At 60.4% G+C, this 205721-nt stretch overlaps 23 protein-coding genes across 23 annotated transcripts; 11 read left to right on the top strand and 12 right to left on the bottom strand.

Moving 5' to 3' along the window:
* Positions 1-443: 443 nt before the first annotated feature.
* BESB_057290 (SAG-related sequence) lies at positions 444-1547 on the top strand (the record flags this gene model as incomplete). The annotated part of the gene is made up of 1 exon (XM_029364164.1): positions 444-1547. The coding sequence occupies one exon, from the start codon at positions 444-446 to the stop codon at positions 1545-1547; it is 1104 nt and encodes a 367-aa protein (XP_029220087.1).
* Positions 1548-4809: 3262 nt separating this feature from the next.
* BESB_057280 (SAG-related sequence) lies at positions 4810-5895 on the bottom strand (the record flags this gene model as incomplete). Its single annotated transcript, XM_029364163.1, has 1 exon — positions 4810-5895. The coding sequence occupies one exon, from the start codon at positions 5893-5895 to the stop codon at positions 4810-4812; it is 1086 nt and encodes a 361-aa protein (XP_029220086.1).
* Positions 5896-8139: 2244 nt separating this feature from the next.
* On the bottom strand, positions 8140-9243 carry BESB_057270 (SAG-related sequence; the record flags this gene model as incomplete). The annotated part of the gene is made up of 1 exon (XM_029364162.1): positions 8140-9243. One exon carries the CDS (start codon positions 9241-9243, stop codon positions 8140-8142), a length of 1104 nt encoding a protein of 367 aa, XP_029220085.1.
* A 1412-nt stretch (positions 9244-10655) lies between these two features.
* BESB_057260 (SAG-related sequence) lies at positions 10656-11768 on the bottom strand (the record flags this gene model as incomplete). The annotated part of the gene is made up of 1 exon (XM_029364161.1): positions 10656-11768. One exon carries the CDS (start codon positions 11766-11768, stop codon positions 10656-10658), a length of 1113 nt encoding a protein of 370 aa, XP_029220084.1.
* A 2333-nt stretch (positions 11769-14101) lies between these two features.
* On the bottom strand, positions 14102-15196 carry BESB_057250 (SAG-related sequence; the record flags this gene model as incomplete). Its single annotated transcript, XM_029364160.1, has 1 exon — positions 14102-15196. One exon carries the CDS (start codon positions 15194-15196, stop codon positions 14102-14104), a length of 1095 nt encoding a protein of 364 aa, XP_029220083.1.
* A 2942-nt stretch (positions 15197-18138) lies between these two features.
* Positions 18139-19551, top strand: BESB_057240 (PHD-finger domain-containing protein; the record flags this gene model as incomplete). The annotated part of the gene is made up of 1 exon (XM_029364159.1): positions 18139-19551. One exon carries the CDS (start codon positions 18139-18141, stop codon positions 19549-19551), a length of 1413 nt encoding a protein of 470 aa, XP_029220082.1.
* A 2709-nt stretch (positions 19552-22260) lies between these two features.
* On the bottom strand, positions 22261-25845 carry BESB_057230 (putative 20S proteasome subunit beta 7; the record flags this gene model as incomplete). Its single annotated transcript, XM_029364158.1, has 7 exons — positions 22261-22321; positions 22725-22792; positions 23218-23287; positions 23492-23555; positions 23852-24077; positions 24559-24725; positions 25677-25845. The coding sequence occupies 7 exons, from the start codon at positions 25843-25845 to the stop codon at positions 22261-22263; spliced, it is 825 nt and encodes a 274-aa protein (XP_029220081.1).
* Positions 25846-29186: 3341 nt separating this feature from the next.
* Positions 29187-35782, bottom strand: BESB_057220 (arginine decarboxylase; the record flags this gene model as incomplete). Its single annotated transcript, XM_029364157.1, has 8 exons — positions 29187-29564; positions 30137-30782; positions 31309-31475; positions 31928-32347; positions 32698-33093; positions 33411-34252; positions 34633-34762; positions 35078-35782. 8 exons carry the CDS (start codon positions 35780-35782, stop codon positions 29187-29189), a joined length of 3684 nt encoding a protein of 1227 aa, XP_029220080.1.
* Positions 35783-40455: 4673 nt separating this feature from the next.
* Positions 40456-47504, top strand: BESB_057210 (DNA polymerase epsilon subunit B protein; the record flags this gene model as incomplete). Its single annotated transcript, XM_029364156.1, has 12 exons — positions 40456-41142; positions 41805-42011; positions 42261-42500; positions 43155-43289; positions 43710-44328; positions 44659-44805; positions 45169-45219; positions 45580-45694; positions 46245-46383; positions 46658-46765; positions 47089-47170; positions 47419-47504. 12 exons carry the CDS (start codon positions 40456-40458, stop codon positions 47502-47504), a joined length of 2616 nt encoding a protein of 871 aa, XP_029220079.1.
* A 4395-nt stretch (positions 47505-51899) lies between these two features.
* BESB_057200 (uncharacterized protein) lies at positions 51900-54493 on the top strand (the record flags this gene model as incomplete). The annotated part of the gene is made up of 7 exons (XM_029364155.1): positions 51900-51960; positions 52082-52285; positions 52464-52712; positions 53055-53279; positions 53438-53590; positions 54056-54069; positions 54293-54493. The coding sequence occupies 7 exons, from the start codon at positions 51900-51902 to the stop codon at positions 54491-54493; spliced, it is 1107 nt and encodes a 368-aa protein (XP_029220078.1).
* Positions 54494-55382: 889 nt separating this feature from the next.
* BESB_057190 (uncharacterized protein) lies at positions 55383-110031 on the bottom strand (the record flags this gene model as incomplete). The annotated part of the gene is made up of 17 exons (XM_029364154.1): positions 55383-55617; positions 55931-56133; positions 56518-56664; positions 57224-63687; positions 64122-65204; positions 65683-66016; positions 66354-67471; positions 67534-73867; positions 74333-75629; positions 76109-79962; positions 80097-85296; positions 85422-89920; positions 90342-96279; positions 96496-98567; positions 99098-99184; positions 99436-103899; positions 104317-110031. 17 exons carry the CDS (start codon positions 110029-110031, stop codon positions 55383-55385), a joined length of 49044 nt encoding a protein of 16347 aa, XP_029220077.1.
* Positions 110032-113242: 3211 nt separating this feature from the next.
* BESB_057180 (HECT-domain (ubiquitin-transferase) domain-containing protein) lies at positions 113243-115901 on the bottom strand (the record flags this gene model as incomplete). The annotated part of the gene is made up of 4 exons (XM_029364153.1): positions 113243-113394; positions 113844-113929; positions 114413-114688; positions 115159-115901. 4 exons carry the CDS (start codon positions 115899-115901, stop codon positions 113243-113245), a joined length of 1257 nt encoding a protein of 418 aa, XP_029220076.1.
* A 1780-nt stretch (positions 115902-117681) lies between these two features.
* Positions 117682-123484, top strand: BESB_057170 (signal recognition particle receptor alpha subunit; the record flags this gene model as incomplete). The annotated part of the gene is made up of 15 exons (XM_029364152.1): positions 117682-117795; positions 118185-118362; positions 118671-118835; positions 119000-119135; positions 119341-119411; positions 119795-119905; positions 120054-120119; positions 120401-120551; positions 120785-120914; positions 121344-121423; positions 121772-121901; positions 122095-122244; positions 122448-122513; positions 123041-123133; positions 123452-123484. The coding sequence occupies 15 exons, from the start codon at positions 117682-117684 to the stop codon at positions 123482-123484; spliced, it is 1674 nt and encodes a 557-aa protein (XP_029220075.1).
* Positions 123485-124823: 1339 nt separating this feature from the next.
* On the bottom strand, positions 124824-129688 carry BESB_057160 (uncharacterized protein; the record flags this gene model as incomplete). Its single annotated transcript, XM_029364151.1, has 7 exons — positions 124824-125045; positions 125321-125393; positions 125849-125897; positions 126134-126344; positions 126718-127632; positions 128244-128551; positions 128971-129688. 7 exons carry the CDS (start codon positions 129686-129688, stop codon positions 124824-124826), a joined length of 2496 nt encoding a protein of 831 aa, XP_029220074.1.
* A 4408-nt stretch (positions 129689-134096) lies between these two features.
* Positions 134097-136712, top strand: BESB_057150 (uncharacterized protein; the record flags this gene model as incomplete). The annotated part of the gene is made up of 1 exon (XM_029364150.1): positions 134097-136712. One exon carries the CDS (start codon positions 134097-134099, stop codon positions 136710-136712), a length of 2616 nt encoding a protein of 871 aa, XP_029220073.1.
* A 2227-nt stretch (positions 136713-138939) lies between these two features.
* Positions 138940-143139, bottom strand: BESB_057140 (putative histidyl-tRNA synthetase (HisRS); the record flags this gene model as incomplete). Its single annotated transcript, XM_029364149.1, has 2 exons — positions 138940-139300; positions 139757-143139. The coding sequence occupies 2 exons, from the start codon at positions 143137-143139 to the stop codon at positions 138940-138942; spliced, it is 3744 nt and encodes a 1247-aa protein (XP_029220072.1).
* Positions 143140-146533: 3394 nt separating this feature from the next.
* BESB_057130 (uncharacterized protein) lies at positions 146534-154723 on the top strand (the record flags this gene model as incomplete). Its single annotated transcript, XM_029364148.1, has 1 exon — positions 146534-154723. The coding sequence occupies one exon, from the start codon at positions 146534-146536 to the stop codon at positions 154721-154723; it is 8190 nt and encodes a 2729-aa protein (XP_029220071.1).
* Positions 154724-161404: 6681 nt separating this feature from the next.
* On the bottom strand, positions 161405-170137 carry BESB_057120 (selenide, water dikinase; the record flags this gene model as incomplete). The annotated part of the gene is made up of 12 exons (XM_029364147.1): positions 161405-162039; positions 162395-162492; positions 162646-163130; positions 163561-163693; positions 164021-164868; positions 165539-165720; positions 166117-166170; positions 166601-166689; positions 167012-167262; positions 167943-168495; positions 169272-169452; positions 169951-170137. The coding sequence occupies 12 exons, from the start codon at positions 170135-170137 to the stop codon at positions 161405-161407; spliced, it is 3696 nt and encodes a 1231-aa protein (XP_029220070.1).
* A 1488-nt stretch (positions 170138-171625) lies between these two features.
* On the top strand, positions 171626-173723 carry BESB_057110 (clathrin adaptor complex small chain subfamily protein; the record flags this gene model as incomplete). Its single annotated transcript, XM_029364146.1, has 5 exons — positions 171626-171836; positions 172521-172668; positions 172981-173058; positions 173166-173289; positions 173667-173723. The coding sequence occupies 5 exons, from the start codon at positions 171626-171628 to the stop codon at positions 173721-173723; spliced, it is 618 nt and encodes a 205-aa protein (XP_029220069.1).
* A 1917-nt stretch (positions 173724-175640) lies between these two features.
* Positions 175641-190437, bottom strand: BESB_057100 (uncharacterized protein; the record flags this gene model as incomplete). Its single annotated transcript, XM_029364145.1, has 14 exons — positions 175641-176195; positions 176663-177060; positions 177183-177411; positions 177895-178342; positions 178718-179038; positions 179190-179323; positions 179590-179988; positions 180323-180565; positions 181141-181385; positions 181950-184028; positions 184591-185284; positions 185359-186724; positions 187361-190071; positions 190225-190437. The coding sequence occupies 14 exons, from the start codon at positions 190435-190437 to the stop codon at positions 175641-175643; spliced, it is 10035 nt and encodes a 3344-aa protein (XP_029220068.1).
* A 1412-nt stretch (positions 190438-191849) lies between these two features.
* BESB_057090 (uncharacterized protein) lies at positions 191850-193886 on the top strand (the record flags this gene model as incomplete). The annotated part of the gene is made up of 1 exon (XM_029364144.1): positions 191850-193886. The coding sequence occupies one exon, from the start codon at positions 191850-191852 to the stop codon at positions 193884-193886; it is 2037 nt and encodes a 678-aa protein (XP_029220067.1).
* Positions 193887-196403: 2517 nt separating this feature from the next.
* Positions 196404-199637, top strand: BESB_057080 (uncharacterized protein; the record flags this gene model as incomplete). The annotated part of the gene is made up of 1 exon (XM_029364143.1): positions 196404-199637. One exon carries the CDS (start codon positions 196404-196406, stop codon positions 199635-199637), a length of 3234 nt encoding a protein of 1077 aa, XP_029220066.1.
* A 297-nt stretch (positions 199638-199934) lies between these two features.
* Positions 199935-201911, top strand: BESB_057070 (uncharacterized protein; the record flags this gene model as incomplete). Its single annotated transcript, XM_029364142.1, has 3 exons — positions 199935-200956; positions 201108-201356; positions 201557-201911. The coding sequence occupies 3 exons, from the start codon at positions 199935-199937 to the stop codon at positions 201909-201911; spliced, it is 1626 nt and encodes a 541-aa protein (XP_029220065.1).
* Positions 201912-205721: the final 3810 nt, after the last annotated feature.

Here is a 205721-nt window from a genome sequence, read left to right as displayed (position 1 = left end):
CTGGTGGGCACCCAAGGCCGCCGGGGACGCCTGCCGCACCGCCCAACGGGAGGTGGCTGTCTTGCTGCGGGTTGTTCCCGCAATGGAGAGCGCACACAGGCATGCGAAAGACAACACCATCTCGCTCGAATCCCTCCCCGCGAGCTCGCCGATCGCACTTGGGTTCACTTTTCAAAAATGGTTTGCCGGCCTAACATACGACTTGTCTGAAGCGGGGCATCCCTAACTGGGACATTCGCCCAAAACGAAGGCCCGTTCGGTGTTTCGTGCTGAACGAACCCATGCCGCAGTCTCTGTTTTCCAGTAGGGCAATACACATATTCTGCGTGTTTAGGTCTGGACAGGGCCCCGTACATAACTTCGCGCTTGTGCTGGTACAACTAAGTCAATTTCGGCGGCGAAGTGTCTCCTTTTTTGCCACTGCATGACGTGGCTCCGCGATGATGGCAGTTTCCCTGGCACTTTCGTTAGACGGTCGCGCCGTCCCTGGGACTGTAAAGAGACCAGCAAAACGGTTGGGTCGTGCAACATGTCGAAGTAGACTCCCGCGTGCAGCGGTTCTTGTCGTTGTGGCAAGTTTTTCCCTTGGTCTCACGTCGTCTCTCGCGGCAGCAGCAGCGGCAGAGTCCACGTCCAGCACTTGCGAGACGCGTGGCAAGCAGATCTGGTGCAACTGCGGTCAGTCCGCAGGCGACAACTCGTTGTCCGCCGTTCTGTCAAGAGAGAACAATGTGCTCAGTGTGACCTGCCCAGAGGGTCAAAAGTGTGCGCCTAGTGAGCTGAAGGACAAGCTCGTCTGTCAACTTGGCGCGGACGCGTTCACGTCGTGCGCCCTCGACCTCCACACACTTCTTGCCGGCCGACCGTCGAACGCGGTGTGGAAAGATTGCTCAGAGGCGCAGAAAGCTGCAGAGGCTCCGTGCAAGACTCTCACGCTACCTCAAGAAAACTTCCCATTCATCGACGCAGGGTTTTTCGTGGGATGTGAGCAGGGTGGCGAGACGAAATGTACAGTAGCTGTGACGCTGGAGGCCAGGCCTAGCACGACAGAGGGACAGATCGTGACGTGCGCCTACGGCACTACCAGCAATCCTTCGCACCAAGCGGTGACGCTGAATCCCTCCCAGAACAGCCTAACGCTAGTGTGTGGAGACAAGGGAGAAGTGCTGCCGCAGCGGTACGACGAGGCTTACTGTTCTTCAGAGCTGAAGGGAGACGAGGATTCTTGCGAAGGGAACTACTCGTGGATTCTCCCCGGGTACGATCTGAAGTGGTGGACTAGGCACGCTGACTCGAACTCGTTCACTCTATCGATCCCGCCGGAAAGGTTTCCGGCCGAGGAAGCGAAGATTATTGTGGGATGTCGGCATACCAAGGCAGCAGCCTACAGTCAGAGAGATCAAGAGCTTGCGTCGAGCTCGACTGTCTGCAACGTTGACGTGACCATCGAGGCCAGCCTGGCGGTCGCTGTGTCGCCAACTGCTGCAGCGGTCTTTGGTGTATTCGCGGGTGCGGCCGTGATGACGGTACTATCTCAAGACGCGTGACAGTTGTTTTAGTCATAGCAAGCGCCGCCGTGTCGCGGTAACAATGTGGCATGACTTCTCGACTGAAAGATTATGGCTTGCTCTGTCGAAGTCCGCCATTTGAACCGAGGAATCGGCTTGGCAAAGGTGACCGGAGTCCCGTGGGATTCTGAAACGTCTCCGGTTCCCCACTCTCGCAGCGACTTTACTCGCTCGTCTCCTACGTGCGCGTCGCTGCGTGGAGAGGGGACGCGTTTCGTACGCGGAGGCTCGTGTGTGTCGTTCATTTCAGAGAACTGCCTGTGCCTGCGGCAACGGGACGGAGGGAACAGATCTAGCGATCTCGTTGTCAGCGCGGACATTCAGACGACCTACGGGAGATAGCTCCACATCGCCGCTTTGTGTCTTAAGGGTTTTTCAGTGATTTTCGTTCGCTGTTTGCGCAGCCGGCTTCCGCCACATGACCTGAAGTGTGTAGCTACCCGGCCCTTGTCACCATATTGTTTTTTCGTGATGCCACTTTTACAGTGTCATGGTATTCGACCGTTTGTGCACAAATGTTTGTCCTCCCTTGTTTTTCTCTGACCCGCTGGAACAGCTCAACAGGCTTTTTTAGCGGGCTGCAAGGTACTCCCTCGTTCGTCGATGCGATAGCAGGTGGACAGTCCAACCGCCCGGCATCCTCGCAGGAGTTTTCCGCCTCAGATCCGCCCCACGATGGCAGGCCACAAAATGCAGGCATCTCCATGTGGCTCGCTTTTTTTCGAGGAGCTGAGATCATTCGGTTCAGTGGTTGCTCCCGATCCGCGAGTTGGTGCGTAGGCGAGCGGCCTTCCTCACGTTTTCTGTGCGCGTGGAAAGCACAAGTTGTTGCAGTGGCAATAGGGAGCTCTGAACAAGAGCTGCGAACGTGACGCTGGTGTCCGACCGTCTGCGATCTAAGCATGCGATCGCCAGTTATGCGTTGTGTTGAATTTGATGTGCAATTTTCGCGGCGGCGACGCGCCTTCGAATGGAAGCACACGCGTGATGTGGATTCGTATTAGACGAGAACGGCTGTGCGAGACGTCTTCTCTAGCGCTTGGTAGGATTTCACGTCACAGCAAAAGTGGCGACGCATCCATTTTCCAATTGAGATTAGCCTGTTTTGTTAACATCGGTTCTCAGCGCTGGTACTGGGCATGGCATTTGCCTTGGCAGCAGACAGGATGCCCTTTGCGATCCGACAAGGCACAAGGGAGGCCTGGTGCGCGCTATGTCTGTCCGCGGTTCCACGCCCTCTCTGTGGATGTGACAGCCCGCAGGCCAGATGAAAATGCTGCTCCCAACAAATCTAGGGGCATGTAGATGCAGCAGGGATGGATGTAGGGATTTGAAGGAAATTCAAAATGGAGCGGGCGTCGGTGCTGGCGTCGTCCCGCTCCGTGGAGAGAGTGCATTAGAGCACCGCCAAGTTTTTTTGTGGTAGTCATGTGTAAGAGAGTGCACAGCGCACAGAAAAATCGTGCGTCACCGTACGGCGACACTGAAAACCACGTTCATGCCAGCCGTGTGAGTGCAGCGATGACGCCAGTCCCTCCAAGGAGCTCTGACACAGCCTCAAGCCGCGGAAACAAAGACTCAGACGAACTGGCCTCGATCGTCACGTCCGCGTTGCACACACTCCAGCTGGGAGTACTCTCTGCAGTTCCTTTGCTAACGAGTTTTTTGTTCTTCTGGCAACCGACCACAATTTTCTCTTCCTCCACGGGGGACTTGTCCACTTGAACACACAGGGTGAATGAATTGTTAGTATCGTGCTTCCTCCTCCAATGCGCTTCAACGCCGGGAATATTCGACGTGTAGCTCCCGTCACAGCTTTCCACATTCCCCTTCAACTCTGAAGAACAGAATCTCTCCTCGTACTTCGTCGGCAGCACCATGCGGTGTTACTTGGTAGGCGGCTGGCCTTTTCAGAGCGCATGCATGGATAAGATACTGTTAGCGCGGGAACAGTTTTACTGTAGAACTCACCCTCACGACTGGACTCCCCGTTTGACTCGAACACTGCGGCTGTCTTGTAGACTTGGGAAATGTATGCAGTTGTGATTTTGTCTGACACCCGCCACAAGACATGCCCGCAGAGCGCGTCCGTGGCTGCAGTTCGACGGCCCCATCGTCTCTTGCTCCCTTTGAGACTAAAGAAACCTTATCTTTCCAGTTAACAATGCTGTATACAAGTATTATCGCCTGCACTATGGTATGGAAGCAGTGCGGATTCAAAGGGAACTTCAAAGTATGCAGCTACAGCAGCTGAGCAGTGTACCTGACTGCCCAGCCCTCGCAGGCGCGCTAGCGTTTATCCCTGCCGGACCATGGCCGCAATTCAAGTGGAAGCAAGTGCCAAAATGGGGGGTTGGAAGATGGGCGAAGAAGGAAAATGGAGGTCGTGGATATTCTCGTTTCCTGCAATGGCGGAAAAATCATCTTGGTGGCTGCCGGTCTGCCCCGGGGAGGAAACCAGTACCGCGCACGGTGCTTGCTCCGCATCAGTTCTTCCCCCCCTTGGTCTCAAGCCCACGGTCGAGGCTGTTCTCGAGTTACATTCTTTGATAAGTCTCCCAACGCGTAACCCGATACTCTGAGCTAACCACGCAACCAGAGGAGGCCAGACAAGCAGCAGGGAATGGCTCGCGATCGAGCACCATGCTCGCAATCCCCTCAGATCTAATCTGATGCCTACCCAAGGGACCAAGAGTCACAAGCGGATTGCACTTCCCACACACTGCACTGCGTGAGGGCAATACTGCCGAAGGAAATTACGAGGTGTACATACGGTGCAGTCCTTTCATAGACAGTGGCGGCATCCTACTGACGACGGCCAGCGTTCGCCGACTGCGTTCGCGTCGACGCCAAATTCACCTCCAGCACATCGCATACGGCGCCCGGGCGCTGAACTGCCACATCAGCTACCTATCTGTAATACAACCTTGCAAACGGAAGCTGCTGTCTAACCTTCTGCGCCTGACCAGGGCATCGCATCTCCTGCATAACCGCGTCAGCCTCTGCCTAGGACGCGTTCGCTCCACAGCAGAAGAGGACGCTCGTGCAGCTAGTACCACGCAGGCAACTGCGCCGCCTGAATGCTTACTGTTGGTTCGTGAAAAACGCGGGTTCACAAGCCGCCTCCTTAGTGAAATTCGACGGACATTGACAGGGTCAAACAATACGTCAGTCCTGTTCTTAATGACGCACAAAGCCGACTGCGTCATATCTTCTGACAGCTGCCACTAATAGAATCATTTCACGCATGCTGAGCAAAAATCGTCATCACTGCAGCACCCGCGAGCAAACCAAACACATCTGCACGCCTCGAAGACAAAGACGCAAACGAACTGGCTTCAATCGTCACATCGACGATACACACAGTCGGAGTCAAAGTATGCAAAGGACTTTCCTTGCCGACGGGTGATGGCTGCTGCTCCTTCTGTCGGCATCCGACAACAATCTTCGCTTCCTCCGCCGGAAACTGGTCCGTAGGAATCGACAGGGTGACTGAATGCTTAGTATCATCCTTATTCCACCAGTTCGCTTCATAGCCAGGTAGAATAGACGTGTAACTTCCCTTGCAGGTTTCCTCATTCCCCGTCAATCCTGAAGAGCAGAATGCCTCGTTGTAGTTCTTCGGCAGCACTTCTCCCTTGTCTCCACACACCAGAGTGAAGCTGTTCTGCGTCGGGCTCAGCTTGACGGCTTGACGCAAGTCGTTACTACCGGCGCCGTACGCACAGGTCACGGTCTGTCCCTGTGTCACGCTCGGTCTGGCCTCCACGGTCACAGTGACTTTGCATTTCTTCGTAGTATTCTCTGTGCAACCGACAGCGAATTGTTCATCTACGAGTGGGAAGTTCTCTGGAGGGATAGTCAGTCTCTTCGATACCGGTTGGGACCTGCTTTGTTCTGAAACTTCTGCCCAGCTTACGTCTGGGTTGCCGACCAGGAGCGAGCTCAGTTTCACGTCACAATCTTTTTTCAAATCGTCGCTGCCTGCAGAGCACACCTTATCCTTGAGTGGTTCTGGCGCAATCTGGAGGTTGGGCTTGCATTCCAGTTTGAGGGCATTCTGCGCTTGCGAGAGGGTGGCGGAGTTCGACGCTGCGGCTTCACGACCAGACTTATTTTCCTCGCACGTGCACGTGGTCTCTACACCTGGAACGCAGTTCGGAGATATCTCGGTGGCGGGTTTCGCAGCCGAAAGGTATTCGCAGCATGTCATCGCAAGCAGGAGACATGCCGACAACACTACTGGAGCGCGTAACGAATAACACAGTTGCTGTCGCACCTGTCGCTGCAGGGCGCGCGAGGTCGCCTGGGAACCTAGGCACAGCATCTTGAAGACAGAGGCCAAGCGGTGTTACGTGGTAGGGCGAGAGTCTGCGTTTGCCCACAAGTGTGCAAAATCGCTCTTTCGGGAATTTTGGCCGGCTGGCCTTCTCAGAGAGCGTGCCTTAAACAAAATACTGTGGGCCCAGAAAAAGTTTCAGTGCAGAAATTGCACGCGGTTAAATGGATTATTTCCCGTCAACTCGAACACTACAGGAGCGGTATTGCCGTGTAGATTTGGGAAATGCATGCAGGTGTGATTTGCGCCAGCTTTTCTGACCCCCGCCACAAGACATACCGGCAGCGCAGTTCCACGGTTACCATTTAAACAACCCCAGAGTCTATAGCTCCTGTCGACACTGAAGGAACATTACCCTCCAGTTACCGATACCACAACGAAATAAGAACACCTGCGATATGATAAGGGTATTTGTAAGGATTCAAGAGAATTTCGAAAGTACGACGCGATAGCAGTCGTTGAGTGTACCTGACTTTGTATCCCCCGCTGGCATGCTGGCATCCACCCGGGCCCATCCATCTCTCCAATTGCGGTGGCAGAAAATGCGGAAATGCAAGGTGAGGAGAGGGGCAAGGAAGTAAAGAGGAGGTCGTGGGCATGATCATTTCTCGGGAGACTGAGACAATGCCCTTGGTGGCTACCGACCTGCTCCAAGAAGGACACCAGGTTTTATCGTGATTGCCGGGCTTATTCAGCATTTGTCCACTCCAGTCAGCGAGGATCTACACACACCAACAAACAGCAGCGCCGCCGGGGGCACAGTCGTCGTGATAAGCACAGAACAGCGAACAGAGCAATGCTGACGCCGTCCACAGGTGTGCACAGCTATATCCCCTTGACGTGCTCAGGAGCTCTTGTAGATCATGGCTCTCGCTACAATATGAGGCCTCAGAAAAGCTACCGACCTCCGAGGCTCTCGCGTCTCTAATGTCTTGCTCGGCTGCCACAATCTCGTTTTTCCAACGTCCGTGATACTGCCGTTATCCTTGCTGGTGTCCCACTAGAGGACCCTCCACGTTCGCAGCACACGTCGATCTTCCAAAACATCTTTTGCGAAAGAAACCCCAGGGAGGCGTGAGCACTGAAGATCATGGTCGAGTCTGCTCTCGCGCTGCATCCTTGTATGAGTCGTCAACGCGTGTTCTGAACTCCGTGAGCTAACCAGGCAAGCATTGGAGGCCAGTCAAGCAGCAGATTGCCACCCACGGGAATTCCCCGGCTCAATCATGTTTCCCGTTATTCGGCAATGAGCCAAACACGCGGGTCATCTGTCACATACAAGCCCGTCCAACAGGCTCTCTCCAAACGCATTCAATAAAACGCCAGACCGAATGAAGTCTTTCCTAGGCTATTTGCTCGGAGGTAAACTGAGAATAGGGTGTTGTGCCACTTTGGAACCTCCCTGTTGTGAAGCATCCTCATCTGCTGCTTTGCTCAGACACCCTGCAGCAGAGACAATACTACCTGCCTCTGTGTCTCTGCGGCGGCAAGCGGATCCACATCACCTTACGCCGCCAGCGTCTCCACTTCTCTTCAGCTCGTGAGAGATTTGTTCATGATGCACAGCGGGCGAAATCTCTAAAGCATTCGCTCATACGCAATTTCTGCGTATGGGCGAATGCTTTAGAGATTTCGCGCGCCCGAGCTTCTGCGAAACGATACCCTTTCTTCCTCGCCTCCATGGCGAAGTCAAATCGACGTCTTTATCCACGATAAGCAACACGCCCTGTAGTTTATGTGGGGAATCCGCTGCGGGATGCCCCGCGCCGCGCTCCACAACCGTTGTGTTATCGCATCAAGGACTACAGGCACTCGTCGGTAGCGTTCCCGCAGCACCCCAACTCACTACTGGCTTTTCGCGGAAGGCGCAGAGACGCTGGATTGCCACATCGGTATCCTAACTCGAATCTCATCTCGGTTTCTGAAGCTTCTGCTTACCGTCTGTGTCCGTCCAGCGCGCTGCATATTCTGCGCAAGTGCATGTAGACGCCAGCTTCTGACTAAGACGCGTTCCCGTCACCACAGGGGGCTGCTCACCTGGTTCCTACGGAAAAGGCAACTCTGTTTTTGTGAGCTGGGGGGACTCGGATACGCTGTCTGCCAGAGAACTAGCATCCACATTGACACATAGAGGGCAAAAGGGTCACCCATGTGGAAGTCAGTCATGCGTGGTAGTGAACCACAGTCCTACCGGCGTCGCGTCGTGCGCCTGCTGCCACTAACAAAGCCACTTCACACACGCTGAGAAAAAGCTGTCACCATAGTCGCGCCCGCAACTAAACTGGGTACAGATGTAAGCATTGACGACAAGGCGGCCGGCGAGCTGGCCTCAATCGTCACGTCCACGTTGCACACAGTCGGTCTCAAGACAGCAACTGGAGTTCGCTTGCTGCTCGATGCCGTCTTCTGGCAGCCGACCACAATCTTCGCTTCCTCCGCCGGAAACTGGTCCGTAGGAATCGACAGGGTGACTGAATGCTTAGTATCATCCTTATTCCACCAGTTCGCTTCATAGCCAGGGAGAATCGACGTGTAACTTCCCTTGCAGGTTTCCTCATTCCCCGTCAATCCTGAAGAGCAGAATGCCTCGTTGTAGTTCTTCGGCAGCACTTCTCCCTTGTCTCCACACACCAGAGTGAAGCTGTTCTGCGTCGGGCTCAGCTTGACGGCTTGACGCAAGTCGTTACTACCGGCGCCGTACGCACAGGTCACGGTCTGTCCCTGTGTCACGCTCGGTCTGGCCTCCACGGTCACAGTGACTTTGCATTTTTTTGTACTCTCATCCATGCAACCCACAGCAAATCGTTCATCTACGAATGGGAAGTTCTCTGGAGGGACCGTCAAGATCTTAGACTCGCCCTGAAGTCCGTTCCTTTTCTTAGGCTTCGTCCAGCTTATTTCACTCGACTTGCCAGCGAAAAGCGTGCTGAGTTCCACACTGCACTCCGTCAGTGCCTCGTCGTTTGCTTCACAGACCTTGCCACTGAGTTCTTTCGGTGCACATTGCAGGTCTTTCGCGCAGACCATCTCAAGTTCATTTTGATTTTGGGAGAGAATGACGGACGCTGAGTCTGTGACAGCACGACCAGAGGTGCCCTCGCACGTACATGTAGTCTGAGGTTCACCGGGCACACATTGCGCGGACACTGTTGGTGCAGCCGCCATTGCTCCCATGGAAAGAGATGAGTAGAAAAGGAGCATGCACAGACTCACGCTCGACAGCATAGTTGTCGATCGCCTTCGAGATGAATATTGAACTTCCCGTCTCATCTGGCGCTCCACGGTCACCAAGGTGACGTGGGGAAACGGGCCCGTCATCGTCGATACAGCAGCCATAGTGTCACCGGAATATGATTGACCAAGGCTCGGGGTTGAAACAAGAGACCAAGAGACCAAAAAATTGAGCTTGTTGGGGAATTATACTCCGTGGAATTCACACAGAACCTGGTTTCGCAGCTACAGGGTCGCACCCACGGTGCGGACTGGTAGCATACCCTGGTAGTCCAACAGCGCCTGCATTCGACTGTCCGACTCGGCGGGTGCGTCAGTGAATCGGGATTCACAGGAGACGGTTGGCTAGAAAGTCCATTTGTTATCGACTTCGAAGCTGCGGATGTCGTTTCCGTAGGTAGGGAGCAATGTCTTGTAAAGCTGGGCCAGGCATGCGTTTTTGCCTTTGCGCTAGAAAGGTTGCCGACCCCCAGCCCACCACCCCGGCTCGAGGGGCGGGCGGGTTCCAGAGTCCCGGCGCGAGAACCCTTGATTCCTTGGAGTAACACAGACTGAAGAAACCTTGCTTTCTTCTGAGAGTCCCGCATGCCACTGCAGCAGCAGGCGAATGCGTTTGACATCTCAAGTCACGCTGGAAATGATCCGGCTGGTCTTGGGGACATCACGAGGGATAGACGGCTGTGGTAGGGTGGGGTGAGTGCGCCGACTGCAGTAAGATACAAACTAGTGCTTTGAAAGCTTGCCTGCAAAACCTGATGCGCGGATGAACTGGTGCTTGACGACGTCTACCAGGCGAAACGGTGGTAGCTTCCGGTAGGCCTTGACGGCACCCCGGTGGAACACATCCTGTGGCGTCAATGCTTCCCCAGTGTGTCCTGTAGTGGCCGTAAATCAGACATCAGTGAAGAAGCACTTGCAGCACCATTTTCTTGCTATACCGCAACGAGCCTCGCATTCATGTCATTGGCAAACCATTCGCCTGAACCGCTCCTTAGCAACTACATGCATGCGTATGTCCGTTGAAAATCGTGCTCCCGATAGTAACAGACTGAATTCCGCGTGTCATCATCAACAGAGCTGTCGTGACCGGATAAACAACGAGCAGAGTCGCCTAATATGGCGATGCCTGTTCCAGCATCAGGAAGTCTTCCGAATACGACGCCCGGATTCTGAACTACCATGTGTGCAAACTGCATGAATCCACCGGAGAAAGCAACCTGGTTTTGCGCATCCGTCGCCTGTTCCGCACGCCTCAATGTATCGGAGGCGTAGGCTCTCCACCGCAGCACCTCCAAAAATGCCAGACAAGCGACGCCACTACGTGAGTGCCGGGAACTGGAGGCAGTCCAAAATGAGGAGGAACTCCCGGATCTGTGACCCAGCTGGTTTCCCGGTTCAGACAGCTCCTTTCCACAGCATCCTAGAATCGCCAAATTCAAATCCAGTCGTGCGGACGCGCGCGCACCACTTAGGTATCTCGGCGCCACGCTTCGGCGGCCAGTCCAACTAATATGATTTCAGGCATGCCGAGCAAAAACCGTCATCACTGCAGCACCCGCGAGTAAACCAAACACATCTTCACGCCTCGAAGACAAAGACGCAGACGAACTGGCCTCGATCGTCACGTCCACGTTACACACAGTCGAACTCACAGCAGCCGCTGTAGCCCCCTTAGCGGGGTCGGATGATGGCTTCTGTCGGCATCCGACAATGAGCTTCGCCTCCTCCGCCGGAAACTTGTCATTTGGAATCGACAACGTGTATGAATTGTCAGCATCATGCTTACTCCACCATTTCGCTTCATAGCCCGGGAGAACCGACGTGTAGCTCCCCTCACAAGACTCCTCATCTCCCTTCAATCCTGAAGAACAGAATCCCTCCTCGTACCTCGTCGGCAGCACCTCCCCCTTCTCTCCACAAACCAAGGTGAAACTGTTTTGTGTCGGATTCAGCTTTATTTTTTGGTGGGACTGGTTGCTGCTGGCTCCGTAGGCACATGTGACAGTCTGGCCGTCTGTTGCTGTAGGGCGGGCTGCCAGCGTCACAGTAAATGTGCACTTTTTCTCGTTGTCGCTGGCCTTGCAGCCCACAGCAAATTGTTCATCGACGAACGGGAAGTTCTGTGGTGGGACAGTCAGGCTCTTCGATTCGCCCTGGAGCTGGATCTTTTCCTTAACCTCTTCCCAGCTCACGTCACGCTGGCTGCCAGCCAAAAGTCTGCTGAGTTCCTCGTCGCATGTGCCTTGGTCCAAGGTGCTGTCTGTTGCTTTGCAGACCTTCTTACTAAGCCCCTCCGGAGCGCACGCCATATCAGGCTTACAGACCAGTTTCATGACATTTTGTTTCTGTGACAGGGTGGCGGACATTGTTTCCTCGACTTGCTGGTCGGACGCCTCACTGCAAGTGCACGTGATCTCATTCGCACCTGGCTTGCACTCAGCGAAGACCTTTTGCGCGGCCTCCGCAGTGAAGAGAGGTGCGTGGCAGAGAAGAGCAACGAAAACCACATAAGACAGCACGGCTGCCATTCGCATCCGAGACGAAGAACAAAATTGCTGTCGCAGCTGTCGCTCCCGGGCGGGGAAGGCCGCGTGGGATCCTTGTCGCAGCATCTTCAAGACACGGGTCATGGCGTTTCCTTCCTAGCGCGAGCGAAAGCCTGCGCACCAGTCCACACACTCGAACTGACTAGAAAACTAGAATTGCTTTTCCTTAGATAACGTGGTTTGGGCAATGCACCGCCACTCCACACAGCGAAGCGGCATATGACACACTGCAAGCCCAGTACGCCCGGGTATTCGTTCAGGCCACGACGGAGCGAGTCGATTGACACGTTCGTGGATGAAGTGAATCTCGGTAAAGGGTGCTACTTGCCCTAAACTCTTGCTGGTGCCGTATTCTAACACACGACTGTTTCTCCTGCGGATCAACAACGGCACAGGAGCAGCAATGTCTTGCAAAAATGGGTCAGGCATGCAACTGTGATTTTGCGGTAGAAGGGCTGACCGGCGGCGCAAGACACCCGGGGGGCAGCGGGTTACGTGTCGGCAATTCGTGAAACCCAGAGTCCTAGGGACAAGCAGAAGAATTGTTCTCTTTTTGCAAGCTGCACGTCACTGCACAGAGGAACGTTGCACTAGGCCCTTGGTTCGCACGAGCATGCTGACATCCACCTTCGTGCTTGTTGGCGTCCGCAGTCGAAGCTGCACATAATTACGGAGCGAAAGATGAGATAGCGAGGACTACTTCCGACTGCCGTCATCGATACGCTCCCTGCACCGAAAAGACAGACACGCTTCTTGAACGCTACCGCGTTACCCCATACAGCAAACCCGTATCTCACTTGTGAGGTACTTTGCATCCACCCTGCTTCTCCCGTGGTGGTGGCAGTTGGCCAGAGTCTATGCAGACAAGTAGAAAGTGCGCCGCAAATGCAACACACGGACGGAAACGTGCAGTCGCACGCAGGGCAAAACATGAGACGCTGCATAGGCTAGCACAGCTCTCTTCAATCGGCGTCTCATAGCGATTCTCAGTGTCTCTCTCGCTACTGTAAGATTCCTGGAGAAACGAAAGCGAGTTGGCGCTCACGTCTCCAGCCTCTTGTTCGGCTGCCGCATTCACCACCGTTTTTGCAACGACCACGAAGCTACCGCCACCCTCGCTGGTGTCCCACCAGAGGACCCTTCACGTTCGCAGCGCACGTCGATACTGTGAACCGTAATTTGCGGGAGGACCCCGGGGGAGGCGTGACCATTGAAGACCATGGTCGCGTCTGCTCTCACGCTGTATCCTTGGATAAGTCCTGAACGCGTGTGCTGATCCTGTGAGCTAACCAGGCATGCAATGGAGGCAAGTCAAGCAGCAGGCTGCCAGCCACGCAGATTCCCCCGTTGTGTTCTATTTCCAGCTCCTTGGCAGTGAGCCACACACGCGGACTAACAGTCACGCGCATGGGCCCCTGCTTGCGCGCAGGCCCGAAGCAGGGTCAGAACGCGTGAATTCATACAACATGGCCACGTTGATCCGTTGATCCAGTCAACTGTCTAAATTGTCATTCAATCGAACGCCGCATTGAATGAACTCATTGCAAGGCTAGTCGCCCGTGGGTGGATTGAGAAAACCGTTTTGTGCCATCGAAGACCCTTCCTGTTGCGAAGCATCCTTTTCTACTGTTAGGCTCAGACACCCTGCAGCAGAGACAGTACTACCTGCCTGTGTGTCTCTGCGGCGGCAAGCGGATCCGCATCGCAGTACGCCGCCAGCGTCTCCGCGTTTCTGCATTCTCCTGGAGCAACAGCTGATGGCACACAGCGACCGACATCTCTACGGCCGTTGCTCTTACGCGACACTTGTTCCAACCGCACTTTTCTGGCAGACGATACCCTTTCTTGCTTGCCTCCACGGTGGCATCCGTCCACGTCTATATCCGAGAGGCAACGTGGCATCTAGTATCCTACGGTGGAATCCTCTGTGCCACGCTCCACAACCGTATGCATCACCACACCACGCACCAGCCGCGCTCGCCGGGAGCACCCACACTGGTGGTGTCTAATGAACTACCACCTCTTCGCGCGGGACGTGGGAGGTGTCACATCGGTAGCCTGTGGAATGTTCTCTCAGGTACTGACGCTCCTAGCTCACCTTCTGTGCCCGTCCGCGGCACCGCACATTCCGCAGGAATGCACGTACACCCCAGCCTCTGCCCATTTGGCGTTCCCTTCGCTAGAGAGGGCGTCGCTCACGTAATTCCCAAGGAGCAGGCAACTCGGCCCCGTGAATGCGTACTGTTGGAGCTTGAAAATAACGGGATCTCAATAACTATCGGATACACCAGTGAACTCGCATTCAAATGGCACCGATACGTCAATGGACCACGCGAATTGAGGCCAGTCATGTGTCGTAATGCACCACCGGCCTACCCGCGTCACGTCTTATGACAGCTGGCAATAACAAAACCATATCACACACGGTGAGCAAAAACCGTCATCACTGCAGCACCCGCGAGTAAACCAAACACATCTTCACGCCTCGAAGACAAAGACGCAGACGAACTGGCCTCGATCGTCACGTCCACGTTACACACAGTCGAACTCACAGCAGCCGCTGTAGCCCCCTTAGCGGGATCGGATGATGGCTTCTGTCGGCATCCGACAACGAGCTTCGCTTCCTCCGCCGGAAACTTGTCATTTGGAATCGACAACGTGTATGAATTGTCAGCATCATGCTTACTCCACCATTTCGCTTCATAGCCCGGGAGAACCGACGTGTAGCTCCCCTCACAAGACTCCTCATCTCCCTTCAATCCTGAAGAACAGAATCCCTCCTCGTACCTCGTCGGCAGCACCTTCCCCTTCTCTCCACAAACCAGGGTGAAACTGTTTTGCGTCGGATTCAGCTTTATTTTTTGGTGGGACTGGTTGCTGCTGGCTCCGTAGGCACATGTGACAGTCTGGCCGTCTCTTGCTGTAGGGCGGGCTGCCAGCGTCACAGTAAATGTGCACTTTTTCCCGTTGTCGCTGGCCTTGCAGCCCACAGCAAATTGTTCATCGACGAACGGGAAGTTCTGTGGTGGGACAGTCAGGCTCTTTGATTCGCCTTGATTATTCCTCTTTTCCGGGACAGGTGTCCAGCTCACAGGCGGTTTGCCTGCCAAGAGGTTGCAGAGTTCCACATTACAGTTGGTGAATTCCTCGGCTTTTGCTTCGCAGACCTTGTTCCCAAGGTTCTCCGGAGCACACTTCAGACTAGCCTGACAATCGAGTTTGAGTACATTTTGCTTTTGTGATAGAGTGGTGACGTCTGCGGCATCACCATTTGCCCCCTCAGAGCACGTACACGTGGTCTCAGACTCGCCCGACTCACATTTGGCTGATACCGTCTCTACGGCCGCCACCGCGGAAAAAGGTGTGTAGTAAATGAATGTAAACAACACCGCGCACGACAGCGCCGCCCCCATTCTCCGAGACGAGTGGCGAAACTGCTGTTGGATCTGCCGCCCCAGGGCCCCGTGGGCAGGCCGGGATCCTGGGCACAACATCCCTAAGGTAGACGCCATGCTGTGGTCGTTCACTGTTACACCAGGGGTGGGTGTTCCCAGCGACACAAGCAGCCTAGTCGGTTGCAAAAGTCGTGGCTGAGCGAGCTTTTTCAACCAAGCGAGTATGTCTACCACACTGTCTCGCCTCCGACGCGGAAGGCCAACAAAAATAGCGTTCGCTCGAGGTCCACTCGGCTGACTCAGCAGGCACGCTGAAGTAGAGTTCCCAGAAGAATGGTGAAAAACGGCGGTTGCGGCCCTCGGATGCGGACCGTGACAGCAGTTTCAGCGGATATGGCGGGCAAAAATCAACCGCAGTCTTTTCGAGCTGCTCAGGCATGCGCGTGATTTTGCGCTGGAGCGCCGACCCGCGGAGCACGAGACCGGGGGACCAGGGTCGCTGGGGGTCGCGGGCTCCCTGGTTACGTTTCACGAGCATCAGAGCCCTACGCTCAAGGTGAAGAAGCCTGCTCTCCTGGGCAGTCCCGCATGCCGCTGCAGCGGAAGAAGGGTTCCCTGATTTCTTGGATCGCGTGGCGCCGGCGTCCGCTGTCGAAGCCGGAGAACGTTACGGAGCGGGTGCTGAGAGAGCGGCACCACCCCCGCGACTGAAGTCATCGAGATCTACCTTATGCCGTAAAACAGACCCTCTTCTCGAATTCTGCAGGGGAAGACCGTATCTGTCTTGCAAGGCTCTCTGCAACCGCCCTCCTCCTCCTGTGACGCTGGCTGGCTGGAGAGTGTGTGCACTCGGTAATAGGCGTGCCACAACTGCCACACACTTCAGGCAACGCAGTGGCGGTCTCCGTTCTTCGCAACGGCGTACGGCCTTCGTCGCCTGTGAGCCGGCGTTTGATCGACGAAGTCTTCCGCACCAGGCGCGACCAAGACCATGGGTCTCACAAGACTGGATCAGGCTATTGTGGTGACCAGGGTACACGCCCCGTTGACTGGACTTCAAGAGACAAGTTCTTCTGCCAACAAGGGGAGACGGCCTCGATACGGATGTCCGTTTTCGGCCCCACGATCGTGCGCGGCCTCGTTCTTTGTCCTTTTCTCCATGGAGATTGCTTCGCACATCGCACTGCTAGCGGCAAAAGTAATCACTAGGCATTGCGTAGGCGAGGCGGAGCCAGTCGACTATGGACAGCACCTCCGACTGCACTTGAAGACGCTTTGGTGACACATCTCAAAATGCAGCCTCGGCTGACCTCGCTGCTTGCCGGATATATTGTGTACTAACGAACCGACACTGCTGGGCAAGAGACGCAGCCCTATTTGGTGTTTCGTTCCAACGGTGAAGCAGTGTTAGCAGCCGCAATATCGACAAGCCATGAAAGACTCCTGCGGTGTATTACGGCATCGCTCCCCCGCCCGCGTGATACCTATGCGTGGCTGTCGGGTCTACAAGAAAACTGCGCAGGCAAAGCGGCGTTACACTGGCATGAGTCGGAGGGCGGTGTGGGTGCCTGTTATTACGGAAAAAAAAAAAAGCACCATCCTCCGCTGACATTCAGTCATTGATTGTTGACTCAACTCGGCTTCCATGACCTTCTTTAAAGCAAAGACAAGCTTGAGTCCTCAACTACCTTGGGGTCAGGCCGTCTGAGTTTCTACTGAAGACTAAGCGACCCTTTTACCGCCTCCTGTCCCTCCACCGGGCGCTCCGAACGACCTGAAGTAGACAACGCAACAACGCTCCAGCTTCTGGGAATCGTTCTGTTTTTGCAGCAGCTTTTTGCAAGCAGCGCACATGGGTCATTGCTGTTTGCAAACTCCAGTGGCAAGTATAGAGTGCGTTTCCACTTTGTCACGGCTGAGTGTCGTTCATGGGAGGGTCAAGGCCCGCAACGGTTTGCTCGCTGAGGTCATTTGAAAAGACCTCCTCAGGTCAGGAGGCAGGCTCTCTACAGCATCGGCTCGCACCGCGCGTGTTGTCTCCTCGTGGGGATTTCGATTGTCGCGCGCGCCGAATCATCGCGCCTCCGCTGTTCCCGTTTGACCTGTTTTTCCGCCAGAGTGGCTCCTCTGTGCGGCTCCAAGCCACACTGTCCTTCTTCTACAACCCTCAGATTTCTTTTGCGTGGTTTTCCTTCTTTTGGCAAGCCCCCTCCTGCTCCGGGCTAGTTCGGGAGCCAGCCGCCTGCTCCACACCATCCGGTGGGCGGTGTCTCCCTCGGCTTCAGAATCGAAAATCGAAAACCGCCTGATGCTTCCGATGATTCATTCAAGGCTTACTTCAATAAAAATGCATAGGCAAGCACGGGATCAATGTAGTTTTGCTGAAGATGTCCCGGTACGGGGTGTTGCGTCCTCCTGCTCCGTGGCTCTCCGTCTGTGTCGTCTTGCGTCTTCTCCTCCTCCTCCCTAGTCCGGTGACCTTCCTCGTTTCGTCCCCCCTTATCTCACCTGTTTCATCTTCTTTTCATTCCTGGCCTTCTCCGTTTCCTTCCGCCTCTATTTATTCCCAGCTGCCGTCGTTGTTTGCTCATGCCTCCCGCAGAGCTCTTGTCCCCAGGGGCTCCGCCCTTCGTGATCGTGTAGCTTGCACCCTTCCAACGCGAGTCCCGCTGCGCAGCCAACGCAGGGCTGTGTCGCCCCGTTCTTCCGACGCCTCCTCTGAATCCGCAGCGCCCTGTTCGTCTTCTTTCCGCCGCTGCGCTCTCGTGTCTTCTGCCTCCTCGCGTACCGCGCGCCCTGCCGATTCAGCGGGTTTCTCCTCCTCTGCGGACTCTGCGCCGGCTTCTGCTGCTCCTTGTGCCTCGGCTTCCTCTGGGGCTTCGTCTCGAGGGCGCCCGCCTTCCTCTTCTTTTCCGTTCGCTGGAAGCAAAGCGTCGCTCCACCCCCCGCGGTGCCTGCCTCTCTCCTGGGCTTCGTTGCTCCGCCTGCATGCCCTTACGACGATTTCGTCTTTCGCGGCTTTGGGCCTGAACGCTTTCTTGTCTTCACGAAACCTGCTTATGCTGCCCTCGCTGCCCCAGGTCTGTCTCAGTCTCATAGAGAAAAACAACCAGTTGCACGCTGCACTCCGCAGCCTGCTGACTCCCCGTCTGCCGGCGGCCCTCGAGACCGCGCTCAGCGGCCCTGTCCTCGAGGAGTTGCAGTTTCGCCTTCTCCTCCAGAAGGCGCTTCTCGCCCCGCTGCTCTCCGCGCTCCTTCACTTTGCTCCACAACCAGAGGAGGCAGGCAGGGCAGCTGAAAGACGAGAGGGATGGCCTCCGTCTTCTCTGTCTCAGCGTCCGTCGCCACTTCCCTCCTCGCAACGAGAAGGAAACAGAGACAAAGAAAAGCGCGAACGCCTCGCGGCTTCCGCGTGCGCCGGCGGGCAAGCCAAGCAAGGCGGGAGCGCCAGCGCTACTTCACGCAGGAGGCTCACCGCCGAGGAGGAGAAGAGTTCTCTTTTCTCCTCCTCGGCGCGCGCCTTGCTGGAAAAAGGAGGCCGCTTCCTGCTAGGCAAAGGTTTTCGCCCCCGGGTTAACACGGCGGGGTCTCTGGGCGCATTTGACCCGCCGAAGGAGGGAAGGGGGAGGCAGAAGGTGTGCGACCGTAGAGCAGAAGATGAAGTCGAAAAAGAGGAAAACGAGACGGCGAGCCAGTCGTGCGACGGAGCGCTCGGTCTCTCTGGTTCGCGCTTTGAAGAGAATCTCAGGATCGGAATCAGTGCTCTCATTTTCGCTCTGGCGCACTACACGCCGCCAGCGCCGCTTGAGGCTTCCCTGGAGAAAACAGAGCGTTGTGGAGTGAGGAGACCGCCGGAGGAGCCTTTAGCATCCGCGGAGTCTTGCCGGCATTCGCCTCTGCTCTGTTCGTCTTCGGAGACGCCGGTTTCTTCGTCTTCCTCTTTGCCGCTGCGCCCACGTTATCCTTCTTCCTCGCCTTCTTCGCCACCCTCGTTTTCTGCATCTCCCCCTCTGTTCTGTGACTCCTGGTCGTGTTCATCCGCTGCGTCTCTCTCTGCATCTCTCTCTTCTCCGCGTCCTTCAGTCTCTTTGCTACCGCGTCTGGCGTCGTTGTCGCCTTCTCCTCGTTGCTCTGTGCTCCTCCCCCTTCGCTCCTCGTGGCTCTCTGGCGGCGCCTTGGCTTCTCTTCCCTGCTCGTCTCGCGCGAGTTCTTGGCTCCGCGCGTTTTCTGCTTTGCAACGTCTTTTCTACCGTCCGCCGTCGGTGTCTGCGTCGCGGATCGCGGCCTGCATAGGCGCCAATCGCATTCTGACCGCTGCGGTTCAAGGCTGCCTCTGGGGCTTTGCGATGGAGCGCGGCGGACTCTCTGCGGCGGTGCTTCTCCACGTGCTTCACAACTGCCAGCAAGTGGCTCTTCTTGCGCTCTTCAGGTGGAATATCTCTCGGAGAAAAGCAGGCGAATCCGCTAAATAAGTCGCCATTGCATCCGTAGATCATCATCACCACATACAGGGTAAACTTGAGCAGATAATCCGGATCTGCGTATGCATACACGTGTACGGGTGGGGCTGGAACTAGGTGATTGTGCGCATATTTTGCGCTGTGTCTCCAAATTCGTCCTCCTGTCCAACACATCGTTTTTGTTTTGAGGCCCGGCCTTCGATGCCAAAAGAGGATCTCGGGATGAATGTGCGGCATGCGCCTAGGCCGACTCACTCACGTGAATACTGGTAAGGTCGCATCGGTGACTGCGGCCTGCGCCGGAGCTCCGAAGAGGGCGTACATGTAACTTAGGAGGAACTGAAAGGTTGAGAACATGTCGAAATGCGTTTTTTTTTTCATTTACACATGTCTTTGTTTGAGTTTGGTCGCGGCCTCCTCTGTCTCGAGCGGACAGCTCTGCTTTCCGTGCTGTTGGAGTTCATGTGTCCCACCTGCGGCGGAGAAAAAGAAGAGAATGGCTCTCAGCGTGTATACGTGCATGCGTAGATTCATATATGTGCCTGCATATCGGACGTATGCTGAAGTTTGCGCACATTCGCCGTCTTCTCATTCGAAGGAGGTGCAGAATGTCCAGTTTGCCCCGAACGAGTCTTCCGTTGCTTCATCAACTCGACAAACATGTCGCATTTCTGATGCGAGGTCACTTGGCACACGCGCGGACCCCTGCTGCGGTGTTTCTTGTAGGAGACGCCGACTCTGATTTCGAAAAGTAGATTCAGACTCGGTATCCACTTGACACCGCGTAAGCAGTGCAGCATCTGCTTCACCTAGACGCGGAGAAAATGTCGATGACGAACTGACTCTCGCAATGAATCTAAACATTGGCCGCTGTGGCGGTAGTGAGCCTCACTGGGATCTGCGCACTCAGCTAGGTACTGAGAGATATCGACGGATTCGCAACTCTGACTGCGAAGTCGAAAGGGATCGCGGGAACTAAAAAAATGGTGCTCTCCTCACATTTCAACGCTGTATGAAGAGTCATAGTGATACAGAGACTGCACTATGCGCACACGAGAAGTGAGGAAACCACGGCGGGTCAACAAGGCGCAACAGGTACTTGTTTGGTCCAGGCAGGCTTTCAGAAGGGGTGTGCGAGTCGACTGAACTCCGTTCTCAGCTCTCAAGCCTCTGATTATGGACGCAGAGAGCGTCTCCAATATTGCAGCGAGTAGAAGACCGGTGGAGAATGTCCCCTGCCCCCCCGCTCCACGCACGAGCCACTGATGAATTTTGGCGCACATGTGGACGGCCGGCTTCTGTGTAGGCGCTGTACGAATGTGAAGACGTTCACTGTGGAAAACGCGTCTGGATGCTCCTCTATAACGAATCCGAAAGCAAGGACTGTTTCGTGCTATGCGTGTCAAGGTTATCCCACTGAAACAGCTGATGCTTTTCGAGGGGTGCATCGCGGCATCAACGCTGCAGAGAGACAGACTGCGTTTCTCCACACGACTAGCACAGAGTGGAAGCTGCGTGACTGGCGTGCTCGTGTTGATTTTAGAAGCGCCCTGCATGCGTTCCCGCGGCGTGGTGAAATCGAGTCGTTCAACAGAGCACACCCGTCACGGTTTGCCTCAGAGAAGGCGCTTCACAAGCATGCAGAATCGCCGCGTAGAACAAATGGAATTCCTTCACACCCCGCGATAAAACGAAGACGAGCATGCGCAGCCGCGGCTAGAGACAGACTGCTGACCCTTTCCACACCAGCACTTTTGCTTTGGTGACTCGAACGAAGTCAAGCCGAGGCCCTACGACAAAGGCGTTGCCTGCCATGAAAACGGTGAATCGAAAAGGAAGCCGCTTCTCATAGGTCTACGGGCGAACTTTACTGCGGCGTGGCTGACTGAGTCTTGCGAACTCGAGCTGTCAAAAAGGAGTTTCTATTAGAGGTGTGGACTACAGTCGTCTGCGAGAAATGCATTTATTCCGTTCTAAATCGAAAACAAAGAGGAAAGACAGAGACTGAGTTTTGCACACACAAAGACATAGCAGGAGACACAGAGAGGCCGCAAATGCAAGTCGAAATAAACTTCTCGACCTGTCTTTGGAGACCAACGATGAGCATACGTCCAGGGAAGCCCGTCGCGCTTCGAAAAAAAACGACGGAGGGTTGGTGGAAATCGTTCCTTGCGGCAAGGTGCTTTCGCAACTCGCATTAGGGACTTGTTTTTGCGAGAACACACAAGCAAATGGATGGAGACTGCGGGTCTTTCCTGGAGTAGTTTTCTCACTTAGTCTTTCTATCGTGTTCACGTGGGCTACACACTCTTGCACGCCCCGCCAGCAGTGACATCGAGAAGACTGAAGTGACAAAAGCCCGAAGGAGGCGCCTTGCGCCGCAGAAAGAAGACCAACGCGAAAACCAACGAGACTCTCCCGTTCCTCCTGCGCGCCCATCTCTTTCCCCAGCGCCCGCCAGGAGACAGGCGTGTGGAGGGGAGGGCTAGAGATCGCGCGAGGCGACGCTGAAGGATATCTTCGCTGTGCCGTGCTTTCCACGAAAAACCAAAAAAGATCAACCCTCTGGTTCCCTCTCTCCAGCCCTGCGGTTTTTTCGCGTCACACATCTCACAGGGCTCGCTGGCGGCAGAGAGAAAAGACACATTTCCGCCCTCAAGCCCCGTGATGGGCGCGTGGTGGCTCGCAGCCTCCTTCCCAGCGCGCCAGAATTCGCATGCATCACCACGCGCATCCAGCAAGATCCATGTCCATCGTCTTCTTCACGTACCCCTCGTAGTCCCTGCGAGAGACAGACACATCGAAGAAAAAACCGATTTTTTCGCCTCGATGCATGCACACTCCATGTGCATGCATATATATATATATATATATATACACCGAAACTCCACGCATATGTAGCGGAATGCATGGCGTGGAACAGTGAACTACGCAGGTCCAATGCGCGTATCTATATCTATATATAGATATATATATAGAGAGAGGTATATATACAGCCCTTTTCACACAAAGCAGCTAGCCCTTCGAACGGTCAGAATGAGATCCTTGGGGAAGGAGAAAAGCAGAAAACGAAATATCGACTTCGACAACGCACAGAGCAAATGCTTCCACGAGACTAAAAGCCGCCCGCTATCCCAGAGGGGCGGCTTCGGTTTTAAATTCGACACATAGCGGAAGAGACGCACCATTTGCTGTCAATGACATAAGGCTCCTCGACCTGGACGCCCGCAGACGTGATCTTCGTGAATTGAATCTGCAGTGAGAAAACAGCGGAAAGAAAAAAAATTCAGGTCGAAGATTCGTTTTCCTGGCAACGCCGCAGTAGTGGACGAAAGATGGCAGAAACAAATGCTGACAGACCTGTGCCAGCTGCCAGCGCGCGGTGGTCACGCACAAGAAAGGCGAAAGCAGACGAGGGTCATCGTCTTCTGACGATGCCCCCCAGTCCGAGGTCGAGATCGGCTACCACTGTGTCTTCCAAAATCGCCTGAAAGCGCACACTGAAACTCTAACCAACGCACGCCGCAGAACCGCAGAGGGACTCGCAAGCCTATCCCGCTGCGCCTCTCCCTCGTACAGCACGGCTGTGACTGCGTCGCCGCTTCGCAGATCTAGGCTTTCTTGCCTCTTTTTCCCCATCCTCTCTCTCCCCCCCTCCCCCCCCCCGCCCCCTCTTACTCGGTTGGATGCGCCACAGTCGCGGTAGAAGAGCAGCCGCATGCACTCCTCAAGCAGCTTCCGCGCTTCTCTGAAGAAAACCCGCAGAAGACCCCAGCGGAAAGTGAGCGACAATCAGCGACGCGCCCACACACGCGCGAGAGACGCCAGTCACGCCTCTCCACGACGCCTCGACGCTTCGTCGCGCAAATACATACGCCGAACCGCACACGCCTACGAGCGAAAACGCAACAAGCGAGGAAAACGCGAGCATGAAGCAACTCCAGAGCCTTACTCCTCCGACATGTCGGGGCGGTGCTGGTTTCTCATCAGTGTGATGGCGAAGTAGCGGCCGAGACCTGAGCGCAAGCAGAGCCACAGGAGCGGATGCCACAGAAAAATTTAGAAAATAGGAAAAAAACCATGAAAAATCCCATTCCATAGCCCAACCTAGGCCAGAGAGACCAGCACTCCAAGCCCTAACGCGCACGCAGAAACAGATGCAGAGTCCTCGCCCTCGCCACCTCCTCCACTCCACTCACCAGCCCGATCGAGCTTTCGCTCAAGCTGTCCCGCCTGCACCGCCCCTGCCCCCCCTTTCCCCCCTCCCCCCCCGCAGTGCGCCGCGTGCCTTTTCTTTTTTCTTTCTCCTCACCGGTGGCGATGATGTCTTCCTCGTAGAACGTGCCATACATGTCCACGTATCCGAGAACGAAGGGCTTCTTCTTGCGCGGCGGCTCGACGCTCGCGGAGGCCTCGGGCACCACGTCGGGCTTCTCGCCCTGGTAGCCCCCCACGATGACGCTCAGCCACCACGGGTTCATGCGGCTGCGTTTCTGATAGAGCAGCCGCGACAGCAAGGCGCCGTATTGGTGCGCACTCTGAAAAAACAGAAAAACCACGCACAGAGAGGTGAGAGACAGAGCCTCCTGTCCCAACGAGCGCGCCACGCCTTGCCGCGCAGAACTGCGCAGAGCAGTTGCGAAGAGAGAAGGGGTGTGACAAAAAATCGATGAAGCTAAGATGCAAAGACGGAAGTCTTAGGACATGCAAAGTTCACTAGAACACGGTGTTCGTGTTCTCCGCCAACCGACGCGGGGTCCTTGGAACCGAAGAGGTGGATCGCGCGCACGCGGACAAGAGAGGCAGCCTGAGCGCGGGGAAGCACGAAGAAAGAATGAGAAAACAGGACGAAAAGAAAGGCCTTGCCTCGCCCTTTGCCTCAATCGCAGCCGACAAGCTCCGAAGGAGATCCTCACAACTTAAGATTTCGGTGGCGCGGCCGCCAGAGCCCGGCGAGAAGGTTTGGTTGCCTGCCAGAACGCCGAAGCGGTGCGTCTTCCCTCACTCTCTTCTTCTCACCTTGGCGCAGTTGTCGTCGTGGAGGAAGTCCTTGAGGGCGTACAGCGAGAGCGTGCGCTCAAGCATCTGGTGATCGGAGTAGTCTCCCGTCGTCGCCAGCGCCGTGTGCGAGCCCAGCGTGAAGAACCGCGAGGTGTCTTTGAAGCGCGACATACGGCCGTAGGAAGCTGCAGAAAAAACGCGAAAAAAGCGTAGACGGAGTGACTGAGCGACGCTGCGCAGTCGGCAGCGGACCGAGCCACAACAGCGAGAAAAAACCCTTTGAAAGGTTAGAAAACAAGGAAAAAAAGCCATACAGCCAGAGATTTGAGGCAAGCCGAACGGAGCAGAGCGAAACCAGATACAGGAGACGAGAAAGGAAATAGACAAGGCAAGAGAGGAAAGCGAGACCGCTGCAAAAAAGGGGAGAGACGAGCGGCAGAGAGAGGCTTTCCTCTTAGCCCGTAGTCGTCCGCTGCGAACAAGCTCGATTCATCATAGAAAGAAGACCGAGAAAGTAGAAGAAGAAAGACGAGCCCTACAACTCGCGCCCCTTGAAGAGAACAAAAAAAGGTTCTATTATCGGAGGAGAACGGGTTCGCCATCTCGCCCGCTCCAGCCAGGCCTCAATTCGAGAACTGCACGCATAGGCTCCAGCGCTTTGTGTGACGAGGCAGCTGTCCTCTCTCCAACACGAGGCAGACTGGCGGTTCCGTGCCCTCGTGTGCTCCTCTTCAAAACCAACGTTAGCACAGAGCTGCGCGAGGAACAATGAAATCGCTTCTCTAGGGTCTATCGCCCTGAGTGCCTCTCTACCTGCGCTACAGCTCAGATAGCGAGTTCGCTCTGCCTGTCGCTTCCTCCTTCAGGGCCCCCAAAACTGAGGCGTCCGCTTCAGAGGAGGCTGCGCGCGTCTCTCCACAAAACTCGACAGCAGTGGAAAAAAGAGATGAACTGTGGCTATTGTTAGCACCTCTGTCACGCAGGTGCGTGCTGTCACCCGCCGGCGAGTCTCGAGTGAACTGCTCCCTTCCCTGTGCGTCACCCTCCCTACCCTCGGGCGCCAAACGAAGGTCTCCGAGCCCGGCCTGAACCCACGAGTACTGGAACCTTTTTCTTCTTTCTCCCTTGCTGCTCACCCAAGGTATCCGCAACCATGAGGATTCCATCTTTGTACGCAATGCCGAGGACGGAGGAGGTTGTAACGATAGGCACCGTCGTGTCTCGGGGTGCGAGGCCCGTCAGCGTGTTCGCCTTCGTCGCCTCCATCGCCTGGGCGTCCAGGGGGGACAGTCCGAAGGAGGCCATCGTGAGAAAAGGGAAAAAAGGAAAAAACACAGGAAAAAACCGGAGGAGACTCGCAGGCCGGACTCTGCGCTGTGCCGAGAGAGAATCGACTCCAGGAGGCGAAGCTGGGTCGTTAGCTCAGGGGAAGGTCGAAAGCCAACCGGAGAGGAGAAAGAGGGGCAAGCGAAAAGAGAAGGAAACGACTCTAAAGAAAGAAATACACTCAAACAGAGATTTCAGACCGACACACCTCGCACGGGAGAAGACGAAGCAAGCGCGCTGACTGGAGACAGGGGGAGAGCGAACTGAAGGACTTGCGAGAGAAGAGCCAAGAAGAAGAAAACGGTAAGAAGATAAGAGACAGAAACAGAAAAACTTCTTCCCTTCGGTGTACCAGCCGAGGTGGAGTAGAGCGCCGTGTGTGTTAGCGCCGGACGCGAAAGACGTGAAGTCGGCACATGGACGGAAAACGGAAGTGAATCCCTCTCTGAGAGAAAAAGAAAACGAAAGACCCTTTTTCAATAATTCCACCACAAAGAAGACACAGCCTCGATTGCGACTTGCCAGCTTCGTTTTTGAAAGTCGATAAAAAGACGATTTCCTTATATTCGGGGGGCCTCTGAGACACGCGTCCTCAGCCGCGAACCGCACAACTCCGACCCGCCTTTCGCTTCTTTTCGAGCACGCATGTGCGCCTTCTATTCTTTTCTCTCTCTCAGGTGTGCTTTTGGGGACAAAATCGACCTCGCCCTGCTGGCTTTGTTGCCTTTTTTCCTTTCTCCCGATATGCATTTTCGCTTGTAAAAGAGAACGCAGGAAACAGAGTAAGGGTAACTGTAGCGCATGTCGCTTTCAGAGGCGAGACTGGAGCCTCTGCGCGCGTAGTTAGTGCCATGAGGAAAGTACGATGAACGACCAGAAAGTAGAAATATGAGGCTCCCAAGAGTAGAATGCATTTAAAGAGAAGGAGAAGTGACCGGCATCGAGAGGTTGATGCAGTCTTCACTGCCCGTCGTCCCGGTCCGTTCTCCAGTGACAAATTTCGAGCTAACCTCGTGTTCGGTGCGAGAAAAAAAGGAGTTATTAAGCCGTTTTCAGACTTACCTGTTACAAAATCCAGACCTTGAGTGCATTACAGAAACGCACAGACGCCTGGGGCATGGTCGCACTTGGCCTTAATCACACTGCGAGCCACATTAGTGTGCCCGCGACGGGTATCTATCAATAGGAATTTATGTGAAACTTTTCTACTTTTTCTCCAAAATCCTCAGGAAAGTACGTCGAGAGCAAGTACTCGACAGCTATGCCCCCTGTGCCGTTCACAGGGACGCCCAGAGTCGCGCAACCTCCACAAGATATATTCGTTGAGCGCGCACGATCGAATGAAGAAAAATTATGCTCCACCACAAGTGCAAGTCTCTCACATTCCTTCTGAAGACACCTGTACGGAGCCTATCAAACCTCCATGCAAATTCCTCGGTAGTATGTCTCAACTCCTCTTCTTAAACGCAGTCAGCGAATGGAGGGAGGTACATTCATACGGTAAGCAGAGCCTTACGAGAGAGTCTGTAAATTTTGCAATCATCTACAGCTACAGTAACTGTACTGTTGCGTGTAAGTAGCGGCACCGATACGTAGACTCGCCTCTGTTCGTATGCAGTGCGGTCAGCAGCGAAAAAATGGACTTTACATTCTTGAACACGAGATGCAGACTCGGGCGAACTCTCTTATGCTGAGTGCCTGTTTCTCTCCCCGAATCTGACGCTCTGCTAGCTGCGTAGAAGAGAAAACGACGTCTGCAAAACACTGAGACTCTGCGCCCAGCCGCCTCGAGATCTGTTGGGAAATCAGCCTGCTGCAGAAGGAGCAGGGAGGCTCCAGCCGACCTTGAGACTAGACCTGACGACAAAGTCTACCTGTGTGCACACGAATGCACGTATATATATATTTATATATTCATATACATATGTATGTATATGTAGCAGTAGCAAGCGGGAGACTCGTATGCAGGGTGCCTTAACGCGCCGCGCCTCAGGATCCTGGTTACACTTTGAAGACTCGAGAACGTATTACGCACGACTGTTCCTAACACGCGAACGCAGTCTGTGCCCGCCTTTCACCGCTTTGACGCTACGTATCGCATTCCATATTTACGCGTCCCACCTGCCTACCTATCGACCTACCGGCCTATTTGCACATATGTTTCTCTCCGTACCTGCCTTTCATCTACCTCTGTCACTATCCCTCTATCTGCCTCTGTCTAGGTGCCTCTAAATCTGTCGGTACGGGACCATATGCAGTCTTTTGACGAAGTGAAGCTTCAGTGCCCAAACATGGAGTTGCCGTTCGTGGTCCCGCGTATCTAGTCATAGCGCCGAGCTAGAAAGCCTCTTCTCGCACGCCTCGCGCAGCGACGCCGCAGACCTGCGCGCATTCCTCAAAGCGACTTCGAAATAGACGCACCGCACGAGAGAACGAGGCAGAAGTTGCGCGAGCGAGAAAAGCGTGCGCTAGACAGTTGCCGGTAAGGCAGAACTCGCCGCGGTGCGCTAGCGCGGGGTCACAAGGCCCTGGAGCCTCACTTTTTTCGAAGTGAAAAGGAGTCTAGTTCCCTTCGTCTGCCCTCCGCGGTGACACAGTTCTGCGGGCGGCGTCCTTTGCCGAGAAAACAAAAGTTAAACTACGAAAGTTTTCCACACGCGTGCGCCCGCGAAGACAAGAGACGCCGCGGCGCCCGCGGAGAAAGTGAGTCGCACACATGCAGATGCAAACATAGTCGCTCGTGCGTTGCCTCCGGCTGAGGAAGGAAAGCGTCAAAATTCCCCCAAAAATCCAGAGAAAATATGTGGGCGTCCTCCGACTGGAGCCGCCACCGCCCGCCAGAGACGACAGCAAAAGATAACTAAGTCCCGAAAAACGCGCGAAAGACACGAGAACTACGGCGCCAATCGCGCGCGCTCCCGAACTCTCCTGAAGAGAGAACGAGAGGAAGATTCCACGCGACGGCGTCCGGCGCACGACCCTCGTGCACAAAACACACACAGGGGCATCCGCACCGTGGTAAATCAATCACTAGGCGTTTTCAACAACTTTACCGATGATGCATCACGAAGTTCTTCCCAGACCGCGGAGCGCACCGCTCCGCGAGGAGCCCCCCGGGTACAGACACAGCCACAAGTTTTCTAGTTTTTTACGCATGATTCTCTGTATTTGAAGCCCACAGGCGCCCAGCGCCTTCGCGGTCGCGCGCGCGGCTCTTCCAAGGCATTTCAGCTGCCCGTTCGTTCCTTTCGCAGGCGTTTTCTCCGCCTGTCGAGGCTGCATTTGTCTCTCTACCTCTATATTCGGTGTCAGGCGCGGATTTACTCCTTGGCGCCGTCCATTCTCGGGGCTGACGTGCGGTCGGTCGAGTGCCCTGCGTTGCTGGAGCCGTTCGCGGTCGTGGCGTCGGTGGGGAGGCTCGCGCTGGGCGGCGGAGACTCGGCTTCCGCGTCCTTCTCGCGCGGCGATTCCCCCCCAGGCACCTCGGCGCCTGGCGGGCTGACGGTGAGATTCAGACTGTGCTTCTTCACAAAAAGCGCCACGTCCTTCTGGCGCGGCTTCTCGCCCTTGCTCCGCAGCCGCATCTGCCGATCCAGAATCTCCTTGGAGAAGACGCGGAAGCCGAGCTTGTTGTCGTAACCGTGAATCTCCTTCACGTCGAGCTTGAGCAGGAAATCGATCAACGCGACCGTCAACACCTGACAAAAAGGTCAGCACGCACACACACCAGCGCCAACTGAAGTGCACATGCTCCCGGGTGCTCCTGCGGAGTCACACGATCTGCACATCCAGATAGGGATCTACATTCACGTTTAAACGCGAAAATATTTGAAGAGACGAGAGCAGAGAGGAGAACAAGGCAGCGAGAGACGCACACGCATGCCTTGACGCACTGACGGTGTCGTGTGCATCTACGCAAACGAAGACGACGGACCAGCCCAGCAGCGGGCACGCACGTTCACGTTTCTCCGCCTCTGCCCACTCGTCTGAGTCTTCAGAGGCGGACGCAGGAAACGATAAAGGACTCGGGGAAGTGCTCAACAGACCAGCACGTCTACGAGCGTAATCACGGAGGGGGGTCCCTCGATCCAGCTGCGAGGGACGAACGGCGCGGCTCGCACCTCACTCGCGCGCGCAGTCTTCAGTGTAACTGACTACCTATGCGCAAGAGCTTGCCCACCCTTCTCGTTTCCCTCCGGTTCGTCCGCTTCGCTGAGGGTTTTTAATTTTCCCCAATTTTCCCGCATTTTTTCATTTTCTGTTTCCTCACTTGGCCGGGGACCGCGACGGGGAACCCGGGCGGGTAGGGGATGACGAAGGTCGTGGCGACGAGCTGCTCGCCGCGGAGAATCGCCTCTTTCGCTTCTGTGAGCGAGAGGTAGCGCACCACGTCTTCGTCGTAGGCGAGGTAGAAGGCAGAGCGCAGATCGCCGTCCTTCACAAACGCGGAGAGCTTCTGTCGCTGCGCGCCGACCGCCGTCCCCTGACCGTCGTCTGCCTGTTCCTCATCGTCGTTGTCGCTCTCGCGCGACCCTCTGCTCGGCGTCACCTCGTCGCCGTCCGCGCCTGCGTCCTCGCCCGATTCGCGCGAGTCGTCGCGCGCGTCGAACTCGAAGACGGTCTTCTTGAATGCGGGGTGGAAGGCGGAGAAGTTTGGCAGGTCGGGACAATCCTCAACGAGCGCATGAATGGCGTCGTTCACTTCTTCGAGTTCGCGCGCGGAGCTCATCAGCCTGCGCATCTCGAGCTCCTGCGCGCAGCTGCGGATGCAGGCTTTGAGGAAAATGCAGGACGAGCGCGTCGTGCCAATATTCGTCATGAACAGCACCGAGTTCCGCGACGTCTTGTTGATCTGAATGCCATACTTATCCATCAGCCACTTCACCTTGAACGTGTCGCCATCCAAACCCGACAAGCTGGTACGCCAAGCGACACAGAGGGCAGGAGAAACAAAGAGATAAAGCGCGAAGGGCGATGTGCGCGCGCGGAGGCGACCCCACGAGAGAAATAATGCATGAGAAGGGGAGAGAGAGCTTCGCGACAGACGCCGCGTCCATATCGGACGCATTTAATGCAGAGACGACGCAGCAGTCTTTTGTAAGGGGCGCAAGATTGATGCATGCGCTCGCAACCGCTGCGCTGCCGCGAGACGACAGGATGCGAGAGGCGACAGCGACACACACACGGCGGCACGCAATGCTGGCGCGAGACACTTGTCGGAGAGTCGCTCAGGCGGATACAGCGAAGAAGGCCGCGATTCAGCAAACGAAAAAAAGGGGGAGGGAGGCATTCACCCTAGAGAGACTAGAGAGCGTTTAACGCAAGAGGCGGCTCTTCTGCATGCAGCCTACGCGACGGCAGCGTGAGAAAAAATCACGCCCAAAAACGGCCACAACAAGCGAACAAAGCGAGGCTCAGAAAGAGAAAGAGAGAGAGTCTCACCCCGTGAAGAGCGTAATCCGCGTGGGGTCGAGGACGAACTCGTCATCCGACAGCCAGACTTGCTCCAGCGTCTGCACATTCATCTCGCACTGCAGCGCCTCTTCGCACAGCAGCTCGCGGCTGTGTTGGCGCATCGCCGACGGAATCATGTCGCGCGGCGACAAGACCTGAAAGGAAAAACGCATCCGCGCCTTTGTCGAGTGTCTCTCTAGGGAGGAACGAGCAGAGAAAACGCCACATCCCCTGATACAGAAGTCTATGCATAAGCATGCCGCCACTCCTCCATTGACGCTCGCAAATGCAAGAGGAAAACGCACACGATTGATATAAACGGACCACGAGTCCACAGGAACTCCGAATGCGGCACGCGTCAACTACAAGTCGCGAGTGCAGGTAAATCCTTATTCGTGCTTGCATGCGAAACGACAGATAGGGGCCTCACCAGCACATAAACATATATATATATCGGCACACAATACATACACATGTGTATTAATATATATATGTATATCTTATTGGAAATAAATTGATGCATATATATATATATATATATACACATCTTTAAGTATACAAATGTGTGCGTGCATGTCTGTTGCTTGTGCAGGCGAGCCCGTCTCACCGTGAAGTATTTCCGAACGAGCAAGTCTCTGGTGAGCAGGCGGCGGATGAAGAAGGCAGCTTCGATTTGGCGCTCAACGAGGCCGTATCCCTCGAGCTCCATCTGAGACCGACCGACGTCGATGGTGGCGAGAATTTGGTAGTTGGGCGAAGTCGACATGTGCGTGTAATACGCCTCCTTGAAGGGCGTGTGAACATGCGACTCGAACAAGTCGTCATTCACCAGAATCATGCTGCCCTGGCGCAGCGCTGTGAGCGACTTGTGAATCGAGTGCGTCGCGTAGACCCGCACGCGCATGCGCCGCGGGTCGGGATACAGCCGCGTCGTCGCGAGCGTCGCCGAAGAGAGCGAAGAGAGATCGTCCGCGCCCAGGCCGTCCAGCAGCTCGCGATGCAGGCGATGATACTTGCCCTCCATCAACTGAAGGGCAAGAAGAGAGAGAGAGAGAAACAAACAAACAACAGAATGCATACAAGGTGGAACAGGCCGGCAACGTGGGGGGGGGGGAGGGCCAAGAGGGGAGGGAGCCGGCGCCCTACGACCCTGGCGCCGGTGCCGGTGCGCCGTTTTCCCCCTTGCCCCCCCCCCCCCCCCCCCCCCCCCCCCAGTTTCTGCTTAGAACGCCACAAGAGGCCCTTCGCTGCAGCGTCAAGACCGGCGGGCGCGCAGCAGGCCGGTCTCAGGGCCAGCGCACCTGAATTTATTTATTTCTTCAGTCTCTACAAGGAACTGAGAAAAGACAGAAGGCTACTTTATTGGCGAGAGCTTACCCAGCGGCGGATTTCGTTGGCGGCGTGCATGGCCGTTCGGGTTTTCAGGATGGGGTGGAAGGTCGCGTAGGAGAACCAAGCTTCATCGAAGAGGAAGGCGAGGTCGGGCTTGAGCGCCAGACACTCCTCAATCACGCGCTTGACGTTGTAGACGATGCCGTCGAACGTGCAGTTTGTTAGCACCAGCAGCTTGACTTCTTCGAGGCGTCCCGCCACGCGGTAAGCCAGCAGCGCCTTCTTGATCTCCTCCAGCGGCACGCCGCCGTACATCGAAAAACGGTGCAGCGGATACGCGTCGAGGTAGCAGGGCGAGCTCCCCGCCAACACAAAGCCGTAGTGGTGCGACTTGTGGCAGTCCCGGTCGACAAGCACCACGTCGCTCGGCCGGAGCAGCGCCTGCGCCAGATGCACAGACCGACACGCGCGGGAGCGCAGAACGGCACAGAAAGTGACGCAGACGAGTGCCCACCGCGACGCACGCAAACGTACAGAAGTAGACTCCAAGTGCGTGTACATACCCACACGCACGCATACAATATGTATCATATATTATATAGCTTTTTGTGTCTGTATGATTGCATGCGTGCTTAGATTGCTGTAGCATGCATGGGTGGCTGTGTATGTGTGCGTGTTTCGGCGCGCAGGAAGAGGCTTGTGCCTGGCTTGGAGACCTCTCGGGGCGGCAGCGGGCGTCGGGTTTGAGCCGGGTGTACCTGGAGGACGATTTTGTTGGAGGTCGAGGTGCCGTTTGTGACGAAGAACGCGTAGTTTGCGTCGTAGGCGCGGGCGGCGAGGTTTTGGGCGTCGAGGAGAGAGCCGTGGGGGTCGAGGAGGGAGTCGAGGCCGCCGCAAGTGGCGCTGCTTTCGGCTTTGAAGATGTTGACGCCGTAGAAGTCGATCAAGCCCTGAATCCACTTGCTGCGGCGGACGGAGTTTCCGCGGGAGATGGCGAGTGCGTGGAAGACGCCGATGGGCCGCTCGGCGTAGCGGCGCAGGGCCTCGAAGAAGGGACAGCGCATCTTGCTGCGGACGCCGGCAAGAATCGCCTCATGCAGGTCAGAGTGGTCGTCGTTGGGGAAGAAGGCGCGCTTCACCAGGTGGTTAACGGGCTCGAGAGTGCCCAGCCCCATGGCGGTGCACACGCAGAAGATGTCGATGTTGCTGCGGCACTGCGCGATGCTGCGAATCAGCGCCGGCAGCACCGGCGCGCCGGCCTTCATCTTTGCCACGGGGCTGTCCACGAACATGTCAATCCCGCGAACAAAACCTTCGAAGCCGACCAGCGCGTGCGACGAGGCGTGCCAGTGTTCGATCGGCACGTTGTCTTGAATCACGACCGCCAGAATGTCTGGATTCACAATCGTCGCCAGCAGCGCCCGGCGCACACTGTCTACCTCCACGATGCGATACACCAGCGACGAATCCTGCGACTGCTCCTTCGACGCAATTCGCCGCAGCTCCGCCGCCAGATTCACGCGATGGTCACTGTTGCGAAACGTGTACGGAGGCACCACCACCAACACGTAGAAGCAGTGGTGCCGGCCCTGCATGCTCCCTGAAAAAACACACGAAAACAAACTCGACGCTCACACACGCAGACCCCCCGGCCGCGAAGCGTCACAAAAATACGCGGTGCAACAGAGACATGCCTAAATACACAAATATATATATATGTCGATGTAGAGGCATGGGAGGTAGCTGGCAACGGCCGACTGTCTTGTATACGTGAGCCGTATCGCGCTCAACCTCAAGGCGGACTCGCGGATCGAAGCAGGCAGCCCTCGCCACGATCAGCAACCTCGGCGCCGTATACATATGCGGGTACTCTCTCTCTACATACTGTTTACATGCGCATGCACGGGCGTATACACGGCGAGTGTGGGCGGCGCACGTATTTGAATGCACGGGATACACACGAGGTAGGGGGCTGCTCACCGGTGACCGAAGACATGGAGGCTGTGACCGTGGAGATGACGGCGCCGGCGCTGTCCATTTTGTTGTCTTTCACCAGGGCGCGAACTTCCTGCACCTTCTGCATGCCTTCGACGCCCCAGAACCACTCAATCTGATCCAAAAACAGACACAGCAACTGAAGTGCCAAGCCCAGCCAGAGACGCAGTGCTCGCGAGCCTCCGCAGCGGGTCCCGGCAGCTCGCTCAGTCCAGACAAGAACGGAAGGCCCGACGACGCAGAGGCTTCAACACTGGAACGCTTGCATGCCGTCTCCGAAATGTCCTCATCTCCTCTTGTTTGGCTGCCGCTCGTCTAATGCAGTTCTGCGTTGGCGCCCTCTCTCTTTCTCCTCTGATCCTCTCCCGCGCGCCACCCGTGTCCGCTTCTTCGCTGTCCCCCCCGCCCCCCCTCCGCCGTCTCTCCTGACCTGTTCGAGGCAGTTGAGGCCGGCGTCGATTTTCTCCTTTCGACCCATGGCGACGTGCGCCGAGAGCGCCTGCCAGAGTTCCTCCCTGAGCATCGCGACGTAGGTCGTCTCCGAGCTGATGAGGTCTTCGTCCGCCTGCGTGAAGGTGTCGGCCTTCCGCAGCCACTGGTGCTCGTCGTCGCCAGTTCCCCCGAAGCCGAAGTCGTCCTCAGTCGTCACGGAGAGCGCAGAGGTGATGTCTGCGCCGCGCGCACCCCCGCCCTCGGCGCCGCGCTCCGCGCCGAGACCGCGCCGACTCCCCGCACCGCCTTCGTCCCGGTCGCCGTAGGGCGAGAGCGTCCGCGTGGCTGCGGCGCGGCCGGAAGCGCCAGCGTGGGGTCCGTAGCACCGGCGCGAGGCGGCCGCGCCGCCGCGGTCGCTCTTCTCGCCGTCGCCTCTCCTGCCGGCGCCGGAGCGGTGGTGGAGCCCTCCACGCGCCGGCTGCGGATGCGCGCGCATCACGCTGTCGACGTCAAAGTCCTGCGGCGACTCCGAACCCCGAGAGAGCGAGAGCGGCTCCCCGCCCGCCCCAAAAGGAAGAAACACGCCCGACGTCGACTGCATCGAGAAGGGCGTTCCCGGGACCAACAAGACGCTGTCGCGCGAACCGAACTGACGCAGGCGACGCTCCGCCCCGTAACGCAGCGTCCCTCTGCGCTCCAACATGCTGCAGGGGACAGGCGCCACACACGCAAAAAAATAAGAAAAACACACAAAAATGAGCCAGAAAGAAACAGGTTCACGAGCATATGCATACTCACACACACATGAGGCAACACACACATATACACATATACATACAAATGTATATACCGATGTCTATAATAGATATCTGCGAATACCTGAACATATTTACAGATGAAGAGTGCAAGGTGACAGGCCCTGTGGACGAGCAGTTGTTGGGGCGGCGCACAGCGACTCGCTGAGCTGCACGGAAAGCCACGCAGCGGCAGCGCGCGTGAAGCGACCAACGCGCGACAGCCGGGACTCGCTCGAGAGCAAGCTGCGTCGCGTGTCAGATCAGACGCTTGGAGGCAGAAGGGAGGCGAGCATACATGCGACGCCAGCCGCGGCATACAACTCGCAGGCGCTGAGGAAAACAGCTGAAACACGAGCACAAGAGAACGGGAAGGAGACGCGGCAGGCGGGGGATGCGAACAGAGGGGCTGAGTCGCGGAAGTGAGACAACGAAGGCGAGTGAGCGAAGGGCCGAAGCAGAGGCTGCCCACACAGAGGCGCCGCTTTTCTCTTCACGAGCCACCAGACAAAAAACCGGCAAGAAGTGACGATGGAGAGTGAGCAAGAAGCTCTGCTCACCATCACGCGCACACGCTGGACAGACGACAAGACCTCGGGGGCCGTTCCCCTTTCTGAAGCGGCCTGTTGAACCCCTCCCCCACTTTACGCGTTTTGGATCTCTTTTTCCGCTTCACAAGAACGCCCCTCCCCCTTCACACAGATGCACAACGCGTGTTCGCCTTCAAAAAACGTGACCAAATGACGGCGACAAGAGGATGCCACGAGAAGGAAGGGCACTCGACAAGAAAGCGCAGACAGCCGGAAGACTGAACCGAGGCGAACTCCGCGTCTCTCTGCACACCTTTTGGGAATCGCACAGCAGAATTCGCGAGGCCGACACGAAAGAAACGAAATCCAAGTGCCAAGCGCAGGTCAGAGACGAGAGAAAGAGAGACGCGGGAAGAGACAGTTGGAGGCGCCGCCCAGCCGGGCACGAATGAACCTCCCAGCGAGTCGAGAGAGGCAGAGACGCCTCACGAGACAGGAGGGACAGGAGACGGATGACGACCGGCGGAAGAGCGACGAGAAACGTCCTCGGCGGCTGGGAGTGGAGGCCTCGCAGGAGATGGAATGCAGTTCCTCTTCCCCTGCAACGCGGGCTGACAAGCTGAGTCGCCAACGAGGTCTTCTTAACAGGTAACCTCACACGAGGTCAGGTACGAGGGACGATGCACACAGAGGGCGAGAAGACGCTCAAAGCACAAACATGTCCGTCTAGAGCGATTCAAATCCCCGAATTGATCGCAGAATTAGATCTGATACGCAAGGGCACCAGTCGGGTGGAATGAAGCGGCAGACACAGCGAGCCACCCGCGAGCCTGAAGTTCCGCGCTGGCCTGCGTGCTGCGCCAGACGGCATGGAGGAACGCCTGCGGGGGGGAAGATATGAACGATGGGGCGAAAAACTTCCGCGGAGGAGATGTTTAAATTCTTGACGAGAAGACGCAAAAGCGCGTCGGCACTCTCTCGACGCGCACCGAGCGGCCGGTGGACCGCCGAAGGTCCGGCAGAACAAAGCGGTTAGAGGACATTGAGGCGCTGACTCGTGATCCAGAAAGTGTGTCTCACGCGTTAGAAATGGACACTGACATGCTCACTCACACAGAGCGCCAGAAAAGAGGAAGGAAAACGTGTGTGCGAGGCCAGATCTCCCTCGCGGCACCGCAGCGACCGTTTGCGCTTGCGTGTCCGCCGCGCGATTTCCGGAACGCGTTCCGGAAATCGCGCGGTTAACAAGGAAAGATGCCCTCAGCAGTCTTACCCAGAGAAGAGGAGCGACCGAACGCGGAAAGAGAAATTCGAGCCTCTTCAAGGTACACTTCTCCCAACAGAACGCGCACAAATCAGGTGCGCCCGCCAGCCCAGCTCTGGAGGGGAGAGCGCGCGCAAGTAGTCGTACGTCGGCTAGCACGGATAGAAGGAGAGACATCGAGGGAATTATCCCGCGAAAAACACTTCACAGGCGAGACAGCGAACGCTTCCGCTTCTAACAGTAGACGAACGCCTGCGCAAAAGGCCCTGAAGCTCAAGCGTCAGCGTAAAAGCGGCGGCAGATTAACTCACCTGCTGTAGTTGTAGTAGGAAAGGCGCAGCGATCGCGGCTGCCTGTGCCGCGCAGGAAAACACCGAAGGAAGTTCCAAGCGGAAAAAAGCCTTTCCAGAGACCACCTCTACGTTCTTGAAGTCTCCTCGTTGAAGATTTCAATCCCTCTTGAAAGAAACGCGAAAGAACGACCCTGATTGCGGACGCACTCGCCCGCGCTGTCGCACATGTGTGCTAACCAGCGTTTGCAAACCTGAGGGACTGCGAAACGACGCACGAGCTTGACTTCTGACTATCCTCGACAGGAGCGCAGCAGCGAAGAAAAAACGCGTAGTGTCGCTGTCTTTAAATGCGGAAAACTCGCATGCACCTGCCGTTCCACGCCTCCCGGGTGTTTGCGCGACTATATAGATGCCCAAAACCGCCAAAAACGCGCCGTCGAGCGCCAGCCATTCGCGATGCGGGGACGGCACTAGAACGCGCGCATGCTTCCGCTGCCACAGCGGCAGAGGGGGCACCGCTTCAAGATTCCATCAGACGCTTGGCTTTGCCTCACAGATGCTTCTCGAGACACAAAGCGACACGCTCGCCCCGTGTGTCATGCGCGCGCGCCTGTGCCTATTATTCACTTGCGGCGCTGCATCGTCCGCCCCCGGTGCTGGGGGTCTCGAGCGCGTCGATTAGGTCTGCGAAAGCGGTTCAGATTCCGATCTAACATGCCTCAGCACAGGCACACCCGGTCTCCCCAAAAGCTCACGTGAGTTCTAGAGAGCCACCAATAACCGAAAGAGAGCGGGAGTCGTCGAAAAGCAGTGTGTATGTGGATGCTCAACCGTGACTCCATATACCGACACAGTGACAGAACAACGCGCTACCCCCATAATGCAGGCAAATCTTCTGGGGCGAGCGCTGCGGAGGCTGGCGCCCGAGGCACTGCAAGGGCAGCTCATGGTGTGTGGTGGTTTCCCCTCTAAACGAGCTTCCAGAAGAGAAGTTTGCTAAGCGAGCCTGAGTTTTGCTCCGCTTCAAAACAGAAGCGCCTGGGTCCGCTGAGTCAGCGAGCTGGCGGTAATACGAGCGCGCGGAGGCAACTGGAGACCAGCAGCCTCCACTATGAGCGGATGGTCCGATGAGGAAACCGCACTATGCCGGGGAGCCGCGTTACCGAGGCTGCCTCGAAAGCCGTGACTAGCACCTTATCTGCCCGTATGAGGCGCGCCTCTCGTCTTGGACGCTGCCGCCTTCAGCATGGCCTCTCGCAGGCCCCTGGTGCGTGCTTGGATTTCGAAGGTGTTTCGAGCGGACGAAAAGAGTAGAGACCTCGCTCTCCATGGTGCTTCTTCTGAAAGCAGAAATCGCTACAGAGGGAGCGCCTTCTCTGTAGTTGAGCACGCCGAGGAATCCACAGCTCTCCGCTACGCCGTGGTTCGAGGCGGGACGACCGCGAGGCCCTGTGTCTCCAATTCCGGCAGCCTAGGCCCCTCGAAAAAAAAAGCCCCTTGCAGACAGAAACTCCCACAAGCGGATTAACAGGCCTTCTGTATGATTTCAGTTTTCGTCTGCTGTTCCAGGCGTAGCTCGATCTTTTTTGTCAGTTACGCGCCGCTCGCCGGAGCTCCGGCGTGCGGCAGCTGGCGAACCGGCGTGGCGGAGGCGCGAGAGGAGCGAGAGAGACCGGGAGGGGGTTGGCAGCAGAAGACATCGTGTGTGCGTGGCGGCAGGCGCCCGACAGAAACTGAGAGAGCTACAAACTAGGAATTTGGCACATTTTCCCTCATTACTTTTTCCAATTTTTTCGAAAAGATTCGCCGGCCTCGTGCCCCTGTTTCTTCGCAGCCGTCCTCTCGCCGCTCTGCTCGTTTCTGGCGTGTCTCCTGCGGAGAAAAGAAGGCCGAAGCGCGTCACGCAGCGTTCCTCTGTCTTCTCCAGACCCTTCGTTTTTCTGTTTTCCCTTAATTGTGTGTGAGAGAGGGGAACACAGATGCGAGACTGCTTTCCTTTTCTTCCTCCGCACGTGTCTGTCTCTCCTGCCTCGCCTCGCATTCGCCCCCTGTCTCCGACGAAGAAAAATCCAATCCGTTTTTTCTCGTCCCGCGTGCTTCTCTATTCGGGTTGAAGCCACGATAGTGTCTCCGCAAATGTGTTTTTTCTTGTCGCCGTATAGCATTCTCGAACAACCCCATGCGTCGTGAGCTGCCTCCATAACGGAGGTGTTTTTCAGTTTCCTTCATCAGCGCTAGGCATCTTTGTGTATGACGGGGCCTGGGAGGCGAGAGCCGAGCGGGGGCCTTCGCTCCTTTCCTTTCGAATATTTGTCTGGCAGAATCTAGCTTTCTTCTGTCAGGCTCCGTCCCGATTTTCTCTTTTTCTTGTCCTTCCTCGGTTTCCTGAGCCTCTCGCGACCGCGCGGTCGTGTTGTCTCCGCGCGCTGATTCCTAGCGATGGCCTAGCGTAACCCTCTTTCTTCTCGCTTTCTCTTCTCTTCCGCTTCTCGACGATGGAATCTCCGCCGGACGGCCGTGTCTCCGCCTCGTTCGATGACGAGGGCCTCGAGTGGGAAGCCGAGGAAGGCGCGTCGGGTTCGTTCTCTTCTTCTGCCTCGGCGCCGGCCTCCGCCGCTGCGTCGGAATTTCTCTCGTCTTCTCTCGCCTCCTCCTCTGCGCCCTATTCGTCTCTGCCTGACTCTGCTTCTTCCTCCTCTTTCGCGGCGTCTTTCTCCGCGTCTTTTTCGGCCGAGCCTGAGCTGTTCCCCTGGGGGGAGCTCGCGCAGGCCTGCGCAGGCTGCGAGGCGCACCTGGCGGTGCTCGAGGCGCTGCGGCGGCGCTTCCCCGCCGCAGTTTGCGTCTCCACAGCTCTCTCCGCGTCCGTCGAGGGGGCGTCGGCCTTCCTGCTGAACTTTGCGGCGCTGCACTCGCTCACACTCTTCGCAGTCGGCGCCCACCCCAAGCAGGGCGGTCGCGAGGCACGCCGGAGGAACTGGCGAGACGAGCTGGAGCCGCTGCGCGAGGCGGGGGGAGGCGGCAAGTTTGGCATCGAGGGCCTCCTCACCGACCGCGACGGGCGCACGCGCGCGCACGGCAGCAGAGACCGCCCCGCCGAGGTTCTCTACTCCTGGACGGCGCCCGAGGAGGCCGCGGAGTCGCTGGGCGGCGAGGAACCCGGCGAGCGGAGACAGGGCAGGCGCGTGAGGCTCCAGTGGAGTGTCGTCGATTTTGTCTGCGAGGTGGTCACAAAGGCAAGTCTCTCTTTACCTGCGCATGCGCGTCTTGACTGAGGTTGGCCTGCCGGAGCGGCTCTTATCTGGGGGCCTTGGGTCGTTGCCAGGGTGGACTCTTCTCTCTCGTGTCGTCCCTTCTTTAGACCATGTGCCTGCTTCCTGTCCCTCCTGTTTTCCGCGTCCGCCCTCATCTTCTCCTCTTCGTCGCGTTGCTTCTGAGGCGCTGGCGGATGCCGCTGTATGTGCCTCGTTCTCTCTAGAGACACTCCGCGCGGGCGTCTTTCTGGCGGAGCGGAGGGCGACATCAAGGGCTGTCCCCTGCCGGGTGTGTCGCCCATATCTGTCGACTCCTCTCGGGGCTTCTTTCGCGGCTCGTCTTTCCTCTCATGTCCTGCCTGTCCTCCCGTGAGCGGCGCCTCGCGGCAAGAGTTTTTTCGTTTCTGTTGCGCCCTCGCAGAGTCGCCGTCTGCATCGTCGTGCGGGCGCTGTGTTCATTTCGCCGCTTGACTGTTCGCCCGGTCAGACTGATGCAGCGTAAATTTGAAAACCACTTGTGTACAAGTTCTGCGAAGATCGTGAGATTTACTTTGGTGGTGCCGGCTGTGCTGTCTCCGTCTCTGTCTCTTCAGAGTCTGCCGCGTTTCTTCGCGCTGTCGGTCCCGCTGCCTCCAGCGGAGATTCTGATGGAAGCTGCGCTGCTGGCGCGGCGCCGCGAAGAGCGAAAAAACCGCGAAGAAGCCGCCAAGAAGCAGCTGCTGCAGTGGCGGGAGAAGAAGATCTTCGTGCACAGCGCCATGACCGACGTGCACGACTTTAGCTACGACACGACCAAACAGGTGAGGCGCCGCGAGTCTCCTACGCGGCGTCGTACACGCATCTCACCCCCGTCCTTTTCCAAAGAACTTTCGCGATCTTCCACTCCCTAGCTCCACTCGTGAACTCTGGTAATTTGATCCTCAACACGTTTCAACGAGATACCTGGATCCAACTAACACACAGTGTGGCGAGGCCTCTGCGAGAGACGCTCAAGACGTCTGTCTCAGCGAGACCTGCGCGTGTGTCGACTCTTCTTGGTGTGTTTCCAGCGGTTCCAGACCACGCCGCTGAAGCCCCTCACGCTGGCGTCGCTGGCGCGGCTCTTCTGCGACAGCTCAGTCTTCGCCTCGATGTACAACCGCCGCTACTACGTGCTGCAGCAGCGTTGTCTGCTGCACCCGCTGCTCACGCTTCACGGCCGCGAAGGCCCCAGGAGCGGCCGCAGCCTCCCCGCCTTCGCTCTCGGAGGCGATGAGAAGCGGCAGGAAGACGAGAGCCTCAAGCGCGTGGTAAGGCAGCAGCGCGAACAGACGAAGGAGACACGCAGGGGAGGCGCGGCGCGGCGCGCTCTAGACCCGAAACCCTAAACGGAGAAGAATCAAGAGGACGACGCGAAGGCGGCGTGCCCAGGGAGGAGAGAGCCAACTGCGGATGAGAATGAGGCGGACGCATGGCATTCGGAACGAGGGGAGAGGGGCGACGCGAGGAGAAAGAAAGGCAGAGGCGAAGAGAGAGTTGGAGGGCTTAGAAGACAGAATCCCGAAGAAGAGATTCGGGCCGAGCGGAGACAGGCGGGAGGGAAAGGAATTGCTGTTTTGTTTGAGGCGACGAGACACTCTTCAGGCGGCAAAATGAGCAACATGAAACAGACTCCACGCGCCTGCCTCTCTTCGGTCACTTCGAGAGGCATAATTCGCTTCTTCGATCTTCTTTGTGGGGGCTCTTCTTCCGCGGAGATCTTCGCGTCTGTGAGCGGCCGCCTTCGCCTCTTGTCTCGCGTCGCCGCCTTGCGTCGAACTCCACAGCCAAGAGACGCGCCCGTCGTGTTGTTCGTCTCGATTATCCGCTTCTTTCCTCACGTGCTGGCTCGTCTTGCTGTCCACTCTTCGAAGACTTTTTTCGAAGGAGGCATTCCGCGCAGTTGAACTTTTTTCGTTTTGCAGATTTCGGAAGTCGACGGAGCCACGCGCCGCTCGGGTCAGCGGCAGCTGCTCATCGGCGTCCTCGGCCGAGACGCGAACAAGGAGCTCGCGCTTCAGGGTCTCTTCAGCGACATTCGAATCAAATTCGAGAAGGGGGTGAGGAGATTCTCCGCGCAGCCTTTTGTCGATGCCGACTCCTCGTCCGCGAGGGAGCCTCGCGTCGAGCCGCCAGCGAGAGACTTCCACTGGATGCTAGCGCACAGCGAGTACAGTTTGCCTGTGAGGGTCTACATACACGTGCGTTCTTCCTGCCGATTCACGGAGTATGTAGATCTCTGCTTTCCATTGCCAGTCTCCTCAACTCTATCTCTGCACACATGTGTATACATGTGTGTATATATACATATATTCGTATATATGTCTTCCCGTCCCCCATCGCGAGACAGCGTGTTTCTCTTCCTCCGTGCCTATGCAAGATATATGCATTATGTATATATACGCTATATATATATATACATACGCCTGCTTTCGTTGGCTGGTTATCGTGCGCTCTGTACCGTGTGTCTGTGTCTTCAGTTCGTTCCGCGTCCGGGTTTCTTTTTGGAGGGTCACGTGGTTTTGGCTGACGGCTGCTTCAGGAAGGACGACGATTTTTTCCACATTCTCGACTTGTCGCATCCGCCGCGCTGCCCGGCCTCGGATCGACTGGTGTTGGGGCGCCGCGCAGCTGCAGCTGCAGCTGCGCGCGCGGGCGCGAAGAGGCGGCGGTGGAACGGGTCGGGATTGTCACTTGGAGAATCGTGGGAGGGCGTGCCGTTCTTCGAGGACGCGGAGGACGAAGACGACGGCCTCATTGCGCGGCAGCAGGCGAGCTCGATGTTCGGGGGTCTCCTGGGTCTGAACGAGCTCGAGGCGCTGGAGGCCTGGCGATGCGTCGAAGAGGAGCGCGAGGACGACCGCGAAGATGGCGAAGATCTGCGCGAGTTCCTCCCGCTGTTGGTTCCCGCCCTGCAGGCGAACGCCAGCGGAGAGAAGCAGCCGAGCGCGGAGAAGAAGCGCAGTTCGAAAAACGAGAGGAAGGAATTCGTGCTGGACGTCGACCCCGATGCCCCTGACCCCATGGCCTGGGTCATCATTAGTGAATGCCACTTCAACGACCCCCGAGACCTGCAGCTCCTCGACGCGATGCTCTCCAGTAAGAAGAGACAACCGCCCAGACACAGACAACGCGTAGTTGGATGGCGTTGAACAGCGCATCGACTGCCGAAACAGACAGAACACATCAGGACCGCTGCTTTTCCCGACTTCCAAATGCCCAGGACGGGAATGTGCTTTGAGGATGCCTCGCCCCTCTCTGTGGGGTGTCTCCCCCTCTGGCTTGCTGGTCCCGCTTCGTGTTTCCGCTCCGCTGTGCGTCACCGCTCAAAACCTGTCTTTCCACTTGCATCGATTCCTTTTACGCGAATCTCCGTGCAACTCTTCTCGGCGTCTCGCCTTTGCGTTTGCGCGCGTCTGCTATCTTCAGCTTTCGAGAGCGAAGGCGAGTATCCGTCTGGCTTTGTCTTCTTGGGGAACTTCTCGGCCTCGTTCTCTGGAGGAGAGGACGCCTACAGCGCGGGCTTCAACGCGCTCTTCGAACTGCTCACCTCGCGATACCCGTCTTTCGTTGCCAGTGAGTGATGTCTCCATTTTTTTCGTCGCGTGGCGCCCGCCGCGCCTGCGAGCACCTTGCGAAGACGCCGCTTGACTGCGACTTTCGAGTGCAGCTGGGGCTCTCAAGAGGCCTGAAGCCTGGAAAGGCGAGAAGTGTCTTCAGGCGCGACCCATGTTGCTGGAATGCAGCGCTCGAAATCACACTGACAGAACGTCCGTTGGTCCCCGCCCTTCCTGCGAAAGGTCTACGGTTTAGGGTTTAGTGTAGGAGCACTGTAAACACGCGGCTGGGATGTGCTCACATGCATCTGGGATGGAGATCTAGAAGGTGAGAGAGGAGAGTGTATATGATCCTTCTGCCTGTTTCCCTGATACTTTGCAGGGTGTCACTTCGTCTTCGTGCCGGGACCCGACGACCCTTCGTTCGCGCGCGGTAAGTCTGGATGCGTTGAGACTACCGGTGTGGTTTTCTTCGTAGCGTTGTGTACGTGGGGACGGATTGCATGCAGAAGGTACAGATTCTGCAGCGTTACAGTAGCGTACGGTCCTTTTCTAGAGGAAGTAGGACGAAGGGAGGCTTCGGGCTGATAGCGGAGCTACGCACGTGCATGTGCGTATACATTTCTGGCGATCTCTTCCAGGGGAGTGGGAACACCAGCAATGCGTATTTTTCACACCATAGTTTTCTCTTTGAGTAGCACCAGTGTTCGTGCCCTCTGTTCGAAAAAGATATACTTGAAACGTCTTGCGGAGAATACCGTCCATGGTATGTGTGCGGAATGCGTCTCCTCAGAGAGCTTGCCGCGTCTACCTCTCACGCCCCCTTTCACAGCCGACTTCCAGCAGCGCCTTGAGCGCGTCGTGCCGGCATGCAAGGGGAAGATTTTTTTCACGACAAGCCCTTGCCGGTAAAGTCTGCACATCGCGCGAGGCTATTGCTGCTGTGTTCCCATACGCCAAATAAGCAAGATGCTGACCGGTGTTTCTGCCTTCTTTCCGGAAGGCTGAAAGCAGCTGTAGCCAAAATGGGACTCTAATCCTGCAGTCCACTGGAGACAAGTCTACACGTGTAGAGGTGAACACGAAAGTAGAGTCAACTTGATGCTAGGGAACTATATATATACACTGAGTGCGCGTGAATGACTTTGCATGCGCGCTCGCATATTTCTTACGCATACCTGGAAAGTTACCGAGTTTTGAAAGGCACAGGTGGCTTTGGCGTATCCAAGCACGAAGCGTTCTTGCAGCACGCATGCGTCTCTGTTGATGTGACGAGGCGGAAACATTCAGGCGTCTGTGTATATAGATGTACGTAGGATTGGATAGAAAGCCTGTTCGATGGAGCTGAAGCTGGCATGACAGGCATGTGCTTCACCTCGTCCTTGTTCCCTCGGGAGTAACGGCCTGCGGAAATCGTGTGAACACGAGCCGAGCATCTGCTGTTTCCCGTTGCTTCAGAATTCGTCACTTCACTTCGTCCATGGTTTTCTTCCGGCACGACGTCTTCAAGGCGCTCTCGCGAGATGCTTTGTTCTCGGGCGGACGCAAAAAGGACACAGAGGAGCCGACGTCAGTTGACACGGACATCGTTGACATTGTAAGCCTTTCGCTTTCGTCGGCTTCGCTCTCTCTGTTCCCATTCGCAGGTTCTTTAGCCTCCGGAAGGGGAGCTCCGAGCACGCACGTCGAGGCAACCGCGCACGCCCTTCCTCCAGTGTTACCCCCGGCGAACTTTCGAGGCAACGAGAATGCATGCTGCGTTGAAAGACATTGCACGTGCTGCGACTGGTATATCTTCAGCGCATCTGGCCTGCTGATAACCGTCGTTTGGAGTGCGCGAGCTTTTGCCTGGGTGCGTGTGTGCCCCGCAGCTATATAACACCATAGTTGGTCAGGCGCATCTCTGCCCGATGACTGCCGACCACCGACTCACGAAGCACAGAGACCAGAGTCTAGGCCTCTTCCCCATGCCTGACCTTGTAAGCGAGAAACAATCGTAGACAGAAGCGCAGAAACCCAACGAGAGGATCCGGCATTTCCGCTGCGGCAAGCGGTGCCAACATCGCTCGTTTCTCAACACAAGAAAAGAGAGAAGCGCAACGATGCGAACCGCCTGGGCAAACTGCGTTCTAGGGGCTTGTTGGGGAGAGGCTTGACGCATTGAGGGGCACGATGCGTCACAGGAAGGCCTGCGTGTGTAGAGAAGAACCGGCAAGCTTTCTGTGATAAACTGGCAGTGCTGCTATGAAAATGTAAAGTTGACACCAATTTTCAGTTTCCATCGGTGGGCACGTGTCTTCAGGTTTTTCTCTGCGACAAATCCGCACCCCCGGTGAACAAGAAAGACCCGAAATTCCCTGATGAATTTATTTTCGCCAACGCAGGTAGGTCCAATGAGGTGGACATCAAAGAATGCATCAGTCCCCCTCCTACCCTAGCTAACTTTGATTTGCCGCCTGTAAAGGACCTCCCCGCCAGCACCAGTTTTCGCCATATTCCGGCATATTGACACAGGATTTGCTGGCGATCGTGGCTATGCAGCACTACCTGTGACCAAAACACGGCCCCATTTCGAGAGGTGTTCCGTTTTCAAGGGATTGCATCTGCCGGATGTTGTTTACGTTGTATTCAGGTGCATCGTTCAGAGAAACAAAGGCCTTTTTTATTTATGAAATGGTGACGCACCAACTGACGAAGTACCTCGTACCTTCGAAATGAGGGCCAAGGATGCCCCGCTGGGAGTGCAAGACTAAAAGCACATGTTTTCAACTCCCAATGCAGCCCTGAAGTCTGAGTCTGCCCTCTGATACTAGGGAATCGGACCGAACACATCTTGATAACGCTTATTCCGCGCTTACCTCGTCTGTTTTGTGTGTCCGCTCTCATGCTCAATCCCACCGTTAACATACTGAATTCTTTGTTTTAAGGTGCCCTGTCGATATGTGCTGCCTACTGCGGTCAGCTGGTGCAAGAGCCCCGGCAAACACGTGCATAGAACTACTCCTATTGTCAAAAGGGCGTCACCAGGTTTCAATCAATGATTTTAAACCGGGTGTATTACATGGCGGCGGAGCCGCTTGTTCGGCGTCTACGGTGACCCGGTGTCGGAAAAGGGGTCTGCGCGGTGACTTTTCTCACTTGGTTGTGCCACGACCCGTAGTGCCGCGAGGGGACAAGGAGACAAGCAGCTATCACTGCCTAAGAGCCACACGGAAATACCGTCTTTCTGCACGGTCGTAGTACTACCATTGATGCGAGGAGCCCACTTCCTGCCGCCACACACGTTCGAGTTGCTGCACACCAGACACGCAGAAATGTTGAATCGAAGCACTGTCAGACACACACCATCGATGGTTAGCAGACCCACAGTGAAAATAAGGTGAAGTGGGAGAAGATTGGGGTAGTGTCGTCTAGACAACAGCCTTATTTCCGTGTCGACTTAGGGAGATTCATCCTCCGGACACGCGTGTGACCAGCGGTCGTACTTACCGGTCGCACACAAGCCGCTGGCGAATCAATGACGGCACGATCGGTCGCACGTATTTTGTTCGACGTGTAGGCGGATAAACAGCAGTCAGGGACGTGCGGTCTCTGCAACAACAGGCCCGTACCGGTTTTGGCGGCCCCATTTCCGAGTTTCAGTGCCATTGTGGTCCCCCTTGGTCGAGCTCTTCGCTTACCGGGGTGAGCGCATCCTCCGCACGCCCTCAATCGAAACGGGCTGTATGAGCGGAGTGTTCGCGTGCTACCTACCAGGCTCCCTAGTGGCCTGACCCTATGTCTGTTCAGCCCATATTGATGTTTTCGTCCCGGAAGTGCGGCTCAGGGGTGACGGCTTTGTTCCAGCTGTTGCCCCGGTGTCAGTACACCTTAGGTGTGTTCACACCTAGAAAAAGAAATACGTACCGCAACCGCCTCAGGCGTGCGAAGGGCTCTGATAGCAAATTCATGAAGCAAAGCTCAACGTGTTCTGCAAGACAGTCGCGCGCATGTTTGTAACGAAGATGAGGAGGACTAAGAAGCTGAGACAGAGAACCGGATCAGCAAGCGACCCTGACAGCTCTGACAGTTCTGCACCCGCGGCCCGGGTTATCGATAGGGCAAAACGCAAAAGGGAGGAATCTCTTGAAGCACCAGTCACCGCGGTGGAGGAGATATTGCTCCCAAAACTCTCTCGCGAATCGCTGTTGACGTAAGCCTGATCCATCACGGTTCGCTCGCATACAGGCGGTACCGCCTTATCAGATTGAATCCGTTCACTGAAATTGAAACAATCTACCGACGGATGGAGAAAAACCTAGTGAAGGTCGGGTGGCTTCCATGTGTCCGGCTGATAGCTGCGATCAGTCTTGAAACGATAGGCGATCGAGCGAGCGCACAAGTCCGTCGCACCGAGCAAACCCACAGTGAATTTTTCGGAGGCTGAGGCAGCAGCGACGGTGAGAAGCCACGAATGACAGGCTATGACGCTTGGAATATTCCTTACAGGCAGCGAGGGATCGGCTAAAAGCAAAACGTGACGATGTTGCGGCGCAGTTCACCCAGGCTGGTACGGAATACGAAACCTTGCTACTGAGGGCGGGACATTGGCAAGTTACGCCACAGGTCATCAAATGCGGGCTCTAAAGACGAGGCTTAATAGCTTAGACGAACAAATATCCAAAAACGTGGGTGGTAGATGAGCATGTCCTCCGCGCCACCTGATCACTCTTTGTGCATCAGGAGGAATGCTACCCTAGAGTTATTGCCAAGACCTCGGCTCAGATCGAGATGGAAATTGAATCTACGTTCGACAGACTGAGGCATACCGTAACGCGTACGGATCCTGTCAAAGTAGTCAAAAAAGGACACATCGAGAAACTCCCATGTGAAAAGGAAAAAGGCAAACGCCACCGTTCTGTGCTCGCTGACAAACGTGCTAGACTTCGGGGTCCTGTCGTCTCTAACTAATATTTAAAGAGAAGTCGATGCACCAATGCTACCATCCTCATAAGCATCGAGCATTGCCGAACACGGACGTATTCAGATATTGCGAACTAGACATGCGGACAAACGGTAGAATGACCAGGAGTTCATCCTTGTTTGTTTGACCACTCCGGGCAGTCGCTTAGTAAATGATCCGATCTCCGAGCAAGTGTTTATGGTGAGAAACACCAAAACCATACATGAAGCCACGATGCATCACAGCATTGTTATTCCCTGTCGCGCTGGAGCTACTTGCTACGTACATAGATACCCTCGAGAGAGCACACTGGTGAACAGGAGACAGTGTGATGAAGGGACTGTGAATCATAGCCATGTACAACATTTAAGGAATGCATAGACAGGAGCTTCATTCATTATGTATCACTACGCGAACTTTTTCCCGTGTATGACATTTGCGCTCAGCTCATCAACCGAGGTGGATATTTCTTCCTCATGCACATCGTGTTTTCGTTCCAGATGGCCTCTTCGCCAGAGGGACAAGAACATCGCAGGGCGGGGGTGGGAACTCGAAGGGGGAACCACCGAGAGACCTCTCATTTCAAGTCCGAGTTCATTACTTGCTACGCAGAGGCATTGTTCGGCTAACTGACCCTGCAGGAACTGATGCCAGATTTCCGCTTGTAAACAGTGGTGCCGGTATGCATCAAGCAGGGCATTTCCTGTGCAAAGCACTCTAGCATGCACGTGCTTCAGTGCGCGCGCACATGGCAACAAATCTGAACGATATGTTAACTTCTAACGAACAACCGCCTGTTCGGGACTCGAATTTGCTTACCAATTACTACCAGCCCCTTTCCATTGAACCAGACTGTTTCTGTAGCTCTCCGAGCAGCTGTTTTTGACAAAAGCACCCACCCTCGGGGGCGTCGCACGTACCCTCGGCAAAACAGGATGCCACAGTAATACACCTGCTGCTAACTGCGAGCCCAGCTTCGCTTGGTCTCCCATCTTCACCAAGAAGAGACCCTATACACAACCTATGTCCAGCTAAGTGGCGTTGGAGTCGTGAGCGGCAGTTGGCATGTGTCAGCAATTCACCACAGAAGCCGCCTGAATGCCTTCTTGACTAAGTAAGACCATTGCAGCCGCAGAAGGATGCCAGCTGCCCATCACAATCTTGTGTTTTTCGAAGAGGGTAGACATGCCACCGATACAAAGAATGTGTGACACCTCACCGCTTATAGGGAAGTATGTTCTGCGACACTGTAAACACCCGCTGCGGACAAGGCGCGGACGACAGGCGCGCCGGAACTTTGTGCTGGCACCTGACCTTTAGCTCCCTCCAGCTAAAACACAGACATGAAGATGCAAAAACAAAACTGTGCACAACACTTGGACACTGCACATAAAGCTGGTAGAAGGGGAATTTCCACTCTTTTGAAAATGTGGCAAGGTTGGCGCTTTCTGTGACTCAACACATGGCCTGAGAATGCCGTGGTGGACAAATGGCGGGCGTCGCGCGTCCATCGGCTACCGATGTTCTGCAGTCTCGGCTGATCTCCATACGAGAAAATCTTCAGTGAGTTCCCACGGTCTTTTTTATGGAATGATAAGCAGAGCGAAGCGACCGCCGATCTGTGTCATTACCCGGTTCAGGCAACAGCGATGGCCACTGCTGGCAACAGCTATTCCTCTGTTCCTTGAAGGCATGCGTTTCAGACCCGCAGCTACCTGATGGCACAGCGACTCTCCAGTCGTTTCCCGGCCCCGTCACATTGAAACACCGGATCTGCCCTTCTCTACTTTGTTGCAGCAACTCTCTGTCAACGTGTGAGGTCTTGAACATATCCGGTTTTCCGGGGGTTACCTCTTTCGAGAGCCTAACACCACGGGACGGGTGCCCGTGTCTTGCTGCGAGGGACGCTGCGGAGGAGGAAGTCGTTGTCCTCTAAAAAACTGCAGCGAACTCGAGTCTTTTCCTGGACAGCCCACTTGTTTTTACTCGATCATTTAATCAGTTAGTGAAATAAGGCCTCATTGGTTCCGGTGTTCGGTCCGCCAGCGTGTGTAAAATTGAGTGGCGCCTTTGTGCGATGCAGCAGATGATGCTCGACTTGCACAAGCAGGACGGAACACTCCTGCTGTCTTCTGTGTACCTTCCTCGATCCAAAAAAAAACTCCGACAAGATGGTTAACGAGCGTCACCTCATTGGCGGCCTCGCCATCCTTGTGGCAGCGTTAGCCACTGGTGAGTCGATACTTGCTTGCAAGCTTTACATGCCTACGGCTCCATCGCGTGGCGATGGCAAAAACTGTGAGCTCGCTCCGTTCCAAACTTTAGTGTCATGTCTCTGTTTCTGTGTTTTCAGGTTCTCTTGCAGCGCCGCGAAAAATTGAGAGAATTCGCAAGCTGAATCCCCCTTTGGAGGACCCAATATATGTCTTCTACTTGTGCTGTGGATACGCGGCGTTCGCTTTCCTAGCTTGTGGACTGCTGCCCTTCAACCAGGAGATCATGGACAACTATACCATGCGGACGACTTTTGTATTTACATGGTGGGGAGCTCTCTCAGGTAGGCCACTTTGCACGGTCGAAGAGTTCCGTCAGCGAGTTAGCGCCGCATGCCGATTCACTGTTCTGGACCGTCTCCCGCGTGTACCCATTTCACCGGTTGGCACTGAGCTATCCGTCCACCACTCTCAAAAACATAGAATTTCCTCTCTTGCGCTCTGTGTTGCGGTCTGCTCCAGGTGCTATGATTGTAGCGGCGGTCAACGCGGGTTTCGTGGCGATTTCCCGCGTCGGGCTGGCCGTGCACGCCGCCATTTCCATGGGCGTGGCAGTCGTCACTTCCTTCATGTGGGGGGTTCTCGTGAACAACGACCGCCTCGCGCTTCTCTGGGTGGATATTCTGGCAGTTGTATTCCTCAGCTTGGGAAGCGCCATTTCTGCTTTCCCTGAGGAGATCGCCCGCGCGATCGCCGCGTGCTTCCGCAAAGGTGCGTCGTACCACTGTCCACGAGCAGCCCGCGGAGAGCCGTGATGCCCGCCCGAGCCAGAATCTCTCGTTCGTTCGTTTGAAGCCGTTATGCTGGAAGGAAAAAGACATGGGTCGGGTTCGTGTCGGCCCTAGTACCATTAGTAACTCTTTTGGTCTTTATATACATCTCTTAGTGCTCGTCAAGTTCCTTCTAACTAGTTAGCTCCCTGCGTACCTAGGATCAGTTCCACTACCTAACCAGAATTTATTGTTCCAAAGACTAGAATGCAAGCTTCATATAACTACATAACGCGTGGTACAGTGGTGTGTGACTGGCTGCTTTCTGCTTTCCTTAATTCAGATGTCGCACCAGTTTATTCACGCTCGGCGACGCAGTCAAGCGTCGCTGAAGCCCATCCCTTGGTTCTGGATGGCGCGGAACCGAGCGAAAATCACCAGATCAGCCACGCAACGGGCATCCTCCTTTGCATCGTGTCTGGCATGTGTGGCGGCCTCTCTCTCGGCCCCATGTCCTTCGTGCCAACGGAGGACAAAGGCGTCGCGTTTCTACCGAGTTTCGCGACAGGTACGCAAACGTGGACGATGCCTGAAGGACGCTCTTCTGGCTGTGCAGTGGATCTGCGGGGGGTGGGGGGGGGGAAGGGGTAGTGAACTTCGTGCGAGATAGATCGTTTACTCTCGAGAAAATGGAGACCTGTCGAGCCTGTCATGCGTGATGAGCAGGTATCATGCTGGCAGCGCTAACAGCCATTTCCATCCGCCTTATTTGCGGCAAACAACGCCCGGTGTGGCACTTTCGAGCTGCCTTCCGGTGGGGCGTTCTGTCGGGCTTCCTCTACCTGGTGGCAACTCTGGCAGTCATCATCGCCATTCCAAGTAGGTCTACTACGGCTGTCCCGAGAAAAATGATATCAGATCGGCTGCGGTAGCCGAGCGCATACCTTCAGGCAGCGATGCGCTCCACGCAACAGGACAGACTCACACCGCGGGCCGAGAGCAGCAGCGAAGCACGCTTGACGGATTGCCATACGATCTCTTAGCTGGAAGCAATACCAAGATACGCCCTACGTGCGTCGACACGACACAAAGACCAGGGCTTCTAGGCAGGCGACACAGCACATCTGATGAAAACAACGATTCCGGAAGCTGTTTCGTGCGGCGGAGTAGGTACTTGAGCCACAGCGTTTGCGACACCTCGCTGCCCCATGGGGGTTTTCGTCCTTGGCGCACAGCGGTATCGCTCGTGTTTTTTGCTTGCGCCGGACTTTGGCGCAGACATCTTTTCTACTTTACGTCGGACTGAATGGCGTTCCTCTAAATCTTTTACGTGTGTGTGTGCAGGAGTGTCGTTCGCGGTGAGTGGACTCTCCGTGTGCCTTTCTCGCTGCACCCGAGCGACCGCCAGACACAGCGACTGTCACATACAGAAGAAATTAGCCTCGCGGCATGAGAGAGGGCCGCGTGGAGCTCGTAGCGTTGCAGATGCGAAGACGAGTGAAGCTTCTCGCCTTTTGCTGTGCGACATTCAGAGCGCCAGCGTCACGCCGACCCCTGCATGCCGTCCTGCGCTCTGTTCAGGTTGCCTATCCGTCGAAGCAATCCGCCATCATCGTCAGCGGGCTTTGGGGGATTCTGTTTTTCCGCGAGATGCGAGGCTTCGCTATCGCGGTCTTCGCTTTCGGGAGTTCGCTGGTCCTCTCCGGCGCGATTCTTCTGTCGAACTTCACCTACCCGGAGCGCGTGGGAATTCCCGCGAGTCACCAGCCCGCGCTGACGTAGAGCGCCAGCCGGGAGAGAAGCGACTACGCCGCGAGGCTCGCGGCTTGCCGAGCTAGAGCTCACGCACAGCGACGCATACATACACCCCCATACACAGGCGCCCAATTTATAAAAACGTGGACGAAGAGGCGCGCCCCTGTAAGGTCTACACAGTGCTGCCGACGCGTGTGGAGAGTCTGTCTGAGAGTCTGACGTTTGGGCCTGTCCCTGAAGCGGACGAAGCATCCTCATTCCTCTTCTCCCAGTGACTGGTTGCGACGGTGGGCGCTGGCTCCGGCGCGGCCTTTCGCCTCGTAGGCGTCCGCGTCGCCTGCGCTCGCCCGCTGCGCCATTTCACATGTGAAACCTGTGTGGTGCAGCAGCTCCGCGCCAGAGGCTCTCTCTGCCGCATTGCGGAAGAGTGAGGGTTCACTGAGCTGCCTTGGGGATGTACCTCAATCAATGGTTTCCTCACGATGCCTCGCCGCAACCGCGTGCGGTCTATCCCAAGCTGCGCCCTGCGTCGTTGAGATGCCAGCTCTCCTGTGCTGCCTGTGCGGGTACTGGTGTGAGCTGTAGGGAGAGAAAGCGATTTGTAATTCAAGAAAGCCGACGAAAAACAATGGACGACAATGTGCCATAAGTTCTTCTGCACGTGTGGAAACGCTGCGCGCGAGAAACCGCTTCGCGGAGCGGCGCATTCCGCATTCTTCAGACCTTGCGAAGAGGACACTCGGCCGGCGTGGCCCGATGTCCTCTTCCTGCATGCAGCTGAGACAGTCGCGGAACGCGGTTCCAAACAGCGAGGGAGCAGACACACAGAGAGAGGAACACCCCGCAAAACACGAGCGCGAAAGCACGGGAGGACACACAGGCGGTTCCCGGGAGGGGGGTGGCGAGCCGTCGACAGTTACTCGAACTGCGCAAAGTCGAGGTCATGGTGAAGCGCGTCTAGGTCGATGTCCACACAGGACATGATCGCCAGCTTGAGCTTCTTTTTGAGGACTTCCTTGCTGGAATACTTAGGCAGCTTAATCATAAAGAAACACGTGCTCGCCGTCGGCAGCCGATCGTCCACTGTCTGATTCTCAGCGACTTGCACTGTCCGCAGTGAGGCGTCTTGAATCTCCAGCGCTTCTTCGTCTCTGAGAAAAAAGAACACACCGCACACGAGAAACGCTTTCGGATGTCACGAACTGCGAAACCATTCACAGCTCCAGTTATACCAAAGTACACATCAGATGCACAGATGTACATGTGTACATGTATGTACATACACATATTTAGTCACGCAAATGCGAATCAGATCGTGGACCCAGATCAGACACGCAGGAGCAAGTTTCCATACACGTGTGCACGTCCTCGCTCTGAACCACGTGTGGGCGCCCAACACAGATATATACCGAATAAAAACATACATCCATATACACAGACACATATGCATGGTCATGCGTTTACCTCATGATGTGAATTTCGAATTTGTGGACGTTCGAGGCGGGGTCTCCGTAGAGCCACGCGTGCGGCAGCCTCGAGCGGCCCGAAACGAAGCGCAGGAACATCTGCTTCTCTTTCTTGGTGAAGGAGTTCAGAACTTCCCACAGATTGTCAACGAGCGCTCTCTCGCGGGCGTCGTGGTTGTCCCAGGTCACCTTCGAGTGCCGCTGCAGGCGCGACCGAAACAAAGAAAGAAATCTTCCCACTGAGCGCCTTTGAAGTGCTTGAAGCCCTTTCATCCGCAAGGGGGGTCATGGGCATGTATGTGACGCCACGTCATCGCAATACAACAACATCTAAATGTAACGTCTTCTGCGCCACCGTGAAAGACACCGAAAGCCGACATCCGCCCAGCACCGCTCACACGCCAGCCCACAAGAGAAGAAAAGCCCTTCAGCTGCGTGAGCTTAGACACACGCTTCTTCTGTCTCCTCGAACTCACTCCACAAGTCTCCAGCTGAATCTCTCACAGTCCGTCTCTCCCTCCCCCATATGGAGAGCACTGGGCTTCGCCTCGCGCGTCTCCAGCTTTTTTTTTCGCAGCTGCTCACCATCAAAACAGCGACGTCGATGTCGTTGTCGCCGCAGACGAGCTGCTTGAGGTCATCGGGCGTGAGCGTCGCGTGGACCTGCGCGAGAGGCAGCAGGTCGTATAGCCCATAGGCCAGCCAGCTCGCCGCTTCCCGACCCTCGCTGAGCTGGGCAGAGAGAAGCGACATGCACAGCGCCCCAAAGCCGTGAAAATGCCATAACGCCGTGTACGAAAGACACAGGTGGAATGTAGAGGAAAAGATAAATGAGCTAACGGTTCCTCTGCGCGAAGTCGCTTGCAGTGCCTCAAGCAATGCACAAAATTGCAGACAGGAGACGAAAAAACCCGAAAACGAACACCGTATACTTCGCGGAGCAAGACACTTTTCGAGGCTGCGCTGGAACTCATGCATTCATGTGACCCCTGCTGCCCTGCGCTTGACAGGATCGTCACCGACCCGCGTGAGACTGAAACTGTCACAGCAACTCGACCTAGCCGCAGAACAAAACAAAGAAGCGGCATGTAGCGTTTCCGCTCTGGCGAGTCGCCTGCTGTGGCACCTCTCCGTGGCCTCCCTGCCCTCCGGGGCTTTGCCTCTGACGGTCGCTTTCCACTTTCCTCCCCCCTCGCCTGTCTCGGTGTCCGCTCGCGATCCTTGTCCTTCCATCTCTACACTCTCTGCGTCTGCCTCGCTGTCACTGAACCGGTCTCGAAACGCATCTCACCTTGGCGAGCAGGGCGGCCTGCACAGCGGCAGGAATATCGCCGTCGTTCACGGGGCACTGCGCGCCGCCGAAGAAGACTTCTTGATTTCTCCCCAGGGCGTCGTCCGCAGTCCATCCGTTCTGCGCGAAGGCCTGCAGAACCGCTTTCTCTCTCTCGCGCTCCTCCTCCTCCCCCGCAACCGCGCCTCGCGTGCCATCTCCCGCGGCGCGTGGCTCCGCTTCGGGGCGGCGTTCCTCTTCCTCGCCTGCTGGGTCACTCGCGTCACTCGCGCCGAGAGTCGGTGCGCTGCGTCGATTGGTCGGCGCGAAACCGCAGGAGGCGAGGAAGGTCTGGAGCTGTTTGGCCGCGAGCAAGTCGACGGCCTGGAGGTCGTGGAGAGAAGGTAGTTGGAGAAGGAGCAGCTTCCAAAGAGACGGAGAGAGCGAGAGATTCAGTGGGCTCTGCGTAAGAACTGCGCACGCCATGAGACGCCCGACGACGTACAGAATCCCGGCGAGCCGCTGCCCGTACGACGAGAGGCACAGCGGACTCCCCGCCGCGAGCGCCGGCGGAACCTCTCGGCCGCTCCTTCGCCGTGATCGCTCGCTTTCGGTCGCTGCGCCGGACGCGTGGGTCGTCTCGCGCTGTGCACAAGACTCTGCCGCGAAGGCGAAACACCCGTCAAAGGCACTCCCTCGCGGAGTCGCGAGCAGCGCGGGAGCTGCGGAGGGCGCGAAGCATCCAAAGAGACTCAGCTGCTGCACAGACTGCGCACTCAGAGCCGCAGCGACACTCGGGAGGGCCAACGCGTTCGACGGCAGAAGAGGAAGGAGAGGAGGCAGCGCAGGCACCGCCGGCGAAGCGCACAGACGCGGCGCAGCGGAAGTCCCCGGCAGGGCAAGAGGCGCCGGACCCTGGCAGCCCAAAGCGACAACTTCTTCAGCTTCTGCAGGTGACAGCGAGGGGCACGCAAACTCCCCCCACAGCGACGAAGAGGACGCTTCGTCGTCCTCTTCGTCCTCACCGCTGCACTCGTCGTTGTGACGCCACACACCTGCGTGGTGCGGTGTACCTACACCTGGCAACGCCGCGCGCCTGTCTGCGCCAAGCAGGAACTCGCGCAATTGCGGATTGAAGATCCAGACGTCGCGGTTGTTTCCCACGGAGTTTCGCGCATTTGGGCACTCAACCACGAGGCGCAGAGTCACCAGGTCGTCGCACAGATTGCTGAGAATCTCCGCGTACGGGCCGCCTAAGTCTTGCGCGCCTTCGCCGCGTAACTGCACCATGAAAGAACGCTCTTTGGCGATCAGCTTCATCGGATCGAAGTGCTTCAGTTGCTTCGCCAGCTGGCCTACTAGACTCGTCTCGAGTCTGGCCTCTCCCGGCAAGCTCCCCTCGAAGCTGTCTCCTTCCTGGTTCTCGCCTCCCGCGCCCTGCTCGCCTCCAGGCGCAAAGACACCCGGCCCCTGGGCGGCGTCCTCATTCGGCTCGCGAATCCGTGCTCCGGGGCCTCCAGGCGCCTCCGTGTCGGCCTGTCGGGTGGCATTGCGATCCAATATGACTGCGGCGGAGCCGACGTTTGCCCAGGCCCCAGGCAAGGGCGCAGCGACATCGACGATCACTGTGGAGCCCTCAGCACCTTCCGCGAGAAGAGAACCCAGCCGCGAAGTCACGGGGGGGATGCAGAGCTCCTCCAGAGGCGCGTGGAGGCGAATCAGCGTCGCAGTCGCTTCCCAGGCGAGCGAGGCGCGTCCGCTTGCTGAGATGTAGACGCCCGCGAAAACGGAACCGCCGCCCGCTGGAGTGTCCCATGCGGCGCACGAAGGCAGAAGAGACTGCTGACTGAAGAGCGCCAGCCGCGGGCGCTCGGGCTGCCGAAAGGGGAACGCGTAGCCTGGAAGGCGGAGAATCTGGCGCCGAACCGCGTGCGCTCGGTACACGGTCGACGCACGAAAGAGGAAGGCTTTGACAGACGGAAGAAGGAGCGTCTTCGTCCCGGACAGCGCCACCAGCACCTTGTCGCGGTCTTCGTTTTCACTCGCCTCCGCCTTCTGCCTAACCGGGGCGGTACCACGAGGCTCGGAAGCTGCAGATGCGGGGCGACCCGAGGTCGGATGGACGGCGCGGTGATTCGCGCCCCGCACGTCGTAAGTCTCCGCCTTTTCATCCGATATGTTTTCCAGCAGGCCGCGCCCGCTTGAACGTCCCCCGTCTTCTCCGCTGTCGACACCACGCGCGCAGCGCTTTGGCTGGGCGCTGGGGCCGAAAGGCGGAAGCGCCCGAAGCGTCCAGGCCGCGCGGGCCCGTAAGCCTCCAGTGGGCGCGCTGCCGTCCCCAAGGTGGCTAGTTGGGATCCAGACGACCGCGGAGCCGAGGCCGCGCGGGGGCGGCGAGTTTTCGCTTTCCACTCTCGCCCTCCGCCGATCGCCGCTGAATACCGAGGACGGCGCAAGGCCCAGATGGACTTCGTCGCGCTCTTCGTACGAGTAGGGGTGCGGTGGCGGGACGGTGGGCAGGAACGGAGCGAGGAAGAGAAAGGAGACGTTCACTTGGTGGAGGTACCTGAGGCGCAGCTGCAGCGCCACCCGCATGTCAGCCAGCGTCGGGGGCCAGTAGCGAAGGAGGTCGGCCGGCGACGGCGAGCCGCTCGCGGCGCAGCGCGCGAGGCCAAGCCGCAGGAAGAGGAGGAGAACCTCGTAAAGCACTTGGTAGAGCAGCGGACAGCAGACCGACGGCAAATCGACGAGGGGAGAGGCCACAGCCGAGCACACGCGGCCCGATCCCGTGAGCGACGGCGCGTCCGATCCACCCCGCCGTGAGGAATGCCGCCGCAACGGGCCTTCATCCTCTTGCAGGCTGTTGTCGCCGCTTCGGCTTCGGCCGCCTCCGCCTCGCCTGCGCGAGCGTCTCTCTCGCCGCGACTCACCCAGCTCGCGGCCGCCTCCACCTTCGTCTCCGCCCGAAGGCCTCTCGGCGTCCTGTCCCTTGGGCGCGGGCGAGGTGGCGTGAGGCGAATCGAAGAGCGCGCTGGCCTCGTCTTCGTCGATGACGGCGAGGGCGCCTTCGTAATACGGAAACGGTGCCAATCCCTCGCGCGACCGCCGGGCCTCGTCGTTTCTCTCGCCTCCGGCTCGACTGCCGCCTTCCTGCAGCCGCGTCAGCCTCGACATCCGCTCCCTCGCTTTCTGCTGTCGCGCGCGCTTCGCGCGGCGCATGTTGACGCACTGGCGCAGCACCAGCGCCTCATACAGCATCCACAGCTCCGCCGCGAGCTGGTCGACGGCGGAGGCGTAGGGCCGCGTAAAGACGCCGAAGGGACTGAGCGCGACCCCCGAGGGCGAGGAAACGCCTTCACTCGCATGCGGACCGTCGGCTTCGTCTGCCAGGACAACGTCGTGCATCTCGTCGTCTTCTTCCGCGCTGCTTCCGCCCTCGTCGCCCTCGCCGTCGTCGGCAGCTCCTGCGGCTGGCGGCAGTGCTGCTCCAGAGAGAGCCGCTGCTGAACTGCCCTCGGCGTCGTCTCGGGCCTCTCGTCCTCCGCCGCGGTCGCCCGCGCCCTCCGTCTCGCCTGATGCGGCAGGACGCGACGAGGCCCGGGGCGACTGCGGCGCGGAGGCCGCCCCACCGCCTTCACTCGCGTCTTCCGAGCCTCCCTCGTAGATCCATCCCGTTTCTTCGTCGTGGATGTCCTCCGCCGCGTATGCGTCCAAGTCCTCCTCTTCTTCATCTGTCATGTACGTCGCCACGTCGTCGGGGCCCGTGTGTGCGTGAACCGCCGGGCCCTCCAGCGGCCGGCTTTCCTCGTTCGCGTCTTGTTCCCACGGCGCCTCCTCATCCGGGGCCGCCGCGCCTCCGCCGTCGGCGACCTCGCGCAGAATCCGTTGCAGATTGTGAGCCATTGAGGAGGCGACGGCGTTGAGAAAGTCCTCCAAATGCTCCTCTGCGAAGTGCCCCTCTCGCCGCAGCATGTCCCACTCAGAGACAGAACTCGCGGCTTCCGAGAAGTCCTCGCTGCCCGCGGATCGTCCACTGCCCTCTCCCTCGGCCTGCAGCCGCTGATAGCTCCCCCGCGCCTCCCGCCCAGACCGCTCGCGTCCGCGTCGCCCAACGTTTCCGCCGTCCTCGCCTTGCTCGCCTCGCTGGTCGTGCTGGCGGGCGCCGCTCCGACGCGGTTCCCGCACGCCGTCGCTGTCGCCGTCTTGCGGTCTTTCGCCGCTTGCGCGCGCTGCCCTCGCGCCGTCCTCGCTGGCGCCGCCCTCGCCTTCGAGCTCGCCCTGGAGCCGTCGCCTGCGGCGCTGGAAGCTGCGGGCCTCGCGGGCCTCGCGGGCCGCGAGGCCCGCGCGCCGGACCTGCGCGCGCTGCGCCCGCACGAGCCACTCCGCGACCGCGTCGGGGCTCAACTCGGGGAAGAACGGCAAATGCCAGCGCCAGATGTCCAGAGGCGACACTTTCACGGCGCCTTCGGGACTCACGACGAGCTGAAAAGGACGCACGAAGAAACGGGGAGAGGCACCCGGCGCCGGCGACGCGCGCGAGGCCTGCAGCGACGCGGCAGAGGGCGACGGCTCGGGCGAGACCGACTCAGAGAAGAGCGAAGCGGGCGGCAGCGAATGCGAAGAGACCGAGGAGGAGCCGGAGGCGTAGTCGGACACCGAGCAAGGCACGCCCTCCACGCCGAGCTCTCCTCGCCCCGAGGGAGACAAGCTGCTCCGACTGGAGCCGCGGCTTCCGGCCGCCGGGGGGGCGAGGAAGAGATCCCCACGCCGGCGAGCCACCGCGCGAAGCTCCGCGTTCCACTGCCCAGCGCCGCGCTCAGACGCAGCAGGAGCTCTCAGAGGAAGGAGAAGTGGAGCCAGCGGCTGCACTCCGGGCCCTGAGTTGGAGTCGCGGAGAGAGGAGTTGGCCTTTTCCGTCACGCCCATCAGGCGCAGGAGCAACTCGTCCGGCCAGGGCTCGCTTTGAAGCCCGAACTGGACTTCAAAGTCCCGGAGGAGCCCGTGGAGAGGGACTCGCAGAGCCGCGCGCCGCAGCGCCCGCTTCAGGGTCCTCAGCTGCCTCCGCCGCCGCCGCGCCTCGCCCATCTGCCGCCTCGCGCGCCCCGAACCAAACACCGGCGTGCCCACGCTCTCCAACCCCGCGCCCTCACCCGTCGCCTCCAGGGCTTGGAGCCCGGAGACGGGCGACGCCGGGGACGCGGAGACAGGCCGCCGATGCAACGGAGAGAGCTGCAGGAAGTAGCGCCGACGCACCACAGCCCGCGCCGAGTGCCGCGAGGCCTCCGCAACCTCCAGCGATGGCGCACCCGGCCCCCCCTGCGGCTCCTGAGAAAGACAGCTCAGATCCGCCGGCGACCACGACGCACTGCGGTCGACGCTGCTGCCAAGCAGATCTGGCGGCGTCTCTGAGGAAAGTGGAGCCCTCCAAGGCATGAATCGAAGAGACACGTCGCCACCCGCTTCACCGTCGCGGCATGCGCGTGGAGGCCGGGCGCCCTCGCCCCCTACGAGACCGTTTTCGCCTCTCCCGCGGTCGCCGCTGAGTCCCTCCGGCGCTTCCTTGTGGGCATCATGCGCTTCAGAGGAAGACCGAGAGCCGCGTTGTCGGCTCCTGCTCCCCCCCACCGTCTGGCGCGCCTCACTGCCTGCCGTCTCGGCGGTCTGTTGCCTCCTCTCATCTTTCTCAGCTGTCGGCGCCTCTCGGCGTGAGCCCGCCTCCGCATCTGTCTCTGCTATCCCGCTTGAGGGCGCGCGTGCCTTCTCCAGGCCTCCCCGGCGGTCTGCGGCCTGCGCGGCCGCCACGCTGCTCTCCGCGCCGTCCTTTCTGTCTCCTCTGAGGCCAGCAGCGAGAATCGCGCGCGCAAGAGCCGCGGACGTGGCGGCGAGCTCGTGCCCGACTTCTTCCTCAGCTGCGAGGGCGGCCTTCAACTGGAAGTCCAGCGGCAGCAGCTGCCGAATGAGGATTCGCCATCCGTCGTAGCTCTCGCACCTCTCCACGTCCCTTTGGACCCGCGCCTTGCCGCGCGTCTCCAAGAACTCGCCCGCGGACGCCAGGCCGTCTCCGCTGTCTCCGTCGCTGCGGTCGGCGCGACACCACGCCCGCGGGGGGGCCACGTACGTCAGCCCGTTTGCCGGCGGAGACAGCTCCAACGACACTGCCAGCCGCTCCGGAGGCGCGTGGGAGGTCGCCGCAGCCTCGCGAGTCTCCAGCGCAGCTGCAGAGTTTGCAGAGACCGCCGAGAGGTGCGAAGGGGAAAGACAGAAGGAAGGGACGGTCTGATACGAGGGCTCGAGCCCCGAGAGGCTGCTGCCTCCGCGTAAGGCCTCCGAGAACTCGCCGTCGCGCGGCGCCACCCCGCGCCCCTCCGCGCCCTCGACTCTGCCAGTGCGCCGGCATGCATCGAGCGCCGCCATCCGCTGCCGCAGAGAAACGGTCTCTTGGGAGTGGCCTCGGCGGCTCGCCTGCGCAGGCCGCAAGTCGAGATCTGAAAAAAACACAGAAACCGCAGAAGGCCAGGCACTGGAGATAAAGGGGCGAAGCGACCCATCAAGAACGACAGAGCGGGCTATGAGCAAATGCATGCAAAGCAGGCGCAGGATGCACTCGGGCGCAGGGAGGTGTCAAGCACCGAACTTCAGGAGACTATGCGGTGGGTGCTCGAAACCATGCTAGCACAATGAATCCTCGTTTAAAAACACAAACCAAACCGATCTCCGGGCTGCGCAGGGACAGCCGTGCCCCAGGCGGGCCGTCACACGGGGGACAAAGGGGAGACACAACGACAACGGCGCGGGAAACCCGTGTACATGTGTGTGCGGAGAAGTTGCCAGATATCGCATGCAGCCAGCTAGACGAATACAAGGGGGGGGGGAAGACAAGAGACATCTGTACCGTCTGCATGCATTCTCGCGCGCCTACCGCCGCTGCGGCGAGGACGCCGCGGAATATCATCGCTCGACGCCGGTCTCCGCGCCTCAGCCGGCCGCGCGTCGCGGGCTCTTGCGCCCAGACCGCGCAGCTCGGCAGTTTTCTCGCTTTCGCTGCGTCCGCTGTCGGAGTGCGCCAGGTTCGCGGGCAGCGAACCGGTCGAGGGAGAGGGCGCCGGCGCGAAGAAGCCACGCGGCGCCGATTCGTCCCCGGCGCCTCGCGGCAGCCTCGGCGCCCCGGAGGAGGGGCTCGCGCCGCGGCGTTTCGCGGTCTGCAGGACGGGCAGCAGAGCCGGAAACGGCGAGAAGAAGAATCCGAGGCGCGCCCCCGCGTTGCGCTCTTGCAGCGGGTCTGGCAGCGAGATCGACGAGGGCGCCATATTGCCCCGGGCAAGATGGGACGCCCCATGCGCCTCGGCGGCGCCGCAGAAGAGAGAAGACAGAGACGCCGACGGAGGATCTGTGGCGCGCGCGGAAGACGCGAAGAAGGCCAACGAGGGAGACGCGGATGAATGAAGCGCCGACGGCGGACGCGGCTCAGCGTCGCTCAACGGAGGAGGCGGTCTGCTGCTGCACGTTGCACCGCTCGCGCCGCGAGCGGTTGAGATCCGTTCTCTCTCTCTCTTCAGTTCTTCGCGTCTCTCCAATGCATGCGCTGAAAAATACCCGTGTGAAACAGGCAGTCGTTGTCCCGCGCTGTCCGTCTCGACCTCGGCGCTCTCTAAGGAGACGCTTCTCTCGACCGGCGCCCCGTCTTCTCGTCCCGCACCTCTCGTCTGACTAGGAGGCGACGGCTGCGAAACTGCAGGCCGCTCCCCCCTTTCCGCTCCGACCCACGACGCAGAGAGCGAGGTGTGTGCGCGGCGCGGCGCGAGGGCGTCGAGGAAGGCGTCGGCCGGCAGCGCGTTGAAGAGACACCAGTCTCTCTGAGTGGGGTACGGACTCTTCGATAGAGAGATCTTCAACGCAGAGCAATTCGTGATGAGCGCCGCCGGACAGTTGAACAGCGAGAGCGTCCGCGGCGCCGGCGCGGGGTGATGGACGCTGGTGACCTGCACCATCGTCGCGCATGGCCCTGTAGAACGAGAGAACAAAGCACCAGACAACGTCAAGAAAAACGCGCACATGCAGACGCGTTTGACGACCAGGAAGCGAGGGATCAGACAGATGCGGAAGGCGAACGGACGAGACGAAACGGGTGCGACTCCGCGCCGCCGGGATACCGCAGGCGAGAAAGGATTGTGAAGTCGACACAGCCCAGCCAAAGACTCGCTCGTCCCTGACCAACCTGAAGCCGCCCTCTCCCTGGCTTGAATGATCTAGTCGCTGCTCTTGACAAAACCTCTCTCTCTATTATCCTGGTGTGCCCCAGCGAATACATGCACACACGAGTTCAGTTCACGGCTTCTACATCAAACTCTGCCCTTTGAGGCGCCTTTGAGTTCAGGCAGCCCTCAACCTGGAACGCAGTCTTCTGCGCGGACACCCCCTGCATCGTCGCCCCCCGCCCGCACAGAGGCACATTCGCCGGGGGCCTCTACAAGTCACCTTACCGAGTCTCACAGCTGGACAGAGAGAGACGCCGCGTCCCGTGCCGAGGAGGGCTTTCAGACCTCCAAGCTGCCACGTGGCGTTGAATTTCTCGCTCTTTTCGTCCTCTTCGCGGAGGCCCTTTGAGTCGTCGCCTGCCGGGCGGACGAGGAACGAGCAGCGCACGTGGTCGCGCGCCCCTGGCTGCTGCAGCAGCTTGACGCGCTTCACTAGACGCACAAGGCGAGCGGCTGTCGCCTCGCGCGCGCCGCGGGCCTCCGCGGGCGAGGCGCCAGGAGCGAAGGAAGCCGGGCAAGAAGAGGCATCGGAGGGAGAGGCAGACACGAGGCACTGAGCCTGCGAGTGCAGCGAGGAAGAACGCACACTCGACCGAAATGAGGCCGAAAGAATCATCGTCGACAGAGGGTGGCGGCGCAGACAACGAGGACAACGGAGAAACCGCAGAGGAGGAAAAGTCACGGAAGAGGCGCATGCATGCACACGTGGCATTCCCCCTGCCGAATGACCCGCCCGACAGCGGTTGGCTGCTTCCCTGTCTCTCACAATCTCCCCAGCAGACAACAGAGAGACACCCCTTTATCCTCACAGTCTCTCTTGATTTCTTTCTTGCTGCTTCCCTTTCTTCAGCACAAAAACTGTGTCGGCTGTGTCGTTTTCCGCCGATCTCTCTTACCTCCGCCATTGCCGTTTTGAGGTCTGTGAAGGCCGCGTGGAGTTCGCGGATTCGATCCAGGTCTGGCGTGAAGGAGATTTCCATGACGAGCTTCGCCGTCCGCAGGGACGCCTGGGATAGGGAGGCGCCCGCGCTCCCTTTGCCTCGATCTCCGAAAAAGTGGTTTTCGACGAAGCCTCGCAATTGACTTGCGCGCGCCTCCGCCTCTTCGGTTCCAACCTCGAACCGTCGGTCGCCCAGGCGTCGGGCGCCGCCTCCTTCCTCTCCGAGTGTCGCGTCCTCCTCGGCGCGCTCCATCCCCTCTGTGTCGTTCGTCCGTTTCTCTCCCTTCCTCCTCGCGCCTCCGCCCCAGCCCCAGCCTTCTCTCTCGCTGCCTCTCTGCTTCTCCGCGGCAGGCTGGCTGTCGCGCGCGTCGCCGTCCGCGTCTCGGCCGCTCGCCACTCGTCCTCCTCTTCTACCTCCCCCTCCTCGGTGGCTGCGGTCTTTCCGGTCTGCGTCTGGAGGGTCCGCGGCGACCGAGGGGCCTCGCAGGTCCGCGAGGAGGGCGCCGAGCGCGAGGTCGAACTGCGGCTCGACCCAGTCTCCGGCGATGACTGCGTCTTGAATCAGCTGCTTTTCCTTGGCGCCGACACACCAGACGCCGCGGACTTCGTCCACCTGGCTGGCGCGGAGCTGCTGGTGACGCGAATGCACTCGCGCCGCGATCTCGTTGTAGGCTGGGACGCGCGCCTCGCCAGAGCGCACGGGGTGAACAGCCAGCCCGCCCGCGAGAGGTCGCGGTGGCGCTGCGCGGACGGCGCCGGAAGAGAGCGGGGAGAAGGAGGCGAGGGGCGGGAGCCCTGGAGACGGAAGCGGTCGGAACCCTGGCGGAATGAAGCTCTGCGGCGGATAGACGCGGTCAAGGTGCTGCGCGAGCAAGAGCGACCGCTGGCTGATGGGCGGGTCTGGATCGAGGGGCTGGCTCAGGACGACGCCGGGACCGAGCATCAGGTGGGAGGAGACACACGGCAGCTGGGCGCCGTCTGCCGCCCCCCCTCGCCGCAGGTCTCTTCCGCCTCCTCGCCGCGCGCCTCCGCAGACAAGGTCGCGCCCGTCGCTGGAGGCTCGCCGACGCCTCCCTCCTCGGCAAGGGTCGACCGCGAGGGCGCGTGCGCGAAGCATGCAGTCGGCGCAGACGCACATGGTGAAGCCGCCGCGTATGCGCCGCGATCCGCCGATGACCCACTCACCACCTGCGTCGCGCACGAGAGCCAGAAGAAACGCGCATGCGGCGGAGGAACCTGGAGCGAGGACAGAGACAGAGACGAGCCAGCAGACGCCGCGGCCGCCCCCGGGGCGGCGAGCCCGGACTGCGCGGGATTCCAGCCCAGAACGGCTTCAGAGCGGGTGCGGCTGTCTCGCGCGCCTCCACGTCTGCCGCCACTGCGGAGGCGAGTTTCGCGCCCCTCGTGGTTCGCGTGCGCGACGTCGCTCTCCTCAGGCCTTCCCGCGTTTCGGCTGAGGAGCTGTGCCAGCAGCCCCTCGACTGCCTGCTCGACTGCGGACTCTCTGTGGGTGATCGGCACCCAGCCGAACTCTGGGCCGGCGTGCCAGCCCAGCAGGTCTTCGGGCGACCCGTCTTCGCCGCCTGGCCGTGGCAGCGCGGGACGCCCGCCCTCGTCGGGGGCGAGCAGCGGCTGGTTCGCCGCGTTCTGCCGCCACCCCACGGTGACTTCCACGCGCCACACGCCAGGCCGAAGGAACTCATCGCGCGGGATGAGACCGCCAGAAATCAGGTGAATGGTGTCGCTTGCGCTCACGCTCGGCGGTGACGCCCGTGGGGCCTGCCACTCGCCCTCTTTGTCTCCTTCCGTCCGCCTTCCCTTCGCCCCGTCAAGGTCGCGCGGAGACACGTGCCGCCCCGGGGTCGGAGTCCCCGCCCGACACTCATGCGGCGGCCTCTTTTTCTCCGTGTCCGCAGACAGGCGACTGGCAACGCTCGGGCTGAGCGGGCCCCGCGCCTCAGCTCCGAGAGCCATCTGAGAGACCTCTCCTGCCTGGGACGGAGAATAGCCGAACGAAGAAGGCTCGGGAGACGGCGGAAAAAAGGCCAGATGGGCCTGGGAGTTCGACGGCTGCACGAATGCCATCGGCTGCCCCTGCAAGCCTCGCTCGGCGCTATCGTCTCCAAACGAGACGCGCCGCGAGCGCGCGCCATCGAAGGCGTCGCCTTCTTCCGCCTCAGCTTCTCGCCGGGCGCCTGCTGCTCCACGAGTGGTCTCCTCGGGCCTCCCGCGTGAACTCCCAGTCCCGCCTGAGGCCCTCGCCCCTCCCGCGCCGACTCGCGCCTCCGCCGTCTCGCGCGCCCTCTCCGCAGCCGAGACCAGCAGACTCTGAGCAGAGGCAGATGCCTGGGGGAGCTGCGGCAGCGAGTCGGTGCACGCGGCCTGCGTCGGTGCGCAGTAACTCGAGCGCCGACCGGCAGTGCGCGCGGCCGCAGGCAGAGCCGGGAGCGCGCGACCGCCGTCCGCGCCGCCGAAGCTGCTCCCGCTGCGGACGAGAGCCACGCTCCCTGAGAAGGTGCGTCGCCGCACCACGGAGCCCGCGAGCGCAAGCGAGGCCCGAGAGGCGCGAGAGGCCTGCGGCGGAGGAGCGCCGAAGGCCGCGGCGAAACGGCTGGGAGGCGCGTGCGCACTGCCCCGGCGCCGCGACGCCCGCAAAGACCCCGGCGCGCCGCGCAGGAGCGGCGAAACCGTCGCCGACGAGAACGAGCGCGAAGTCAGGGAACACGAAGAAAGCGAGCGAGAGGAGGAAGACAGAGACCGAGACGTGAGCGAACGCCGGCGCAGGTGCGGCGGCTGTGCGGCGCAACTCGGCAGCAATGAAGAGGAATCCGGCCGCACGGGCGGATGCGTGAGCGACGGAGACTGCGCGCACGCGCGTGTCGCTTCCGCGGTTCCGCCCCTGCCGCCCGCCTCCTCTTCGCGCCAAGACGCGTCCGCCGCTTCCCCGAGTCGGTCGCTCGCCTCTTGGGGCGGACGCCGTTGTCGAGTAGATGCTCCTGCTGCCGGCGACCGGCAAACTGCGGCTCTCGCCGTCTTCGCCGTGCCGCGGCTAGCAGTCGAGGCGCGCGCCAGCGACGGCGGGAGTCGCCACAAGAAAGAGGCCGGCCGAGCGAAGGGGAACTCCGGGAGGCCCAGGAGGAGCGAGTGATTGTTGTCGTCACTTCTCACGCCGCTGTGCTGTTGAGGACACGCGTCAAGAGTCTGCGTTTCCAGTGCCAGGGCGCCTGCGGCCGCAGCGATGGCGAGTGCGGCGTATGGGGGGGCCTGGCGCGTGTGCGAAGGTGCGTTGCGCGCAAGTTGAGCCTCAAGGTCTGCGAAGAAGAACTCGAGAGACTCCTCAGAGGCAACCGCTCCTTCCGGACGCGCGGAATCTGAGCAGAACGCCGCCGCGTCGAGGGCGTCAAGCAAGCCGTGGCGGACGGCCGCGGCCAGAGAGCCCAAAGCGAACAGGCCTCCACTTCCAGGCTCTCCGCCGACACCCCGCTCGTCGGATCCACCTTCGGTGTGGCGACCCGCATTCTGGAGGCACATGCCTCCCCCGCCCCGCAGGTCTCCGCGCTCGGCCCCCAGGGCGCCCGCAGGGCAGAGGCGGCCGCAGGCGAACGCCGGCGAGTAGTCCGCCGCGTAGAAGAGACAGTCTGTCGAGTAGTTGCTCATCTCGACCACGGGCAGCCAAGGCGACGCCGACGACGAGCGCGCCCCGGCGAGAGGAGCCCCAGGAGAGGCCGATTCTCGGGGCTGTGCGTAGACGGTCAGCAGATCCCCTGGCGCGAGCTGGGTCGCAGAACTGCAGAAGCTGATGACTGCCCCCGCTGCGTAGGGCGAGAGTGGGATCGTGCGGATATCTTCTTCCAGACAGGCCGAGATATCCTGCGCCAGCACCGAGGTCACTGCCCGCTGCCAACACCGTCCTCGTCCCGCCCGCTCCATCGCCTCTCCGCTCTTCGCCTCCGTCGGCGAGACCTCTGGGGCCGCGGAACCCGCGACTGCAGGGGACAACGCGGCAGGGAGCAGCTGAGACCGCTCTCGCGTGTCGCGCCTTTCCTTCGTTTCTGCTTCTTGGGCTTCCTTTGGGTTTCGCGGGTCGTCTGGCCCTGGGCAGCCCTCTGTCCGCCGTCCCTCGCACGAGTTCTTCTCTGCGACGCGGTGTCGCTTTGGAAGCTTCCTTTCCGTCTGCACACCCGCCGCCTGCGAGCTCTCCGCAGCAGTTCGCAGCGCCTTGAGACAGAGCCTGCGATGCGATCGCGACCCCCGACCCCAGCCCAGCGCCGCCCCGTCCTCCAGACCCTGTTCTCTGATGCGCGCCTGCCATCGGAGACAGAGACGCCTGCGCAGCTCGCGCGGCTCCAGCTGGACCGCCAGCGGCGCAAACAGGGGGACGCCTGGCGCGGATGAGGAAGGCGTGGCGACGCCAGCGGCCTGCGCTGAACTCGAGACGCGGCCAAAGTCCCACCCGTCTCGGCAGGAAACCTCCTCTTGTCCGCGGTGACCCGGCGACTCGTTGCCAAAAGGATCCACGCCCTCCTCGGGGTCCTCCGCGGGGCTAAGCGCATGGGCGGGGGGGGACGGCGACGTGGCCTGGGTGCCAAGCGACGAACAAGCCTCTGCGAAGAGCTCACTGAGAAGATGGGTAGCAGCTCCATCCTGGAGAGATAGCAAATCGGCGACGAGCGGAAGCCCGAGAGGCGAGCGCGAGGCTGAAAACACCCGTTTGTAGGGCTTGTGAGACTGGAAGGAGTGAAGTGCAGCGCTGACTTGCAGCGGCGAGCTGAGGCAGCACGCAGTGAAGCTGTCGGTAGGAATCAGACCACGCCCAACGCTGCGTCTGTGATCTGCAGACAGCAGCGTTTCTTCGTCAGAGGACGACGGCCAAGAGGCAACCGAGGTCCCCGAGGACGACGGCGTGAAAGACCGGCCAACAGGCGCAGCTTGTCCGCAGGAGACGCGCCGCAAGGGTGTGAGAAGCACCGCGTTGTCCCCGCCGGCTCCACGAGCTCTCGCCTCCGCTGCGAGCGCGCGCGTCGCCAACTGCGCGCTTGCCTCCTCTTCTCTGCCGGTTCTCGGGCAGGGGGCGTTTTCGTCGTCTCGCCTTTCCGCAGTCTCCAGGTGAGGCCCCGAGTCGCTCGCGACCTCGCCCGCTTGCAGACCGTTCTCCCCCGGCGGCCCCAGGCAGGCCGCCGTCGACTCTCGGCTCCCTGACGCATTTCTCGCAGGTCTGCTGCTATCTGCGCCGCAGCCAGCGCCTTCAGCCTCCGGAAGCGCCACAGGGCCTCGCCCCCCCGGCGTCTGCGCAGAGTGCGCGAGCTTCGCCGTCTCGCGCGCGAGTTGCTTGCGCTGGCGGGCGATGCGGCGCCTCGCCAACGAGAGCGCCCTGCGGAGATCCAAGTGCTGCGGGAGAATCAGATGCTGGCATTCTTCCTCGATCAGCGGGAAGAATCTCCAGAAGTCGATTTCGAAGCGGTCACTCTTGCCGCCCTCGCCCGGGCAGCCTCGACACTGCTCGCCGTCGAGCAAGTACTGTCCCCTGCAAAGGCGACCCATGCGGAGGCGCCTGGCTTCGGCGTCTTCCTCCTCCTCTTCGTCTCGCCGCGAGCCCCCGGCGGCCTCTCTGCGCTCTGTGTCGTGTTTTGCAGTCCACGCGCGCATCGCGGCGCACCACGCTTCGTCGCCTGTGGGACTTCGCTCGACGCCGCGCAGCGCTGCCAGGCGCTGGAGGAACTCTGCGAGGAAGAGCGCAAAGGGCACGCCGTGGCAGTGCGGGAAGTTGCCCTCTATCCCTTTGAGCTGCTGCAGCGTCTGAAACTGCAGAAGAATCTCTTTGCGCGCGCGATTTGCGCAGAATGGGGAGTGGTGCTTTCCGCAGCCCCTCTGCGCGCAGCCACGCGAGACGGGAGGCAAGTCGGCGCCGTGAATTGGCGTGAGGCAGCAGCGGCCGCGCGCCAGACATGGCAGCGGCGAAGAGTGTGGCGAACCCGGCGGACGCTCAGAGCTCTCTGTCGGGTAGGATACCGAGAAGGACGTGTGCAGAAAGGGCTCCTGGGAGCCCCGCGCGCGCGACTCCGGCAGCCGCGGTGCGCCGTCTCTGATGACCGCTCGCGAAACGAGACGCACAAAGCCTCCAGGCGTAGATGCCGACGACGGCGGGCGATTCACACACGAAGCGCCACCGGCGAAAACACCACCCGCGCCGCAGACTTGAGAAGCCAGCCCCGCGGCCGACCAGCTCTGCGACCGCGGGGCGCAGACAGCGGGCTCCGAAGGAGACACGGGCGGCGAGAGCGACGAAGACGCTGCGAAAGTCTCGCAGAGGTCTGCGGAAATCACGCAACTCTCCTCTGGAGAAGACACCGTCTTCGAATGAAGAACGTCACCGGACACTTCCATGGCTCCCCCTACGCTTCCCCGCGTCGCACAGCCAGCCGCGCTGGGGAGGGCGGTGAAAGGGGACGACGGCCTCGCCAACGACGGCGGGCGTTTTGCCAGGTTCGCCGCTTTCTGCCGCATTCCCACGTCGTCGTCCCTCTCGTCGGTGCCTTCTGTGCTCACGCGAGCCTCGCTGGAGCCTGTGATCTCGTCGCCTTCTCGGTCCATCTCCGCAGTCTCCCTCTCGCCCGAATTTCTGCCCCAGGCGTCGTCCTGCTGAGCCCCGAGGCCGCACGCGCCACAGTCCGAGGCGCACTGGCATGCGTTGAAGAGGAGTGCAGTCGCCTGACCAATGTACTCAGCTAGCGGAGGCAAAATGATCTGCTGCGCGGGTCGCAGAGGACGCGACCGCGGCGGAAGCGATGTGAGAAGCGAAGTCGCGTCCCCCCGGGCGCCAAAGAGTTCAGCTTGACGCGCGTAGACGGAGTTGACTCCCTCGCCCTCGAAGACGCTGTCTGCGACGCGCGGCACGCGAATCTGCGCGGCGATCTCCATCAGGAGCAGAAGAAAGAAGAAGCGCATCACGGAGAGCGGCGACGCAGCCTCTTCGCCCTCGAGGCCCGAGGGACAAGAGCACGCGAAGGAGGCCTGCAGCGAATCCACAGGCGCTGCCGCCCCCACGCAAGAGGAGCCGTGAACAAATGCGGCGAACGACGCCGAATCCCATGCCGTCTGAGGAGACACTGAGAGAGAACGCGAGGGAGACGGCCGATCGGCGTGCGACGGCGCGAGTCGCTGCCCGGGCACCGGTGGCTGAGGATGAAAAAGAGACGCATCGCAAAGGATCTGCTCGCCATCTCGCCTGCAGCCGTCTTCTGCTGCCTCACCGCAGGAGGCAGCCTCTGCCGACGGACTCGGTGAGGGCGAGAGGGACAGAGCCGGCGGACACATGAGATGTGGAGACTCGAGTGATCCCTCTGCGCCGCGCCGCCCCTCCAGGGCACAGTGAAGCGAAGCGGATGAAGGCCGGGCTCTGCGCAGAGATCCCGCGACTCCGCGCCTCTGAAGTCCGCCAGGCGGCGGCAGACCTTGAAGCCACGGCGCAAGCTGAGAAAGAAGAGAGAAGCAGGCACCCGCATCACCACAGGGAGAAGCTGTCGGCGAGAGTGAACCTAGAAACTCTGTGGGAGTCGCAAACGACGCTTTGTAGACAAAGACGCAAAAACGTATCGGCAGAAAGCAACCGAGCGTGGGAGTACCTGCACGCCGTACGTACAAGGCCGACAGAGCCGACGAAACCCCACCGCGTTATGCGGCACACATCCTAGGCGTGTAAACGAATATAGGTCCTGACAAACAGCTTCCTGTCGCAGGCCTCTGTCGAGCGTTCTACGCATGTGTCTCATGTGCAGCCACGCGCAAATCGAGCAAAACGCATATAGGAGCCGCTCGTATAACATGCACTGATCTACCCAGTTCTTTTGCAAGCTTATCCTCCTTCCTGAATTTTCGTGCCTGCGGCGTTGAGGTTTCAACGCCCTGCGCCCTCGCCCCGCAGACGCTGCCCCGTACCTGAGCGAATCGCTTGACCAGGAAGACAGCCGCAGGCTGCAGCATCGGTCCACAGCCTTCGAGAGAGGCGCAGCTGCCAGCGAGGCCTACGAGGGCCTGAAGCAGATTCGGGTGGTACACGCACGCGAGAAGTTCGCGCAAGCCCTGGCTCGTGTCCTCTCCCCCCACTGTCTGCCTGGCTGCTTGCCGCGCCCTCGACGACAGCAGCTGCCGTCCAGCCTCTCGGCCCGCCGCGGTCTCTGCCCCGTCTGCGCCCGCTGGGCTCTGCAGCGGGCCTCGACCTCGCTCGGCGCGCCCGCTGAGCGCCGCAGAGCCTGTCTGCTGCACATCGCCAGTCTCCCTGGGCGCCGCGAAGGCCTCCCAGACGTCGGGCGCGAACGCCTGCACCTCCGGGTGGCGGCCCACGTCCTCGACCAGCCACTTGATAAAGGTGAGGTCGATGGACGGCTGGAAGAGGTCGAGGAAGAGCGAGTTCTGCAGCGCCAGAAACGCCTCTCCGTCCCGCCGCCTCTTTCGCCTGACCTGACCCCCGTGGCGCCGGGACCTTCCGTCCTCGCGCGGCCTCCCAGCGCGCGAACGCCCTCCACCTCGGGCGCGCGCCTGCGTCGCTCGACTCTTTTGCTCAGAGCGAGTCGCCGAGGACGAAAGCGCCTCGCGCAGCGCCTGGGCAGCGGCCGCTGAAGGGAACGACGCCGGCGGCAGATTCGTGTAGTGCTGAAGCACCTCCGCGCGCTCGGCGACACTCACGACGAACTTCCATCCCCAGAGACTCTCTTCCGCTTCGTCCACGTTCTCCGCCTCCCGAAGCACTTTCATCCCATCCCCGTGATTCTGAGGACGCGTGCGTCCTGCGTCTTTGCTCTCCAGGCCTCCGCCGCCGCCCTCGTCTTGACTGGCGCGCGCCGGCTGCATCTCAGTCTCTTCCGCTCGTGTTTCAGCTTCTGCCGCGCTGCGCTGGGGCCTTCCCGCGACTCGGCTCGGGCCTCTCGGGCCTGGAGGCGCCTCGTAGGGGACGTGCGGCGGGACGGCCGCCCTGTCCGACGCTTCGCGCAGCCCAAAAGCCTCCAGCTCCGCGCTCGCGGCTGCAGTCACGTCCTCGGCGCGCGCGTCGTTCGCGGGGCAGAGGAACTCGAGCGGAGAGAACTCGGGGGACATCCACAGCCCCGCCGAGCTGCTGCCGCACATCGGGTTGGCGAGCGGCGCGCAGGGCGCGTTCAGGCCAAAGGGCAGGAAGGCGTACAAGAAACGAAAACCAGGCAAAAACAGCGGCGAGGCCCAGGGCCGCTCCGAGGCGCCGCTGAACACACAGATGCGCACAGCCGGGAAGGCGAATATGCGAACGATGCTGAGCTGTAGACGACGCACGCAAGCCCGAGGTCGCCTTTCCCCGATTCGAGACTTCTTTGTCCCCACACTACGACGTCAGTGACAGCGCAAGCGGCTGGGGAGGCTTCTGCAGGTGCGAAGCTGTCTACGCGAAGCGGTGATCCGTTGACTTCTCTCTGAGGCTCCCGATGCTCGTGCGTCGACTCTCGGCGTCTCTCGGGCGTGTAGCGGCTCGTTTCCTCTTGGCGTCGCAGTCCGCTGCAGCATTCTGGTGCTGGTGGTGGTCTCTGATCAGACGATTCAGCTCACCACTCTAGGACTACCTGTTTCCTCAGGCCTCTCCTAGGTGCATACGAACTACCTTTTCTGGGGAGTTACACTACGAGTTGGACTACTGACTTAGATCTCGACGGTCTTCGTTTACCGGGCTGGCGGGTGTTTCGCTCTTACCTGCACGCTGCGAGACACACGTCCTCAGCGTGGCTCGCGTAGAAGCGCAGGCTGTCGGCCGGTCGCGTGGACGACATGCGTGAGAAGCGAATGAGGAAGCCGCGGGCCCAGTCGAATCCCGGCTCCATCGCCAGGTCGACCGAGATGTCTCCTCCTCCTCGGACCGCCTGCGACCCTTCCTCCGGCCTGCTCGCCTCAGCTGCGCGACGCGAGTCCATCTCTCGCACCGCCGACTGTCGCGCCCGCTGATTGCCGACTGGCTGCTCGGCGACCGTCGCCGCCTCGCGCCCCTTCCCTTGTGTTTTTTCCGCGTTTTCAAACGCGCTCGTCCTCTGCGTGCCCCTGACCTCGCCCTGGTGCCCCGCGTAGCCGCACACACCTCCGTCCTCAGGAGGAGCTCTTTGGGGGTCGCGCGCTTCGCCATCTTCCCGCCAGGTGTCTCCTCGAGACTGGCGCCTAGCGCGAGGCGCCGGCCGCGACCAGATGTACTCCTCCATGCCGAGTTTCGTCTTGTGCGCTCCACGCGCGACTTGCGGGTAGGGGTGCGTCGACTCCGAGTGCAGACAATCCACGAGAAGCGACGGATTCAAAAACTTGACTTGGTGGTTCGACGGGCTCGCCGGTCCCCCCGCGGCGCCGTCGCCTGCAGGCTCCTGGTAGCGGTCGTAAGCCACAGGCAGCCGCGCGCGGGCCTCTGGCGCGAAGCTGCCCCACGGGTCACTTGCCCCCGCAGTGCGGCGCGAGTCGACCGCAGCCCCGTCCTGCGCGCCTCTCTCGCCCACAGCCCCGCCTTCGCCGGCAGCGGTCGGAGCTGCTTCCGAGGCGACAGACGCGCCTAGGGGAGACGCCGACGCCGACGACGCGGGTCTGCAGCCAGGGTCGGCGGCCGCGCGAGGCGAGAAGGAAAAAAGGTCGCGGCTGGGCGTCGCTCGCCAGGGCCGCTGCACGCCGTAGGCAATGCCGGCGTAGACGTGCCTCTCGGGAAGGAGACAGGAGGCGCGCGCGCCTGTCTCTGGGTCGCCGGCACCAGTGAGCCTTCTCTGTGACGCGTCGCCGAGCCGCCTCTCCTGCGTCTCAATCAACCGCCAGACCGACGGGCGCTCGTCCGCCGCCGCGCCGCCTCGCTGCGCGTCACGAAGGGCTGCAGGCGACAGCGTGTCTGGCCGCGAAGCTGCCCCAGGAGTCGCCGGCTGCTCTTCACCGTGGTCGGCTGGCGGCAGGGCTTCGTCTCCATCTCCGTCTGATGCGGAAGCGAGCCCCAGAGAGATGAAAGGCCCGCAGGCGGCGAGAGTCGCGTCGCGTGACACGTCCTCCCTCCCTTCTGCCGACGAGAAGGCCGAAGGCAGCAGCGCGAAGGGGCCGCTCGCCACAGCTTGCTGCGCAAGTTGTTGCTGTCTGAAAGCGCGATAGAGCGGATACGCCTCTGCTTGCTCCGCGCTGTGCCGGTCGAGGAGGCCAATCGCAGCGAGATGCAGCAGCGCCATGGAGCCCAGATGCGACACGATCGCCGTGGCGAGATCCGCACTCTCCCCCGCCAGCGGCGCGGCCGGAAGAAGTGCTGGCGTCAGCCCGGACGCCAGCAGCGATGCAACCTGCGGTAGTGGCGAAGAATCGGCCTCATCCGCCTCTTGTTCACTGTCTTCTTCCTCCTCCTCACTTTCTTCTTCCTGCGCAGCGCCGGCGGCCGTGGCGCTGGCGCGCCTCGCTCCGGCGGCACGGAGGAGGGCGAGGAGGAGCTCGACGAGGACGCGGTGCATGGAAGGGCGCGCCCGCACGACGTCGTAGATGAAGCGCAGGACGAGCGGCCAAACCTTCAGGGCGAGAGCCGGCCGCGCTAGCCACAGCTGCACCAGCGCGTTCTGCGACTGGAGCGCCATCTCCCACTGGTAGCAGCGTACAGCCGCGCCCATCTGCTGCCGCTGAACTGCGTCAACCGGCAGCAGCACCGCAGTCAGAGGGTCTGAGTTCGCTGCCCACGAGCCCCACGCGACGCAGGCGTCCTCCTCGGCCGCAGAAAGGGGAGGAAGCGAGAACGGCAGGCCGCCAAACCGCGCGAGAGCTGCAGAGGAGCCTCGAGTCGGCGGCAGGCGATCAGCAAGCGCTTTGCCGTGGGGCGACGAGACACTGCGCGCGTGGAGCGGAGGCTGAGACCCTCTCGGCTGCGCTTGGCACGCAGAGCACAGAGGAAGGGAAGGCGGAGGCACGCCCTCGGAGTTGTCGTCTGAGGAGAATTCATCGGTGGAGCGATCGCTTGCGCTTTCGCGGCCGCGATCAGGCGACAGCGACGAAGAAACACGAGAGCTCGAGGGCGACGTCAAAACAGGGGCGAGATGCGTTCCTCTTCCTCTCTCGTCTCTCTGACCAGAATCGCTCTTCTCTTCTTCCGCCTTCAGCCGCCTTCCTGCGCCGTTTGCCGCCTTGCTTGCGATCCATTCGCCACTTTCTCTCGTCTGCCCCGTCTCCGCCGTCTCCCTTCTGCGGTCGCCGTCGACGTTGGGCTCCGTTTGCGTCTGTCGGGCTCGCGCCGCCTCAGCTGCGGGCGTCTCTTCTGGGGGGTCTGCCGCCTCGTCGTCGACTTCGCCGCTGCCCTCCTGCTCACGTAGCTTCTCGCGGGCTGCGGCGTTGGTCAGAAGAGTCATGTAGTCCTCAAGCTCCTGTTCGTCGGCGGGGAGGAAGAGCTCCAGGTGTCGCTGCAGCGAGGAGATGTAAAGAACGGCTTTGCCGCAGACCTCCGGGGTGCAGGTGTGCCCGCTGACAGCCAGGAAAGAGGGCGCGATGCGGCCAGGGACGTCGGTGTCTAGATTCCAGTAACCCACGCTGCCGTTGTACCCGACCGTGCCTTTGTAGTGCTGCGGTTCGCACTGCGCCTTGTGGACGTCGATGAACCACCTGCCGTCGCCGCGGTCTTCCATCTGCTTGTTGAAAGGCCCGCACAAGAAGTCGCCCTGCCGGCGGCTGGCGCTGTCTCCTCGCTTCCGCAGGCCCTCTTCGCGCCGTGCCGCGCCCTGCCAGCGGCCGTTGTGAAAGCAGCTCAACAGCACGCCGTCGGTCTCGCACTGGCTGTGATCGTCGACGTCTTGCTTCAGATGCGGAATCCCGCGGCAGTCGCTCAGCTGCCCCGCGAAGCGCCCCTGTATCACCAACGGCCACACAGTCTCCTCCGCGACCAACACGACGGTCAGATGCCGCGCCGGACCGCCCTCCCTCTTCACAGAGGAAGGAGACGGAGCCTCAGGCGCCTGCCGCGCCGCCGCACTCGGCTCGCGCGGAGCCACGGCCCCCTCAGGCACGCGCCCGCGCCACAGTGAGGAGGAGCGCAGAGAGGATGACGCGAAAACGGGTCTCGACTCGCTTCCGCTTCGCTCTCTCTCCTCGCGCGCAGGCTCCGCGATCCCGTCGTCGTCATCTCCCTCGTCGCCGTCGCCTCTCTCTTCTCCCGCGGCGGAGGCGGCCAGCACGTCGCGTGCGTCGCCTCGACGGCGCCTCTCGCGAGTGTCTCCACCCTCCTCGCCTTCGGCTGGCGCCTCGGGTTGGGAGAGACAGCGCGAGCCGTGAATGCGCAGTGTCTCAAAGTTCTTGAAGAAGAGAGGGAGCAGGAAAGTGCAGCCAAGGCGCAGGAGGCGCGGGCCTAAATTGTCGAGAAAGCTCATCGAGGAAATCGAGAGGCCCGTAAGAAGCACGGGGTTGCAAGGCGGCGGGGGAATGTATGGCAGACGCGAGGGGGTGAGCAAAACGACCCCATTGGGGCGCGAGACTTCCTCGCCCGCCCCGCTGGCCGCAGACGCTGGGCGTTCCGCCAGCGCCGCCAGGCTCGTCGCCTCGCGCAGCCACGCGTCCATGCAAGCCTGGGGGGACTGCACAGCGGGCAGCAGCTCCCGCGCCGGCACTGAGTTTTGAGGAGAAGAATAACCGTGCCTGGTTTCATCTCTCTCTCGGTATCGAAGGTCCACGCGCGAGGAAGACGGCAACACGTGTCTCCCCACCTCACCGCCGTCTTCGTCTTGTCTGTCTCGGAGGTTGTCCCTTCCCACCGCCGCTGGAGCCCGGCCGCCCCCCCCTTGCATTCGCCTCCCCTCCTCCTGCCTCTCCTCCGGTCGTCGCGCGCTGTCTCCAGCGTGCTCCCGGGGACTTCTGTCTGGCTCCTGGCGCGCGCGGTCTCCACCACCTCGGCGATTCGCCGCCTCGCCTCCGCGCCGACCCCGCCGCGCCGCGCCGCGTCCTGTCCCAGCTGCCACAGGAAGGGCCCAGCGGGGCGAGAAGGCTGCCGCGATGGCCAGAGGCACTTGGAGGAGTGCGTCGTGAGCCACTGCAGTTTGCGTTCGTTGAGGCTCGTCTTGTATTCGAAGCAGGCCTGGCAGTAGTCGAAGTCGTCGGCGTGACAGCGGTGGCGCGCTGCGGCGGTCCACAGCCGGTAGTCGGTCAGACTGGCGACGCAGAAGCCGTTGCTGTCGATGCCGTCGCACCGCCACTTGCCCTCGAAGCCGCCGCCCTTCAGGTTCTTCATAGTCTTGCCGCAGCGCGGACACCGCACCTCTGTGAGCGCTGAGACCTCCACGTCCTCAGGCACGTCGTTCGCCGCGAAGAGCGCGCGCCCGCCTGGCCAAGTGCTGGAGAGCGACACAGGGTTGCCGCCTGCGAGCGCAGCCACAGCGAGCAGCGCCGCGTCTTCTTCTGCCTGGCGCTGCTGCAGCCAGCGCTCGAGCCGCAGGAGCGAGCCTCTGCGCGAAGCGAACGAGGCAGAACTCGACGCCCGGCCCGCTCGCCGCTCGCAGGCAGCACCCGCGACGCCTCGGTCAGAGCGCTTGCGAGAACGAAGAAGGTCGGCGCCTTCCTCTCTTCGGTCCTCTTTCTCCGCGTATGGCAGCTGGGAACCTGACGCCGGCCGCCTGCCCTCTTCTCCAAGCCAACAGACCTGCGCGGAAGAGGAGGAGGACCGGACGGTTGGCGGACGCTGAAGGGAGGGAAGAGACACACCGCTCCCGCGGGCCTCTGTGGCCTGCGGCGCTCGCCCGCGGACCTGCCCGCAAGCACTGCCCAGAAGGCTCTGAAGGCCTTTGGGCTCGGCCGCGCCGAACACGGAGAAGAGCCACGACCCTGAGGGCGCGCTGTAAAGGAACGAGCCGCGGCGGGAAGGGAGGTAGACCGCCGACAGCCTGCGGCGTGGGAGAGCGCAGAGGGGCGCCGAGGCGTCCTCGACTCGCCCTGAGCCGCGCCGCTCGGGACGCGCCTTGCTCGACACCGAGAGGGCGCGTGGAGGGGGGAAAGCGAGCACGGGCGTCGCGAAGCGAGGTCGCAGCAGCGGATTCCGTTCAAACCAGCCGAGCCGTGGACGCGTGCCGGCACCGCGGAAGTCCAGCGCCGACGAGGAGAGAGCGCTGAACTCCACAGAGGAACGGAGACCCACGGGCCACTGAAACCACCACAGGGGACGGCCGACGCCCCCTGCCCGAGTCGACGCTTCGTCTCCTCGGGGGTCGTCGCCTGAGGGGGACGGAGCTGAGACCCTGGAGGAGCGCGAAGAAGGCGCGAATCCTCGGTAGCGGCAAATGGCGCACGGCTGATAGGCGGCGACGCCACACCGATCTGCCGCGCCGCCGTCCCTCGCGCGCCCTGTCTCCTTCCCCCTCCGCCTCAGCTCCGCCTCCTCGCCTGCGGGCGTTCCCGACTCGCCCCCAGCCCCTGGGCTCGAGCTTCTCCGCTCGCTGCGCTTCTCGGCGCCGTGGGCCTTCAGCGTGTCGCCGTTCAGCCAACCGTGCGCAGGCGTCTCTTCGCCGAGGTGAAGCTGCGAGTCCCCAGACGTCGCGCACCTGCCCTCCACAGCTCGGAGGCGCCGAAAGCGCGGAGAAAAGTAGACGCAGGAGTCCCACTCGCTGTCGCTCGCAGGCTGGCTGCTGTCAACGACGAAGTCTGGCGCGAGAGCCTCAATGGACACGCGGAGGGAGGTTAAAGTTGAGAATGACGGCAACGCCAGGGACCGCAGGCGAGACGCAGAACCGCTGAAGAACGCCGCCTGAGAGAGGGTCGGCTGCGAGAACGCGGCTCCCCGCTCTGAGGCCTCCCCGTCACACGGTCTGGTGGCTGCGCCTGCGGCAGTTGGCGACGTGCCTGCTCCTGGTGAGACGCCGTTCGAGGAGTAGATTTTCGCAGAGGGACGCGACGCAAGATTTACCTCTGTGTTTGATTCGCCCGCGTTCCTACACTTGTGCTTCCCAACCTCTTGCGTTTTCCGTGTCTTGGCTGGGGCGTGGGCGTCCGGACTCTGCATGCGTTTCGCAGTCTCCGCCCCCTCTTCCACGTGTGCGTCGCCGTTCTCGCGCAGACAAGCCGAGCCTTCGTCTGCTGGAGCGTGGAGTCGGCACTCCTCCACAGCGACTGCCGATGCCCACCCGCCACCTCTTGACGCGCCACCGGCCTTCGGCGCGAATGCCTCGCGCGAGGGCCGAAGCACCCACGTCCTCCGCGCGGCCTCGAGCGCTGCGGAGGCAGCGAGCAGCCAGCGGCTGTTGCCGTCGCCAGCCCCGATGAGAAACGCCTCGGCGCCGGTCTGCGACGCGTCGCTCACGACCCCGAGATCGTCCTCCCCCCCGCCTTGCAAGTATCGATCGCCTCCGCTCCCCGCGCTTCGCTCATGACGCGGCTCCCTCGCCTTCGTCTCGCCTCGTGTCCTCCGCATCACCCGCGCTCTCAGGCGCCGCTGGCGACGCGCAAATTGCCGCTGCGACGCCTTGAACGATTCAGAGGACACGCGAGGGCCTACGCACAGAGGGAGAGAGCACACAGAGCAACGTAGCGTCTCCGCTTCTAGTCGGTCGTCTCCGCAGCCTTGCGTCGCCGCCCCGAGGGCCTGCGCCAGGCCCCTGGGCCGTTCGGCGTCTCTGCGCGCTTCCTCGCGAGCGACTTCCTGCTCAGCTCCGCACACGCCTTCAGGCTGCGATCGGCCGCTGCTGCTCCTGGAGCTCGCGGCGCCGTCGCCCTCGGGAATACCCCACAGCGAGGTGTCGAGCGCGCGGGCGTCCTCGGCGTCCGCGCCGCGAGCCGCTCTGTCTCCTCTGTCTTGTGTCGCGCGCGGGGTGCTGGGCGCGACTCGCCGTCTGCTCGAGACCGCAGAGGACGCGAAGCAGGACGGGGCGCGGCCGTCGCGCCGCCTGGCGCCCAGGCTGCGGGTGGGGGGCGAAGCAGACGAGACGGACAAGGACGCAGAGGAGCAGGCTGGCGACAGCGAAGCAGGCGCATGGAACGACAGCCTGCCGCCGCTCAACGAAGAAGAGAGAGTGAGCGGATTCGCACGGCCCGAGCTGTCGCTACAGCGCGACGGAGACTCGCCAGCCCGCTCGTCGTTGAGCGAGACTGAGTCCCGCGCGGGGCCCAGGGGCCTCAGGGCGTCGAAGTCTGCCCATCCGCTCGAGGCGGTCTGACTTCCCAGGCGCGAACACAGCGAGGTGCTGCTCTGCGGAAAAAGATGCGTGTTTGTGGAGGACTGCGTCAGAGACGGCAGGCGGTAGAGGAGCGAAGAGGAGAAGGAGCGCTGAAGCGGGGACCGCGAGGGCGATACCGACGACCCCGCGCTGCGTCCTCCGCCGTCGCTCGTCCGGCGCCTCCCCTGCGCTCCACCTTCCTCCTCGTCGAGTACCTCTCCTTCGGCCTGCGCCGAGCGCGCGCGCCGCAGCAGCCCTCGGTCTAAAAGCCTCTGCGCGGACCTGCAGCAGTGGGGAAGCGAGACTTGATTCGAGGCAGGCAGAACTCTCGCGACCATGGTCACACCGTCAGACAGCGAGTCGCCGTCAGAGAAGCCTCCATCGTCTCCCGAGGTGCTTGAGCTGCTGCCGAAGGAGAACGAGGACGTCGCCGCCCAGAGCGACCCTCGGCGGCTTCTTTCTGCGTCGCCGTCGCCGGCCCTCCACCGGCCGATTCGGCGCCGATCTCGCCCCCATCTCTCCCGGTCGCCTTCGTCTCCGTCGAGCCCCGCAAAGTCGCTGAAGAACTCCTCCGAAGCCCTGCGCCCCGCGGCGGCGCTCAGGCCCCAGGCCCCCGCCCGCGCGCGCTCGAGGATCGGGGGATTCAGAGACGCGGGCCCGAAGCGGACTTCTGTCGCCGAGCGGATCTGGGGGAGGGAGGGCAGCAAGGTGGACAGCAGCCGCGAGCCGCGAATACGCAGACGCTGCGACGTCGCCGCAGAGGGCCTCTCCCCGGCGCGCGGCGCCTGAATGCGACCCGCGCCGCGCTCGCGGCTGAACGCTTGGCGACCCCCGCCGGCGCGATCGAACGCCGGGGGAGGCGGCGGGAGGGGACGCGAAGACGCGAAGGGCGGGAAAGGCGGATTGAACCTCAACACGACGTCCATGTCTTCTGCGTCGTCATACGCCACACCTCCATCTTCGAGATATCCGTTACACGACTCCTCGTCACCAGTGGCGTACAAGTCGACGTCGACGTTTTCCTCGTCTCCCTCGTCGTCACTCTCTTCTTCCTCCTCCTCGTCCTCAGGAAACACGAGCTCTGTTTCGCCATCTTCGTAGAAGTCGTCATCGTCATCGTCGTCCTCGTCCTCCAGTATGACAGCCACCGGATCGAAGCGACGCGCCCGGCGCCCGCCCTCGTCTTGGTCTCGCCCCACGCGGTCGTCCGCGTCTTCCTCCTCGTCGCTAGAGCCCAACACGAGGACCGCGGTCGCCAGGTCACGCGTGCCGGCGCCACCGCGCCCAGCGCCCAGCCCGGCGACGGCCAGGGCCCCCCGTACACGGTGGCGCCTCCCGGCGCCTAGCCGCGAGCGACGCCGACTTCCTTCGAGGCCCTGATCGTCGGCAGAGCTTCCTGCACCTGACGCGCCTCCTCGGGAGCCTCGCGAGTCGCGGTCGCGTCCCCCAGCTGTCGGCGAAGCGAGTGAAGTCAGATCCTCGTCCTCGTCCTCGCTCCGGTCGCTCCAAGATCCCACGGAATCGGCCTCAACTCCATAAAGGCCCGCGGGGGCCTGGTGCCCCGCGCCGTCTTGCAGGCGCTCGCCCGCGACTAGGTAGTGCCCAGCAAACCCGCCGCCGCCGGCGAGGTGCGAGTGGTGTGCCGTGTATGCGTCTCCGTCGCCTTCTTCGTCGCCCTCGACGATCCCCGTGGACAGCGGGCCTGCCTCGCCGACTCTGTCTCCTCGCCCCAGGGCTCCAGGCCCTCCCGCCCCTCCCGCCGCCCCCCCCCCTCTGGACCGCCGCCGCCGAGGAACGCCTGCCTCAGGTTCGTTCCATCGCGTGAGAAGTCGCCCATGAAGAAGTGCGTCGCCAGGTCGACGGCGTCCAGCGGATGCCCGCGGACGTCGTCTACATACGTGACGACTGGGCGCCAAAAGGCCGTTTGCTGCGCAGACGCGAAGGGGTCGAATTCGTAGTTGAGAAGCGACAGAGAGGCGGCGGCCGTGGTCGCGGCGGCGGGCGGGCAGAGGAAAAACGGCGCGCAGGAGGGAGACACGGACGACGGCGTGTTGATGATGCACGAGGACGCGTAGTCGTGCCGATGAAGAAAGGCGAGATGCGACGTCAACTGTGTCTCGTGGGCCAGCCGGAAGATGTCGTCGTCCGCCCTGTACAACGCCCAGGTCCCCTCGAGCGCGAGGCGTCGCTCCTTGTCTCGGTTCTGCGACGAGAAGAACGAAGAAAGCGAAGCGTCCGCCGAGGCGGGAGGCGACGGGAAGGAGACCGCCGACGCGAGCCGATTCAAAACTGAGGCCGCCACCTCCCCGTACGACCAGCGGGACATATCCGAGACAGGCAGCAGACGCGGCAGCTGCTCAAAGAGCCAAAAGACTTGCGGCCACGTCACCACGCCCTCCCAGAGTTCTTTGTCTAGCTCGGAGGCTTCTGCGATCGTCGCCGACGGCGACCATCCATCCGTGCGTTCCTCCCTGTCGCAAGTTCCATCTCGATACTCTTCTCCTTGCCTCGGCTCTGTGCGTCTATCCTGTCCTCTTGACCCCAGATGCAGATCATCGTCAGCGGCCTCCTGAGCCGCTGCAGGCTTCGTGGTTGTGCCGAGGTCTCTCCCGCCAGCTTCGCCTCGCTCCGTTCCGGTGCCCGGGCCTCTCGGACGATCGCCGCCTCGTCCGCGGGCGTCCGAGCCGCGAGCGAATCTCGCGGACTGGAGCTCTGCAGAATGCGCGAGCCCGAAAGCTGCCGCCGTGGCGCGGGCAAGGAGGAAGAGCAGGGCGAAGAATGCGTGGCTGGCCTCGCTCCCCCGCGGCGGAAGCAGCCGCCAAGACTCAAGGAGCTCTGTGAGCAGCGCCACGCGAATGAGTGGCGGACGCTCCTGGGGCTTCCACGGCTTCTTGTACGCGTTGATGGCGGCCGTGAGAGTCTTTGGGCGGACGACTCCACCCGTCCTCGTGTCTCCGCTCTTCGCCGCCTCTGTTTCCGGGGTCTCTCTCTCACACATGACCTGGGGCCCTGCGAGACTCGGCAGCGGGTCTGCGCTGAAAAGCGTAGAACTGGAAAGGCATTCATGAGTCGCTCGTGTTGCCGGTTTCATCCTGCAGCTGTGTTCAGTGTCGGCGGTTTCCCCGTCGAGCCAGCAACCACAACAGGCGCACGTTGTTGCATCGGACGCGGTCTGCGCCTTTTCATCCCTGCCAGCTTCTCGCTTCCTCTCGCGATGTCGCCACTTATCTCGTTCGCCCTCTGCCATTCGCGCTCTCTGCTTGTCCTTCGCCTCGGCGCGTCTGCGCCTCTGCTCGCCGCAAGGTGCGGCGCATGGCGGCGCGGCTGGCGCTGGCGGCTGCGGCGGAGGGTGCGGAAGCGAAAGTGCGGCGTAGCCCGAAGCGTGGGAGAGGTACGAGAGTAGCTGGAAGCGCTGCAGCAGCACATCGGCTTTGATGGCGCAGAGCTGCGGCAAGTCTGCCACGCAGCCTAGGCGGTTGAGGCTCGGCGCAGGCTCGCTCTTGCAGCTCCGCCGGCGGAGGAACGGGACGCTGGCTGCCACCAAAGGCGCAGCGCGCGTGAGGAGCGCAAGCATCATTTCTGCTTCAGCATCATGCCCCTCTTCGCGTCCGTCTGCATTGCCTGCGTCTTCAACGCCCAGCGCCGACGCTTCGGTCCGGCGGAGGCTGCGCGCGCCAGATGCGAGAGAACCTTCAGCGCCCACAGCCCCGGTTTCGAGGCTAGACTCCTTCGAAAACTTCGCTGGAGCCTCTGCCCTCTCGCCTGCTGCAGAGGTGGCTTCAGCGGCACGTGCTTCGCCCCGGCACTCGGCGGGGACCCTCTGGGGCGGCTGTCTCGCGGCGACGACTGCCGCGCCTTCAGCCGCGCCGAGGACGCTAAGGAAGGAAGAGAGGAGCGACAGGCGCATCAGGCGAATCTCCGAGAAGCAAGCGTGCTGCGGCGAGTCGGCTGCATCGGCGCGCAGATCTCCGCACGCCTCACAGATCTCTAGCAGCCGCTTGAGGCCCTGGCGGATCCTCTGCAGCAGGACGCGACCGCCCCGGGCGGGGAGAAGCCGGAAGAGACAAACGAGGAAGTGCGCGTCGTCCACGCTCTTCATGTCGCACGCAAGAGTCCAGAGCTCTCGCCAGTCAGACTGCCTACCGCAGCAAGAATGTTCTTCTTGGCTTTCCGCGGATGCCTTTCCTGCTGCACAAGTCTCGTTCGTGTTTGTCATCTGCTCTGGTCGCAGGAGCGCTTCTTTCTCCTCTGCCTCCTCCACGGCTTCACCGCCCCACAGCCTAGGGGCCGGCCGCCCGACGGGTCCGAAGGGGGACCGCGGGTCCTGCGTTGCTTGGGCTCCGTCAGCGCGGAGAAGGAAGAACGGGCGCCAGACCCGGTGCTCGGCGAACGCGGGGGAGGCGAGGGCGCCGGCGATGCCCCAGTAGTTTGTCGCTTGAACGCCTTGTGGGAACCAGGGCTTGGAGAAGGTGTGGAGACTCTGTGCGGGCGCCTGAGCCAGTTTTCGGCGGTCGGCGGCGGGAGCGCGACTGCCGCCGGCGCTGGCGGCCTCTCGCAGAGTCTCGCCCAGGTTTTTTTGGAAAACGCCAGAGAGCCACAGCCGCTCAAAGTCGTTGAAAGAGGACTCGCCCGTCAGGTGCGGCAGCACCTCCGCGGGCGTCTCAGCGTCGTCCGCGGCGCCGTCGAGAACGAAGAATTTCAGCACAGACGAGAGACGACTTAACACCTGGCGCAGCCGATTCAGCGCCTCCACGGACGTCTGCTTGTGCAGAAAGTGGAAAAAACGCCCGCGCTCGGAGGCGGCAGACGAAGGCGAAGGCCCGCTGGGGCTCCTCGTTGCCGTCTCGCCGCCCAAGCTCTTCTCTCTTCTCTCCCTCGCCTCGACAGCGCCGTCCAGGCCTGTCCGCGGGTCTCTGTGCACCTCGCTGGCGGGCGGAGCGGAGCGGGGTGAGGCAGCCGCCGAAAAAAGAGCGGAAAACGGGAGCGGCTGCGCGCGGACACTCTGCCGCGTCCACGCATCGAATTCGTCGAGCGAATCGACCATCGAGTCCAGCAACGCCGTGAGGAAGTCGCCCAGAAGCTCCTCCTCTGTATCGACGATGGGCGCCTCTCCTTCCTCTCGCTCCGCGACGTCCCGCTCCTCCAGTTCGTCTCTGCCGCTGGACTCGGCGACGCACGCTGTCCGCTGCGCTGCGCTGCTTGCGCCTCCCGTTGTCGTTCTTCCCGAGCGCTCTCCGTTGCCGCGGTCTGCGTCCTCGGAGCGCCCGGGTTCTTCTCCCCACGCCGCGGTTCCACGCTCCCCATACCCGCGCTGCGCCTCCCGCCGCCTCCGTCCTCGCAGGCCGCTCTCTGCGCGCACCTGGCGCGTCGCCGCGCGGATAGCCAAGACGCCGAGGAGGAAACTCCGCCGCAGCTGGACGCTTTGCCGAAGCAGCGCGTTGTCGCCCAGCAGGCTCGCCCACCGCCAGCGCAGCGCCTGCGCGTGGCTGTCGACTTCCTGCGCGAGAAGCCGCTCCGCGGCCCTCCGCTGCGCCTCCACGCCGTCGCCCACTGAGGGCCGCGAAAGCGACGAGGAAGCTGACGGAGAGGCGAGGCCGACGCTGGCGCCGAGCTGCCCGTTCTGGCGTCGAGATGCGCGAGGCTGCAATTTGCAAACCGAAGTCGCAGGCGACGGGTAGGCGAAGGACGCGAACCTGAGACTAGGCGGCGCGTTGCACGCGGGGAGAACGGGCAGCTGCTGCAGAGGCACCGGCCAGCAGTCTGCGAGGAACGGATCTGTCTCCGCGGCCGTGGGGACCCTCAGCGAGCTCGCATGCAGCGTGTGCACTCGCCGCAGGAGCGCATTCAACTTCCTGTGGTGTCTGAGCGTCATATCCATCTCCGGCGTGTTCCGGTGTATGTACAGCTGAAAGGCGTCCCTGCTGCAGACCTGAGTCACAATGCAGAGATGCAGCTCGTGCATCGTTGACAGCTGAGGCAGTGCCCGGTCGAGGCCGCGGCGGTCGGCACCAGCGGCATTTGAGGAGTCCGCCGGCACACGGAAAACCGAGGAGCGAACGCGCCGAGATTCGGCCGTCGCATTGCCGCCCCGCGACCGTCCTAGCCCTACGGAGCTCGCTTGCAGGTCAAGCTGCGAGCCGCCTTCGGCTCGAGACGAGGCAGCGGCGCGCGAGAGGAGAGACGTCGGGGATGCCAAGCTGACTTTCACGTGCGGATGCAGCAGAGGCACGGTCCACAGCCCCTTGCCGTCGACCCGTATTTTCAAGACGTTCTTCTCCGGCTTCGCGAGCGTGATAATGTCCATGAAGGACGACGTCGGAATGGGATACCCAGACGGCCGCAGCTGCGTCTCCTGCTCCAGCGCAGTCAGCTGCTGCCCCAGCGGAGTCACCTGGCTCTGAGAACCGAGAGAAATGCTCAACATACGCGACGAACTCGAATTCAAACAGGGCCGCAGGAGTGAGAGAGCGGGATAGCTACGAAGAAAGACTCAGGGCGGCGCGCTCCCTGTGGTGGCTGTCGAAGCCCACCTCGCCGACGACAGGCGGCTCGTTCGTGCGCATAAGTCACCAGTGAACCTCCGAGCAGCTCCGCGATCTTACCCTCACGCTCTCCGACACCCGAGGCTTGCACGCACATGCTGCCCGAACGGAAAAACTCGCAGTCCGTCCGAAAGCACCCGAATGCACATTTTTACGTCGAGGTTAACACATCTATTTTGGATCGACAGGTAGATACGGAGAACGATACAAACAGGGAGGTCGCTTCACAGATCACGTTTCCGCGAAGGCCTGCTAGGAGTGCCTGGCTCGCCTCACCTTGAATCCGAAGTCTTTGCCGGCCCTCTGCGTGGAGACTTCGAGGCCGGCGCAGGCCATGAGGTCCGCGTGTTTGAGGCTCGACTGCTTCGCCTGGCCAAGGCAAATGCGCCGAACTGCGAAGCCGTTCAGCGCCGTCAACTTGAACCATCCGCAGCCCGGCTTGAGAGCCAGCCGGTACCAGCAGGGCCCCGAGAGAGGCAGCGGCAGCGCCGCCCTAAGCACCACCAGAGGCAGAAGCGACGGCGCGCGCCACAGGGGCGCGGACGCGTCGGACCGACCCGCAGGCGGCGCAGGAACGGCGTAGGACTTCTGGCGCTTCCGCGGCGAGGCGGCCGCGGGAAGCCGAGGCTCTTCACGTGCGCCTGCGTGTGAAGCAGAGCCAGATACAAGGGGAGGCGACGCGGGCGCGGCGTCTCCGAGTTCCGACCCCAGCGGCGAGAGCTGAGGCGCCAAGGCCCCCGCGCCGCGTTTCTGGGCCCCTGCAGATCCCTGGGAGCTAAGCGGCCTCCATCCCTCTTTCGCCACACGTTTCTGCGGTTCTTCATCGAACCTCTCGCGGCCTTGTGTCTGTTTGGCATCTTCGGCGGTCTCGCCTTGGGGGCCTGTGTGTAGAGTCTGGGTGACCGGCGTGTGCATGAAAGCGGTTTGCCTCACTGGCACTTCGGTGTCATGCTGCAAGGCGTGCTGTGGAGACCGCGCCCCTTGACTTTCCGCTTCGAAAGACGGAGAAAACACACAGACGCCGCCTTCGGCGTCCCTCGCCTGCGACACGCCGAGGCCGGTGAAGTCCCACAGCAGCCACGCGGGAGGCGCGGGAAGCAGCGGCGCGAGCGCGACCGGGGTGGGGACCAGATCGGCAACCGAAGTGACGAATGGAACAGGAGGAGAATCCGCGGAGTGTTTCCCCTCCTCACAGGGCCTGCCGGCGAGCCGCGCTGTCGCGGGCTGTCGCCTCTGTCTCCGCGCGAGTATCGAGACGCGCGACGCCGCGGCGCGGAAGCGGGCGAGAAGAAGAAGACGCAAAAAGCGAAACACACATCTGCCTAGGTACGGCCGCCCCCACACACTCGTGGCGAGAAGCCGAGGCAGCAGGTTTTCCATCCAGAAGTCCTCACACCTCTCGCGGTCGCCGAGGCCCTGCTGAAAAGTGCCGTCCTGCTCGGCTCCGCCCTCCGCGCATGCGTTTGCTTCTTCGGCCTCCCTCCTTCGCAGCGACGCAAGAGCGCCCGCGGCAGGCGAGATACCCCACAGAGCCTGGACGTGCGTGTCGCCTTCGTCAGCGACATCGACCCCTCGAGACTCAAACAGCCACTGGAGCAGCTGCAGAAGGGCGACGGCAATCGTCTCGGCAGTCAGGCACAGCGGCCACTGTTCGGTGCATGAGATCCACTTCGGGGCTTCGGAGCCCACACCACGGCCGTCGTGGCGAGCTCGCTCTCGCGACGCCGGCACCCCGAATGCTTCCCGTCCCCCTGCATCTCCTCCTGCCTCCACGTGCGCCTCCTCGCCCTCGGCCCGGTCCTGCCTTCGTATTCGGCCGCCGAGCTCCGCCGTGATCTTCCTCCGCGCCTCGTCGCGTCCGCCAGCTCCGCAGACAGACGGCTGGCGCTGCTGGCGGCCGCTTCTAAGCCTCGCGAGGCGGCGAAGGTGCGCCGCCAGGGCTGCCTGCAGCGCGGCCTGCGCCGCCAGCCTGGGTGACTCGCGGCGGGCGACCGCGTGCGCCGTTCCTGCCGCGGCTGCCGAGGAGGAAGCGAACGGCGGCGCGCAGGACTCTCTTTGAAGCGTCGTGTGCCAGAAGAGATCGGTCAAGTAGTTACTGCCCAGGCCGACCCCGGGGATGCACATCTCAGGCAGCAGAGGCGGCATCTGCGCGGGCGTCAGATGGAAGTAGCGCTGCGCCGCAATGTGCAGCGCCAGCAGCGGAGAAGGGCGGAGCGTCGACGACGCCGCAGAGGCTGCGGGTGAGAGGGAGGGGGCGGGCGACGACGCAGATGATGATGACGATGCAGCATCGTCGCGCGGAGCCGCCCTGCTGCCGGGTCCGCCGTTCGACGAGGAAACTGACGCGGAGGCCTGCTTGTCAAGATCCCTTGAGACACCTGAGGAGACATCGAGAAGGCGGAGCATGAGAGAAGCGACCTGCGCAGGACCCGCAGAAGGGAGGAACGAAACTGCTCCATCCTCTCGATTCGCTCCCTCGCAGCCGCTGCCGCGTGATGCCGGCGGGCCTTCTCCGAGGACCCGACGCAGGCAGTGCGACAAAGAAGGCACCGGGGCGCTCCTTCCCCCTCTCGCCGCGCCGTCGGCTGCAACATCACGACAGCCCGCAACGCCTGAGCCGTCTCCGACCTTGGACGACGCGTGCTCGAGGTGCTCAACACTCCACATCAGAAGCGAAGCAAAGTGTTTGAGACACGTGCCGACAGGCGAGATGCCCACGCTCGCGCCTGCGTCAGTGTGCACGTTTGCGCGCCTATGCGCCCCACGCGTGGTTCCTTCTTCTCGGATTTCTGTTCTGTCCTGTCGAGCTGCTTGGCTGTGCATGCACGCGGCCAGCGTCTCTTCATCTGGCGCGGGGCCGCCTGCCTCCCGTTCGCGGTCGCCTCGGCGGCCCCCAGCCTTGGGCGCCTCTGAGGCGAGTGCGGCGCCATCAGCTGCTTGCGCGGTTGCGGCGAGGAAGGCCGAAATCGCGCGCACCTGCGGGCTTAGCGCGAGCGTCACTGCGGCGCGAAAGGCCATCCAGAGGTACTCGCAAATCGCGGCGACCACGTGGAGCCAGTTGCGCTGCATCTCGAGGGCGTCCAGGGCCTGCAAAGCTGCGACGCACTGCTGCCGCAGACTCAGACACCTGTCGGCGCGCGGCGCTGCGGCGGGGAGAGCGTTTGCCACCACACTCGACGAGGATGAGACGAGGTTAGAATGGACGCCAGCCGAAGAGCAGCCGCGAGGCGGGGAGGAGCAGGAGGCAGGGAGGACGTGCAGAGGTAGAGCGTCTCGGCGACCGACAGTTCCTACGCGGTGAGCATTCGAGGCGGAAAGCGCGAGAATTTGTGAGTCGAAGCCCCGCTGAAGCTGGTCGGCTGTCAGCTCGCACAGTGCGCCCATCTCAGCCACGATGCCGCCCGGCTGCATGGTCGCGAAACCTCCCCACACGCCTCGTCGCTCGCTGCGGCGCCCTTGTGCCTTCCCCTCGGCGCTCTCTCCGCGCCAGCGTCTTGCTGGCTCGACACGCGGGCTGTCACGCCTCGCTGCCGTCGCGCTGGTCGGGGTTGCCATCGCGCCCGCCTCCGCGTCCCTCGCAAGGCGCACTCGCGCGACGACTGCGTGGTTCGCCTGCGCACCTCCCGCGGGCATGCGGTCGCCGGCGCAGAAGATCACGCGCGGCTCGCTCGCGAGCGCCGCGCATTCGGCGGCCGCTTGCCAGGCCTGCGCATCGGGGACGAGGAGGCGGATGAACGGTGTGGTGCCCAGCCACGCGGGTACCCTGCCCTTCTTCTCGGCGAGCTGCACCAGCTTAGTTTTGGTTGAGCTCTCGGGGTCCGCCCGCCACCACTCCTTCTCGCCCTCCTCTTCGCGATCTTCACGGCCCTCTGCCTTGCCCGCTCCGCGCGACCCCGGAACGGGGGGGCTCGCGGGCTCCGCGGCGGCGGCGCCCTCCGCCGTCGAGGCCCCGCCCTCCCGCGACCGCGGCTCGAGCTCTCTAGAGGGCGAGGAAGAAGAAGACAGCGGAGGCGAGTCTGTCGAGAACTGCGGACTCTCCGCGCGCGCCGGCAGCCTCGGCGAGGAAGACGCGGACGGTGCGGTGAGCTGCGCGTGATCTCCGCTACTACCACGACCCCCTGGACGAGAAGGCGCGAGGAGAAACCCCGCGGTATCGGCCGGCGCCCTCGCCCCGTCGAGCCCGACGAGGAAGCGCGCCCGCAGCGACGGCGTGCGCCGAAGCACCGAGCCTCCTGCCTCCACACCGCCTCCCGGCGTCTCGCGCTCGATTCGCTCTCCACTCTGTGCGGCGACCGCTCTCTCAGTCGCCCGCACGACGCCCACCTGCTGCGACGCACGCTCCCCCTCGGCAAGCGTCTCCGCCACCGCGCCCAACAGATCTGCGCTGCGCCCCCGCTGAGCTCCATCGACCACCCGCTGCAGGACGCCTGTTTCCCGCTTCTTCGGCGTGACGATCGCATAGCACGAGTAGCGCACACGCCGGCGACGATGGTGGGCGGCGCCCGCGCCGCCGGAGTGCTTCTTCTCGAAGCCAGGCGAGGAGAGGGGATCCTCCGCTGATAGCAGATCTGCGAAGGCCTGCCCCGCCGTCCGCGCCCACAGCTCCACGCGCACCGCCGCCGCAGGCCGCGTCGACGGCGCCGAAAGCGGGGCACCGACCGGCGAGCTAGAAGCCGCCGCAGGAGCAGCCTGAAGCTCTTCAGAGGCAGCTCCGGGCGACGCGGGCAGCTCTCGACCCGCGGCCGCAGGTGCCGGCGCACCACTGCGACAGTGTGGCGTCGCCTCAGCAGACGCGGTCTGTCCAGCAAGACTGTTTTCTTGGTCCGTCTCCGCGGGCGAGTCTCCGCCCTTGCCACGCAGGCGAATGTTTACTACGCACTGATCGACTCTTCGGAAGTGTCTCTCAAGCAGCCTGGTGACTGTGGCCTCGGCCGGAATCGACTCCAGCGCCGCGGTGCGCACGCTGGAAGGCGCTGGGCCCTGCGAAGGGTGGGGAGCCGACGAACAAGAGACAGCAGGCGCGGGATCTGAAGAGCTTAGCGGAACAAACACCAGGGCGACCTCGACAAGCGCGTCGCTGTAGCTCACTGGCGGCAGCGGGCGGCTCGTCGGCGGGAACGCAGGCTTGTTCCCAGGGGAGAGACAGGGCGGCACACGCAGGACGCCATCCTTCCCACCGGCGGTAGACCAGCAGGAAGAGGACGAGCGCCTTCGAAAGGCTCGCCGATACGAGGACATCAAGGACCCGTCGCCGTCGTCCCTCCAGGAACGGCGCCCCGCGAGCCAGCTGTCACGCCGCCCTATACTCGAAAGCTGCTCCACGGCGCAGCCCGCCAGCATCACGGGCGCCTCTCCTTCGCGTTGCGCACTCCCTACCCGGCTGGCGCGCAGCTGCGGCAGCCGCGCACCAGTCTCAGTTGGCGCAGGGCCCGAGAAAACGTCAGGGATGAGGAAATGGCGCTTCGGAGTCTGCCATTCAAGCATTCTATGAAGCGCGACTCCCGCCGCATCCACGACACTCTCTACGCACCTCAAGACGGCTAGGGCCTGCTCGCGCGCACCGCGCAAGCTCTCGGCTTCTCGTCGCCGCGTCGCAGCTCGTTCGCTCTGTGCAGCAGCAGCGTCTCTGCCACCTGCGCGGGCGTCCGCCGCCTCCGCCGTGGGATCGTGCCCTGTCGGGCGCCGCGGCGCCCAGAGACCGAAGGCCGCCAGGCGGGCGCAGCGCGCGGCGGTGGCGCTCACAAGGAGCGCGACAAGGAAGGGCGCGAGCCACGCGCGGGACAGCGCCGCCACCTGGGCGGCGAACCCGTAGGGGTACGCCGGGCTGTGGACGCTGGGTGGCGCGGCGGGGCCCGCGGCCGAGAGAAAGAGGAACTGCGCAAGCGTCTCCGTGACCCCACACAGCGCGGAGACCAGAGCGTCGCCGCAGGCGGGGGCTGCGCCGGGCTCCAGAGATACGCCCCGCACCGGACGAGACAGCGAGGCGCGCTGCGCAAACAAGTCGGAGGCGAGAGCGGACAACGAAGGGGAGGACGAGGAGGCGGACGACCCTCCGGCGGAGCAGCAGAGAAATGTCTGCAGCAGGAACTGCGGGAGGGCAGGGAGAGGCAGAGGGGCGAGCGAGCGGCGCGGCAACATGAGCGCCAGGGCGAACGGCGCTCCACAGAACGAGAGGACCGGCCGAAGTAGCTTCTCGTAGTCGGTCAGAAAGCATCTGCACACGACGCAGAGACACAACAACTCAAGACCCACGTTCCGCGCAACTGCGTTGCCCCCCCTACACTCTGCATGTCGAAACTTGAATCTGGCGACATCTGGCTGGAAATGAACGCAGCTCGCAGGTCGACCTTTTCTTCTACTTGCGCCTATATATATATATATATATATATATATACGTAGGCGTATCTTCACACTACTTCTCGCGGCCTACCTCGGCAGTGCAGACGGCGCGACGAGAGGCAGCGCGTCTTCTTCGTCTGGTGTCTCAGCCAGAAGGGCCCCCGCGAGGCCGTCGAGGAAGCGCAGAAGACGCCATGAAGCATCGACGGCCAAGCACGAAAGTTCGCCGACTTGGGCCGAGCCGTCCCACGCGACGGACTCCTCCTCGCTCTCGAGATCTGTTTCGCCTGCCGTGCTGTCTCCTTCGCTGCCAACGAAGCCCTCCCCCTGCGTCGCCTTCCCGTCCCCCGCGACGGCGCCCGAGGCCCCGGCGGCGTGCGCGGCTCCATCGCCGCTCGCTGCGTCACAGTGAGCCGCGTGGTGCCCGCCTTCTTCGCTTCCTTGATGGCTCTCGAGGCGCCGGCGGAGGAGGCCGCGGAGGACGACGGTCCGCTGGAGGCCGTGGAGAAGGAACTCAAGCGCCTGCGCGGCGAGGCAGAGGCGCGCGTTGTAGCTTTGCAGCAGCTCGACAGCGACGCTGAAGCTCGCGATCTGCAGCGACGAAGGTACCGGAGACGCCGCGCTGTTCACGACGAGACGCAGCACAGCCTGCAGCGAGACGTCGCTCAGGAGCCACGCGCGCAGGCCCATGGGCTCCAGCGGCAGAGAGTGCGTTTTCGAAAAGCGCCGGGCGCGGCGAGCCGCCAGAGCGGTTGGCGACAGCCGCAGGCTGGCGAGGACAAACAGCGCGCAGTCGGTGATGCGCTGGGCAATCGCGGCTCTTTGCCACTTAAACGCGGCCTCAGCCGGCGCCGCTGCGGCTCGCGCGGGCGCCGAGCTTGCAGGAGACTCGCGCGAGCCCGACGCGAGCTGCGCGCTGCGATGCACCGCCAGCCGCGCCCGCTGCGCCGCCGCGTGCCACAACAGCTGAAGCGCCCGCGGCAGCGGCTGAGAGACAGAAGACGCTGTGGACCGAGTAGACGAGGCAGCAGACGAGCAGGAAGATGACGAAGATGCGGGGCTCCCTGCGTCCGCCTCCGTCCCCGGCTTGGGCCGCGTCTCGGACTTCCTCGCTTCTGCTTCTTGGCATCCGCCGTAGAGCGCGAGGAAGAGGTCAGCTGCGGCCGGCAGCAGAAGCAGATGCAGCGCAAGAAGCGCGCGCTCGGCGGCCGCCATATGCGAAAAGTCGCCGGGAAGGAGCTGCTGCCCCGCGAGGCGCGAGAGAGGACTAGCGAAGAAACGCCGGCCGAGCGAAATGAGCTCTCGAGCAGCCGCACTCTCGCCGCGAACGAAGTCCAGCAGCGCGTCGCGCAGCGCGGGCGCGGCCGCCGACGGCGCGCCACCCGAAGGCGCCGAGGCAGAACAAGAGGACGCAGACGCCACGAAACAGCGGTCCAACGGAGAGCGAGCAGGAGCCCCTGAGGGCAGGACAGAAGACTTCGATGAGGATTGAACCGAGAGACTTGACGGAAAAAGACGCGAGGAATCAGGTGAGGCAGAGACTGGATGACGCGGCGAGAAGCTGGAAGAAAAGAGAGACGCAAGACGAGGAGGCGCGCCGACGCTTTGCTCGCGCGCGACGCCAGACTCGAGCGCCAGTCGCCGCACTTCAGAGGCCGCGGCGTAGAGGCTACCGGCGCACGACGCCCACGGGACAAGCGACGCGACCGCAGAAGCGTCGGCCCCGCCAGCGCCGAAGAGGGAGGAGGGAAACAAACGGCAGGCGGCGGCTGAGGAGGGCAGAGAAGCCTGCGTCGAGTGGGCAGGCGTCAGATCGGGGACGCTGCGACGGGGTGCTTGCGACGCACAGAACGACGGGGAGGGTCGAGAAAAAACGAACTCCTGCGAAAGCAACAGAGGCCGCAGCGCCGCCACGGCGCTCGCGAAGGCGGGGCCTCCCAACGCGGTGAGCAGACTCGAGGCCGAGGACGGGGATGTCGAAAAATGATAGAGGAACGGCGACAGATCTTCAACAACGTGGTGAATCAAAGAAAACGCGGCATCGTAGGTCACGAGAAGCAGCTCCAAGGCCGGATGCGTCTGTGGCCGCGTGAAGCGCCGATACGCCTCCACCTGGCAGCGAAACCCCCAATCGACGCTCGGATACGCAGAGCCGAAGTCGAACTGCGGAGACACAAACACATCAGGAAACATCCTAAAGACTTTTTTAAAACACGCGCGCCGTGGCGCTTTGCCGCGCAGCGTACACTACGTTATCCAAAGGAAGCAAACCCGACGTCAGCCTTGATCCGCAGAAGACAGAGCCTCTACCGCCCGAGCGCTGCGTCAGACTGTTTCATTTCGTTTCGCACAAGAGACGGTCGCGACCACGACTGCTACCTCGAATCTGTGGATGCGTTTATCCAAGGAGACAGGATATGCCTTCCTTCACATGGTGGCAGTGCGCAACCGTCTCATGCGCTGTGACCTACGCGCTACCCCTGTCTTGAGGCCTGGCTCTTTTCCTCTCAATCCGCAACCGGCAGTTCGCGCGCTGGCTGCGGGCTGCGTCTGCACCCTTCCAGCTGCCTCGCACGAGCTGGGATGCGGGTGCCTCGACTCCGTTCCAGGCTGCGAAGCCGCCCGTCAAGCTTGAGGCAACTCGCTCAGTCCGCAGGCGATCCAGGGCCGCGCCGTCTTTCTGCTCGCCTCACCTCAATCGATTTGACGTCGCGGAACTTCAGTCGCGGGAAGCTCCGCTCGAAGCACTGGTGCGACTTGACGCCGCTCAGCGTGACGACCTGAGAAGAGACAGCAGGCGCAGAAGAAAGGAGGGCAGGCCACTAAGCGCCGCAGACGCGCCAAGCGCAACGCAACGCTCTGGTGCTTCATCCCACATGGAAGTGCCCACAGGGATTCATCTCGAGCGGCGACCTCGGCAGCTGCGTCAAAATCCAGTGGACGCCGTCGCCGGAAACGCGAGGAAAAGCAGTTTCTGCATTCAGACGACACGAACATGAGCTGTCCGGTTGCGAACAGCAGCAGCACGTACTCGGATGGCGAGCTCGGCGCCGGAATCAGAGGTGTTGCTTCGGGGGTCAAATTTGATCTTCACGCGCTGCGCCAAGTTCCCGCCGACTAGCTCTTCCTCTTCTTCCCTCAGCCAGTCCTCGTAGTCCGCAGCCGGTCCTCCGCCTTCGAGGCCGAGGAACTCGGGGCCCTCGCGCGGCGCGCCGCTGGGGTGTACGTGCAGCTCGTGCGTCCCAAACCCTGAACGCTGGGCGCCGCGCGCCTCAGCCGCCGAGCCGCCCCCGCCACCCCACGGGGCCTGCTCGAGTCTCTGTGAGGCCGGCGAAGAAGGCGCCGGGCGCTTGGAGGCGGAAAACAGCCGAGTGAAATCTAGACAAAGGTGGAAGTCTGAAATCGGCGCCACCGGGTGGGGGGTTTCGATGAGGTAGACGCACGACGCCTCCTGAGCCACGCGGCGATACGCCGCGCTCGGCGGAGGGAGCGCGAAGACGCTCTCGCCCAGCCAGCTTCGGTCTTCTTCCTCGCCTCCAGCCGCGTCATCGTCGCCCTCTGAAGACGACAGCGACGAGAGACAGTGCACCCCTCTTCCCCCTCGCCGTCGCCTGTCGCCCCACCTCTCTCGCCTTGTTCGCGTGCCCCGGAGCGCGTTAGCTAGCGCAGGCAACGCATCTGGCCGACAGACCAGCACTCCGTCGCCCTCCGCGCCCCTCACGCGGCCGCGCATTCGCTTGTTTTGACGCGCCTCGCTCTCGTGCTCGTCTTCTTTTGACTTCGTGTGGGTCTCCGCCGCGCGTCTGCGCCGTGCGCCTCCCGTCTGCGCCGCAGGCAGCCGGCAGCAGGAGGCCTCCAAAAACCGCCAGCCCGGGTCGGCCGAGGTGCAGACAGCGAGCACCAGGTCTGCGTAGACGGCCGCGGTCGACAGGCGCTGCGCGAATTGCAGCAGCCGCGGCAGCAGCGCCACGAGGAAGACGTCGAATCGCTGCAGCAGAAGGCTGGCGGGGCGCCTCGGCGTCTCGGCGGCGGCACCTGCCGAGTGCAGCGCGCGCGAGAGCGCGGGTTCGAGCGTGAGGAAGAGCTGCTGCTTCCGGAACTTCACCAAGAGGAAAATCTGGTAAACGACCAGCTCACACACGCGCGTCAGCAGGCCCTTTGAGCACTTCACTCTCACTCGCAACGATCCCCTTCCAAACGCCGAATTAGCATGCGAAACGCCAGACGACGCGCATGCCGACGTGGACGACGAAGTATCTCCACGAGCTGCCGGCGGAACAGACAGCGATAGCTCCTCGGCGTCGGCGGCGAGCGCATCGAAGACGAGCTCTGTCGCCGCGGTCAACAGGTCGAGGTGGCGCTCGAGTTTGCAGAGGAGAGGAGACGAAGGCTCTGCAGGCGCAAGGAAGGCGGGTGAATCCTCTCTTCTTTGCGCGGTTCGCTCCCCGCGAGAGACAGACCTAGATTCCTCATCAGCCGCCCCCCAGTCTCCTCGCCGCGAGAGTCCGGCATGACCCCCCCCGCGCTCGTCTTCGGCCGCTCCCCCCCCCGGCACAAATGGAGATTCATCCCCGCTTGACGACGGCTCCTGCGGCGACTGGCTCTGCGCGCCCTCGTCGTCCTCCTCTGAGAGAGGGCCGAAGTAGTAGAACGGCGCGGCGCGGCGCCTACCTCGCCCAGCAGGCCCCTGCGACAACCCGTCGGGCGGCGCGACTGCTGGCTCGCTCTGCTCGTTGCCGACTGCATCCGTCTCGCTGTCGCTACTCGGCTGGTAACGCTGGGCTCCTCCGTCTCGTAGGCTCGAGTCCCCCTGTCTCACTCCTCGTCTCTCCGATGCTTCGCGGCTCGAGGTCTCTCCACGCGCGGGGCCGCGACTGCCGCGGAGGCACTGCCTGAGCCAGGCGAGCTCACGCGCGCTTTTCCACTTCATTTCTTCCTCCCTTGCCTCCACCACCGCATGCAAAAACTCTCTGCGCGCGCACAAAAAGAGCTGCAGCAGCAGCCGCCGCAGCGGGCGAACTGCGAGACGCGTCAAACGCGTCACAGCCCCCAGCAGCAGCTGCTGGTCTCCTACCGCGCCCTTCGCGCGCCTGCGGCCGTCGGCGCGGCTCAGGGGCGAGCCCGAGTCGCTGCCTGTGCGCCGGGCACAGTGCCTCTGCGCTCTCCTCGCTGCCTTCGCGCTCACACCCTGCGCGCAACCGGAGTGTTCTCTTCCTGCTGGCCCGTCTCCAGCCTCGAGGCTGGCTTCTCCCTGGAGTTGCACCGCGTCCTCAGCGAGGTCCTCCGCGGGAGCCGAAGCGACCCGCGGGCGAGAAGGTCGCCTCGCCTCATCTAGCTCAAGGAGGACGCTCGACGGCGGCGCGGCGAGCGCCAGCAGAACGCGTAGAAGTCTCAAAAGAATAAAGCCCGGGCAGTGAGTGGCGGCGAGCGCGAGCAGGCCGCCGTCGCTTCCCAACGTCGCCAGCGCCGCGAGGGCGCGGCTCGCGAGACTCCGCAGCTCGAAGCCGCAGAGGGGCGAGGGCCGTGCAGAGGTCCGCACAGGCCCCGTCAGAAGCGGCGCGTAGACGCGCTCGTGGAATTCCTCCAGAGCCGTCACCGTTGCAGGCAGCGCCGCACACAGCAAGGGGTCAAATGCTGTGCCGCCCTGGAGGTCCGTTGCAGAACTTCCGGCTCTGTGCGTACCGCCCAGCCAAGAGGCCTGCTGCCGCGCCTCCTCCTCCTCTGCGTCCCTCTCGCGTGACGCCCCCGCATCGGATGCCTCCGCCCGGTCGTTTCGTGCGTTGGCAAGGCCGCCTCCTCTGTTCGTCGCAGGTCCTTTTCGAAGCCAACTCGCGTCGCCTTCGCCCCCTTCCTCCAGGAAACCAGGGTGGGCGATGCGGAGAAACGCGCGAGAGAGAAAGAAGGAGTCAAGCCCCGCTGTCGCGAGGAACGGCGCGACGACCAGCGCGCGGCAGAAGGTGACCGTCGCTGCCTCGGCGGCCGCGCTGATGATGAGACGCTGCCACGCAGGAGACGCACACTGCGCGAGGACTTGAGCGCAGAACCCCGGAGACACGCCCCGCCTGTCTCCCTCAGCCGCCTCTCGAGAGTGAAAGGCCCCTTCGCTGGCGAGCTGCAGACACCACGCATTGCGGTCGCTCGCGCCTGAGCCGGACAGTGCCTTCGCGCCGCTGTCGCGCACATGACTGGCGCCTCGGAAGAGGGCTCCTACGGCGAAGACCGAGAGCGGCAGATCGCCCCATGCCTCGCGTGCCTGATCCACATCCGCGCCGCGCACAGACAAACCGCTGCTGCCCGCGACGACCCAAGACGAAGCACACGCGGCCGCCGGCGAGCCGATCCTGCTGAAGACATCTCGCAGCCAATGCGCGTCCTCCGCCGGCGACGCTCTCCACCAGCCTGGCGGAGGACCGCCAGCGCGCGCACCGCCCTCCGGGGCAGGCAGCGGCGCCTGAGGCAGCAGGAGCGTCCACAGGTGCAAGAGGCAGTAGAACGTCCCTAGCACCGCGCTCGACTGAGAATCAACTTCGTCGCCAACATGCTGAACCGAATCCGCCGCAGGCAAGGACCACGGGCGCGGGGACGCGCAAGAAGAAAGGGGCAGTGACTCTACACCGAGAGACGGCGTTGGAGACAGATGGCTGAGGGTCGCCTCTGGCTCCGCTGTCTCTTCGGAGGCGCTCGCGGCCGCTCTACGCCTGCAGGGGCTCTGAAAATCGCCTCCTCGCTTCTCTGGTCCGACGCGCACCGACTGCTCGGCCTGTGCTTCACACTGTGGCGCTAACGCGCGGTTTTGCTTCTCGTCTCGGCGGCGGAGACGTTCCGCCGCTGCGGTCTCCGCCTGCCGGCAAAGCGTTATCCACGTAAGAGCGAGGCACTCCCTCAAGAGGCCGAGGGTCAGCGCGTCAGCCTTCACCCACTCCGTGACGCCGAGGCCGCGCGCGCGGTGCCAGGGATCGCTCTCCCGAGCCGCTGCCTCCGGAGCTCCTCCGCTCGCCGCGGCCGAGGGCCTACGGCGGGCCCCGGCAGACGGCGGAGTGCCCGCAGACGCTGGAGCGCCGCCCTCGCGCCGCGACTTCCCTCGATCCTGACCCATCTCCTCCAGCGCCTCCTCGGCGGCCGCAGGCCGCCCCAAGCCCGCGGCGCGAGACGCCGCAGCGACCGCTGAGCGGCACGTGCCAGTCAACTTGCCTTTGAGGGCAAGACGCAGCAGGGCGTGACTCAGAGCCGCCGTCAGCGCGCGCGGGTCGCCAACGGCGGAGACAGCTGGCGGCAGGAGCGCGCGCGAGGCGGCGCAGTGGCGGTTGACCAGCCGATCGAGTTCCGCCGGACCCAGATGCGGCAGCGGCTCCAGCGCCACTGCGTGGGACGGAGAAGACAGCGAAACCGCGAAGCGGTAGCCCACCGTCGGCGTCAGCGGCGAGCGCGAGCCGGGAAGATCCGCAGACCCGCGGGCCGCCAACGAGATGTTTGGAAGGCTGTGGAAGGTGTGCAGCTGCAGCGCGAGTAGAGCACAGACACAAGATGAGAAAATGCAGAAAATTCACAAACAAGCGAAAAGACGCGCCCCAGTGGTGCGAGGCACCAACCGCCGAGAACGAAAGAGGTGGCACACATGCGCTGAGCAGCAAGAAGCCAAGCAGAAACGATCTGGAAGAAAAGGGCATTCCCTGACGTATATACATCACTAAGGGCAGAGAGACTGACAGACAGCATGCAGCTCGGGTAGAGCAGACACACATACCTATGTATGTATATTTATGCGCGTTCGCTACTTCTCTCGCGCTGGATCTCTCACTGAGCAGCTGCGAGCGACGCGCGCGTTGAAACGCAACGCACGCGCTGAGGCGCAAGCCTGGAAGTCCGGGCTACGCGTGCGCACTGCGTAGCCGTTTCCTTTGAAGACACTCACCAGTTTTCCCTCGAGGAAGACGTCCAGTTCTCCCACCTCGATATTGAGCATGAGCGTCAAAGTCCACGTCCTGTATCCCTCTTCGAATTTCTCTCCCGCCCGCATTGCCTCAATCCATCGAGAGCCCAGCTGGTGATACACTCCACATTCGTCTGCGAGTTCGTCTTCCGCGCCTGAAGCCGCGGTGCCGATCTCCTTCTCCGCCCTGCGGCCGCGTTCGTCTTCGCGCGCCCCGGTTTCTTCGTGTGCGCGCAGCTTCTTCCTTCCCCCTCTCTGCATGCGCCGGGCTTCGTCCCCCGACCCGCGCCGCGGCGCGTCAGAGCCCACGCGAGTCGACCACTCGGGGCGTCTCCGTTCTCCGACCCCCCACGCTGTCCAGACTAGGCCGTCGGAGCGCAGCCCACAGGCGCCCGGTCGGCCGGTCAGAGTCCCGCTAGCAGGCGCCTCGCCGGCCCCGGCGCCCGCCGCCACGCGCCTGCAGTAGAGGCGCGCGGCTGGTCGCGACTTCCCCTCGCCGCTGCCTTCGCTGCCTTTCGTGCGCGTCTGCGCCTCGCTCTTCTTTTGAGCCGACGTCCGCGCGGGGCGCCTCGGCCTCACCCAGGAGGTGGCGTAAGGCGCGGCGAGCTCCGCGTCGCCGAGAAGCACGCCGACTTCGTAGAGCGCGTCGAAGGCCGGGCGCCAGGTGCCGGCTGCCACGACGCCCTCGACAAGAAACGCGGACGGAATTTTTTCACAAACTCGCAGCTGGCAGACGTGAACCCCCGTGAGAAAGGCCTCCCGCGTCACCGCCAGCCGCGCGTCGCGCTGCTGCTCCTGAAGGAACGAGTGAGCCAGGTCCACTCCGCCGCGCGGCAGACCGTCGGGCTCGAGTGCCCCCGTGCGGCCTGCAAGCGGACTGCCGCCGGCGCCGCACGCACCCTCCGCGAGGGCAAGAGACGGCACGCCGCGCGAGCTCTGCGCCGCCGCGCTGCCTGAGGCTCTGAGGCGCGACGCCGCGTCTCCCCCAGCTCCGCTCGGCGAGGCGTCGCTGTGCTCCCCAAGGGCTCGCGGCCCCGCGCGGGTCACCGGAGGCCCGAGGGGAGCCCCGAGAAGCAGCGACGCGCGCGGCGTCTCCTGGGCCACTGTGTGACCGACAGTGCACACCGCCTCGCTGAGGGAGCTCAGCAGCTGCCCCTGAACCGTCTGCGCCAGGAAGCGGGCAGCGGCGCCCTCTGCGGTCACCCACGCACGGGGTGGCGCGGGCGCCTCGCGGCGGGCGTCGAAAGGCTGGACGTCCTCCTCCACCGAAGAGTTTGGAGCCCAGCCGCCGTCCCAGGGCCTTCGCGCCCTGCCGCCACGACCCACCCAGCTGGCTGCGCGAGCCGGGGAACTCGAGCCGAGAGCCGTGTAGCTGCACACAAGTCGGGCGTCGGAGCTTTCGCCCTCCGGCGGGCTCGCGTGCCCGTCGGTCTCCCCGCGCCCGCGCCGGCGGACCTGTCGCCCCGTGGTGCGGCTGCCCGGCTCGGCTCGGGCTGCTGTGGAGCTCGCTGTCTGGCGCAGCGCGGAGGCGGCGCCGCCCAGGCCGCAGCGGCTGAGGGCGCGGCCCTGGAGAGCGCCTCCGCTGGCCTCTTCTCCCACCGCGTCGCCCGCCGACCACACGGCCGCAGGAATGTCGGAGACGAGGTCGAGGTCGCCGGGCTCGACGCCCGCGGGCAGTTGGAAGTACGTGATGGTGTGGGACCGGCTGTCTTCGGTGATGCGCGCGGCAACCAGATCCGCGCTCTCGAGGTTGGCTTGCCCCCTGCTCACGCGGACGCCCACCGGCGTCAGGAAGGACGCTTCTCCTCGGCGTCGCCGATGTGCATGCGGCGCGGCCGTCTCGGGTTCGCCGTCTCGTCGCTCTCTGCCGTCGCCACGTGACCCGCCCCCTCCCGACAGCCCTCGGGCTTCAGCAAGGGCGAGGGCCTCCGCGGCTGCCGGCGCGAGCCACCGCGGCGCGCGCCTCATCCTGCGGTCTCGCGCGGCTCCCTCATGCTCATCGAGGTCACTCCCAGGGCCCCGGGCACTGCCGGAGTCGTCTCCCCCGTCGCTCCAGGGGGGCAGAGGCCTCGCCACCGCAGCCTCATCGCCCAGGGCTTCAGAGCTCTCTAAACTGCTCGTCGTGCTCTCCGCCTCGGGCGCAGCGCCCGACAAAACCCCCCCTGGGCCTTCATGGCGGCCGTCGCGGGGGGCGCGCGGTGGTCCCTGACTGCGCCGGCCGAGGCGGCCTGAGACCCCGCGTCTCGCCCGCCGACGCGGGGGGTAGGTACCCTCGACGTCTTCCTCGTCCGCATTCGACGAGCCCGAGCTGAGGCGCGAGCGCGACGACGAGGAGGTGAAAAAGGAGGACGTGCCACCCGACACCCCCCCCCCACCCCCGTCGCGCCTTCCGGCTGCTCGTCCCTCGCGACCGCTTGACGCTTCCAGGGGCTCGCGCACGATGCCAACGTCCTCAACTTCATCGTCCTCGTCCTCATCGGTCAGCGCCACCTCCGCTGCCTCTCGCGCTTCTGCCTGAAGGTGCCTTCTCTCTTGCCAGTGCGTCGCCAGTCCCGCGCGCCCCCCTCCCCTTCGCGGGCGCAGCCCGCCAGGCCGACCACCCGCGCCGCGATCCGTGGGCGGCGAGGGCCCTGGCGGTCGCACCGGCGGAGAGTAGGGCCGCGCCGTCGCGTTAGCGCTCCGCTGCAGCTCGCGCTCGACTTCTGCGTGCCTCGCCGGCGTGTGTTGCTGCCGCTGCCGGTCCTGCAGCTCGCGAGCCTGCGCCCCCGCCTCCGGGTCACCTGCGCCTCTCTCAGGGCTCTGCGGGCGCGGGCCTGCAGCAGCGCCGTCGGCGGACTGTGGCCTGTCTGCCGCGGACGCGAGACGCGACGCCGGAGCCGCAGAAGACCGAGCGGCAGACTCCACGAACTGCCGGCGCTGCCCAACAAACGCCACCGCCCGGGAGTCGCTGGACAGACGAAGAGAAGGCCCGCCGGGAAGCGAAGGCACAGACGCCGGCACCCACGAGAGATCATCCAGCAGAGTGAGAAGCTGAAGCTCCTCCAGCGGGTGCGAACCCCATCGCAGGCGAGGGCACGACTGCGAGGAGACGGCTCGCGACGGAGAGGAGACAGGGGGAGAGGAGGGCGGCGCCTCCCTCGCAGTGGAAGAAGCTCGCGGAGACGCGCGGAGGGACTCCCGCAAGCTAAGCAAAACGATGAGCAAAAGGTCACTGAGGCGACCGTGGCGCAGCGCCGAGCACAGCAAAGCCTCCGACACCAAACGCAGTCGAGCGGTATCGGCCTCCCTCGTTTTTCCTCCTTGCGCACGCTCTCCTTCTTGCCCACTCTGCCCTCCTTCTTCTCTCTCAACTCGCGCACTAGAGGCGGGGCCCCTCTGGACGGCCCGCAGCCGAGGCTGCGTTTCATCATAAAGGTCGTCGCTCGTGCCGTCGCCGCTGCCGCGCGCCGCCTCGTCCGCGACAGAGGAGGGCGGCGCGGGGCCAGACATAGTCAACAGAACAAGTGCCCACATTCTCTGCTGCGCCTGAAAGCTGGTTTCCGCTGCCGGCGATGCGGACGCTGCGGGGTCGTCTCCTCCTGTCTTCCAACTGCGCGCGTCTTCCTGCGCGAGCGCCTGCGCAAGCCCCTCCGGCCCGCGGTTCGCGAAGAAGAGCGGAGGAAACCGCTGATAGAGCGTGGCGACGGTTTTCAAGGAGTACATGCATCGCAAATAGAACGCGTCGGCTGCAGCCGCCGACCAGGCCGCCAGATTGCGCGACCTCTCCGCGCCTAAACTCGAGAGAAAAAGCCGGCTCGCGTCCCCAAGCGAGTCTCCGAAGTCGGCACCCGGTGGGGCGGGAACGTGGGCTTCTTGGCTCGCCCCCAAGCCGCTCCGCAGCGCGAAACGGGCTTGAGGGCCCTGCGCCCGCGGCGGTGAAGGGGTGGAAGCGTCATCCGCCAGAGCGTGGCTCCAACTCGCCGCGGCTTGCACGGAGCCACTGCCCTCGGCGCCTCCAGCGAGAGGTCCTCGAAGCTGCAGAGGCCACAGCTGCGGCGAGTCGGTAAGCGACGAAAAGACAGAAGTCAGGGGCAGGCCCTGACCCGAGAGACGGGCAGAAGTGAAACCAAGGCAGAGAAAATCTGAGAAACAATCAAACAGCCCGCCGTCTACGGTCCGGCTCACGGACAGGAACCCGCCAGCGGAGGGCGCCAACGCGTCTGCGAGAGACAAGGCGGGAGGCGGCGAAGCCCAGAGGCGGTCGGCTGCGAAACTGCGCCGCGGCGCCCGGTGGACCGCCACGCGGTCGCGTGGAACTTGGCGCGATACTGTTCGTTCCACCTCAGGGACCGTGAAAAAGGAAGAGAATCCCGAGGTCAGGGAGGCCGGAAGGACTCGAGAGCAACACGCAGAGGAGCAAGCGGAGCTGTCTCTCGGCAGATACATGCGTGGGATGGGCGCCGTCGCCTGGCGCTGCAAGCTGCGCACGACGTACGCCTCCAACAGCGCAGCGGTCGCTGTGCTGGCGAGCAGCACTGCAGCCTCTTGGAGGAGGAGGCGATTTTCAATGCCGCCATACCACGAAGGGAGAAGCACGAAGGCGTCGAGCGCTGCGCGCAAACGGTGACCCCAGTGCGCCGAGGCTGCGCTGCTCATCTCGCGGAGGCGCGTGACGGCTTTCAACGCCGCGCCTGCGCCGCGAATGCTGTCGCGCGTGCGCGCCAGAGAAATCAAGTCCTCAGGATACACAGGGTCAGGCGTGCCTACACCCGACGAGAGACGGAACGACGACGGCTGCTGCGTCTGCATGTCGAGAAACGCCCCGAAGGGGAGCGCCATCGCCTGCGCCAAGTAGTCGCGCGCCGTGGCTGCAAGCGAAGACGACGCGAACTCGCGTGCATCGGCAGCATCACCATCGCAATCCCCGCCCTTGAATTCCTCCTCGTGCCACCTGCGCGGACTGCCAGCGCATTCCTGGTCTGGTGTATGTCCACGCACCTCTCCGCTCTTGCCTCTCTGCCGAGTGCCTTCAACTGGAAACGGTCGCGCGTTCCCTGCTTGTCGCGCAGATGGGCTCACGCGCTTGCGCCGCCTTGCGGCCGCCTTCGAAGGCGCGCGACCTTCGGCGGCGGTGCTCCACTGCGTCCTCCACTCCGAGGGCTGGACAGCGAACGAGGGCGACGCCTCGACGTGGGGAACCAGCGAACATCCGAAAAGACTGCCTGGAGCGTCTGGCGCGCCGGGCACTGTCACCTGCGCCAGGTCGCACGCGTATCGCGCGAAAAACGCGCAGAGAGGCTGGAGAGCAGGATCTGCCGAGGCGCCGCGCACGCTCGATGCCAGTGTAGGCCGAGGAGACGCAGAATCCGAGCCAGCTGCGTTGAAGAACGAGGGAGAAGACGCGTGAGACCAACTCCCCACAGGAGGGGGAGGCGCTGGAGGGACGCGCGGCAGCGACTCGTCGGTTTCGCGGAGGGGGTTGCTGGAGTGCGTCAGTCCGTGCGAGTCTCGACTCGGGCTTCCCTCGACACAGAGGCGCGCCGCCGGCGCCGGTGGACCTGAAGAGGACCGTTCATCGATGGGACAAGCGAACCACGGGCGGGCGCCATTCTCATTTGGAGAAGGGGACCTCTCGGATGGAGCCTGCCGCCCCCCGTCGGAGACGCTGGCTGACGCAGCACGCGCCGTCAGGCGGCCTCTGGTCGGCGCATTCGACATGTTTGTCGCAGAAATAGAAACAAACGCAAGCGGAGGACAGGCGCAACCGCGTTTTCCGCCCTTGGGAGATCACTGGAAAGCAGAGGGGAGAGAGGAGGAGGCCCAGAGGGTAGAGGTCACCGCGTTCTCGAACAGGTCAAGCAGGCCGGATGCATGTTCGCAGCCCGAAGAGAAGGGTGCCTCGCGGGAAGCAACGAAGGATAACATACACGAAATAGGCGAGCTTCCTGGTGGGACTCTGGAATCCCGCATGTTTCAAAGTGACGCTTTTCTTAGCCAGGTTCAGTAGTGCGCAGACTGGGCAGAACGAGGCTGAGGGTGACGAGAAACGGAACGGGAGAGCGATAGCAGACAACGACTGCACACACACCCCCAAAAGAAGGCAAAGGGAAGCGGAAAGACGCAAAGTGTCGGGTCAAGACACTGATGATGAAGAGGAAAACGCAGGCGCCAGGCGCCACGACGACGGCCCTTCGCGCTGGAAACGCCAGAGACAAGAAGTGAGCGAGTCGAACGTGCCGTTGGAGCTAGACGCCCAGCTCCGCCCTCCCTTTTGTGTGAAAAAGGAGCTCGTGAGAAGCGATGCAAGAGCTGAAGAAAAGCGAGACTGGTCGCCAAAAGACGTGTAGATGGCGGCAATCTTTTCATGCGGTTCCTGCCAAAAGTCGCGGCCAGCGTCGATGCACTGAACAGAACGCGAAGTGACGCGAAGTGCTAACGAGCTGCAGACCGAGGACGCGCTGGATTTCGAGAGACGAGGCTTCCGCCGTTCGCTCACATTTGTCGCTTGAGCTTCAGCCGCGCATCTCGATGATCATCCCTTCTACGTGCCAAAAACGTTTTCTCCCGCGCCTCCGATTCAGAGATCCGTGAAGTCGCCGCGCGGCGCGCGGGGAGTGGAAGTCACCCGCTACCTGGAGGCCAGGATCGCAGAAGAGGGAAAGAGAATGCGGCAAATGAGCAAGTTGGATCCATCTAAGCGGCGGACGGCACACCACGGAGACGGCGCGTTCAACGCGTTAACACCCGAGGCTCTGTCCTCCAGCCAAGTGAGACTCTACTGCCAACAGCAGCACACTCCGCGCGGTGTGTCGCCGCGAAGACTCCGCGCCGCGTTCGCTGGAGAGGAGGGTCTGGCGGAGACGTCAGTGCAAAGTGCTCAGCAGAGCGACCAGGAGGAAATTCTTGGACTGGAAAATTCTGCGAGTTTTGGAGCGCCTTCGTCCTCGGCATTCGCTGGCGTTTGCCTCTGTGACCGAGAATGGCTCAGGTCCCCTGTCCGGGCCGCCAGCACCTCCGGTTTCTGTTCATAATAAAATTTATGTATACAGATACTTTATAGTTAAACTGGAATTGAAGGAATGGAATTTTTAGTTCTATAAAGTAGATTTTTAGAAATCTCGAAATCCCCAAATAATGGAATATTTTTGTTCATGAAGAGTTTTTTGGTAAGAGAGTCGCCGGCACACAACTGGAGCAGCCAACTCGTAGGGCGTGCCTCGTTTCTGCCACTGGCGTCGCGTCCACCTACTGTCCCCAGGGCCGAACAGCAAAGGAACTGTAAGGGAAGGAAAAAGGATTTTTGCGAGGGTTCTGCTGCGTCATACTGTCCTGCTGGGGGGGTTCGAAGTAGCTGCTCGTCTTCTGCGAAGCCGCAGATTCCAGGCTTACCTTTGCCACGAATTCGGCGGGCCCTGTCTCAAGAACTATCAGCATTAGATCGCTTGCTTCCGATACCAAACTCTGTTGTGCGTCCACTGGTGTCTCAGAGCCTTCTCCTTAGCGAGTAGCCGGACGCTCGATTGCAGGCACCATCCAGTATCACACGTGGAGCTCAGGGGGCCATTGAAAGAAAGCAGAAGCCCGAGAACTCTCTCGCGAGGTTCATGCCGTCCGCAGTGAGCTCACGGCGCAGTCATGCTCCAGGTGCTTCAAAGTGAAGCGAGCAGCCAGACCGTGAAACCGAAATTGGCCGCGCCCTCGGCAATGATGTGACTCGTACTCCCACTCTCCTCTGTGGTTCATTATCAATCAGCGTCTACCGCGTCTCGCTTCTCAAAGATTCTTCACGCAGCCACCCCCCTTCCCCCCGAGTTCAGGCAGGTGGTATGTCAGCGGTCACGCGGTTCAAGCAGCAGGGCCCACCTACCCCTTTCGAACACAAGTTAGAAGGTTGGAAGTAACGAACAACGCGGTGAGGTTCTGTGGACTCTCGACACATCTGGCACGCGTGCATGTCCATAATGTAAGCAAGACTGCTTGTGCCCTCGTGTCGCACTGAGGCGAACACGGCGAGGGGAGTGTATGTGCTAGATCTGAATGCATTTCCGTATCCGATTTCGGGCGCAAGAGCTCCAACCGAGCGAGAAAGCCGAAAGCCATGCCAGACATAGCGTGCGAATGTAGCCGCGTCGGTGCAAGAAGGAAAACTCAGAGCGCAGGAAATCAGGGTTTGTGCCCACAAACATCGGAACATTCTTGTCGAGTCAAATAGTCGCAAGGCCCCTTGCCCTGCGCCAACGCCTCCCCATCACACTTTCCCCTTCCTCCCATAGCAGGTGTTCAGAAACAGAGCGTCTGTCGCTGGGTTTGCTTAAGACAGATTCACTACTGAGGTGCGAATCGACTGGATTCCACTCTCTGGCGAGCCAAAGCCTGCGGAGAAGCAGGCGAATACCGAACCGGCGGTTCCTCCCTTGAGCAGCACCCCATCACTGACTCAATACACAACAAGATATGGATCGACACCGCAGATCATATTCAATTCCGCAGCGAGCTGGCTCTTCCAGTGCAAATACGTTGCTCAACCAACGCGCCCCCGGCTCTCGAGTTCCATCTGTCTGTCTGTCTGCACGCTTCTCGGAGCGGGAATCCACGCTTGCAAGGTCGTACCAAGGTAGTTCGGTCCGTAATGCGTGTCAGTGGTGCGAATACGGCGACCGGTTGCTTGGGTGTCTTCGTTGCCATGCCTTTGCGCAGTGCGTCAAATTTCGCTACAGAATGGGTTGTGTACGGCCACAGTGAAGCACCCTTCTGTTTCCAGTCACAAAACGAATTCTCACGGAAGTCACCGTAACAGGCACTCTCTACGACAAGAAAAGACAAGGTGGATCCGTCGAAAGACGCCACCCAGATCGACGCACAAAAAACCCCGTAAGGAAGCACCGTCCCAAGGCTTTGAACAGACCAAAGCTGGCATCGGGCAATGCCTTCACTTCTTTCGCGTAACTTTTTTCTTGATCGGATGCATCGCGACGTGGGCACCCTTCATAGTGTACGGGTTGGCTTGCAGGTGGTTGAACAACGCCATCGTCAGAGTCCCCACCGCACACTTATCGTAGCCGTGTACGGTCAAGAGAAGACCTGGCAAATAATTCAGCAGAAAGCTAACGGGAACAGCGTGTCAACAGCTTCAAAGATACTTCCATAGACGGAGGGCAAACAAATCAGTGTGCGACACAACAGGCGAACATCAGCTGTCACATCAACTACCGGCACACTCCCTTAAACATGCGCACTAACAGTACGAAGGAAACGGGGTAGCCCGACCCGCTGCACGCTGCTTGCCGTCTACCCAGATACGATCTATCTAAACGTTTCTATATCTATCTGTCTATCTATCCGTTATATATATATATATATATATATATATATATATATATATATATATATATATATATATATATATATATATATATATATATATGAATAAGCGCCTGCAGCTCAGATCCGTCGCAGACGAGGCACGCGTGACTCCACATCACGTTTCTCTTCTCCAGTGCACAAAGTGGTTAATGCACAGAAAAACCCACCTCGCTTGTCAACGAAGATCTTGGCTCGAGTCGCGTACTGCTCCGCTAGCCGCCGAAGCGCCAGAGGCTTGACACCGACACCCAACCTGATAGAAAGCGAGCCGCACTGCATTTGTGCCGATGAACGCATCTCCCAGGGCGAAAACCCGAATACGACGCAATTAGATGTCGGTATAATGCAATTGCTAAAAATCGCAAAAAATGAGGTGACAAAATCTGACTTCAACCACACGTGAGGCAGGGGTCTCAGCTCTCTTTCTCGCATTGTGTCTGTCGCGTTGCGCGCCCGTTTCTCTTGCACCGCTCTCCGGACCTCTCTAACTCGCCCAGCACTCCCCCCCCCCCTCCCCTCACTTGTTACATGCCTCCACCTTCCCCTCTTTCCTCTGTTTTCCTCTCTTCTTTCTCGCTCCCCTCTGCGGACCTGCCGAGTCCGTGCGGCTGCGGGTGCGGAGAGGCGCACACCCGGCGGCGCATCGCTCCTTGCCCAAACTCGGGGGACCTCCTAAAAGGCTCTCACTCTCTTATGTCCGTTCCCTCCCACAAGCCCCCGACGGCAGCTCACTCACCTGACCATGAGGTTCGGGTAGTCGGGCTCGAAGTACGCCTTCACACCTCTGCCTTCGAGGATGAGCTGGCAGGCGAAGCCGCGCGTGCTTTCGAAGATGGCATTCTCCAGCTCTTTGCTCTGAAGGTATGAACGCTTCGCCGAAGCGACGAAGCAGAGCGACTGACCGACGCCACTCTGAATGCACGCGTCGCCCTCCGCCGCCGCGGGCACCTTCGCCCCTCCGCTCGGCTCCACCATGTGATGGTAGTACGTGAGCGGCGCCGCGCGGCGTCGCCTGCGAGAGAGAAAAGAGTAAGAAAAAGGAGATGGAATTCTGACGCAGCGGCGCTTAGACAGCGCTCACGACCGCACGCGAAACCGCCCACCGAACAGCGAAAGCGCCCTCGAGGCACCACACAAGGGTTACGACTACAGAACCTCGGGTCACGCGCAGAGAGCCTCCACGCTGGTGCCACATGCACGCAACAGAGAACAGCTAGACGCGCACCTGAAGGCAAAACGCATAGGTGCGTCGATTCGGTCTCTGAGTAAGCTCGAAACGTCGCTTCGCAGGCGGGGGGAAGAGGGCAGGGGCATCAGCTAGGGCTCACTGGTTCTCGCACGGAACACGCGAGTAGGGTTAATGGCGGAACGGCGCATGAGACGCACCGAAAGCTCGACACCGAAGCAGATGGATTTCAACTAAGACAGCATAGAGAAAAGGAAGACGTAAACGGCGCAGCCTGCATGTGCGTGCCGTCTCACCTGAAGAAGTAGTTTGCGCCGAGGCGTTTGACCTGGTGAGGGAGGCGGACGGCGTGGAGTCGCGAGAATTCGGGTTCTTCTTCCTGCTTGGGGAGGTGAGGCAGGTTGATGTTTGAGCCGTTGAGGACTTCAGCTGCACCACGGAAGAACGCATCGTACCCGTAGCTCCCCCCGACTCCGAAGAAGCGGCGAGCAGAAAGGAGACAGGCAGGCGAAAGACTGAGGCGACACGCGGGGGAGGGCGAAGCCGCGGAGAGGGCGCCAAAAGAAGAGGCGCAGAGACTGTGAGACGCGCATGGAGAGCCAGAAGGAAGCACAGGGGAACACGAGGCAGAAGCCGTAGGCGGGGTCAGATTGGGACACGGCGCAGCGCGAGGCGCCGCAGCAGAAGAAAAAGAGTCGTGGAACGCGCCTCCACGCGCCCGAACGGCGCCGGTGCAACGAGAGAGAGCGCGCACTTGAAAGGAGGCGGCGGAGGACCGGGGGACGCGCGGCAAAAGAAGAGACGGCAACGACGATGAGCAAAGAGGCGACGAAGAAGGCGAGTGAGGCAAAAGGGGGGTACAAATGGAGGTGTCTCGCAGATTCCTCTCGGCGTTTTCGCGGGAGTACAGCACGCTCCCTTCGCAGCCGCTGGCCTCAACGCTTCCGGTGAGAGTCCTCTCCATAGTGGGGAAAGAAGCCCATGCGCTGCGCGCCGCGACCAGCCTCCTCCGCCCGAGAGCGGCAGAGGCTTTCCGCATCTTGTTCAAGAAAAAGAGGCCTCAGACGTCCACGCGGGCGAGGAGGACAGGGACGAAGAAAGCGGAAAAACGAGGAGACAAAGACCGAGCAGATGCACAGAGAGGCGGCCGCAAAGCGGCAAACGACGGCTCCCAAAGGAACTTAGGAAGGCCCGGAGACAGAAACGGCGCGCGACGACCTACGGGGAGAGAGATAGAGGAGAGACGAGCTTTCTCTCGCGGCACGTCAGTTCCCGTGCGGGCTACCGGGACACAGAGAGGACAAACAGTTTTTCGCTCGACGCAGAGGGAGTTCTCGACAAACACCGCAGAAGAGATAACGCAGCGCGGAAGCACCTGGCAGACTCTCGTTCCTGCCTTCTGTAGGCGGCCGCGAAGAGGAGACTCTCCTCGTTTTAAAGGCCAGAGAGGCTCCGGCGAAATGTCTGCTAGAGCAGGGCAAGAAAGCCAGCGGACTGCGAGAGAGAAGAGAACGATTCTGTGTCGCCTCCTTCCGCCTGGAGAGCACGCGCAACGCGAGACTTCCGTCGGCGCTCATACCGACCTATACGTTGGGTGTTACTGTGAAACTCCGAAGAAAAGCAGAGAAGATCGGTATTTCGGACCACAGGGAGACTTGCCTGCGAAGGGCAGCCGAGAAGTAAAGCGCAGTGGCGCCCGACGAAGGGGAGAGACGTCGCCCCTCGCTTTCCAAGACGTCCAGCGCCCTAACCGCCCCAGTCAGTTTCTTTTTTTGTCTCGTATGCTGTAAGGTGAAAGCGATCGCGTGTAGGTACACTGCAGTCGCAGCTCTAAACGCCGCCGCGAGTGTGTCGACGCGCGTTTCTTGCAGCATACTCGAGTCCTGGCAGTTTTCGAGAGGGAGGCGCGCCTTTGCGCAAAGTCGGCGCAAGAGTTTCCGCAGAGTCACCCGCGCCGCCAGAGAAAGACAGGGTAGGCGCCGGTTATAATTACAAAGGTTCCTTCTGTGTCGACCCAAACACCTCGCGAATAGCCCCTCTGCTCTGCTCTTTGACTTTCTTCACAGACCTCTTTCGCAACGCCAGTTCGCGCTCAGTCACGTGCTTTCTTTACAGATTCCATTTTGCAGAAAGTAGGGTTAAGGTCCTGCCGTCGAGCTGCCTCCAGGTGTCTTAAGAATCAACCTCATATCAACCGCCAAGCCGGTTTCAGACTTACGCTCTCGGAGGTTTTCTCGGCGCCCCGTTGTCGTTCCACGCTTCACCTGTGTACGGATCGGTAGGGCTCCTTTCTGGCCGCCTTTCCCGTCTTTCTTCTCGCTCTTGCAGCGGTGCGACCTTGAAGAGGCGCAATCTTGTAGACGTGCTCGAGCTTGTACGCGTCAGCTCTCTCTTCTGCTTCATCTCCCATCTTCCTCGCTCTTCTTCGTTTATCCTCCCTGCGGACAGGCGGCCGCAACGCACGGGGGGAGGAGCCTCGCGGCGTTCCTCCTCGCCGCGGAGTCTTTTCTTTCTTCCTCCGCTTCTCGCGCGTCCTTCTCTCTCTCTCCTGCGAGGAAGATTCCTCGGGACTTTGACTACCTGGTGACTGCTGCCGAGTCGCGGCTTGCTCTGTTGCTGTTCTCTTGCCTGCATGCTCTACTGGCGCTCCAGAGCAGGTCGCATCTCCTCGCTACTAGTGTTTGTTGACGTGTAGATATCCCTCTTTCGCAGGGGCGGCGTTGCTGGCGTCTCTGCGAGTGTTTCTGTGTCTTGTGTGTAGGTCTGTTTGCCCGCTTATGCCTGCGCTGTCTGTATTTCCGCGGCTCTACGTGCAGAAAATGATTGATGCGATCTGCGCCTTCACGCGCGGCGGCGTGGTGCTGTGGAGCTTCTGCTTCGCCAAGATCCAGGGCGCGCCGTTTGATCACTTGATCAAGAATGTCCTTCTGGAGGTTAGGAGCTATCAGAAAATGCCTCCGCGCGCTTCCTCTCGGGTCTTCGTTCTCTTCTCGACACGCTCTCTCTCGGGGCTTTCCCCTCTTCAGCGTCTCTTCTCTCCTCTCTTTCTCCTCTATTTCTGTAGCCGGGCGACCGCGACCATTTAGCACGTCTTTACCTATTACCCGTGGATAGGCCCTTCTGCGCATGCACCCACGCAGGCGTATATGCCTTCTCTTGCTTCAGTCCTCTCTGTCTGTCGCTATGGATCTCATATATATATATATATATATATATATATATGCATGTGTGTATACGTATTTATATTTGTATGTATTGTGGATTTGCATCTGTGCGTGTGCATATCGCCTGTAGGTTTTTGCGTCTCTGTCTGATGTCTCAGGAGCGTTCAGGCAGCTGCAGCGCGAGTGTGGCGCCATACACTCTGCAGTGGAAGTTCTTGAATAACCTGGAAATCATTTTTGTCGTCGTCTACCGCGGCATGGCGCAGCTCGCCTTCCTCGATGCGCTCCTCGAGCAAACGGCTGCGGCTTTTGTGAAGTACATGCAAGGCAAAAAGGGTAAGATTGCGGTATCTTCGCTCTTCTTTTCTTTGCTTCTTGAGGTGGCGGGCGTTCTCAGCGTCGCGGCGGAGCGGGGAGGGAAGGAAGGGGGGGAGAGAGGGTTTTGCCATTAGTGGTTTTCGGGTTTTTTCTCCGTTTTGGGTGTGCCATTGCCAGTCGGCGGCGCGTCTCGACGACCCTGGGGCTCCGCCTTTCTGTCTCTCAGTCTTCGCGGCGTCTTTGCGCCGATTTGTAGCTCCGTCTGCGGGTGCGTCGTGGTGAAGCTTCTCATCGCCTCCGCGGCTATTTTTGTCGGTGTTTCGCAGCGCTGGACTTTGTCGCCGCGCCGCCGGCTGTGCCGTTCGATGAGACCTTCGTGCATCTCTTCACGTCTCTGTACCAGCAGCAGAAGGAAAGGAAACTTTTGCAAGGAAAGGGCGCGGGAGGTGCGAAGGGATACAAACCAAAGAAAAAGAAGAAAGGAACCACAGGTGAGGGAGTTGAAAGAAGGCGACATGTGGAGAGTGTCTGCTGCTGGCGGAGGCTTCAGACGCGCGTGTGGAGTTTCAGCTTTTTGGAAATGACTCGAGAGGTGAGATTCGCGCGGAGATGCAGAGGAGAGAGGACGCGCGTGCGTGTGTGCATGTATGTGTAGATGAGGAAGACGAAGAGGAAGACGACGGCGACGGCCGCGGCAAGAAGAAGGGCAGCGTCAACGCCAGGCGCCCGATGATGCCGTGGGACTCGAATCAGCGCGTCACCAAGAAAAACATGGACGCTCTCGACTTCAGGTACGAAACAACTGCATCCTGTCTCTCTCTATTTCCATCTTGTTTAGCTCAGAAAAGGAGTCGATATCGCTGCCTCCTTTCGTCGCGTCTTCCTTCGCTTCTTCCGCGCCATTTTAGCCGCACATGGACAGACGTGCGCCCCGGTTGGTAGTCTCCGTTGTGCGCGTCATCTTTTTTCTCAAGTTTTGTCGTTTTCCTTTCCTAGCAAGAAGCCTGGAGCCAGCGGCGACGTGAATGGAGAGTCGAGCATGGCGGCAGCGGAGCGCATGACATACGGTGAGCATACATGCTCAGCGTTTTTTCGATCTTCGGTTTTTTTTCTTTCCCTCCGCGTCGCGTCGTTCTCAGTTGCCCAACTCCGCGTCTTTTTCTCTTTTTTGCTGCGCCGCTTCTGTCGGCTCGCTTCCCCACTCTTTTTGGTCTGATACTAAGTACAGAGTGAGCCAACTAGATAAAAGGAACTTGACAAGGACTGATAGATTTATATAGGCTGCAGGAACGCCTCCATTCTTTCCTCTTCCTTCCCTGAGCGTTGCGCGGCGTCTTTTCTCGCTCTCCACCTCGGATTCGTGTCTCTTTCAGGGTTTGTAGCAGCCCTGAGTCGCCATCATCGCCTCGTTTCAGCTGTCCGCGTCTGTGGGAGGGTGCTTTTTCTTCAGGTGCGGACGAGGAGTTGGATGACTCCGAGGAGGAAGAAGACGGTTCCGCTGACGAGGCGCCTTCGTCGAGCTGGTTCGGCCGCCTGACTTCGAAGCTGCAGAACTTCACAGGTAAAGGACTTCTGCTTCGTAGATCTTTTTGAGCGTTTCGGGCGCGCGAGTCTGCGTACTTTCGGCGCGACCGAGCTCCTTGGCATGCAGGTCAGGCTTTTTTCTAACGCGGTGGCCTGGCTGCGTGTCCCTTTTCTGCATTTTGCAGGCAACAAAGTGATGACGGAGAGCGACATCGCGGAGACGCTGCCCGCCTTTCGCTCGTACCTTGCGGGTGGGTGCCTCAGCGCCGCCCGGGGCTCCTTAGGCACAGACGCGCTGCCCGCCTTCCGACGAAAGTGGGAAAAATGCAGCTAAAAAGAGGAGACCGAGTGCGCGCCGCAGAGGGAGGGAATGTGCACGAGGGCTGAAGCAGACGCGCCTCGAGAAAAGGCGAGTGTCTGTCTGTCTTCCACTCGCGATTCGCAGGACACCGCGTCGCGCGTCTGGCGTCCCCCCGCAATATTCGTGCGGCGGCATTCGAGCCTGCGGCCGCTCTGTCTCTTTCTCGTTCAGGCAAAAACGTAGCGGAGGAGGTGATTGACCTGCTGCTGCACTCGGTTCAGTCGCGGCTGAAAGGCACGCGAACCGCGTCCTTCACGTCTGTGAATCAGACAGTGCGCATGGCGATGCGCGATGCCATTGTAAAGATCCTCACGCCCAAGAAGTAAGACGCCGAAACAATATTTCCGGCAACTTTATCTGCCGTCAAAAAAAGCTCCACGCTCCGGATTGGGGAAGCAACTGTGTGTGCCTGCTCGAGTGGATCATCGAGCCACAGAGAGGAGGCGCGCCTTGTCATGGAGACTCTGACTTGAAGATACGTGCGGTCTGTCCCCATGCCAGGGGAAAGCGTAGCGGTGCGTGCCTTTTTTATGAACTTTTTTCCCGTGTTTTCAGGACCGTGGACGTCCTCAAGCTCGCCCTGGAAGCCAAGGCGGAGGGGCGAGTCTTCTCCATCGTCTTTCTCGGCGTCAACGGCGTCGGGAAGTCCACCAACCTGGCGAAGGTCGCGTACTACCTCAAGCACGTAGGCCAAACGGCTGCAAAAATCACCTTCATCCACTTTTGAATCTTATTTAATGCTTGCCTGCCTCTGGATGGATGGATATGGCTAATAATCTGTGCATGTAGATAGTGATGTCTGCGTCCCAACTGTCTATTTATAATTTTTTTATAAAAAACCTTCTCCGACAAAATTGATTTTTACAGTACCTGAATCAAGGGAAAAAATGAATAATATTTTGGTTAATTTTGAAGAAAACAAGGATGGGAGATAGTTGTGTGTGTGCACGCGTCGTTCTCTGCGCGTGCTTGAGTATTTATTTATTGCACTGCGTACGGTCGCTCGCTCTTTTGGTGGCGGTGGTGCATCTCCTTGCCATGCCAGCGAGCGTGCCAGCCTTTCTGAACTGACAACGAGGACTGGGGAACGATTTTTTGGCTTTCTTGCGTTCAGAAGGGCAACCTCGACGTCATGATTGCCGCATGCGATACGTTCCGCGCGGGCGCTGTCGAGCAACTCCGGACGCACTCAAGGTGACGACTGCGGCGCGCGTGAAACAGCCATACCCTTCTTCAAAGACTCCTTCTCTGCCTCTCCCTCACTCCTTCCTGACGCATCGGTTTCCTCGTCACGCTGTGATGCACATTTATGTATGCGTATATATAGGTGTGCATATTTATATGCATGTCGACTCGCGCCGGGAGAGAAAGCAGAGTGCAACTGTGCGTCTATGTCTTTTTTTCCCTCTCTCCCTCTATCTCTGTGTTCCGCAGTGCTGTCTCTGTCCTACTCGTCACGTGTATTAGCGCCCGACAGTCGGCAGCCGTTTTAATGCCATCACCGCGTTTTCGTTGCGCGTGTTTTCTTTCTTCTCGCTTCAGGTGTCTTCAGGTTCCTGTATTTGAGCGCGGCTACGGAAAAGACGCCGCCGCGATCGCGCGCGAGGCTCTCGCCGTCGCGCGTCAGGAGGGGCGTGACGTCGTCCTCATCGACACCGCAGGCCGCATGCAGGTGAACGTCCGCTCCGTTAGTATGCTCGCGATCTGCGGACAGAGATTCAACAAAGCTAAAGCCTCGTGAAATATGTTTGGCCCGAGGCATGTGCCCTGTCGGGGTGTGGGGTGATGGATGAGGTTCGCGAGCGGAGGGCGGCGCGCTGCGGACTCGGACTTTGTGTGTGGCGTCGGGTGTCTTTCTTTGGCAGGACAACGAGCCTCTGATGCGGGCGCTAGCAAAGCTGGTCGCGATGAACAACCCCGACATGATTTTGTTCGTCGGCGAGGCGCTTGTGGGAAACGACGCTGTCGACCAGCTCAAAAAGTTTAACCAGGCCCTTGTGGATCTCACTGCCACGGTACGCTGCCCGCGCCCAGGAAGTCGGTTTCCTGCTTCCTTCGCTTTGACCCGTCTCGATGTCTTTCCACGTTTTTCTGCGCGTGAAGCGGCGTGCGACTGGCGCTGGCGTGGCTGTGTGTCTCGTCCGTAGTTCGCGTGCTTCGGTTTTTCGTTCTGTGTTTCCTCGCCAGTGTCGGCTGCGGCGCCTGTGTCTTCGCTCAGGGCGGGCGGCCTCCTCGCACGGTGGATGGAATCATCCTCACAAAGTTCGATACGGTCGATGACAAAGTAAGACCTTTTTCTCTGAGCCGTAAAAACATCTTCACGCAAACGCCTCGCTTTCTCTTGATTGCATCAAAACGCCGCCCGTAATCCTCTGGGCCTCAGCAGCTGTGGGAAGCGCGGCTTCTACGAAGATGCGGGATCGCACATGCGAAAGCAGCGCCAAAGTTGTGCCCAGATATATATATATATATATATATATATATATATATATATATATATATATATATATATATATATATATATATGCATATACAGATATATGATAGATAGATGGCTGACATGCGCTGGTGATGGTGAGTATTCATACTGAGTAGTCATGCATGACTTTTCTTTTCGAATCTGCGACTCCTGCTTCCGTGGTTCGTATGTGTGTATATGCATATGGATAGACTGAGTTGTGCGATTAAAAACCATTAACACTTCGTATTTCGCTTGGCTTAGATCCAAAATGCCTCTACGCTGTGTTTATGTACAGGCATGAGGTCTCTCTTTTACGTGTGCAAGGAGCGTTTCGCGTTATTTTTTCTCAGGTTGGCGCTGCGCTGTCGATGGTATACATCACGGGACAGCCGGTCGTTTTCGTGGGCACAGGTCAAAAGTATCCGAACCTGAAGAAATTAAATGTGAGTTGTCTTTGCCCCTTTCTCCCAGTCTTTGCTTATCTCCGCACACCCACCTCCTCGGCAGCGGCGGCGGCTCCACAAAACGCTTTTCCCCCGAGTTTTAGTTACGTATTTATGTGCCTGTCCACTCCTGCATGGAGTCTCCCGGTGGACTGCAGAATAGGAGTTTTGTCAGATTTTTCCAGCGTCTGAGTGCGACGCTGTGCGAAGGCGCCGGCAGCACGAGGCTGGGGCTGCGCCACTCTCCCGCTGCGCTTTCTCGGGCGCGGAGGTGCGAGGAGATCGGGAATCGATGAATTCTGGAGTTTTGTTTTGCAGCCAAACATGGTCGTGAAGGCGCTGCTCGACTAGAGTCTGTCGAGAAGTTCAGGCGCAAAAACTGTGATGCACACAAGGGAAAATCGAGAGCGAGGCAGCCACACAGGCCAGAGAAGAGGGAGAAGACGCGTTCGCGAAGTTTGAGATAGAAGCGCCAGCACAGGGCTACGAGAGAGGCCACGACGCGTTGCGCCGCGGGACGAAAGCGGAGGTCAAACGAGAGGGAGAGGAGGGAGCAAAGAGTACGCTTCTGAATGGTGCAGCTCACGGCCTGTGCGTTGGTGCGCGTGCAGCAGAGAGTCACTTTTCAATGGCGGGAACGCGACTGACTCGTTTTATTTTTCTCACCCATGTGAGTTCCCCACTGGCTGCACACGTGTGTAGGCGCGAGTCTTCTGTCCCGAGTTTGAGGCATGTTTCACGGTTGGTAAAGTGTTTCCGTTGAGCAAGCGTAGTGACGCGCGCGGCCCTTCGAGACCGGCTCTGCAATGTTGCTTTTTGTCCGTTTTGCTCTGTGGTCAGAGTTCCGAGCTCGCCGCGTGGTGCATCTCGGCCTTCTGGAACGCGTTTTGTGATTTTTTTACTTTTCCGGCATTTTTGTTCGACATAAAAGACAGGATCCTGTGCGTGTCCAGGCGCCCCGAGCGTCGCTCGAAACGTGCGCGTGGGCTGTCGACGCTGGAAGCGATTTTCTAGAAACTCGAGAGCTGAGTAGAGATAACTCTGCTAGTTCCACTCCTCGGTACATCTCCTTCTCGACTTGGAATATGCGCTGGTGCGCGCTCACACCACACGTCAAACAGAGAGCGGCAATTCGCCTAGATTATAAATCATGCGGATGTGGCGGAATCGGTAGACGCGTTCGATCTAGGATCTAGTAAACAAAATGAAAGTTCGAGTTTCTCCTTCCCTAAATTATTTAAACACATGTTCTGTTGATAGGGCCGCGACTGCACGGCAGACAAGCCTCTCCGCTGTTAACTCTTTCAGCCCGTGTTGAAGAAGCTGTGTGGAAGCGGGAAGCAGACGACATCCGAGGTGCGAAACGCGGGTAAAACCAGGCGCTGGATATGGCTGGAGGAAGTCCACTATTTTTGAAATGTATCTCCGTGGCAGCATCCACGCCTCTGCCATCGGACGCCTACGTGTACTGATACGCGAACGATTCCGGACTCGCGGCCTCTGCGTGGAGCAGACTAGCCCCGAAATCCTTCCGCGACACCCGAGTAGATGCGAGTGAAGACACGCTGCAAAGGAACTCAAGCAGCGTGCAGATATAAATAGATGGTTATATATATATATATATATTCATTGGTATACTCGGGTACGCATTCATAAGTTGCATGCACGGCGAGAAAGAGCTCGAAGCAAATCAGAGCCTGGCGCAGTTCTCTTTGTTTCGTTGCGTTTTTTCCATGTCGCGATTTTCACTGGAAGAGTCGTCGAACGAAGAAAACGGCGTGGCACTCGTAGTGGGAGAGGGGAAAGAGACAGACGCAGACGGCGTTTTGCGAGAAGTCGACATCGAGGCGGGTCGCGGCGCGGCTAGGCATCCGCCGTCGCCGAAGTAGAGGGTGTACGCGCTCTGCAGTTGCTGGAAGGGAGAGAAAAACGAGGAAACATGACGTCGTTGAAAGCAAAATCTCTGCGGGTGTATCTGCCGGCTCTGAGCGTGCCTCTAGTTCCTGTTTAATGCCTCGTGTAAACCGAAAGGGAGTTTTGGGAGCACAAGGCTCACACATGAGATGCCGACAGCTGCGCTGGTCAGGACTGGATTGCACATCCCCCTGGATTGCCGAGGAACCCTGCGGAACTGTTTCCTCGCAAAGTTCAGTTTCTTCTGAATCCAGGCTCCCTCAGGTTTCCTACCCGAATATTGTCCTGCAGACGCTGCAGCTGCTCAGCCTCGCGATAGAATGCGCTAGCGTCGAAGTTTGCCGCCCTGCCGAAGAAGCAGAAAAGTGAGAAAAAACGACGTCTACGCATGCGCCTACAGGCATTGCCGTCTCGTGTGCCTCACGGCATTCATCACTCAGCCAACTCAATTCTATATCCCAAGCAGCGTCAGCTGACTTACATTCCCACAAAAGTACAATAATACATCCACACATTCACACACGCATCGATATACATATCAGTACCTGCGTGCATACACGTACATACTACATATGCCGCATACACGTGGTTAGCCTCTTTCCTTCGCGCAGCCCGCATCCCACCAAGAGCTACCTGCATGTCTGACTGTTTCCCAGCAGTCGAATGAGCATACACAGACGCAGTCGCCGTAAATGCAAAGTCTCGTGGGTCATGCATGACGTTTTTTTCGCCTTGTAACAGCCTGCCGGGGCCGACTGTTTCCCGTCGAAGCGCGCCTTCTTTTTCTGTCGAGATTCTCACCTGTACGCTCGCCGCCTCCGTCGCTCGACGATGGACTGGACGAATGTGTCTGCGCAGACCAACGCAGAAAGACGACAACTGCGCACAGCTGTCGGTGCAGGTCGATCTCGCGGCCGCTGAGCGGCTCCAGGCAGCACGGAGACCCTCACGCGCGCCGCAAACGTCCTAACCTTTATCTGCTTTTTCCTCTTTTGACCCCTCTCAAAGATGTGTCTGGGTTTGTTCCATTTTCTTGACGGATGTGGGCCGTCGGCTGCTGCCTCCGCGCGCGGCGAGGAGACTCACGCGGCGAGTAGTCGGAGGAGGTCGCGGCGTGGAAGGCGTAGGCGACGCAGACGTCGAAGGCTCCGAGGAGATACGTGAGTGGTTCGATGATGTCCCAGGAGTAGAGAAAGTATGTTCCGTAAAACACCAGCGACGCCTGTGCAGAGAGCAGCGCGCACATGCTCCACGCGACCGCGCCGCGAACGGAACCCGCCCGCCGGTCCAAACGAGCCTGCCAAATATGAGACAGCGAGACACGCTTCGAATGAGCACAGAGACTCAGACACGCGGAAAGAGCAAGAGAATCATCAAACGAAACGAAGAGATAGATAGACATAGATTCAGATAGAGACAGACATAGAGAAGTAGATAGAGGAGATAATGGAGATAGGTATAGATGAATATATAGATGAGTATACGTATAGAGAGGGACAGACAGAGATAGGCATAGATAGATAAAGATAGATACCAAAGCATACACGTAACGAAGTGAATGGGAACGAGAATGAGCAGACGGACTGCGATGGAGGCGATGGGAAAGAGCCGGGTTTTCAGGCTTGGCAGCTAAGGAGAGGAGCTAGACAAAAATGCATGGTTCCTCTTACTTTCAGTTCCTTTTGTTTTTCCTGGTTGCTCATCCGCATATCCAGCGTTTCTTGCAGAGACAGAAGCTTCTTCAGCAGTTGCTCCTTCCCGCAGAGGACGCCGAAAGCCAGGGCCTCCTGTACGATTTCCGCGTCCCTCTCGGCGTCTCGCTCATGCTGCGCCTTCAGCTTGGTGCGACCGCCGCACTCCTGTCTCCGGCGTCTCGCGCTGTCCTTTGCCGCGGAGTCCTCCTCGTCGCCCGCCTCCAAACCTCTCCTCTCAGGCCTGCAGACGCCAGACTGGGCTCGTGCGCGCCCTCCTTCCGCCTGGCGGTCGGCAGCTCGACGCGTCAGATACGCTCGCGAGGCAGAGAGAACTGAAGCCGCCATGGCGTCGGCGTGGACAGGAAAGAGAGCTAGAAGCTCCGTAGGTTTGACTGCACCATCAGCCGGCGAGGAGGCAGAGAGAGACACGGGGGTCCCGATAGACGCAGAGGCGCTCGAGGCCGGCGGACTGGAGCCCGCCGCGCCGAGAGCCGGCGCCTCCGCCACGCCGCGTGCACCTGGCGAGCCCGCGCGCCTCACCATCAAGTCGACGAGTGAGAGAGGCCAGACGCGGAAAAAAACGAGTGCGCAAGGCCCTGCGTTCTGACCGCCCGCCAGCAGCGTGTCCAAAGGAACTGAGGAGGGCGCTCGCTGCTCGCCCGCGCTCGCCTCGTCAGCGGAGAGCGCCGCCACGGTCTTGCTAGGTGACAAGGCGTCCGACGATGGCGACGCGAGAGGCGAGCGAGAGGAAGGAAACGACCAGAGTGCGACCGAGAACGACTGCGAAGCGTGATGCGAAGCGCTGCGAGAACAGGGCCTGCCGTCGCTCTGGATGTGAGGCAGGAGCAGAGAGAAGGAAAAGCCTCGCAGGAGCAGCTCGCGAAGAGGAGCCTGCAGACAAAGGAGAGACTCTACAACGCTGAGGTCACGGGTGCGTGCTTGACGTACAGGGGCCTCCGCCCGCGTCCTACAGAGGACAGCGCGATGCCGGGAACGCTGTCTCTTCACACCGCCCCACTAGGGCTGAACACGAGGCGCCGAAAACGTGACAATTTCGATCGCCAAAAAAGACGCTGTAGATCCATGCCGTCGGGCTGTATACAGGGCATCACACATATGGAGCTCGCATGCAACTAACTCCATTGTTCAGCAAGCCTGGAGAGGACGCGCGCCCTACTGATGAAAAAAAAATCTCAGAAGGCACAGCGGACGCGAAAAGGGCGGCGGTCACGAAATGGATCTCGAAGAAGATGGAGCTCGACTCGCCCAAACGCGTGGAAGTTACAGACGCTCGACGCAGGAGACAGGGATGGAGCCCCGCCGTAGAGCACAGCCAGCAACGACTAGCGGACAGGAGGGGTTCACGCTGGCGAATTTTGTTTGAGCAGACAAGTTCAGAGTGACGGCGAATTCGACTCATCTTCTGTTGAGCACCATCACCCCCGACTTGCAACCTAATAGAGACGCACGTGCGAGAAGACGAGGTTGAGAGCGAGACTCACCGAATCCGCGACTTCAATGCCGTCCAGCGTACGCACACCGTCCACGAGGACAAACTGCAGTCCGCCGCTCGACTCCACTGCTTCGGCTAAGAGGTTTTTGAATGCAGAGACACTCATGCTCGGCTCAAGGTCGACGGGAGGCATGGGTCGGTCGCCGACGCCTAGCGGAAGTCGCAAGAGGAAGGAAATCCTCTCCGGCTCTCTCCCCCAAAAGGCTCTCGCGCCCGCGTGGTCTGAACTCCTGTAGAGGCCGAACGAGAGAGAGAAAAAGGAGGGAGGCGGCCCTTTCCGGACGTCGATGAACACGTCTGAAAGGAAACGCAAGGCGAAGAGCAGACAACAGTGAGAGACGGGCAATCGGGACGAACAGGGGCGCCACAGAGGGAGGACCCTGGTGCATTGGAGACTCGTTCTGAGAAAAAAACATGAAGAGGTGCAAAGCGGTAAAGGAACAAATGTGGGTGCGCCTCTCTCTCTGAAGTCCCTCCGACAGCTGCACACAGACGTGTCACGTGCATGCATCTATGTCTCCACAGCATCCAGTTTCTAGTTTAGTCGTTCTGTGACTCTCCAAGGTTAACTGTTCGCGCCTCCTCGAGTTCCATCGCGCAGATGACAGACGCAGGAGGGTCGCTTCCCGCTCCCCGAGTCCTCCCTCGTTTGTGTCTGTTCCGTGTGTGATCTCTGACTTGTTCGAGGGTTTCTGCCCGCGCTGCAAAAGCCTCACCGAAGGGACACGCCGGCGACCCCACAGTCTGCGCCTCCTGTCTCCTCTCGAGAAGAGACACGGCGCTCGGCGTCGGTGGGTGAGGGCGCGTCTCGTCTGCTCTGCGCTGCGACCCTAGACCAGCCGCCGGGGCGGGCACTGCAGATGTCATCGCCGAGCGGGAGGCGCCGCACGGAGAGAGAGGCGAAGGAAATATAGGGCGAGAGAAGCCTGCTGAGGGGCGAAGTGAGGGAAAACGAGACCTGCCGCACCCCAAGTCTTCCAAGCGGCTGCCGTCGCAGCCCAGCGTTGACGCAGGCGAGAAGGGCCGCTGGAAGCCAGGAGATGAAGAGGAAACAGGAACGAAGCAAGAGAACGCAGTTGCGCGCGTTGCCGAGCGAAGCACAGAGGGAACCTGGCCCAAAAGACCTGCTGAGTCTGCTCGGGGTCGTGCGGACGTCGAGGGGGCCAAAAGACGCCTCAGACCGCGGAACCAGCAGGTCGGTTCAGCGGAAGGGCTTTCCACGCCAGAGGGCACGCCGCAGTCCGCCCTTCTGCGGCGGGCCTCGCGGACCCTGTCTCTGTCACGCCCACGCAGAGGCGTGACAGAGCCAGGGGGAGCCGCGCCGAGTGGGCGCCGCCCTGCCGCGCCCGCGGCGAAAAGGAGACACGCAGGACCTCCTCCGGCGGATAGAAGGCTGCGAGCTGCAGCGGAAGGAATGGGGGATGGAGGAAGCATCCTGCCCGATTGACGGGTGAACAGGCGGAAAGGAAACCGAGAGAGCCGCGTCGAACGCCCGTCAGCTAGCTAGGCGCGGTTAACCGGCAGGGGGAGTCCGATCTGTCTCCTCCCGTAGCTTAGACAGAGCAAGATGCCCGGCACCTGCTTGTGCCGCTCCTGCGTCCAATACCCTCGGCGCCCAGCGCTAGTAGTAGGAGCGGAGATCCAGAGAAAGGAGACGCTCGACGAGGAAGCCACGTCTCTGCGCAAATCGTGACAGCGTCTCGGTTCACGAAGTGAATGTCTAGAACGCAGGCAGAACGGGCAAGATTGAATTCGCTGCGGAAGGCGAGGCATACATTTTGAGCCAGAAGAGGCGAGCAGGCAGAGAGGGTGTCAAAGTTTGCGCATTTGCTTCGCTAGAAAATCTGGGCCTGGCACTACGTGAACGCCAGCGTTCGCGGCAGACACGCGACGCATCTGCTTGCAGGTTTCGGGGGAGGCGGGCCTCGTGAAACGACCTCGACAGCTCGCTGCCGCTCCCCTTTGTAGAAAGCCTTGAAAGGCTGAAATAGGAAAAAGGATTCAACACTGAAAACAGCTCTCGTGGTGGGCAAGCTGCCAGGCGCTGTGCGTTTCAGCCGCACCGGCAGCACGCCCTTCGAGACCCCGGCCGTGAGCGAGAAAAGAAGACTCGCGGCGACCCAGCCCGACGCCGCAAAGCTTCGCGGGCTGCGCGTCAAGAAATGAAATGAGTGGCCTTCTTTAACTCGCTGGTGAATTCCTCAGCACGCGAAGCAATGGAGGGTCGTTTCGCATCAACAAAGATGCGCCAGAGTTTGACAGCGGTGATCGAGTGAGAAACACAGGAGTCCGTTACAGGGGCGGAGCGCTGCGCGGTCGCCAGAAGCCGCCAAGGCGATGTGAGTACTGCAGCAACTGGTACGTATCCATCCATAGAATTTGGTATGTTCTGTATTGAGAGTCGCTCTTTGCCGGCGTTCCGCTCCGGTCTCATTCGCGCCGCTTTCCGCTCCAGTCGTCGACTCCCGGTTCGCTGCGGTGGGTCAGAACGCGTTTTCGGCCGCACTGAACTGCCGCCGTTGCTCTCTCTGCCTTTGCAAAGTTTGCAATATCTGTCGATTCCGGGTGCGGAACCGCGTCTCTGACGGGGATGCGCACAGCACCGAAGCGATAGTAGACGTGAAAGCGGTTTGCTGATGTGGCCAGCTGGAAAGAAGGCCGAGGGTGTCGAAATCGTACTCGTACGAGGTGCATATACGCTTCGGTCAGACCACTCTTCAGCCTCCGGCAAACGACACCAGTTGTGGAGGAAGCTGGTTTGCGCCTCGCATGTGTAAGAACTCAACCCCCTTGCGCGGGCACCGCTCTAGTGCGGGAATTGTTGCTTAAACAGCACCGCCGACCCAAGGGGGATAGCGAACAACGCTGCAGATGGCCTGGCCATACAGGAGCATTCTAGGAATCTCTGTCTCTGTGTCTGCATTACTTCTCACGCACCGCGAATCGAAAAGTGCCCACTCCCCCTCTGACACCCCATCGGAAAGAACTCCGCAGTGGAGGGCAGACACTGTCACTGCTGGTAATTGAGCAAGGCAGCACATGAAACGCTGCTGCAGGTCACGCATGAGGTACAGTGTTCAAGTGTGCGCCATCCGAGACGCACGGTGCTCAGATAAATTGCGGGTAGAGGGGCCCTTGAAGTGTCAATCTTGAGGCGAGGAGAGGCCGCAAAACGGCCAGCTATGGTCAGTTCGCCGGTTTCACAGTGTGGATGTCTACAGACGATGCGCGGCGGGCTCACTCCGAACCAATGCTGGGTAACATCGTGCGTGCTCACGCTAATAACCGGCACTTACCTGTTTTGCACGGCTTAGTATCCTGGACATGCGAGTGGCGAGACCCATATGTAATCTATTACAAGGGGCGGTTGCCGGTGTTGTGAAAGAAGCCCAAAATGAGTTGTTCTGTTCACCGCTATTGTAGCAGAGACTGATTGTTTGTTTTGTATGCGTGGCGGTCGGCATCAGGTCACACCGGCATGCCAAGGTCGCAGAGCCACAGGATGCAAGGGCATGAGCGGTTACGAGAACGCAAAACTAGAGTAACGTCCTCTACGGTCCAAGATGAAAGTGCTGTAGAGCATGCGGGAATCACGTGTTACTGACCTCATTTGCGTTGTCGAGGGGCGCTAAATCCACCAATGCCAGTTCCTTGTCGCTGAGGTCGGCGCGCCGGCTATGGGGTCGCGCAGGTAGCGCTCTGGGAGCGGCCGGCCTTCGCCAGAACCTTCGATGCCAGACGGGGGTAAAAACACTTGTCAGACGTCTTTCGAGGTCAATGTTTGACATCAGTTACCATGGTGATGCAAGTGGGGTGCTGGGATAAGGGGGTTTCAAAGCAATACTCATCGCAAGAGCCGAGTGTATGGCGGGCTACATGTGTGCGGGAGATGATTCCGGGGGTCCAACGTTTCTAACATGTGGTGGCAGATGGTTCCGAGTGGCGGTGAAGCAGGCCCCCGATGCAGCGCGGCAGGAAGGGCCCTTTGCCACCGTGAACACGCCCCGAAAAAAAAAGAGGCGCTGCGGTACACCTTCGCATGCCGGTCAAGCGTCCCAGCGTTGCCGAAGAACGGTGGTATCCCTTCAGCACGAGCGCGGCAGCTGCCGACTGCTGCGTCAAACGGGGATTGCCTCTCACGCTAGTGACACGAAGCGCGAAGACAGCGATGGGAAAGGCACGTAGGCGAGACCGGTGTCGCCTTGCATAGACAAGTTAGGCCACTTCAGTTTGTGTACTCCGGTCGGCACTGTATCAAATGGCAAATCTCGCAGACGGGAGTTGTTCAGAGTGCGCCTCTATTCTGCGTTGGTAGAGGCGGGCTGATCGCCTATTGTTAGCAAGTTCGGCACCTGACTCGTGTGGGATCGGACCTGGTCGTCGAAACTCGTCTCCTTCCAGGCCGCCTTGAGACCTACGGAGACTGCTCAGTCTCCGAGCCTTCATTGCTCACGTGCCCCAGTCTTTGTTGCTCGGTAAAATGGTCGTCACATTCTGCGGCCGGTGCTCGGCTTTCCTCCTCCGGTCAGTTTTTGTGTAGCGCGGAGTCCATTTATAACAGAGTTTTGACGCGATGCCAGGAAAAGCTTGTGATCGAGAGCTGGCATCGCGTGCATTATATTCCGCGCTTGCTCTGTTCGCGGGTGGCGGCATCTTGCTCATCTGGCGTTGTAGTATTTTCAATGAGATTTCTTTAGTCTCTTGTGATGTTTCTAAAGACACTGCAGGCTTCCAACGGATTTTGAGGTTCATAAGGTTCGATGACCGAGCAGAACCGTCGACCTCGAGTGGATTCCGGCTCAGCGCAGCAGCTCTGCAGAACCGATAAAATAGGGAGCTTCTGTTATCCTATAATGTTATCTATAGGTATGCCTTAACCTGCGTCTCACTTTTAGGCTTACTGCTTGCCAGTGTCCCTTAGTTATCAAGGCAGGCCTCATCCGTGTTGCTACGTGCGAGTCGCTTTTGATGCGAAGTAATGCAGCTCTCTCGAGCAATGGGTGCAAAACAGTGTTGCGGAAGTTTAGTAAGTCAGAATCTGGCACCCAACAGATGTAATCGAGTGCGATTCAGCGCGGTCGTTATCGTTCGGCAACTGCCGGTAACCACAGAAAGTGCCTTCCTGAATCTTTATTGTGCCATGGTCTGGCGCCGGATCTACCGCATGACGCGTAGCGCGTATGCGATGACGATTTTGTCTTTCTCACCCGTGTTCACGTTGCGTGGTGGTTGGCGCCGAGAATCCGACTGCAAGTGGACGGTATGCTGCTTGGCGCCCAGCGTCATCCTGAAACGAAGACTTCATACTCGAAAATGGAACCGGAGCCCGTACTTCGCATATTGGGGTCTTTTGGCACTTCTAAGTATCTGCCATATTTTCGTTGCATCGCCGCTGTATATATCAACAGCGGTGCGTCCTTGTATCATCTCCTTCCCATCGCAACCTGTACAAGCACTGGCAGCCCATCTACAGGAGCCCTCTCCAACACGAAGTGGACCAAACAGGGCACTGTTGTGGGATGTCACGGCAAGGGGAGTTGAAGTAGCAGTTCTCTCCGATGACCGTGTTGCCTTCGATGTTCCCTCGGGCGCACGTTCATCATCAGGGCCGGCTGACTTCACAAAGGAGCGCCGTGCACTGTTTACCGCTCCTGACTCTCACAAAAAGCCCTTCACGTACCCAAGTTCACCGTTACCTTCGCTCTCCACAAGGAGTTGGCTCTTGGAAGCTGCATCGTTGTGTCCCCAAACTCTGAGGAAGCTTGCTTCCAGCGCGCCTTCGGCGACCCAATTCTCCGTCGGCGACAGCCGGAGCCGTCCGAGAAAGCCTGCCCTTTCTCACATGGCGGCCAAACATCAATCAGTCACAGAAAGCGTCATGGCGGCGGCTCCGCGCAGCCTTCCAGCCCGTCGTGCGTACCCTGACGCGGACCGTAGAGAGCTGCTTCAAGAGCCTTCTTTGATGCAGCAACCCGCTGAAGACCCGCCGTTCAAAACGCTTGTGTCACTCCTGAATTCGTCCTGGATGGCAAGTGACGTATTCCAAAGAAGCGGGGAGCAAGCTCTCGCTGACCAGTCCCTAGCACTCGCAGAGGACAAGAACCCCAAAAGTGGAACTACAGGGGTTGCTAGCGAATTTCTGCAAATGCTGCCTCTCTTTCCCATCGCGAGTGAACCTGCTTTGTTCGTTGATCTTCGAACTTTCGCGATTAGGATGTGCGGAATGAGCAGTAAGCCGTGGAACGAGAAGCCGAAGTTCGAGGCGGGAGCCCCACCAACAAAAGATGAATCAACGCAGCTGGACAGTTCCCATATGTATCGGAACGTCGAGCATGATCGCGCAGACGTGGACGAAGCAACACTGCAGGTCATTTCGATCGACTGGTCGGCGATTCGACAGGTGAAACGCGCTGAAAACCCGCCTTGGCGAGACAATTCATGGCATTCTAGTTCAGGACCGGAGAATGGCACCGACCTGAAATCTGTTAGAGACAGTGCGCGGGTATCAGGCGCGCAGACCACTGCAAGCTACACTTCTCACTCACTCCCGTGGGACTCCCAAGTGCGTAAATCCTCTGGTTCGCCACTCCCACAAGAGACAATCTTGCCTTCACAAAGTGGTCAAAATAAAGAAACCGGCGTCTTTTTGAATCGTGGACCACCCGAGGCGGTAGTCAAATCTCGACCAACAGTGGTGGCATATGGTCAAGCTCCTGGGTCAACGGAAAAGCTTGTTCCACGCGTGACATTGAATGCACAGTCTCCGTCTTCTCTCTCCTGGTCTTCGAACAATACACGGCAACCAGATAACGGGGGGCCTTCTACAAGGGATGGTCGGCTGAGCTCCGTAGCGGCTACGTTTGCCAGTGCGGCACGGGCCGCTGAGCAGGCGACATCTGAGGCAGACCAGCTAGATGTGAATTTCAGCTACTCTCCACCAAGTGAAGCCCCAGGTAGCGAACGGGAAAGGCTGCACGGAGAGGGGAAGCTACCGGGTGCTCCCGAAAAACATGGATGGATTGCTCTGCTTCGCTGCATTCGAAAACGAGAAGACGGGGCAGAAGAAAAGGTTAATGCGGCGAGCATCGAACGATCCGGCCAAACCCTCTCCGCGGGGTCCTCGAATGCGCCCGAGGCGGAACTGTTGGTCGAAAACGCCCTCCTGGGTCTCGTCCCAGTACACTTGGTTCCTGCGCCAAAAGCTGTGCAGAACCACATTTTAAAGAGCACGAAAGCAGGACATGATAGTAGAGGTGATCTACATGCCAGCACTGGCGGTCTCGGCGAAGGTGCGAACAACGATAGCGACAGTGAGAGGTCAAGCGGCTTCATGCCATCGTCTCGCGAGGGCATCGTCTCCGACTTATCTCCCCGGTCAATTAATCCTTTCCTCAATACCGCACCAAGGCATGCGGTGCTCCGTTGGGCGGCACCAGAAGCGCGAGCGTGGGTCGAGGGAATGCTACTCTCTCGAGGCAGGCTAACACAAGACCACGCGTTACGCAAAGACTCTCCTGTATTCGCTTTCACGTCAGCCTCTGAACCAGGAAACCAAATGATCCCTGATGGCGAAAAACGCCGCCATGCATCGGAGCACGAACAGCATCCGAGAGCGAGACGCATACAACAAACGAATCATAAGGAGAAGCGCCGAGAGAGTGGTGATGCGGTGCCTCGGTGGTCGCATCTGTCTGGCTATCTCCGTAAAGATAAACAGCCAGCGGACGAGGGCGGGGAAGGCGGTGTGGAGTTACCCGTCTGGGTTCTTGATGTTCCTATACACAAGATCATGGAGGTTAGGAACAACGGCAAGTCCAGCCCTGACTGCTCACTCCGTGCTGGGATGCGTCAAACAGGCACCCCCCCAAATGCCGCCAACATGGATGGACTCCCCGCTGCATGTGGCGCTAGCGCCTTCTGGCATCCCTCGGTAGGCCGGCCTCTGTCAGCTCAGTTGCATCTCGACGGCTTTCGGGAGCAGTGCCGGCTTCTGCGCAGGAGAAGCGCCGAGAGGAACGGAACAGCGGAACAAACGAAGTCGCCGGTGGGAAACGCCGGCAGGACGAAGTATCCCTCCTGTGGTACGGATCTGCAAGACATGGACATGATTGTCATGCTTGCCGGCGTGGAAAGCCCGAACCCGCGAGATACAGACGAGAGAGCTGATGCGCGTTCTAAAGCAGCACTGTCTCGCTTGCGTTTTCCGCAACCCAGCACAGTCCCGAAGGAACAGTCCCACTCAAAGTGGACAGAAACTCTTACGAATGATAGTAGCCGCAAAATATGCGGCACGTCTCCAATGCACGTTGCTGAACACGGAGAGGACACGCTCTGGGTAAAATGCTACAGAGGATGGCCGGAGACGTTGCACACTGTAAGTTTGACGGGGCCAGAGCTTTCACTGGGCGATGATATACCCATACCAGTTTTCATGGGAGGATTCACTTCGAACAGGTAGTCACCATAAGCGTACTAAGGACGTGGCACGCCTGTCGAAGATTCCGATATCAAAGGGAGGCGAAATGGCGATCCACCAAGTGCGGTACGATATGCATCTTGTCCCCTGGTATGAGTGCCAAGTTTGTTTTTTTCCACAGCAGGAATGCGAAGCTGATACCGCTGTTTAGAATTATCACCACCCGGTAGCCGTAAGATACCTGGATGGCTGCGTTGTAATTGAGGGATGCATGGCCAACAGACGAGTCTTCTGTAATCCACGAGATCATTTTGGGGGTTGGCTGTGTGCATTTAACGGATCAGTCTTCCGGAGCTTACGCAGTGACCATGACATGTAGCTTGGCTGTAACTCTCTTGGAGGTTCCTCTGTGTTGTATAACGGCCCAAATGGCAAGATTATCCCCACAGCGGGCTCGTTTACCGACGAGGTAGCAACCCAGTCGGACAGCCGCCTGCCTCGGGACTGTCACACTACTATCGCTGGTTTCCTGAGCGCATCCAACTCTGAACTATATATGACAAGTGACTCTTCTTCATAAGAAACGTCGAGTTCGAAACACACCTGCCACGCAAATGAGGAATTAGTACTTGGGAGAAACGCTGCAATATTGACTGCCTATCTCTCACCAGACGGCACTTAGAAGTTCACCCTGCCCCACACCGGCTGCTGGTGTGTCTTACTCGATGCGGAGAGAGAGTATTACACTGCGGCGTCTTGCCCACGCCGTTCAAGACTCCTTCGTCTTTTTCTAGTCTGCTGGTCCTACTGTGCCGGTGCAGGAATATTTAGTGCGCGAGGCCCGTTTGACTGCAGGCGCTTGCAGCTTACTTTCCTTCCTTGACTCCACTGCACCCCGTGTGTTCACCCTCAGAGTTCGTACGCACACATCCATCTTTTGAAGCGGGGGCAGGCGTCCGTGACTGATCACATTTTGCATCACTAGAGCCTGTCCTGCTGAACAAGCACGTGCTTTACAGGGGGCGAACAGCCGCTGGACCTATCTGCTTAGTTGCCTGCACCCGGAACTCTGGAAACCTGCAACTCAAACACATGCTTCCGTTGCCGGTTCATTTTAAGAGCGACAAGCAAGCGTGCGCAACCTGACAATGAACCACGTGCAGGCTTCTGTGTGCCTGCCTAGGCCGCCAGCCGGGGGCACGGTAACGCCGTCTCGTCTTTGCATTTCCGTACCGCCAGCTCCTCAAACTAAGGGCACGCCGAAATTTAGCGCGACGCTGCCGTAGCTGGATTGCTGCAGAAGATCTCAACACGTGGCCAAGTTGCCGCCGGGATCATGTGAATCTTTCGCGTGTCACTCGTTGCTATTGCAGCGATGTGAGCAAATGCTGGCGCTTTCGCGCATGAGGCAAGTCCTCTACAAGGTTCATCCGAAGACACTATCCTTCGGAACCACAGGGCGCGCGACACGAAGAGAAAGGCTGAATACGGTCGCCATTGAAAAATTTGCACATCTCATTCGTCATTGTCTGTTCAGAAACCGTGAGGTCACAGCTGTTCCAGCACGTCACATGAAAGCAAGAACGAGTTAGATGCTAGAGTACACGTCGGCGCGTGAAGCCCTCGTTGGTCGTAAGCGACACGCATGCGCGGCAGCCCGGTATGGTTGTTTCGCCTCAGCGGCTGAAAGAAGGTGTGAGGCGAAGCTCTGCGCCACAGGGAACCCGAAAAATGCAGTCCCGCTCGTGTACCTAACAAAAAGATTCTATCTTTGCTGCGCAGCTGCCGCAAACTGAAGCCCTGTTCCGTTCACATGATAGATACATCGACAGTATTCAGGCTACGTCCCCCCTCTCCATCCTCGACAGAGGCACCAGTTGCGGTCCCTCCTTGCAGCTTCGCCGCCTGTCGAATCCTGCTACACACAGGACACTTACGGACACTTTCCCTCTTCTTCGGTCGCACGCTTCTGGGCGCTCAAACTCGCAGGGGAGGGGAGCGGGGCGCCAGGTCTTTAGCAAACAACATGATTCGTCAGGCTGCCCCGAGGCCCCCCCTCCACTGGTCTGCATAGCTGAGCGCGTTCCAGGCACCTTGTTGGAATCGACGCTCGCACGAATTCACACATGCGAGAGACGACACCCCATCGACTGGTCTTCCTCCGTCGTGCTCAGAAGAGCACAAAGATTCGAGACTCTCGCGGCGTTGCTCCGGTGGCGTCTAACCTACAGGTCTCGGACACTGAAACTGCGTCTGTGTGATCTCGACCTCAGTTGGTCGATGCGGAGTTGTGTTGGAAGACGCGCCTCCGCATGCGGTCGAACGTCGTGCCGTGCTGAGCAAAGTAGGCCTTAATCACTTCAGCGAGTTGCTCCAGCGGAACTTCCTCTTCCTTTCCCCCTGCACCGCCTTCCTCGTTCGTATCCGGCCGCTTCTCGTCGTCGTCATACCACAGCTGGCGAACCTTCGCCGTCTTCCTCTCCAGCTCCTCTTGTCCAAGGATAACGAGCAACGGAATCCTACGCTGGCAGGCGAGATCCATCTGCTTCTTCAACTTGGCTCCCGCGCCGTAGAAAAACTCAGCTGCGACTCCGTTCTTCCACAGGTTGCCTGCAACGCTCATGCAAGCCCTGAGAAAAGCGCCATACACCACAGGGGCACAAAACAAGCATCAAACACCGGCAAAACTGGCCGAAAACGCAGAGGCATGCGCCGCTTCCAGCCCAACTGCAACCGCAACCACTCTTCGACACAGCCTGCCTTCAAGCCGAACGAGTAGCATACATATGAAGGGGCCTCCCTATGTCCTGCGCGATGATGTTTGACACTGCCAGCGCCTGTCCACTAGCGCATGTCCTCCCACAGTTGACAACACCTGCGAGATGTGGCAGGGCACACTCATGCACGCACAACCTGGCGCCAAACAAAAGTCGCCGTCTGTGAGGCTACGGCGTGCTGATACATGTGCACTTCCGGTTTCTGTGGATGCTGGGGCGCCGTGGCTAGCCAGAGGCATCCGTCTGGCTTCGGCAATCAAGGGTTTTTTCGTTCCGTCGTCGCTGCTCGCTCGACCCAGATTGACGCACTTGAGCATGTTGTCTCCCACTGAGCAGACGAGGACGTCTGTGAAGCTCTCGCGGACTTGACTGGACGGTTCGACGGCGGATTTGTCCTCCTTTTTCTTTTTCTTTTTGTCTCCGGCCTGTTCCTCTTCGTCTTCGGCGCCGGGCAACGCAGAGGCCATGCCGAGGCTCTTCTCGACCATGCGGAAGAGCCTCTCGACGCCGACACTCATACCGACAGCTGGGACGTCGCGCCCGCTGAACATGCCCACAAGGTTGTCGTATCTCCCACCTCCGCCGACCGAGCCGACGCGCGCGCCGTCTGTTCCGAGGAGCACGGCCTCGAAGATGATGCCGGTGTAGTAGTCGAGGCCCCTCGCCAGCGAGAGGTCGAAGATGACTTCGTCCTCGCGGACGCCCATGGCGTCGATGTACTGCGCAAAGATTTCCATGTCCTCGAGCGCCCGCGCGACCTTCCCGTTGCTGGCGAACGCCGGCTGCGCGCGGAAGTCCGCGATCAACTCCGAGAAGGTGCCGCGCTTCTGCACGAGCTCGCCGAGGCGATCCACGACTTGCACTGCGACGCCCTTGGAGTCGATGAGCTCCTCTCGGACGGCAGCCCAAGGCTCTTTGTCGAGCTTGTCGATCGACGAACAGGTCGTTGCGAACTTGTCCGCCGGCAGCCCGCAGACCTCCATCATGCCGTCGAGCAGCACGCGGTGATTGGTCTTGACGTGGAACCGTCCCACCATGCCCTGCAGCGTCCGCAGCGCCTCTGTCATGATCGCCACGGCCTCGGCGTCGGGTGCCATTTTGAGCGGCGAGGGGCCCGCGATGTCGAAGTCGCACTGGTAGAACTCGCGGAAGCGGCCGCGGTTCATCTGCGGCTCGTCGCGCCGGTAGACTTTGCCGATGTGGAAGCGGCGGATCTTCTCCACGTCGTGGCTCGCCACGTAGCGCGCAAAGGGCACCGTCAAGTCGTAGCGCAGCGACAGCTGCTCGCCGCCCTGGTCCTTCAAGTCGTAGACGAGCTTCTGGTTTTCACCGTACTTGCCCAGCAGCGTCTCGCGCAACTCGAAGACGGGCGTGTCGATTTCCACGCCTCCGTGGCGCCGGAAAACGTCGCGAATCGCGCCGAGGACGAGTTCGCGAACAGCCATTTGCGCAGGACCAAAGTCTTGAGTTCCTTTGGCGGGCTTCGGGATGCGCCGCACTTGGTTGATCGGCGTCAGCAGGACTTCGAGATGCGCCTCCTGCTCGGAGAACGACGCCAGAGACACGCGGCCTCCAGCGGGCGCGACCGCCGCCGCGGCTTCCGCCTCCTCCGGCCCCCCCGCGAGCAAAACCGCTCGCAAGGCCGAGAGACAGGCGTCTTCTTTCTTCTCGCCCTGTGCCAGAGCCTCTCGCACGAGTTCGAGAAGATACTGCTGGTAGCGCCGCGTGCCTTGACTCATTCCGTACCTGGCGACCGTGAGCTTCTTCTTGCCTTTGGCCTTCTTCTCCGCCTTGGCGACGGCGTCGAGAAAGGCCTTCACGTCTGCGGCCTCGACGAGCTGAAGCAGCAGCGCGGTCTGAAGAGCGGAGATCTCTTGGAGAGCCACGAGGCGCTCCTCGATTTGCAAAACGAGATCCAGGCCGGAGTCCGCCGCAGCGGCCGTCGCCGAGCCCGCTCCCGCGGCGAGGTCGCCGACGCGCTGGACGAAGTCCGTCACCCGCGCGCGTCGGACGGCCTCAGTGCCCAGGCCCAAAAACACGTTGCACTCCGGACTCTCCGGCGGTCTGTGCGCTGGCTCTTCTCCCGCCTCTTCTTCCACCACAGGCCACTCCGCGCTGCTCAAGGTGGGCGGCACCAGCCCCGCGGACGCTGCGACGAGCGTCTGCAGCACACCGGCGAGGCACTGCAGCAGCGTGTCAAGTGCGGCCTTCACACCGGCGGCGCTGGGCCTAAACAGGGCGAAGGGAGACGAGGGCGCCGGCGACGAGCACACGTCCGCGGTGCGCTCGGAGATGGCCTTCGAGACCGCTGCGTCGGCTGAGTCCGCGGCGGCGGAGAGAGACTCGGCCGCCGGAGGCGCCGAGGCTGGGCGCTCCGCGCTGCCCTTGAGCTCAGCGTTCAAGTAGAGGGCGAGGGACTTGAGCGCCTCACGCAGGTTGCCCAGCGCAGGAAGCAGGAGAGGGAGCGCGGCGCAGAGGTCGTTGGCCTCGGCGATGCTCTTTCTGGCGCTCTGCGGGAGTTTGCTGTCATGAAGCAGATTCGCAATGTGGGTTGCAGACGTCTCAATACCCTTGAGCGGAGGCAGGCGCCGCTGCTGATGACCGAAGAAGTCCGTGGGGAGCATCAGGGCCTCCGTGAGGAGGGCGGCGTTGCAGTCTTGCAGGGTCACGAGGACCGAGAGGAGCCTGGAGGCGACAAACAGACGGCCAGCGACTTCGCTGCATCCGCCGCAGAAAGCCGCAGCTTCGTCAACAGAGATCGTTTCAGCCGAAGAGGGGTCCGTTGCGGCCAGGTGCTCCAGCGCGCCGCTCAACATGTACTGAAGCGCACTCGGGTAGCTGGTGAAGGGGGGCGGAGGCGCGGAGGCGCCCGACGGGAGCGGGTGGCGAGGGAGGCGAAAGCCACCAGAGGAGGAGGAGCTGCTGGCTGCCGAATTTTCGGGCGCCTCGTTGAGAAGCGCGCACAGAGCGGCGAGGACTGCGGGCCGCACGCCTGCCGCGTTGTTGAGCAGAGAGACGATTCGGAGGACCGCTGTCGCTCGCACTGCAGGCGAAGGCAAGACTGGGGCGCCCTCCGGCAAGGTTGGGAGACTGAGAGACGAGAAGACAGGCCCCGCGCCGCTCGCCTGCTGCGGCGCGAATCGCCGCCCGAACTCGCGATTCAGCTTGGGGAGCAAAGCAGGGTCGATTGCGCACGCAAACTCTCCAAACGCGTAGCAGGCCAACTCGTCGAGGGTCAGGGGTCGAGCCCCCATGGAGGGAGGAGGCGCTTTCGCGGACATTTTGGCGGAGTCGTCGTCACACCCCACCAGCTGCTCGCAGACGGCGGAGAGGGTCGCGGCGGCGTCGCACGCGGAGAGCGACTGGTGTTTGCGCGAAGCGAAGTTGACGAATGATGGCCTCGGCTCCTCTGGCAGAGGCGCCCTCCCGCCTGAAGGCAAGGCAAGCGAGGAAATCAACGGGCGGCGCCGCTCGCCCGGCGAGACGGTAAAAAGCCTGGGACGGGAGTGCGACGAGGACGGCACCGAGTCTCGAGGACAATCCCTAGCTCTGGCCTCTAGTGCACTTCTCTTTGAACCACACACATCCAGAAACCTACAGAAATGCGCTTGAGAAGCAGAAAACCCGCAATGTGGGGGCAAGCAGACTCTACGGCCCAAGCCGCGGACCGAGCGAATTTCCGCGGAAAGCATGCGAAACGAAGAAGAAGCTTCGCGAGAACCTCGGCCACAACCAGAGAAAACGGTCCCCACTCTCGGCGAAAATAAATCAAAGCTTCAAATTCCACCGTGACATCCAAATTTGACGGTGAACATCTCATCGCGGAGTGGTGCCCAGCTTGTGGCAAACGTCTCGGAAGCCCGAGGCCGCAGACACGCCAGAGCAGATGCGCTGCCGGAAGGCGGGCACTTTTTCACGACTGCAGAGCAAGGGAACTCGGCTCCGTGGTAACCGCTGCGAGCCCAGATGCACACAGAGGAGAGTTCTGTCGGCCTTGCCGCATGCGACTGCGACTAAAAACTCGTCGCGGCTTGCCATCCGCAGCAACCACAATATACGCGCAAGCCGCAAGCATGGACTTCTTCGCAACACACCGTCTGCAGACGGTGGATTGTGTACTCGGCAGCAATTGGAGCTTCTTGCGCGGACATACTCACCCCCAAAAACGGATCGACACCAGACGCGTTTTGCACCGTGGGGTGCCCTAGAAGGCACAACAGGAGGGTGGCACAGCTTCTGTTCAAGGACGGGCGAAAAGAGGCGCGGGAGGGGGGGGAGTCGGGTCGGCGGTGTAACGTTCGCTGAGGCTCGCGAGTTCGCTAGTCAGTCCCATGTTGCGTCAGCCACCAACACCTGACTCGTGGAAAAGGTCGCAGACGAACGTGGAACGGCATTTCGTTGCAGCGTGCTAGTGCCGCATGCCCTGCTTGAACGTGCGGCACGACCGCAGGACAAGGTGCTCGCGGGTAAGCCTTCTTTGATTCCCTAGTGTCGGTCTGCATTATTACGAAGTTGATTGCAGGCCCCCCCTGTGTCGCGCTCCTCTTCCAGCACAGAGGAAAATGAGGGTTTGTTGACCCTGTCGAAAGCAATGCAAACCTGCGACCCCCTCCTCCCCCCCCGGGAAGGCGAAATGCCCTGCCGTTCAGATGGCAACTTCACCTACACAAGACTGGCTGATGGCGTCTCTTTATCCTGCCTCTACCCACAAACGGAGAGAACTGAAAGCACCTCGATGGACTGATATTTAAAGTGTTACCGAGGAGTTCAAAGCTGTTTGTGCCTGCGGCTGATCGGCAATCAACTGTGCAAGTGACGACATCCTTGGTGAAAAAGGATGTATGTGGAGTTGCTTTCGCTCGTTGAACATTTGTTCGCGTGTAGGTGTTGCGAGCTCGCGGCCGTGGTCCTGGGGGGTAAGGCGAGAAAGGTGTGCGGCTGGGGGCCTGCGCACCTAGGCCAAAGCGCAGCATAGATTTCTGAGGTCTAGGACGAACCCGCGGATAACAGCAGCCTTGTTACGCAGTTCTTTTCCAGAATATTTGCGGCCGCTGCCGCCTTCCCGAATCCTGCTTTCCGTTGTCTCCCCTCTTCCCCCCACGTGCATCGCAGACGCCTCCACAACAAAAGAAACACACTGGGCCGTCGTCGCCGTTGTGCCGCCTCCACGAGCTGACCGCACTGTAGCTACATCTAAACGCCGCTCAGTGGCGTCGAAAAGCGTTGCAGCGGTTGGCTTCAGTCTGCCTTTTGAAGGGACTGACGGACGCGTGCTCAGGGGTCTATGATTCCAGAGCAAGGCGTCTCTGGTGATCCAGCAGATCTGCGGAGACCGCAGCTGCAAACACACTCTGGAAGCGAACAACGCCACTTACTCGGCTGACATGGCTCCTGAGTGAGCCGTGTGTAGGCCTGGTGAACTGTAGGACGCGAGGAGTCTGCACTTGGCCGAATCACTTTCGGAGATGAGGAGCGGCTGTAGTTCCCTGCAAGCGCCCTGGGAAGCAGCGGCACGCACGCAGCACCTAGAGCACGAAGAAAGCCTCGGATCTGTGGCTGAGACGTTGACGAGGTACGAAAGGAATGCTGTGGGAGCGTAGAAGCTGACCCGCTGAAGGACGAACGCCCGGAGGGGGGGTCGCCCCCCTTGCCAGAGACAACGGAGTCGCGACTCACGCCGCACACTATGGCCGCTTCAGACCTACCCTGCCCATATGCAAAGTTGGTTGCATTCTGCGCCTGGAAACTCAGACGGCGAGCGGACTGGGCAAAAAACTTTAGAGCGAGTTCTCGTGGCGAGGTCGCGGTGACTCTGCGAGAGACGAGCTCTGCTCGCTGGTTTGGCACGCTTTTGCCGCATGCATGTGTGCGCTCCGTCCTTTTCCACCGCTAGTCTAGCCAAGATCTTTGAGTCGTGCGTATTTTTCAGTCGGAGCCACAATCCCGGCGAAACAAAGAGCGGACGTTATGCATTCCGGGTTCTTTTGTGTGCCTTTCGGGTGTCGGATTCGGACTATTCCGCCTCTCCATGCGTGTTGGCTGCGGCATGGAAATGTGGCCGAAGTCCCGGGTAAAAGCAGAGCCTGCAGTTCAGAACCGTATTTTTTGCTGGAGAACCTGAGTTTTCGCCTTCGCAGATTTTGATCTCCCCTTCTGATCTCACTGAGGCCGTGAGATCTCCCCCCTGCTTCCCTGTTCTTGTTGTCCTTGTCTCCCCGGTCGGTCTGGGGCTTTCCCGTCCATCTGCATGATGCCTTTGTGTTCACAGCTGTCTCCCGCTACACCTCCCTTCCGCAATTTTTTCACATTGTCCTCTCCGTCGCCCGCGGCGTCTTAATGCAGAGCAAAACAGCAAATACATCAACGCGACCGTTTTCCCCTGCCGCATCGCCGTCGCAGACCGCCGTCGTCTTTACAAGCAGGCCTGCTGGGTTCGCCTGCCCGCTCCAGCTCCTGCATGCTTGCCGTCCAGCGGAGAGCAGGCGCGACGTCTCTGAGTCAGCGCGCCTCTTGCTCTACGGGGGGTGGGCATCGCCGGCCTCCTTCACCCTCGTTGTGAAACCAGGTCTCTCCCCCCAGGAGTCCTCTGTGGAGTCGCACAGCACACGTTCGCAGCGCACGTTAGGCGTTCCTTGGGCACTCTCTTCGCTGCTTTTTCCTCGCCTTCCTGTGGACGCGTCTGAGAAGTTCCATCCTGCGAGCTGTGAGCGTCAAGAGTTGAACTCGTAGTCATTTCGCAGTGGGCACTTCCCTGGCGAGAGCGCCGGCGGGCAGACGTGAGGCACCTCCGGCCGCGGAACTCTCGGTTGGATGTGACATCTGTCTGAAAGCGACAAGGGGAAGCAGCTGTTCATCGCAGAAGTGGAGGCGTGAGTCGTCTCCCACCTTCTGCCCCCTCATCCCGCCCCCCCCCTCGCCGTGCAGTCGAAAACCTGCATGGAGGGCCCTCCACAGGGCGCGTGGCGGTTTGGCGTGAGAGAATCCTCAAACACTCTGGACACAGGCAGTTCCTCATCTCCACAGTCGCCAGTGGTGGCGGGGTCCAGCGAGGGACACTTGCTTTTGCTCAGCCCTCCTTCAGGGGGGATGCCGTCCGGCGAAGCGGCTCACAGGCCCTCGAGCCCCCGCGCCGCCGTACCAACGTTCTCCGCCGTCGCCCACGCGGGGGGCGCAGGCGATGCTGCGCCGCTAGAGCCGCGCGTGCCCGAACTGTGGCTCACCTTCGAAGCAGCTGCGGGCGCCTCGCCCTCTGCATCCCCCGCCCCCCTTCTTCAGCCTTCACCCTTGGTGCTAGCCCCCTCGGGTCCCGCTGCTGCCGCTAGGACTATGCCTAGGACGGCGGCGCAGGACGACCCGCCTCCTCTCCACGCTCCGTCTGCTGGCGCCGAGGCGCCAGGGCAGCCTCCTGAACACACACAGCAGATGGAGACGTCGTCCGAGTCGCTGCCCGGCAGCCACGACGGTTTTCTCCAGCCTGGTGCGTTGGGCCCCCGCGACGCTGCCTGCAACGGCGGGCCTGCGGACGCGCCGCCGCCGTCGCCTGGTGCTCAAGCAGCCTTGGCGGCGGGCACTGAGTCCGTGCCCACTTCAGCGCAGGGCGCAGGCAGCGATGTCGCTGCGTCTCTGTCAGCCGGCAACACAGGACACAGCCAGTGCGCACCTTCCCCCGGCGAGGCACCCGCTGCGGCTAGGCCCGAGCTGGCCGCTGCAGGCAACGCGCCGGGGAGGGACGCCCCTGGGGGAGCCGGCGCCGACGCTGGAAAGGCGTCGCCCCCCGGAGGCCCGCTCGCCCCTGCGGGGGCGACTGCGAAGAGCCAGGGCCCTCCAGCGGCCGCGGGGTCAGGCGCGGCGGCGGCCAAGAGCCCCCAGCCTGCGCAGCCGCAGCCTCAGAAGGTGGCGGCCGCGCTGCGGAAGCTCGGCGTCTCGGAGCTGCCAGTCTTTTCGTCTGACGGCGACGCGGCGGCGGGCGGCGAGGGCCGCTTCGGGCGGGGGGAGCGGAGACCGCGCAGGGCGAACGTGCAGGCGAAGGGGCTCTTCAAGCGGCTGCAAGACGGCATTTACGGACGCGGTGACGAAGAGTCCTCTCAGACGTCCTCCGGCGGAGCGCAGCAAAAAGAGAAGAGTGACGGCAAGGGCGCCGGGGCCGGCCCCGCGGGCAGTTCTTCTCAAAAGGGGCATTCGCGAGCAGCGCCGTCTGCAGAGGGAGGCGCAGGGGCTGCCGCCAGGGGAGGCGGTGCAAGTCGCGCGGTGCTGGCCCCCCCTGGTGACGCGCCTGCCGGCGCCGCAGCGGCGAACGGTGGCGTCTCCGGCGCAGCGACGCCGGGTGGTGGGTCGTCGCGGGCGTTTGGATATTTTCAGTCGCCTGCCGCGGTGCCTTTCAAGGCCCATACGCAGGGCAACTCTGCAGCGACCGCGGCGGAGTTCTTCCTGGGGCATGGTGGGCCCCCGCCCTTTGCGACGCGGAGCGACGAGTGGCGCAGCGCGGGCGGCGCCTCTGCGGTCTCTCTCGCCGTCGGCTATCCGCCGCGGCTCGAGGGGGCTGCCTCAAGAAACCCGAGGAAGAACGCCGCCAACGCCCTCCAGAGGAAGAAACACGGAGGGGCGGACGGCAGACGCCGAGACGGGAGTGCAGGCCCGTTGCACGAGGGGGACAGCGGGCGGTGGCCGCAGCAGCCGTTCACTGCGGAGCGCGGGACCGCGGGAGGCAGCGCCGCCCTCTCGAGGGGACTTGGAGATCCTTCCTCTGCCAGCGTCGTGAGGGACTTTCGAGTCGAGCAGCTCAGCCCGGCTGACGGAGAGAGGAGGCACGCGGACAGTGTCGCAGCGTCGATCTGGCGCGTTTCGTGGGTTGACGGCGCCTGGAAAACACACAGCGTAACTTTCGAGCCGAATCCGGCAAAAGATTCGCACCCGACGGCGGCGGCGGAGGCGTGCTCAAGCTTTGCGTTGCGGCTATATCATGGTTTCAGGGAGACTTACGTGCACCTCGACGGCGGATCGCTGCAGCATCTCCCTCCCCCGGGGCACCTGCTGGACCGCGAAGCCGATGCGCGACTGGGTCGGCCGCAGGGCTCAGCGGGTGGAGGCCTGGGCCTCCCCCCATCTCGGGTGTGGAGCGTAGAGGAACTTCATCAGCGGTTGCGGCAGCAACACGCGACGGCTGCGATCATGGCGAGCCGCAACAACCTGGCGTTTGCGGGGGCCGGTGCCGCGGGAGGCTCAGCTGTGGACGGACCAGGAGGCCCTCTGTCTTTTGGAGACCCGCGGCAATCCGGAGCCGCCAGGCTCGTGCCTCGATTAGTTTCTTCTGGCGGAGCAGGAAACGCGGACGCGTCGTACGTCGCACAGGGTACGCCTTCCGACCAGGGTTCGGCACTCGCATGCGCAGGGATGGGGCCGTGCAGCTCGGGCTTCGGGGTCCCCGGAGGAGGCTCGGCGGGAGGAGGCGCGGCGTCCCTCGCAGGCCTACACGCAAGTGCGAGTTTCGCGCGGCCCTTTCCTGCGGACCCGAATAATGCGGCTTCTTGGGCCGCTGCGCCGTTTCGCGCGGAGCGTGCGACGCCCAGTCCAAAACCTGGCTCTGGCGGCGAGTTCGCGGCGGCGAACGCGTTTGGAGGGACTGGGACGCTAGGCAGTTGCGGAGGGTACGGCTTCCCAGCCACCCACGCCTCTGGAGGAAGGGCGCCGGGCCTTTCAACACCGCCGCAGCCCTTTTTCCGCACGCCTTCGAGCTCGGCCGGAAGGGCTGCCCCAGGGCTCTCTCTGCCCCTCGGCGGTGCTTCTTACGACTCGTCTGCCCTCCCAGGTGCGGCGAGCGACCCGAGGCGCCTGCATGCGGTCGGCGCTCATGCGGGCACTGCTGAGTTAGGCCGAGAACTGCTTCCTGCAGCAGGTGCCCTAGTTGGGGGCGCCACACCTCCCGGTGCCTCGTCCGGGGTCGGCGTCGGCTCCGGATCGCTTCCTGGCTCCTCGCCGCTGCCCTATCCATCCCGCGGGAGTGCCGGTCCGGAGGGAGGCCGAGGCGAACTTCCCGTCCGTCCTTCGTTCGGCAGTAGCGGGGCGAAGGGGCCCGAGGCCGCCTTGCCGTCGTCTCGGCCGCGCGGCGCTGCGCCTGCGTCTCTGGCGGCAGCTGGGAAGGGCGGAGGGGCGGGTGCGTGGCTGCAGAACTCCCTCGTCGCCGCGGCTCTGGCGGCTGCTGCGGCCAAGCGGACCGCAGAAGAGCAGGGCTTGCTCGAGGAGGCGAGGCGAGACGCCGAGCGCGAGGCGCTTTTGTCGAAACTTTTGGGGGAGGACGAAGACGAAGAAGAATGCGCAGATTCTTTCTGGTCGGTGTCCCTCCCGAGGCTGCTTGTGCTCGACCCCATGCAAGGCCGAGCCTGCATGTTTTACAAAGAGAAAGAACGACGACGGCGCCAGCTCACGCGAAACGATAGGGCTGAGGAGGCAGACGATGAAGAGGCGGCAGGGACTACGCACCAGACTGGTGCGTCTTGCGCGGCCCTTTCAGGACCAGAAACACATTTTGTCGGGAAGCGCAGACTGAGCGCGTTCAGCTGCAGCAAATCAGAGCACGGAGGCAGTGTGCAGCGGCCTGCCAGTTTGATGGAGGAGCCTCGAAGAGGCGGGGTAGACAGCGCTGTACCCTTTGAAGCTTCTGGTTGCAATGGAGACGACACGACGCGGACCACGGGGCTGTCGGAAGGCGCACCCGGTCATGCGGCAAAGCAAGTGGAAACCTGCAACCCTCTGGCCTCTCCTGTGGGGCCTGAGAACGACTCGGCGAGTCAAGAGCTTCCCGCGACTGCCACGGGGAAGGTCGCAGCTCCGGCTGGCATTCCCTCGAGGCCGCAAAAGCTGGCGACGGCACCGGGCGTCACAGGGTTAGTCGTTGTCGACCTGCTTGAAAGGCATGAAGAGGAGAGAAGCGAGGTGACAGAAGAGGACGAGGAATTCGACGACTGTTTTCCGTTCGGCTCGGGTATGTGTGACGCAGCCGACGACCTAGGAGGAGGTCAGGCAGCTAGCGTGTACGATGGGCTTCTGCCGTGGGAGTTTCCCGATAAAACGCTGCTTCTGCTGCAGTCTGCCATGAAGCGGGAAAACGCCGCAAGTCATGATGATCTCCTGTCCGCAGCCTTCTCTGCCGAGAAACCCGATCGCGACGCTGCACTCCTGCGGGACCTGGAGCCTTTTTTCCGTCTGGAAAAGCAGAACCCCTACTTCGACGCGCACCAAACACACAAGAATCTACTTTCTGGCTGCTGCATCTCTTCTCATTCTTCGCTCATCGACGTGCAGAAAGTCATCAACCGGCTCCGACTCCAGGACGACCGCCGGCCTGAGGAAGGCGAGCGGCTCGCGCGAGTGGCCGCAGAGCAGAGCCAAGGTGCGTGGAAACGCTTGGGCACGGTCTTGCGAGAGTTGGAGGCGCTCGATGAAGAAGACGACGCCGAATTGGGCGGCGACGCCGAAGAGACAAGAGAGAGAGATCGAAGGAAGGACGCTTCCGAAGGAGCGGAAAAACTCCTGACTCCAGGCGGCGACTCCCGCGGAGATGCTTCCGCTTTGCAGGCGACTGACGGCAGCGAAGCAAAGATGGAAAAGCCGTGTGAGCTCGCAGAGCATGCGCAGCCGAATGACAAACCTCTGCAAGAGAAAGCGTCACTCGCCGCCGTGTCTCCTCGAAGCAACGGTCTGCCGGAGGGCGCTGATCCGGCCTGCGGGGCGGCGTCGCAGGCGGGATCGGAGACTCGCGCCGCTTCGTCTGCAGGCTGCTTCGCCGTCCCCTCGGCGACTGCAGGTGCGAAGGAGGAGCCGGGGGAAGGGGGGGGGGCAATGGAGCGAGGGCAAGAGATGCAGGCGAGCGCCCAGGGGTCCGCGACGGCGAAGGCCCGCGGCCCGGAGAGTGCGTCTCAGCTCCCGCGCGAAGGCGCCTCTCCACAGAAAGGGAGCGAAGGAGCCGCGGCTGTCCAGCAGCGCCAGCCGGGGGATGCCGGTGACCGCCATTCGCTCGCGGACGAGCACGCTGGGCAAGGACCGCAGGCTGAGGGTCTGACATCTCCCACCCTTGTTGGCGGGCTGGAGTGTAAGGCGGCCGTGGTCTCAGGAGATGGGCGTCATGCGGACGAAGCGCAGGACGAGGGAGCCGAGAAAAACGATTCTGGCCGTGGAGCGCCCCCCCCCCCGGCAATAAATGCGGGATCGATGGAGGCCGCAGCCGCCTCACCAGACAGGAGGGAACTTCTCGCTGACAGGTCGGGGCGCGAAGGAGTGCCGGCTGAAGAGGGCATCTCTGCGTCGCCGCCACGCCGAAAAGCCGGAGAAAGCGGCGAGAAGACAGATGCCGAGGCAGGACAGGGGAAGGCCTTGCATCATTCTCCGCAGGTCGTAGGAGCGTCTGACGCGCACGCGTCAACTGCCGCTCACCCCGACCCAGCGCCGGGCGAGTCGATCCCTTCCCCTCTCTCTCACGTCTCAGGTGAACGCGACGGGGAGCAGAGGAGCGCGGAGTCTCTCTCTTCATCGCTCTCGATGGCGGCAGAACAGGCCTCCAGAGATAGCCCAGCAACGAAAGATGACGCTGGGAAGGGGGGGTCAGCGGCGCCTACGCCACGCGGGTCGGCGTCGCGGAGCTCTGGAGGTCGACTAGGCTTAGGAGAGAGGCAGCAGGAGGCTAAGCGAGTCCTCGGTTCATACGCGACTAGGCGCGCCCAGAAGAGGAGACGTCTCGAACTCCTCTCGTCATCCTGTGAGGAAATCGAGAAGCGGCTCCGGCGGCTGGCAAACACATTTCCGTGGTTGCCTGTCCTCAACGCCGCCTTCTTTTCGTCTGCTGCTAGCGAGCGAGGCCTTCCGGACTGTGGATCAGATGCGATGTTGAAGAGATCAGAGGATGACACGCGAAAAAGCGTCAAGGGAGCAAGTGACCATTTGGCCCGCACAGCCGCCAGTCTCTTCGACTCGCCAGGGAGCTGCTTTGAAGCCAAAATGAAAGACGTGGTGCGTGCGGTAGCAGAGGGAGCGAAGCGAGAGCTAGATGATCTAGCCAGCGATGACGACGACGCAGACGCGGAACTTGTTCCTGAAGAGCTGTGGCTGGCTCGCGCCTCAGCCGTCGCATCGGCTAGGGCCGAGCAACGCGCCCTCACCGACGCGCGGTGTGCGGCTGCCTCAGCCGCGGCGGCTGCCTCGACAGCTTTCGGGGCGGCCCCAGCCCGTCCTTTCTTGATGGAGCCTTCAGTCCCCGCCGTGCCGCGAAGCGGTTTCCCTGCGCCTGCAGCGCTTGCGTCGCATCCAGTCGAGGCGGCGCGTGCGGCGGCGGTCCCGGTTAGCGGCATGGGGACACCCACATCGCCGCCTCCATTTGCCTCGTTTGTGGGGGCGGGCGGCGAAAGGCCGGAAGAGGCGGGCGGAGGGAGTTTTTCAGGCTCCAGGCGCTCCTCGACCAGCACGCAGCGTGCTAGAAAGAAGAAGGGACTCCTGTCTGATGGCGGGCTCCCTGGGTCGGTCCTGGGCACGCCGATTGTCTCTCCGGGCGTGCCTGCGTCAGCGCCAGGCTCGCGGCCGGGATCAGCTGGTGACAGAAAGCCCCGAAAAGGGGACGCCTCCATCGGCGGGCAACAAGTAGCCGGCCCACCCATGGACCCGAGTATGCCGGGAGCTCAGGTGGGGGGAGCAGGTGTCTCTCACTGTGGCATGTTCCGGGCGCCGGAGCGACTGGGAGACGGTCCGGAGGCAGGGAGTCCGTGGATGCCCGGCGGCGGGCCGGTCCCTGCGGAGTGCCCGCCAGCGAGCGATGAGCTTGGGGCAGCCTTCGGGGACGCAGTGGCGGCAGATCATCCAGGGCTCCTTAGTCTGAAGGCGGGGCAGCGTCAGAGAGGGAATGCCTCCAGTAGCCAGGCGTCGCTCTCTGGCCGCGATCGACGGAGGTCCTCCGTCGCCTCTTCAGTTGCCTTGTTTGCCTCGGCCTCCCGCGGAGGTGCGGGGCCGCCTGGGTCGGTTGTTCGGCGAGGAGACGGCGTGGGCGCCGTGGAGACCACAGACGGCAGTGACACCCTCACAAGCCGGATGCCTTCTCGGTCGTCGTCTATTCTTATCGCGCCCCCGTCTCCAATTCGCCCCCCGGGTCCCTGCCATCCAACCGACGGCTATCCGGGCGCACCGGCGCCGCCACATGCAGCCGCACTACAGGCCGCGCCCGCGCACCGCGAGGGCGGGCTGGAGGGAAGGACTCCCTGGCACGGGCTTCAGCACCAAGCGGTGGGTGCGATGGGGGGTGCGTGGCCCTGCGGGGTTTCGGCCGCCCCAGCTGACGGACGGGCGCTGCCGTTTTCTGCAGACGGAGAGGGACTGCCTCATCAACCACCTTCGATGTATGCCCACGCCTCATCGAGTGAAGGAGGCCATTCGTCGTTGCCGGCCGGTCCATATTTCGGGCTCCAGCGCGTTTACCACGGCTCAGCATCGTTCTTGCCTCCTGGAGCCCCTGGCGGGGCAAGCGCGTCTGCGCCTCCTGGTTATGGACACGCCGATCCTTCCGCGGCCCAGTTCGCTATTCCCGGCTCACCGGCTCCAGGCTCGCGCACGCCTCTGCTCGCTGGCTGCTCCACCGCAGAGTCTCCGCTAGTGGCGGGCGGCGCGGGGTACGCCGGCATGCTCCCGCCGGGGCCTGGGCAAGGGCCTGCGCAGTTGCCGGGAACTGGGATGTATCTGCCACCTCCCTCTGCGGATGACAGGGGGTGCCATCGGGGGGGGACGCCTCCTCAAATGCATGCCGCCACGGCAGGCGCGCCCGCGACTTCGAGCGTGCAGATTGCGCGAGACATGCTGCCTTACCCAACTTCTTACGGCCTGATGTCTTCGCCGCACCAGGAGAGCGGCTCGGTTCACCAACGCGAGGCCTGTCTGGGTGGCGCGTCCGACGAAACGGGTGCGCCCTCGCGGCCCGTGGAGGACCTGGGCGGATCTTCTCAAGCTCTCGCGGCGGGATGGGACGACACCAGCACGCCAGCTCGCCTTGGCTCCGAGGGAGCACTCTCGGGAGGTAACTTGCCGCACGGAGGAAGTGCAGGAGGCGCAGCAAGGGGAGGGGGGTCGTCAGCGGGAGAAGGGAAGACAGCGAGGCGACGAAAATCAAAAGGCGGAAAAGAAGAGAGAAGTTGTGCGCCCGCCAGTCACACACTGTCTTTGCAGCGTGTGTCGGCCGAGGGGACCGTAGGCTCCAACTTTTCCAGTGCCCCGCCACCCCCTGACCCTCTGGGGCAAGTGTTTCTCTAGGGGGTTCAGTTTGAGGAGGCACTCGAGCAGGCAGTGCATGCCGACGATGGTGATGCTGGGGGTTGCGTGGCTTGGCTTCTGGGAGAAGCTGGAGGGGAAGGACCGCAGCACAGCCGTGTGGGGAAGGGTAGCCTTTAACTACTTCTTTTTCTCCGGTCCTCCTATCTGTGCCTGTCACCGCGGTAGGGAGGGCCTTTTCACCAGCGTTCCTCCAGGATGCCCTTCAAGCCAGGATTTGGGAGATCCTACCTAGAGGGTGTCGGAAAATGTCGAGGTGGTCGCGTGATTGGCTGTGAGTCGGCATGCTCCTATGAAATTGCATCGCCACCGTGTACGTGCCGCTGATGGCGCGCGACACCGTGACCGGAACGCTGCATCGCTTAAGGCACTTTTTGAGCGGGATTTTCTGTCGAAAGATTGGCAATTCTGGCCTGCTTCACTGGGCGAAACGGCATACACTTTTCACATGTGGCGGTGCCTTTCGCAGGCAAACAATCTGCAGGTTACCAATATTGCCACACTGTACAGAACACGTAGAGGAGCTCCCAAATCCAGCAGGCAGCCCTCGTCGGGAACAGGTGCCGTTGATGCGTGGATGAGAATAGCTGCGTCAAGCGGCTACCTGGACGAAATGAGACACTCCGCTACGCGTGGTGCGTGTGAGAAGGCAGGCATGCACAGTATCAGCTGATCTCAAACATGAGTCGGGCGCGGCAATGGCGCATGAAAGGCTACAAGAGGGATCGCCGTACGCGCGTCACGGAAAGCTGGTGTCGATTGAACGTGTTTTTGGTATCTGTCATACTCCGTGCGGTGCTCTGTAATGCGGCTGACGCTGCCCCTTCAACTGTTTTCTCTCATAAAATTTAATGACAGTCGCCGTCTGTACCCGCTGCGGCGAACCGGTCTAGTGCCCGGAGGAGTTCGTGGCAATGTGTCTGTTGGCGGTCCGCGTGAATTCCGCGTTTGATGGATCCTAAGGCGACCGAAGTTCGAAAATACATGCCGTCCTCCCGGCCTCGTCAGGCTGTTCCTTGTCAAGCCGTTTGTCTGCTTTGACGTGGCAACGTTGTGAACCTTTTGTGTGTCCATGCTGAGCTTCTTAAGAGTCCACACATTCCCTGTGAGATAAAAGTTCTATTCCCTGACGATACCGTAGCAGTCGTATTGCTTCTGGAACAGCGCAGACTCGGCACCTGTCTTTCAGATGGTGCCTTGCAAGTCTAAGCAAAGAACCTAAGGAGTGCTTCTTACTGTTGCGTCGGGCGACTGAGCCATCGTGCTACTGAGCGAGAACCAGAATTGGTGGTCGGCCTTTTGGGACGGAATGGAGACGAGAGCCCCATTGTGGGCGGCGTGCGGATATTTCCCGCGCAGTCGGAGAGAACTGAAGCCACGCGGCCTCAAGCCGCGCGCAGTCTCATCCCTCTTGACCGTTGTGAGGTGTGGGAGGGGGTAGAGTTAGGTACCACACATCTCAAAATTCGCGGCTGGTTCCCACGGATGCCATCGCGTGACCGTATCAATAAGCGTCTCCTCTGTACATCACTGCATAGTCATATGAAGCTGTATAACTAATGGTGTCGACTGAAGAGAGGCACCGTAACGCATGACAGACGATGACCCCACGTAATCCCCCGCGTAGGTAACCGTCCAGCGTTCAAGTACGCCCTGCTTCACTCCTAAACACTCCTACCCATCACGTCCAGCCTCAACACAACGCTGTTTGCGCCGCCCAGCCGCAGCGAAACTGCCTGGGGGTTGGGATCTTCCCTTGTGGAATGCTGCGCCCGCTTCATGTCATAGAAACCGCTCTTGCATGTTCCGCTGCTACCACAGTCGTCACGTTATTGAGCGTTTGCGCATCGCATTCACCCCGTTCCGCTTTCGCGTCCTCCCATTGAAACTGATAGTCCCCTGTGCGGCAGTCACGAGACAAAAGTCATCGCCACCACCAAGGACGGAGCACCCACAACCAGTGACAACGCTGCAGATCGGCCCGTCGCCTCGGCAACTTTCACAATTGTTGTGAGGCGACGGTCCTTCTCAATATCCATTACTTGGAAGCAAAACGTAACCGTCACCTTCACTGGTACGATATTGGGCGGAATTTTAAGAGTTCGTGCATTGTCGGTGACTTCCCATGTGATCGGCTCTGAAGAAGAAAATAGGGTCGAGATGTTTGTAGGAATTGTCGTCTGACATACGTCACTGGCGACATTGTAAACTTCTGAGTTGCCAGAGGGCAGGAACTGGACTTCGTATCCGGTTTTGTTCTCTACTGTTATTTGCTCACCGGCTGTGATCGTAATGTTTTTTGTTTCATTGTGTCCAATATGCTTTGTTATGATGTACGTCCAGCTTTTTCCGCGCAGCTGATGTATGACACAGAGAACGAAGAACATTGACAAGAGAGGAATGCTTCTGCCACGTCCGGAAAAGACAGGGAACTCGCGGGGCCACATACTCGCCATCGCGCTATCCGGTGCGCAATGAGTACCACAGGCTCCCCGGTGGGCACGAGAAGAAGAAAAACTGCCCTCTCTTTCTGTGGCAGAAGGCGACGCGAACCCACAGCTGGATGCGGTTTCCAGGAATCATCCGATATGGAGGGTGCAACGAAGCGTCTGCTGTTACGTTCGTGTCGAGAGGTTGGAAAGGGAGCCATATACCACTCGCGATGAATCCGCTGCCCACTTCGAAAAGGCTAAGTGCCAGCGACTTCATAAAAGCGAAGACGCCAGGTCAGCTTCACACACAGCCGTGTTGTGACGCTATTGAGGAAAAAAAGACGGATACCGATTTAAGCTCCTACGCCGTAGCGCTTCGGTATGCAGAACTGGTGCCACCACAATTGCTAACAGCATTTCTTTCTGCAGCGGTGCTGTCTACATCCGGCGTTTTCTCCGAACGGACCCGCTTGCTGTGCCGCAGGGGCGCCTATCAACCGTGGAGCTGTCTCGCCTCGTGCTGGTGTGCGTCAGTAGATGTGGAGTATCCGTGCAGCAGACTGGTCAAGTCACCCACGCACACACACCTTCATACACAGTTTAGGGTGCGCGAGGGAGTCCGGGTACCCGCCTTGTCGCACGCCCAGCCGAAGCCGACAGCATTATCGCTAACCACGTGGAGCAAACCCGTTCCTGCACACAGCGGGGGGAGCAGCAGGGTAAGGCCTGCGGCGGCGACGGAGAGAGAGTGCAGCGACACCCGCTAAACGGCGTGCGTGGCTACTATATCGACACAACTCCTGTCACAGCATTGCTCAGTGCGTACTTTACTTGTACGATGACCTGGTCCCGTTGCGTTTCCCGCGTCTACCAGCGCTGAAGACGTACTTCACAGCATACATGGGGTTTCATCCTAGCGAAGCAGGTGCTGAGCTTTGACCACCCTTGCTGCCATCGTTAATTCGGACTTCATCGCCTATTACAACCTGGCGGTGACCCGGAATCCCGATCCCACCGGTTAGCCTAGATGAACGCTGAGCGTGTGTGCAAGAGTACCGACTGCACTTCGCAGCTGTTGCTGAGATGGCACGTTAGCGTATTCGGACGTTTGTGAGGATGCGTCGCCCCTGTTCGGCTTTAGCATGCAGCACTGGCAGTACCCTGCCTGACTTCTAGAGAGCAGAATCACGTGCACTCAATTCCCTCCTACCCTCGGACGACTACGCTGGTGCACTGACGTCGCTGTGTTGCGTGGAGCTCCCCCGACTTCCAGGTAGTCTACGGACACCTCCGCAGGGGGAGGGCGTATCTGTACAGTGCTGGTGCCATACGGCCGTACAAGCTTAAAGCCTAAACCGTGTTGCTTTGGGTTATCACCCAGCTTGATCCCCGAAACTCATAGCGTGCTCAGCGGCGGCGTGCTGCATCGATGCCTGCGCTTCTGGTTTTATGCGATGCCCCTGCACGTTAGAGGGGCGGCGTAAGCACCCCTGCAGCAACAAGGACTTCTGGTCAATTCGGAGTCAGACCAAGAGGTCTGTTGGTCACTTTGGAGTCATGCTTGGTCAAACCCTCATCCCCGCAGCACAGCAGGCCCGTGAAGACTACGGACGCGCTCACAGTGAGGAATGGAAACTCTCTTCAACGGCCACGTGGTACTTACCGCCGGCTATCACAGTATAGAACCATGCCACAGAACAGATTACACCTCACGCCACCACAGGCAGGACCATATAACCACTACGGAAAAACAAATTTATGGCAGGTTGTCTTACACACTGACCTGACGGGATCCTCTTTTTGGGCGCGCGTCAGAACTCTGCACAAGCTACTGTTCCGTGACGCCAGAAGGCACCACCTCCACGTCGGACTGTCACCTCGGATGCAACGCGCTGTCGGGGCATATGCTCATACAGACGTCAGCACGAATGCAACTGTTGGAAGTCCAAGAAAAACCGTCGCCGCTACAGACAAACCAGGGGCATCTGCGACCTTTATTATGGCTGTAAGGGTTTTGCTTTTCTCTACATCTGTCACCTGGAAACAAAGCCTCCTGGTTTGTTCCGGAGCGACTGCACCAACGGGAATCGTGAGTGACCGCGAGCTGTTTTCACCGTCTTTCCAAATAACCGCGGGGTTAGCGTTTGGAAACAATGTTGCGAGATCTGTTGTCTGACCCGTATTGCACTGGTCGTTCTCACTGACCACTAGAACTTGGGTATTGTTGCTGGGGTTGTACGTTAGTTTTCGGTTTGCAGAGTTCGTTACTGAAATGGTATCACCTGGAACGACGGTCTCCCTCTTTGTTTCGTCTTTGCTCAGTTCCTTTTTGAAATCATACGACCAGTTGGAGGCGTGCACTCGGCAGGCACTGATCGCGATTGAAACGATTGAAACCACGATGAAGCAAAACAGCCCTCGGCGAAGTGAAGGGATGCTCTCCATGGTTGCAGAAGCACGAGTCAATCTGTGGCAGCTGTGACAGAAACCAATCAAAAGACAGCACGGGACCCACCGCCACGCGAACACACATTCGGAGCGGGGCGCTGAACTTGATACTCCTAAAGCTCTGCAGCGAGAGTACAAAACTCGTGCCCCCCGCTGTCTACACCGAGGGAGGATCGCGGAGAAACGATAGCTTACCGTCAAGCGAAATGCAGATCAATAGAACTGATTGCAGTGGAGTTGTACCGCGCGTCAGCGAGAATGGAGATGCACACCACTTCATCCGGCCTCTGAGACACGTCAGACGAGGTCCTGGCCTCTATGTCTTGGCCGCGGGCAGTGCAGTCGTCTGTCACCCCCCGATTAAGGTGTGTGCCTCGTCGCTGGTGTCGTCAGCACTTGACCCCGACCCGGCATCCCACTGCGTCATCTACGCGTGTGCAAATTGCTCGCTCTTCTGTCCAGTATTCGCTGGAGAGCCTTCAGGCCGCGCACTCACGATGCTACCAGCTACCCCTGCGTACTGCGTTAACCCCCCGCCGTGAACGGAAATCGGTTAGGAAATGGCTGATCCGTGGATGCGTGTGAAGACGCGCGCCAAGCTTGCTTTTTACAGAAGACGGAAAAGGGCATTGATTCTTTGACGAAAACGGACCTTCGGTCGGGGTCGTTGGCCACATGACGAGGTTACACTTTGCCTTGCTGCAGCCGACTAGGAATGCTGGGCGTGACTGCAATTTTTCGGTATACAGAGGAAGCAGTTCTGTCGAGTGGTCTCATTATCGCGGTCGTTTGCTACCTGGCCGGGTTGCAGTCAAACGAGAAACCGGGCGCGCAGAGTCCGTGCGAAGCACCACCGTGCCCCCTCGGAAGACGGGGTCAGCAGATATCCATAAGAAGCCGTGAGCGTTGAGCGATGGTGCATGAGAAACCAAAGTGTCACTCTTTTTCGTTTGTGGAAGGCGTTCGAGCTCCGGTCTCGTGTTGTTTGGAAAGAGCAACAGAAGATTTCCAGTCGTGTTAGATGAGAACGCTCGCAACACAATGAAAGCGCTCCGCATCCCCTTCCGCTCATAGTGTGACAGTGTTAAGGCGTTGGCAGCTGCAGGGGAACAAGTAGCCCCGAAGTGTGTACGAGTTCGCCGCTGCCTGACCGAAAGAAAACGCCGTTGGGCGCGAGACTTTTTTACGGGCGACTCGAATCCACTGCGATCATATAGCAGGTCGTGATGCACCCCTCCCAAGACGAAGCATTGTAACATGATGCGCTGCCTCAACAGCAGCTTGTGGGCACCCGCGAACGTTTCGATACCATTTGTATCGGTTGTAACTCGTCTACGCAACTCAATTACAGTGCGGCACCGATGCGTTCTGCTTACCGGTTGAACGTACGATGAGCTGCATCACTGTTCATGAGCACCAACAATAAACACATTCTGCTTATAGCGCCCCTGGTCAACAGGACACGGTACGCATCATCTGAACAGAAAAGGAGCCCACAAATGGCGTCCGAAAACCAGACTTTGCAGACCCACGGCCGAGACGCTTTCACGCTTTTCCGGGATCTGGCGGCTCCAAAAGGACCGGGGAATCTGGCAAGTAGCGCTTGCACCCGTGCCCAACTGCAGCAACCAGAAAAGACGTGGTCGCTTCTGAGTCTCGTCCTTCACACGTAACCGAAGTGTACGACGTGACGTGGAGAAGAGGGCAAGCACGCACACCTGCAAAAGCGTGGTATCTGCTCTCAGGGTTGCCTGCGCGACCCGCGCGCGCGCGGACGCAACCCTCAAAACAGGCATTCGACGGCGGCGACCACATTCTCCCACGGCTGCGTCGCCTGGCTCGCTCCCTTTTGCGTGCAGGGCACGAATGTTTGTCTTTCGAAGAGAGAGCCAATGGCGACGGCACTGGGGTAGCCTCCTTCCTCCCTCAGCCTACGCACGCATTCCTCGGCGCGGTCGGCGGGGACAGCAGCCAAAAGGCCTCCAGAGGTCTGCGGGTCAAAGATCAGAGGCAGCTTCGCGGGGAGCACCGCGGGCACGGCCTGCGCGGCCGCCGCAGAGTCCGACGCGTCGGCTGTGTCCATTGTTTTGAGCGAGACTGCGTCAAAGTAGCGCGCGTTGTAGGGGAAGAGTGAAGAGTGAACGCCCAACTCCATCAGCTCTGCAGCTCCCTCAAGCACAGGCAAGGACGAGAGTGACAGGCGGGCGCACACCAGCGACTGGAACTTGCCGTTGCAGGCAGTCGACGACGAACTCGAGGCGTCTGCTTCCGATGTCTCCGTGCCCTCTGGCTGGTTTTCACAAGCCTTCGGGCCTGCCGCGACCTCCGCTCGGCGCGCCGCGACCATCTCCATCGCCTTGACGCGATCTTTTCGGCAAGCCCGCAGCATTTCCAGCAGGTGCCCCAAGACGCCGAAGCCTGCAGCAGAGGCCAACGGGAGGACAGTTTTTTCATATATTGATACTAGTAGATTGAACTCAATATAATTCTGCGAACCAGATTGCATGACCGCAGGCGGCAACGCCCGCTGCAAACGACAAGATTCTCAACGGAGGCTTGGGCTACGGCCTCCGGAACAGGACGGCGCCCAGCCGATTTCACGTGGCACCTGACAGGCCGATCGGTTGCAACTGCCCAGCCAAAAAAGCAAAGTTGCTAAAGGGCAAAAGCTCCCCAGACGCCATTCGATGCAAATTCGTGCCGCAGGTGTGCGCAGGGCATACAGGCTTCCAGTGCTGCTTGGCATCGCGCCGGGTGCCGAAACGGCTCCTACCTGTGATGTCGGTGCACGCGACAGCGCCGAAATCCATGAAAATCTCCGCCGCGGCGCGATTTGAGACTTGCATGAGGTCGAGGGCTCCCATAACCCACCTGGAAGGAACAGAAACACGCGATGAGAGAGGCCCAGAGGCGTCAGACGGGGCCTGAGAGGAACGCACAACCACCAGGTTGGAAACCTCCCCGGCAGGGGCTCGCATGCAGCACATAAAAACAACCAACTGCGCGGCCAGGCAGGCTGCTCACCTTCCTCGAGCTTTGCCTTCCATGTGCCCTGCCATGATGAACCCGATGCCGAGAGGCTTCGTGAGGATGAGGACGTCGCCTCCTTTCGCGAGCGCAGTGCCCTTCGACAGATATCTCAGGCCGTCTAGGCATCTGGGGGAAGCGAGGAAGGCCGCGCGTTCCAGCTCCTCAGCATCTACCGATGTCTCTGGCGCCTTTCCTTCGCCGTCCTCCGCCTCCGCCGCCTGCGCTTCCGCTCCCTCTCCGCCGTCAGCGCTCGTGGCCGCTTTCTTCGCCTTTCTGCTTGCAGCTTTTGGCTTGCCGCTGCCCTCGGACGCGCCCTCTACAGGCTTCTCGGTGAGCTTGCGGAAAGCCAATCGACCCGTCACCGTGAGGCCGGCGCATGCATCTCGGCCCTGCGCAGAGTGGCCTCCAGCCAGCTGGCAGTTCTCACGCGCGAGGACTGAGCAGCAGCCGCCCAAGAGCTGCAGCAGGTTATTCGCCATCTGCAGACAACGAGGAAGGCGCAGCGGCATACACGCAGGATCGAATCATGCGAAGCCGCGAGGGGATGCAGATGCGCGAGGCAGCGGCGGCCGCGCGAGGGGACGAGCGCCAAGCAGCTGAAGAGGCGCTTCCACGAATAACGCCCAGACAAGGCATCACGCACACACAGATGCCCAAGGACCTACAGGCTGGCAAAGACACGCTATACACACACGCAAAATAGGCATGCAACATATATATATTTATACGTAGATAAGCATGCGATCAAGAATATGCACCTGTGCCAGACGCGCATGTCGCCCTATATAGGTGAGACCACGACGGTGACGCGGATACAGCAGCAGCACGAGGGCGGCGAAAGCGAGTGAATGGGGAGATTTCGCTGCCCTGGCGACGCGAGAATCACAGTCAGGCAGTCTTGTTGCGTACCACAGACTCCGAAGAATAAGGGACAACAGCCGTCAGGAGCGCCACCAGCGGCTCTGCGCCCATGGCGTAGCAGTCCGAGAGAGCGTGCGTAGCTGCGATGCGACCCATCACGAAGCTGTCGTCGTAGAAGACTCTAAAGATGGAAAAAACAACGAAAATATGAAAGCACGCACGATACACACATGACCGCGTGAGGGAGACCCCCATCCACGCCTTGGGAGAACTCGATCCTTCGCTTTCGCTCGATACGCTGGGCGGTCTCAGGCAAAACGCACGAGCAGCTCCACCCGCCACAGGGCTTCTTGTGTCTGGTGTACGCGCGCCTACCGACGCAAACCCAGAGGTGTCTGCGAAAATGCGTGACAGGTTCCTCCGTACGCTGGATGTGTATGTCCATGGATGATGCGCGCTGGCGGCCATCGAGGGCGACCTGCGCGTGTGCGTGCTGCGCCCGTCTCACTTAAAGAAGTCCACTGTTTGCACAAGGAGGGGCTCGGGCTCCTTTCCGTCGTCGTGGTCGAGCTGGCTGTTCAGCGGCCGCGCAGCGAAGATGCACCCGTCGTCGGCGTCTTCGAGGCCAAGCAGCACTTCCTTGCGGCTGAACAGGGGCGGGAAGAAGCCGCCTTCTCTGTCAATGCGCTGCTGGAGGGCGGGGAGCGACAAGTCTCGGAACGACTTGAGCGCGAGCGGGCCTTCGAGGCCAGCCGGCTGGTCTGCCGCCTTCTCGCCGCGCAGTCGCTGGAGAAGCAACTCGTGCTGACGATTCTGAAACGCGTCGTCGCGTTGCAGCTCCTGCATCGCGTGCCTCAGCACCGTCGAAGGGACTTTCGCGCCGCAGCCTCCGCAGCGCCGCTTCGGCGCCGGCGCGCGTCCGCCGGATGCGGCTCCCGCCCCGCCTTTGCATCCCGCCTTCGTATTAGCCTTCTCCGCGGCCTGCTTCTGCTCCCTCACGTACTGGAGCAGGAGCTCGCAGGCTTTGCTCATCTTCTCGTCTTCCTCCTCGGGCTTCTCAGCAGACTTGGCGTCGTCCTTCACGCGCGACAGAAGCGCGAGGAGCGAGCCCTTGGGCGGCGGAGACGGCGTCGCGCCGCCCGTCTGCGACTCCTTCCGCGCGACTGCCGAAGTCGCAGCGCGGGAGCCTCCTGCGGAGAAGAAACGGCCGAGCCAACTCTGCGAACCGCCTGACGAGCCAATGCTCGCCTTGCTCAGAGATGCACTCGGCGCCTTTGACGGCGCGGCGCTCGGAGGCGCGCTCGGCGGCGACAGATCCTCCTGCAGCGAGTTCATCCACGCAAGGTCCTCGCGACTCTGGCAACAAGGAACGCACACACAACCCTAAACCCTGCCGCGTTTGCGTACACGGGATGCATACCTCGACTACTCCAGCGCGAGCGTATATGCGAGTTTATACTCTCTTGCAGAGGGGATAGAAGTGTGGCGTGGCTCCGGCCTGCGGCACCCCGAAAGCTTCAGACGGCGGTGGGTCCCGAAAAGGCGAGCGGAAGACACTGCACTCAGGACTGCCTCGATGTGAGCCACAACATGCCGCGTCAACCGTTTGGCTTCACCACCTCGAATTCCAGGCATGACACAGCTAAGAGGCGCGCAGGGTACATGCGGCCGCGCATGCATCTGGAACCAACTACGACAGATAGAAACCCGTTGATGCTTTGCAGCATGACAGTCTTCCGCAGACGCGCAGCCTCCTCAGCATGGGCGTTGCAGCGCTTCCTTCCCACCCCCGAAAGCTCGCCGCGGCTCGAGACGGCAGCTGGCTTCAGGGAGGTCACGACACGACAAACCTACCTCGTTTCTCACACGGGCAAGCCTATTGGACGGCTCACGCGCTGCCTGGAGCTCAGCGCTTCTTTGCCGCATGCATAAAACGTTTCTGTTTCCCTGTAACTCATAACCGGGGTCGTCTTGAGTATCATAGGAACTATAGTGTCGACTCGAGTGAACCCCTACTCCGTCATACCTTCACATTCCAGGCTAAGGCCCCTTCAAAGGCGATGCCGCCCTTCAGGCCGACAGCGTAGCCGTTTCCGCAATCGATGAAAGGCACTTCGAGCTTCGCAGGCGTCCACGCAGAGAGCCGCGCGCCCTCGCCGTCTGCCAACACGCGCCGAAGGTTTGTGTTGAGCGGCGGGCCTGCGCGAGCTGAAAAAACGAAAAACAAAAATCGAAAAACAGGAATCATGCGAACTAGACGGCGCCATCCCCTGGAAACAAACTTCGTGTGTCTGAACGCAAGCTGCCTCACGAGAGTGAGAGGAGCAAGAAAGTCTATCCTATCTCAAAAAACCCCCGTGTGAGATATTTCTTGGTAGAGATCCCGAAGCCGAAAACCGCCGTCAACGCGAGCGAAACCAGGCGAGGAGGAAAGACGAAAGGAAAAAGTTAATATCAGTCAGGAAACGAAGCGCGTGTAGCGTGGGGCACTATCTCGACTTTCTGGAACAGAAAGGAAGCGCATGCAGACAGCTAGGAGGATAAGAACCACGGGATGAAGCAAGATGGAAAAGAAGAGACTAGAATTGAAACAAAAAGACTCACCCGAAAAGGCGCCAGGCTTCGGTGCCGGCGCGCCGACGATCTCCGCTACGTCGCCTACGAACACACCCACAAGAACGCGCACGAAAAAAGTGGTGCCGATAGAAAGAGGAAAGCAGACGCGGAGGAAGACGGTTAAACAAGAGAGGAGAACGAGGACAGCGAAAACAAACGCATGCAGAGAAACGACCGGAGACACACATGCATGGTGAGCTAGGGGAAACCTCGAGCCACACGGGGGGGCTGGACTGCAGCGGGAAAGAAGAAAAACAAGTGGAGACGCCAGAAGAGGCGCGTTGGCCTTCACGATGCCCAGAATGTCGCCGCCCCCAGGGCAAGAAAAGCCCAGACGCGGCGCGAGGCAGGCGAACTTGCACTTGCGAAGCAGCGGAAATGACACGCGGCTTCAATGCACTCGACAGCGACAGCCCTTCTGTAGACAGGAAACAGAAATCAATGCCAGCATTCGTTCAGTATTTGTATTCACCTGCGGCGAAGACGTTCGGCGTATTGACAGAGCGCAGTGTGGAGTCGACCGCGAGGAAGCCATCCAACGTCAACTCGAGCCCGGTGTTCCTAAAAAATGAAAAAAAAAGACAGCGATAACGAAGAGTTAGGAAGTCAGAAAAGCGGAATCCACCCTCCCGGCGGTGAAGAAGGAGTGGAGAGAGAACCAGGCAAAGAAAAAAGCAAAATGGGTAACGCGGCGAGAGCGTCAGCGGAGAGACCGGGCGCTGGAACCCCCGCGAGTGAAGGCACGCGTACTTCTCTCTCTCTCCTCCTGTTTCGCTATCCGAACCCCTTCTTTCAGTTGCTTGGTGACTCTCAAGTTCCAGTTTGCTGCGAAGCTCATGCTGCCGCGCTGCACTCCTGCCTACTGCGCTGTGAAGCGACTCACACAAGCCAAGGCTGCGGCGCAGCGTCGCAGCACCAGAAGCACTCGTCGAAGGCGAACACTCGGCCATCGGCGCACGTGACGGCTTTCTGAGTTTTCTCCGCGCCTGCCACTGCCTTTCCTCCGTCCTCCTCCAAGTTTTCTGCGTTTTGCTCAGAGTCTGCTACGGCCGCGCGCTGGACGGCGACTGAGGACGCCTCGCAGTTCAGGTGTGTCGCGATTCCGCGCTCGTCAAGGAGGCGTGCGACGCGCTTCTGAGGCAAACCAGCACTCGAGTCGCGGCCCAGAGTACGCAAACCAGATAACTTCACAGAGTGGATGACAACCGAATTGCAGGCGAGAGGCGCCCCGCGACGAGAGCGGAAGAAGCCGGGTTGCAGCGGAAGAAGGAAACCTCAGTGACAAACGCCAGAAGAAAGCGAGAGCAGGCGAGACAGACTGAGAAAGATAGAATACGAAGGACCGGAAGAGAAGAGAGAACCAGAATGAGAGAAGAAGAGAGAGAGGCTCTCGTCTTGCCCCGCGATTCAAGACAATCGAGGCACCAGAGGAGACGCGAGAGATGAGACAAAATCTCCCAAGCGGAGTACGGCAGGAACGTACACAGGGAGAGGGGAATCTGGTCATGTAGCCACTGTGCGCGCAGAAGAAACAAACGACAACCCAAAAGAGAGACGCGACGAAAGGAAACTAGGACGAAGCAGACGCCTACATCTATAATTTTACGCGTACAAAAAGAGTCAGCCAGCGAACTCTTGAGAGGATTCGCCGCCACAAGAGATTAGGTTTCGGTGCTCACGAGTAGGGTTCGAAACGCGATCGACAGACACCATCACAGCTCTTTGCAGGACGAAGCCTTGGAAGACATTTCAGCAGTCGTGAGATGCTGAGAATCCGATTGTTAGAGCGCCACTTCTCGCGCCATTTACCCTACCTGGATGGCCGGCGCGCACTCGGGAAGAAGCGTCTCGGACTTTGCAAGGATATGAAAGTCGACGCGGAAAAGCTTATCCTGGCTCGCGCGTTGCTGCCTGACTTGCTCACAAGCTTCACTGTTGTCTTCTTTCTTCACCTCCAGCGCTGCCTCCGCCTTCATAAGTTCCAGTTTCGCTTGCACCGCGACCTGCATCGCGAAGGCCAGTTCGACAGCGACCGCGCCCGCGCCGACGAGGACGACGTTGAAGACGCGGCAGGCGACTGCATCCGCGCGCGTCTCTCCAGCCTCTCCGTCCTGCTGAGGCGCCTGGCTCTCAGCGTCGTTCTCCAGGCGCTTCTCGCCCTCGGCAGCGGAGCCCGGCGGCGCGCACAGCTCGCGACTCCACGCGGCAGCCGCCGCCGCCTCAATTCTCTTAAGGGCCGCTTGCCAGCGCTCGCAGAACTGCTCCACAGGCTTTACAGGAGCGACCCCAGCCGGGAAAGGAGACAGCGGAGCCGCAGCGCCCTCCACCGAGTCCGCTTCGACGGAGACAGGGACAGTCGGCGCAGACCTGAAATCACGCAGAAGGCCGACAAGACACCGCATGTCAACTGCCTCGGGTCCTTCGTTTCTCCGCTTCACGCACAGCGACTAGAACCGTGGAGGATACACCCACTCATTATATATACACATTTATATGCTTACACCATATATACATATATTTTTATGCACGTTGTTGAGTGTATTTGATTCTGTGCGGTTCATGGGCGCGACGCAAGAGTCTCCGGCAGTTATGCGCGGCGTCGGTTCGCAAATACTAGCTTTCCTGATCCACTGCAGGATCAAACCTCGCGCAACGGCGATCCTGGCACCGAATACAGACAGATGTAAGCGCAACACTAGCGCTCTCTGCTCTTGTCGATCGCCAGAAAAGATTGACGGATAAGGAAACGGTCGATAAATCAAATGCATGTATACAAATATACATATATATATGTATGCAGGCAAGTACACACTGCGCACCCATACACATATATATATATATATATATATATATACATATATATCTGTATGGATGCACGTATGTATATGTATCTGTGTGCATATATATATATATATATATATATATATATATATAACCCTAAACCCTAATATATATATATATATATATATATATATATATATATATATATATATATATATATATATATATATATATATATAAACCCTAAACCCTATATATATATATATATATATATATGGGTGACGCGTGGCTGAAGAGAGCACCGCGGAGAGCATTTCTAGCGGCGGCGAAAGCTTGGAGGACGAAACGCGCCTCTGTCTCACCCCGTGTCGATGGAGAGGATGTCGTATCTGAGAGGTGGGCGGCCGTCGTCGCAGAAAATGACTTGCTTCTCGCGGTCAACTCCGATCGCGGAGGCGCGAACGAAGCGCGCATTCGCCTTCTGGCAGAGGCGCACCAGGTCGACCTGGCACTGGTCCCACGAATACGCCCCAGAGACAAATCCTGAAAGGACAGAAAAAGGGAAGAAAACCAATGATGAGACGCGGGAGAAGAAAGACAAAAGGGCGATAAGCGCGAGGAATGCCCAAAGTGAGCAGCAGACACTTGGAGCGCCGCGCCGCTGGATGGAGAGATCTGCCAATCTGTGAAATGTGGGCGAGGGAAGTAGGAGCTTCTCTCCCAAACACGGGGGAAAAAGGACAAGAAAGAAAGCGAACAACGGGGAAGATACCAAGGAAAAGTCTACGAAGGGACCTACACTCGAAAAGATATCAACGAGGCTCCCTTGAAAATCGAACAACCCAGGCGAACTCGTCGCTGGAAACCCGCTCTTTCACTCGAGATCCCTGAGGCCTTTTCTTTCGTATTTGCAGTTGTGAAGCCACGCTGTAGACGCAGCAGGACACTGCTTTCTCGCTCGCGATGTGGAGAGGAGGAGAGAAAGAGACAGGAAAAAAGGGTCTTTCCATTCATTTTTATCTGTTTTTTTCTCTTCTTTACCTGGTACCATCGGGCTGTAGGGCGTGTCAATCTCGGGGGCGACGAGCGTGAGCCTGACGCGCCTCACAGGACGCTCTTCCCACTGCTTCAGCAAAAAAATATGCGCGTGCCCGCCTCCGATGAGAACAAGATCCTGCGCAATCGTCTGGCAGGCGCCGCCCGCGGCTTTGCCTTTGAACAGATTCATCCTGGCGAGGGAAGAGGAAAAATAGAATCAAGAAAACTAACACGCGGCGGCGTTGCGAGGCACGAGGAAACGGACTGAGATAAAGGAAAAAGAGGTGGAGCTGGTGCAAGATGGGAGAGAGACACAGAGAAAGAAAGAGAGAAAGAAACAGAGAGAAGTATGACCTCGGCAACCGCCACGCACAGTCGCTGCTGGCGTCACAGAAGGCAGGCAGAAGACAAAGATTCTTCAGAGGGGGGCAGCGAGAACAGCGCAGACTCATATGAGTCAAACAGTTACGCAGCCACAGCCTGAACGAGGGAAAATCTCAGCCCCTCCGCGAAGAAGAAGGTGCCGAAAGTCGCTGGAGAGCTCGGGCGATGGAGCGCCGCCAAAGGTGACCTGGCGCAGCGGTAGCTACACACACGAAGCGAGAATGGAGAAAAGGAAGAAAAAACAGACGCAGATCGGACAGAGAAATGCGCGATAAAGCCGGGGCTGAAGAAGAAGCGGCGAAATGCGGAAAGAGACACACATGCAGGCAACAGACGATACTGGAGCGCCTGGGGGAGTCAGCAACCGGCGACGCTGTTCTTGAGCGAGAGGTGAAAGTTCTTCCTCAGAGAGGGCGAGCGCGAAGAAGAACGAAGGACGCCAGCGAGAACTTCCGCCAAAATCCTTTTTTTCATTGGCTTCTGCTGGAGCGGCCAGAAGCGGGTTCAGAGGGTGAGAGATCGACAGAGAGAGCCGCACAGCCGAAGACACACGACGAGGAGACGGCTACAACTGCTCTGAAGAGAGCAAAAAAGCGAAAGAATACACACAAAGAAACACACTGGATCTCATGTTTCAGCCAGATCTGCCTGTTTAACTTCCTCGTCGCCGTTCTCTGCAGCCTCCTTTCGCGGCGTGTGTATCGCTCCCCTTAGAGGACTTTGCAATTCAGCGCGAGGTAGTAGTCGCCTGCATGCAGAGCGAGAAAAAACGACGCAGATAGGCGGCGAAACACGACAGCAAGACAAGCCGACGCGCTTGTCTTTCTCCAGAGCTTCCTTCCGGATTTCTCAATTTAAGTTCTTATTTTCCTCAAGCGAAGCGAAGGCCTTCCTCTGTTGCCGTCTCGCGCCTTGCGTCTGAACCTGCCACAGCAGAAGCGCGAAGCAAGGGAGGAGAGAAGACGCGAGCAGCGCGTTTTCGAGGTTTTCATTCGGAGAAACGGAAGGAAATCTGCGTGCTCTAGAATCGCCACAGGCATCTGCTTTGCAAGAAATCGAACCTTTCGGCTGCGTGGAGAGCGGCTCTCAATCTACGCGGCCTCCTCACACAACCGTCTTTCTTCTCGTTTGCTCTCCTCTCTCTCGCTCTTCCTCTTCGTCAGTATTCTCTTCATCTCTCTTTCTCTTTTTCGTTTCGTTCTCTCTGCGTCGTCACTCGGGGCCCTTTTCGCTGTGTAAGCCGCTGCGCCTTTCTCTTTTTCGGTTTCTCGTCTCTTTCCGCGGCTGCCTCACGATGGCGTCCATCCGCGTGAGCGGCGTGGCGATCCTCGACTCGGAGGGCGAGCGCTTGGCCGTAAAGTATTCGCGGACGGTCTCTCCCTCGCGGGCGCAGGCTCAGGAGACGAAGGCGAGGCGAGACGGAGACGTGAAAGACTTCGCTTCCCAGCGCCAACTGGAGCAGCAGCTCGTCCAGCGATTCGCGAAGCTCGTCGGCAGGAACGAAGGTAACCGCTCACGCCGCCACACACCCATGCGCGCCAGAGCGCAACATGTCTACAGTTTTCTCTACGTATCTCTACATACCTACATCATTTTAGTCCCCTCTCAAAAATATGTACAGTTCGTTACTTACTTGCGTACAAAAGCAACATTCTCCAGCACGTAAAAATCCCAGCCATACCGTGTATCGTCATTATCACATTAGAAGCAACTGTCTTCTCTGAACAAATGACGCGCGACCCTGACCTGTGTAACTCAAATCCTGAGAGTTAGGGGTTTTGCATCATGATTTCGATTCGTGTGTCAAAAAGCTCCTATGAAACTGAAGAGGCGGCGATATGGATTGACAAAGTCTGTGCGCCGAAGGTAGATCGCTTACATGCATATGTGAATGCAGCGAGTATATATGGGCGCGTGCGAGAGAGAGAGGCCGCATATAGCTACCCAGGGTGAACCCCTGAGAGACTAGGGAACGGCTTTCTTGCCTCCTCACAAACTCACTCAGCTGCGTCCCCCTTCCCCCTGCGGCCGTGTGGCGGACAAGGCTGTTTGAGGCGTGCGAGCGTGTGGAGAGGCGCGAATCCGATCTGCGTTTTCAAGTCACTGTTTGTTGTTCTTCCACCAATTCACTCGGTCCCCCTTGTTCAAAGTGTCTTTTTCCTGCTTTTCTTGCCCTTTTCGCTTCCCAGTGGAAGCCTTTGAAGTCGGCGAGTATGTCGCCCTGGGGCAAAGCATGAACGATGTCCTTCTCTTTCTCGTCGCCGAGGATGGCGCCAACGAAATTCTCCTTCTCGAGGTCTTCAACACGCTCACTTCAGTCTTGACGTCTCTCACCAAGTGGGGCCTCTGCAAGGTCTTCTGTCCGCCGAAACGTCCTCAGCAGAGATCTGCGACAGTTGTCACCGTGCATGTTTTTTTAGCGCAGCGTCAGTCTCGAGGTTGGGCAAGGTCCTTTCCGTTTTGTCTTTTACCGCAGGGTGAGACGTCTCGCGTCAGTTTTTGTGTTTTTGGCTCGCAGAGATCTAGTTTTTGTCGCTGCGTCTTCCGCTCTCGTCGTTTGTCGGATCTGTTGCTTCCTCTGTGGTGCACGCCTGGCTCGCTTCTTTTTCTAATTTTTTTTTGTCAAGTGTCCTTCGCGTGTGTGTCCAGCGGCCAAGTTGGAAAGAAGCAGATCCTCGACAACCTTGACGTCGTCTTCCTGATGCTGGACGAGGTTTTCGATAACGGGTGAGACGGAAATTTTGATATTATTTCTTGCATTTTTTGGGTTCGTTCATTGTGGTACTACTGCAGTTGAAGCTCCTGCCTTTTTTCATGCGTACAATTTTATTCAGCCTGGTCCTCCAGCTCGACCCCGGCGTCGTCTTGGCGCGAATCCACATGCAGGATGACGAGACCGCCGTCAGCAGCGCGGGCGCCGGCGGCGAGGCACCTTCGGCACAGACAGCATTCAATCAGGTTCGCGAAAGAATAATAAAAAAGTATAAGTAGCGAGGCGAAGGCAGGCGCCTTCAACGGAGAGCTGAGAGGCCAACGTTCGAACGGAGGGGAGCAGTCTGGGTGGGGAAGCGAGGAATCCGCATGGACAGGCTCTTCAGAAGATGAGAGGAGGCGCGAGGCTTGAATAAAAGAGAGAAAAGGCCCGATTAGTAAAACTTAGAACGCGCGGGGAAGATGCATCGTGGATGCAGGCGGCGATCTGAGAGGGGGAGTACAGAACGGAGCGAGTAAAGCACAGACAGCTCGTGCTTGACAGAGAATTGCGCTGAAACATGATTCCATCTCCTCCCAGGTTCTTTTTCCTGTGCTTCTCTTTTTTTTGTCTTTTTTTGCAGGCCATCTCCAGCGCAAAGGAGAATCTCATTCGAAGCCTCCTCAGCGGAGGTCCCTGAAGCTCGAAACCACCCTCTCTCGCGTCTTTCCTCTGTTTTATCTTTCTTCGTTTCCAACTCCGACTTCTTGCATATCTGCGGTCATCGCGCACGCGTCTCATATATATATATATATATATATATATTTATATAGTTATTACATGTATATGCATGCCACATACCCACATGCGTTGTTCGATAGTCGCGGTTACGTACAAATGTGCGCAGACACATCAATAAATATATATATATATCCTTTTCTCATCCCTTCTTCTTTGTCGCGTGCGCGTCCTCTGTTTTTTCAAGCATTTGCTGCTGTCTTCGCTCTCGGTTCTGGGTTGCACTCCGGCGGAAAGCCGTGTGCGGTGCATGTTCGGGTGTTTCTTTGAAGCTTCTTTCCACGTATAACCTTCGTCTTAATAATGGAAAAGCAGCGGAGGCCAGAGAGAGGAGCGAGAGGAAAGAAGGAAAAGGGAGTGATCTACATCACTAGTCCAACTCGTCAGAAAAGGCGTACATAATTCCAGGTATCCCACTTTAGCAAAATTACCAGGAAGTGCTTAAAAAGGGACAAGCATATATCCTGTCAAAGTATATACACAAAAAAGAAAGCAACGACATCCCGCATGCAAGGAAGCACCTGCGTGATACGTAAATGAGTCGAGAGGAAATGCCACGTAGAATAGGGAGCGAATTGGCTTCTTCTCAAGAGGTCGGAGACGAACGCAGTAGAAAGCGTGGGAGAACGAGCCTGAGGCAGCCGAACGGGCAGTAGAAAGGTCCGTGCAATTATCAACTCTGTTTTTTGACGAGGCATCGCTTTAATATATATGTCTATGTATGCGATCATGAATTCCATGCATCGTCATAGGACGCCGTACATCATGAAAGCGGCGGGATGCGTCTGTCGTTCCTTCTCCAGTCATGACACGGAAAAAGTTTTGGTTAGTAGAGCGCGGCCGTCAGGTAGCAGCCTCTTCCTGAACCTACACTTCCGCACGCTGTCGACGATTATTGATCCATTTGAAGGGATCACTGGAAGGATTCGTTATAATATATAGATAGATAGATACATATGTAGACATATCCATATTCGATTTTGCACATTGCGCTGGTACAGGAACAGTCAAAATACAGACTGTTCATAAGTAGATATGCGGGCATAAGTTCAATGCCCCCGCCATTGGGCTCGCTGCATTATATAAGACAAACTCCTGCTTTACGTGGCTGACTATATTCGAGTAAAGGGCGTGAATTTTCGACGGCAATTTCTCGCGACGATCGATGAAGTCCTTCGTTCCATCAAGTGAAGTGGAACTGGAACATTAAACTGTAGAAGCGTCTCTGGCGATGGGCTCGATAAAGCGACCCCACAAGACCGACTTCTGTTAAAACGCGTTTGAGAGAAACCAAGACAGTTTTCCATGACATGCGAGCGCGCAAACGCCCGAGGAAACCGCCCATCTCTTCTCCCTGCAAACTCTGCAATGTCTTCGCTCTGCTCTCCAGTAGCTCTTCTCGTTCACATCTATCGACCCCTCCCAAAATTTATACATGTACATAAATGCACATTAAGAAACAGATACATATGTATGCATGTGCATGCGCACTACGCCCTTTGTTTCGGGTTGTGAACCCGCTTAACCTGCCCGCTTGTCTGAGGAAGTCTGCAGCCTCCTTCCTGGCGCCGACATTTCAGCGCCTTCTTGGCGCTGAAATGTACCCCGCGTGTCTCTCTCTTCTCAGAAACGCGCACATCCACCAAGTCTCAGTGTTTCCACGTGGACGCATATATATCTAACTTTACATGTATATTTTTGTATCCATGTGATTATACATATATACACATATTTATACTCTTTTGTATATATATTACCGTGCATATATATATGTATATACATGTTAGTTTATGTATGTAAATGCCCCTTTATGTGTTGTTCAGGGCGCGTGCTGGGCACTTTCTATTTCTCGTGCTTGCTGACCGAAGATGTCAATGACAGCCTTGAGTTTTTCTCGCAGTCTTCGGCGCATCATTGCGACGCGTGCGTCGCCTTCTTCGCGCTCGCGGGACGCGTCTGCAAAGAGGGCCAGGAACTGCTGCCAAAGCGAGGCGGACTCCGTAAAGACAGATGAGAAAGGGTCGTCGCGCTCGTCTGTACTCCACGTAGACGCCGCCCCTCCCTCCTCGCCATCGGCCGCTGCGCGCGTCCACACAGTTGCGTCGCCGCGCGCCAAGTCTACGCGAGTCAGCGCATGCGCGTAGAGCGCAAAGTCGCACACACTTCCTGCAGAGGCAAAAGCCGACAGGAGCGAGTAGTGGACGCAGAAGGCCTCGAGGAGCTGCGAGGCGGAGAGCGTGAGGCGAACGAATCGCTGCTGGCGGAGGTCAAGCATCAAACTCCCCAACACCGGCGTCCAAGCGCCGTCTGCGCTCCCTACCGCGAGCAGAGGCAGGCGAAGAAACGCGAGCGACAGGACCGTCTGCTCGGTGAGCTGAGAGAAAAAACAGAACAAATAGAAAAAAGTCGAGGCAAATTTCAGACGGGACGACAGCCACGGTCGCCGCCCACACATGTGAATGCGAGCCCCTCCGCGGTGGCGCAGAAGAAGAAAAGGGGAAAAATAAATGCAAGACGCAAGCGAGCAACGGCAAATGCGGAGAACAGAGTGCACTGAATACATGTAAACATATTCTATTACACATGTAGTTTTAGCGTAGAGGAGAAGGAGAAGGAGCTATTCCAAGGCGTGCGCCGCGAGGCCTTTCACTATCCAGCGCCTCGCCCTGCCCCATCCCGGATTCAGCCCTAAACTCTAGAAGTCGCAAGCGACAGCGCTGTCTGTGAAGCGAATCTCGGCGTATAGAAGTCTCGATTTCTCGCACTCGCATGCATTCTAAGCATAGTGAAAGTCGCGGCTCGTCTCGTGCCGAAAACACGGGACAAAGAGAAAACGCTCACAGCAAGCAGGTCGACTTTGAGTTGAACAGATCCGGTCAAGTAGCCGCGGAGCCTCTCCAGAAGCTCTGTCAGTCCAGCGTGACCGCCCTGCGCTCGGTAGGCGTCTTTTCTTTCTTTTTCTTCGCTGCTCATCGCGTCTCCCTCAGCCAGAGCGGCGCCCTGTCCTCCGTGGTACACGTCGCCGCTCTTCGCTGCTTCCTCGCTCGAGGTCGTCTCCTCCGCTGGAGCCTGCGCCTCCAAGTCCCAGGCTGGAATGAGGCCGGGCGCGCTGAAGAACCGCGAGTGCGCATGCATCAAAGACCGCGGAGACTCCTTCTGCTCGCTCGCAGCCCCGTTGTGTCGCTCTGCAGCTGCGAGGGCCTTCGCGGCCTCGCGCGCGTGCTCCTCCAGGGCGTAAGCTGAGGACAGAAAACGCGCAGAGATCTCACTGTGGACGAATACGGAAGCCCGAAGCGGGCAGAGGCCCTCTCTCTCCTCGCCCGCCGCTTTCCGCGGCGTGGCGTCTTCGCCTCTGACTCACCGCTGAGCTCGCGGAAGCAAGGCAAATCGGTGGGCGGCGTCTCCGCGGTCAGGCGGTCCGTGCGCGCGCAGATGTCCAGACAAACGAGCACGTAGAATGCGCGGAGGCATCCCACGAGTGTGCATTCGTCCTTGACCATCACCCGCCAACTCCCCTTCTTGGCGTCGGCTGGAACCGCCGGCGCGTCGTCCTCATCTCGGCGCCGGTGGGGGTCAAGAAGGTCCAAAACCTACGAAAAAACGAAAAATCGAGGGGGAAAGACACACGGTGGACGCAGACTGAACGGACGTGGAGAGCGAAGCGCCTAAAAAAGTGGAGGAGTGGAAGAGAAAAGAGAGCGAGAAGAACAAAAAAGCGGCAAACGCAACAACGCATCCAGACGAGCGCAGCAAATATATATATATATATATATATATATATATATATATATATATATATATATATATATATATATATATATATATATATATATATATATATATATATATATATATATAAACAGTAGAGAGATCGGTGAGTAGGTAGATAGATAAGACACTACCTCCGTGGATGGATAGATACGCATGCACATACATATATATATATATATATATATATATGTGCATATATAGGTATGGTAGATTTAGATAGATATATCAAAGTGTGCCATAAGAGGAGAGCAGCACCTTGGAGGAGATCACTTAGACAAGAACCCATCTTTTTAGCGTCTCACGGTCTGGATCAGCTCCAGGAACTGCGGCAGAGACAGGTGGCGCATCCACTCCGCAGGCACCCCCCGGAGGACGACAGGAAGATGCTCAACGACGGTCGCCTTGTCTGTTAAGCTCTTCGCCCTCTTGGTCTTCAACAGCGCGACCCGCAGCGCCTCCGCGCTCCGCTCGGCCAGCGCGCCGGCCTCCGCGTCGCCCTCTCCCGCATCCGCTGCAGAGGACGGCGGCGACGCGAGAGACGGCGCAGCCCGTGGAGGGGCGGCGGAGAGAAGAAAAGAGAACGAAGGCACCGCGCGCGCGGCGAACAACGTGAGCAGCAGCGCATCGAGGTCAAGCAGCGCGCAGACGAGCGCAGAGACGCCGTCAAACGAAGACGTGGAGGCGAGCGTCGAGGTGAAGAGGGCGTGGAGCTCCGCAAGCGCTATGCCGTCTTCTTGAGGGATGCGCTCTCTGAGGCACAGTGCAGAAACAGAAAGGACAAGAATATCGGTCTCGTTCATGCTCGCAAGAAGACGTGTAGCTTCCAGGGTAGAAACAAAGCCACATGAGGAAACACAGAAAGGTCTCTGTCTCCGTCGAACGAGCTCCCGCGCGTTGAATCGCCCTATATGCAGACGGCATCTCTATTCAACGCTGACTTTGAGCCTACTCCCATCCCCCTACGTACCTGTACGTACATACAAATATCCATGTATTCATATATATGTATATATATACGTATGTGAGTGTATTTCTCTAGGCCTGTCTCCTCGGTGTATCGATACGGCCGATACCGCGCTCTCGAGTGCCCTGGCTTTCCGTATTTTCTCCATTTTCACGTCGCACCTCGCTGGGTCGAGCCTTCGCCTTGCCATGTCTCCCCACACAGGCGAGAGGACGCGACAGACGGCCTGCGTCGCGAGCGCGGCGTCGCGCCGGTCCCCGCGCCAGACGCTCTCGAGCAGCTGCCGAATATCGTCCAAAATGAACAGCAGAAAGCGCTGCACAGCCACGCAGGTCGACGAAGCCGAAACCTCTGCGAAGAGCTGCTCCCACAGCTCGCGGTCTGCGGCGCCTCCGGCGCCCGGCGCCGCATGGGAGAGCACGAAGCTGCGAGCTGCGATGCGTCCACGAATCGCCGGCAGCATCAGCCTCTCGGAGCAGCGTCTGAAAAAATAAAAGTGGACAAAAATACGGGAAAAACTCCAAGACCACCCCGCGGTTTTCTCCCCCCGCTCCCCCGGCATCTCACCAAGCTTCTGTCTCCACATGCCTGCTCTCTACACACGTGTTGGTCTTTTCTGTATTTCCTGCCTACTTGCAAACCTCAAGCAGCGCGCGTCCTGCGCCGAGGCGAAGCGCCGCCAAGCGGTTCGCCTCCGTGCCGCCCGGGCCTTCGTCGCCGTCTGGGGCTTCCGTCCCCAGCGGCTTCAGCAGCTGCGCCCTTACAAGCTGAAAAAACCCCACAAAAACACAAAAGTAAATCGCTCTTCAAGAAGTCCTCGACTGCTTCATCATGCTGCGCAGTTGCGCGTCCGTCCACTCTTCCCTCCCTCCCTTCGTTCGCCGCAGATCCTCTCTCTCTCTGCTCGCTCCGGCTGCCAAACACGGCCTCTCCCGGAAGAGGCGGCTGCAGTCGGTTTTTTCTCTTCTGTCGGGCTCCCGCTGCAAGTCCACATGCACGCCGCGTTCAGGTTTGGCCTTTCGCGCGCCCTCACCTCCCCAAGTTCGGCGTCGCTGACGAAGCGGCTGACGGCGGCGAGTGCCGTCGCCGCGGCCTTCTGCACCGCCGGCGAGGGATCGGTCAAGGCGCGTGCGAGGCCTTTCAGAAGCCGCTTCGCGTCCTGCCGCGCGAGCGCGAACGGCGCCTGCGCCGCCGCCTCTGCGCCTGCTCCCGCCCCAGACACAGAAGAATCCGAAGAAGACGAGGGAGGAGAAGAAGAATGTGAAGCAGTGGAGGAGTGAAGGGCGGCGGAGCTGCTGCCGCAGTGTTCAGTGATCGTCCAAGAGAGAAGCATGCAGACGCTGCAGCGACTCGCCGAGCCAACGCTCGCGCGGAGGCGCTGGAGCAGCGCAGGCACGAGGGCGGAGAGCGTCTCAGGCGTGATGTACCGAACCTGAAGAGACGAAAACGAAACAGAAAAGGCCCTGACGGACAGCGAACGAAACAAACAGCCGGGAGGCTCAGAATTTCCTTCCCTACTTATGCGCCCGATAAGGGAAACGAAAAGCAGCCGCGCTTCATCCAAGGTCTTTCGCGCGGTCGTTTTTTATCTCCTCTCCGCCTCCCCTCTCGCCACACCGCGGCAGAAGGCCCTTCCCCTCCCCCCCCCCCCTCTCCCCCCGTCGCCTCCGTTAGTTTCTATTTCCACATTTTCTGAGCCTCGGCGGGCGACGTGGCAAGACGCGGCGCGCGGGAGACAGGCCCGTTTTTCTCTTCTGCACGCTCACTGTCGACTTGAGGAGGCTCGCGGTCGCGCCGCTCATGCTGAAGTTCACTCGCAGCTGCTCAAAGCTCGACGCGGAGATGCCAAACATCTTCTCGGCGTGGAACTGGTAGTGGGCGAAGGCACGGGGCTCGAAGGCCGCGATCGCGTCCACGAGAAACGGCACCAGCGACGGCAAGCAGGCGGCTACGGAGCTCCCGCAGGATGAGAGACAGGCGCGCAGCGCCTCCAGCAGAAAGACGCGCAGCTGCAGACGAAACGACCACGCCATCGAACTCAGACGCAGGCGCCTGGCGAAAACGAGCGACTTGCGGGGGGTCTTCACGAACAAGCAGCGCTCAACGAGTGGCGCATACAGCAGAAGCGAGCGACTCAGAGAACGCGCGGGCAAAACAGCGGGCGAAGCAGACAAGAGAGTGCGAAGGCGAGGGAAAGGAAGGCCGCGAGCGCGCGTGGCGTTCAGACGAAGAAGAGAGCAGGACCGTGGACAGGAGACAGGAACACTCGGGCAGCGACCAGCAGACGACACCTTCAGCGGGCGCTGCTCAGTTCGATTTTAAAAAAGGACAAGGAAAAAAGGAATCCGTGAAGCAGGCGGGAGAAGGAAACAAGGCGAACGTGCAGCGACAAAGTCGCACACATACATGAATGTATACATACATAAATATATACATACACAAGTATACATACAAATACATATATATACAGGTACACACACATGCATACATACGCACGCAAACATACACATATATATACACACTGGGGGCTCTGTTGCATTTTCGGCTTTCCCTCGGGTTGCGGCGCTGTTTCTTTTCCACGCACCTCTTTGTTGCTGCTGTTGACGTCGCAGAGGTGCTGGAGGAGAGGGACGACGCGCGAGATCGCCTCTTGAGCGGCTCTTTCGCCCTGAATGTCGGGAGTGCAGACGCCGATCGTCATGAGCTTCACTGCGCGGGACAGAGGCCCTGCTGCGACCCGCACTTCTTCGCAGAGATCGTCCATGCAGCGCACCAGGATTCTCCACGTCTCCTCCAGCACCTCCCGCACGTCCTGCCAGCGACGGCCCCCTAAACACGGAAAACCGCACATGTCCTCAAGCTCCTACGCCATATATATATATATATATATATATATATATATATATATATATATATATAGGGTTTAGGGTTTATATATATATATATATATATATATATATATATACGTACACGTATATGTGTAGGCAACTGTAGCGCGAGAGAGGAATAGACTTTTGACTCACGTCAACAGCAACTCTTATTAGAACTGAAAAATGTAGAGTCGAATATTTAATTATAGAAAACAGCGTATGTCCGTGGGAGAGGCTGGCGGGACGCGGCCGGAACAGGCTATGCCATCATGCATATTCGTGAACTTCTACGTACATGAAATAGGGGGAGAGGAGGGAAAATATACGGCAAGAAATGTGGGGAAAGAGAAAACGAGGCAAACGTCGAGATGAGCCTGATCCGCGCTCAAGCACAGCGAGCAAACGCGTTACGCACTCGCCACGAAAACCGACAGCGCTGGAAGCAGCAAAGAAGAAAAAGACAAGCAAACCACAGTGGCGTTTCTCGACAGGAAAGGGGACACACTCCTATTCGAAGTCTCACATTTAAACAACGCCGCGCCTCCCTTGCAGGCCGCCTCGCGTCGCAGAGGGTCTGCGCCCTGGAGGGCAGCGAGGAAGCTTTTCGCCAGAAGGAGCCAGACTCTACTTCGCTCGTCTGCTTGCACACTTTCGTCGGAGCTCGGGAGTCCTTCGCTGCTTTCTTCTGCTTTCTCCGCGAGCGTATCTCCCTGTTCGTGCCTGGCTGCCTCCTCTTCCGCCTTTCCCGCTTCGTTCTCTGTTTGTTTCTCTGTTTTTTCTTGGCTCTCTCTCTCGGCGGCCTCTCGTCGCTCAGCCGCCTCCCGCCCCGCGTGGGCGCCGGCGCGTGCGGCGCTTCGCAGGCGCGCTTCGGTCTGGCTTCTGCGCGCGGCGAGGCGCGTCTCTGTGTGTCTCTCTTCGTCTCTTGCCTGCGCCTGCTGCAAGCAGTTGGGGACTGAGGAGAAGCCGAAGACGCTCTGGCAGGCGAGCAGCGCAGTCTCGCGCAGCCTCACGTCTCTGTGGTACATGAAAACCGCGAGCGAGAACGCCAGCCAGTTTGCTCCTCCCGAAGCCGCGCTGCACGCGCTGGCGACCAGCCGCCTCGCCGCCTTCTTCATGTCCGCCGCACCGCCGCGCGGCGTCGCACTTCCCTCGTCGCCCTCGTTCGAAAAAGCCGCAACCTCGTAGGCAGAACTCTCCTCTTGCGCTGCAGCAGCGTCTGCGGGCACCAGCCGCCCCACCTCTTCTTCATTCTCTTTTTCTGCCTTCTCCTCTTGTTCTGCCGCCTCCTCCTGCTCGGAGACGGCGTCTAGCCCCGCGCCGTTCCCCTCGAGAGTTTTCCGCGGAGCAGCCTCGTGCGAGAAGCCGCGCAGCAGGTCAAAGGCGGCGATGAGCGCCGGCTGCAAGAAGAGGGTCTGATCGCGCTGCGGCTGGTCCAATAGCACGTAGACGAGCGGAGGCGCCTTGAGCTCGCGCGAGACTGCGACGAGCTGCCGCAGCAGCCTCGTCCGCGCCACCCCGCTCTCCGCGTCCACGGACGATGAGAGCGTGCTGCCCAGCGCCTCATCCGCTTCGCCGTCTCCCTCGCCCTCGCCGCCCGGGCGCGTCTTGTCCGCGGACTTCTCCTTCGCCTCCTTGACTGCGAAACCCAGCAGCTGCAGCTGGCGGGCGTTCGCCCCGCCGCTGTGCGACGGCACGGCCTGCAGGAGCTCCTTCAACAGCCCCTCGAAGGCCTTCAATCCGCCGGCGGAAGCCGCGAGCGACTGACCATCCTGGGGCTTCTTCGCTTCTGTCGCACAAAGCTCGCCAGGTGCCAGGAGGGCGGCGCGTTCCTTTCTCTCCGCGTCGGCTTCGAGGCCTTCGCGTGCGTCGCTGGCGGCGCGCGGCGATCGCCCCGCCGCACAGCGCAGATCTGCGCACACGGCCACAGCGGCGAGGCGGCTGAGACTCCGCCAGCCCGCCGCGCCGACGAGAAGGTCGGCGTGGCTCGCCATGCGAAGGAAGCAGCGCTGCAGCGGCGCGAAGAGGCTTGGAAACGCGGCGAGCGATCCCGGCGCATGCAGCAGGACGCAGGCCAGACAGAGGCCTGCCGACCCCGCCATCGCGTCGAGCTGCGCCGCGGGGAAGGAGCCCAAGGGCCCACTCCGTTCGCCCCCTGAGAAGCGCAGACTCACCGGCGCAGCCGGCGAGCCAGAAGGCGCCGCGCAGTGTCCAAGAAAAAGGAGCTGCTGGATGACTTCTCTTCTCCCACGCAGAGAGGCGCCCGCAAAGAGCCGCGCGACGGACACTGCGAGACTCGCCCGAACGAGGCTCGCTTTGCGCCTTGTCTCCCGCAGCAGTGCCGCCACGCACCGAACGAACAGAGGCGGCAGCGAGGCCCCAGAGGCATGCGTGGCGGCAAAGGCGCCTGCAGCCTCCCCCTTGTCGTTTGTTTCAGCTCCAGTGCCCGCCACTGCGCTCTCGTTGTTGGCCGTTTCCTTCTCAAGCAGCCGCGCGGCCTCCTCTTCCTCGACCCCGGCGGCGGCGCGGCTGCTGAACGCACCGATCGCCGCCAGCGAAAGCCACGCGGAGCTGCAGACTGCGAAGGCGCCGCGCTGCGAGGAGGCTGAATGCGACAGACCCAGACAGCGAGCGTAAAGCAGTGAACGAGGCAACGGCCATGAGTAGCACAGAGTTCAACGAAGCGAAAAAGAGACGGCATAGGCAGATACTCTACGCATGTGTGCATCTACCCACATACATAGGAAAACATACATATAAATATACATATTTATTTCCCTTTTTATGTGTGCATGTGTGAAGAGAGGTACGCTGCGCGACGGAGATGCAGCGGCTGAGGCAGAGAAAAAGGCTGGAGACGAGTATCAGGAGACAGCGAAGTGTGGATAAAAAGCGAACACCACTTCAGAACGTACTTTCGCGTCGAATCAGGCGAGAGTAAGTCGAGGAATACGCAAGATCCGATTCGCGATTCACGCGGCAACAAGTGACTTCCACAAGCGCAGCGGAGCTTCCTCAAGTCGGCCTAGACCGAGCGGCCTTTACAGGCCACCGGCAGATGACGTCTCTGCAGCTGCAGAGCCCAACGAGACTGAACTCCCCAATAAAGCGACAACGATTTTTCAACAGCGCCTGTTCAGCGCCCGCCATCGCACGAAGAGACGTACTTGTGAGCGGGCGAAGATCTCCGCTGACTTCATCGATCGCCACGACGAGCGCCTGTCGAACGATGGCGTCAAGGAAACCGACAAGCTCGTTCAGCAGCTTGTCCTCTTCCCTCAGCTCCGAATTTGCCTGCGCCAGCGCCTGCTCGCTCTGACCCGCCGTCTCTCCGTTGGTCTGTGTATCGGCAGCTGGTTCAGCGGCACCTCTCGCGGCCGAGTAGCCTTTCCCACGTCTTCCGCGCGCCTCCTCCAGCGCGACGAGCGCCTGCGCGACGGCGTGCGTCCGCGAGCGGCAGATGTCTGCCAGGGCAGCGAGCGAGCCGCTGAGCAACTCCACCTTCCACAGGTTCATGTTTCTCTCTGTCTTGCGGGCGGCAAGCTCCGCGAGCGCCTTTTCGCCGGTCGCGTCCTCGCCGCCACAGCCCTCGCGCGTCTCCGCCCCGCCGCCGACCGCTTCCCTCTTTGCGGCGCGGCCGCCGGTGAAGCTCTCGCCCCAGTGCAGCGCCTGAGCCACGACTGTCTGAACTGACTTTTGAATCTCCTCTGCCTCGTCGCCGAGTCGCGAGTCCGCCGCCGATGCTTCGGCGGTTTCCTCGGCGCGCGCGGGCGCGGCGACGCCCACCAGCTCGCCCAGCGCGAAGAGACTTCCCAACGCGTGCGCGGCGCCGAGGGCGACGGGGCGCGGGACCTCCCCCGTCTCGAGGCCCAGGCCGCGCAGGAGGGGGGGGGCGCCCTGCGGAGGCACTCGCGCTCGGCTGGCGAGAGCAGAACCGGGGCTAAGTCCGGCAGCGGCCTGCCGAGCGCCGCGGCCTCGACATCTTCGAGGCCCTCGCGGAAGTAGCGCAGCACGCGAGTCAGGTACAGAGGCGGCGCCGCCTCCGGCTGAGAGGCGGCCGCGCCCGAAGAGGGCTCGCCGCTGTTCAAGCCGTTCAGCGCGTCCCACTCCGCGTCCTCGGCGCCCGCGGCCTGCATCTGTCTCTGCGTCACGAGCCGCGCAGTCCGCGCCACGACTCTGGCAGCCAGCTGCCTCACGTCCTCCCAACCCTCCCGCACAGCACGCCGCGTTCGCGTGCGGCGCCGCTCCACGTCGCCCGCGCCGTTGTCCCCCGCGACGGCTCCGCCCCAGGGCGCCGCGGTCTTGGCCTGCTGATCTGCGCCCTCGATCTCTGCAAAGAGGATTGCGCGCTGCACGACGGAGAAATCCGACTGCACCAGAAGCAGAATCGCGCGGACGGGCGACGGCAGGCGCAGCGGCTCCGCCGAAGAGTCCAACAGCAGCGCCTCGGCGCTCTCAAGGCAGGGGCGGAGGCCTCCCGAAGCCGCGCGCAAGGAGACGGCGGCATCCCTCGCTGGCCGCCGGACGCACGTCTGAAGGCCTTCGAGAAGTTCCAACACGCCTTCGCAGTACACGCGAAACGCCGCCGAAGTGGCTGGCGAGGAAGTCGCCGCGTCTGCGCGGCGGAGCAGAATGCGAAGAAGAAAGAGGAAGCATGCGCAGTCTTCGAGAGAAAGCGAGAACGCAGCGTCTGCGTCGCATGCGTCCAGCGACGCCGCCTGCGCGTCCCTCTCTCTCGCGTCCTCCGTGTCGCTCGACTCTGGCCTCTCAAGGCAGATCCGCTTGACGCGGTCGCCGCGCGGCGGACCTTCGGCTTCTCCTCCCGCGTCGTGCGGCGTTGCCTCCGGGGCTGGGCGATGCTTCGGCGCTGCGCGACGCCGCGACTCGCTCAGCATGTGCGTCTTCTCCTCGCGAAAGAGGCGGAGGGCGAACGCGCAAAAGGGCAGCAGCGCGACCTCGGAGGCGCCTCGCAGAAGCTCCTCCGTCGCTTCTCCCCACCGCGCCAGCCACTGCTGCCCCTCTGCGGCCGCCAGGGATGCGTCAAACGACAGAAAGGGAAGCGAAAAGACCGCCAATGAAGAGGAGGAAGGCGGCGAAGAAGGTGGAGAGGCGCGCGGCGCCGCAGGGCGTCCCGCGGACGCGGCGGGCGACGACGGCAGCGAGAGCGGAAACAGGCGGGGGAGGGAGAAGGTGAGGAAGGGACCGAATGCCGGCAGCGACTCAAGGGCCTGGTCGAGAAGCGCGCACGCGAGATCCCGCGTCGCCCCGTCGGCGCTTGTTGAGAAAAAGAGAGGAAAGAACCTGAAAACCACGCAAAACACGTAACAAAATCGAATGCGCAATTCAGTCCAGAGACACAGACACGCACTGGAAAGTCGCAAGGCGCGGCGCCGCTCTGGTCCCGCCATTCAAAAGAGGGTTTAGGGACGCCGCCACAGAGGGGAAAGAAGGGGATTCGCAGCAACGCGAAAACAAGAAAAGAGACAGACTTGTGAAACCACAACAAGAGGACAGGCTAACGCACAGCGCATACGCAAAAACCCGCTCGTCTCGACGCTCCCGCTGCGTGCCTCGGGGCGCCTTGCAGAGCGAGGAGGACACCTCGCCATCTACGCAGGGCGCTAGGGTTTTTCAGGCCGTTTCGCCTCGCGTCCTTCACATTGAGCCGCGCCCGACGGCTGGCGCCCCTCCCAGCTGCCGTCGTCGCCTCTGCGCCTCCGCTCGACGAGGCATCGGCAGACGCGCGTTCCTCCCCCCCGTCAACCGCCCCCCCCGCAACCGGTCTGCGTGTATCGTGGATGCCGCGGAGACCGCCGCGCGCGCTCGCATGTCATGCCTGAGCCTTCTGGCGCCGCGAGGCTGCGGCGGCGTGTGGAGGCGATCCGCGCGCAATAGTTGCGGTCGACGCCTGCGAGAAGCGGCAACGCGGATGCGTACCTGGCGGCAGCGTGTTTGGCGGGGAAGACGCGCGTCGCAAAGCGAACGAGCTCCTGATCGAGGGCGTGCTTCACTCGAGTCATCACCTCGCGCGCGGCTTCGGCTGCGGCGTCCTCCTCCCCAGTCTCTTCGCCCGGCTGGTCGCGCGCGCCCTGTCCCTCGAGGAGGCTGCGCCAAGCCGGCGTCCCCGCTCCGTTCCGGCGCTCGACCTGCGCTGCCTCCCGGGCGCGGAAGCCCACCGGATCTCGAGAGAAGCGCAGATTCTCTTCGAGGATGTCCAGAACCTCAAGCGAAAGCGCCTGCGCCCGCCCCTCCCGCCGCCGCGCCGCGCCATCGCGCCTCGCCTCCCGCAGCTCGAGGGCCTGCCTCTCCGCGGAGGGCGCGACCGCCAGGGCCCCCACGGCCACAGCGCCCTGCGCGACGCCGTCGTCGCCCCGCTGCTGGCCTTCCCACTCCACCTCGCCCGCCCGTCGGCGCTCCAGCCAGTCGGCGGCGCCCTCGAGGGTCTGCAGCAGCGCAGGAACGAGTGCAGGAAGCGCCGCGGCACTCTTCGCCTTACCCGCCCTGGCGCCTCTCAGCGAGGGAATCTCGCCCGTCACGCGCGCCGCCACGCCCCATAGTGCTTCGTCGCTCGCGCAGAACCTCAGCAGGTAGAAGGCGAGACGCGCGAGCAGCAGAACGCCCTCCTCGGCGAAGGAGAAGCGAAAGGCCGCAGCTGCACCCGACGCGCCGGGAGCGGAAGAAAAGAGGGCGGACAAAAAAGACGCGCACGCGTCGCCGCCCTGACCGGCCCCGCCCAGCTTCGCGTCGCCAGTCTCCTCCGGCGCGCGACCGGCTCCCGCCGAGTCGCCCCGTGAGTTCGCCGCGGCCGCCACCGGCGGCGCAGCAGGGCACACGCGCGTGAGCGTCGCGAGTGTCTCAAGTGTGAGCAGCAAGAGATCGGCGCGCTCCTTCACTTCCGCCGCCTCGGCCGCGGCGGCCGTCGCACTGGTCCAGACGCTGGCCTCTGGCGCGGATGCCGCAGCGGCTGCGAGGCGCGAGGCCGCCGAGACGGCGGTCTGCGCGCCCTCCTCGCTCTGCCTGCGGATGCGCTCGCGGATCTCGCGCGCCTTCTCCTGCTGCAGGCGCCAGTGGGCGAGGGTGTCTCTGACGTAGAAAACCAGCAGCGAAAGAAGTGCCTGCAACAGTGCACACGCGCGCGCCTCAATCGCACGCGTCAGCGGCCGCAGGCGGCGGTCGTGGTTCTTCAGTAGCGCGGCGGCGACCGCCCGCTCGTCTTCCCCCAGTGTGTCCATGGCGCCTCGCGCGTGGAAATCTACCAGCGGCGTCTCCGCCCCGTCCTCTCGGCTCGCTGCGTCGCTCGCGGCGCGCGAGGCGGATAGGCGCCGCGCCTGCGGTGTCTCCGCGTCGGCAAGCCACGCCTGCTGCTGGATGCAGGCGAGGAGGAGCTGCAAGGCCTTCACGCGCACCTCCGGTCGGCTGCTAGCCGCGGGCGCCTCCGCCCCGCCCGCGGGCGCGAGGAGAGGCGGCAGTAGCGCCTGCATCGTGACCGCGACGACGTGGCGCCAGAAGGGCAGTGTGGCGGCTTCGCGCGTCGTTGCCAGGCGCTGCAGAACTTTGATGTGCAGCTTCGGCGGCGGCAGCGGCCGCGCTGCGCCGCCGAGGGTAGGGAGAAGAGGGAGGCGCGCGAGGGCGGCCGCCTCACCTGGCAGAAGCGGCGGCGTGGAGGACGTCGAGACGAGCTGGAAGAGGAACGCGAGAAGCGTCGCATCTCCGCCGTCGACAGTGACGCCCACGCGCGCGACCGCGGTCGCGGCAGGCGAGGCGATGCCCTCGAAGGGCAAGCAGGAGGCGACGAGAAGCGGCGCCAGCATCAGCGGAGGTAGTGTGTGACCGCGGCCATCTGAGGACCCGTCGTCGGGTCGCGGTGCGTCTGCGTTGTCGGAGTGCCTGCACGCCTCCTTCGCCCGCTGCGCCTCAGCGTGCGGCGAGGCAAACCGCGTGATTTCGATCAGAAAGCGCACCAAGTTCGTCTGGAACGCGAGGAGCTCCTGGCGAGTCCGCCCGCGCAAACGCGGCATCCACGCCTGCGCCGCCTCCGCAGAGACGCCCGCGATCGGCGCAAGCTGCGTCCACGCGCCGATCGCGGGAGGCAGCAGAAGGAACTCCACGCATGCATGCGCAAACGCCTGCGTCGCCAAAGGCGTCGCCTCTGACGCGGAGGCGCCGAGACCGCCGAGATGCGAGGCAGCCAGCGACGTCTGGGGTGCCGCCTCTTCGCGGCATCGCGCACCAGCCAGGATTCCCTCAAAATCCTCGAAGGAGACGCCCTCAACAGGTTTTTTGCCTGCGCGCAACTTTGCCTTTTCTTTCAGCAGATCCAACGTCGCGCCTGTGCAGAGGCACTCGCAGAAGAGGAGGAAGGCCGCAGGGTAGGACTGCGGAAAAAACAGAGGAAACCCGGCGAGGAGACGGTCCGCAGCCGCGAGCTTCTCTTCCGGCTTGGCGCGTTGCACAGCCAGCGAGAGAAAGAGCAGCAGCACATTCCTCATCACTGTCGCGTTCGGGGGAGACGTCCCCCCCGCCGCAGAGGCCGCAGACTGGCGAGCGGCCTCGGCGTCGACCCAGACTGAGAGCAGCGGCAGGAAGGGCAGCGGCATCGTCGTGGTGCCGCGGACGCGATGCAGACAGTGGTTCAGGATCTCTACAACCTGCGGGAAACGGCAGACAAGCAGAGCTCACGGCTATGCACCAACTCGCCAGCTTCTCAACTCGATAGAGAGGACGACCCAAAGCATGCGAGCTGGAGAGAAACACAACGGGGGCGAGCGAGAGAGCCAACGAGTCGGAGGAAAATGGCTTACCTTAGGCATCAGAGGCGCTGGGCAAGACGCGAGCTCGCGAAAGGCCATCGGGAGCAGCTTTTCCAGCACCGCAGGCAAGCGGTCATCGTTGCAGAGCGTGAGACGGAGCAGTGTGTCTTCATACTCCTTCTTCTTCCGCTCGAGCGACGCGCGACAGCCGGCCGGGGGAGCCGACGCGTCCCCTCGGGGGGTTGGCGACGCAGAAGAGCTCATCGGCGGAAGAGGAGCGAACGAAGCAGTCGCGAATCACGAGAAAAATGCGGCGAGGCCTTAGAGCCTTGCCCTGGATGTAAGTCGTGTAGGTGCTGCGCGAGACAGGGGAAGGGGTTTCGCTCTCCGTGAGACGCACCGGCGACGGCAAAACCGGGGACCGGAGCGAAAAAGAAAGAAGGGAGTCGGCGCCAAAAGACAACCGACGAGGAGACGATGTATAATGGAGGACGCTTCTCAAAAGACGAGGGCCGCAGGCACCGCCAAACGTCTCGCACGAAGAGAGGAAAGTCCGGGCAAAGGCGCGCTGGAAGCTGAGTGGGCGAGAGCAGGAGCGGGCTGCCGAAGACTGGGGAGAGCGAGTGAGAGGAAACTTTGCGAAGAGAAAAAAGTTGGCGAAAAGAAGTGAAGAGGTGGTGAGAGAGAGGAACATTCACAGAGAGAGGAGCAGTTCGCGAAAGAATGAAAAACCTGAGATAAGCAGCGAAGAAATGGCAGAAAAAAGACGAGCCGTCCTCTGTAGAATAGAAGCCGATTCTCAAAAAGACGAGGAGGCGCAGGCACCACCAAACGACTCGTACGAAGAGGGGAGGGTTGAAGCAAAACAGCGCTCTCCTCGCTCATCTAGGCCTCAACTGCGGTTCAGCACAGCCAGCATCACCTTCCAGGTAGAGAAAACAGCTCGTTTTGAGGTTTCTCTCGGCGTGGCGAGCCACAGTCACCCGCGTCCATCTCTCCTCAGTTGTTGGTATCGCGATTTGCTCTGGGCGGCTGCGTGTCTTGGGTCGCGGCCGATTGCGAGAGAAAACGGCAGAGGATTCTCTGCGCGCGCGCCCGAGTCGAGATGAAGACGAGCCTTCGCGACAGGCTCCAGGCTACAAACTGACATGGAGAAACGAAAAACTAGAAGAGAAACGAGTGAACGAGCGAGCCACCGTGTGTGAGCAAAGTCGCACCCGCCAGCACGCGTGCATGTCTCCGCATGTGCGGAGAACAAGAGAAGGCGAAAACAAAGGACGATCGAAACACGGAAAACCTCTGTCGCGTTTCGTTCGCGTCGATCATTGCTCTCTCAACTGTAGGGATGTGCCCTTCATCCCAGCTGTGGATTTCCTCCTCCTTCGCAGCGAGGCGGTCTCCTCAAACTCGCTCGTCCGCGAACAGCTAAAACCTTTCCTGCTCGACGCAGGCTCTGGTGTCTGCGTCTAGGGAAGTCTGTGGATAAGACACGTCTGCGTGAACCCATCCTATGCCTCCCTCACTGAGAAGAAGGTCACTTTGAAGTGCACGCCACCGTGAAAAGGGACTGGTGAACCCAACCTGCGGTCTCTGATGCGGCCAGCTCAGGTCTTCCCCAGTCCCTCTGACGCGCATGCGCCTCGACTCTCTCTTGGTGCCTCACCACACGGCGGCAGATGCCGCCGCACGTAGGCGTCCACGCAGGCGTCCATGTGTCTGTGCAGTTATTTGCATGCGACGAGCGAGTTCCTGCTGCAGCGGGCGAAGCAGGTCACTCTACCCGGCGCGGCTCAAACCACGTGCCGCCACCACAGCCGTGGGACAGGCCGCAGGGGCAGGTGAAGACTTGGAGAGGAGAAAAGCTGAAAACTCAGATGGAGCGTGGGGAGGCATGCGCTCTGGAGAAGCCCGGGCGGGCGATATGCAGCGGTTGCGAGCGCCCTGCGCGCGTCTGTTACTGCGGCAAGCTGCCAAAGCCTCCGCTGAGTTTTTCTGGCGATTTCGCGGGCGTCGTGAAAGGCCTCGTCGTCTACGTCCACCCCTTGGAGGCCAAGCGAAAGATGGGCTCTCTCCCTCTGCTCACGCGCGCCGTCACGCCCGTCCATGTCTTTCAGCGGCGCAAGCCCGGAACCGTGAAGCTTCCGAGGTCGGCGCGGTTCCGTCAGTCCCCTCGAGGTGAAGCGAACCAGGCCGGGAAGCTTCCCAATTGCGCGCGCGACTTTCCTGAATCAGGACTCGCTTCATGTCCGCCATCTGCCGCGGCCTCGACGTCTTCAGCGTTTTCGCGCGCGCCCCCCTCACCTTGCCCTGGCGCCGTGTCGCAGCCGCGCGGCACCTCCGCCTCCTCGGCACCTCCGCAGGCAGCGAGTGCAGGAGCCTGGATATACGACGCCGATGTGAGTGTATTTGAGGGCGGCTGTTGCACCAAGCCCTTCCTTCCGCAGTCTCGCTCTCTGTCCGCAGCCACTGCGCCTCCAGCGCCGCTGGCGCCTTGCAGCGCCGCCGCCGTCGCCCCTGCTGCGTCAGGTTGCCTTTTTTCCTCCTCTCGCGCCTCTCATCCTTGCTCTTCGTGTGCGACGGCGCCTTGCGCGGCGCCGTCGCTGTCTCGCTCCCCCGCGTCTGCCGAGGCATCCACTCCCTCGCTAGCAGCCCAGCTCGCCGCGCCTCCGCCGGCACCGCAAGGGGAGGCGAACAACCTCCTTCTGTTGTTTCCTGCGCCGTGGAGCTTCGAGCTCGGCCGCGGCGCGTTTCCGCTGCAGCTGCCGGTGACGCTGCTCTGTCTTGACGGCACCTGGAAGGAGGCCAAGGAGATGTTGAACGCGGCGCCGTGGCTCGCCGACGTTCCAGCAGTGCGGCTGCCAGGGTGCCCGCTCTTCAGCGAGGAGTGCGCCGGCGTCTCGCGCGCAGATGCAGGCGCGGAAAGCCTCGGACGCCGCGCCGACGAGACCCCAGAGGCGGACGGCTGGCAGCCTGCAAACGGCGGCGCCTGCTGCGTGCCTGGTGGGGCCGGCGGAGACAGCGGGGGCGGCGACGGAAGGCTGCTGGCGGCAGACAGAGGAGCTCCAGCGAGTGGCGAAGTTGTCGGTGTGAGAGCGGCCGCGACAGCAGAAGATGGGGAGAGCGAGGAGGCGCCGAGGCACCCTGGGGACTCTAACCGACTCGCAGGCAGACATAGGAGATCGAGCAAGACGGCGGGAGATGCGAATCGGCACGCGACGGACGCGCCACCGCAAGCAGCTCTAGACGACAGGCGACGTGACGCGCAAGCTGCGCCAAAACGCGCGGCAGCGTCTGCCCGCGCGGCGTCTCCAAGCGATCCTTCTCGTGTTGCGCAGGCGGCGCCAGGAGGAGGCGAACGCGGCGAAGGCGGGTGTGAGGCGAGAGCCGCGGCGGAATCCTGGGGGGCTTACAAGTCAGTCCGGACGCCGTCTCGAAAGATCGCAGATGAGGGAGGCGTGTGCACGGCTGAAGCGGTTGCGCGGAGTCTCGCGGCGATCGCGCAGTGGAGTCGCGGGGACTGCAGCGAGAGAGCCAAGGCGTTCGATGCATCGGTGTTGAGTCTCCTGACATTCGTCGCCTCGAAACAGAGACGCTGCAAGGAGGAAGACAACGCGGTGGAGAGCGAAAACGCGAAGAAAGCCAAGCCAGATCTCGCGGAGTCTTCCCGACACTCCGCTCCCGCGTCGGCTCACGCCAGCGCACAACGCAACTGAAGATGTCTTTGCATGGCGAATCTGCGCGGCAGCCTCGACGAAGCGGCGCAGGCTTACGGATGTCCACGCTGCCGGGATACCGTAACTGCATTGGTGCATATATATATCTATATATATGTACGTCTACACCTTCGCATATATCTACTTATATACATATTTTTATGGATACGTATATGTGTTCATATGCATCGGTGCACACGGATATTTCTACGCATTTTTCTCGAGTTTTGTGTTTGGCGAAAACTCTGCTTTTATAGGCTAGGGCGGGAACGCACGATTTGAAAGAAGGCTACGAGACGGCGCGTGCAGCAAGTCTAGCTAGATACAGAGGCGAGCGGGTGCTTGGAATACTTCGGCGTAGGGCGGAGTATCGAGAAAACGAGAATAAAAAGCCGGTCCCCGCCAAGCAACTGCCGCCTACGCGCGGTTGATAACCCGTAGCTCCGCGCGCTGCTGCGTGGCGGATGCTTTGTTAAATCGCGGAAAACGCGGCGATAAGTTGTTGCCTCCGCGTTTTGCGTGTCGTTTCCTGTGGATGCAGTGTTTGTCGGGTTTGGCTCAACACTCACGAACACGGTGTAGCGCTTAGTCACGCATTTGCTCCGAGTATCGATTCCAGATCCAGTTTCGTCATGCCAAGAAAATCCGTCTCTTGCACGTGAAGATGCCGACGTGGGGGGAGGCCTCTCGACTGCAGTGTCTGGAGATCAAACCACCGGGCCTCGTTGATCTCCCGTTTCAAGGAGTCGTCTGCAAGTTTTGAGACGATTCTCATTCAGTTTCACGAGCAAGAGGCTGCTTTCTCTGTAGCGCGTGCAGACAAAGGCCTCTGGCAGAGAGCAATCGCATCTCACAGCCTCCAGCGGTTTATATGGGAATGCCAGCGACTCAAACAGAAACCTGTCTCTGAGAAGGCAGCCCCTCTCGCGACCGCCGGCTTCCCCATAGCAGTGCAGCAGCATGTCTGTCCTTCCGTCAGGCTGCCTTCTTGTGTTGTTGATTATTACTATTGAGGCTTCGTAGAGAGGCCGAGAGCGGCTGGAGCCCGCGTGTTTGCGTTTTGCTTTCGTGGCCAACCCTCACGCTTGACGGGTATTGTATCGGGCGCCTCGGCAAAGGCAGGTATGCCGTACGCGATGAGCAAGCGCCGTAGCCTTCCTCAGACTTCACACACGACCAGAGACTCCACAACACCTACAAGGCTTCGTCCGGTGTTGCCTGTGCGTGGCGTGTTGCTGCAAAGGAGGTAGAGACGGAGAATGAGGCAAAAACGGTCTATTCGTCGTTGACAGCAGGGTGTAGTCCGCAGAAGCTACGTAGGACAAGCAGGGATACGTGAAAAACGAGAGGAGTCACTGAAAACGCGTCGCCTCGCGGCTGTGCTGCGCAGCTGCGCCGCGCTGCGGGTCCCAAGCCCCGTCTGCGCGCCTGACGCATCAGAGGGGAAGGCGGCTTTTTTTGAGGCAGTGCAAGCGTGCAGAATCTTTTTTTTCCGTCGCGCAGCTCACCTGACCAGCCTTCGCATTCGTGGTGCGCGAGAAACTCCAGCGTCGCGTGTCTGCGGCGTTGGTTGGTTCTGTGCAGCTGCACTCCCAGCCGCACTGGCCGGCGCCTAGAACCTTATCCTGCATCTACTGTTCTAGTTTCTCTTTCGAACAAAGGCCCCAGAAGCCGTCTGTGCGCAAAGTGACGCGCAGGTCGCGCACCAGCGAGCTGTGTCCCCCGCCAGTGCTGCTGTCGCTCTGCACACGTAGCGAAGACCTTCCGTCCAACCTCCGTTTTCTGCCAGCACAAAGCCCCAGGGGGCGCGCCGTTCCTTTTGAGATCATCGTCGCGCGTCCCTCTGCGCCTGCCCGCTTTGTTCTGTGCAGCGTCGTCGCTGAGCAGGGGTTGCCGAGCGAGAAGCGCCGCGGCACATCTGCAGACGTGAAACTTGGAAGCTGCGAGTTCGGCTAGCCGTGTGTCCGTTTGGAGGTTCGCGTGTACGGACAGGCGGAGTGGATGGGAAACAAAAAAAGCCGAGGAGGGTAGATGCCGCGTGTGTCTGGTTTCGTCGTCGGCGGGTTTTTTGCGCCCTTTGTCAACCAAAGCATGCTTTTCGTGGCTCTCGACACGGCGGAGACCTTTAGGCGAACCGCGTCGCTTCAGACTGTCATCGTCCGCGTTTGCTTCTGTCGCTACCGTCTGGTGCTGTTCGCCCGCCGCACTCGCGGTCTCTTTTCTTTTCGAAAATGCGCAGCGGCCTATAAGCCGCGCGGTAGGCGAGGATGTTTCAGGAGGTTGTCACGTGGTTGTAAGGTCGGTGGTGTCGCACAAAAAACAGAGAGCGTCTCTGGTCGGAAGGAGGCTGGTCGCAGGGAGGTCATAGATTTTCTGTCCGCATTTTTTTTCCATTTTTTTTCTCCGTTATAGAAGGGCGTTCATAGAGGTCGGCGTGTGCTTGGGCAGCGCGTTTTTGCGTTTTTCGTCGGTGATTGCCGGGAAGAAACCCGAGCCCGGCGCTGCCTTTCTCGCACTATGGCGCTGAGCTACTGCGCCTCTCCGCGTGCCGAGGACGCATACATCGCGCAAAGACCGGCGGCGGATGTGAAGAGGAATGCGCGCAGTCGCTTAGGCCCGTCATCTGCCGGCACGCTGTCAGATCGAAGGCTGCTCCATCTCAACAGTCGCAGGAGAAACGTGCGCTGCGGACTCGGATCTTCATCCTTTTCACGTTCGCGGCGAGGCAGCTGGACGCCTCCGCGCTTTTCTTCTTCTGCGGGACTCGTCCCAGACGACGACAAGCCCGTCGACGACAAGGACGACTTTTTCCTTTCCGTTCTCCCCTTCTTCTTGCAAAATCTGGTCTCCTCCTTCCTCATCTCACCCAACTTCTCTTCTCCGCCGGCCGACGTCGCCGTCTCGTCTCCTCACGCCTCCAACACGGCCGCGCCGGCACCGCCCACGCCACCGGCAAAAGCCGCGCCGTCTTCTTCTTCTTGTCCCTCGCCTCTCCACTTTGTCTCGCTCCTCTCCGTGAACGCCTCCTCCTCTGCACTCCCGGCGTACGCGCCGTCCCCCGCTGCCACCTCGCTCCAGCCCGCGGCCTCAGCGGCGGCGGAGCCTGAGGCCTCCGGAGACGGAAAGACTGGAGAGAGCTCGTTCCGCGCCGTTGCCCAGAGGCGCGGCGACTACGAAGAGGCGTACGATGCGTTCGTGGCTGTAGCGCAGCGCGTTGTTCGCAGCTTTTTCCTGCGACCCTCGCATTCCTCGTCTGCTGGCGAGGATCAACTGCCTGTCGAGGGCACTCGCCTCGCGGCGAAGACTGCGTTTTACGGCCTCCTGACCGCGGCCTGCTCCGCGGCGTACACGGCCGCGGCGCGCGCAGCTGAGGCCGGCGAGCGGCTCTCCGACCTCGCAGGCTACTACTCCTCGTCGCACCCTTCGTTCTCCTCTCCGTTCTCTTCGTCTTTCTCTTCTTCGGGTTCCTCTTCGCTCTCCGCGTCGTCGTCGGCTGTCTCCTTCTCGTCTGACCTCTCCGCAGCGTGCGCCGCCGCGCTTTCGAGCTTCGCGACGGCCGTTCGGAGCCTGCGCGGCGACGAGGAAGGCGAGTACAGCGAAGAAGGAGACGACGGCTTCTTCACCTCGCTCTCTCAGCTGATTGAGCTCGGCGCAGGGAACTCTCTCTGTCCGCGGCGCGCGCCTCGCGGGACGCGAGTGAGAGTCGCGCCGCGGCTGTGTCAGCCTCTCCCAGCCGACGGCGACGCCGAGGACAGGTCCTCGCCGTCGCCTCCGCCGCGCAGGAGACGGCGCGTGGAAGTCTCTTCTCTGTTTGGAGCGGATTCAGACGGCGCGGCTCCGCTGCCTGGAAGCGAAGCCTGGTTCTCGAGCGACTTTGAGGAAGCGCGAGAGTTGGAAAGTGTGTGTTCTCGCTGGTCGAGCTGCGTCTCTCTCCTCCCCAGCGGCTCGCCAGACTTTGCGGGGTTCTCCGGTGGAGACGAGCTCGGAAGACGCGGCAAGCGCAGGCGCCAGACGCGTGGAGCTTCCTCGCCAGCGACGGCCGGCTCCCAGTCGAGCGCCTCCTCGCCTCGAGAGAGCGACAACGAAGACGAGGCGGCCTGCGCGCGGGCGCGTGAGCAGAGAGCGACAAGCGTGCGGAAGCACTCGGCCTTCAACTACGACCCTCGCCAGTTCGCCCAGGAAGCGGCCGAGCGGCTCGCCGCTGTCGCAGCCGCAATCTTTCTTCAGCTGCGCGGAGGAGATCCCGAGCGCGACGCCCCTGTCGCGGGCGGCAGAAGCGCAAGCAGCGAGGCCGATCGAGGTGTGCTACGCGACTGCGAGTCTGGCGAGCCGCGGGAGGCAGGCGGCGCCCCGAAGCTCTCCAGAGGAGACAGACGCCACGCGCCTTCTCCTTCTGAACCCACGGGCGCCGCGAGTCCGTCGGCGGCGAGCTCACACCGCGCCACACGTCTGCTGAGTCGAACCAGCAGCGCGAGTGCAGTCAGGTCGGAGTGCGCATGCGCGGTAGCAGAGGCCGCTGTGGCTCCAGATCGCCTCTTTCGAACGCTGCCGCTCCACGCTCAGTTCCTCAATCAGGCCACAAATCTCAGTCCGCGTCTTCCGTCGAGTCCGCATAGACCGGCGGAGAGCCCGCGGTCTCTATCCCTGCCGTCTTCTTCAGAGGCGTTTCCGTGCGCTGCGGGGTGGACATTCTGTGCGTCGGCGCCCGCGAGCGCGCGGAAGGAGAGGAAAGCCGCTGCAGTGCTCCCCCCCTCGCCTAGATCCGCGGTGGCTGCTCCACCTCCCGCGGACGACGACGCGCCCACCGCCGGCCGCAGGGTCACGGCAGCCCGACGCCCGCTCTCGCCGCGTCAGGACAGCGACTTCCCGTCGGTGGCGAGTGTCGCTGAAGCCGGGAAAGGGCGGAGGCGGTCGCATAGCGGAGGCCGAGAGGCTCCCAAGCGGCGGCGCGACAGCGACGCGAGTCCGTCGCGGAGAGTCGCTCGGCAAGAGCAAGACTCGAGTGAAGACGACGAGGGCGTCTTTCTAGCCTCGCGGACGTCTTCCGGCGTGGCATTGCCCGCCTCACCCCGTCCAGATCGTTCCTTTTTCTCGGGGCTGCTGGCTCGCGCGTTCAGCCTGAAGAAGGACTTGCTCTACGGCGGAGAGAAGTGCAGGCGAACTCGGTTTCCTTCTTCAGCTTCTTCGTCGGAGGCGTGCGCGCTTCCCGGTGAGACGTCTCGAAGCCCCGGCGGCTTCCCACAGGCGCTGCCGTCGCGCATCCCTTTCTCGCTAGGCGGCGCGCCCGCTCCTACCCCGGCGCACGAAGACGCGCGTGAGGCCTGCGCGGACTCGGCGCGCATCGGAGGAGGGCGACGGCTGTCGCTTTCGGGTCGACAGCCGTTTCCGCCCTTCTCGCTGCTTCCCCAGGCGCGCGCCTCGCCACTTGGCGCGCGAGGAAGGCTTCAGGTCGTGGCGGCGGAGAGCGAGGCGCGCACAGAGTCTGCAGAGGCCCTCCTCAGAGAGGCGGGAAGCCCGCGAGTCGGCGAAGGCCGAGGAGGCGGAGGCAGGACGCGCGCTGCAGAGGGAGGCGAGCGAGCGAGAGAGGCGTTCGCGACGCACGACAGAGCCGAAGAAGAAGACCATTTCTCTGGATACGGCGCCTATTTGGCGTGGCATGAAGATAAGTGGCAAGAAACGGTTTTTGACCAAGTCGAGGTGGCTGACGTGGACATCGATCCGCTCGAGAGAGTCGGGTGTGTGGTGATGTAGCAAGCGCCCAGGAGGAGAGGCAGGGGCACACGCGGTCGCTGTTTACATCTCATCTGCGGCGCACCTCCGCTCCCGCGCGAGGTCCCCCCCGTCAGGGCCGCTTTCTGTCGAGCGCGAGTCGCCCGCCGTGTGTGGCGCCTTTGGTGAGGCGCTGTTCGCTGAGACACCGTCGTCTGTCTGTCGCGTTCTGTCGCTGCATACCTCCTCGCCGCCCGCACACTGCACGTGTGTCGGTTTCTTCTGAAGTATCTCCCGTGTGTCCCTCGGTGGGTGTCCCCCTCGTCTCCGCCGTCCGCGATGAGTCCAAAGAAGGCGGGGAAGCAGGGGCGGGGGTCTGCGCCTTCGTCGCAGCAGCGCGGGCGTCGCGGCGGGAAGGCTGCCTTCTCGCGGAAGAAAGGGCAGCGCAGAACGAAGGTTCAGTCGCGCCGCGCGAACGTGACAGCCGCGTCGTTCATGGAGCGGGCGCGGCAGGAGCTCGCGCGCTACAATGTGCCACCGAAAAAGATGAAAAAGAGTGCAGCCAAGGCAGGCAACGGCGCGCAGCCGGGCAAGCGGGGCGTGAAGAACGCGCTGCCGACAGGCGGACGCCCCACGCACCTGCTGCCCGTGAGGCCGAGCGGGCAGGACGAAGTGGGAGTGAAGGAGCTTTGGGCGAGCTTGCGTGCGTTTGACGAGGAGAATCGGCAGGTAGAACGGGAGCGCGTGGAAAAGCGGAGGCGCAGAGAGGCGCGGCAGCAGATCGCGAGCGGCTGCGGCCCTGCAGAAGAGAAGAGTCGCGCGATGGAGCGCGCCGCAGCCGACGGGAAGGCGGCTGCGGCCATCGAGGAGAGAGACCTGGCGACCATGACTCGCAGCGAACGAAGAAAAATGCGTCTGCGAAGACAGAAAATGGCTAGCGAGCAGCGGGAGAGGGCGGAGAGGCCGCCCGCCAACCCCGAGGACGGGGACGCGAAGAAGGCTGGCAAGGGAAAGGCCCTCGCACGCGAGGAAGTTGAGCGGCAACGCGAAGCAGTCGAAGAGGATTCAGAGCCAAACGACTCACTAGAGGGGGGAGACGACGAACTGGCACTGAGAGTGAATGGCGGGAAGGGCGAGCAGGACAGGAAGCGGAAACGCGTGTGCAGGGAAGTCCACGACGAGGACGAGCCCGACAGCGTGCGCGTTCGCGTCAAGAAAAGCGTCGTCCCACGTGTCAACTCTGAGACTGTGAAATCCGCGAGCGAAGGAGAGAAGAAAGTCCGACCTGGGAAGTGTCCTGTCATGCGGAGAAAAGGCGAATCCTTCGCGTCGTTCTCGAAACGCGTCGACGCGTGGACGAGGTGCGTCACGCTCGCTTGTCGGCATGCAAATCGGTTTTTTCCGCTCTGTCTCTTTATCCCGACTCCCCCCAGTGGCGCAGCAAGTGCTCGTTATCCGGTGGCCTAGCGGGCTGAGGAGAAGCTGTTTCCACTTTTTTTTTGTTTTTCTCAGAGAGTCGCTACGGACCTCGAGCTCGTCGGCGCCAGCGGGAGAGAAGGTCAAGGGGAAAGTGAAGGAGGACGTGGCGGCTGAGGCCGAGCGCGGGAGCCAGTCGCGCACATCTGCGCGCGAGGAGCTGGCGGAGAGTCTCACTCCCGCGGCGCCCGCGGCGTCGCGGCCTGCCTTCGGTGAGGTGGTCGACCGCCCTCCCGAGCTTAGGCGCTTCAATGACGCGTTCGCGCGCTTCAAAGCGAAGACCGAGTAAGTTCCACGCTGGCAGATCGGCGCCCCGAAAGCACAGATGGTTTTGCCCACGCGGAGACTGCCTACTATGCACTCTGAGATAGCAAGTCTCTTGCGCGGTGCCTCGCAGGGCGTGGCTGCTTCGCTGTGCCGGCCGTATCGCGCTGAAAGGCGCCGCGTCACGTTTTCGTCTTTTTTCTGCGACTTTGTCTTTTCAGCGCGAGCCGACCGCGCGTGTCGGCGGCTGCGGACAACGGCGCAAAGTGGACGAAGAAGGGAATGTCTGCCGATGCGACGTCCGCGGGCGGGCGAGGCGATGCGGATGAGGAGGATTCCACGCGCGGCGGAGAAGCGCCTGAGGCTTACGTGCAGCAGGTGCGCGCGGCTTACGTGGCGCTGAAGCAAGCGAAGCGGCACGCGAAATTCGAAGGAAAGAAAGGGACTGCAGGGAAGAGAGAAAGTGAAGGGACTCAGGAAACGTCCTACACGCGGCCGGGTTGGGTCAGCTCGGCAGCCTCTCTTCATGATTCGCAGTGGATCGGAGTTGGCCGCTACCGACCTCTCGAGCAGTGAAGGAACAGAGAGCGAGGCGATGGCAAACATCCGAGCGAGGGGCTGACCGCCGAGGAAGCGGGTGCAGGCGAGACGACCTCTCGAAACCAGTGTGCGGAGAGAGAGTGGGCTAGAGGACGCAGGGCTCTCTCCGTTTCTGCGGGAGATCGGAAGTGTGTCGTGCGTGAAAACCTGATTTTTTTGCCGGCGTGCGTGATGCGGTGTCCCAAAGAGGAAGTGTCATTGTGTCGCCTCACACCCCCCCACCCACCTGACCAGAAACTGGAAGTTGGTAGTTGCGCACTCAAATCCTAGAGAACTGTCAGACACGCGGGATCTTCCCGTCCTCATCATGTGCGCGCGTGCCCCGACTACCCACACTGTTAGCGTAGCTGTCTGTCCCCACCCACCCTTCCCCCCTCTCGCCCCCGCGCAGGAAATTTGGCACGATGCTTCGCGTTTCGCTGTGACTAGTGTGGAGATATCTAGAGTCGGTAGGAATCTGTAAAGAGGCAGGCATCAGCGGTATTGGAATCCATCTCGATGCTCGCGTAAATTCCAGCTGGTTAAAAGCGTACCGGGACCCCTACATCCCCTTGAACAACTCCCGCCTACCCCCCCCCCCCTCCCGTCCGGAGAGGAGTCCTAGGCGTGCGTGTATTGCCCGCCTTGGAGAACTACACAGCCAATTACTTCTCTGCATGATGTCAGTGTTTCCTTCGGGATACGGTGAGTCCATTGAGCATAAAGTGCTCACTGCTGCCAGACAAAGTGCGTGGAAGAGGGCAACGCTCGTCTCGCGGGGTGTGTACCCGTCGGAAGCTTGGCGCACGGGCGGACCCGGTGAACTTCTGGGGCGTTTCATACGCCAAAAACGCTTTCTGCTGCATGCCCCCCACGCGGGACCCGCCGTGGACTGCGTGCTCAAAAGAGGCGTGGAAAGGAATGCGACTGTTCGTCGACGTTCAGGGGGCCGGCTGCGCCGGAGGCGAGCTCCCTTGTTCATCCTGATCGATGCCCCTGCGTGGGTGTCTGGTGAATTCTGCGTCCGTTGCACTTCCCGGTGCTGCCTCAAGAACAGCCCTCCGCTCGCGTATCAGGCATCGCGGGAGCTGAAACGTGGAGGCGCTGCAGCGTCGTGTGCGGCGACGGCACTGGGCGTCGAAGAAGCCGAATTCAGAGCGATGGAGGCGTCCAGGGCGGGAGCTACAAGGGCTCGAGGAGTTCTGGCCCACGCCCTGGAGGCTGGCGCGGGACCCGCTTTGATGAACTTTTCGCCGTCAAGGCTTGGTGGGACGCCGCGTTGCACGCTGACCACTTCCCGCCTTGAGTGGTACTCAGAATGCGGGGAATAGAAATGTGTGCTGGGCAGCACTGCACTCTGGCTCTGTGACAGCGGGACGGACACAGGCACGCAGCGCCGTTCGAGCTGGGAGGTTGGTCCCGTGCGGCAGTCACAAAACAGTTTCTGCGGGCACGCAGACGACAGAGACACCACGGGTGGTCAGGTCTGTGTCTGCTCGCGCTCAGAAACGTTTGCACAGAAACACATGGTAGTGACCTGCACGATTTTTTCTCGCCAGCACGCCGCAGATGTGTGTCATTTTAATGCCGCGCTTCCAATTGGCGGATAACGCTGACACACTGGACAGAATATAGTCTCCTCGTGGCTTTTGCAGAATACCACCACCAACGTTATCGCGCGGCATGCCAGTCGGTCATGATATCCCGTCACCAATTTTCCAAGGCGCACAAGTAGCATGGATCTCATTATCTTTTATTTGACCCATCACGCCAATTTTCAATCTGTTCATCCCGGTAGTTACGCAACTTCCTACCTGGTTGCTCTTGGCTGAGTTTGGAGAGATCTCCGCCGCGCGTGGGCTCGCAGCACGTTTCTGGGAAGGCACTCCGGACCCTGAATATCCGGCTGTGATTGCTCTATCAACTTCCACCCTACATATTGTTGGGTGCATGCAGAAGATGGCTTTGCTGTGAACTAGTGTGACAACGATGGCATCAACAACATCACGACGGGCAAGAGCGCGGACCGCTCAACGGGTCTATATCAGTTTACCTGCGAAGCGCCCGATCTCGGCAGGGCTTTGTGGTTGGGTTGAGAGGGAAGAATCCACGTAAACTGGTGCCACGCGAGACAGGACGCAAATGGGTGGTCATTACCTTGCTTGGGCTGCAGCTGGCGCTGACAACCCTCCGACAGAACTGACTACGGAGGTGGATTCGAGGGAAACATCCTTGTGGCTGAGCTCAAATGGCAGATGGCCCAGTGGAGCGAGCCGCAGAGCCCCAGGCGCAAAGCGACCCCCCAGGATAGTGTGCCTGTGTTGATTCGCATGCGGTAGCTGATGATAACGGTCCACAGGAGGTAATATTGTCGTCTGAACCAGGTGACAGAGGAGCGAGGACCATGCCGGAGCTGAGAGAGGGCATGCCCGATTCTTTACAGCAAGCAGGTGAAATGCTGAGAAAGCTATTCGCAGCATATGACAGTGCGGGAGCGGAGCACCTGGCTGTCAGCAGGAGGGTGTGGAGTAAAAGAGCGTACTGCCGTTGGCGTGTCAAACGGGGGCTGGCGGAGAGAGAGGCCCGAGAGGAGGCGCAGGTGAGGGCCCTGGGTGACACGCCTGCTGTCCCCCTCTTTGTCGAGTGGTGCTTAGTTCACCAGCTGCCGGAGCCTGCCGCAGTGGTGAGACTCGCGAGCCCACGTACGTGTAGTTGCCAACTGCACCGAGCTTCTGATGGCTGCGTGTCTTGTTTGAGCGCAGATTACCCTCAAGTCTGCGGCGGAAGTGGTCGCGCAACGCATGGGAGACCTGCGGAGCGAGGATCGGATGAAGCAGCCCCAGGAAAAAGTAAAGGAGTTGAATGGCCCGATGAAAGGCATCAGGACGAGAATAGTAGCTAGTGTCGGTGTGTTTCCTGCCCTTGAAGCGTCGATAAACTCTAATACGTGGAGCTGGACTCCTGAGTGGGCCGCACCTACACTGGAAGCCGTGACTGGCACGAGCGTGGCCCCCGCCATAGAAGACCCGGCAGAGTCGACATCGGCAGCGGCGGAGCAACCGTGCGAGTCACATGGGACTACGGCTTGGCCGAGCAGTGGACACGCTCGACTTGTTGAAAGACCGTCTCGCACGCCTGAGAGCACAGTACAGCAGTGTGTGCCGCGAAAGGCAACGCGGCGCATACAAGAGGAGACGCGCCAGATCGAATCTGCGGTTATCCGTGGTGAAACTTGAAGAGGCGCAAAGGCGGCATGAGTCCGGGGAAAAATCAGGTCTCCGCAAGACACCCGTCTGGCGCCTGCAGGAAAACGTGGTCAAGTGGCAGCAGCAGGCGGATGCTGCCGATGCCGTTTTCGCACCGTATGTGAGAAAACCCAACGGATGCACGAAGATATCATGAAGTTAGAGATGCGACTCAGTATCGGTGTGGGCACAGTGGCAGCAAAATGAACAGACCATTTTGATGATGCATGTATTGAACGGAGAAAGGGGCTCTGGAGGTGACTCAAGTAAAGGCCCGTCGAGCGTCGGGTGTCATTTTGTTATTTTGTTCGCATCTGTCGTGCTCACGCTGCGGTGCTGTTGTCTGAAGTCTTCTGTTGCGGTTATGCGGGTGAAACAAGACAAAGGCGTGCGACGTGCAGAAGCACAGAGAATCCACGTACCAGCTGCCCTTGTATACAAGCGGTAGCGAGGAATTCCGATATCCTCCAGATTCACTCGTATGTGCGACTTGTTACTGCAGCTGGTTCTTCTTCTTACAAAAAAATAACTGCCATTGAGCATCGAACCATGTTGGCCGCTT

Source organism: Besnoitia besnoiti, chromosome IV, assembly GCF_002563875.1.
Source record: "Besnoitia besnoiti strain Bb-Ger1 chromosome IV, whole genome shotgun sequence".
Taxonomy (NCBI): domain Eukaryota; phylum Apicomplexa; class Conoidasida; order Eucoccidiorida; family Sarcocystidae; genus Besnoitia; species Besnoitia besnoiti.
This window is presented reverse-complemented; position numbering and strand designations above follow the sequence as displayed.